Consider the following 281791-nt stretch of genomic DNA (forward strand, 5'->3'; position numbering starts at 1 on the left):
TTCCTCTTCCAACAATTTTGCCAGAGTGGACAGGAGCAGAGCATTTAATTTTCAAGTAGAAAAGGGAAATTGTGTCAGTAACGTCATCTCTTTTCATCCTCTGTTGACATAGTTGCAGGCTGCCAAAAGACATGGTCTGCAGTGTGGAACTTGGGGCCAAGTTTTCTTTTTCTGCCAGAGGATGAGGGGGGGAAGAATCCCAGAATCATGGAGTTGTGGCATGGTTTGGCTTGGAAGCGATCTGAAAAATCCCATGGCTGCAACCCCCCTGCTGTGGGTTGGGGACCCCTTGCACTAGACCGACTTCTCTAGAGCTCCATGCAGCCTGGCCTTGAACACTGTCAGGGATGGGACACGCACACCATCTCTGAGCAACCTGTTCCAGGAGAGTCTTTTTTCTGAATCCCTTACCTGAACCGACTCTCTCCATTTGAGTCCATTCTCCCTTGTCCTGTCTTTGCCTGCCCTCGTACAAAGTCCCTGTCCAGCTTTCTTGTAGGTTGCCCTCAGGTACTGGAAGGCCACAGCTGGATCAAGCCTGGGTCTCTTTCCCAGGCTGAAGAAGCCAAGCTGTGTCAGCCTTTCCTTGCAGGAGAGGAGCTGCAGCCCCGGCACCATCTGGGTGTCCCTGCTGGGCCCCTGCTGCAGCGTGTCCACGTCCTTGCCGTCCATGCCGGGGAGCCCGGCAGAGCCGGAGGCAGCGCTGCAGGTGCAGGGTCAGCGGCGGGGAGGAGACCCGGCCCTGGCAGCGGCTCCGGGAGCAGCGATTGGCGCTGGGCCGCCCGCACTGCAGAGAGCCGGGGCCCTTGTGCCTGCCCTTGTGCCCAGGGCGCCTTTCCCCGCCGCCCGCCCGCCCGCCCGCTCGGGGGAAATGCCCCCTGTGCCGCCCCTCAGGGCCGCCCCTCGCCGCTGCCCCGGGCGCTCCCGGCGCCGGCTGGAGGGGCCCAGGCCTTGGCCTAACCCTGCTCAGCCCGAGGCCTGGAAAAGCAGATTCAAACACCCACCCAGAAAGTGCCCCAGGATGCCAAGGTCAATCTCTTCTCTACAGCACGGGTTTGCTATCAGAGTCTGCACAGGATTATAAAATCACCAGGAGAAAAGAGCATGAACAAGCTCTGCTTTGGCAGTACCTCAAGGCTTTGAGGGAGAGGGTTTGTGGTGCTTACTCGCTCACAGGGACTCACAGAAAGTATGAAATGGTAAAAATAGTCCAAATCCCTTAGAACTTGGAAGGAAAACCTGCAGCACTGGAAGCTAGCACCTCAGAAACACCTGGTTTTGCTCCTCTCTTGCACCTGAGATCTTCCTGGGCAGGGGCAATTCTTCCAATTGCATCAGCGTGGCCATGGCTAGAAAGGGCAGCGAGCAGATGGATTTAGCTTCTCCTGCCAGCCCTGAAATGCCAGTTGTCATTTGTGTGCCCTGAGGATTCCGTTTCAGACTCTGAACTGGCGCAGCTGCTCCTTGGGCGCTGCTTGCACACAGGCGCAGCAGTGCTGCAGCAGCTGCTCCGCACTGTTGCAGGGTGATGCCATTTCCTGTTTCACCTATCCCAACCCCTCAGGTGTGCCAACCTCTCCTTTCCCCTTTGCCCTCCTGCTAAGAGCTGTCCATCAATCTTAACATTCCAGCAAGGGCATCGTGTGGTTGGCAGAAGTTCAAAAGATGTCCCTCAGGTCTGGGCTCATTGGCCTGTCCAAGTGTCTTTATCCCTTGACCCTTCCCCTCCTCACACCTGGTTGGCCCTCACCTGTCCCTTCCCCTCCCCCTGTCCCTGGGGCTTAAAAGGACACGAGACCATGCGGCCGGGATTCTATTGGGAGCTGTTACAAGATTCAGAGGTCTATCATCCTGGAATAAAACTCTGGATTAAAACTCTACGATAGAATCCTCTCCTTTCTCTTCACCAACACCTTAACCTTTTCCACCAGAGGTAAACTGAGTTCCTACTATGCCTGGATTTGTTCCAAGTGCCCAGCTGCAGCATCCAGCCGGCCAAAGGTATCTCTGAGGTGAAACACCACAGCTGCTGCCTTTGGTCCAGCAGGAAGGGTCAGATGAGGCCAGGCACGTCCCACCCGGAAATATTGGGATTAATATTCCATACCACACACAGGGAGGGCTCTGGAGCCTCCCCGGGGCCACCAAGGAGCGCAGGAGGGAATGTGCCCGGGATCTGGTGCAGAACCGTGGGGTTGGGGGGATCCTTCGGTCTCTTTGATGGGGGAGGGAGCGAGGCAGATGGAATCAAGAAGAGACAGGGATCAGACAGCCCCACACCAGGCAGCGTTTTCTCCTCTGACAGCCCCTCTGAGCTGAGCGAGCTGGTGAAGCCTGTGGAGCAAATGAGACCGGGGAGTGAGGGAAAGGCTGGCTGGGAAGGAATCAGATAAAGCCTGTGTGGGCATTTATCTTTCCTAGGGGCTCCTGGGGAGACAAAGGAGGCAAGAAGGATGTCCCATCCCACAACATTTCCTGGGATATGCTTTGGTGGTGACCTTGGCAGTGTTAGTGGTCTCAGGTTATTGGGAGGACTCTATGATCTTGAAGGTCTTTTCCAGTGGAAACAGTTCTGCAATTCTAAACTTCCATTCCTGCTTTTGAAGGATGCACTCCCAAATAGACCCACATTTGTGTTTTTAAGGAATTTAGCATCTACCTTTCCTTGAAAGTAATAGGAATCAGGCTTTAAATGCTCTTGAAACACTTGAATTCCTTATCTTAAGCTGTGTGTTTGAATTGAGGTGCTTTTGTACAGAAAGGTCTGACCATGGGATAAATGCAGGCAATTCAGCCACAATGGCACTTGTTTCATCTGCTTTTCTTCTTCCTTTCCCCATGGGTGGCCGATTTGGGAGTATTTGTCTTGTACTTTGAGTTCCTTCTCAGACTTGCTCCTGCATGTGCTGTAAAGTCTTATCTACCCCTTTCTGCTGAAACATGCTTGCAGACTGGTGGGAATTGCTAGAGACAAAGTATTGGAATATTATCCCAATATTACCAGGTGGAATGTGCCTGGGCTCGTCTGACCTTTGCTGCTGGGCCAAAGGTGGCAGCTGTGGTGTTTCACCTCAGAGACACCTTTGGCTGGCTGCAAGTTGCAGTCAGGCACTCGGAACAAGTCCAGGCATGGTAGAAACTCAGTTTACCTCTGATGGAAAGGCTCCAGGCTAGGAGAAGAGGAAAAGGAGACGGATTCTGCAGAGGGTTTAATCCAGAGTTTTATTTCAGGGTCACAGATGTCTGAATCTTGGTAACAGCTCTACAGAATCCCGACCACATGGTCCCGTCTCTTTTTAAGCCCGGGGAAAGGGGGAGGGGAAGGGGTAGGTGAGCCACCAACCAGGTGGGAGGGGGGGAAGGCTCAGGGGCCAATGACACTTGGACGAGCCAATGACCCCAGGGCTGAGGGGCATCTTTTGAACTGCACCAACCAGACGACGGCCTTGCTGGAATGTTAAGATTGACTGACACACTTAGCAAGGAGGCAAGGGGGAGGGGAAGGGAGAAGGTATTGCCACACCTGGGAGCTGAAACAGGAAATGGCATCACACTGCAACAACAAAGCTTACAAACCAGGCCCCAGTATGATTAGCCCAGTGTCCCTGCCTAAATCCAGGTATGCTTGTATTAAAAAGGAGCAAACTATTCTAACTCACTTGCCTCCTCACTTGTGCTGCCATGGGGGAGCAAAGGGGGTGAGGGGCTCTTTGCAGATGAGGGTCTCCTCCATGTGCTCCTCTTTTTTTTTTTTTTTTTTTTTTTTTTTTTTTGTAGCTCATGGGGAATCCTGTGTGCCATTCCAACTCTTTGTTATCAAATGTGTGAAGGCATGGTGCTGCTGTAGCAGCAGCCTGAGTTCAGTGGGAACATGTCCAAAGCACTGGGTCCCACAGCAGTGGGAACAGTGAGAGACTTGCCTCTGCTGCCATGGCCATCCAGCCTGGGGAGAGCAGCTGCTGGGGCTTCCCCCATTCTGCCAACAGTAGTCTGCCTCCAGCATGTGGCCTGTATGGCCATGATTTTGCCAGAGTGTGGAAAATGCATTGTTTGAATGTGTTTTGATGGTGTCTGACATCACCTGACTGGAGCAGTTTGGTGGGCAGGACGCCCTGAGGGCAGGGCCATGGCAGGGATGGGCGGCTGGCACTGGCACTGGCACTGGCACTGGCACTGGCAGTGTTATTTTCCCAGGCAGGCTCCTGGTACAGCTGTGAGGGAGGGCAGCAGCAGCTGTATCAGCCCAGCGAGCAGAAGCACATGGAGGAGACCCTCATCTGCAAAGAGCCCCTCACCCCCTTTGCTCCCCCATGGCAGCACAAGATGATTCCCCACAGGGGAAGGGCTGCTGCAGGCTGGAGACTCCTGCAGCCAGGCCTTGTTGCAATCTCCTTGCTGCAGCTGTGCCTGGAGGATGTTGGCCTGCAGCAGCTCTGCTGATGCCCGGGAATGCTGCTGGGCTCAGAGAGGCAGAGTGTGTACAAAAGCTGCATTCAAAGCACTGATGGCGAGACCCCGGAGCCGCTGGCAAGGGCAGCAGCTCTTCTTCATTCCGTGCAGGTGAGAGCCCAGCCTTGGAGCCTGTCCCTGGGGACAGGGAAACGCTCTGAGGGTAGGTTTGAATTTTCAGGGACAGTCCAAATGAGAATTGCTTTGAGGCAGGTGTTGTAATGTTGGTTTTGGGTCTGTCTGCAGGAAAGAAAGCAGGAAAAAAACCCTTGAGCAACAAAGGAGAACTTTTCATGGCAAATTTACATCCTACAGATACACTGATCATATCAGCCCACTGAATACTGGGGACATCTAATGCAGAGAGCAAAGCTTCTTTGAATAGATAGGAGAGATAAGACTTGAAGAAATGATTTTGCAGATGCAGAAAAGGGGATCAGACCCACGGGTCCCATGGCTCAGGCTTAGTTCTGCCAAATCAAGCATGATTAGTTTTATCTTTTCTGTTGGAGTGTATTTCAGAATGACCTGCCTATTGTGATATTACTGCTAAGAAATTTGGAATTGTCAGGAACCGCCAAGATCAGAAATATTTTGAAGCAGATCATGTCTATGTTGGGCTTGGGTGTCTCTGCAATAAAGAAAGCAGGGAATAAAGCCATGGAACAATGAAGCAGAGCAAAAGTGGAACGTTTGGATGGTCAATTTGTTCCCTACAGCTATTGGCCAGCTGAATTACGGGGTCATCTACTGGGAAGTGCAAAGCTTCTTTAACTTCCACCTCCTGGTGCCATTGTTTGTGTCCCAGCACTTGGTTTGATGTGAAGACAAATAAACAAAATCCCACACCAACAAGCTGCAACCCAGAACTGAGTGGGAATTACAGAAATAAAGGCCTTGAAAAGTAGCTTTGGAAAGGGTCTATATCCTAGACAGTGTGAAAGCCTCAGGCCTGGCCAGGCTGGGCTTAGGGCTGGCTGCCCTTGGCAAGGGAATGGAAGGGGATGGAGTCGGGCTGGGGTTTTGCAGCCATGGAAACGAGAGAACCATGGTGAGCGTGTCACAAAGGGGCAGCCCCAGGCTGGGCTGGTGCAGGTTGTGCTTGGCACGGCCCCAGTGGCAGCAGACGCGTCCGGCTCTGCCTCTCTGTGCCGAGCGCTGGCGATTGGAGCCACCTGGCCTTGTTCAAAGGCTGGCACCAGCTCCCGGTGCTGACTGCTCTGAGAGCGTTCCCAAATTCCAACCCAGGCACTTCTGCCAGGCAGAGGCGCAGGTTCAAATATGGATTTCACTGGAAAAGGAAAGACCCCTGAAGGAAAAGGTGAGGATAGAAAGGAGCTGAAAGGCTGAAGCCAAATGGAAAACAAATCCCACCAGATTTCAGAGAAAACTGGTCTGTGGTGGTCAGTGCTGGCTCTGTGTCAGAGTAGGTGGCTGACAGCTACAGATGATCCTGCAAGGATGCCCTGAGGCATCACAACATTCTGTCATTAGTTTACTCTGCTTTCTCCTTTTTGACAGTGGCCAAATCACTCATACTGTCAGCCAGGACAGGGACTGTGGCCACAGCTGACCACAGATTGGACATGGTCATGAGATGCAAGTCCTGTTGCTTTCTTTGCCATCAACGTTAGGTCTCACTACAGATAAATTTCCTGTTCTTCCTCTGCTTGCTGGTTGGGTCCAACCCTCAGGATGGTATTACGGTGCACTAGAAACACCAATAATGCCTGCCTGTTGTGGGAAGGTTTTTGTGGTTTGCAGAACTAGCAGTCAAAGCTAGTGTGGGTTTTTCCAGTGGATTCACAGGCCAGCCTTAAGAAAGAATCTTTTTTCCCCTCTTATCATTGGAGCCTTCCACCATTACCTTCAGACTTGCTAACTCAATACACTTCAGAAAAATTAAATGCAGGCCAGTTCCATGAGAAATAAAACCAAATAAATTTTCTCAATAATTAGAAATTATTCCCCTTGAGTGTCACACCCATTAGATTTCTTGATGATAAAGGTGGGAGTTCACCTAACTCACTTCTTCCCTTGTGAGCATGGCTCAGCCTCACACAGAGGTGAGGGGGGAGCTGGGCCAGTCTCTGTTGGGAGGAAGGGTCTTGTGGCAGCGCAGAGAGGCTGTGCACATTGCCAGGGAACAGCTGTGCCCTGCATGTGCCCCTGCAAGGAGCTGTGCTGCTGCCAGTGCCCCTGGAGCTGCAGGGCTGCTGAGCTGTGGGGCAGGCAGAGGAGCAGGAGGGTGCAGGTGCAGCTGAGCCATTCCTGGAGAGCACAGGGCTCTGGGCTCCCTGCTGTCCCAGGGCAGCCCAGAGGCCAGGCTGTGCCTGTGCTAGCTCTGGGCAAGTGGCTCAGGGTTTTGCCCTGGCCTGCCTCAAGTGTCTGCCAGCAGGAGCATGTTTCCCTGTGCAGCTGTTTAGAAGTTTGCAGGAAATGTGTCCCATGAAATACGGAGCTTCTGATGCTTTAGGTTTGCATGGTGGCCTCTGTTCTATTTTGTGTCTCCACTTTGCAGGCCTGACTGGTTACCCTCTTGCCAAGAGATTTTCTCTGGCAAGTCCCTCCATGCTCCTTCCCTCCAAGCTGTTGCCTCCCATCCAGAAGAGCTCTCCTTCTACCAAGCCAGGCCCAACATGCAGCAGAGAGCAGGAGAATGGGAAAAATGGCACCAGCTGGGATGAGTCCAGGGTAAAAAAACAGGAGCTGATTTCAGAGGGAAAAGGATGTAAGGTAAGGAGACCAAAGTAAGTGCAGTGTGGTAAATGTTCAGTTGATGTGCTGTGGGCAGAGCTCTGAGACTTTTTCCCTGACAGGAACTGACCCCCTCACTGAAGTTTGAACAGGTCCTGCTTTGGCTCTTTAGCTGGCCAGAAATGATGGGATATGAAGGAAGGGTGTGCACCTGCCCCTGCTGCCCCCAGCCCATTCCTGGCCATGGCATGGGGGCCCTGGAGCAATGTGGGCAGGCAGAGAGCTTGCAGAGAGCAGCAGGGCAGGGAGCTCTGCTGAACTTCCTCAGTGCCAGGGAGGCTGAGATGATGGATGTGTGGGAGCTGGAGAGCAGCCAGCATCCCGAGAGCTCAGCAGCATCTGGGCTCCAAGGCTGCTGGGGAAGTGCAGGAGGGAAGGGCAGCAGCAGGAGAAATGAGGGGCTTGAGAAAAGCAGGTTTTGGCATCCTGCAGAATGGCTTTGTGGGGACTTGGCTGGAGATGAGCACTGTCTGTGAGACACCTCAGGGGCAGGGAGAGAACAGTGATCTAAAGCCACTGCCATGCCATCCAAAAGGCCAGTGGAGGCAGGGGCACCTCAGAGCATCTTGATGTCAAACATGTGAATGCCAGCTGGGAATGCAGCCACACTTGGAGAAACCTGAGCAGAAGGGGAGAGGTGGCAAATGTGTGACATGGGCTGACCCTCACCACCTTCCTTTCCTAGGTCACCTTTCCCCATCCTGGGCCAAACTGCTTCACAAGTTTGACTTTTCCTGCCAGGTCCCATCTAAATGTCTTGAGGCATAAATGGGAGCAAGGCTGGATGCTTGATCTGAGCACTGTGTTCTCCTCTTTCCAGGCTTCCTTGCTGTATTCCAGTGGTGGGGATATGAAGAAGGGGTCACTGGCACCACCTTTGATCCCCCCCATACGCAAGGCAGTGAGTCCCCCTGTGGGCAGCACTGCAGGGTCTCTGCCAAGCTCTCCCCAGCTGGAATTCCAGGAGTCCCAGGAGATGAGGTGAGCCAAGGTGTCTGCTGCTGCAGTGTGCTGTTCAGCTCTCGCTTCCCATCTTGTGTGGGTTATTTTGCCCAGTCAGGTGTCCCATGTATTTAGGCAAGCCTCTGTGTATTCACCATTATGCCTATCCATGATGATCCAGCACAATGTCAAAGGCAACAGCAATGTCCCAAGAGCAGCAGTGGTGGTGGGGGAAGAGGAGGCAGGGCTTCAATGCACCTCCTGATGGGTCCTCTGCCTGGCTTGGCTATTGATTCCCTCTGCAATGTTTGTGGTGTCATTTGGGAACTGAATTGCATGGGTCTGGATCCTGCAGATCTTTGAACACTGTGATCCTTGACTGTCAACTTCTGCACCCATGAGATTATCTGTGGGCAAATATTGGCTAGTGGAGAGGTGTCTGCAAATTCAGGTGCTGCTTCTGTAAACATCAGGTGTAACTTCACTGTGCCTGGGCCTCCGCTGTGAAATGAGATTCCGGATATGTTTTGGGGTATAAATGTATAATCCAATCGATGTTTATTTTTTTGATCTGGGTTTAAGATCAAAGAGGGCAAGGTGGTAGAGAAAAGTTCTAGGACTGTACCTGATGGAAAGATATTGGCTTGGATATGCAAGAGAAAAAGTAGCTGTCAGGCTAATCTGAGTGATAACAATAAGGAAGGAGATACAGAAGTATCATTCCAATTGAAAATCTTCGGTGGGGCTTTTTAAGTGCAATCTGAATATCCTCCCCTAGCAGCTGAGTCAGAAACAGCCTCTTTGTTCTTGAAAGAGCCAGCAGGTGTAATATCATTCTCAGGAGACAGCAGTGCTCTGATCCCATGTAGCACGAGGCTGTCACCAGGGTAAGGCACGAGCAGGCCAAGTCAAGCTTTGGCAGCTGTACAAAAGTAGCTGCCCTCCATACGGACTCGTGTCTCAGCTCAGCAGCTCTTGCTGCTTCAGAGAGGCTGTAGGAGCCTCTTGGCTCCAAAAGGAGAGACAGCAGAACTGGGGAGTTCTGATGCAGGTTGAAGAATGACTGCTGGTGGTGGGGAAGAGGAGGAGGGCTTCAAAGCACCTCCAGATGGGTCCTCTGCTGGACTTGGCCATTATTTCATCCAGAGCTTGGCCAGCTCTCTGTGACTCTAGCAACTGAAAGCTTAAGGACAGTGAATTAGCTTTGCATCCTGTTGGTTTATGGGTTGCATTTCCTCCTTCATCAGAGTGACCATGCTAAGAAGGTTTGCCTCCTTTCATGGTACACCCATTCCCTCCCTTCTCTTTCTACCTCCTCACATGTTCTTTTGTCCTCCATTTTCTCCAGGCCAAGACCCAGCAGCATAAACAAAGAGAAGAACTCTGAACTTGCAGGTAGGTACAGGGCATGTCTGTCCTAAAATGAGCATTGTAGTCTTGACTCAGAGGTGACATTTGGAAAGCTTGGATAAATCCTATTCTTTTAAAAAATTCTTTAAATTCATTTCAATTCTTTGATGGGCTCAGTGGGCTCTCCCAGAGCTCAGTGGGCTCTTCCAGAGCCCAGTCCCTGGGAGTGTTCTCTGGTGGTGCAGTGAGAATTCCTCCACTTTGCAGGTGTGACTAGGTTCATTTTCTCCAAGTCTTTCCGGCCTTGGCTCCTTCCCTCAAAGCCGTTGCCGCCCATCCGGATCAGCTCTCCTTCTTCTAACAATAATAAAATGGACAGCGTGGAAGGAGAGAACAAGGAAGCAGGCACTGGCTATGATAATGACAGTAGAGAATACCAGGAGCAGAGTTCAGAAGGAAAAAGTTCTAAGGTAAGGAGACCAAACTAAGTCCTGTGTGGTAGATTTTCAGTTTATGTGCTGGAGGCAGAGCTTGGAGAGCTTTTCCTGTGCTGTGCTGTGCCCAGGGAAGCAGCTGAGCCAAAGAAGAGCTCAGCTGGACACTGTGCTTCAGGCTGTCTCTGCAATGGGTGTGTAGTGCAGCCTTCATGTCCTCAGTGTGGATCAATAACAGGAGAGGTCTTAGAATGGTTTCTGGGCTCTGCCGTGGTTCTTCCTCTGTCTTATGGCTGAGAAAACACCAACAAGCAGTCAGAGCAGCTAAAGTTGTCCACTCTGGACAGGCTGTTCTCCTAGATTTAGTAAACAATGGGTTTCTTTGAACCGTCTCTGTGTCTTGGTGGTGGTTTCTGTCAGCTGTGTCTGTTTAGGATGGAAAAAGGTGTTTGCTGGAACAGGCAGTCCTGCAAAGGCAGTTCCAGGTTGTCTCAGCTTTTGACTTGTACAGCCATGCCCTCTGCACAGTTGTCCCTGCTGCTATTTCAGGACTTCATCAGCTTCTGGGCTGCTGTGTGCTCTGGCATGGCTTTGTGCAGAGGGAAGGGATGGGAGGTGGCCATGGGGAGAGCAGCCCAGAGCCCAGCCCCACAATTGCCTTTGCAGCAGGGCCAGGACCTGCAGTTGTTTTGGGTTTGCCATGGGGTGCAGCAGGAGGCAGATGAACAACAGCTTTGGTAGACAGAATGTGCAATCAAGGACTCTGGTAGTTGATTTCAGCCTTGCAGAGAAAGGGCCCAGTGTATCCCTGACAGGAACTGACCCCCTCACTGAAGTTTGAACAGGTCCTGCTTTGGCTCTTTAGCTGGGCCAGAAATGATGGGATATGAAGGAAGGGTGTGCACCTGCCCCTGCTGCCCCCAGCCCCATTCCTGGCCATGGCATGGGGGCCCTGGAGCAATGTGGGCAGGCAGAGAGCTTGCAGAGAGCAGCAGGGCAGGGAGCTCTGCTGAACTTCCTCAGTGCCAGGGAGGCTGAGATGATGGATGTGTGGGAGCTGGAGAGCAGCCAGCATCCCGAGAGCTCAGCAGCATCTGGGCTCCAAGGCTGCTGGGGAAGTGCAGGAGGGAAGGGCAGCAGCAGGAGAAATGAGGGGCTTGAGAAAAGCAGGTTTGGACATCCTGCAGAATGGCTTTGTGGGGACTTGGCTGGAGATCAGCACTGGCTGTGTGACACCTCAGGGGCAGGGAGAGGACAGTGATCTAAAGCCACTGCCATGCCATCCAAAAGGCCAGTGGAGGCAGGGGCACCTCAGAACATCTTGATGTCAAACATGTGAATGCCAGCTGGGAATGCAGCCACACTTGGAGAAACCTGAGCAGAAGGGGAGAGGTGGCAAATGTGTGACATGGGCTGACCCTCACCACCTTCCTTTCCTAGGTCACCCTTCCTCATCCTGGTCCAAGCTGCTTCATCAGTTTGGCTTTTCCTGCCAGGTCCCAGTTAAATGCATGGCTAAATGTCTTGAAGCATGAATGGGGGCAAGGCTGGATGCTTGATCTGAGCAATGTATTCTACTCTTTCCAGGCTTCCTTGCTGTATTCCAGTGGTGGGGATATGAAGAAGGAGTCACTGGCACCACCTTTGATCCCCCCCATAGGCAAGGCAGTGAGTCCCCCTGTGGGCAATGCTGCAGGGTCTCTGCCAAGCTCTCCCCAGCTGGAATTCCAGGAGTCCCAGGAGATGAGGTGAGCCAAGGTGTCTGCTGCTGCAGTGTGCTGTTCAGCTCTCTCTTCCCATCTCGTGTGGTTATTTTGCCCAGTCAGGTGTCCCATGTATTTAGGCAAACATCTGTGTATTCACCATTATGCCCATCTATGATGATCCAGCACAATGTCAAAGGCAACAGCAATGCCCCAAGAGCAGAGGTGGTGGTGGGGGAAGAGGAGGCAGGGCTTCAAAGCACCTCCTGATGGGTCCTCTGCTGGACTTGGCTATTGTTTCACACAGAACGTGGTCAACTCTGTGTGACTTCAGCATCTGAAAGCTTAAGGACAATGAATCAGCTCTGCATCCTGTTGGTTTATGGGTTGCATTTCCTCCTTCATCAGAGTGACCATGCTAAGAAGGTTTGCCTCCTTTCATGGTACCCACATTCCCTCCCTTCTCTTTCTACCTCCTCACATGTTCTTTTGTCCTCCATTTTCTCCAGGCCAAGACCCAGCAGCATAAACAAAGAGAACTTTGAACATGCAGGTGGGTACAGGGCATGTCTGTCCTAAAATGACCATTGTAGTCTTGACTCAGAGGTGACATTTGGAAAGCTTGGTTAAAACCCATTGTTTTAAAATTTTCTTTAAATTCATTTCAATTCCTTGATGGGCTCACTGGACTCTCCCAGAACCCAGTCCCTGGGACTGTGCTCCAGTGGTGCAGTGAAAATTCCTCTAGTTTGAAGTGTTGAGTGGCAGGAGCTGGAGTGGTGCCTTGGGGCCCTGGAGATGCAGTGCAGGGCAAGGAAACATTCCTTTCCATCCTGCACATGCCTTTTATCTCCTGCAGCCTTTCTAGTGTCACAATTAGGGTAAAGAAGGCATTTATCATGAAATGAGAGATGTTCCCACTCCTTCCTCCTGCTTTTGAAGAAGAAAACCTTTCCTTGGGGCAGTTTCTGAGCCGAACCCTTTGAGATCTGAAGAGGATTCATGGACATTGCCTGGTTTTGCACTGGCAGAAATCTGGAAATTTCCTATGATAGAAAGTCCTGTTGAATTTTCCAATGAAGGAGAAGGTGGCTTCCAAATGGATGCAGCCTAGGCAGGGTGTGAGTTTGTCATGCTGTGACAGCACAAGCCCTCAGCCACCCATGGCAGGTTCACAGTGACAAATCTCTTGCCCAGCTCTCTCTGCCTGTGTCAGTGTTGCAGGCTGAGGCTGGGGCAGGAGATGCCTTCTGCCTTGTCCCTGTCCCTGCCTTGCCTGATCCCTGACAAGTGGAATTGTGCCAGACAAAATGCAGTCCCTGGTGCATCTGGGACAGCCAATGCTTTCAAGTTGAAAGCCCCAATGACACTGTTGCTGTTCCTGTGTCATCTCTGGGTGTGTAATGATAGGAGAGATGAGACTTGGAGAAATAATTCTGCTGATGCAGAAAAAGGGATCAGATCCCCTGGTTCCTTTGGGGATCAGGGTTAATTCTGCCAAATCCTGGCTGTGGCCCCTTTGGAATGACTCTTTACTTGATGATATGCAGCTGAAATGCTTAATACTCAGTAAGTAAGGTGACATTTTTGCTGGATCAATTCTGAACTAGAAATTTCCTATCTCATTAAACCTTACCTGTCTCACTTTTATTAGTGACCACAGCATTCTACAGGGTGAAGGAATCCAGGTTTAAGACACTCATCCTCCTTGGCTGCCATATGATTTTATTCTCTGTGCAGCCATGTAAAGAATTAGTTCTCTTAATTCTAACTGCTCTGTTGGAGAGTATTTCAAAATGACCTACCCTCTGCTATTTCCATTAGGAATATTTTGAGTTGACAGTATTAGCCAAGATCAGAAATGTTTTGAGGCAGGTCATGTTTATGTTGTGTTTGGGTGTCTCTGCTGAAAAGACAGCAGGGGATAATAAATGCCTGGAACAAGTAAGTAGAGCAAAAATGGAACTTTGGGATGAACACTTTGTTCCCTACAAAGCCAGGCTCACAGAATACTGGGCACATCTAATGGAGAAAGCAAAGCTTCTTTTGCATTTAAAACGTGGTGCCATTGTGTGTGTCCCAGCACTTCTTTTGTTGTAAAGAGTAATATAAAATCCCAAAAATGCAAAACCCAACCTGGAATTGAGTGGGACCTTTTGAAAACAATTACTTCCTTGCCAGTGTCAGACTCTAGAGAACACTGTGAATTTCCAACTGTTTGGAAGGAAAGGGATCCTGTAGTAGTGGGGAGGCAAGGGGCACCACATGAACTAGTAGAGCCCTTCTCTCTTGGCTTGCCAACTCCATATTGTTCAGAGAAATTAAACTAATGCTCATTTCACGAAAAATAAAAAAAACAAGCAATCTTTTCAGTAACCAAAATATGCTTTGAATTCCTCACCCATTAGATGGGTTGATTGTAAAGGCATGAGTTCAATTAACTCACTTCTTTTCCTGTAGCTGAATGTCAGCTTCTTCTGAGCCTACAGCAAACACCCAGAGGAAGAAGGGAAAGAGCTCTTGGTGCAAGACAGGAGCTGGGATGGCTCTGTTCCCAAGGGAACTGGCTGACCTGTTGGGCTTGGAGCCTCCTGTGCCGGAGCCCGGCCTTGGGAATGGAGGTTGGGGCTCCGGGGCGGCTCAGGGGCCTTGGCCCAGGAGCCCCGGCAGAGGCCGCGGAGCCGCGCAGGCCCCAGGGGCACTGCCAGGGAGGACAAGGACAGAGGGGAGGGGGGCTCTGGGCTGCTTGCTGGCAGCAGGAAGGGTCCTGTGGCAGCACAGAGAGGCTGTGCACATTGCCAGGGAACAGCTGTGCCCTGCATGGGCCCCTGCAAGGAGCTGTGCTGCTGCCAGTGCCCCTGGAGCTGCAGGGCTGCTGAGCTGTGGGGCAGGCAGAGGAGCAGGAGGGTGCAGGTGCAGCTGAGCCATTCCTGGAGAGCACAGGGCTCTGGGCTCCCTGCTGTCCCAGGGCAGCCCAGAGGCCAGGCTGTGCCTGTGCTAGCTCTGGGCAGGTGGCTCAGGGTTTTGCCCTGGCCTGCCTCAAGTGTCTGCCAGCAGGAGCATGTTTCCCTGTGCAGCTGTTTAGAAGTTTGCAGGAAATGTGTCCCATGAAATACGGAGCTTCAGATGCTTTAGATTGCGTCGTCACCTCTGTTATATTTTGTGTGTCCATTTTGCTGGCCTGACTGACAGCAGTGGTCCCAAGGAGGTTACCTTGGGATCTGTAGTTTCCCTGCCAATATCCCAAATGCTTTTACCTTCCAAGGCCCTCCTTTGAAAGAGCCACTAGTTAAGTCTCCTTTTTTTTATTATGCTGACCATTCTGCAGGGGCAAAAAGTCCTGATTTAAGACATTGCTTTTTTTCTACTGCGTTGCCCCTAATTTATCCTCTGTGAAGCTGTTGTATAGAATTGCAACTAGAAAATTATGATGGTGTTCACAGGGGTCTCAGGTTGAGGGAAGAGATGAGGATTTGACTCCATTGTTCAGAAGGCTTGATTTATTATTTTATGATATATATGACATTAAAACTTTACTAAAAGAATAGAAGAAAAACTATACTAAAAGAATAGAAGAAAGGATTTCCTCAGAAGGATTTCCTCTGTGTCCGAGCCACCTGACTGTGATTGGCCATTAATTAGAAACAACCAACATGGGCCAATCACAGATCCACCTGTTGCATTCCACAGCAGCAGATAACCATTGTTTACATTTTGTTCCTGAGGCCTCTCAGCTTCTCAGGAGGAAAAATCCTAAGGAAAGGCTTTTTCATAAAAGATGTCTGTGACAGAAAATCAGCCTTTAGTCAGGCTGGCCCAAAAGTGGCCCAAGCTCATACAGTTTAGAATGAAAATCCTTGGGGAAAATGAAATATCTAGTGTCAAGAACACAGTTCACATTTGGGTAATATTCCTGCAATGCTCAGATTTTCTTTGAATGTCTTCTAAAATATTCCAACAAAAAGAAGACAATGTTGATCTAAGTGCATCAAGGTATTAGAACCTGGGGCTTCTTTCAGGAACCGGAAAGATGATGTTTACTAAAATCAGCGTGAAAAATGGCAGAAAAGAATCTCTGTCAAGAGCAATCTCTGTCTCTGCCCTTCTCTGTCAGACACAGAGGCTCTCCAGCCTGCAGGGGCTGAGGCCTTCATCATGCAGCAGGTTTCAGTCTGCTGGCCAACAGAGCCATGTCATGTCTGCTGCCAGTAACCCTTCCCTTGGGAGAGGGTCCAGGCATTGTACCTTGCTGCTCTCAGTCACAATCTCTGTGTCTTGAGAGCTCTGCACTCTGGAACCTGTCTTGCCTGTTGCCCAGCATTGCATTTTTGGGGGCTTGAAGTCTGCCAGAGATTGACACAAAGCTTTGCTTCCATTCCCAGGCCGCCCACTGAGCCAGGCCAAGGAGACAGATCATCCCACCAGTCCTGGTCTAACGAGGGACAGAGAGCTGAGGGACGGCTTTGGAAAGGTAAGGGATAAGGACAGGGGTGAGCAGACTTCCTTTCCAGTGGCTGTTTAGTGCTTGGCCCAAAATGTCACTGAAAATCATCATCTGCCACTCTTGGGGGATGGGGATTCCCTTGGGAATATATTGGACAGCTACAGAACCATTGCTTGGCTATTTCCAGTGGTGCCAAGGTCCCTGGTTTGGAGATGGTGCTAAGGTCATGCCAGAAGCATTCTTTATGTGCAAAGGCTGTTTTAGAGAAGTTCTGAATGGCAGAGCAAGCTACACATCAGTGCACGTGGGCAAAGTGCACCCTCGAAAGCAGAGAAGCAAAGATTCTAATCTTGGGTGTAAGCAAGGCTGCAAAAGAAAATGGGAGAGGTTGATTTTTCCTGGTTACCTTTGTGGCTGTATCTCACAGCCCTCTCATTCTCAAGTTTTCTGCTCATTATCATCAGTGTTTCTGCAACTTGTTTTCACATGAATTCTCCTTTTGGTCTCCTGGTCTGAGAGACCAAGTCCTTCAGAGCCCTTCAGAGCTGAGCTGTTCAGAAGCCAGGAGGTGAGAAACAGCTGCAATTCCTGGCCATGAGTGTTAAGCAACAGCTCATTAGCCCTCCTTGCTGGGTATTGCACATGGTTTTTATTCTCCTGCCATGGCCTGTAGGAACTGAACTGCCTGCTCACTGGCCATGGCAGCTCTTCCTGTGTCTTGGAGCACTCCTATGACTTTGATGCTTCAAGCAGGGCTTCCTGACATAGGTTGCAGTTGCAGCAGTGGAAGGTTGTGGCACTGAAGTGTTCCCCCTCACTGTGTGTAATTGCCAAGGTGAGGACAGGAGACGTTCCTCTGAAACTATTGGAATGTGGCTGGAGCTGCATTGAAGCCTATGGCACTCTGTGGACTCTGTGCTCCTGATGAGATGTTGTGTGTGGTTTGTGTGTCTCTGCTTGCAGCCTATGATGTATTTCCATTGCACCCAGATCCGTGCTGCTTTGTGCATGTTGGCTCAAAAGAACTTGGAGCAGAAGGACGCAGAGCTTTTCAAGAGAGAGATGAAGAATAGGAGACAAAGGAAAACATCCTTGCAGCCTATTCCTGAGACAGTCGAGCCTGGGGATGCAGCTGAAGCAAGTAAGTGGTGGCTACGCTTGTGGTGGTCCTTTTTGACCACTTGCTTGCCCTTTGCACAGCGTTGCAATCAGACTGGGGAGCTGTTCTGCTTGCATCTGAGTGGAAGCTTGCTTGGGATTGAATTCTGTTTCTCAAAGGAAAATACAGAGGCATGAAGTGTCTTGCCCATGACCTCACTGAGTCAGTAACAGAATATCAGCTTCCTCCTTTGACCTCTAAAGTCTTTTAGAGTAGAAAACTCTGTCTTGCAAAGTACACTGGGGCTTCAGACTCTCTCCTGGAGAGCAGCCTCCAGGGAAGGGGAGTCCAAAAGAATGCTTTTCAACCGGGGTGCAGCCTGGAAGAAACAAAATTCAGCTCCTTGTAATGAAGGCACCAGAGTTCCTTCTCCTGCCACTCCCTGCTGAGGAGCTGGCGCTGTAGAGCTGTGCTGAAGCCCCAGCCAGGGCTTCTGCTGTAGCCCCAGGAGGCAGCAGCGTTCCCGACTGAATCCCGGCTGAGGGGCTCTGCCTGCAGGGCTGTGAGCGCTGCCCGAGGGCGGCAGCGGGGCCCTGAGGAGGCAGCACTCAGCCCGAGGCCATCACGCAAGGTTATCTGCACTTTGCTTTGGCAACTGCCCCTGCCAGCCTCTGCAACAGGAGAACAAAGGCAAAGCCATGCTGGGTTTCCTTGTTTCTTAGGGAAAGCATCACTGCAGTTTGGCTTTAAGCTAGAATAGGGTAGATTTAGATTAGACATAAGGGAGAATTTTTTTTATAATGAAGGGAATGAAAAGCTGGAAGGGTTTTCCCAGAGAAGCTGTTGTTGGTCCATCCTTGAAGGTGTTCAAGGCCATCTTACATGGGGCTCTGAGGAACCTGATCAGGATGAAGATGTCCCTGCTCACAGGAGTTGGACTAGATAGTGCTTAAAGGTGCCTTCCAACCCAAAATCTTCTAGGACTCTGTGCTCATTGTCCCATGTTAGTGTTATACTTGGTATAAAGTGGTATTTCATTGTTATACTTGAAGTTCTTTGGGATAACAAAGAGATGTTACGCAGCTCCAGCAAGTTTTCTGGCCCTTTCCATCATCGCCCTGTCCAGCATTCTCCCCTTACAAGCTCCTCTTTGGCCCCTGCAGCCTTTAGCCTACCACCTGTTGATGGCACAGCTTCTAGAGTGCAGAGAACACACCCTGGTGGTGCCTTGAAGAAGGAGGTCGTGAGGAAGCAGGACAATGTTCCCTTACTGCCCAATACACCCATCATCCATGGGGATGGCAGCTTCCCGCACAGCTCCTCAGGTAAGCCTGCTCCGTGGCAGCTTTTTCCACACGGGTTTGTCCTTGCACAAGGAGCACAAACTGCCTCCTGCCTCAGCCAGCACTGCTGGGATCTTGGCTCCATAGTCTGTCCTGAGAGTGAACAGCAAATCTACTTTTGAGTGACTCCAGCTTGGAAGTACTGGAGCAGTTGGTTCTTAGAGATCCATTGGAAAGTTGAGCTGAATAAAGTAGTGGTAAAGGCCTAATCTCTGGCTTTTGCCCATCCTGAGAGTCCAAACTACAGCACTGGTGCCAGGAGGCAGCTGGGACTGCAGGGATGAGCTGCAGGGCAGTCTGCCAGGCTGTGCTCACTGTGCTTGTATGAGAACCACCAGGATCAGTTGTTCACTCACCATCTGGGCACCTGTGGCACTTGGGAGCTGGCGCTGCGGGGGCAATTGTCAGCTTCAGCCTGGAGCTGGGCCCAGCTAGGGGAGGCTGGGAGCAAGCAAGGAGCCCCAGAAGCCAGACAGCAGGGAGGCCTCTGAGCCAGCGCCAGTTTGTAGCACACGGAGCCCTGGCTGGGAGATGGGGCTGAGGCCGCTCCATGGCGGGGCCTTGCCCGGGGCTGCAGCGCCCATGGCCGACCCTCTCCTCACAGTGACCTCGCAGACGGCCCCTGGTGCCAAGCGCCGAGAGGAGCCGCTCCGTGGGCGTGGGCAGAAGGACAGAGCCTCTTCAGACCCACAGCAGTCCTTGCAGGAGGCGCTCTCCTTGCTGGGCAGCGATAACTGGTAAGAAAGGCCCCGTTCCCTCTGTGTCCCTCTCGGCGTTAAGGTCGGTCAGAAGCGTGTCTTGCTCGTGCCTCGGAGCCCCGAGAGCCCAGAGGGCCAAAGGGCACTGGTGAAACCCCTGCAGAGCAGGGAGAGGATGAAGATTGGAGAGCAGCCTTTTCTTGGCCTTGCTCTGCAGCAGTGCTGCAGCTGCAGCAGGTCCGTGCTGTTTCCTCGCTTTGCCTGCTGCTCCATGGAGCTGCAAAGGAAACCTTGAGGGAAGAGAGAAAGCTCTGGAAGGAGATGATTTGCTGGCTGAAGGCAGAAGCAGGATGGCAGAAGTTTTGAGTGTAGAGATGTGGGTGCCTTGGGCCACTGGCCCAGTGGGACTGAGTAAGATTCCTCTCTGCTCCCACTGCTGACAGCAATGGCAGGTGACAGGGTCTCCCTGTGACCTCCTGCATGGGAGTCCCAGAAGCAGCTCCAGGGAGTTCCTTTTTCTGAGAAATGGACTGAGTTGTGCTTTCAAGTCCCTCAGCCTGCCATTACTCCTGAAGGGCTCATGGCAGAAGAGAAGGAAAAAGAAAGAAAACCCTCTAGGAATCTTGCACTTTTGGAATTCAACTTTTTACCTCTCACTGCTTCATATGGACCTGAGATGTTTTGCCAATACTCCCAATGTGTCCCAAAATTATACACAGGCAGAAGGAGGTCCAGAGGTGATAACCCTACAAATTTTAGCTGATACTGGTTTTCTTTTTGATGTCTTTTTTTATCACTCCCTGGTGGATGCTTCATTCACACAGGGGTAAGGACTCCATTCACACTGGGATAAGCATGAAAAATCTGCCATGATGCATCTCCTTGTGGAATCACCTTTGTTTTGCCCTTTCACTTCTGCTTTCTCTTCCCCATTTCTCTTTGGTGCCCTGTGAGGTGCAGAGAGCTTCTGCAGGTGTGGGGGGTCTGGATGGCACTCAGGGGTGCCTGTGGGATCGGTCACCAGCCCTGGGCTGCAGCCCTGATGCCTCACAGACCTTCCTGTAGCTGAGGGCTTGCACAAAGCAAGTGCTCAGAGACAGAGTTGTTTGCACCTTTTAAATAACTTGTTGCTGTTGTGGGGGTTGTTTTAGGTAGGGGGTTTTGGGAAAAGCCAGAGTTTTCCCAGAGTTTGCCCAGGGGTGGAATCTCCTGGGTCATCCTGCTGCTTTTTTGGGGAATGTGTGAGGTGGAGTGGAGGGGGTGACAGAGAGGCTGAGATTGTAGAGTGGAAACTCAGCTCCAGAGTGGCAGTGCAGACTCTCCCTGCTGAATGCCTGCTGGGGCTGACAAAGAAGGAAAATGCCCCAATAACAGCCCGGTGGCACTGTGCCTCAGGGACAGGTACAGGGAGGTGACAAGAAACAGCAGCATGGCCCGGTCTCACAGCTTCTAGGAAGCAGTGACAGAGGGGCCTCATGTGCCAGAGATTTCAGAAGGGCTGTCTTCTTAAACGGCCACTCTAAAACCCCTCTCTTTGCCTCTTGGGTTTGTGAATGCTTTTGACAGCCACAGCATCCTGGGGCAACGCGTTCCAGGATTTCAATAAGCACTCCTTGAAAAGCACCTCCCATTGTTCAACTGAGCTGCCAGCCTGGTCATTTCAGAGGGTGCTGCCTTGGTGGAGAGAAAAATCAATCTTCTGCCTTTCAGGGAGCTGAAGGAGAAGGGACTCTTCACCATCAAACACCTGGCTGGGTCCCATTCAGAGGTCCTGCTTTGTAGACTTCGTGACATTTGCTTGGCAGTTACCAGCGAGGTGAGAACATTGTTCTGAATTGTCCTCCATACTTCATACACGGTGTGTAGAGTAGGTATGTGCTTGCTCATCTCCATGTGTGCTCAAGGTCTGCCTTCATTTCTGGTTTTAGACCTGATATTTCTAATGTCTGTCAGCTATCTGTAGGATCCGTGGGTACATGCAGCTGTATCTACTGGCAGGTCAGGTATCTGACACTCATCTTTGATTGTGGTGCCTTTATAATGCAATGTGCAAAGGCAGAAACTGAGACACTAATAACATTATTTTCCAGAGTCCCAATCTCTGCCCAAACTGTAATTCAACACTGCAAATTATTCTGTAGACCAGAGCCTGTGTTTTCTGTTTCCTATCTGAGTGCTTCAGCTGCTGGTGTTGCTTTTTTGAACAGGAGCACCTGACTCTTTAATCTTTATGACTTGTGCCTTTATGATCTGAAAGCAGCTCTTGCTTTAATTTTCTAGTAAAAGGGCCTAAAATCAAAGCTGTGGACATTTTAGAAGGGTTAAGTAGAACACTTTGGTCAAATTTTTTTTAGGCCTGCAGTTAGCAGGTCTGAGGCCAGAAATTGGTGCCAGAGTAAGTGCCTTTCTGTGCTTGTGCTCTCCTGCTCTTCTTGTACTTGTATGTTCCTCTGGACACAGTGGGACGTGTTGTCATTTCCTGGGACTTCTGTTGAAGGTAACTGGTTTTCTTTTCAAGGTGATTCTTATACTTCCCCTCATGACTTCCCCAGGTGACCAACCTCCGTTCCAAGGTGTCCTACTCTGCCATTGTCACTCTGGGAGAGCTCTTTGTGACCTTGAAGAAGGACATGGACTCTGAGGTGGATGAGGTTGCTCGGGTCCTTCTCCAGATGGTGTCCAACTCGCCAGAATTTGTTCAGAAAGCAGCCAGTCAGACCCTGGGGATCATGGTGGAGAATGTGACTCCTGCACGAGCAATGGCTGCTCTCATGGACATGGGAGTCAAGTAGGTTCTTCTTCTTTTAGTGATGTTCTTCACCTTTGTGTGTGTGGGAGGGAGAAGGGATGAGACAGAGAATGGGAATGGTGGGAGGGAAGGGTCCTGTATCCTGCATCTTCTGTGGACTCAGTGACTTGATTCTCCGACCACCCTCACTTCTTTCCTCTTGTCACCTATTTCTGCCCTCCTGCAGCCTATTAGTTCTCAGAATCACAGAACTGTAGAATATGGGGAGTCGGAAGGGGCCCATCAGGACCATCAAGTCCAGCTCCTGGCCTTGCACAGAACAGCCCAAGGGTCACACCAAGTGCCTGAGATTGTTGTCCAAATGCTTCTTCAACCCTGTCACCACTGTGACCACTGCCCTGGGGAGCCTGTTCCAGTGCCCAGCCACCCTCTGGGTGAAAAACCCTTTTTCCTGATATCCAAACTAAAGCTCCTCTGACTCAGCTTCCTGCTGCTTCCTGGAGTTCTCCCAGTCTGTCAGATTTTCCTAGATATGGTGACTGGTGGGGAAGGGAAAGTGCCTGCAAGGGCCAAGGATAGAGCCTTGTGCTTTTGTGGGAAGAGGGACAATTGCAATTGCAGCTGTGGGCAGTGTTTGGTATTTCACAGCACTAACCACAGAGGCCCTGGGGAAAACCACCTATCCTCATGATGCCATTAACTTGAGAAATGAGGAGGGTCCTTGCTGGGGCATGGAGCACATGGGGGACAATCTGCTGGGTGTGGCACAGCCTGCACAGCAGGGGCAGCTCCTGCCAAAGGAGTCTTGTATGACTGTCCTGGCCTCAGAGCTCTACTTTCCATTCAAACTGATGTTTCGTGTTAGCCTTGAGATGATGAATCACTCTAAAGGCACCTTCACAGGCTGAGTGCCATGGGACAGTTGAAGCAAATGCTGCCTTAAATGTTGGTGATAGTTCCCAAGAGACACTCTCTAGAACAGGACAACCTGGCTAAACTGCCTGCCACCCTTTCCCCAGCTTTGGAATAGGGAAAAACATTCAGATGGATCCATTGCCAAGCCTCACAGAAGAAACAGGCTGCATTGCTGGATATTCTGCAACTTCATGGCCCACAATGTGTTTTCCCTGCATTTGTTATTTTCCAAAGTTCTGCAGATTTGGGGATAAATGGGTGGAAAGAGCCTCAATCCTGCTGCAGCTCTGTGTACTGGGTGCCCTCTGATGGGTCAGCATCAATTGTCCTTAATTTCTAAATTATTCATATGTCACCTATTTCTTTAATCTTTCTCAGAATAAATACTGAGAAAGAAATTGAGTATCAGACCGTGCAGGGAGGCTGAATTCCTCCCTCTTCCGTGCAGGCAGGCCTTGTGTACCATGCTAACTTTGTGTTTACCTGAGGACAGAACCTTCTGCAGGTGTCTGAAGGTGCAGGGAGAGCCCAGGCTCCTTCCCCCAGCACGGGCAGGGAGCAGGCTCTGGCCAAGGCCTGTGCTGCTGCTGCTCCTGGTCCCTGTGGCCCAGGGTTTGCTCTCTCCTCCCCAGCAGCCGCCACGCCCCGGTGCGGAAGCGTGCGGCCCAACTCCTCCTGTCCCTGATGCAGAGAATTGGAGCCACCAAGCTCGCAGGCACAGCCAGGGCTGAGAGGCTGGCACACGTGGCAGGGAAGCTTGCTCAGGACTGTCACAAGGACACAAGGTAATGATCTTCATTTCACCTCCTAAAACAGCAAAACCGTTTTGTGTCTGGCTATAAAGGTGAAACCACACAAGAGTGGAAACTAAAGGGAATATGAAGTTACCTCATGGTGTGAATAATGGAATATGCTGAGTTGGAAGGGACCCTGATGGGGTCAAGTCCAGCTCCTGGCCATGTGCAATGACCCCAAGAGTCACTCCATGTGCTTGAGAGCATTGTCCAAACACTTCTTGAGCTCTGTTAGCCTTGGCACTGTGACCACTGCTCTGGGTTGCCTGGGCAAATGGCTGTACTGGGAAACCTGAGGTTGGCCAGCAAAAAGGAGCATTGCCAACTTTTTCCTGTGGCTTGAAGGATTCTTTACTGAGATCAAAAGAGCTCAGATCAGCCAGTCCAACAGTTTTGTTTGGCCTTAGGTGCACAACACAAAGCCAAAGTGTTGGCTAATGTTCATCACTGAAGGATCCCAAACATCCATTTCTCATTAACTTCAGACTTTCCTAGAAATATTTCAGAGGTCTTCAGCCAACATATTCAGTCTTTCTAAACCTGTTCTGCAGATTTCTAGAATGCTGTTATCTGTGGCTCAGTGAACTCCACATTTCTTCTTGAAGAAAACTGTGGCAAAATCAACCCAAACCACCAAAATCCCCTTCCTTTGATGATGAAATTCCCATGAATAGCTGCCAAGAACACCAGAGCAACTAGCTGCCCCTGTGCAAACACATAGTATAGAATAATCAATAGGATGCATGAGGTGTTTTGTTCTGGCTTCCCTGCCAGTTAAAGAAAGGCAAATTATTGTGCAATGGCAGCAAGACACTGCTAATAGGCTCTGACAACAAAGCAGATGTGTTTTGCTTGTTCCCTGAGATCCTTTGATGCCACAGAAGCACACCCACAGTTTCAGAGTGAAATGGTATTTTTCTGTTGCCCCACATTCTCCTCTTGCCTCTTGTGTTCAGCTGACACCACTGTGCAGTGTCAAGTGAGGTAAATCTCCCTCTTTGCTGGGCAGGAAATGCCTTCTTGTGCAAGGATTGCACCTGATGAGTTTAAGGTATCAGCCTTTTCTGTTAACACTCTTCCTGTGTTTGTTCACTTTTCTTTTGTTTCCTTTCTTCCTTCATGCCTTTCTGCCTTCCTTTTTGCCTCCTTCCTTCCTTTCTTCTGTCCTTCCTTCCTTCCTTAGGCATTATGGACAGGAGATGGTGAAGATGTTGCTCAATCATCAACAATTTAAAAAGCTTTTGGAACAATCTCTTTCCACCCGTGACCTGGAAGATATTCTGACAAGAATCAAGAAGGAAGTAAGTGCTTGGCAGGAGAAATGTCTCCTTTGTGCAAGTATTGCCACTGCTAATATGAGATCAAACATACCCAATCTGTCTTTAGCTCATTCCTCTTCTGCTGAATCATTTTGCTGCTGGGAATGAGCTGTTAATCCTCAGCCTGTTCATCTGCAGATGACAAAGGAATTGATATTATTAGGGAAAAAGTGGGGTTTTGAATATTTTCAATATCAGTCACAAAGAGGAAAGGGGAAGAGGAGAAAATGGGTTTACATTTAAGCGTAAGCCTCCACCATGCTCTCCCTACTCTGCCCCTGTAAATGAATTAAGTGAGAATTGTGCTTCTGAACATAACAGAGTCTTTGCAAAGGACACTGGAAATAGTAGTACGAAGAAAATTTGCAAATACACAAAAGATGTCCAAGTCAATCCTAGTTACTTCAATTACTGTCTGTCTTTTGGGAATGCTGCCCTGCTGTCAAGCCCTGTGGAGCTGGAAGAAGCTTGGTGAATTCAGCAGCATCCAGTGGAAAATCTTTTGTTTGCTTGGGGGGGGGGGGGGGGGGGGGGATTTTATTTTTCTATCGACATTATAGAAGGGAGCCTGCCTTTGTGCAGGCACAGGGAGAGTGACTGTTGAACCAAATCGACTTCCAACACAATGGGCCAACCCCCAAAGAGTCCAGTTTGTTCTGCTGCTTCCTTCACCAACACTCATTGCCTGCCAGTTTGCATTATTCCCATTTATGCTCAAGACTAAGGAATTTGGGATTTTATATTGCTGCTCAGTCTGGTAGCACCCATAACCTGCCTTGGGCTACTGAAAACAAAGAGTTGGCATCACTGAATCTCTGGTCTGTTTCCATCTGTAAGTTAGGAAATGTTTCCCTAAGCCTTGGTAGCAGTGATCCTGGTTCTAACTTGTGTTTTCAACAGGGAATTTCCAATTTTATACTCCAAAGACTGATGGGGTTTCTCTATGTCTTTGTAGGGGATGGCAAACCAGAAGGCTGAAGGCCCATCTGTCAAGGAGCCGGTGAAGGAGAGGAACGGTGGCTCAAAGAAGCCCCAGGCCACGTTGTCTTCTAGCAAACGGTACTGAGCACTTTTGTTAGATGAGACAAAGCACATGACAAGCTTTACATGTCTCTTCCTCAGGAAAAACTTTCTGGCAGAGATGACCAGTGCCACAGATTGTTTCCTTTCCCTACAAATGCTCTAGGATAAAAAAATATCTACTTCTGCATTGTGCTGAACACAACTTCTCTGGAGGGGTTTCCACAAAAATGGAGAGACAAAAAGACACCCATTGGTTGCAGCTCAGACAATGCAGTGCAGTGGCAAGGGCAGTGTTGTGGAGGCTGGGAGAGGGCCAAGTTTCTGCTGCCTGACTTGGGACAAGTAAATTCAAACAGGGCTTTGTTTTCATCTGAGTGGAGTCTTTCAAATGGGTGTTTTGATGAGAAATCTCAGTCTGGAAGCAAGATGCCATTCCACAAAGATGCAGTTCTCATCCATGTGGTTTGGCCTGGCTGAATCATGGTTTTCTTACACTCAAACAGTATCAAGTTTGAGTAGTAAGGAGCAAGGCAATTCCTGAACAACTTCAGTCAACAGGTGTCTCAATGTGGACTTTTTGTCTTGATATTCCTGTCCTTCATGTAATTTGCTTGATGGACAGCATGTTTGGTTTATTTCCCCCTGTGCTGCAATCAGCATTTAAGACAGGAATTGCTCCTTGCTGTCTCTTCATGGCAGTTGCAGAGCTGCTTGTACCTCTTCTCCTCTGATAACAGAATTTAGCTCTGTCCTGCTCAGCAGTGGCAGGAAAGTGACCACATGCCTCAGTAGCACAGCTAGCATCTTCCCGTGCTCATGGAAGAGACAGGTTGATCCAGGAGAATTGTTCCCAGTGGGTTTGTTAACCTGTGCATCTAGGCTCTAGGGAAGCAAATGAAATGTGAGTGGAGTGTAGTTCTGGGATGTCTGGCTTCCGTTTTTATCTCTCTTACTGATTTTCTGAATCCTTCAAATATAGCCCTGTTTATCTGTTCAGATGCATCTGAGCTACTTTTCCAGATTGTCATGCCTGGTGTAGAGACACTTCTCCAGAGTGATGAGTTTCCTTATTCTAAGACACACATGTCCCTTATGAGGAAGCATTTAGACTTGGAAGCAGTGTCTCTCTTTCTCCACAAAGCAATGTGACCTGTGTGCCCTGGCAGCCATCTGAAGATAGATCAGATGCATCTCATCCTTGGTTTTCCTCAGTGAGCTCCAGCAAGAATGTTACTTGCAGATTGTCTCCGGTAATCATTGTCATGAGGTCCACATTGTTCTTCAGACCCTCATGACTTTCCAGCTTGAAATCACATAATAGGAAAGCTGCTCAAGATGTTTTGCTCACAATTAACTGAAGGTATTGTCTGTGGCTGCAGCTCTCTCCATAGAGAGCAGCAGGCACAACTTTCCCAGGCATTGTTCTGGGGAAGGCTGTGAGAAGATCAGAGAAAAGAATCAGAAACAATTCTTATCTGCCCTTGCTGTGCCTGTTGTTGTGAACATGTGGAATGTGTTATAGAGATTTGTTTACTAAAGGGTAATTTCTTAATTGGCTACTGGTGATGGTGTTTTGGATTCAATTGACCAATCTGGTCTGTCTGTGTCTGACTGTCTGTAAGGGTGATGAGTTTCTGTATAGTATAGTATAGTATAGTATAGTATAGTATAGTATAGTATAGTATAGTATAGTATAGTGTAATAAAGTGATTGATCAGCCTCAGCTTTCTGGAATCATGGAGTCAATGCTAATTATTTCCTTGACAGGGATGCCATGCTATGATAATTATCACCAACAGGTCCTCATTTGGTTTTATTTTCCAGGGTGAAATCTCCCTCTGATGGACACCTCCTACACTGTGCAAAAGCCCAGGTCACGTCACCTCCAGCTGTGGAAGAAACGGAGCTGCTGCAGAAGCTTTACCATCTCCTGGAAGCCAAGGGGTTTCAGACAAGGATGGAAGGAGTGGAACTCCTCCAAGACCTGTGCAAAACCAGCCCCCAGCTCATCTCCACCAACATTGTCCAAGTACGTAGGGTATCTTCACTGCTCCTTTCCTTTAGCTCCTTTCCTAAGCCTGTAGCAGCAAAGTTAATTCAGTGTGTCTTGGCACTCCATCCTGGCTGTTTGGGACACGCTGGTCCCTCTTACCCAGACAAATGTAATTCAGGTCCAGGCTTCAGGAAGTGTTATTTCAGTCCAGTTGTATTTGTCCGGCAGGTGCCTATTGATGCTGTTCATCAGATGATGGCAGAATTTTCTGCTGGTGTAACTGCTGCTGTCTCCTATTCCCAGTTGGGTTAAGTGAAGGAAATCCAGCCCCTGAAAGCATGGCAATTGTTCTCTAGACCAAAAATGGGTTTGCATAGGGAAGAGAAGTATCAGGCTGAGTTGGTTTAAACCCATTTGGTTTTTCAAAAACAACACTTCTATATACTCCATCTTGTCTTACACAGGCACAACTCTGGCTTCTCATTTCCATCCTTGTTCCTATTCCTCTTGGTAAAGACAGTGCTCACCCTTCTTGGGGGGTCTTTTTTTCTCTTTGGAAAAGGATGGAAACAGCTAAGGACTCATCTCTGCCTTCTCCTCCCAGTAGCTGCTTTTTCCCTTTTTCCAGGAAAAGGTGCCTGATAATGTGGCTGTCAAGGGACTGAACCTGCTCTAATGAAAGCTGTACAGCACATTCCATTTCAGAAGTCCACCTGTTACTTAGAGAAATGGTCTGGATCCTGGAAGAGTTGATCAGAGCCCTGCACTTCTCCAGATACTGGCTCTGAGACAAACAAAATAAAACTTAGATCTTCTCCAGCCATGGTTTTGGCAAAATCATAACTGCCCTCAGTACTTGAGGCAACTGTATAGAAAACCAGGCATTGTAAACATCTGCTTCCATTCAAAGCAAAGGTACTCTTTAGCATTAATAAATGGAATTGATTTAATGATTTATAGATGGAGAGAAATACCATAGGGGCTACTCTGTCCCCAACCTCTTAAAAACAGAAGAAAATCTTTCAACCAGCATGAGGTTGCGCCACTATTCCAGTGAGTGGCCCACAGGAAAACAGTGAAATTGTGCAAGCGAGTGCTGACCTGACAGAAAGGATCACTTTCATCTTTGACATTGCTGACTGCTACAGCCACTCTTCAAACAAGGACATTTGAATCCAGCTTTCATGTTGCTTGTTCTCTTCACAGATTTTTGATTATTTTATCCTGAGAATATCTGACAGCCACAGAAAGTGAAGCAGAGGGCGCTGGATGTGCTGGCTGAAATCACAGGAGTCCTGAAAGATGCCTTGAACCCAGTGATCATTGGTTTGGTGGAAGGAATAACAAAGAACCTGAACTCAAAGGATCCCAGGGTTCGTGCTGCAGCTGTGAAAGTACTGGAAGAATCCATTGCTCATTTGGGTAAGGCTGAGCCCTGGCAGGGACTCTCCTCAACTGCATCTCTGTCTCTCCTGCACAAGAGAGCGCTGAGTGCCTTGACAGCTGCTCTTGTCTGTGGAACACTCCAGCTGACACCCACCAGAAGCTGTGCAGCTGCAGTCCTTATGCACCATCCCCAACAGGCTGGAATGTGCAGCAGCATTTCCCAACAGTCCCAGGCTCCCTTGGCTCTGTGCCGCTTGTCTGAAGAGCAAGTCCTGGGCTACAGCTTTGCTACAGTTCAGAGGCAAAGGGGGTTTGGAGTGTGCTTGGGCCCTGTCTGACTTCCCAAATGAACAGCTTTGCTGTTGGCATGAAGGGACACTGGCCCATCAAAGCTTCTGCAGAGCAGCCACCTGGGAGGCTCTACATTAGAGGCATCAGCTGCCTATTTTCCACTTTTCTTCTTTGTCTTCCATGTTCAAAGGGGAACTTATGATTCACCAAGTTCATTTCATTAGAACAAACAGGTATAAACCCAGCTGTCAATGATGCCTTGTTCCACATGTTGTTTTGCATGGGGCAAGATGGCCACAGCAATTAACTACATAGGCAAGGGCTGCTCTAAATTCCTCTGCCACACAGATTTATGTCAGCTCTGAGAATGCTCACTGGGGAAATATGCCTGAAAAAAGGAGTGTTGAAGAGGCAGGTCTTCAAGAGGAGTTTCCACTTTCTCCTCCCCAGCTGCTCTGTAAACTCAGGAACTGCCTGACTCAGTGCCTTTCTGTGACCCAAGTATGGGCTTCTTCCTTTTTGCTCTGGGATGCAAAACCTTTTCACTGCTTCCATGTGACTGAACTCTTGAGGTCCCTGATGTGAAATGTTTTAACATAGCTCCTGCTACAGCAGACAAGTTTGGATTTACAAATGTGAAAGGAGAGCTTTTCTTTTGGAATTTTAAACCCTGCCAAGCAGGCTGGAAGGAAAGAAGAAAAGGATTCAAAAATCCACAGAAATGTACTTTATTTTATAAAATGGGGTTGGCCCTGCCCTTTCCCTCCTCACTGTCCTTTCTCCTATGACCTGAGAAAAGTGAGCAGAACCATGTGTTTCCCTTGTAGATCATGTGTCACTGCTGAAAGAGTTCAGCTACCAATGGAATCACCTGAGTGGCCAAGCTCTGCTGGATGTCACCGAGTGTATCACAGGTATGGCCTCCCCTTCTAAGCCAAGAGCTCTGCCCAGGGAGTATTTACAGGGAATGCCTGTGAACAGACAGCAGAGCAGTTCCTCCACATCAGGAGGTGCTGAGCTTGTTGTCCCTGCTGCCCAATAGCCCAGGCAGGTGGATTTGGCAGAATTTCCCTGGCTGCTGCAGAGCTGGGCAGCATCTGAGATGGGGGCAGCGCTCCGCCTGGGGGCTGAGCTCTCACTGGGGCATCTCAGAACCACCTCCAGCAAAGGGAGGGGCTGAAAATACCCCAGCTGGCTCCTCTCTGGGAAGCTCAGGGACATTTGTGATCTTTGAGGGGAAATGGTGGCAAATGCTGTTTCAGGGCATCAGTTTGTTCTGTCCTCACAAAATTCTTGTTTTTCTCTTGGAAAGTTTTGAGGCTGAACCGTGCAGAGCCTGGGGGTCACAGCTCAGGTCAAAACTCAACAGAGGCATCAGAGGCAGGGGTTCAGTGCAAGGCAGCCTCTGGGGCACAGGGACAGAAGCAGAGTGCTGAGGCTCCCTGCCTGTGCTGTCAAAGTGGCCTTGGACTGAGCCTTTCAGGGTGTGCAAACAGTGTCTGCCTGTGCCAGCGCTGTCCAAAATGCTACAAATGCAGCTGATAATTGATTCCTCAGAGGAGCTTGCTATGTCAGCAAGAGCCAAGGAATGGAAAAAGGATAATCTCAATATATAGTAGAGAGGAGAATTGATCACCTTGCTTTACCTGGGGCTAAATCCACTGCTAATTATGCCAACATCATTGAATGCAAGGTTTAATACACTTTGTGTCTCCATTAGGAATCTCAAAAGGGCATGTTCAGTGACTGGGAATGTCAAAGGCCCTTTAAAGAGCATTTGAATAAAGTAGATCTCCAGCAATAGGGAATTTAGTTTAGCAGTTCTTTTGATCTCTTTTTCAAATAAAGGAATTAACCATAAATTAGGAGTACTTTAGAAAGAGCAGATGTTGTCTCTGAGATTTAGTAGGAACAGACAGCTGTTCCTCACGTTCAGTAGTCACCGATGTCTTTAACTGCATTTAAACTCAAATTAATTCCCATTTTAAAATGGGTACCATAAAGGGTACCATAAACCTTTCCTGCTTAGCAAAATTGGTTTTGGGTACTTGCAGGAACTCTTTCAATGTTGATGACTGGTGGTGGATTAACAGCATTGAGAAAATGAAGTCTCTTCCACCACAGAATATTAAATGGCTGCTAGATAACATTTTGTCTGATCAGAAAATAAGAATGGTCTCCAGAGCCATTCAGGTTTTGGTCTCTCAGCCAAATCTGCCATGCAAGAAGCCTGTTGGTAGTAAATTTTTGTCTGTGTTTGATATAGTTCAGTTCAAAAAATGGGCAGAGAGCACATTTCAGAGACAATATGAGAAAACACTCGTGTTTTGGTTGCATTTCAGTCCCCTGTGTAGCATTTTTCTTTCTCTATGCCCCTATTTCAGTGGACATTAAAAGAAAAAACGCCATTAACATTGGGAGGGGAAAGTGGCAATAAAATGTGGAGATACTCAAATGCCACAGCAATGGGATCTGGGTAATTCTCTAAGACACCCTGAGGTTTGAAACAGCTGTTTCTTGGAAGCCCCAAAAGCATTCTGCCAAAGACACCAGCTGGTCACTGATGTTTCCAATCCAGCTGTCAAGGAGCAGCCATCTCTGCTGGGCTGGAGTTTTGAGGTGTGTTCTAATCCTGCCCTTTGCTGTGTGCCACTGAGCACAGGGAAGAGCCAGATTAGACATTTGGAACTTGACATCAAAGTTACAAAAATGGAATCATCCCTTTATTAGAAATCTCTCCATTTCCTCTCTATGGTGCATTTCCAAATCTTCAGTGTGGGTTTAGACAAGTTCCTACTGGAAATAAAAGGCAGTTGGACGTTTCATTCATTGTTCATGCAGAAAGAGATTGTGAAATAATTTAATAAATGTGCAAAGTCTGCCACAGGGACAAGGCTCTGGTTGGAGCAATTAGTCCTGAGGGGTTGGTGGCTCTGTTTCCAGGATGATCAGCTGCTTTGCCCGTTTCTGGATCAAGGGGCTCTGTGTGCCATTTTGCTGATCTTGGCCAGAGAGGCTTGCCAGAAGCAAAAGCAGAGGTAGATCCTTGTTTGCATTGAGGTTGTGGCTAAGGAGCTGTGTCTCTGTCCCGGCAGTGCTTGTGCAGTGGGTCCATGCCCGGAGCCCTGCAGTCGTCCAGCGCGACGCCCTGCCCGTGCTCTGGTCCTTCCTGGAGAACAAGGCGCTGCCCGTGCGGAGCGCCAGTGTCCGCACCGTGGCCACCAAGCTCGCCTCTGCCCTCTACAAGGTGATGGGCACCCAGCTGAAGAAATGTGCTGCCAGCAAGCCTGCACACGTGCGGGAAAACCTCTCCAAAATGCTGGGCTGGTGAGGGCGAGATGTTCTCCAGAAGGCTGAGGAAGCGCTGAGTTGGACACCTCCGGATTTGCCTTTTTAGCTGTGCCAAAAAAGATGAAATCCAAAGGAAGGGTTTGCATCTGCCCCTGCTCTCTCCATTGCCCTTCCTAGTCATGGCATGGGGGGCCTGAAGCAGCTCCAGGTGGAGGACAAGGTGAAGGGAATCATGGCTCAGCCTCACACAGAGGGGAGGGGGGAGCTGGGCCACTCTCTGTTGGGAGGAAGGGTCTTGTGGCAGCCCAGAGAGGCTGTGCACATTGCCAGGGAACAGCTGTGCCCTGCATGTGCCCCTGCAAGGAGCTGTGCTGCTGCCAGTGCCCCTGGAGCTGCAGGGCTGCTGAGCTGTGGGGCAGGCAGAGGAGCAGGAGGGTGCAGGTGCAGCTGAGCCATTCCTGGAGAGCACAGGGCTCTGGGCTCCCTGCTGTCCCAGGGCAGCCCAGAGGCCAGGCTGTGCCTGTGCTAGCTCTGGGCAAGTGGCTCAGGGTTTTGCCCTGCCTGCCTCAAGTGTCTGCCAGCAGGAGCATGTTTCCCTGTGCAGCTGTTTAGAAGTTTGCAGGAAATGTGTCCCATGAAATATGGAGCTTCAGATGCTTTAGTTTTGCATGGTGGCCGCTGTTAAACTTTGTGTCTCCATTTTGCAGATCTGGCTGGTTACAGTCTTACCGAGAAGTTTTCTCTGGACACTTCCGATGTTCCCTCACCCACAAAGTCCTCGCCTCCCGTCCAGAAGAGCTCTCTTTCCTCCAAGCTCAGGAAGAAGCTGCTGCCTGCATGAAGAGTCTTTGAAGAATAGGATTGATGCCTTAGGCTTCATAGTTACAGCTGTACATATGTTCTGATCTTTAGATGTAGTTTTGAATTAATGTGTTTTGATTGTATCTTTAGAATTTTTGACGTATTTTAAACTATATATAGTTTTGATGATGATGTATTTTTAACTATATATATTTTTGATGATGAAAAAAGTAAATAAACAAATAAAACTTAAATAAACCAAGAGGAGAATGTGAGACCAGGACCTGCTAGCCTAGAGATTATGGGAGTGCAGCTCACTCAATGTGTCAATGTCTCACCACATCCTTTCCTCCTCGGGCCTCTCCTCTTCCTCTTTGGCCATGTTTTCTTTGTGTCATTTGTGCTGCTCTTTGTTACTTGGCATTACAACGGGGCCACCATTGACCTGTTTGGGGGACAATGGATCCAAAAGATCCTGTCTAGTCAAAGGTTTTCTACCTAGGTGTGTTCTGTGCTCACCAAAGGCCTGAGCAAAGAAACAAAGAGAATGTGCCCAAATCCCAAAGCTTTGCTCCTTTGCAACCTCCCACAGATCTGGCTCACAGGGAAAAGTCACCTGTATGTATATTTACCTGGGACAGCAGTCCAGCTGTGTTGTTTGCACCTTGTTTGCAGAAGGATGAGTGCACTGGAAGGCCAATAACAAGTGACAAGGGTTCCTCCAATCTGTACTGCAGCCTGGGTGCCATTCAGCCCAGAGCTAGGGGATCATTTGTTCCCATGGACCAGTGCTTGCCAGTGTAATGAATTCCTGCACAGCTGGAAGAAGCAATTCTGGATTCAGCTCCAGCTCTTGGTGGACTGCATGATCATTGACAATGCTGCCCTTCCAGAGATTATTCTGCAGTTTCCTTTCATAATCATTTGAAGTATTAAATTTCACATTTCAATTTGCTTTGTCTTAGGGAAAAACACTTCTGGCCCCAGTGCAAACTGTACTCTTGGTTGCCAGCTTCTGATGTCACACAATGTCACCTGGCTGCATGTGTTTGCTTAGCTCTGGGTCTAGTCCTGGCCTAATAAAGCCCAGGCAGGGTGGCACATTGCAGGGAAAACGGGTCCATGAGCTTATGGGGTTGCCATCAGCAGCAGAGTGAATGTGCCCTTTGGGGATTTCTCTGGAGACAAAATTAGGGACCTACTCCATGCCACAATATTCTCTTAGATCTTTCTGAAATATCCTAGAAAACGCTGTGAAACTTCACATTTCCTTGCACACCCACTGCTTGAATAGGGGCATTTTTGTCCCTCCTCAAAGCCATTGCTCTTGCACATCAGAAACATGAACATCCACCAAGAGGAATGATGCATGGTCCTCCTGCTGCTGCTTCAGAGGACTGGGAAGTGCAGACCTGGGTATTACCAATATGAGCACTTAATTAGCATTTCATGCTCCTTCGAGCTGTCCAGATCTCAGGGCTTTTTGTTTCAAAGCAGCCACTGCACCATCTCTAGGGAAGAACAGGAAATGGGAAACAGTGACTGCCAGCCCTGCAGGGGTGTGGGGGAAAACCTGAAGTGTCTGCATCAAAAGATGAATGGGAAGAGTGTAATTGCCAAAGCCATCCTTCATTAGGATAGCAGGACCAGTTCTTTACTGCATGCTTGCATGAAAATCCTTTGGGATCTCCTTTGTGTATCTCATGCAGAAAAGGAGCTCTTAATAATACCACGCTACTTAAACCAGATTGGGATGTGGCTCTGTAGTGGTTCACAATGAAGCAGACTGCCTGCTTTGTCACTGCCAGCCCTGGTGAGCCTGCGAGGGACCGTAGTGTATCCCATGCCTGTTTTGCCTCCAAGCAAAGCTTGGTTTTCCTTATTAGTGTGGAGTAAATACAAGAATAATAAAATGAACAATTAAACTGGCCACTTTGGAGGATATGCTCATGCTTTCGCATGTCAGTCCTGTACCTCATGCTCCCAAGGCTTGTTACTCATCATGAAATATTTTAACAAAAAAACCCCAGCTCTCATGTTACATCTGAATTAAATTGCATAAGATCATCAAGAATTCTGCTGTCAGGAGCAAGACAAGAGCCTTCCGACACTCACTTGCAGCTGTCCTGGATTTCTGCAGCCCTTTGTGAAAAGCTGCTGCAGACAGTGTTTGGAGTTGGTTTGGGCCTTTATGAGGGATCAGTGGAGCAGTGTGCAGGGCTCTCCTGGCAGAAAACTGTTTGTCCAAGCCCAGGGACATGGTGCCGGCAGAAGCGGAGCGGCCCCGCTCCCAGCCCGAGAGTCTGTGAGCTGAGCCATGCCAGGGAGGAAAGACAGCGAGGGGCTCCAGCCCAGCTGCTTCCCCTGCCCTGACCGTTCCAGGGAGCTCTGCCATGGGAGAAAGCCGACGCCGGACGAGCCACCGAGCTTCCATCAGCTGCTGGAACTGCTCCGTGACAGCTCCTGTTCTTCCCGAGAGAGAACCTGGTGCCTTCTTGGAACGCGTGTCATGGGGGGATTCTGTTTGTTAATAAACTGTTGGGGTTTTTCCACTTTCATCTATTAGTAATAACTTCCTATTGCTGGAAAGGGATTGTTGGAACACTATAGAGGAGATGACTTATTGCACAATGTCCTGTTTTAAATTGTTTCAAACTGTGTGAGACAGATGGCTTCACATAGGAGCATCCCCAAGGCTGCTGAGGGAAAGGCACAGAGGAAGACAAACCCAGTATTTCTGAGGGAAACTCCTTGACACCAAACCAACCTGAGCTGTCAAACAGCAGACCTGATGTTTCAAGACACGGGCCAAAGGGGAAAACTTTCAGTGTGTTTGGTGCAGGCTGGGTTATGCTCGAGGCAAAGGTGTGTCAGTGTGTTGGATAATACTCTTTTCAGGACCTAGAAATGGGACAACTGAGAGGTGTTTTAAAAACTTGTATTCCATTTTCAGTCTCATGAGAAGGGTGAGACAATACAGATCTTATAATTCACACCATCACAATCAGAAGCTGACTATTTCCTAATTATAATACCTTTTAAGTGTTTCTTGGTCTATCTGTTTTTTTCCACGCCATGTTGTAGATGCCTTAAAGCCAATTATTTCAAACTACCCCTTGTGGGTCCCACTACAATGCATCTTTCATAGCTTTATTTTTCCAAAGTCTTATTTGCAAGGCCATCTTTCGAAATTTTTTTCTAGCTCCATTTCTCTCTCAACAATATCTGTCCTATTCCATGGCATTTTTAAGTCAGCATTTCTTGTCTCAAGATTTATATACAGATTCATACCGTGTGGGCCTTCTATTAGGCTCTAAAAACTTTTTACATATCCTTTTTCCACATCAGTGCACTCGGCTCCTTCTCTCCTCATTGTGCCTGGCAAGCACAGGGGCCCAGAGCTCCTGCAGAAACCATCACAGCACTCAGTGGGAGCAAACTTGTGTCCAGTCCTCACCTGGAGCTGTGGTGGCCAGCATTCCACCACATTGGAATGAGGAACTGTTCCTGCTCTTTCAGAAGGAGCTAAGGAGGTTTGGCTGTCAGATCAGCTCCTTCCCAGCTCTTGATTTGCTGCCCTGGGGGAGCTGCTGCTTGTGGCAGCACTTGTTTCACAGCTGACAGCCCTGCTCTGCTGGCCAGCAGCCATTGCAGGAGCCTTTGCTGGTGACATTGAACGTTTCAGATCTTCTTAAGGAAAGCTCAGGGCAGAACTTGTCAAAAGAGCATTGCCTGGGTGATGCTTTTAACATTGGATCTTTCCTCCACCAGTGTTCATGTCCAGGGGCCTGTGACCCCGAGTGGGTGCTGCCTCCTGAAATCCCGAACAGCGCAGGGTGTCTCCCAGAGGCAACCTGCCACCACCTCCAACTCAGGCTGCCCTGGCAGTGCCAAGCGCCTCCTGCAAACTGACATCAGGAAACTGGAGTGGTGAGTTTTGATTCCCATGAAAAGGGTTGGCATTCGTGTCCAGGGGCCCATGGCCCCAACTGCGCTGCCGCCTCCTGAAATTCCGAATGGCGCACAGCATCTCCCAGACCCAAGCTGCCAGCACCTCCAATTTGGGCTGCCCTTGCAGTGCCAAGCTCCTTCTGCAAAATGACATCAGGAAACTGGGGTGGTGAGTTTTGTTTCCAATGGAGAAAGGCCTGCGTTCAGCCCAGGGGCCTGTGGCCCCAGTTGGGCTGCCGCCTCCTGAAATCCCGAACAGCTCAAGATGTCTCCCAGATCCAACCTGCCACCACCTCCAACTCGGGCTGCCCTGGCAGTGCCAAGCGCCTCCTGCAAACTGACATCAGGAAACTGGAGTGGTGAGTTTGGTTTCCCATGGCAAAGGGCTGGCATTCGGGTCCAGGGGCCTGTGGTGTAACAACTCCCCCAGGCCCCAGAGTCTAGACCTCAGGCAGCCACTGGTGACCAACAGGAACAGGAAGGCAACAGGACCGGTCTGGGTTTAGCAAAACCCAGGATCCTTTATTGTGCCAGGGACCAAGACAAGAAACAAGGGGCGGAGGGTCATGGATTTTACATGAAAGGGTAGGGGTGGTGTTTAGGGTTGGGGTCCAATAGCAGGAGGAGCAGGGGACTGCAAAGGGGTGGATCAAGGAAAAAACTAAGGAAAAAAAATCAATAGAAAAAACTAAGGCAGGGACATTGCAGTAGAATTTACACTAATGGGAGTACAGGAAAAGAAGAACATTCTGGGGCCATTCCTTATTTGACAAAATGGAGTGGAGTGTTTCTTCCTGGGCTTCCGGGGTCACAGCCCACAGGATGGAGGGGTGGAATCTTCTTTAAATCACACCCCTCGCCTGATGCTCTCTGTCTGGGTAGAATCCCCACCTCCTGGGGCGGGGGAACCCCATACCTCCCCCTTTTTCTTTCTTTTAGAAACAGGGGAAAAATTAAAGTTATAGCCCTTAAATTAGTTAATACTTATGAGGTAACTTATAGATAGATTATGACAACTCATAAAGGGATTCCCAGGGACATAATAATGAACAGTAAAACACTATTAACATGACAATAACAATTATAAAACTGATAATTTTAGCTAAACTTGAGACAATAAACAATCTTAATGGAAAGACTAAACATGAAGGGGGTACACACAAGAAGATTAAAAGGTATAGGTAAGAAAGTAAGTTTAATGTAATAATTAAAGTAACACTTAAGCCTTTTCTTTCATTTCTTTGCTCTCAACTTAATACCCTTATTCTTAGTAAATTAGTCCTTCTCTTTTTTGCTCACTCTCTTACTTTCTCTTTTTCCTTTTTTCCTCTTTCCCCTTTTTCTCTTCCCTTTAAACATCTTTCAAGTATTCTATACTATCACTTCTTGACTTACAATCAAACAGCTTACGCACACCTTCTTTTCACTTGCTTTTCACTCTAATTAAAACTTATGTTATTTTTCTGCTAACAAAAAATTGTCATTTGCAAGATCAAGTACGAAAGTAAAACACATAATTTATAAAAACACAAAATGAAACTCATCATTTGTAAAAAACTTTTTAAACCAGTGAAAAATCAAGCATCAAATTAGACTTACACATTTATCATGAGATATTGTTTTTCTGCAGGGTTCCTTCCATAAAGGATAATAGGGTATAAAGAGTGTATTCTGGAAACTTGATTTTTCCAATTAATTAAAATAAAGAGATTTAAAAACTTAACATGAGTAATGGGAGTTAGGATTGTTTGTGTCATATTAACTTCTTGTAATATTAGTTGAGAACTATTTACATTTATGTATATATTAAAATGAAAAGAGATAATAATAGTCTGTAAAAACTAAATTAACATTAACAAATGAAATAATAATTCTGGTATTTAATAGCTTACATGAGTTAAATTAGTACTATTAAATCAAGCTACTCCTTTCTAATGAAGACTGGGGGGTTGGAAAAGGTTAATCAAACAAACATATCTTTTGTGATATAAACATGATCTAGAACTCGCTTAAAATTAAAATGATCTAAATACAACTGAAAATATATTTACCAGGAAGGGGGAATAAAAAGGGAAGTGTTAGGGTTTCTACAGAAAACTTGCACAGTTACATTAATTTGCTGTCTGGAGCAGGCTTGGCGATGATTTCTCCTTCTCCACCAGCTGTGCTTGGGAGCTCTGGGTGTCAAACTTTGTTGAGTGCAGTTTGCCATGGCGTGCTGGAGGTGCCTGCTGCTGCAATCCATGGCGGTGGGCACTGGCACAGGCACAATTTGGTGAAACACAAAGTTTCTCTGGGGAGTCCGGATGGCAGTGGCCGCATTCAAAGGAGGCTCTCAATGCTGAAACACAGGTCCCAAACTGTTTGATGGACTGGCCTGGCTTTGGAGGGGCCCTATGGTGCCGGCAGAGGCAATGAAGTGGGAGATCCTCTCGGGAGAAGGAGTGGAAGCCCTGATGTTTGTGCTGTGTAACTGCAGCAAGTTGTCTGGGGCTCTGCTAGGAGGGTTATGGGCATCACCATTTTGGGGGAGTAAACAAAAGGAGGTTTCTGCAGTGGGGTTTCTGGTTCCATCTTCCCTGGAACAGACGTGTCCTGTGATGGAGGGGTCACAACCTCCAGAGGTGGAGCCAGAGGCAAGATCAGGGCCAGGAAGAGAAGGTGAAGAGCAGGAGAACAGGTTCCAAGTGGTGTGGCCATCACCATCTTGGAAAGGAGGAACCAGGGTGGCATGGTGTTGCAGGGTGGCAACACTACTCTGGAGCAGGGCCTGGGGAGGGTGTGGGAAAATCAGAGGGGAAGAGAATAAGGTGTGGAGGAATGGCTACGTGACAGGGGCCACGTTCTGGACCAAGAATCGGGAGGATGCAGCTAATCTGGGTCCCTGCACCTGCAAAACACTGTGTCCTTGAGCATAGCTGTGGTACAATAACAAGCAGTGAGAGAGACATGAGAAAAGAAAGATGTAATCCCTAAGGTATGAGGAAGAGCTGATATTGTAGTATACCAATAGATTGCTTAGCTTGCAGAATATGTATGAGCTTATTACTTGTTGTGGATAAAAGTCTGATGCTCTCTTCAATAAATGAAGCTTGCTAAACACTCCTATTGAGCATCCAAGTTTCCCTCACCGCGACAAATGGCCTCTGAACAGGGACCCTACAGAGGGCTTGAACCTGCGAGCCATGGTCCGGTGCAGTATTCTGTGTCGGTCCTGATGCAGCACAGGAGGCAAAAGAGTGGGCTCCGCATCCCTGAGCGACCTTAGAGAAGGGTCTCGGCCGGTGCCCCGAGTGACCTTAGAGAAGGGTCTCGGCCGACTAAGTGCCGCCATCTTGCAAGGGCTGAAACAGCGCTGACGACTAAATTAGAAGATAATGGAGAGACAAGAGGCGTATGACCTTTTAAAATGCTTTTTACAAAAGCAGGGATTACAGGGTATTGACCTGAGAAAAGAACTCCCAGGATTGCTTCCATATGGAGTTGCAAAAGGGTGTTTTACAGATCTCATCTACATCCTCTTGTCCCCTGCCCCCAGCAACTAGGAATGGCTACGTGACAGGGGCCACGTTCTGGACCAAGAATCGGGAGGATGCAGCTAATCTGGGTCTCTGCACCTGCAAAACACTGTGTCCTTGAGCATAGGTGTGGTACAATAACAAGCAGTGAGAGAGACATGAGAAAAGAAAGATGTAATCCCTAAGGTATGAGGAAGAGCTGATATTGTAGTATACCAATAGATTGCTTAGCTTGCAAAATATGTATGAGCTTATTACTTGTTGTGCATCAAAGTTTGATGCTCTCTTCAATAAACGAAGCTTGCTACACACTCATATTGAGCATCCAAGTTTCCCTCAAAGTGTCTCAAGGCATGCATGGGTCCCACTGAGGTCCATCCCCAACACAGGCTCCTCATGGAGTCCTTGGAGGACAGAATTGGAGGCCAGGATGGCTGAAAAACCTCTCAGAGACTCGGTGTGGAAAGAAAAATCCAAAGTACCTTAAAAACCTTGAGTATCTCAAGGCATTAATGAGCCCCACTGAGTGTCAGTACAAAGCTCTCCAGGGACTCATTAAAGCAGATAATTGGGGCCATGATTGCAGGAACCTCTCACAGAGTCTGTGTCAAAAGGAAAACACCAAGTACCTTAAAAAACTGAAGTACCTTGAAGTATTAATGAGCCCCACTGAGTGTTGTTACTGACAAAGCCTCTCCAGGGATTAATTACAGCAGATAATTGGAGGCCATGATTGCACAAACCTCTCAGAGACTCCAAGACAAAAGAAAAACCTGAAATCCTTTGAAAAACCTGCAGAGAGGCTCCCGGCACAGAGGCGGCTCCTGGCAAGGGCAGCGCTGCAGAGAGACAGCTCTGGGCAGGAGCAGCTCCTGTGCACAGCCCAGCAGGGCTGGGGCACTGCCTGCAGCCAGCCCGGGCACAGCACAGAGCCACAGAGGGGTTAAACTCAGCCTGGGCTGGGAGCACAGGGCAGAGCTCACTCAGGGCTCACTAGAGCAGAAATCAGCCCAGGTTTGATGCAGTCATTCCCTGGCTGTGGGAAGAGAAGCTGCAGTTCCTGCAGGGATCCCCTGGAGCTCGCACAGCCCAGAGCTTTTAGGACCTTTCGGGAGGACTCTCAGGGCTGCTCCAGGGCAGGGCTGTGGCCCTAGGGCAGGGCTGGCTTTCCCTGCTGCCCCAGCCCAGGCACAGCCCAAGGCAGCTCCTGTTGCCAGGCTCTGCTGCAGGGCTGAGCAGCCGGGGCTGCAGCCAGGGGTGCCCAGGGCTGTCCTGCAGAGCAGGGTCCTGCAGCCCAGGGCGCTGTGCTGGGGCAGGGACTCTGCTGCCTGCCAGGGACAGCTCTCAGCCAGCCCTGGCAGCTGCTCCCAGCACTGGGGGACAGGATCTGGGGGGAAGGAGCCGCCCTGAGCAGGGCAGGGGCTGCTGCTGAGAGGGGCTGGGTGGGGCAGGGCTGCTCCCAGCTCCAGACCAGCCTGGGCACAGCTCCGGAGGGCACTTCCCAAAGAAGGTAAGCCTGGGATTGCTGTAAAGATCAGGAGCTTTCCTGAGAGTGTTTTCAATTTCGTTCTTGGAGAAGGATGGGAAAGTTGGGGTGATGACGAAAAGATTTTTGCATTTTACACATTTTTCATATATTCATAGCTCTGTAACTTACTATTATATAGTTATAAATCTACAATCCTTACTTAACACTACTAAATTCCTAATTAACTATAATAAACTAATATTACATACTTATATAATTATAATAATTAACTCTAGTACATTTCCTAACCTTTCTCTTAGATTTTAGAACAATAAGCTCACTGTCTAAATACCTTCCTGAAATACTGTCTTATTATCAGGAAGAGAACCTACAAAACCATTTTTTTAATTGACCAGAATGTGAGCAGTCATAACAAAAATTTTTGGCAAAGAAGCCTTTGGACCTATTCCAACAGGTTGAGCAGGGGGTGTGTAACACAATGGCCCTGTAACCAGGGCAACTGAATCTCCTATTGGATGTTCCTGTTAAATATCCTAATTAATCAACCTTAATAAATTGTTGAAATCAGGGACCGAGTGTGCCCCATCCCCATTGGGACACCTGGAAGCTTCCAATTAATGTCTGGTTTTTACATTACTGTTCTAACACTGTTGCAAGGGTTTTTTTTCTCTTTGGATTATAGACAGCAGGGGGATAAGAGAAGCAGAACAGGAATTGTAATCCAAGAATCCCAGGACATTCTAAATTGAAAGGGACACACAGGATCACCAAAGGAATGTTTGAACATTTACAGAGATTCCAGAACTGTAACTTTGCGTGGTCAGTCTCTCTGCTGGGAGCCTCCCAAAGGGCCCTCAGCCACTCCTCAGCCCTGCACAGCAGCAGCATCACCTTTGCAGGGCCCAGCAGGGCTCTCCTGAGCTGCCCTTGCCCAGCTGCACACAGAGCCTGCCCCAGCCAGGGCCCTGCACACAGGCAGGTTTCTGTAGGGCCCCAGCCAGGGCACACAGGCTGGCATGGGCTCTGTGAGCGCTGGCAGGGACAAGGCTCCTCTCAGGAGGGAATGTCCAGGCCCAGGGAGATGCTTAGGGAAGGAGAGGGGGCTGAAGAGAGCAGGGCTGGGGCAGGAGGGCACTGTTGGTGTGTGGGAGGTGCCGGGCACAGCTGGGCACGGGAACACTGTCCTGAGTGCCCGGCTGTCTCTGCCCTGCCCTCTCAGGCACAGCACCACAACATCTGCTCTTGCTTCTGCCCTGCCCTGACATTGGCACTGTTATCTGCTGCTCTCAGGGAGGCTCTGGCATCTGCAGCAGCTGAGTCAGGAACTGCCCTTGGCATTCCTGCCAGGCAGGGCTGTCCATGGGAATGGGGTGTCCAAGCTTCCCTGGCACCCGTGGGGCTGTGGGCAAAGCAGTCCATGGCAAAGGGGAATGAGCTGAGCCCCCTCCCTGAGATCCCACCATGGGCACAGCCAGGGATCTCCTTGCTGTGCCCTGCCAGGCTCTGAGCTGCCCTCCTGGGTGCAGATCTGTGCCAGAGCCTCTGGGAGTTCCCTGAATGTCCCACAGGGAAGGGCAGAGCTGCCACAGCTGAGGAAATGCTGCTGGGTTTGCCCAGGGAGCCGTGAGTGTCCTTGGCACAAGGGGGTGCTGAGACCTTGCCCAGAGACCTTGAGAGAGGGTGAGACACTCAGGGATCCCTCTGCTCTGGGCAGGGTCTGGTTTATCCCAGGGTACCCGGGGAGTGTGATTGTGCTCTGATTGCAGCCAAAGGCTTTTCCACAGCAGGTAGAAGGGCGGTGTGTCCCAAATGTAGGGACAGTCTACAGGGAATGGCCCAGGTTTGGCTCCAAGCAGCCTCTCCTGACTTGTCATTGTCCTTTCTCCATGAACAGGTGCCCATGTGCAGCCCCAGCAAATGTCCAACAGCAGCTCCATCAGGCACTTCCTGCTGCTGGCATTGGCAGACACGCGGCAGCTGCAGCTCCTGCACTTCTGCCTCTTGCTGGGCATCTCCCTGGCTGCCCTCCTGGGCAACGGCCTCATCATCAGCGCCGTAGCCTGCGGCCACCACCTGCACACGCCCATGTTCTTCTTCCTGCTCAACCTGGCCCTCGCTGACCTGGGCTCCATCTGCACCACTGTCCCCAAAGCCATGCACAATTCCCTCTGGGACACCAGGGACATCTCCTACACTGGATGTGCTGCTCAGCTCTTTTTCTTTGTGATCTTCATCTCAGCAGAGTTTTCTCTCCTGACCATCATGTGCTACGACCGCTACGTGTCCATCTGCAAACCCCTGCACTACGGGACCCTCCTGGGCAGCAGAGCTTGTGCCCACATGGCAGCAGCTGCCTGGGCCTGTGCCTTTCTCAATGCTCTCATGCACACGGCCAATACATTTTCCCTGCCCCTGTGCCATGGCAATGCCCTGGGCCAGTTCTTCTGTGAAATCCCACAGATCCTCAAGCTCTCCTGCTCAGACACATACCTGAGGGAATTTGGGCTTGTTGCTTTTAGTGCTTTTCTTTTTTTGGGTTGTTTTGTGTTCATTGTTTTCTCCTATGTGCAGATCTTCAGGGCTGTGTTGAGGATCCCCTCTGAGCAGGGACGGCACAAAGCCTTTTCCACCTGCCTCCCTCACCTGGCCGTGGTCACCCTGTTCCTCAGCACTGGCATGTTTGCCTACCTGAAGCCCCCCTCCATGTCCTCCCCATCCCTGGATCTGGCCCTGTCAGTTCTGTACTCAGTGGTGCCTCCAGCCCTGAACCCCCTCATCTACAGCCTGAGGAACCAGGAGCTCAAGGATGCCCTGAGGAAAATGATTACTTTATCTTTCAGAAACAATAAACTCTCTCTTTTCTGCTTCAGAACCTTCAGAATGTAACTCTTTACAATCTCTCGGCCATTTTTTCCTATTTGTCCATTTTTTCATTGGGACTTTTTCTTATTATTTTTCCAGTGTTATAATGTTTTTATAAAATGCTTTAATACTATACTGTGCATTTCTACATGAACATCTACTTTTTTTTTGAAACACCAAGAGTTTCAGGAGGCTTGATCCCTGTGAATTTGAATAAAAACCAATGTCTGCCCTGACTTGTGTGTCCAAGGCATTTCCTCAGCCCTTCTCTGGCTCTGCAGGGGCAGTGCCTGTGAGCAGAGGCTGAGGGAAGGGGCTCCCAGCACAGCAGCACGGCCAGGGACAATGGCCCTGCCTCTTTGCACATCTGCTCCCCCCAGCTCCACACTCCCCTCCCCAGCCCTGCTGTGGGTGCAAGGCCAGAGTGCTCTGGCAGCTTGGTCCCTGTCCTGCTGCGTGTCCCTGCTGTGACCTCAGGCAGGGACAGGCCATGGGCACTGCTGGGACACAGCTGGGCTCCAGCACAGCAGCTCCATCAGCAAAGGGCATCTCCTGAGGGCAGGGCAGGGAGCCTTTGCTCCCCTCCAGAGTCACTCTCAGGACTCTCAGGAGGCTCCTTGTGTTCCTTGCTCTCCCAGGGCTCAGTGGGATGAGATCAGGGTCTCCCTGGGGCCTTCAGGGGACTCAGGTCTGGGTCAGGTTTTGCTGGTTGGTGGCCAGTGCCCATCAGATGCTGAATGGTCTGTGCTGAACCTTCCTGGGGTGTGCAGCTTGTGCCAGGGATGATGGCAGGGGAATGTTTGTCTGGAGGGCCTTGGGAGCTGCAGGAGAGCACAGGGGACCTGCAGGGACAGAGTGTGCCAGGGACCAGCAGGGAGTGGAGCTCACTGGGCACAGGCCTGGCCAGGGTGGGGTCACCCTGAGATCAAGGCCTGAATGTCTGCTGTGAGCCAGGAGAGCTCTGCAGCCCAGGGACACAGCAGGCACAGGGAAAGGAGTCTGGGCACTGACTCCTCTGCCCCTCAGGGATCTCCCCCGGGAGGATCCAGGGCAGCCCCGAGCCCCTCTGGCAGCCCTGGAACAAGGCAGGCACCTCTGAGCCCCTCCATGGCCTCGCAGAGCCCGTGTGGGAGGGGGTCAGGGCAGGAGCACCCTCAGCTGCCTCTGTGTCCCAGGCTGAGCAGCAGAGCCCAGCAGAGGCAGCCCAGGGCCCCGGGCAGCACAGCCCCCGTGCTCTGCAGAGCAGCAGCCCCAGCTCGGGGCTCTGGGCAGCAGGGCAGGGCTGCAGCAATGGCTGCTCGGGCCAGCACAGACGTGTTCCCCTGGGAAAGGCTCTGGGGGCAGCTGGCATGGGCCAGGAGCAGGGCAGGAGCCCGTGGGGGTGCAGAGGAGCCCTGGCAAGAGGCTGCCCTGTTCCTGGGCCAGCAGGAGCTGCCTGAGGAGCCCCGGGGCCAACTCTGCTGCTGGGCTGGGCAGCGGGGCTGGCCCTGGGGCTGCAGGAGCTGCCCGAGCTGAGCATCTGCTGAGCATCCCAGACACAGAGTGGCTGTCCCTGACCTCCAGGGCCTCCAGTTCCTGCTGCAGGGCCTGACCTGACTGCTGCTCTGCTGGGCTGGGGCAGGGGCAGGGAGGGGAAAACAGTGGAGCCTTGACCCCATGAGTCCCCACAGAGTCAGAATGGTCTCAGTGGTTCCATGAGCCCCCCAGGGTCACCACAGTCCCCTGGTTACAGGAGGCCCTTCAGTGTCACAAGGGCCCCCTTGGTTCTGTGGACCCCACAGGGTCACTTTTGCCAGTGGACAGGGTCAGCACCAAAGACACAGACACCAACTGAAGGAATTGTGTAATTTATCTAATGTAAATCTGCAAAAAATTACAAAAGCATAAGCTCAGCAGAACATATAATCATTAGAAAATAATTACAAAAGGAGCAGCTCAGCAATGCACCCAACCATCCCCACCAAAGATTGCCTGCAGTGATTGAGAAAGATCCAGCCCCAGTTACCCTCAGCCTTTACCATCCCCCAGACCCACAGAGCAGCTGGGGAAGCTGTCACAGCCAAGGGCTGCAGAGCCACTCCTGGGCACTGGCAATTCCTGCAGGTGCCTCCAGCCCCAGGTGAGGCTCCAACCCCGCTGGGAGAGGGCCCAGCTCTGACAGTGCTGAATGGACAAACTGACAGCACTGCTAGTGTGGCAACATCTGGTTTCATCCTCCTCTTGGCTCCCTCCCAAAGCCTGGCCAGGGCCCCAGGAGGAACCAAGGGAGGTGACTTTGACCATTCAGCCCCAAACAAAGTCAGATGGGGCCTTTTCTGGTTTCCAAATACAGAAAAGTAAGTCCATATTTAACCAATGAACACATACAGAGATTATATTGCAAATAATGATTCATTGATGAGTGGATACAAAAATTTCATTTGGTTGGAAGGTTCATCTGGAGCTCAGCTTTGCCTCAGGGCCTGTTGTTCAGGCCTCAGTCAGGGCCTGGTGAGGCCTCAGTGCTTCAATCAGTGCTTTGACCTACAGATGAACTGCAACTTTCAGAACAACTCTTTCAATAACACAGTTTAGATTTAGGTATTAGGCATAAAGGCATCACCTCTTGTTCTTCAATTAAGTACTGCCCAAGTTCATTACTTAGAGCTATAATATGCATTCATTTTAAAATAGCCCTAATAAGTTGCTATTCACTGTTCTTTATCGAAGTCCCTTTTTTCTTGAGACTGTGTCTCATTTTAGACAAGTCTCAATACTCCATTTCCAGCACAAAGTGTCACAGCAACTCTAACATGGAATCATAACACACCAAGTGCTCACACTGCAATGATGACAGACACTGCCATGAATGCATTTCACAGCAGCCTCCAATTTGGCAGCCATGAAGCCAATCCCACCAAGAAGAATTTTCTTCTTGCTACCACTCTTGTACTGCTTTTTCTGTCAAGGTGATTCCTGACTGTTGGACCTCAAACCCAGCACTGATCGACATTCCTGCAACATTCCTGTCCTGGAATAGCCCAGGTTCCTCCCTGGCCAGCAAGCAGATAATCCAAGGCCATGTGGTTCTGTGGAGTCCCCATTCCATCCCAGTGGAACTCCTGGGATGTGCTATTGGATATTATAACAGGATCATTTGCTATTTCTTCTAATAATCAATTTCTCTCATTACTGTAAACTCCACAGGACCAGGCAGTGCCCATGGGGCACAGGGTGAACCACAATCTTTGGCTTTCTGAAACCCAAGGCACTCCTTGGGGGGAAAATGTTCTCTGGGCCCCAACTCTTCCTTGTGGCTGTTGCTGAAGGACCTGAAATGGTGGCCCTGCAGCCAAGAGTGGTGTGACACTGACACTGACCTGCTCCAGCACCCCAAGTTCTACTGACACTGGCAGTGATGGTGAAGCACAGAAATCCTCTCACACTGTGGCCTCTGGAACTAGAACAGGGCTTGGTTTCTCCTGAAGGGAAATCCTAGTGAATCCTGTCCAACTGATCATTGCATTCCTGTGTTTCCTTAACTGTCCCTTCACTGACAGTGACGAGGCAGAGCCCATGGACAGAGTTCTGGCCACCCCACAGGGTGGGCCCTCCAAGGGAGCCCCATTCCTCCCAACTCCAGCTGAGAACACACCCAGCAATTGGTGACATGCAGTACTTTGCCTACCCTGATCTTTACATTTTCAAAACAATTTTTGATGACCAATCCCTTAGTGAAACTCTAGACGTGTTTCTGCAAACAAAGATTCTGGCTGACTTTCAAGATACAACTTAGAGACATCAGCAGTACTTCAGTGACAAGGTTAATCATTCTCTTTTCTCAATCTCATTTGGGATAAGAACAACAATTCTGTTGTCCATGGAGCTGGCACCATGTTAATTCCAGAATAATGCCCCAGGCCCTTTGCTGTTCAGCTTTACCATGCTGTCTGGGGCTAACAAGGCCTGGGGGGGCCCTTTCCCCTCTGGCTGGAAGGGGCCGGGTCCCAGTCCCTGAGGGGCACCCGGGCTCCTGGATGCAATTCCTGTGCAAGTCCCTCAGTGTCACAGCAGCCTTCCCATGGAGCCCCGTGGATCAGAGCATTTCCCAAAGGGGCCCTTGGGGCAAACAGGGAGATTTGGTCTGGCAGCATGTGTAAAACAATATCCTGTCAGATCTACTTGTTCTCACACACAACACTTGGCTGCAGGGACACATTCCCATTGTTCCTGCCCAGGTTTCAGGACTCAGAGTTGTCTTTCCCAGGAGCTGCTCCTTCAGCTGCCTCGGGAGGGCCATTTGGCCTCCGGACCCACACTCGGGCTCCATTATTAGGGCTGCTGCATCCAAACCCTTTATCTCCACAAACGGTGGTGATTGCAGGTGGATCTCCTTTTTTCACAACCATTCCTAAAATTGCAATATTGATAATTGTGCTACCCTGTCATGGGATTGACTAATCCAATCCTGGTCACTATTGTTTAACAGAATTACTGTAATTTCTCCTTGATATTCTGCATCAATTCCTCCTGCCATGACATGACCACTTTGCAAGGCCAAGCTCCAAATGAGCAGTTACCAAAGCAAAGTGTCCTGGAGGAATCTGAATTCCTGTTTCAGTATTGATAGCTCTCATTTGCTTTGAATTTATCCAAACTAATTCCAGTGCATGAAGGCCCAGCCCTGCAGCCTCTGGGCTGGCCCTGCCAGGGGCCATCACAGCCAGAACAATTTCCCAGGCAGCCCAAGTCTCACTGCCCATGGTTGGATTTGCAAATTGGGGGCAGCCGTGCACAGCCAGGGGGTTTCCATTTCCCCGTGGGCCATTGTTAAGGGCATGGAGCACATCTGGGAGATGGGTTCTCCATGGGCAAAGGTTCCCATCTCCTCATTTTTTCAGCTGCTCTTTTAACAACCCCTTCACCCATTCAACCAATCCTGCAGCTTGTGCATAGTCTGGTACATGAAAATCCCTGCAGGCTTAATCACTGAATTTTTCACAGGAACAGACAAAGCACTCTGCATCACAGTGTGGTGGTTTGACAGGAAATGTGTTTTCTGGGATGCTGTGTTTTTGGCCAATGGATATTCAGACTTTAATATTGTCATTTAACCTGGCCATTGGGACATGGACACGCCTCTGAGAACACGGGGTTAAAAGCAGAGCTCTCCCCTGGGAGGGCCTCTTGGGTTTCCGGCGGGAAAGAGTTCGGGTCTCTCCCCCGGCCCAGCTGCTGGCTGGGCAGGGGGAGGGGAAAAGCCATGTGGCCGGGAGAGGTAGGCCTGAGCCCGGGGGTGGAAGGGTGGAAGAGAGAGAGAGAGAGAGAGAGAGACACCGGGAGCCATCAGGCAGCCCCCCCTGAGAGACACAGAGAGAGAGAGAAAGAGCCGCTGCCTGAGACTGTGACCTTGAAACTGGATAAACATGGGCCTGTGCCGGCAGCACGGCTGGGACGGAGAAGGGGGGGGGGGGGGGGGGGTTCAGCTGGCTGCTTGTAGGAGCTTTTAACCCCTTTTTGGAGAATGAGAACTTTACAGAACATTGACCTTTCCTAGAAGACAGAGTGGAAGATGAGGAAGAAAATGGGCCAGTGTGAGAGAGGTCTGGGCAAGCGAGAGATAGTAGAAGAGTAGAGAAGAATCCTAGTGGGAAGAGATGATGGAGTAGCTTTTGCTGGACTCTTTTTGTATAGCCATGGACAGAACCAAGAGGGTTCAGTGTTGATGCCCCTCGGCCCCAGGGGGTGAAAAAATATGGGGGGACAGGTGTCCCAAAGGAGAGATTGTGGGGACAGGTGTCCCAAAAGAGAGATGGACAGACCCATGTTCCTTGTGATACAGAGACTGCATTCTAGGGGGAGGCAACGGCCTCAGAACCAAGAGGGTTCAGTGTTGATGCCCCTCAGCCCCAGGGGGTGAAAAATATGGGGGGGACAGGTGTCCCAAAGGAGAGATTGTGGGGACAGGTGTCCCAAAAGAGAGATGGACAGACCCAAGTTCCTTGTGACACAGAGACTGCATTCTAGGGGGAGGCAATGGCCTCAGAGCCAAGAGGGTTCAGTGTTGATGCCCCTCGGCCCCAGGGGGTGAAAAAATATGGGGGGGACAGGTGTCCCAAAGGAGAGATTGTGGGGACAGGTGTCCCAAAGGAGAGACTGTGCCTTTTTTGGATCGGGACAGAGCATCCTTAAAAGACAACCCTAGAAGCAGTTCTGGTCCGTGTTCAGTGGTGAGAGCACTGGGCATGAAAAGGAAGAAGTCACGACGGCAGATGGACTCTGGGCGGTGCCATGAGTGACACAGGAACACATGAGGCTTCGATTGTGTTTCCAGGGGAAGCCCATGGCACAAGAAGGACTCCTCTCCTCTTGATGAACTGAGGATTGATTGTCTAAAAGGTGCTGCTGGACCGAGAGTTGGTGATTTGAGGATCAAATGTATTGTGTGGAAATTTGGTGGGGGGAGGAGGAAATGCATTTGTGAGGTTTTAATTTTCCCTGTGTGTGTGTTTCACTTTATCTGTAGTTGTAGAGTAGTTAATAAAGTTCTAGTTCTTTTTTCCCTAAGTAGGAGCCTGCTTTGCTTATTCCTGGTCACATCTCACAGCAGAAACCAGGGAGAAGGTATCTTCATGGGGGGCACTGGCATTGTGCCAGTGTTAAACCATGACACACATGTGATGTCACACAGTCCCTGGGATGTCACACAGCCCCTGTGATGTCACACAACCTAGTGTTATGTCACTGCCCACTCTGGGACATCATACAACACCCTTCTGATGTCACAGAGTTAATTCTGTGATGTCATCCTGTGGTGTCATACAGCTGCACTGTGATGTCCCAGAAGACTTTCTGATGTCAGAAAGCCACCATGTGATGTCAGAATCTTGTCTGTGATGTCACAGCCTGCTCTATGCTGTTGCACATCCACCAGTGATGTCACAACCAACTCTCTGATGTCACAGAGCCATCCTCTATGATGTCAGGATCTGATCTATGGCCTCACACCCTACTCTATGATTACACAGACAGCTCTGTGATGTCACAACCCCCTCAATGATGTCACAAAACCCTCTCTGTGATATCATGGTGCCACTCTGTAATGTCACAGCACATACTTTGACCTCACAGTCTGCTCTATGATTTCATACAGCCATGCCATGATGTCACAGCCTGCCCTGTGATGTCACACAGTTCCCTCTGTGATGTTATAGCTGCTCGATGACCTCACACAAAGAACTCTGTGATGTCATAGCCCAATCTGTGACCTCACACAGCCCACTCTGTGCTGTCACACAGCCCCTTGCTGACATCACAGCTGCTCTGTGCCTCCATGACACAGCCACAGAGGAGCTGCTGTGACACAGCCCCCTCTGGGACATGCCACAGCCCCTGCCAGTGCTGAGCCCCTGTGAGCTCTGTCTGTGCCCTGCTGGTGTCCCTGAGGGACCCTGCAGTGCCCCAGCCCTGCTGGGCTGTGCACAGGAGCTGCTCCTGGCCAGAGCTGTCTCTCTGCAGCTCTGCTGCCCTTGCCAGGAGCTGCCTCTGGGCCAGGAGCCCAGCCCAGCTCAGCAGCACAGACACAGCACAAGGGCTTTAATGACCCTCTGGGGCTTTGGTGCTCTTTGTACATCAGACTCAGTCCCTCAGAGTGTGCTCAAAGAACTTCTCAGGGACTCAAAAAGAGGGTAAAACAATGAAGTTTCTCATATTTTGAATAGATCCTTCTGAGGGACAGGACTGAGAAAGTGCCCCCAGGTTCCAGGTAGAGCAGAACACTGGTGGCAGTGATGACAGGTGGGGACAAGCAAGGCAAAGGTGTCTCTGGTGCTGAGCAAACCTGCGCCTCTGTCCCTGCAGGCTGTGGGCATCCCCCGGCTGCCCCACCTGGCTGGCCCCTTCCTTTGCTGACAGCTCTGCCTCCTGCCTGTCCACACAAAGCCTTGGGCTGCTCCAGGCTCCTGCTGGGGGACGTGCTGCACCACAGCCCTGCCCTGGCAGGGAAATTCCTTTCTCCTGGTGTCCACTCTGGGAGTCCTCAGCTGCCCTTGTAATTAATTCTTAATTTCTCTGGCTGTTCTCTACTATGTCAAAAGCATCCACCATCTCTGAAACCACCCTTCAATCCCTCCCAGGGCTCTCCTCTGCTTTCCTGAGTCTCCACCCCACTGAGCACAGAGCTCCTGTGTCCCTATAGAGTGGTCAAGTGCTTGAGGCCATGAGCACCTGGACAAGAGGGACAGTTCTTTTCTATAGGAAAGAAACCACAGAACCCCAGGGTTTGAAGGCAGATGAGAAGCAGTCACCAGAGGCCAAGGCAAGCCAGACTTGTCTGTTCTTGTTGCTTTTGACTGAAAGCAGCGTTTGGATATATGGGGAGTTTTGGGGGTGGAATTCCATTTCAGGCACAGGTTCCTGGATTGGAATGACAGTTCTCCATAGGAAGGAAAGGATGGAGTCCCAGTGTTTCAAAGGCTGATTAGAGGCTGCCCCAAGGAGGCCAAGGCCAGCCAGACTTTTTGTCAGGGAAGAATCCTTGGACAGACGGAATTAGGGAGGCCAAACCCCACTTTTGTCTATGGGGATCTGGATGAGAAGGAGAGTTCCTTTCCATAGGAAGGAAAGTGTGGAACCCCAGAGTTTCAAAGGTAGATGAGAGCTGGGCCTCTGGAAACCAAGGGAACCTAAACAGTCCTGGAAACTTTTGTCTGGGAGCTATCCTTGGATTTAAGGAATTTTGGAGGTGGATTCTCAATTTTGGCCATGGATGCCTGGACATAAAAGATGTTTTTTTCCATGGGAAGAAAAGCACAGGCCCCCAGTGTTTTGAAGGCAGAAAAGAGGTGGCCCCCAAGAAGCCAAGGCCAGCCAGAGCTGTCTGTCCTGGCAGGTTTCATATGGGAATAATCCTTGGATATAATCAAATTTGGAGGAAGAATCCCAATTTCAGCCATGAACCCCTAGAGGAGAAGGACAGTTCTTTCTCACAGAAATGGAAGCACACAACTCCAGGGTTTCAGGGGCAGATGAGAAGTGACCCTCAACATGCCAAGGTCATCTGGACCAGTCAGGCAGCCCTCAGGAGGCCCAGCCAGCCAGACCTGTTCCATGTTCTTGGATCCTTGGGGCCCTGCAGCATCACAATGGCCCCTTGGTTCCATGAGGCTCTGTAGGATCACAACAGATCTTTGTTTCCATGAGGCCCAGTGATATAACAATGGTCTCCTTGGCTCCACAGTGGCACAATGGCCCCTTGCTTCCATGAGGCCTTGCAGTGTCACAGTGGTTTCTTTGTTTCCATGGGTCTGCGCAATGCCACAATGGCCCTTTGGTTCCATGAGGTCACAGAGTCTCAAAATGGCCCCTTGGTTCTATTGGGTTCCCCAGGATCACAATGGCCCCTTGGTTCCAGCAGACCTGGATGTGTTACACTGGTCCCTTGCTTCCATGGGGACCCACAGTGACACAATGGCCCCTTGCTTCCATGAAACCTTGCAGTGTCACAGTGGCTGCCTTGGTTCTATGAGGCCCTTTGGTGTCACAATGGCCCCTTGGTTCCATGGGGACTCAAAGTGTCAGAATGGTCTCACTGGTTCCATGAAGCCCCTCAGTGTCACAATGGTCTCTTTTGGTTCCACAGAATCACAATGGCACCTTGGTTCCGTGAAGCCCTGAAGTACGGAATGGACGCTTGGTTCCATTGGGCTCCTCACTGTCACAGGAATTCTCAGTTCCACGGAGCCCTGCAGTGTCACAGTGCTCTGCTTGGTTCCATGGTGCCACTCAGGGTCCCAAGGGCCCCTCAGCTCTACAAGGCCCCATAGTGTCACAGTGTCCCCTTGCTCCCATGAGGCCGTGCCATGTCACAATGGTCTCATTGGTTCCACAAGGCCCTGCAGCTCCACAATGGCCCTTGAAGTGTCACAATGGTCTCAGCAGGTTCCCCCGCTTATTCACAATGGCCTCCTTGGTTCCATGATGCCCCATAGTGTAACAATGGTATCCTTGGTTCCACAGTTAAAACAGCCCTATGGTCTCATAGAGCCCCATGGCCCCTTGTGGAGCCCCATAGGGTCACTGTGATCCTCTTGATTCCATGAGGCCCTGCCATGCTACAATGGCTCCTTGGTTCTGTGAGGCCCTGTGGTGTCACAATGGCCCCTTGGTTCCAGTGGGTCCCTAAGTGTCATATCAGTCTCATTGGTTCTATGAGGCCCCACAATGTCACAATGGACATTTTGTTCCATGAGCTTTTGTACTGCCAAAACCAGCCAACAACAGTCTCCGTGGTTCCATGGTGTCACACTGGACCTTGGTTCCATGGCCACTTACAGTGTCAGAAGGGGCTCCTTGGTTCCATGAGGCCCTGCAGAACCCCTTGATTCAACGAGGCCTCAAAGTGTCATCATGGCCTCCAGGATTCCATGAGGCCCCGCAGTGTCACAATGGACCTTTGGTTCCATGTGTTCCAGCACTGTTCCATTAATCCTAAGTTCCATGGGGCCCTGTAGTGTCACAATGGACTCCTTGGTGCAACACAGTGTGACAACTGCCCCTTGGCCTGCCAACGCTCCATGGTACCACAATGATTCCTTGCTTCCAAGAGGCCTTGTAGTGATACAATGGCCCCGTGTTTCAATGAGGCCTTTGGTGTCACCATGGTCTCCATGATTCCATAAGGCCTTGCAGTGTCACAACAGACCATTGCTTTCACTGAGCCCCGCAGTGTCACTGTGGTCCCCTTGGCTCCACAAGGCCCTGCTGTGTCACAATGGACCTTTGGTTCCATGATGCCCCAGAGTGTCACAATGGTATCCTTGGTTCCTTGGACCCTTTATACCATGGAGACCCACAGGGTTCACTGTAGTCCCCTTGATTCCATGAGGCCCTGCCATGCTATAATGGCCCCTTATTTCAGTGGGTTCCAGTGGGTCCCAAAGTGTCAGAACAGTCTCCATTGTTCCATGAGGCCCCACAAAGTCACTGTGCTCCCCTTGGTTCCACCGGCCCCACAGTGTAACAATGGATGCTCGGTTCCATGAGGTTCCTCAGTCCCAATGGTCTCCTTGGATCTGCAGTGTCACAGTGGCCCCGTGGCTCCATGTGGCCACACTGTGTCACAATGGCTCATGATTCCATGAGGCCACAGAGTTTAACAAGGGACCCTTGGTTCCATAAGGCCTTGCTGTGTCACAATGGATTTCTGGTTCCATGAGCTTTCACACAGCCAACAGCATCTCCTTGGTTCTGCAGTGTCACAATGGACCCATGATTCCACAAGGCCTTGATGAGTCAGAATGGCCCCTTGGTTCCAAGAGGTTTCTCAGGGTCACAATGGTGTCCTTGGATCTTCAGTATCACAATGTGATGTATCACAATTGGTTCAATGTAGTCCCAATGTGCCAAAATGGATTTTGGTTCAATGGGGTTCTGCAGAGTCACAATGGACCCTTTGTTCCATTGGTTTGCACAGTCCCACAGCTGACTCTTGTTCTGTGAGGCCTTGCTATCACCAAGTCTCTGAAATATCAGAATAAGTCTCCGTAACACTAATTTCCTATTTAAGAGCGTATCATTTATTCAGGCCTGAGGTCTAGTGAGGGATAGCCCCAATCTTATGTGGACATGTAATTCTATCAGCGTCGCTAAATGTGTATTACAATTTACTCATTACCATAAAACCCACTCCAAGTTCCCAGTTTCAGTCCTTCTTTTTTCTGCCACTACACTCTTGAGCCAGATGTCTTCCTGTCTTCCAGACATCCTTGCTGGGAAAGCAGCCCCTGCATGCCTTGTTCCTGTGCTAAAAGTTCACAGGCACAGTAAAAATTGAATTAACCCTTTTGGTATCAAGCCCAAGGCTTTGTGTGGGCAGGCAGGGGCAGGCAGGAGGCAGAGCTGTCAGCAAAGGAAGGGCCCAGCCAGGTGGGGCAGCCGGGGGATGCCAACAGCCTGCAGGGACAGAGGCGCAGGGCAGGGACACCTTAGGACAGCCTGGGCTGCACAGGGCACAGGGATGGGCAGCAGCTGCAAGACAGCCCTGACAGAGCCAACTTGGGCAGCACTTTGGCCACGGTAGACACAAAGAGCACCAAAGCCCCAGAGGGTCATTACAGTCCTTGTGCTGTGTCTGTGCTGCTGAGCTGGGCCAGGCTCCTGGCCCAGAGGCAGCTCCTGGCAAGGGCAGCAGAGCTGCAGAGAGATAGCTCTGGCCAGGAGCAGCTCCTGTGCACAGCCCAGCAGGGCTGGGGCACTGCCAGGGCCCCTCAGGGACACCAGCAGGGCACAGACAGAGCTCCCAGGGGCTCAGCACTGGCAGGGGCTGTGGCATGTCCCAGAGGGGGCTGTGTCACAGCAGCGCCTCTGTGGCTGTGTCATGGAGGCACAGAGCAGCTGTGATGTCAGCAAGGGGCTGTGTGACAGCACAGAGTGGGCTGTGTGAGGTCACAGATTGGGCTATGACATCCAAGAGTTCTTTGTGTGAGGTCATCGAGCAGCTATAACATCATAGCAGGGATTCTGTGACATCACAAAGCAGGCTGTGACATCATGGCAGGGCTGTGTGACATCATTGAGGGGGCTGTGAGGTCAAAGTGTATGCTGTGACATTACAGAGTTGCAGTATGACATCACAGAGAGGGTTTTCTGGCATCACTGAGGGGATTGCGACATCACAGAGCTGTCTGTGACATCATAGTGTAAGGCCATAGAGCAGATCTTGCCATCATAGAGGGTGGCTCTGTGATATCAGAGAGTGGGTTGTGACATCACTGGCTGGCTGTGTAACACCACAGAGCAGTATGTGACATCACAGAACAGACAGTGACATCACAGAGTGGCTTTCTGACATCACGGTGACATCACATCACTGTGACATCACAGTGCAGCTGCATGATATTCCAGGGTGGCATCCCAGATTTGACTCTGTGACATCACAGGGGTGCTATATGACATCCCAGAGTGCACTGTGACATCAGAGGTGGATGTGTGACATCACAGGGGCTGTGTGAGGTCACTGGGGAGGTCACTCTGCCCCAGCCCCCCTCACAGTTCCCCCCAGAGCAGTCCAACCCTGCTCGTGCACAGCGGGGTCCCCTGTCCCCCCGGGTCCCCCCGCCCCCGGCGCCGCAGCCTCCCCCAGAGGATGTTCCACGAGATCGACCCCAGAGCCTGACACGGGGACGGGGGGCCGGGGCCCTGGGGGTGGCACAGGGGCACAGGGACCCCCCGGCAGCGTCCCCGTGTCCCCCAGGGCAAGAGCCTGGGCCAGGGCTCCTTCACCCCTTACCAAAGAGGCCTTGAGAGCGCTGAGCCCAAGTCCCACCTGGGGGAAGGGCCCAGCAAGACCAAGGGGTATTGAAGGCTGACCACAAGGCAAGCACACATCTTGCCCCTACCTCCTCTTGGAATTTCCATCAGAGAACAGTGCTGGAATCCAGGAGTTGGTAGCTGTGTGTGTGCTCCTCTGTATCTTTTTTGTCTTTCTCGCTTTCTGTGCAGTCTTGCAATTCCCACTTCTTCAAAATTTTGAGTAACTTAAAACTGAGCTGGCTGAGAGTTTGTGAAGACAAATAGGCCAAGTTAATGCTTTGAGAAGTGTTTTTTTGTTGATTGAATGTCATATTAAACCTTTTGCCAACATTTCTCTGATTTTCTAATGTTCCCAGTAAAGGCTGTTTTCTTGTGAACTCTTGATGATCTCTTATTGGTATTTCTCCAGTGAGTCCAACTCAGAGGACACAAACAATTGTAATTCCTTTTAAATATCTCCTTGAGAGAATTGTTTGGGGGATGGGTTTCAGGGCTTGTCTGTGCTGCTTGGCCCAGCCCAGGCAGGGCTTTCCCAGCCACATTCCACACTCCATTGCCCAGCTGGAGCCGCTGGTGCCTCTGAGTTGTGCTGCCCCAGGGACGCTCTCCTTGTCTGCCCATTCCCCCACAGTCTCTGGGCAGGGACGGCCTCAGTGGGGGCTGCTGACACCCTCAGCAACTTGGAGGCTGCTGCTGAATTTCCCTGCTCCAGAGGCTTGTTCAGCCTTCAGCTCTTCAGTGCAGGAATTCAGTGTCCCAGGGCTCATGAACATTCAGAACACCTGAACAAGCCAAGCCTCTGGGAATCATTTGATTTCAGTTTCCAAATCATTTGTAGTTAAGTAGATCTCAGTAGTGTATTGAAACTGAATACATGATATTTAAAAAGACAACAAAAAAAGATTTTGAGGTCCTTTTTAGTTGTGGTTTTTTCATGTTAATACATTGATATGTGCAGTCTCCAATTGACACTGAATCCAAGTACCTCCTCATGCAGTTTGAATAGATATGAAAATCAAGACCCTTCATGGCTGACAATCAATCAGACTCTGTCCCTACCCCCACCCCACCATTTCCCCCATCCAAGCCCTGGCACTCAGAGCAGCCTTGTGCAAATCTGAGCTCCCTCCAACCCAGGCTGCACCTGCAGTTTTCAGCTCCTTGGCTCCCACTCCCACCTGCTTTCCTTGGAGGAGGAGCTGCCCGAGACACAGAGGGATGTTCATTTCTTGTCAGCCAACAAAGCCAAGGGAAGGCACAGCTCCATCCAATGCCAAAGTCATTCCTCTGCTGGATATTAAATCCACTTTGCACAGCAGACAGTCTCAGAGCAATGGAAAACACCTTCTGTGCCCAGCACAGATCCCAAGGTCCCCCCAAACCCTCCCTGCCCCGATTCTGCCCAGATTTGCTCTTTGCACACACGAGTCACAGGCTGAAGTCAGGAGCTCCCTCCATGCCCAGAGGGAGGAAAAGAGAGAAAGGGGATGAAGAGCTCTCCTGTGCAGAGCCAAGGTCCAAGTGCAGCCCCTGCAGTGGGAACCACAACTCATCAGGTTTGTGTCCTTTGGGCTCAGGGACTTGTGACACTCAGAGGCACAGAAAGGTTTCCTTCCAACAAACACGAGTTGAACATTTGAACAGTTTAATAACCATCACAGCTCTTCCCTCAGCTGCTCTCTGGGATGTCCCAGCAGCATCTGACATGCCCAGATCCCCAGGGAATTTCCAAAAAGGAAAAGTTCTAGACAAGGACATAAGAAAACACAATTTTGTGATAGATATAAACACAATTAAGATGTTGACTAATATGGTATTTATTTTAACATCAGAAAGACTGGGCAACTTTCGGGAGCTTAAAGCACGAAACCAGTCAGTTGAGAGGCACTTGAATGACAGAGAGCATCTGGAGGACGAAATCTGGGAGCAATGGAAAGGACATAGATCCAGCCGGTCTAGTGAAGAGATGGCCACTTAGACATGGCCATTTCAACAGGAGAGCTAAAAACACCTGATGAAAAAAGGAGATTAAATAATAGACTGAATATTGGTGACACAAGTAGATGGAATCACCAGCATTTCTTCTCCTGCCTTTAGTAGAACAATCCAGTAGATCCAGAAAATTCCTGTTCCTGATGGGAAAACTTTGCCATTTCTCAAAAGAACTCAGATTACCTAGATAATAATGATTTTCTTGTATATTATGAAACTAACATGCATTAACACCTGTGCCCCATCCAGGCTGACATCAGCTGTGTGCCCATTACAGGCAGTGCCACTTGTGCCCTGAGTGGCCCAGCTGGGATTGGATCTCTCTGAGAGCACCTGAGGGAGAGCAGAGCACCTTGCAAGCTGCAGGTCCCTGACAGCCCCACAGGGCTCCTGTCCCATCAACATCTGCTCTGCTCCAGTGTGAAAAAGGGTCCAGCATGGTGCCGGGATCATCAGAGAGCTGAGGTGTGTGCTGGAATTCAATGGCCTCCCCATCCCACAGCAGCCCTGCATTTCCCTGCTGCAGCCTTGGTCTCCAGCCCAGCCATGGAGGCTCTTTGGGCTCTGGAGTGTTGCTGCAGCCACCAAGGACAGCTGAGCTCTGCCAGTCAGGCCTGGCCAGCGCAGGCCATGCTCAGCAATTGCTTGTGTGTGCCTGGCCTTGCTGTCAGCCCCGGCAGCGGCTGCGTGGCCCCTTTGTGGCCCTGTGCTGGCCCAGCCATGGTGGCCCAGCCCCTGTGCAGGCCCAGCCCAGGCCAGGAGCATTGCGGCTGGGAACGGCCCCTGTGCCGTGGTGCCCACAGCAGCCTTGGGGCTCTGTGCCCCATGGCCTCCCTGCTGGGCAGCCTCTGCCAGCTCCTGCAGAGCCTGTGGCACCTGTGGGGCTGCACAGACAGCCCTGCCCCGGGCTCTGCCGGCCTCTGGGCCAGCAGAGAGGCAGCCAGAGCTGGCCTTGGCTGGGAACAGGCCCTGAGCCCCGCAGGAGGATGGAGCTGGGCTACAGCCAAACTCAACCCAGGCCAAAGCTGGGCTCAGCAGCCAGGGCTGCCAACGCAGCTGGTGCTGACAAATGTCCTGGGCCCCCTCCCTGCTCTGTCCCCTGCCACCAAGGGCACAGAGCAGCCTCCTCTCTGGGCCACTTGCCTGTTTGCAATGCCTTGCACAGGCGCTGGCCCTGCCCCACAAGGCCTGGCCTGAGTCCTGCCCCTGCACGCTCAGCCAGGCTGAGATGGACACTGATGGTTTCTGGGCCAGGCTCTCGGAGCCCAGCCCAGCTCCCTGCAAGCTTTGCCAGCTGCCCTGAGCTCTGGGCAGCACCAAGGGCCTCTCTGAGCCCAGCCCAGCCCAGCCGGCTCTGGCCCCACAGCTCTGCTCAGTCCAGGCTGATCTGGCCACTGGCCCCACGGCCTCAGCCCCTGCCAAGGGCACAGCAGCAGCTGCAGCTGCCACAGGACTCAGCCCCAGCCATGGGGGAAGGTGCTTGGCCAAGGCCAAAGGAGGCTCCCTGGCTGCCCTGCTCCCCTCGGCCTGAGGTGCTGAGAGCTCTGCAGCCCCTGCTGCCATCCCATCTGCCCAGGGCAGCACAAGAGCCCCGGCCTTGGGGCCCTCAAGAGCTGCTCCTGCTCCAGGCCCAGGGCCCATGCCAAAGCTGGGGCAGCCACAAAGCTGTGCCCATTTCTGTTCATTGCTGCTCTCATGGGGATGGATCCTCAGCCACTTGGAGGTTGCTGATGAATTTTATTACTCCAGAGGCCACTTTCTTCTTGAGCTCTTCAGTTGAGGAATTCAGTGACAAACGCTCAAAAACATTTGTTCGAAACCCCCAAACAAGAAAAGCCCATGGGAATAATTGAAGTTTTCAATTCTTCTCTAGTTACAAAGACATATTTCAGAACTGTATTCAAAGTGAATATACTATATTGAAAACAATGCAGAGAGAATTGTTTTCCCCGTTTAAGTTTTCTTTTCCTGTTTATTGATAGATATCAGCAATGTCCACTTGATAGTGACCGCCAGCACCTCCTAATGCAATTTCAACTGATTTGAAAATCAAGACCCTTCATGGCAGACAATCACACTTTGTCCCTACCCACACCCCACCACTTCCCTCATCCAACCCCTGGCACTCAGAGCAGCTGAGGAATGGAGTCACATCCAGGGGTGTCCCCAGGACTCAGGATTTGGGCTAGGACAGTGAAATCTCTTTATTGCTGATCTGGACGAGGCCATTGAGGGCACCCTCAGTCAGTTCCCAGGTGAGCCCAAGCTGGGTGGGAGTGTGGCTGTGCTGGAGGGCAGGAAGCTCTGCAGAAGGATCTGGACAGGCTGGAGCCATGGGCCCAGGACAATTGGATGAGGTTCACCAAGGCCAGGGGCCAGACCTTGGCCTGGGCTCACAACCACCCCAAATCCCTGGGCATGCCCTGCCCCTGATCCCCACAGCCTGTTCTGTTTCCTTCATCCCTGCATTGCCAGGGACTTTCTGGGACAAGGGAGCTCTGCTCTGGCTATGGAGGGACGTCCAAGTGCCACCACTGGAGTGGGAACCACAACTCATCAGGTTTGTGTCCTTTGGGGGTCAGGAACTGGTGAGACTCAGAGGCACAGAGAGCTTCTCCTCATGGCCAACACACCATGGTTGAACAGGACACAATTTAATAACAATCTCACTCTTCCCTGAGGTATGTGCAAAGTCCCAGCAGTGTCTGATGTGTCCTCCATCCACATTTCCATTCAAACATTAATTTCACACAAATGTGGTTCTGTGACAGATAAAAACACAATTAAGTTCTTGTATCAGGATGCTCATCCTGGAATGGGAGCAAAACAGCTCCAACAATTCCTGATTTGCAAAGCTGTCAGTGGTGGATGGAGAAGGGAGGTCAGGCTGCTTTTGGTGCTGAAGAAATGCTGAAACCAGCCTGACTCATTTCATTTCCTCCTGTCCTGGCCTATCTCCCCTCTTTCCCCTTCCACCCATTGGCTTTTGTCTCCCACCAGGCCCCCGGTGAAGAGCCTGGCTCTGTGTTCTCCATCCCCTCCTCGCTGGCACTGCCAGGCTGGGATGAGGAGCCCCTCAGCCTTCCCTGCTCTGGGCTGGACAAGCCCAGCTCCCTCAGCCTCTGCTCACAGCCCAGGGGCTCCAGCCCCACCTTGGAGGCCCTTCCCAGACCCTGCTCCAGCTGCCAGACATCTTTCCTGCCCTGGGCAACCCAACCCAGGCCACAGTGACCTGGATAATCCCCGTCCTTGACGTCCTGGTCACACAGCCCTGGCCCCTTGTGCCCATGTCAGGCTCTGGGGTGGATCCTGTGGAACATCCTTTGGTGGAGGCTGTGGCTCCAGGTGGGCCGGGGGGATCCTGGGGGACAGGGACCCTGCTGGGCATGGACAGCATTGGACTTGTTGGGAGAAACTGTGAGGGGGAGCTGGGGCGGAGTGACCAACCCAGTGACCTGACACAGCCCCTCTGGGATGTCACACAGCCCCTCTGGGATGTCACACAGCCCCTCTGGGATATCACAGCCCATTCTCTAATGTCACACAGCTGGTCTCTGATGTCACAGCCCACCCTGTGATGTCATAGACTGTTCTGTGATGTCAGACATCTGCCCTGTGGTGTCACAGCTGGCTCTGTGATGTCACGGAGGCAGTCTGTGATGTCATAGCTGATCAATGACCTCACATACCCCACTCTGTGATGTCATAGCCCCCTCTGTCACCTCATGCTACCAGATGATCAATTGCCTACACCAGCTGAGCTCACACCTGGAGCTTGTTCTCCAAAACCCCAGGCCTATGGAAACCACACAAGGCCCATTGTGTGAGAAGGGGAACTGGAAGTTCAGCAGCCTCAGGGTCCTGCCAGCTCAGCCAGGCCCACTGGAACACTGGGGTTTTCAAGTTTTCAATATTCTGGGTAAGAAAGAGAGGCAGTAACAAAACTTCTACACAGGAATTAGGAAGGGCAGACTTTGGCCTGTTCAGGTCTCTGATTTGGAGAATATAAAATCAGGTACTGATTTTTTTAAGGGAAACAGCCCTTAAAAACAAATGGGGTCCAGGAAGGATGAACACATTTCAAGAAAGTAATCTTAAGGGGGAAGGAGCTGCCTATCCCAGTGTGGCAAAAGATGAGCTGGTGAGGAAAAGGACTGGCCTGGCTGCCCATGGAGCTTTTGTGGGAACTCAGGGAAAAAGGGCCAGCAACTCAGGAAGTGTTTAAGGATGTTGTTAGGTTATGTAGAAAGAAAAGTTCAGAATTTAAAGCTCAATTAGAACTTAACCTGGAGGTTTCTGTAGAAAGAATATAACATATTTTATTAAAAATTTTATAGCAAAAAGAGGGAGGAGAACCTCTACTCCTTTTTATTGGATGAAGTTGAGAATAGAGTAACTGAAGATAAGTAAAAGACAAAGCTACTTAATATCTTGTTTGTCAATTTTCAATATTAGGGCAGGTTGTCCTCAGGACAAGTGTTCTCCTGGGCTGGTGGATGGGCACAGGGAGCAGAACAGCCCCCTGGAATCCAGGAGGAAGCAGCTGCTGACCTGCTGAGCCACTCAGATGCTCACAGGTGTATGGGATCAGATGGGATCCATCCCAGGGGGATGAGGGAGCTGTGGATGAGCTCCCCAAGCTGCTCTCCATCATTTACCATCAGTCCTGGCTCAGCAGGGAGGGCCCAGAGCACTGGAGGTGCCAGTGTGAGCCCATCCCCAGGAAGGGCTGGAAGGAGGAGCTGGGGAACTCCAGGCCTGTCAGCCTGACCTGGGTGCCCGGCAAGGTTATGGAACAGATCACCTTGAGTGCCACCACAGGGCACCCACAGGATGGCCCAGGGATCAGAGCCAGCCAGCGTGGATTTCAATATCTGCATTGATGGTCTGGGTGAGGAGATTGAGTCCAGCATCAGCAAATTTGCAGATGACACCAAGCTGGGTGTGAGTGTGGATCTGCTGGAGGGTAGGAGGGCTCTGCACAGGGCCCTGGACAGGCTGGATCCAGGGCCCAAATCCAACAAGGTGAGGTTTAACAAGTCCAAGTGCCAGGTCCTGCACTTTGGCCATGACAACCCCTGCAGCCCTACAGGCTGGGGACAGAGTGGCTGGAGAGCAGCCAGGCAGAAAGGGACCTGCAGGGACTGATGGACAGCAGGCTGGACATGAGGCAGCAGTGTGCCCAGGTGGCCAAGAAGGCCAATGGCTCCTGGCCTGGATCAGGAATTGTGTGAACAGCAGGAGCAGGGCAGGGATTCTTCCACTGTGCTCAGCACTGGTTGGGCAGCACCTCGAGTGCTCTTTGCAGTTCAGGGCCCCCCAATTCCGGAAGGACATGGCGGGGCTGGAGCGTGTCCAGAGAAGGGCAACAAGGCTGGGGAGGGGTCTGGAGGACAAATCCTGTGAGGAGTGGCTGAGGGAGCTGGGGTTGTTTATCCTGGAGAAGAGGAGGCTCAGGGGAGACAAGGCAGTGTCAGGGCACAGGCTGGACTTGATGATATCCAAGGTCTTTTCCAGCCTTGCTGATTCTGGGATTCTCTGAAACCACCCTTGGAGCAGGTGCAGGATGAGCCCTGGGCCTCTTCTTCAGCAGCTCCAGCAGCCCAGGTCCCTCAGCTTCTCCTGGCAGCCCCAAAGCCCATCCTGTCAGTCCTTGTTGCCTTCTTGTGAAGGCCGCGATGACCTGGTTTCAGGGGTCCAGCACTTCGATCTCCTTTTGTGGGATCCCTTGTGGCCAATAACGGACGCTGACACCAATGTGGTGGACGGTTAAAGGCCTTTATTGAGGGGTCTTAAGGGTATTTATGGACTAAGGGGTCTCTCTACGTCAGACAGGGGTTTGGCTATACTTTCTAGGGTTAGTATGGAGTGGAAAGTTACTGGCATGCATAGGTTAGGGGGGCTACACATCTGGCTACATTCCAAGGGTGATCCTTATCTATGGGGAGAGGGGTAGAAGGATTCCTGTAACTTTCCGTTACAACCCGAAATCTTCCGAGCGCCTGTCCCTGGCCTACCACACTTCCCCCCCCTCTTTCACAAATGAACGAGGTAGTCTTATACATAGGCACTAAAATGAGGTAGGAAGTTGAGATCTGATTAGGGGAAAAGGGTCTTGGGAAACCTGAGTAAGTTTCTGCCAGGCAAGTCTCTCGTGACTGGCAACGTTCCCTGTCGAATTCACAGGAATTGTGGCTGCCCCAGGAACAGGATGTTAGCCCGTTCTATGCAGGCCTGAACGAATGAGACTAGCTTGTTCAGCAGACATGGCCCGAAGGTAATAGCTAAAAGCAGTATTGCCAATGGACCTATTAGGGTAGAAATCAGGGTGGTTAGCCATGGTGATTGGTTGAACCAGGATTCGAACCAGTTCTGTTGGGCTTCCCTGTCTTTCTGTCTCTGAGCCAGTCTGTTTCGGAGTTCTGCCATGGAGTCTCTAACGACTCCTGTGTGGTCAGCATAGAAACAGCATTCCTCTTTCAAGGCGGCACACAGGCCCCCTTGCTGCATGAACAGGAGATCCAGTCCTCGGCTGTTCTGCAGGACCACTTCTGAGAGTGAAGAGACTGACTTTTCTAGAAAGGAAATGGATTTCTCGATCCTCTGCAGGTCCTCATCGATGGTCATCTGCAGCTGGGACAGTCCTTGGTGTTGAGTTGCTAGGGCTGAGACACCTGTTGCCGTTCCAGCCGCCCCTAGGCCGAGCAGCATTGCGATAGTTATACCTGTTAATATTTCTCTCTTGTGGAGCCGGTTGTTATTTTCGGAAAGGTGGTACACCTCTTCGTCTGAGTGGTACAGGATCCTAGGGATGATCAGAACTTGAACACAAAAGTCGTTAGAGTTATCGAATTTGGCAAGAGACACACAGGGACTTACTCCAGATCTCTGGCAGACCCACATCCCAGATGTGGATGGGACTACCCACTTATTATTTTTTCTGTCGGGCTCAACTACTTCGGTGCAGACGTCGCCTTTCCGCTTAGCTAGGGTTGCATTGCCGAAGCATCTGCCCTGACCTGTGACTTGACTCAGGGTAATTCCTTTGCGGGGTGTGTCCCATCTGCACTGGCGAGGGGCGTCGGCTGTGGAATAGCTGAAAGGGGTATCTAAAGCGACTCCTTCGTAAAAGGGGGGTTTAACATCGTAACAAAGCCAGCAGGACTCAGTTAGGTTCGGGTTAGATTCATTCAGGGATAGAAAGGTAGCTTCTAACATGCGAAGGATTGGGTTCGAGCCTGAGCTGGCTGATTGGCCTATCTGGAAGGCTTCCTCATCGCCAGTCGGGACGTCGGTGACCCTTGTGGGTAAGGGTTTGGGGTAGGTCATATTTTTCCCTTTCTGTGTGCTTTTGATCACTTTGTTGGGCCCAACTGCTCTGGGTGCTGACGGTGGGAATCTGGTAATTCGCACATTCACCCACTTTTCTGACCCTTGAAGGACTACTGTCCATGCTTTGCCCACGGCCCAGCTAGGGTGATTCGGCTGTAAAATTGTCATGTTATAGTGAGTGCATTTCCGGAATTTGGGAACTTTATGTTGGTTTCGATAGAAACTTCCCTGGAGGAAGACGGGTGTTTTGCAACCTGTGGGCGCCCAGGTGAACTGTAGGAATCTGTCGGGCTCTTGTGGGTCCCACCCAGGTCCTGACGGCCTGGCGTCTGTAACTATTGTTTCGCAGCCCCAGTGTCCACAGTATCCCCACCCTGGGCGATTGCAATAACTTTTTCCTGGGTTTGAGGCTGGGCACCAGTAAGATAGGTACATGTGTGTGGCGTGTGAAGAATAGGGGTCTACCTTTGGTTGTTCCGGAAACAGGTCGGTGATGTGAAGCATGAAGGACGGGGCGTTCGGCGTGGTGATGACTCTGAGCACCTTGTCACCAGCAACATGTTGCATGACCCACCTGAAGGGCTGATGAGGGTAGTAGTCTGGGCTGGCTTGTCCTCCAGCGACAAGCCCCAATAGCATAATCATGCAGAAACACCGCGTTTGCTTGGGTCTCGCCCGTGTGGGTCTCTCAGGTGCTGTCCGGTGGCTCGGTGGACTGTCACTTTCCTCTGGGAGGGGAACGTACGCATCCCGGGGACGGCCGATAAGCATGTCCTGTAAATAGAAACTCACAGTTCTCATCAGTCTTGTCCCGCCCACTGTGAAGGTCAGGCTTGATTGACCTAAGTGGACACCACCTAATTTCGCCGTCCTTTTTGACAGCTGCGTACCCTCGTCCCGTGAGCATCAACCTCCAGCCCTGTTCCCATTCACCTAGCTCATTTTCTAATTGCAACCTGTGGGCCTTCCTCTAGCGCTCTGGTGGCCCAATGTTTCTGGACGGGGCTGTTTGTTTCATCCCCTCTGGGAAACTGATTCAGTGCTAGCAAAGCGGTTGCTAGTATGCGTGCCTGATCTCCCGGGGGAATAGAATTGGCAAAACCCTCTGCTTTTGCCAACACCTCCAGCCTGGTTTTCAGGGTCTGATTCGCCCGCTCTGCTATGGCCTGCCCAGTACTGTTATACGGGATACCCTGTACTAGTGTGATGCCCCATTTCGAGGCGAATTCTTGTACTGGTTTGGAGGTGAAATTGGAACCGTTGTCAGTTTTTATCTGCTTGGGGATGCCGAGCCACGCCATGGCTGTCAGCCAGTGCTGAATTGTGGCTTTAGAGTTAGTTTTGGGGTGCTGTGTGGCCACGATCATTCCGCTGAAAGTGTCCACCGTCACGGCAAGCCACGCTCGGGGCTTCAGCAGTTGACACAAGGTGAAGTCCGACTGCCAGATTTGTGAGGGCTTGAGACCTCTCGGGTTGATCCCACTGGTCCACAGGGGTGACTTCTGGCAGTGAGGACAGGTAGCCACCACATGCCTTGCGTCTGCTGTTGAAATCCCACACCTCTTCGCCAGGGCCTTGGCCCCAGTGTGGAGTGATTCATGCAGCTGGCGAGCTTCCTGCAACGTCCATACACCTTTTGCTGCGGCGTCTGCCTTGTCGTTGCCTGTCTGGAAGTAACCTTTGATTGGGTCGTGGCTGTTGGCGTGAATGATGGATACGGTGCCCTGTCGTGAAGAGAGCGCTTCTTCCAGCATTAGGGCTGCTGTAGATGTTGACACACCTGGTCCTGCCATGGCTAGGCAAAGCCTTGCCACGAATATAGAGTCTGTTACTATATTGAGGTGTTCATCTTTGAAAAGTCCGCACGCTAAGACCACTGCTGCTGCTTCCAGTTGCTGCACTGACAGTGTGGGGTCACATGCTTTGATGCAATGCCATTGCTCTCCTGCCTGCCACACTGCCGTTGCCGTAGAAGTCGTGGAGGAAGCGTCTGTGAAGACCGTTGGTCCTGGCTGCGGTCGGTCCTTGACCTTTGGCGGTATGTCTATGTCGACGATGGTCAGCAGCCGAGTCCAGGGCGGTTTTGCAGAGTAGGAGATTTCTCCTCCGAAGCCGGTGAGAGCAAGGGCTAGGTGCTCTGAAATTGCGGGTGACTCCGCAGACGGTTGCTTGCGAAAGGGAAGGTGTATTCTTGTCGGCTCAGTTCCTAGGTGTCTCAGGGCGAGTTTCCTGCCTTTCCTGATGAGGTTAGCGACGCATTCGACTCCTGGGGAGAATGCACGGGCAGGTCTCCCGAGGACCACCCATTGAATCGGCCGGGCCTTTTCAGAAGGTCCCTGTGCCAGTGCCCCCACTCCGCCCTTTGGCGTGAAGTGTATGTATAAGTCCAGGGGCATGGCCGGGTTCCACCGGGCTAGCGTGCCAGTGGACATTTGCTGATCGATGAAATCGAGGGAGCTCGCCGCCTGTGGTGTCAGCTCCTTGGGTTCCCAGGGGTGTTGTCCCTTCAGGAGGTCATATAAGGGATCCATGACCTCGGGGGGGATCAGGACGACATTGCGGACCCACTGCAGCGATCCCACCAGGCATTGCACATCGTGAAGTGTCCTGATGTCCCGGTTGATCCTTACCTTGGGAGGAGTCACGTGGGAGCTTGTGATTCCCACTCCCAGGAAGGTCACGCAGGGTCCTCTCTTGACCTTTGCGCTTGCGATCTCGAAGCCGTTGGCCCGGAGGGTTTCTGTGATCACAGACACCAGGTGGTCCACCTGGCTCGTCGATGGTGCAGCGACTAGGATGTCGTCCATGTATTGGATGATGGTTGCGGCAGGGTAGGAATGTCGGATTGGCATCAGTGCTCTGTCCACGGTGATCTGGCAGATAACCGGACTGTCCACTAGGCCCTGGGGAAGTACCCTCCATTGGAAACGGAGGTTAGGCCGACTACCGTTTGGAAACGCGACGGAAAAGGCAAAGCGTTCTCTGTCGTCTGGATGCAGGGGTATCGAGAAGAAACAGTCTTTGATGTCCAGTACTGCGCATGGCTGTCCTTCAGGGATGGCTGAATTCATGGGTAGCAGTGTCTGGACCGGACCCATGGGTCGAATCGTCTTGTTCACTTCTCTCAGGTCGTGGACGAGACGATAACCCTCTCCGGACCTTTTGGGGATTACAAACACAGGGGTGTTCCATGGACTGGTGGAGGGTTCTATGTGACCCTTTTGCAGTTCACGGTTGACCAGTTCCAGCAAAGCTGCCACTCGAGGCTCTGACAAAGGCCACTGCTCCCTCCAAACAGGATCTGATGATTTCCAAGTCAATTTGATCGGCAGCTGAGGGTGTACAGCAGTGGCCCCTATGATAAATTTGTAATCTTGACTCCTAGCATAGCAAGGACGTCCCTTCCTATTAGTGGTGGAGAGTTTTGCAAAATGTAGGGGTAAATTGCTACTGTCTGTTCTGGTCCCTTGTTTGTGTGAAGTGTGATAGCCACCAGCTGGGTGCTTTTCCACGCCCGGGTTTGTCCCCCCACCCCGTTCACTGGGGGGACTTCCTTAAACCGCCAATGTCTGGGCCAATGTCGCTGAGGGAGAATCGTGCAGTCTGATCCCGTGTCTACCCAAAACTGAAGTCCTACGATGTGGGGGTCCTGGCTGCCATAGAGGCGGCATGTCCCCCACACCCTCGGGGGTTCCTTCCCTATTCTCATGGCCAGGGCCACCCAGGGGTCCCGGTTTGGGGCGTCCCCTGCTGGCCCTGTTGCGCTTGCGTGGCTTGTGATGATGGGGGGTGCGAGGGTGCAGTCGGTGGTACTGCATAGCTCTGCCATTGTATCGCTGGCGGGGGTGTAATACTGACTGCCTCCTGTGGGAGCATAGGGTATGAGGATCCCCTGCCCCACTGTGGGTTGACATAGATGGGCCGTCTCGCATCCATAGCGGGAGGGGGCTGAATATGGCCCGCATGCCCCCCCCCTCTCCCGTTTCCCCAGGGCCGGGATCTACAGTCCCTAGCGAGGTGACCTCTCTTCCCACAGTTCCAGCAGATCCCTCTGGGGCGCTGTTGGGGCGAGGGTGTTGCCTGGGGACGCTGTGCCGGCTGGGGGCAGTTAGCCGCAACATGACCTGACTGACCACATTTGAAGCAGGCCATCACACTGGTTAGGGTGTGCACGGTTGCCTGAAGTGGGGTCAGCTGCTCTTCCCTCACAACATGCTTAATCATGTCAGCCAGGCTGGCCCCGGCTGGTAGGGAACGCAATATATCTTTGGTTACGGTGTTACATTGTTGCCGAAGGCAGTCAGTTACCACCGGGCCTTTTGCGACAGCGGGTAAATTAGAGGAGTCCACGGCAGCCTGAAGGCGGTCAACAAATTGTGTAAAGCTTTCACTCTCCCCCTGTTTGATGGTCGACCATGGTGTCGGTCTGGCCACCACCCTGGATGCGGCGCGTATAGCTTCTCGGGCCACCCGGGAAGTCGCCCTGACTTCCTCGATCCAAAGCTGGGCAGCTTGTTGCTGGGGTGTGGCCACTTCGTCGTGCTTCCCCAACAACCTAGATAAACTCGACCCGTGGAGTGGCTGCCCTTCCCCCGCCGTCTGAGCGAGCATGGTTGCACATTGGTCCGTCCATTCCTGTTTAAATATTATCAAGCCCGCCCCATCAAAAAGCATACGGCTTATTTGCACTATATCGAAAGGGAGTAAATCATCATTGCTAAAAAGACCATCCACGAGAGTGGAAACCACCCCTGAGTTAATTCCTTTTTCTGAAATGGCTTTTACTATTGTTTGAACGTCTTTGGAATTAACGGGAGTATACGTTCTTTGCTGGTTCCCCTGGGGTCCCGTAATTCTCACCGGGAAGGCATGCACCGATGCTGCGGGTGCCCATTCCGCGCATTCGATTTTGATTTTACCCCAGTCGGTGAGTTCGTATTGGGGCTGGTTCCCGGTTGTGTTAAGAGTTTTAATTGGTTTCGTCCGAAACCGCATTGATTCTGTTTTCTCTGCTTCCGAGTCGCTGCTGGACTCGGTGGGCTCCGCAGAGCGATCTGGGGAGCTGTGGCTCCCTTCAGAGTCGGAAGTCGACTGCCAATATACTTCCGGTCTCTGTTGCCGTTTTGTCCGGCTACGGCCCCGCTCCTCCCCTCGGGGGCGGTGCTGATGTTGCTGGCGGTGCCGCCCCCTGGGCTCGCCCTGCCTCCCGCAGGGAGGGATCTCTCCCATATATGGAGGCATCAGTGGGCGCGGCTCCCGAGTGAGTGCCCGCCCTCTGTTGCACCCCCACGCATGCGCGTCTGCTGGGACCCACGGCTCTCGGCCGGGCATGGGCTCAGCGCTGGTTTCATGCGCATGCGTGTTCGCGGCTGGCCGCGGTTCTGGGTTCGTCCCGCCGCGAGCCGGCGGGCTCCACCCCTCTCCCCGGCCACCCACGCCATATTCAAACGGGTAGGGCGGCGGATCCCCTCCGCCGCTCGCCCGCGCGCCAGCCCTCTCGATATTTCGGGCTTCTGTCGCCAACCCCTCCCAAAAGGACCGTGCGAGTCCCTCCGCTTCTTGCGCTAAGTCGGCTAGCGGCGGGGAAGGGTTGGGCGAGGGGTCCGCGGGCACCCCGGGGGGCTCCGGAGGTGGTGTGGGCCCCGGCGGGTCCTCCGAAGGGGTCAGGGGGTCCCCCGGGGGCTCCGAGGGCTCCGGGGGCTTTGGGCTGGAGGAGGGATGGGATGCGCCCGGCCCCCCCGTCTCCCCGTTCTCAATCGAGTCGCCACCAGGGGGGTTTCGCGTTACCGCCCCCTCCCCCAGCTGTGGCGCGATTAACAAACAGGAGCGCGCAACGTTCCACGTCTCCTGTTCTTCTAATGCTTTGCGTAGGGCGGCTTCTGCCTTCCCCCACGCTTTCAGGCTTTTGCTGCTGCCTGTGGCTTTTGTGTCCTCTGCTAGCGCGACAGTACATTTCTGCCACACCCCAGGGTGTAATATATCTATGGGTCGAGAAATGACCCCAATTTCTAGGAGTCTCGTCAATGCGAGATTAAAATTCCTGAGTTCACATTTGATTCCCCATTGCATATGTATCAAACTTATGACCTTCACTATCGCTTCCATACGAATCGCGGGTCTCTGGGGCGTCCCCCTTCTTCGTTATGGCCGTTCCGGCGTTGAGTGCTGTCCCCTGGCCAGGAGTACTCCCGTCGCCCGGACTCGTCCCTTCGTCCCGATCCCGGGTTTCGGCACCACTATGTTGCCTTCTTGTGAAGGCCGCGATGACCTGGTTTCAGGGGTCCAGCACTTCGATCTCCTTTTGTGGGATCCCTTGTGGCCAATAACGGACGCTGACACCAATGTGGTGGACGGTTAAAGGCCTTTATTGAGGGGTCTTAAGGGTATTTATGGACTAAGGGGTCTCTCTACGTCAGACAGGGGTTTGGCTATACTTTCTAGGGTTAGTATGGAGTGGAAAGTTACTGGCATGCATAGGTTAGGGGGGCTACACGTCTGGCTACATTCCAAGGGTGATCCTTATCTATGGGGAGAGGGGTAGAAGGATTCCTGTAACTTTCCGTTACAACCCGAAATCTTCCGAGCGCCTGTCCCTGGCCTACCACAAGTCCTGCAGAGCCTCTGCAGCTCCTCCTCATTGCCCAGAACAGGGAGCTCCAGAGGCAGACACAGCAGCCCAGATGTGCCCCCCTGGCCTGGGGTGCCTCTGGCAAGGGAGCAGCAGCAGGCACTGCAGGAGCCTGCAGACAATTCCTGCAGCACTTGTAGGATGATCCTGCTGCCCAAGGGACGTTCCCATGGGGCCAAGTCAGGAACTGCAATGGGGAGTGGGGCCAGAGAGGAAAGAGCAAACAGGGATGGGCTGTTTGCATTGGGGGGGGGGAACAGGGATGGGCAAGAGGAAGAGATTTGTAGCGGGAAGAGTAAAGAAAGCAAAGGTGAAGCAGAGGAAATGCTGAGGGCAGTTTGGGGGTGGCTGCCAGGCAGCCCTGGCTCTGAGCAACAGCGTCTGCAGTGGCACAGGAAACTCCCAGCTGATGGGAACAAACTTTCCGGCTGAGTGCAGAGGCCAGGACAAAGCTGAGTGGTTTCCCTGGTGTCCCGCAGGCCTTGCTGGCCCCAGGGGCTGATGGCATTTGTGCTCCCTCAGGTTCATGTCCCCACAGCAACAGCATAGGGGTGCTGGCCCTGCTGTGTGCAATGCAAACAGGGGCTGCTGAGGCAGTGCTGCCGTGTCTGTGCCTGCAAGGATGGGGCACCTGTGTGAGCTGGGGGAGAGGCCAGGGCTGCAGAGGGGGGATGTTGTTGGCAGCTGCATGAGGATGCTCTGAGACGCTGCCCTGGGCTGTGCAGCGCCCTGGGCATGGATCAGCCCCTGCTCTGCTGCTCCTTCCCGTCTGCCCCAGGGCCCTTGCAGAGCCCCAGCCATGCTGTTTGCCCCAGCCTGCCCACGGCCAGCCTGGGGCTGCTGACGGGGGTTTCTGTGCTGAGCATTGGCCTGGCCGTGTTCTTGAGAGAGCCTGGGCATGGAGCCTGGAGCCCCCAGGGCCTGGGCTGAGGTGTCAGCGCTGCCCCAGCGGTGCCCATGGCCTGTCCCTGCTGCAGCCCCGGCACTGCCACCCCCAGGGCTGTGCCCGGCCCCGAGAGCACTCAGGCCCTGCAGCAACACCAGGGCCACCAGGGCAGTGGGGCAGGGCCACGGCAGCAGCACTGGCAACACCAAGTGCTGCTGCTGCTGCTGCTGCTGGGCACAGCTGCTGGGCCAGCACTGATCTGCCCCAGCTCTGCACACAGACATTGCTGCTGCAGCTCCAGAGAAGGCAACACAAGGGCATCTCTGCAGAAAACTCTGCTGGGAGATCCTTGAGTTCCTGTCAAGCCACCAAGAGCTCAGCCCCTCAGTGACACAGTCTGTGGCCACAGAGAAGCTGGAGAGAAAAAAAAAATGAGAAATGACACAAAGAATGGCTTTTTTTGTGGACTATATTATAAAAGTAATACAAAGGAAAAAATCTCCACAACCAGTGGAAGAAGAAGTATCAAAGATGCCTTTTATTACAAGTGATTGCAGAAATTGGCTAGAATTTTAATGTTCCTGAAACCATCCAGTCATCAGTCTCCTCACTGCAGCCTTGAGCTCCTGGTTCCTCAGGCTGTAGATGAGGGGGTTCAGGGCTGGAGGCACCACTGAGTACAGAACTGACAGGGCCAGATCCAGGGATGGGGAGGACATGGAGGGGGGCTTCAGCTGGGTAAACACTGCAGTGCTGAGGAACAGAGAAACCACAGCCAGGTGAGGGAGGCAGGTGGAAAAGGCTTTGTGCCGTCCCTGCTCAGAGGGGATCCTCAGCACAGCCCTGAAGATCTGCACATAGGAGAAAACAATGAACACAAAACAACCGAATACCAAACACACACTAACAGCAAGAAGTCCAACTTCCCTGAGGTAGGATTTGGAGCAGGAGAGCTTGAGGATCTGGGGGATTTCACAGAAGAACTGGCCCAGGGCATTGCCATGGCACAGGGGCAGGGAAAATGTATTGGCCGTGTGCAGCAGTGAATAGAGAAAGGTACTGGCCCAGGCAGCTGCTGCCATGTGGGCACAAGCTCTGCTGCCCAGGAGGGTCCCGTAGTGCAGGGGTTTGCAGATGGACACGTAGCGGTCGTAGCACATGATGGTCAGGAGATAAAACTCTGCTGAGATGAAGATCACAAAGAAAAAGAGCTGAGCAGCACATCCAGTGTAGGAGATGTCCCTGGTGTCCCAGAGGGAATTGTGCATGGCTTTGGGGACAGTGGTGCAGATGGAGCCCAGGTCGCTGAGGGCCAGGTTGAGCAGGAAGAAGAACATGGGCGTGTGCAGGTGGTGGCCGCAGGCTACGGCGCTGATGATGAGGCCGTTGCCCAGGAGGGCAGCCAGGGAGATGCCCAGCAAGAGGCAGAAGTGCAGGAGCTGCAGCTGCCGCGTGTCTGCCAATGCCAGCAGCAGGAAGTGCCTGATGGAGCTGCTGTTGGACATTTGCTGGGGCTGCCCATGGATGAAAGGACGGTGAAGATTTAGATGAGATACCTGTAAACAAAATCAAAGCCATTCCCCATACATCCTCCTCTGTAACACTCAGACATGGTCTTTAGTGTTTCAGAGTTCTGAGGTTTTCTTTATAAGCTCCCCCCATGTCTCTGCTGGTAGTTTTGGGTATCAAACCTTCAGCATTTCTGCTGCCCTCAGGGAGAAGAGTGATTTCCCCTGGGGCAAGATGATGAGTGGAGACGGAGGGGAGATGGTCTGTCATTCTGACTTGTTCAGAGATTCATTGGGCTTTAACCTTTCTCAGGTGGAGGGTGATCACCTTCCTATGCTTCCCCTGAAATGTCACCACGTACTGGTTAGAGAAGATGGATCCACCAGAGCCCAGCTCCACATTTGTAGCCAAGGACTCACGTTTCTCATTTTACCAGCCCAGCAGCATTTTCAGTGTCACAACACCTCTCCCTTTCGCCCTCAATCTCATAACTCAGAGATGCTCTAGGACAGGTTTGAACCCTGGATTGAAGCTCCCAGCTTGGACTGAAATCTCAGGGAGACTTCCAAGTGTCCTTCTGATGGCATTGGATTGTGGGAGATGCAGCTCCTTCCCTTGCTGCACTGACAGCATTGCCCAGAGCCGGGCCCTGGGGACAGCGTCACCCTGAGCCAGCTGTGCCCCTGCCAGAGCCCCCAGGGCCGGGCAGCTGCTCCCAGCCCTGTGCTCTGCAGAGGGAACTGGGCCCGGGGCTGCAGAGCTGCCCCACGGCTCTGCTGCAGCTCTGCCTGCACAGGAGGGGCTGCACGCCTTGGAGCCCCGGCCCTGAGGGCAGAGGCTTGGCTGGGGCACAGGAGGGAGGGGGCTTGTTCAGAGGGAGGGGCTGCACTGTAGGGGCTCCTGTGGGCATCTCTCAACTCTCCCTGCCACAGCATTGCTGGGCTTTGTTTTCTCTCATTGCCTGATCTTCTCTCTGCTTCCTGCAGATTTCCCTCCTGCAGGTGTTTCCCTGTGCCTGATCTCTCCCTGCCAGCACTCACAGACCCCAAATCTCTGTGCACTCTCCTTGGCCCTACAGAACCCTGCCTGTTTGCAGGGCACTGGCTGGGGGCAGGTTCTGTTTGCAGCTTGGAGAAAGGACAGCTCAGACTGAGCCTGATGGCTCCAGCAAAGGTGATGCTGCTGCTGTCCATGGGCAGAGTGGCTGAAAGCACATTAGGGATCTCCTGTGAGCCTATTGATCACTAAAAGTAACAGTGTGGATGTGTCAAGCTCTTGTCAGCATTCATAATTAATAATTCCTAATCAACCTTTAATATTTATTCCCCCTCTCCCGGCCGTGTTCCAATAGTAGGAAACTGAATACAAAGTCTTAGGAACATCCTTTTTTCTTTTAAAATCCTTGTCTTGGAAACATTCTATGACTAACCAGAACCCCTCAGCATGTCAGAGCTTCATGAGCATTTCACCTCCCCTGCACCAGAAATACCCAGAGTTGTACTCACAGGCTCTGCAGGCATTGGGATGTTCCAGCTTGAGGAGATGGCTCCAGGAGCTGCAGCTGCACTGTCCTGCAGCCAGAGGTTCCTGTGCCAAGGGCTGGCAGTGATTGTGCCCCAGGCACTTCTCAGCCCCTTCCCAGCCCTGACTGATTGAAGCTCTCTGTGCCTCTGGGCTGTGCCCGGGCTGGCTGCAGGCAGTGCCCCAGCCCTGCTGGGCTGGCACAAGAGCTGCTCATCCAGAGAAATGTGCTTTTGAAGCTCTTCTTGGTGACCAGGAGCTGCCTCTGGGCCAGGAGCCCAGCCCAGCTCAGCAGCACAGACACAGCACAAGGACTTTAATGAGCCCCTCTGGGGCTTTGTGCTCAGGCCCTGAGCATCAGTCCCTGAGAGGGAGATGAAGAATCCTCTCCAGAACTCCACGTCAGAATCCAACTCCAAACTTTCTTGGACTTTTAATGGGTCCCAGAGAGGGACACGACTGAGCAAGTGTCCCCAGGCCCCAGGCAGAGCAGAGAACTGCAGGCAGTGATGACAGGTGGGGACAAAGAGAAGCCAAGTCTTGGTGCCCTGGGGCACAGCAGGGTCTGTGCCAGCAAGGGCTGGGAGGAGACACCTTGTGCTGAGGCCCTGGGGCCTCCTGGCACAGCCCCAGCCAGGCTGGGCACTGTCAGCCCCTTGTGCTGCCCTCAGCATCCCCCCCTAGCCCACATCCCAGTGGCCTCAAGGATCTGCTGCAAGGAGTCCCTGGGGAGCCTTGCTCAGCAATGGCCCTGGCGGCTCCTTCATGCTCCCTGCAGGGACTGCAGGTTTTTCAAAGGACTTTGGCTTTGGCTTTTGCCTTGGAGTCTCTGAGAGGTTTGTGCAATCATGGCTCCAATTATCTGCTGTAATTAGTCCCTGGAGAGTCTTTGTCAGTAACAACACTCAGTGGGGATCATTAATACTTCAAGGTACTTCAGTTATTTTAAGGTACTTGGTGTTTCCATTTTGATACAGACTCTGTGAGAGGTTTGTGCAATCATGGCCCCAATTATCTGCTTTAATGAGTCCCTGGAGAGCTTTGTACTGACACTCAGTGGGGCTCATTAATGCCTTTAGATACTCAAGGTTTTTAAGGTACTTTGGATGTTCCTTTCCACTCTGAATCTCTGAGAGGTTTTTGTCCAATTCTGGCCTCCAATTCTCTCTTCCAGGAGTCCATGAGGATCCTGTGTTGGGGATGGACCTCAGTGGGACCCACTCATTCCTGGAGACACTTTGGGTGTTTCCTCTGACTTTGATTCCTGGAAAGGTTTGTGCAATCCCCTTTTAGGCCCTGAGGTTCCAGGGCTCAGTTCCAAATGCACCTCAGGGCTCATTAGGATCAAGCAAGTTCTGACAAACCATGGCTCTGCCTTGATTTCCCTCTGCTTTTGTGCAGTTCATCGGGAAGTTTTCCTTTTACAGTTATGGAGAAATATTTCAAAGAGCTTCTAAGAAATATGTATTCCTATCTTAATGGGTGCCTTTATTGCTGTTCATATTATCAAAGAGCTGATTGCAGCATTCTGTGATTGATATTGATCCAGGGTCTCTCCTAAGGAGGTCTGGCCAGGTCAGAGAAGTTGTACTTTGAGAGCTGATATAGCATAGACAACCTTATCCCACATTCCCCAACCCCATGGGAGAAATTATTTCTGGTTTCAAAAATTTAAATGGTTTATTAAGACCTTATCAAAATACAACAGAAGACTGAATCAAGAAAAGAATACAGCACTTGGAGCAAAGAATTCAGTCACTCTGTGCTCATCTACAAAATGGATGTTCTGTCTTTTACACCTCTAGCCCCTCCCAAAGTCTTGTCAATCTACTCCTTCTTCTCTGTCCAGTGGTGGAGATCACTGTCTCACACCTTGATTGGAGGTCAGGTGCTGCCATAGGAACAAGCCAACCCTCCCAAATGCCCCAGCTACTGAGGCCATCCTGTGATAGCAATGCAAGGGGGAGGGGAAGGATAACTGTACATCTACAAAACTTCTCTTAACATAGATTTAATATGCACCCCTTAATTGTGAGAGTCAACCATAGGATTACTCATCTATAATAAACCCCCCTTTTCTTTATCTATAAGTAATTTTGCTTGAACAATTGAGTAAAAACATTTTTCTCTCTCTCTTGAATGAGTCATACCAGCATCTGTTGATGCGGGCAAGGACAGTGGGAACAGGAGAAAAAATCTCAGGTTTTCCTTAGACACACTTATTTGGAATGGACAAAAGGGCATCCCAGAGGTCCAGTGTGGCTTTGACTCCCATCTACCGTGCCTATGTGGCTGCTACCCATAGTTGGTGCATCTTAGGGGTGAGTACAGAGGCCAACTCGGTCCTGCCCTCCAGTCCCTGTTGAATTAAAAGACAACTGAGGAATTACAGAGGTCTGGAATGGCCTTTTGTCCCTACCTTACCATGCCTACAGGGTTGCTACCCACAGCAGGGCTATGGAGCCTTCTTGGTAGCGAACAAAGGGGCCAACCTGGTCTTGCCCTCCTTCCTTTGTCTTATTTTCTTGAAGAAGCTGTCCCATTGCCTTTTACAGTCCCTTGTGTACTCCCCCTCAACAGATGCTGGTAATTCTCTCCCATGAAAACGGGAAGACAGTTCTTGAGCTGGTTGGTGGAAGCTTGACTCTGCTTTTTGGGCATCTTGGTGTTTTTCTGGTTGTCTCTCAGTGTCTGCTTGAGAGTCAATCTTGTTTCACCCAGCCTGGATGTTATAGTCCACTCTTTGGGTTCTTCTCCTGGGCCTTTGACTCTGTTGCCATGAGTCCATCCCCGCTCTGCAGCTCGCACGGCCGATTCGGTGCTGAGCAGTGCCTGAAAGGGACCTTCCCACTGAGGAGTTAGAGGCTGATCTCTCCATGGCTTAATCATCACCCAATCCCCGGGATTAATATTATGGATTCTGAAATCCAGGGTGGTAGCTTGAGGAATTGCCCCTTTATGTCTTAGCCCTTCTGAGGTTTGTGCTATAGACATCACTTATTTCTTGGCATTGGCTTCCCCTTCCTCATAGGTGGCAGCCTTCTGGGGTGAGGTCAGGAAGGGAAACCCAAACATCATTTCATAGGGTGAGACCCCCAGATCTGACTGGGGTTGGGTTCTAATTCTTGATAAGGCCAAAGGGAGACATTTTATCCATGACATTTGGGTTTCACTCATTAGCTTCACTAGATCTCTTTTAAGAGTTTGATTCATTCTCTCAACCTGACCAGAACTCTGTGGATGCCATGGAGTGTGTAATTCCCATTTTACTCCTGGGCATGAACAACTTTCTGCAATATCTTTGATGTGAAGTGAGTTCCCCAGTCTGAATCAATCCTTTTGTCATCCCATATTGGGGAATGATTGATTCTAGAAGTGTTTTACTCACAACATTGTCATTGGCTTTCACAGTGGGTACCACCTCTACCCAATGAGTCACGTGATCTACTATCACTGGCAAAACTTCCACTGTTGTACCTGGGGAAGCTCAGTAAAGTCTACTTGGATGTTTTGGAAGGGCTGTAAGGCCAGTTCTTGCCCTCCTCTGGGTGTTCTCCTCATGATTTTCTTATTCAGTTGTTGACATATCACATGCTGTTCAGTTACTTGCTTAGCTATTTTGAAAATTCCTGTGCATCCCCAATTCCTTAGAAATTGGTCACTGAGCACTTCTGTACCCAAGTGTGTTGTTCCATGTATGCCTTCTAGCATTTTCCTGGCAAAGGGTTTATTCAACATTTGCCTCCCATCTGCTCATCTCCACTTCCCTTCATTATCTTTCTTGGCTCCTGTTTTGAGGAGTTCTTCGTCTTCTGTCCCACTGAATACGGGGACTTTTTGCATATCTCTCATGGGTGTTAATACTATTATTAGTTATTCTGTCTCTGATTCAGTTGCATTTTTAGCTTCTAAATTGACTAAATTGTTCTCTTGCTCCCTTCTTGATGTCCTTCAACATATACCACCACTACTTCCTCTGGTAATTGTAAGGTTTCTAACTCTTCTAAGACAAATTATTCATGAATCAGTCACTTTCCCTTTGAATTTAATAGTCCCCTCTCTTCCCAAATTTTTCCAAAGATATGCACTGTTTCAAAAGCATATTTTCAGTCTGTATATTTTGTTCCCCTTTTCTGTTCTAATATTTCAAGAGCTCACTTTAGGGCATACAACTCACACCTTGGGCTGACCAGTTGGAAGGTAACTTTCCCTTTTCTATGGCCACCAACCCTTCATGCACTGTAGCGTACCCCGATACCCTGTGCCCCTTTATTACCCATAAAGATCCATCGATGTACAATCGTTTTCCACCCTGGAGTGGTTGATCTGTTAGGTCCTCTCTTCCTTTAGTTTGATAGTTTATAACCTCTAGGCAATTATGTATTAGTTCCTCATGTGGTTCTCCATATAAAAACTGGGCAGGGTTGAGTTGGTTACTCAGAATTAGCTCTAAATCATTAGCTATTAAGATCGCTTCATAATTTAACTACAGGAATCAGTGAGCCATTTCTCAGCCTTTTGGCTTAGGATACTTCTAACTGAGTGTGGGGTATATATTTTCAATTTTCCCGTAAAAGTTAATGTCTTGGTTTGAAAAGACAAGTGTCCACTAAGGAAGGCAGGAGCTTCCCTTGAAATGGAAAATGTAAACCCCCTCCCTCTGAATTATTATAATTTTGAAATTAAGAGGCTCTCAGGCAAAGATATTGGCATAGGAATAACAGTTCTTCACTAGGAAAACTAAAAATACAAATGTAATAGTACAAACAAAAAAATAACAACCTACTGACAGAGTCAGAATACATGTTGGTCGGGTGTTGGCAGCAGTCCCATTCAATGGTGGCTGCAGTGCTCCTGCAGGGACAGGTGTGGTTCTGTTGGAGCAGGGATCCTGCAGAAGGGTGGAGTTTTCCTCTGAAGGTCCAGTGGTGGTGTAGATGAGCCTGATCTTCCTCTGGGAATCCAGTGGGGAAGAAAGCTGCTCCTCTGGGCATCCAGTGGGGCTGAAAGCTGCTCCTCTGGGAATCCAGTGGGGAAAAGGCTGTACTGGTGTCCCAAAATCTCAGATTATATCCAGGTAGGAATGCTTGGCTCCTCCCTCTGGGTGGAGCATCTCACAATGTGATGATGTAATTTTTATCAGTCATGCAGTGACACTCAATGGCCCATTGACAGAAGATACCTCCCCAGAGGGAGGATTGGTTGAGGGAAAGATAAAGAAAAACTGCCCAATTAACAGAAGATAACTGCCTCACCTCTTACAGACAGGAATTGAATACAACCCCAGCTACGTCTTTCAACTTAAGACATTTACAAAAGTTGCCATTTTAAGTTCTAACTGAGTTTGGCCTCCCTATTTTTTTTTCCTACATGCTCTAGCCACCCCCTTAAATACTTCCTGAGAGACCTGACCCTCCTTCCAAAGCTGATACATCCTCTTTTTATTCTTAAGTTCCTCCAAAACCTCCTTGCCCATCCAGGCTGGGCATTTGCCTCATCGACTTGTCTTTCAGCACACAGGGACAGTCTGTTCCTGTATCCTCAAGGTCTCTGTTTTGAAGCACACCCACCCTTCCTGAACTCCTTTGTTTTTAAGGAACTCTCTGAATAAGTCTCCTAAACAGGCCAAAGTCTGTCCTCTGGAAATCCAATGTAAAAGCCTTATTGATGTTCCTCCTGACTTCACTGAATATTGAGAACTGTATAATTTCACGATCACTGTTCCCCAAGTGGCCTCCAACCACCACATCTCCCACCAGCCCATCTCTACTTGCAAACAACAGATCTAACACAGTCCCTCCCCTGATGGGCTTACCCATCTGCTGCCACAAAAAGTTGTCCTCCACAAACTCTAAAAATTTCCTGGACTGCCTTTTTTCAGCTGTTTTAACTTCCCAGCAAATGTCTGGCAGGTTGAAATCACCAACAAGAACAAGAGCTGATGATCCAGAAACATTCTCTAGCTGTTTATAGAATGAGTTGTCCATCTCTTCTTCCTGGTTGGGTGGACAATAACAGACTCCCAGTAGGATGTCAGCCTTGTTGGCCTTCCCCCTAATTCTCACCCACAGGCATTCAACTTCATCATTAGTTTCAATACCTATGGTGTCCAAAGCCTCCCTAATATAAAGGGCCACCCCTCCACCTCTTCTCCCTTTCCTGTCTCTCCTGAAGAGCTTGTAGCCATCCAGTGCAGCACTCCAGCCATGTGAGTCATCCCACCACGTTTCCCTGATGCCAATTACATCACAGCTCTGCTGCTGCGCCATGGCCTCCAGCTCTTCTTGTTTGTTACCCATGCTGCATGCACTGGTATACATGCACCTCAGCTGGGCTGCTGATTTCAGCCCTAACTCAGGCTTGCCACCCTTGGGCCTGCTTCCAGACAGCCAGATGCATCCCCTTCCCCCTTCAAACCTAATTTAAAGCCCTCTCAACGAGTTCTGCCAGTTCATGAGCAAAAAATCTTCTGCCCTTAACAGAGAGATGGATCCCATCTGGTTCCAGTAGAGCAGGTGCTGTAAAAGTTGCCCCGTGATCAATGAATCCAAAATTCTGCTGATGACACCAACCATTGAGCCACTTGTTAATAATGTGAGCTCTCCTATTCCTTTCACCGTTTTTCTCAACCACCAAAGAGCCTGAGGAAAAGGCTACCTGTGTCCCTGTCCTATCAACCACTTGTCCCAGCGCCCTAAAGTCCCTTTTAATTGTCCTGACATTCCTCTTTTCAATCTCATCACTGCCAGCCTGGAGTATCAGTAGTGGGTAATAATCAGAGGGCTGAATCACCCCAGGCAGTCTCTCAGTAATATCCCATATCCAGGCCCCAGGGAGGCAGCAGACCTCTCTGTGGGGTGGGTCTGGTTGACATATGGGGCCCTCTGTTCCCCTCAGAAGGGAGTCACCCACCATGATTACCCTTCTTTCCTTTTGGATGTTAGAGGTGGCAGTCCCTCTCACAGATCAATCATAATTGGGATGCTCACTGGGCAGATAATTTTCTTCTAAATCATTTGGCTGATGCTCCAGATCCAGGGGTTCATACCTATTCTGAAGTGGACCTGGCTAGGGGATGGGGGTTGGGAGGGGTTTTTATTAATACTTATTTATAAAAGGAGTTTTTTGTTAATACTATAATTATTAAGGGCCCCTTTCCTCAAGCAGGGACCCAGTTCCAGTCCCCTTCATCTACCAAGCGTTCTTCTATTGCCTGACAGTGGAAGGCAGAGGAGTCCTCTGACCCTTGGTGGGCCTCCCTCAAGGATGGAAGGGCAATCCACTGATCTATTTCCCTTTCACTTTCCCTGATACTCCTTATTCTTTCAACTTCCTCTCTAAGGTCAGCCACCAATGTGAGAAGATCATCCACCTACTCACACCTCGGGCAAGTTCCGTCCTCAACCCCCCTGAAACCACGGAGAAGCTCAAACACTCCGCACAGGAATGAGTCTGTGCAGACACATCCTTTTTGGAGGGTTCCATTTGGTTACACAGATTTGCACTAACTAGGGGTTTTGATCATGTGAGGACCATTACTAACAGAAACCCTGGAACCAAACAACAAAAACACCAACAGCAACACACAGCAAACCTTTTGAACAGGGGACTCCTGGAAACCTGCAACCCTGCCGGTGTAACTGCTGCACAAACTACCACGCCACGCCCTCAGAGCTGTGCCAGGCCCCTGTTTCCCCACAAACTGCCCTGCCACACCCCTGTTTGCCCACTCCAGGTCATTCTGCTCCCCAGAGGCCTCTATTAAAGCCCCCACCTCACGCCACAGCTGAGAAAAACCCCTCTAAGCACCTGTGTGGACTAACAAGCACAACACAACCCACCTGCTAAGTGACACTATGGGGGTGCAGCCCCATCCTGCTCCCAGGGAGGGGGGTTTAGGAGCTTAGAAATGCTCCTTGGGCCTCAGCATTGCAGGTAAATTAAGGCAAACCCATTCTCTCTTCACATGGCAAAGAGGAAAACGGTTCCTGGATACCCACAGCATGGACCAGAGAAAGATGTTAACCCCAGGTGAATGACCTTGTTTCCCCACCTCCACAAGAACCACCGGGACCCCACTGCAGAGAAGCACAGGGTCACCAAGGACAGATGGGACACTGCTGGAGCCAAGAGTCTTGTACTGTCCTCTGTTTGGTCTCTTTCCCACCCCAGTCCTGATCTTCCCCACACCCGTGCACCCCTACTCTTTCCTTCCCCACCCCGTCCTCCATCTTCCCCCTTTTTCCTTCTCACTCTCCTGTTTCCTATCCCTTTCTATCTGTCTACTGCCCATTTATTCTTCAGTAAATTCCCTGTTGTTGACTTTTTACATGATCTCCTGGATTGCTCATCGTTCTCAAAGGAGAACCCAAAATACACATCGACACAGCTTGACCCACATGCTAAAGATCCTCACTTCTTTATTTATGCAATTGATAAGCATAAATCATAATAAACAGAACTTTAGTTAAATTCTAAACCATGCACCACATGTCTTCCTCAGATGTGGTTGCAATCTGCTGTAATAGCAATTAAAAGGGAAGGAAATGAGGGCACCCAGACCAGTGATAAACTAAAGGTAATTTGGGATTATGACACTCTCTTTGAAAGGGTTTCCAATCTTGGTGACATCTTGTTAATGACACTTATTGTCCCATTGATGGTAAAGCCACAGCTTTTCTTTTACAATACTCTATGCCTTATACCCAAATATTTTGCTGATTGAATCCCAATGGAACTGTCCTCTATCTGTTAGAACATACAAGTGTGAGCCCCAAATGGGAGCAAATGGCCAGCTGTGGATGTTGATGCCTGATGGACAGGAACAGCAAGGATTTATTTGTGAAAATAATACTATTAACAACTAAGACATTTGCCTTGATTTTTAAGAAAATGCCAATATCATGTTGAAACCCCAGCAACTGTACTTGCATATGCTGGAAATGGATGTATCTGTATGAGAACTCAGTGTGATTCTATGTTTACAGAAAACACCACCTGAGAGACATCTGATCGCTCTAATAGCGGTATCTGTAGTTTTAGCAAAATGATGGGATACAGCTTGAACAATTCAGCTCCCTCACAACTCACCAGTTGCTACAATCCAAGTGCACACTGTGTAAAGTTTCATTGCCTGTCACTGCTGGAGTGAATCTGGCATTGGCAAGAAACTGTTGCAATGTGATGATCTGAGTCCATGCTGAAATGGACAAGAGCACAAGAGACAAAGAACCCGCATTACCACCCATCATCAGGCAGAGAAGATGCACCATATCCTGGAAAGAGGGAAGAAAGAATAGTTGCTGGTGGGAAACTATTTTTGGATGGCCACCTAGACCAACTGGAATTTTGAATTTAATGTTGCATCCAATTGTAGTTTTGTTAGTTTTGGCTTTATTGTGTGCACTGCTCATAATCATCCTGTATGCCCTGACAAAAGATAAACCAAATTATATCCATGAAACATGTAAACTACCTACAACAAACTCAGTGCATTAAATGTTATATAATTTCACTATTTCTGACCCATTAATAAGAAAACCTATCAATCAATTGTACCCTTACCTCTAATCTGCAATAGGCCATATAGTTATGACAAAGACACAAGAGTTTCTTACCACTCAAGGAGATGGTAATGTTTATTAAATGTAGGCACAGGGTAAAGAGACTCAAAGCTGGGCACAGGATATGAGGTGTGACCTCACCACTGCCCAGCACAGAGGGACAATCAGAGCCCTGGTCCTGCTGGCCACACTATGGCTGACACAGAATACCAGGATGCCCCTGGCATATGCCTGACCATAATTCCACCCTTCCCCACCCACCCTATGAAATAATGAATGGACATTTTCCTTGGCCCTCCTTTGTTATTAGTATTTTTTTTAAAAACACACTTTCTATAGCCTTTCACAGTAGCCATCTTTTGAGTTCAAATGGAGCTTTTGATGATCTATGAGAGGTCAGGCCTGAGGGCTGGGACCCAGGGTGGGCTGGGTGGGAAAAGCCCTTTGGCACTTTGGCTCAGGGCTTCCTTGGGGATGTTTAGGAGAGGAACACAAGGTGGAACAAGAGAGAGCTGCAGAACATTGAGAGAGGAACAAGAGCAGGCAAAGTTGAGGGGCAAAGGCATTAAAAAGGCCTTTGTGCCCAGGGGCATCAGCATGGAAACCACCAGGCCTCTGGGAGAAAGGGCGGCCATGCCCACCAGGCCTTTGTGACCTGCGGTGACATCGGGCCCAGAGGCCATTGTGACCCGGGTGCATGTCATGGGCCTTGGGGCTGCCAATCCCTGCAGCGGCCACTCCCAGGAGAGCAGCTCTCTGAGGAGGCAGCAGCTTCTCTGGAGGCAGCAGCTCCCCTGGGCGGTTGTGGCCAGTGTTCACCACAATGTGGAAGAAGGAGGAGGTGAATGCCCACGGCCAGCCCCGTGAGGGGCAGCCACTGCTGTACCGGTGGCGACAGGTGAGGGACAGGGATGGAGGGAGAGTCTGCAGTGGGACCTGGGGGAAGCCCTGGGACAGAGACAGCCAGGCCTGGCACCAGGCCATGCTCTGCGGAGGGGACAGCGCTGGGATGGCCCAGGCACAGCAATGCCCAGAGGCAGCGAGCCCAGCTGGGAACCTGGCCTGGCCTGGCTGCTGTGGCCAGCACCTGCCTTGGGGCCAGGCCTGGGCTTGATGAGGGACACCGTGCCCACACAGCCAGCTCCATCCTGTGCCTCCTCCTGCTTCCCACAGGTGACCCACAGGCAGCCACAGGCGGCACCTCAGGTCACCTGGACGACCATCACGCCCATCCCTGGGGACAGGCCCACTCTGTTCCCCAAACCCATCCGGTCACGGAGCCCCACCTGGTCCTGCACACGCAGGGGCAGCCAGGAGGGCAGGCGCTCAGTGCCCCACAGCCGTGTCACAGGGCCACAGAGATTGTCCATGTTGGACTTGCCACCTCTCCACAGCCCTAAGGTGACACTGGCACCTCCAGGCCAGCTCAGTGGTCAAATGTCCAGCGTGTCCACTGGCAGTGCCAAGCTGCCCCCTCTGCCAGCAGCACCTGCAGCAGCAGCCTCTGGATCCTCTCCCAGAGGCACAGCCCGTGCTGTGGGCCCCATGGCCCGGGGCCAGCCAGAGCGTGTGCCACCTTCTCCATGGGGCACTCTGGCTGCAGGCAGAGCCCAGGGAACGCCTTCCCTGGGGAGCAGAACGGAAGGGCTCTGGCAGGGGTCAGGGGCAAGGCAGGGCCACCGCCTGCCCCCCGTGACACCTGCACGTGGCGCGCCGCTCCGCACTGGGGCCCGGCCGGCCTGGAAGCACCTGGGGCGCTCTGGGAAAGAGGAGGGCATTGAGGTGCAGGAAGGGCATGGTGGCCACATCTACAAAGACCTTTTTGGAGGCCTCAGCCCACACCCATCAGAAGACAGGTCCATTGTGTCCACCTGCAGTCACAAACAGTCAAGCGCCCACCAAGAGGTGGATGCAGAGCCCCAGGAGCTGCCCAGTGCTTCCAGCTCAACCAAAGGCTCCACAGAAGAGGCAGCAAAGTGCTCTGAGCTCCCTTCCTCTGCCCAGTTGGCAGAGCAGAGCTCTGTCTCTGGAAACTCACAGCCCTGGGACACTCCTGTCAAGGGGCTGGAGGAAAAGCGAGAGGAGGAAGAGCTCCCAGAAGCACAGGCAGCAGGACAGTGGGACAGCGACCTGCAGAGTTTGTGGCTGGCCCTGTTCTTGAAGGAGAATGAGGTAGAGGCAGAAGCTTCTGCCCTGGCTGGAGGTCCCTGGGACGGGGGCCACAGCAAGCTCCTCCTCACATCAGTGCCTGAGGAAAGCTCAGGCTTCTCAGCTTCTCTTTTCTCTGGAGGCTCCTGTGAGCACAGGGCAACTCGTCAGCCAGCCAAGCATGCTGCACTTCACAAGCAGCTGTGCATGGGGCCTGAGGATTTGCTACAACTTAGGAGCAAAAAGAGAGAGGAGCTGGAGAAGCAGGAGGAAGAGAAAATGCATGCAGAGCTCTTTGGAGACATCTCCTCCTCCATGAGCAATGAAGAAAGCCCCATGACATCCAGCTACAGCCTCAGGGATCCATCAGGTGCCACCTTGGAACCAGTTGCAGACTCCTTGGTGCCACTCAGCTCTTGCTGTGTGACCAGAGATGTCACAGCAGAGACACAAAACTGCTCAGAGCCTGTGTCTCCTGAGCTGTTTGCAGACTTGGGCTCTGACTCTGAGGACTCACCGTGCCTGGAAACTCTGCTGAAAGAGCTCCTGGAGAAGAGGGAGCAAGAAGTGGCAAGACAGAGGGCCAGAGAGGTAGAGAGCCCGTTGTCACTCCCACCGCGAGACCGAGAGTTAGTGCCTACGTCTCCAGACAGTGACCTCAGCGATCAGGGGCACGGCGAGCCTCTCCGCAGGGCTTTGCTCAAAGACCCGAATGTGTCTGTGGGTTGTGCCCTGCCTGCTGACCCTGCGGAGGAGGCAGAAGAAGCAGGCATGGAGGCCGGCCGTGCCCAGGCCGCCCCTGCCCAGGCAAAGCCCTGCGGGCAGGAGCCGCTGGCAGGAGCTTGCCCGGAGCCTGCCCAGCCCCTGGCACGCAGCGTTCCTGCCCGCCCCGCTGGCAGCGCAGCCGCCCCGCAGCCCCCGGCCCCGCGGCCACGGCGCTCCATGGCCAGGACGGCCCGGCGGGCCCTGCGCCGCCTTTTCTCCTTCAGCTGCCTCAGGGGGCAGCCAGAGCAGTGAGCCCGGGGCCCGCACCAGGACGATGCCCAGAGACGCCGGCTCCCCCTGAGCACGCCCAGCTCTCGGGGGCAGCGGCCGGTCCCAGAGCCGCCGGCAGCAGGGACAGACCAACCCCGGGCACACAGCCATGGATGGGTGGGTGGTGACCAAGGCAAACACTTGCCAAAGGTAGGTCCTGCTGCCGGCCCCAGCCCCTCAGCCCCAAGCCAACAGCAAGGCAGCCTGGTCAGGCAGAGCCGGCTGAGGAAGGGTCACAGCGCTGCCTCGTGCACTCCACAGAAGCTGACTTTAGGCCTGGGCTGCAGTGTGGGGGTGCATCCCCACCCTGCCCCCAGGGAGGGGGGTTTGGGAGCTGAGAAATGCTCCTTGGGCCTCAGCATTGCAGGTAAATGAAGGCAAACCCATTCTCCTTTCACAGGGCAACTAGGAAAGTGCCTCCCTGGATGCCCTTAAAATAGAGTGGAGAAAGGTGTAAACCCTGGATGGATGGCCTGGGGTCCTCACCTCCACAAGAACCACCAGGACCCCAGTGCAGAGAAGCACAGGGCGAGGAGGGACTGATGGGACACTGCTGGAGACAAGAGTCTTGTACTGTCCACTGTTTGATCTCTTCCCCAATCCACCCCACCCTCACTTTTCCCTCTCTTTCCTTCTCACTCTCCTGTTTCCAATCTGCTTCAATTTCTCTACCTAACATTTATTGTTAAATAAAATCCCTGGGTTTGACTTTGGTAGATGATCTCCTTGGCACCTTAATTCAATCAGAGCCGTCTCTCCATAAGAACATATTCAATGCTGGTGCAGAGTGGAAGAGTCTGGACTTTAGGCTGAACCTGGAATGCAGTCTGATCCAGTGTGTGTGGATTTATATTTTGTGCTGCATGTCATGACAGATTTTAGTTCCTTAGGGAAACGCCCCTACCTAAAATATTCCCTCTTGGAGCTTTGTTCAAAGCCATTTGGACGACAGCTGGAGATAGAATTGTCTTTAGAGGTCATGTGGCAATCCCCAAATGTAAGAGGATCTGCTCTTCCTGTGCTCCACTCTCCTCATTAGGCAGTTTCTCCTGGAGGTGCACAACTGCATTTTTGGTGTCCGTGACTCCTGCCAATTCTCCTCCAGAAGATGGCAGGAGGCTGGATTTGCTCTGCAATGTCTTTTGGCACTGACAGCAAGCTGGGCATGTTATTTACAGAGGTTTATTGTGGCATTGCAAGGAGGGCTGAGGGACATTTGCCTGTGAATAGCAGCAAAATTTAAGACTCTGCTGTGTTTTATTTATGGCGTGTTTCCAGATGCTGGGCACAGAAATAATTTGCTTAATAAATAATACAAATAAACAGACATCCAACGCCTCGTGCTCGCAGCCCAGACAGCCACACACAGAGCCACAGCCTGCCAGGGAGCTGGAGGCTTTGCAGCAGTTCTGCTTTCATGGAACCCTTCAGGTTGGAAAAGACCTTCAAGATCATTGGGTCCAATTTTTGAATGAATCCCACCACATCCACCAACCCAAGTGCAATGCCTACTCATTTTTGAGCACTTGAGGGATGATATCTCCACCATTTCCCTGGGCAGTCCATTCCAATGCCTAACCATGCTTTCAGTGAAGAAATTTTTCATAAGATCCAACCTGGACCTGCTGTGTCACAGCTTGAGGCCCTTTCTCCATGTGCTTTTCTTTCCTGGGAGAAGAAACCAACCCTGACCTCACTCACCTCCTTTCAGTGGCTGTAGAGAGCAATAAGGTCTCCCCTGAGCCTCATTTTCTCCTTTTTAAGGTCTTCCTCAAGCCATTACTGTAATGAGTGACCAAGGGCTGGACAATTCCTTTTCCAGCTGTTTTCCTCTCTTACCAAAGCCCCATCAAGTATCCCAGGGCACAGTGAACAGCTCGTGACCCCCAGTGCTGGATGATGTGATTTCAGTATCTTTAGGTATCAGAATTAACCTTGGGAAAATTATTCTGAGCACTAAAATCTGGGAATTTTAATTTACATTATCAGGCATTGGAACAGGCTTCCCAGAGTAGTGGTGGAGTCACCATCCCTGGAAGTGTTCAGAGGGGGTGTGGATGAGGACAGGATTTAATGGTGTTGACAGTTGGACTGGATGAACTTGGAGCCCTTTTCCAACCTTTGCAATTCTTCAATTCCATGATTTGGGTGATCTCCCAGGTCCCTCTGCCCCAGCTGCAGAAGTGATGTGTGGAGTCACCACTTTGGCCTGGTCTTTGGTTCCTGGAGCTATTTTAGGTGTCCCAAAGTGTCCAATGGGCTGTAGGAGGGAATGGGGCTCCTCTTGGCTCCCTGTCCTGTTGACCAGCAATATGTAAATGCACAGATTGGTTGACTAAAGTTTCAATAAATTCAGTGCCAAGGCAGCTGGATCACACTCAGGCTGTAGAGAACTGGATGATCTTGAAGGGTTTCTCCAACCCAACCCATTCTGTGATTTATTTCACCCTAAACCAGACGTGCACTTTGTTAGGTGATTCACACTCTAAACTCTATTCAGTTTGTTGATTAGATTGTCTTTAATTGATGATAATTAAATCAAGATGAATAAATTACAGACACCCCAAATTATGCAGATGAATCCCAGTCTTCTCCTGTGCCTTCTCCACAGGAAGAATTTAATTAATTTTTATCTTGTAAGGCTAAATAAAAATATCACCATATTCAACAGTAGAGAAAATGAGGTCAATATTCCTCTCTTATGTCTTCATGGATTGAAATGACTGGTTGGGAGAAGACACCAGGCCTGGCTAAGATTGGACAGATAAAAAACATATTGAAGGCATTTTTTCCTCCTCATAGGCACATTCTGGCTGGAGTTCCAGAGCAGTTTTTATTCCCTCCTATCCCTTGGAGAGAGCACATTTTCTCCATCCATAAGGATGAAGAAAGAATCGTGTCAAGAGCAGAGGGACAGTGGTAAATGGATAATAAATATTTTTACATGAACTGTTCCAGCTATGGCTGGGGTGAAATCATTCCAGGAGACAGCAGGAACAGCACAAAGTAATCTGGAATCTTCAAGAGTGCATGTCCTGGGATACCCAAACACAAAACACATGTTACACCAGGACAGGAAACTTCAAATGCTGCTGTTTAAAGTTTAAAGGCATGTTGGATAGAAAAAGGAGACTGAGGGTGCTGAGAAATTCCTAGGAAAATGAAGAATAGTAGAGAGAAAGTAAGGAGACTGGAGAAACAAAGAAAAAGAGAATAATTCCTTTTTTAAACATTTGGTGTCTATTCTGGAGCCTTTCTTCTTCTATTTGAGGTAAATATTTAAAAAGATCTAAAAAATGGAAGAATATTCAGCATTGCCATGGGCTGGCACAGGAGGGGAGATTTCCCCTGGAGAGAGGCTCCTATTGCAGGCAGCTGCAGATCCCTCAGCTTTGGCTGCCCAGCAGCTGGAAATGCAAGTCCAGGAGCTCTGTCCATGGCCAGCCCCAGCAGGTGACAGCAAGGACAGGGCCCTGGCAGCTCCAGGACATTTGCAGGGAGCGCCTTCAGCAAGCGCTGGGGGCTGGGACTGGGTGCAGAAAAGGCCCTGGGGGTCTCTGCAGCCAGGCTAAAGGAACAAAGTTTTGTTATGAATAAGAAGCTTGACTAGGCCAATATTCAAACAGCAATCAATTTATTATTTAATATGGTAAAGTATGAGCAATACAGTGCTGGCTACCATGGGGGAAGTTTTCCCTCCAACTGCACACCGATAATTGAGGGTTACAGGTATTTATAGGGGTACTCATTGTTACAAGTTGCGGTGAGGAACCAACCACCAACAAGTGAGTCCAAATAAAATGTAATTTATTAATTGATAGAGCAAGTGATAATAGGCAAATTACAGCACTGGGTGCAGCCAACAAAAGGCTTGCACCCACCCGGGAGTCACCGCTCCACCATCGGCCCACGCCACTCGGCAGTTCAGTCCTCCTTTTTATCTGTTGTTGTTGGGTGTCCTTCTGGCATTCTCTGCGTCTGCCCCGAGAGTTGCTAGGGGGTCTTATTCTGCCTTCTGGTGGTCGTCTGGACGAAGGCTCCGGTCCTCTTCCTCGAGGTCTTACAATAGCCTTTACCATATATAGGCACACAGCTACATATAGTTACACATTTGCTTAGTTAGCCTTTCAATATATTAGCTTCTGACAGTTTGTGGTTTAAGCCTTATGACAGTTATTTTGCAATATATTAGCCCGTTATATTCATCTTGCAACATATTAGCTGGTTACGTCTATCCTTGTGTTTTTTTCTATTACTGGCTTTTCCCCCTCTTAGAGTCTTTTTAGACACTTGATGAACAAACTAAGACATTAACTCATTACACTCGTCAGCTTTTTCAGCAGTTTCTATTTCCAGTTTTTTTACTCATCAGCAATTTTTATTCCAAATTATTACATCACAGTTCTATACGCTATTGTGATTTGAATTTCTCAGGATGTATTTTCAAAGGAGTATCCCCAGATGGTGGCGGTCCAGTTTCCAAAAGAAGAAAGACGAATTCCATCTGGCGGAGTCCAGCTCCCCAGATGTGGGTCCACCTTTTAATTGCAGAGACTATAAATCTAACAACAGTGATGTCCAGCTTCCCTTTGGTCGAAACCATAAATCCTTGAGGTGATGGTCATCTTCCTTTCTCAAACTGTTTTTCTCTGCTTCAATAAGGTGTGAGATAAGCATATTTCCTATATATATATTCCAAAGCTATAGTTTCAAGGATACAAGTAATATTCTAAAATTATACTTCAAAAGGTTATTATTGCAGAGCTTTTTTATGGATTAAATGCAAGCAAAAAGCAACATCCTTAACACCTTAATTCCAATGCTCCTAAATCAACCAGAGTTAATTGCAAACAAAAGATAGGTTCAAAGGCCTTTTTCCATGCTTTATTTTCCTCAGTTATTATTAGAATTCACAGCTCTCCCATTGTTGGGGTCCACGCATTTTGCATTCACAAATACACACGTCGCCTGTTTGTACCTGACACGAAACACAGCTTTGCATCTCACAATGGTAGCAGCCAAAGAGGATCCACTCTGGTGGGCTGTACTCCAGTGTTCCTATGGGACACGGGTGCAGCTCATCAGGCCCATGCTGCTCCCTCCCTCCCAGCCAGCTCCCGTTGCACAAGAGCCAGCCCCTGCCCTGCCAAAAAGCAACTTGGCTGCAGCTGGCTGAAGAAGGATTCCCCCTCCTTCCTTCCCTCCCTCTTGCCCCTCTGCCAGCCAAAAGGGGAACCTCTGCTGCCTGTCTGGGTGCCAGCTTCGGGCTCACCTGACATCCGGGTGTAGAATGTGTCCTGGAGGATCGTGCCACACTCGAAGTCGATGAGCTTTGCCTTGCCCATGGCCAGGTTGATGAGGACGTTCTCGGCCTTGATGTGGTGGTGCAGGACACCACGGCTGCTGCAGTGCCGCACGTCCTCCAGCACCTGGCGGAACAGCCCCCGTGCCACGGGCTCTGTCAGGAACCGCCACTCGTGCAGGAAGTACCAGAGGTCCTGACAGCGCTGCGGATGCTGCATGACCAGCACAAAGCCCTCGGGCACCTCGAACGAGTCCAGGAGCTGCATGACGCTGCGGAAGCCAGGCCGTGACACCATCCACAGCAGCGCCAGCTCCAGGGGCACAAAGGCGCCCTTGCGCTGCGGGGGGACCACAATACCACCAGTGGGGCCGATGCTGCACCATGCCTAGGGCAGCCCCTGCCCGGCCCCACCGCAGCTTGCCATGGCCTGGCCCGGGGCGCTGCGCGGCCCCCGCTCACTCCATGCTCGCTCCCCTCACAGCGTTCCAGCTGCCGCCCTGCCGGGCCTTGCCTCAGCCCCGCCTGGCACGCCCCGCTGGCTCTGCCCGATGGCCCCGCTCACTCACCAGCCATGCCCACTCCGAGATGCACTCCTGGGACACTCGCTTGCTGGCCGCCACCCTCTGACCTGGCCCCGTCTCTTACCGGGGCGCCATCGGCGAGCTGGGTTCCGGAGTAAACGCTGCCACAGCCGCCGCTGCCCAGCAGCAGGCTCTCCCGGTAGAGCTGCTCTAGGGGAGGCCTCTCCGCCTGTGCGGGTGGCACCGCGCTCCCGCTCTTCTGCCCCGGGCACCCGCCCGCCCGGCGCGCTGCTGCTTGCCGAGCCGCCCCGGGCTACGGCGGCTCAGGGCCGGCGGCCAAGCTGGTGAACGGCGGAGCTCGGAGCAGGGAAGCTGCCGGCCACGCTGTTGGCCATGGGGCGGGAGCCGGGCGGCAGTGGAGCGGCTGTGGGCAGAGCCACGGCAGGGGCTTCGTTGGGGGCCAGGGCCCTCACCAGGTGCAGCCAAAAAACCGTGCTGCTCCGCCAGCACCAGAGCGAGCGGCTCTTCCAGCAGCGCCACAGCCAGGACAGAGAGACCCCGGCTGAGGCGGAACAACAGCGGGCTGGGCAGGGGCGGGCACGGGGCGGCCTTGCGGGACGCGGCATCATCCGGGCTGGGAGAGGCGGAACACGGACGGCATGGGATGGGATGGGATGGCACGGGATGGGAGTAGAGTGAGTGTGAGAGGGAGAAGGGGCTGGGGAGCGAGTGAAAAGTCGAGCGGAAAATCAATCGAGAGAAGCGCTGCTAATGCTGCTGCTGCTGCTGCAGAGCCTCCGGAGCTTGTGGCCGTTCCTCCGTTGCCCCCACAAATCCAACAGAGGAGCCGCCACGCGCCCCAAGGAAGGAGAGAGAGAAACAAACAAATCACACCCCAAAGTAATTCCTATTAGAGAAGTAACCAAATAAAACAATGTAGCAGTAAAGAAGAGTGTTGGCTTGTGGCTTCTTTCTTCTTTGTGTGAGAGGAAGCATTTCATGGGGAAGAATTTCCTCTTCTGACAATTTTGCCAGAGTGGACAGGAGCAGAGCATTTAATTTTCAAGTAGAAAAGGGAAATTGTGTCAGTAACGTCATCTCTTTTCATCCTCTGTTGACACAGTTGCAGGCTGCCAAAAGACATGGTCTGCAGTGTGGAACTTGGGGCCAAGTTTCTTTTTCTGCCTGAGGATGAGGAGGGGAAGAATCCCAGAATCATGGAGTTGTGGCATGGTTTGGCTTGGAAGCGATCTGAAAAATCCCATGGCTGCAACCCCCCTGCTGTGGGCTGGGGACCCCTTGCACTAGACCGACTTCTCTAGAGCTCCATGCAGCCTGGCCTTGAACACTGCCAGGGATGGGACACGCACACCATCTCTGAGCAACCTGTTCCAGGAGAGTATTTTTTTGGAATCCCTTACCTAAACCGACTCTCTCCATTTGAGTCCATTCTCCCTTGTCCTGTCTTTGCCTGCCCTCATACTAAGTCCCTGTCCAACTTTCTTGTGGGTTGCCCTCAGGTACTGGAAGGCCACAGCTCGATCAAGTCTAAATCTCTTTCCCAGGCTGAAGAAGCCAAGCTGTGTCAGCCTTTCCTTGCAGGAGAGGAGCTGCAGCCCTGGCACCATCTGGGTGTCCCTGCTGGGCCCCTGCTGCAGCGTGTCCACGTCCTTGCCGTCCATGCCGGGGAGCCCGGCAGAGGCGGAGGCAGCGCTGCAGGTGCAGGGTCAGCGGCGGGGAGGAGACCCGGCCCTGGCAGCGGCTCCGGGAGCAGCGATTGGCGCTGGGCCACCCGCACTGCAGAGAGCCGGGGCCCTTGTGCCGGCCCTTGTGCCCAGGGCGCCTTTCCCCGCCGCCCGCCCGCCCGCCTGCTCGGGGGAAATGCCCCCTGTGCCGCCCCTCAGGGCCGCCCCTCGCCGCTGCCCCAGGGGCTCCCGGCGCTGGCTGGAGGGGCCCAGGCCTCGGCCTCACCCTGCTCAGCCCGAGGCCTGGAAAAGCAGATTCAAACACCCACCCAGAAAGTGCCCCAGGATGCCAAGGTCAATCTTTTCTCTACAGCACGGCTTTGATATCAGGGTCTGCACGGGATTATAAAATCACCAGGAGAAAAGAGCATGAACAAGCTCTGCTTTGGCAGTACCTCAAGGCTTTGAGGGAGAGGGTTTGTGGTGCCTACTCGCTCACAGGGACTCACAGAAAATATGAAATGGTAAAAATAGTCCAAATCCCTTAGAACTTGGAAGGAAAACCTGCGGCAATGGAAGCTAGCACCTCAGAAACACCTGGTTTTGCTCCTCTCTTGCACCTGAGATCTTCCTGGGCAGGGGCAATTCTTCCAATTGCATCAGCGTGGCCATGGCTAGAAAGGGCAGCGAGCAGATGGATTTAGCTTCTCCTGCCAGCCCTGAAATGCCAGTTGTCATTTGTGTGCCCTGAGGATTCCGTTTCAGACTCTGAACTGGTGCAGCTGCTCCTTGGGCGCTGCTTGCACACAGGCGCGGCAGTGCTGCAGCAGCTGTCCCGCACTGTTGCAGGGTGATGCCATTTCCTGTTTCACCTATCCCAACCCCCCAGGTGTGCCAACCTTTCCTTTCCCCTTTGCCCTCCTGCTAAGAGCTGTCCATCAATCTTAACATTCCAGCAAGGGCGTCGTGTGGTTGGCAGAAGTTCAAAAGATGTCCCTCAGGTCTGGGCTCATTGGCCTGTCCAAGTGTCTTTATCCCTTGAGCCTTCCCCTCCTCACACCTGGTTGGCCCTCACCTGTCCCTTCCCCTCCCCCTGTCCCCGGGGGTTAAAAGGACACAAGACCATGCGGTCAGGATTCTATTGGGAGCTGTTACAAGATTCAGAGGTCTACCATCCTGGAATAAAACTCTGGATTAAAACTCTATGATACAATCCTCTCCTTTCTCTTCACCAACACCTGAACCTTTTCCACCAGAGGTAAACTGAGTTCCTACTATGCCTGGATTTGTTCCAAGTGCCCAGCTGCAGCATCCAGCCGGCCAAAGGTATCTCTGAGGTGAAACACCACAGCTGCTGCCTTTGGTCCAGCAGCAAGGGTCAGACGAGGCCAGGCACGACCCACCCGGAAATATTGGGATTAATATTCCATACCACACACAGAGAGGGCTCTGGAGCCTCCCCGGGGCCACCAAGGAGCGCAGGAGGGAACGTGCCCGGGATCTGGTGCAGCACCGTGGGGTTGGGGGGATCCTTCGGTCTCTTTGATGGGGGTGGGAGCGGGGCAGATGGAATCAAGATGAGACAGGGATCGGACAGCCCCACACCAGGCAGCATTTTCTCCTCTGACAGCTCCTCTGAGCTGAGCGAGCTGGTGAAGCCTGTGGAGCAAATGAGACCCAGGAGTGAGGGAAGGGCTGGCTGGGAAGGAATCAGATAAAGCCTGTGTGGGCATTTCTCATTCCTAGGGGCTCCTGGGGAGACAAAGGAGGCAAGAAGGATGTCCCATCCCACGACATTTCCTGGGATATGCTTTGGTGGTGACCTTGGCAGTGTTAGTGGTCTCAGGTTATTGGGAGGACTCTATGATCTTGAAGGTCTTTTCCAGTGGAAACAGTTCTGCAATTCTAAACTTCCATTCCTGCTTTTGAAGGATGCACTCCCAAATAGACCCACATTTGTGTTTTTAAGGAATTTAGCATCTACCTTTCCTTGAAAGTAATAGGAATCAGGCTTTAAATGCTCTCGAAACACTTGAATTCCTTGATCTTAAGCTGTGTGTTTGAATTGAGGTGCTTTTGTACAGAAAGGTCTGACCATGGGATAAATGCAGGCAATTCAGCCACAATGGCACTTGTTTCATCTGCTTTTCTTCTTCCTTTCCCCATGGGTGGCCGATTTGGGAGTATTTGTCTTGTACTTTGAGTTCCTGCTCAGACTTGCTCATGCGTGTGCTGTAAAGTCTTCTCTACCCCTTTCTGCTGAAACATGCTTGCAGACTGGTGGGAATTGCTAGAGACAAAGTATTGGAATATTATCCCAATATTACCAGGTGGTAATGCCTGGGCTCGTCTGAGCCTGGCTGCTGGGCCAAAGGTGGCAGCTGTGGTGTTTCACCTCAGAGACACCTTTGGCTGGCTGCAAGTTGCAGTCAGGCACTCGGAACAAGTCCAGGCATGGTAAAACTCAGTTTACCTCTGATGGAAAGGCTCCAGGCTAGGTGAAGAGGAAAAGGAGATGGATTCTGCAGAGGGTTTAATCCAGAGTTTTATTCCAGGGTCACAGATGTCTGAATCTTGGTAACAGCTCCACAGAATCCCGACCGCATGGTCCCGTCTCTTTTTAAGCCTGGGGAAAGGGGGAGGGGAAGGGGTAGGTGAGCCACCAACCAGGTGGGAGGGGGGGAAGGCTCAGGGGACAATGACACTTGGACGAGCCAATGACCCCAGGGCTGAGGGGCATCTTTTGAACTGCACCAACCAGACCTTGCTGTAATGTTAAAATTGACTGACAGCACTTAGCAAGGAGGCAAGGGGGAGGGGAAGGGAGAAGGTATTGCCACACCTGGGAGCTGAAACAGGAAATGGCATCACACTGCAACAACAAAGCTTACAAACCAGGCCCCAGTATGATTAGCCCAGTGTCCCTGCCTAAATCCAGGTATGCTTGTATTAAAAAGGAGCAAACTATTCTAACTCACTTGCCTCCTCACTTGCGCTGCCATGGGGGAGCAAAGGGGGTGAGGGGCTCTTTGCAGATGAGGGTCTCCTCCATGTGCTCCTCTTTTTTTTTTTTTTTTGGTAACTCATGGGGAATCCTGTGTGCCATTCCAACTCTTTGTTATCAAATGTGTGAAGGCATGGTGCTGCTGTAGCAGCAGCCTGAGTTCAGTGGGAACATGTCCAAAGCACTGGGTCCCACAGCAGTGGGCACAGTGAGAGACTTGCCTCTGCTGCCATGGCCATCCAGCCTGGGGAGAGCAGCTGCTGGGGCTTCCCCCATTCTGCCAACAGTAGTCTGCCTCCAGCATGTGGCCTGTATGGCCATGATTTTGCCAGAGTGTTGAAAATGCATTGTTTGAATGTGTTTTGATGGTGTCTGACATCACCTGACTGGAGCAGTTTGGTGGGCAGGACACCCTGAGGGCAGGGCCATGGCAGGGATGGGCGGCTGGCACTGGCACTGGCACTGGCAGTGTTATTTTCCCAGGCAGGCTCCTGGTACAGCTGTGAGGGAGGGCAGCAGCAGCTGTATCAGCCCAGCGAGCAGCAGCACATGGAGGAGACCCTCATCTGCAAAGAGCCCCTCACCCCCTTTGCTCCCCCATGGCAGCACAAGATGATTCCCCACAGGGGAAGGGCTGCTGCAGGCTGGAGACTCCTGCAGCCAGGCCTTGTTGCAATCTCCTTGCTGCAGCTGTGCCTGGAGGATGTTGGCCTGCAGGAGCACTGCTGGTGCCCGGGAATGCTGCTGGGCTCAGAGAGGCAGAGTGTGTACAAAAGCTGCATTCAAAGCGCTGATGGCGAGACCCCGGAGCCGCTGGCAAGGGCAGCAGCTCTTCTTCATTCCGTGCAGGTGAGAGCCCAGCCTTGGAGCCTGTCCCTGGGGACAGGGAAACGCTCTGAGCGTAGGTTTGAATTTTCAGGGACAGTCCAAATGAGAATTGCTTTGAGGCAGGTGTTGTAATGTTGGTTTTGGGTCTGTCTGCAGGAAAGAAAGCAGGAAGAAACCCCTTGAGCAACAAAGGAGAACTCTGCATGGCAAATTTACACCCTACAGATACACTGATCATATCAGCCCACTGAATACTGGGGGCATCTAATGCAGAGAGCAAAGCTTCTTTGAATAGATAGGAGAGATAAGACTTGAAGAAATGATTTTGCAGATGCAGAAAAGGGGATCAGACCCACGGGTCCCATGGCTCAGGCTTAGTTCTGCCAAATCAAGCATGATTAGTTTTATCTTTTCTGTTGGAGTGTATTTCAGAATGACCTGCCTATTGTGATATTACTGCTAAGAAATTTGGAATTGTCAGGAACTGCCAAGATCAGAAATATTTTGAAGCAGATCATGTCTATGTTGGGCTTGGGTGTCTCTGCAATAAAGAAAGCAGGGAATAAAGCCATGGAACAATGAAGCAGAGCAAAAGTGGAACGTTTGGATGGTCAATTTGTTCCCTACAGCTATTGGCCAGCTGAATTACGGGGTCATCTACTGGGAAGTGCAAAGCTTCTTTAACTTCCACCTCCTGGTGCCATTGTTTGTGTCCCAGCACTTGGTTTGATGTGAAGACAAATAAACAAAATCCCACACCAACAAGCTGCAACCCAGAACTGAGTGGGAATTACAGAAATAAAGGCCTTGAAAAGTAGCTTTGGAAAGGGTCTATATCCTAGACAGTGTGAAAGCCTCAGGCCTGGCCAGGCTGGGCTTAGGGCTGGCTGCCCTTGGCAAGGGAATGGAAGGGGATGGAGTCGGGCTGGGGTTTTGCAGCCATGGAAACGAGAGAACCATGGTGAGCGTGTCACAAAGGGGCAGCCCCAGGCTGGGCTGGTGCAGGTTGTGCTTGGCACGGCCCCAGTGGCAGCAGACGCGTCCGGCTCTGCCTCTCTGTGCCGAGCGCTGGCGATTGGAGCCACCCGGCCTTGTTCAAAGGCTGGCACCAAGCTCCCGGCGCTGACTGCTCTGAGAGCGTTCCCAAATTCCAACCCAGGCACTTCTGCCAGGCAGAGGCGCAGGTTCAAATATGGATTTCACTGGAAAAGGAAAGACCCCTGAAGGAAAAGGTGAGGATAGAAAGGAGCTGAAAGGCTGACGCCAAATGGAAAACAAATCCCACCAGATTTCAGAGAAAACTGGTCTGTGGTGGTCAGTGCTGGCTCTGTGTCAGAGTAGGTGGCTGACAGCTACAGATGATCCTGCAAGGATGCCCTGAGGCATCACAACATTCTGTCATTAGTTTACTCTGCTTTCTCCTTTTTGACAGTGGCCAAATCACTCATACTGTCAGCCAGGACAGGGACTGTGGCCACAGCTGACCACAGATTGGACATGGTCATGAGATGCAAGTCCTGTTGCTTTCTTTGCCATCAACGTTAGGTCTCACTACAGATAAATTTCCTGTTCTTCCTCTGCTTGCTGGTTGGGTCCAACCCTCAGGATGGTATTACGGTGCACTAGAAACACCAATAATGCCTGCCTGTTGTGGGAAGGTTTTTGTGGTTTGCAGAACTAGCAGTCACAGCTAGTGTGGGTTTTTCCAGTGGATTCACAGGCCAGCCTTAAGAAAGAATCTTTTTTCCCCTCTTATCATTGGAGCCTTCCACCATTACCTTCAGACTTGCTAACTCAATACACTTCAGAAAAATTAAATGCAGGCCAGTTCCATGAGAAATAAAACCAAATAAATTTTCTCAATAATTAGAAATTATTCCCCTTGAGTGTCACACCCATTAGATTTCTTGATGATAAAGGTGGGAGTTTACCTAACTCACTTCTTCCCTTGTGAGCATGGCTCAGCCTCACACAGAGGTGAGGGGGGAGCTGGGCCAGTCTCTGTTGGGAGGAAGGGTCCTGTGGCAGCACAGAGAGGCTGTGCACATTGCCAGGGAACAGCTGTGCCCTGCATGTGCCCCTGCAAGGAGCTGTGCTGCTGCCAGTGCCCCTGGAGCTGCAGGGCTGCTGAGCTGTGGGGCAGGCAGAGGAGCAGGAGGGTGCAGGTGCAGCTGAGCCATTCCTGGAGAGCACAGGGCTCTGGGCTCCCTGCTGTCCCAGGGCAGCCCAGAGGCCAGGCTGTGCCTGTGCTAGCTCTGGGCAAGTGGCTCAGGGTTTTGCCCTGGCCTGCCTCAAGTGTCTGCCAGCAGGAGCATGTTTCCCTGTGCAGCTGTTTAGAAGTTTGCAGGAAATGTGTCCCATGAAATATGGAGCTTCTGATGCTTTAGGTTTGCATGGTGGCCTCTGTTCTATTTTGTGTCTCCACTTTGCAGGCCTGACTGGTTACCCTCTTGCCAAGAGGTTTTCCCTGGCAAGTCCCTCCATGCTCCTTCCTTCCAAGCCATTGCCTCCCATCCAGAAGAGCTCTCCTTCTACCAAGCCAGGCCCAACATGCAGCAGAGAGCAGGAGAATGGGAAAAATGGCACCAGCTGGGATGAGTCCAGGGTAAAAAAACAGGAGCTGATTTCAGAGGGAAAAGGATGTAAGGTAAGGAGACCAAAGTAAGTGCAGTGTGGTAAATGTTCAGTTGATGTGCTGTGGGCAGAACTCTGAGACTTTTTCCCTGACAGGAACTGACCCCCTCACTGAAGTTTGAACAGGTCCTGCTTTGGCTCTTTAGCTGGCCAGAAATGATGGGATATGAAGGAAGGGTGTGCACCTGCCCCTGCTGCCCCCAGCCCATTCCTGGCCATGGCATGGGGGCCCTGGAGCAATGTGGGCAGGCAGAGAGCTTGCAGAGAGCAGCAGGGCAGGGAGCTCTGCTGAACTTCCTCAGTGCCAGGGAGCCTGAGATGATGGATGTGTGGGAGCTGGAGAGCAGCCAGCATCCCGAGAGCTCAGCAGCATCTGGGCTCCAAGGCTGCTGGGGAAGTGTAGGAGGGAAGGGCAGCAGCAGGAGAAATGAGGGGCTTGAGAAAAGCAGGTTTTGGCATCCTGCAGAATGGCTTTGTGGGGACATGGCTGGAGATGAGCACTGTCTGTGAGACACCTCAGGAGCAGGGAGAGAACAGTGATCTAAAGCCACTGCCATGCCATCCAAAAGGCCAGTGGAGGCAGCGGCACCTCAGAACATCTTGATGTCAAACATGTGAATGCCAGCTGGGAATGCAGCCACACTTGGAGAAACCTGAGCAGAAGGGGAGAGGTGGAAAATGTGTGACATGGGCTGACCCTCACCACCTTCCTTTCCTAGGTCACCTTTCCCCATCCTGGGCCAAACTGCTTCACAAGTTTGGCTTTTCCTGCCAGGTCCCATCTAAATGTCTTGAGGCATAAATGGGAGCAAGGCTGGATGCTTGATCTGAGCAATGTATTCTACTCTTTCCAGGCTTCCTTGCTGTATTCCATTGGTGGGGATATGAAGAAGGGGTCACTGGCACCACCTTTGATTCCCCCCATACGCAAGGCAGTGAGTCCCCCTGTGGGCAGCACTGCAGGGTCTCTGCCAAGCTCTCCCCAGCTGGAATTCCAGGAGTCCCAGGAGATGAGGTGAGCCAAGGTGTCTGTTACTCCAGCGTGCTGTTCAGCTCTCTCTTCCCATCTTGTGTGGGTTATTTTGCCCAGTCAGGTGTCCCATGTATTTAGGCAAGCCTCTGTGTATTCACCATTATGCCTATCCATGATGATCCAGCACAATGTCAAAGGCAACAGCAATGCCCCAAGAGCAGAGGTGGTGGTGGGGAAGAGGAGGCAGGGCTTCAATGCACCTCCTGATGGGTCCTCTGCTGGACTTGGCTATTGATTCCCTCTGCAATGTTTGTGGTGTCATTTGGGAACTGAATTGCATGGGTCTGGATCCTGCAGATCTTTGAACACTGTGATCCTTGACTGTCAACTTCTGCACCCATGAGATTATCTGTGGGCAAATATTGGCTAGTGGAGAGGTGTCTGCAAATTCAGGTGCTGCTTCTGTAAACATCAGGTGTAACTTCACTGTGCCTGGGCCTCCGCTGTGAAATGAGATTCCGGATATGTTTTGGGGTATAAATGTATAATCCAATCGATGTTTATTTTTTTGATCTGGGTTTAAGATCAAAGAGGGCAAGGTGGTAGAGAAAAGTTCTAGGACTGTACCTGATGGAAAGATATTGGCTTGGATATGCAAGAGAAAAAGTAGCTGTCAGGCTAATCTGAGTGATAACAATAAGGAAGGAGATACAGAAGTATCATTCCAATTGAAAATCTTCGGTGGGGCTTTTAAAGTGCAATCTGAATATCCTCCCCTAGCAGCTGAGTCAGAAACAGCCTCTTTGTTCTTGAAAGAGCCAGCAGGTGTAATATCATTCTCAGGAGACAGCAGTGCTCTGATCCCATGTAGCACGAGGCTGTCAGCAGGGTAAGGCACGGGCAGGCCAAGTCAAGCTTTGGCAGCTGTACAAAAGTAGCTGCCCTCCATACGGACTCGTGTCTCAGCTCAGCAGCTCTTGCTGCTTCAGAGAGGCTGTAGGAGCCTCTTGGCTCCAAAAGGAGAGACAGCAGAACTGGGGAGTTCTGATGCAGGTTGAAGAATGACTGCTGGTGGTGGGGAAGAGGAGGAGGGCTTCAAAGCACCTCCTGATGGGTCCTCTGCTGGACTTGGCCATTATTTCATCCAGAGCTTGGCCAGCTCTCTGTGACTCCAGAAATGGAAAGCTTAAGGACAGTGAATTAGCTTTGCATCCTGTTGGTTTATGGGTTGCATTTCCTCCTTCATCAGAGTGACCATGCTAAGAAGGTTTGCCTCCTTTCATGGTACACCCATTCCCTCCCTTCTCTTTCTACCTCCTCACATGTTCTTTTGTCCTCCATTTTCTCCAGGCCAAGACCCAGCAGCATAAACAAAGAGAAGAACTCTGAACTTGCAGGTAGGTACAGGGCATGTCTGTCCTAAAATGAGCATTGTAGTCTTGACTCAGAGGTGACATTTGGAAAGCTTGGATAAATCCTATTCTTTTAAAAAATTCTTTAAATTCATTTCAATTCTTTGATGGGCTCAGTGGGCTCTCCCAGAGCTCAGTGGGCTCTTTCAGAGCCCAGTCCCTGGGAGTGTTCTCTGGTGGTGCAGTGAGAATTCCTCCACTTTGCAGGTGTGACTAGGTTCATTTTCTCCAAGTCTTTCCGGCCTTGGCTCCTTCCCTCAAAGCCGTTGCCGCCCATCCGGATCAGCTCTCCTTCTTCTAACAATAATAAAATGGACAGCGTGGAAGGAGAGAACAAGGAAGCAGGCACTGGCTATGATAATGACAGTAGAGAATACCAGGAGCAGAGTTCAGAAGGAAAAAGTTCTAAGGTAAGGAGACCAAACTAAGTCCTGTGTGGTAGATTTTCAGTTTATGTGCTGGAGGCAGAGCTTGGAGAGCTTTTCCTGTGCTGTGCTGTGCCCAGGGAAGCAGCTGAGCCAAAGAAGAGCTCAGCTGGACACTGTGCTTCAGGCTGTCTCTGCAATGGGTGTGTAGTGCAGCCTTCATGTCCTCAGTGTGGATCAATAACAGGAGAGGTCTTAGAATGGTTTCTGGGCTCTGCCGTGGTTCTTCCTCTGTCTTATGGCTGAGAAAACACCAACAAGCAGTCAGAGCAGCTAAAGTTGTCCACTCTGGACAGGCTGTTCTCCTAGATTTAGTAAACAATGGGTTTCTTTGAACCGTCTCTGTGTCTTGGTGGTGGTTTCTGTCAGCTGTGTCTGTTTAGGATGGAAAAAGGTGTTTGCTGGAACAGGCAGTCCTGCAAAGGCAGTTCCAGGTTGTCTCAGCTTTTGACTTGTACAGCCATGCCCTCTGCACAGTTGTCCCTGCTGCTATTTCAGGACTTCATCAGCTTCTGGGCAGCTGTGTGCTCTGGCATGGCTTTGTGCAGAGGGAAGGGATGGGAGGTGGCCATGGGGAGAGCAGCCCACAGCCCAGCCCCACAATTGCCTTTGCAGCAGGGCCAGGACCTGCAGTTGTTTTGGGTTTGCCATGGGGTGCAGCAGGAGGCAGATGAACAACAGCTTTGGTAGACAGAATGTGCAATCAAGGACTCTGGAAGTTGATTTCAGCCTTGCAGAGAAAGGGCCCAGTGTATCCCTGACAGGAACTGACCCCCTCACTGAAGTTTGAACAGGTCCTGGTTTGGCTCTTTAGCTGGCCAGAAATGATGGGATATGAAGGAAGGGTGTGCACCTGCCCCTGCTGCCCCCAGCCCATTCCTGGCCATGGCATGGGGGCCCTGGAGCAATGTGGGCAGGCAGAGAGCTTGCAGAGAGCAGCAGGGCAGGGAGCTCTGCTGAACTTCCTCAGTGCCAGGGAGGCTGAGATGATGGATGTGTGGGAGCTGGAGAGCAGCCAGCATCCCGAGAGCTCAGCAGCATCTGGGCTCCAAGGCTGCTGGGGAAGTGCAGGAGGGAAGGGCAGCAGCAGGAGAAATGAGGGGCTTGAGAAAAGCAGGTTTTGGCATCCTGCAGAATGGCTTTGTGGGGACTTGGCTGGAGATGAGCACTGGCTGTGAGACACCTCAGGGGCAGGCAGAGAACCGTGATCTAAAGCCACTGCCATGCCATCCAAAAGGCCAGTGGAAGCAGGGGCACCTCAGAGCATCTTGATGTCAAACATGTGAATGCCAGCTGGGAATGCAGCCACACTTGGAGAAACCTGAGTAGAAGGGGAGAGGTGGCAAATGTGTGACATGGGCTGACCCTCACCACCTTCCTTTCCTAGGTCACCCTTCCTCATCCTGGTCCAAGCTGCTTCATCAGTTTGGCTTTTCCTGCCAGGTCCCAGTTAAATGCATGGCTAAATGTCTTGAAGCATGAATGGGGGCAAGTCTGGATGCTTGATCTGAGCAATGTATTCTACTCTTTCCAGGCTTCCTTGCTCTATTCCATTGGTGGGGATATGAAGAAGGGGTCACTGGCACCACCTTTGATCCCCCCCATAGGCAAGGCAGTGAGTCCCCCTGTGGGCAGCACTGCAGGGTCTCTGGAAAGCTCTCCCCAGCTGGAATTCCAGGAGTCCCAGGAGATGAGGTGAGCCAAGGTGTCTGCTGCTGCAGTGTGCTGTTCAGCTCTCTCTTCCCATCTCGTGTGGTTATTTTGCCCAGTCAGGTATCCCATGTATTTAGGCAAGCCTCTGTGTATTCACCCTTATGCCCATCTATGATGATCCAGCACAATGTCAAAGGCAACAGCAATGTCCCAAGAGCAGCGGTGGTGGTGGGGAAGAGGAGGCAGGGCTTCAATGCACCTCCTGATGGGTCCTCTGCTGGACTTGGCTATTGTTTCACACAGAACGTGGTCAGCTCTGTGTGACTCCAGCTTCTGAAAGCTTAAGGACAATGAATCAGCTTTGCATCCTGTTGGTTTATGGGTTGCATTTCCTCCTTCATCAGAGTGACCATGCTAAGAAGGTTTGCCTCCTTTCATGGTACCCACATTCCCTCCCTTCTCTTTCTAACTCCTCACATGTTCTTTTGTCCTCCATTTTCTCCAGGCCAAGACCCAGCAGCATAAACAAAGAGAACTTTGAACATGCAGGTGGGTACAGGGCATGTCTGTCCTAAAATGACCATTGTAGTCTTGACTCAGAGGTGACATTTGGAAAGCCTGGTTAAAACCCATTGTTTTAAAATTTTCTTTAAATTCATTTCAATTCCTTGATGGGCTCACTGGACTCTCCCAGAACCCAGTCCCTGGGACTGTGCTCCAGTGGTGCAGTGAAAATTCCTCCAGTTTGAAGTGTTGAGTGGCAGGAGCTGGAGTGGTGCCTTGGGGCCCTGGAGATGCAGTGCAGGGCAAGGAAACATTCCTTTCCATCCTGCACATGCCTTTTATCTCCTGCAGCCTTTCTAGTGTCACAATTAGGGTAAAGAAGGCATTTATCATGAAATGAGAGATGTTCCCACTCCTTCCTCCTGCTTTTGAAGAAGAAAACCTTTCCTTGGGGCAGTTTCTGAGCCGAACCCTTTGAGATCTGAAGAGGATTCATGGACATTGCCTGGTTTTGCACTGGCAGAAATCTGGAAATTTCCTATGATAGAAAGTCCTGTTGAATTTTCCAATGAAGGAGAAGGTGGCTTCCAAATGGATGCAGCCTATGCAGGGTGTGAGTTTGTCATGCTGTGACAGCACAAGCCCTCAGCCACCCATGGCAGGTTCACAGTGACAAATCTCTTGCCCAGCTCTCTCTGCCTGTGTCAGTGTTGCAGGCTGAGGCTGGGGCAGGAGATGCCTTCTGCCTTGTCCTTGTCCCTGCCTTGCCTGATCCCTGACAAGTGGAATTGTGCCAGACAAAATTCAGTCCCTGGTGCATCTGGGTCAGGCAATGCTTTCAAGTTGAAAGCCCCAATGACACTGTTGTTGTTCCTGTGTCATCTCTGGGTGTGTAATGATAGGAGAGATGAGACTTGGAGAAATAATTCTGCTGATGCAGAAAAAGGGATGAGATCCCCTGGTCCCTTTGGGGATCAGGGTTAGTTCTGCCAAATCCTGGCTGTGGCCCCTTTGGAATGACTCTTTACTCACTCATATGCAGCTGGAATGCTTAATGCTCAGTAAGTAAGGTGACATTTTTGCTGGATCAATTTTGAACTAGAAATGACCTCTCATTAAACCTTACCTGTCTCACTTTTATTACTGACCACAGCATTCTACAGGTTGAAAGAGTCCTGGTTTAAGACACTCATCCTCCTTGGCTGCCATATGATTTTATTCTCTCTGCAGCCATGTAAAGAACTAGTTCTCTTAATTCTAACTGCTCTGTTGGAGAGTATTTCAAAATGACCTACCCTCTGCTATTTCCATTAGGAATATTTTGAATTGAAAGTATTAGCCAAGATCAGAAATGTTTTGAGGCAGGTCATGTTTATGTTGTGTTTGGGTGTCTCTGCTGAAAAGACAGCAGGGGATAATAAATGCCTGGAACAAGTAAGTAGAGCAAAAATGGAACTTTGGGATGAACACTTTGTTCCCTACAAAGCCAGGCTCACAGAATACTGGGCACATCTAATGGAGAAAGCAAAGCTTCTTTTGCATCTAAAATGTGGTGCCATTGTTTGTGTCCCAGCACTTCTTTTGTTGTAAAGAGTAATATAAAGTCCCAAAAATGCAAAACCCAACCTGGAATTGAGTGGGACCTTTTGAAAACAATTACTTCCTTGCCAGTGTCAGACTCTAGAGAACACTGTGAATTTCCAACTGTTTGGAAGGAAAGGGATCCTGTAGTAGTGGGGAGGCAAGGGGCACCACATGAACTAGTAGAGCCCTTCTCTCTTGGCTTGCCAACTCCATATTGTTCAGAGAAATTAAACTAATGCTCATTTCACGAAAAATAAAAAAAACAAGCAATCTTTTCAGTAACCAAAATATGCTTTGAATTCCTCACCCATTAGATGGGTTGATTGTAAAGGCATGAGTTCAATTAACTCACTTCTTTTCCTGTAGCTGAATGTCAGCTTCTTCTGAGCCTACAGCAAACACCCAGAGGAAGAAGGGAAAGAGCTCTTGGTGCAAGACAGGAGCTGGGATGGCTCTGTTCCCAAGGGAACTGGCTGACCTGTTGGGCTTGGAGCCTCCTGTGCCGGAGCCCGGCCTTGGGAATGGAGGTTGGGGCTCCGGGGCGGCTCAGGGGCCTGGGCCCAGGAGCCCCGGCAGAGGCCGCGGAGCAGCGCAGGCCCCAGGGGCACTGCCAGGGAGGACAAGGGCAGAGGGGAGGGGGGAGCTGGGCTGCTTGCTGGCAGCAGGAAGGGTCCTGTGGCAGCACAGAGAGGCTGTGCACATTGCCAGGGAACAGCTGTGCCCCGCATGTGCCCCTGCAAGGAGCTGTGCTGCTGCCAGTGCCCCTGGAGCTGCAGGGCTGCTGAGCTGTGGGGCAGCAGAGGAGCAGGAGGGTGCAGGTGCAGCTGAGCCATTCCTGGAGAGCACAGGGCTCTGGGCTCCCTGCTGTCCCAGGGCAGCCCAGAGGCCAGGCTGTGCCTGTGCTAGCTCTGGGCAGGTGGCTCAGGGTTTTGCCCTGGCCTGCCTCAAGTGTCTGCCAGCAGGAGCATGTTTCCCTGTGCAGCTGTTTAGAAGTTTGCAGGAAATGTGTCCCATGAAATATGGAGCTTCAGATGCTTTAGATTGCGTCGTCACCTCTGTTATATTTTGTGTGTCCATTTTGCTGGCCTGACTGACAGCAGTGGTCCCAAGGAGGTTACCTTGGGATCTGTAGTTTCCCTGCCAATATCCCAAAGGCTTTGACCTTCCAAGGCCCTCCTTTGAAAGAGCCGCTAGTTAAGTCTCCTTTTTTTTATTATGCTGACCATTCTGCAGGGGCAAAAAGTCCTGATTTAAGACATTGCTTTTTTTCTACTGCGTTGCCCCTAATTTATCCTCTGTGAAGCTGTTGTATAGAATTGCAACTAGAAAATTATGATGGTGTTCACAGGGGTCTCAGGTTGAGGGAAGAGATGAGGATTTGACTCCATTGTTCAGAAGGCTTGATTTATTATTTTATGATATATATGACATTAAAACTTTACTAAAAGAATAGAAGAAAAACTATACTAAAAGAATAGAAGAAAGGATTTCCTCAGAAGGATTTCCTCTGTGTCCGAGCCACCTGACTGTGATTGGCCATTAATTAGAAACAACCAACATGGGCCAATCACAGATCCACCTGTTGCATTCCACAGCAGCAGATAACCATTGTTTACATTTTGTTCCTGAGGCCTCTCAGCTTCTCAGGAGGAAAAATCCTAAGGAAAGGCTTTTTCATAAAAGATGTCTGTGACAGAAAATCAGCCTTTAGTCAGGCTGGCCCAAAAGTGGCCCAAGCTCATACAGTTTAGAATGAAAATCCTTGGGGAAAATGAAATATCTAGTGTCAAGAACACAGTTCACATTTGGGTAACACTCCTGCAATGCTCAGATTTTCTTTGAATGTCTTCTAAAATATTCCAACAAAAAGAAGACAATGTTGATCTAAGTGCATCCAGGTATTAGAACCTGGGGCTTCTTTCAGGAACCGGAAAGATGATGTTTACTAAAATCAGCGTGAAAAATGGCAGAAAAGAATCTCTGTCAAGAGCAATCTCTGTCTCTGCCCTTCTCTGTCAGACACAGAGGCTCTCCAGCCTGCAGAGGCTGAGGCCTTCATCATGCAGCAGGTTTCAGTCTGCTGGCCAACAGAGCCATGTCATGTCTGCTGCCAGTAGCCCTTCCCTTGGGAGAGGGTCCAGGCATTGTACCTTGCTGCTCTCAGTCACAATCTCTGTGTCTTGAGAGCTCTGCACTCTGGAACCTGTCTTGCCTGTTGCCCAGCATTGCATTTTTGGGGGCTTGAAGTCTGCCAGAGATTGACACAAAGCTTGCTTCCATTCCCAGGCCGCCCACTGAGCCAGGCCAAGGAGACAGATCATCCCACCAGTCCTGGTCTAACGAGGGACAGAGAGCTGAGGGACGGCTTTGGAAAGGTAAGGGATAAGGACAGGGGTGAGCAGACTTCCTTTCCAGTGGCTGTTTAGTGCTTGGCCCAAAATGTCACTGAAAATCATCATCTGCCACTCTTGGGGGATGGGGATTCCCTTGGGAATATATTGGACAGCTACAGAACCATTGCTTGGCTATTTCCAGTGGTGCCAAGGTCCCTGGTTTGGAGATGGTGCTAAGGTCATGCCAGAAGCATTCTTTATGTGCAAAGGCTGTTTTAGAGAACTTCTGAATGGCAGAGCAAGCTACACATCAGTGCACGTGGGCAAAGTGCACCCTCGAAAGCAGAGAAGCAAAGATTCTAATCTTGGGTGTAAGCAAGGCTGCAAAAGAAAATGGGAGAGGTTGATTTTTCCTGGTTACCTTTGTGGCTGTATCTCACAGCCCTCTCATTCTCAAGTTTTCTGCTCATTATCATCAGTGTTTCTGCAACTTGTTTTCACATGAATTCTCCTTTTGGTCTCCTGGTCTGAGAGACCAAGTCCTTCAGAGCCCTTCAGAACTGAGTCCTTCAGAAGCCAGGAAGTGAGAAACAGCTGCAATTCCTGGCCATGAGTGTTAAGCAACAGCTCATTAGCCCTCCTTGCTGGGTATTGCACATGGTTTTTATTCTCCTGCCATGGCCTGTAGGAACTGAACTGCCTGCTCACTGGCCATGGCAGCTCTTCCTCTGTCTTGGAGCACTCCTATGACTTTGATGCTTCAAGCAGGGCTTCCTGACATAGGTTGCAGTTGCAGCAGTGGAAGGTTGTGGCACTGAAGTGTTCCCCCTCACTGTGTGTAATTGCCAAGGTGAGGACAGGAGACATTCCTCTGAAACTATTGGAATGTGGCTGGAGCTGCATTGAAGCCTATGGCACTCTGTGGACTCTGTGCTCCTGATGAGATGTTGTGTGTGGTTTGTGTGTCTCTGCTTGCAGCCTATGATGTATTTCCATTGCACCCAGATCCGTGCTGCTTTGTGTATGTTGGCTCAAAAGAACTTGGAGCAGAAGGACGCAGAGCTTTTCAAGAGAGAGATGAAGAATAGGAGACAAAGGAAAACATCCTTGCAGCCTATTCCTGAGACAGTCGAGCCTGGGGATGCAGCTGAAGCAAGTAAGTGGTGGCTACGCTTGTGGTGGTCCTTTTTGACCACTTGCTTGCCCTTTGCACAGCGTTGCAATCAGACTGGGGAGCTGTTCTGCTTGCATCTGAGTGGAAGCTTGCTTGGGATTGAATTCTGTTTCTCAAAGGAAAATACAGAGGCATGAAGTGTCTTGCCCATGACCTCACTGAGTCAGTAACAGAATATCAGCTTCCTCCCTTGACCTCTAAAGTCTTTTAGAGTAGAAAACTCTGTCTTGCAAAGTACACTGGGGCTTCAGACTCTCTCCTGGAGAGCAGCCTCCAGGGAAGGGGAGTCCAAAAGAATGCTTTTCAACCGGGGTGCAGCCTGGAAGAAACAAAATTCAGCTCCTTGTAATGAAGGCACCAGAGTTCCTTCTCCTGCCACTCCCTGCTGAGGAGCTGGCGCTGTAGAGCTGTGCTGAAGCCCCAGCCAGGGCTTCTGCTGTAGCCCCAGGAGGCAGCAGCGTTCCCGACTGAATCCCGGCTGAGGGGCTCTGCCTGCAGGGCTGTGAGCGCTGCCCGAGGGCGGCAGCGGGGCCCTGAGGAGGCAGCACTCAGCCCCAGGCCAGCACCCAAGGTTATCTGCACTTTCCTTTGGCAACTGCCCCTGCCAGCCTCTGCAACAGGAGAACAAAGGCAAAGCCATGCTGGGTTTCATTGTTTCTTAGGGAAAGCATCACTGCAGTTTGGCTTTAAGCTAGAATAGGGTAGATTTAGATTAGACATAAGGGAGAATTTTTTTTATAATGAAGGGAATGAAAAGCTGGAAGGGTTTTCCCAGAGAAGCTGTTGTTGGTCCATCCTTGAAGGTGTTCAAGGCCATCTTACATGGGGCTCTGAGGAACCTGATCAGGATGAAGATGTCCCTGCTCACAGGGGTTGGACTAGATAGTGCTTAAAGGTGCCTTCCAACCCAAAATCTTCTAGGACTCTGTGCTCATTGTCCCATGTTAGTGTTATACTTGGTATAAAGTGGTATTTCATTGTTATACTTGAAGTTCTTTGGGATAACAAAGAGATGTTACGCAGCTCCAGCAAGTTTTCTGGCCCTTTCCATCATCGCCCTGTCCAGCATTCTCCCCTTACAAGCTCCTCTTTGGTCCCTGCAGCCTTTAGCCTACCACCTGTTGATGGCACAGCTTCTAGAGTGCAGAGAACACACCCTGGTGGTGCCTTGAAGAAGGAGGTCGTGAGGAAGCAGGACAACGTTCCCTTACTGCCCAATACACCCATCATCCATGGGGATGGCAGCTTCCCGCACAGCTCCTCAGGTAAGCCTGCTCCGTGGCAGCTTTTTCCACACGGGTTTGTCCTTGCACAAGGAGCACAAACTGCCTCCTGCCTCAGACAGCACTGCTGGGATCTTGGCTCCATAGTCTGTCCTGAGAGTGAACAGCAAATCTACTTTTGAGTGACTCCAGCTTGGAAGTACTGGAGCAGTTGGTTCTTAGAGATCCATTGGAAAGTTGAGCTGAATAAAGTAGTGGTAAAGGCCTAAGCTCTGGCTTTTGCCCATCCTGATCGTCCAAACTACAGCACTGGTGCCAGGAGGCAGCTGGGACTGCAGGGATGAGCTGCAGGGCAGTCTGCCAGGCTGTGCTCACTGTGCTCCTACGAGAACCACCACGATCAGTTGTTCACTCACCATCTGGGCACCTGTGGCACTTGGGAGCTGGCGCTGCGGGGGCAATTGTCAGCTTCAGCCTGGAGCTGGGCCCAGCTGGGGGAGGCTGGGAGCAAGCAAGGAGCCCCAGGAGCCAGACAGCAGGGAGGCCTCTGAGCCAGCGCCAGTTTGTAGCACACGGAGCCCTGGCTGGGAGATGGGGCTGAGGCCGCTCCATGGCGGGGCCTTGCCCGGGGCTGCAGTGCCCATGGCCGACCCTCTCCTCACAGTGACCTCGCAGACGGCCCCTGGTGCCAAGCGCCGAGAGGAGCCGCTCCGTGGGCGTGGGCAGAAGGACAGAGCCTCTTCAGACCCACAGCAGTCCTTGCAGGAGGCGCTCTCCTTGCTGGGCAGCGATAACTGGTAAGAAAGGCCCCGTTCCCTCTGTGTCCCTCTCGGCGTTAAGGTCGGTCAGAAGCGTGTCTTGCTCGTGCCTCGGAGCCCCAAGAGCCCAGAGGGCCAAAGGGCACTGGTGAAACCCCTGCAGAGCAGGGAGAGGATGAAGATTGGAGAGCAGCCTTTTCTTGGCCTTGCTCTGCAGCAGTGCTGCAGCTGCAGCAGGTCCGTGCTGTTTCCTCGCTTTGCCTGCTGCTCCATGGAGCTGCAAAGGAAACCTTGAGGGAAGAGAGAAAGCTCTGGAAGGAGATGATTTGCTGGCTGAAGGCAGAAGCAGGATGGCAGCAGTTTTGAGTGTAGAGATGTGGGTGCCTTGGGCCACTGGCCCAGTGGGACTGAGTAAGATTCCTCTCTGCTCCCACTGCTGACAGCAATGGCAGGTGACAGGGTCTCCCTGTGACCTCCTGCATGGGAGTCCCAGAAGCAGCTCCAGGGAGTTCCTTTTTCTGAGAAATGGACTGAGTTGTGCTTTCAAGTCCCTCAGCCTGCCATTACTCCTGAAGGGCTCATGGCAGAAGAGAAGGAAAAAGAAAGAAAACCCTCTAGGAATCTTGCACTTTTGGAATTCAACTTTTTACCTCTCACTGCTTCATATGGACCTGAGATGTTTTGCCAATACTCCCAATGTGTCCCAAAATTATACACAGGCAGAAGGAGGTCCAGAGGTGATAACCCTACAAATTTTAGCTGATACTGGTTTTCTTTTTGATGTCTTTTTTTATCACTCCCTGGTGGATGCTTCATTCACACAGGGGTAAGGACTCCATTCACACTGGGATAAGCATGAAAAATCTGCCATGATGCATCTCCTTGTGGAATCACCTTTGTTTTGCCCTTTCACTTCTGCTTTCTCTTCCCCATTTCTCTTTGGTGCCCTGTGAGGTGCAGAGAGCTTCTGCAGGTGTGGGGGGTCTGGATGGCACTCAGGGGTGCCTGTGGGATCGGTCACCAGCCCTGGGCTGCAGCCCTGATGCCTCACAGACCTTCCTGTAGCTGAGGGCTTGCACAAAGCAAGTGCTCAGAGACAGAGTTGTTTGCCCCTTTTAAATAACTTGTTGCTGTTGTGGGGGTTGTTTTAGGTAGGGGGTTTTGGGAAAAGCCAGAGTTTGCCCAGAGTTTGCCCAGGGGTAGAATCTCCTGGGTCATCCTGCTGCTTTTTTGGGGAATGTGTGAGGTGGAGTGGAGGGGGTGACAGAGAGGCTGAGATTGTAGAGTGGAAACTCAGCTCCAGAGTGGCAGTGCAGACTCTCCCTGCTGAATGCCTGCTGGGGCTGACAAAGAAGGAAAATGCCCCAATAACAGCCCGGTGGCACTGTGCCTCAGGGACAGGTACAGGGAGGTGACAAGAAACAGCAGCATGGCCCGGTCTCACAGCTTCTAGGAAGCAGTGACAGAGGGGCCTCATGTGCCAGAGATTTCAGAAGGGCTGTCTTCTTAAATGGCCACTCTGAAACCCCTCTCTTTGCCTCTTGGGTTTGTGAATGCTTTTGACAGCCACAGCATCCTGGGGCAACGCGTTCCAGGATTTCAATAAGCACTCCTTGAAAAGCACCTCCCATTGTTCAACTGAGCTGCCAGCCTGGTCATTTCAGAGGGTGCTGCCTTGGTGGAGAGAAAAATCAATCTTCTGCCTTTCAGGGAGCTGAAGGAGAAGGGACTCTTCACCATCAAACACCTGGCTGGGTCCCATTCAGAGGTCCTGCTTTGTAGACTTCGTGACATTTGCTTGGCACTTACCAGCGAGGTGAGAACATTGTTCTGAATTGTCCTCCATACTTCATACACGGTGTGTAGAGTAGGTATGTGCTTGCTCATCTCCATGTGTGCTCAAGGTCTGCCTTCATTTCTGGTTTTAGACCTGATATTTCTAATGTCTGTCAGCTATCTGTAGGATCCGTGGGTACATGCAGCTGTATCTACTGGCAGGTCAGGTATCTGACACTCATCTTTGATTGTGGTGCCTTTATAATGCAATGTGCAAAGGCAGAAACTGAGACACTAATAACATTATTTTCCAGAGTCCCAATCTCTGCCCAAACTGTAATTCAACACTGCAAATTATTCTGTAGACCAGAGCCTGTGTTTTCTGTTTCCTATCTGAGTGCTTCAGCTGCTGGTGTTGCTTTTTTGAACAGGAGCACCTGACTCTTTAATCTTTATGACTTGTGCCTTTATGATCTGAAAGCAGCTCTTGCTTTAATTTTCTAGTAAAAGGGCCTAAAATCAAAGCTGTGGACATTTTAGAAGGGTTAAGTAGAACACTTTGGTCAAATTTTTTTTAGGCCTGCAGTTAGCAGGTCTGAGGCCAGAAATTGGTGCCCGAGTAAGTGCCTTTCTGTGCTTGTGCTCTCCTGCTCTTCTTGTACTTGTATGTTCCTCTGGACACAGTGGGATGTGTTGTCATTTCCTGGGACTTCTGTTGAAGGCAACTGGTTTTCTTTTCAAGGTGATTCTTATACTTCCCCTCATGACTTCCCCAGGTGACCAACCTCCGTTCCAAGGTGTCCTACTCTGCCATTGTCACTCTGGGAGAGCTCTTTGTGACCTTGAAGAAGGACATGGACTCTGAGGTGGATGAGGTTGCTCGGGTCCTTCTCCAGATGGTGTCCAACTCGCCAGAATTTGTTCAGAAAGCAGCCAGTCAGACCCTGGGGATCATGGTGGAGAATGTGACTCCTGCACGAGCAATGGCTGCTCTCATGGACATGGGAGTCAAGTAGGTTCTTCTTCTTTTAGTGATGTTCTTCACCTTTGTGTGTGTGGGAGGGAGAAGGGATGAGACAGAGAATGGGAATGGTGGGAGGGAAGGGTCCTGTATCCTGCATCTTCTGTGGACTCAGTGACTTGATTCTCCGACCACCCTCACTTCTTTCCTCTTGTCACCTATTTCTGCCCTCCTGCAGCCTATTATTAGTTCTCAGAATCACAGAACTGTAGAATATGGGGAGTCGGAAGGGGCCCATCAGGACCATCAAGTCCAGCTCCTGGCCTTGCACAGAACAGCCCAAGGGTCACACCAAGTGCCTGAGATTGTTGTCCAAATGCTTCTTCAACCCTGTCACCACTGTGACCACTGCCCTGGGGAGCCTGTTCCAGTGCCCAGCCACCCTCTGGGTGAAAAACCCTTTTTCCTGATATCCAAACTAAAGCTCCTCTGACTCAGCTTCCTGCTGCTTCCTGGAGTTCTCCCAGTCTGTCAGATTTTCCTAGATATGGTGACTGGTGGGGAAGGGAAAGTGCCTGCAAGGGCCAAGGATAGAGCCTTGTGCTTTTGTGGGAAGAGGGACAATTGCAATTGCAGCTGTGGGCAGTGTTTGGTATTTCACAGCACTAACCACAGAGGCCCTGGGGAAAACCACCTATCCTCATGATGCCATTAACTTGAGAAATGAGGAGGGTCCTTGCTGGGGCATGGAGCACATGGGGGACAATCTGCTGGGTGTGGCACAGCCTGCACAGCAGGGGCAGCTCCTGCCAAAGGAGTCTTGTATGACTGTCCTGGCCTTAGAGCTCTACTTTCCATTCAAACTGATGTTTCGTGTTAGCCTTGAGATGATGAATCACTCTAAAGGCACCTTCACAGGCCGAGTGCCATGGGACAGTTGAAGCAAATGCTGCCTTAAATGTTGGTGATAGTTCCCAAGAGACACTCTCTAGAACAGGACAACCTGGCTAAACTGCCTGCCACCCTTTCCCCAGCTTTGGAATAGGGAAAAACATTCAGATGGATCCATTGCCAAGCCTCACAGAAGAAACAGGCTGCATTGCTGGATATTCTGCAACTTCATGGCCCACAATGTGTTTTCCCTGCATTTGTTATTTTCCAAAGTTCTGCAGATTTGGGGATAAATGGGTGGAAAGAGCCTCAATCCTGCTGCAGCTCTGTGTACTGGGTGCCCTCTGATGGGTCAGCATCAATTGTCCTTAATTTCTAAATTATTCATATGTCACCTATTTCTTTAATCTTTCTCAGAATAAATACTGAGAAAGAAATTGAGTATCAGACCGTGCAGGGAGGCTGAATTCCTCCCTCTTCCGTGCAGGCAGGCCTTGTGTACCATGCTAACTTTGTGTTTACCTGAGGACAGAACCTTCTGCAGGTGTCTGAAGGTGCAGGGAGAGCCCAGGCTCCTTCCCCCAGCACGGGCAGGGAGCAGGCTCTGGCCAAGGCCTGTGCTGCTGCTGCTCCTGGTCCCTGTGGCCCAGGGTTTGCTCTCTCCTCCCCAGCAGCCGCCCCGCCCCGGTGCGGAAGCGTGCGGCCCAACTCCTCCTGTCCCTGATGCAGAGAATTGGAGCCACCAAGCTCGCAGGCACAGCCAGGGCTGAGAGGCTGGCACACGTGGCAGGGAAGCTTGCTCAGGACTGTCACAAGGACACAAGGTAATGATCTTCATTTCACCTCCTAAAACAGCAAAACCGTTTTGTGTCTGGCTATAAAGGTGAAACCACACAAGAGTGGAAACTAAAGGGAATATGAAGTTACCTCATGGTGTGAATAATGGAATATGCTGAGTTGGAAGGGACCCTGATGGGGTCAAGTCCAGCTCCTGGCCATGTGCAATGACCCCAAGAGTCACTCCATGTGCTTGAGAGCATTGTCCAAACACTTCTTGAGCTCTGTTAGCCTTGGCACTGTGACCACTGCTCTGGGTTGCCTGGGCAAATGGCTGTACTGGGAAACCTGAGGTTGGCCAGCAAAAAGGAGCATTGCCAACTTTTTCCTGTGGCTTGAAGGATTCTTTACTGAGATCAAAAGAGCTCAGATCAGCCAGTCCAACAGTTTTGTTTGGCCTTAGGTGCACAACACAAAGCCAAAGTGTTGGCTAATGTTCATCACTGAAGGATCCCAAACATCCATTTCTCATTAACTTCAGACTTTCCTAGAAATATTTCAGAGGTCTTCAGCCAACATATTCAGTCTTTCTAAACCTGTTCTGCAGATTTCTAGAATGCTGTTATCTGTGGCTCAGTGAACTCCACATTTCTTCTTGAAGAAAACTGTGGCAAAATCAACCCAAACCACCAAAATCCCCTTCCTTTGATGATGAAATTCCCATGAATAGCTGCCAAGAACACCAGAGCAACTAGCTGCCCCTGTGCAAACACATAGTATAGAATAATCAATAGGATGCATGAGGTGTTTTGTTCTGGCTTCCCTGCCAGTTAAAGAAAGGCAAATTATTGTGCAATGGCAGCAAGACACTGCTAATAGGCTCTGACAACAAAGCAGATGTGTTTTGCTTGTTCCCTGAGATCCTTTGATGCCACAGAAGCACACCCACAGTTTCAGAGTGAAATGGTATTTTTCTGTTGCCCCACATTCTCCTCTTGCCTCTTGTGTTCAGCTGACACCACTGTGCAGTGTCAAGTGAGGTAAATCTCCCTCTTTGCTGAGCAGGAAATGCCTTCTTGTGCAAGGATTGCACCTGATGAGTTTAAGGTATCAGCCTTTTCTGTTAACACTCTTCCTGTGTTTGTTCACTTTTCTTTTGTTTCCTTTCTTCCTTCATGCCTTTCTGCCTTCCTTTTTGCCTCCTTCCTTCCTTTCTTCTGTCCTTCCTTCCTTCCTTAGGCATTATGGACAGGAGATGGTGAAGATGTTGCTCAATCATCAACAATTTAAAAAGCTTTTGGAACAATCTCTTTCCACCCGTGACCTGGAAGATATTCTGACAAGAATCAAGAAGGAAGTAAGTGCTTGGCAGGAGAAATGTCTCCTTTGTGCAAGTATTGCCACTGCTAATATGAGATCAAACATACCCAATCTGTCTTTAGCTCATTCCTCTTCTGCTGAATCATTTTGCTGCTGGGAATGAGCTGTTAATCCTCAGCCTGTTCATCTGCAGATGACAAAGGAATTGATATTATTAGGGAAAAAGTGGGGTTTTGAATATTTTCAATATCAGTCACAAAGAGGAAAGGGGAAGAGGAGAAAATGGGTTTACATTTAAGCGTAAGCCTCCACCATGCTCTCCCTACTCTGCCCCTGTAAATGAATTAAGTGAGAATTGTGCTTCTGAACATAACAGAGTCTTTGCAAAGGACACTGGAAATAGTAGTACGAAGAAAATTTGCAAATACACAAAAGATGTCCAAGTCAATCCTAGTTACTTCAATTACTGTCTGTCTTTTGGGAATGCTGCCCTGCTGTCAAGCCCTGTGGAGCTGGAAGAAGCTTGGTGAATTCAGCAGCATCCAGTGGAAAATCTTTTGTTTGCTTGGGGGGGGGGGGGGGGGGGGGATTTTATTTTTCTATCGACATTATAGAAGGGAGCCTGCCTTTGTGCAGGCACAGGGAGAGTGACTGTTGAACCAAATCGACTTCCAACACAATGGGCCAACCCCCAAAGAGTCCAGTTTGTTCTGCTGCTTCCTTCACCAACACTCATTGCCTGCCAGTTTGCATTATTCCCATTTATGCTCAAGACTAAGGAATTTGGGATTTTATATTGCTGCTCAGTCTGGTAGCACCCATAACCTGCCTTGGGCTACTGAAAACAAAGAGTTGGCATCACTGAATCTCTGGTCTGTTTCCATCTGTAAGTTAGGAAATGTTTCCCTAAGCCTTGGTAGCAGTGATCCTGGTTCTAACTTGTGTTTTCAACAGGGAATTTCCAATTTTATACTCCAAAGACTGATGGGGTTTCTCTATGTCTTTGTAGGGGATGGCAAACCAGAAGGCTGAAGGCCCATCTGTCAAGGAGCCGGTGAAGGAGAGGAACGGTGGCTCAAAGAAGCCCCAGGCCACGTTGTCTTCTAGCAAACGGTACTGAGCACTTTTGTTAGATGAGACAAAGCACATGACAAGCTTTACATGTCTCTTCCTCAGGAAAAACTTTCTGGCAGAGATGACCAGTGCCACAGATTGTTTCCTTTCCCTACAAATGCTCTAGGATAAAAAATATCTACTTCTGCATTGTGCTGAACACAACTTCTCTGGAGGGGTTTCCACAAAAATGGAGAGACAAAAAGACACCCATTGGTTGCAGCTCAGACAATGCAGTGCAGTGGCAAGGGCAGTGTTGTGGAGGCTGGGAGAGGGCCAAGTTTCTGCTGCCTGACTTGGGACAAGTAAATTCAAACAGGGCTTTGTTTTCATCTGAGTGGAGTCTTTCAAATGGGTGTTTTGATGAGAAATCTCAGTCTGGAAGCAAGATGCCATTCCACAAAGATGCAGTTCTCATCCATGTGGTTTGGCCTGGCTGAATCATGGTTTTCTTACACTCAAACAGTATCAAGTTTGAGTAGTAAGGAGCAAGGCAATTCCTGAACAACTTCAGTCAACAGGTGTCTCAATGTGGACTTTTTGTCTTGATATTCCTGTCCTTCATGTAATTTGCTTGATGGACAGCATGTTTGGTTTATTTCCCCCTGTGCTGCAATCAGCATTTAAGACAGGAATTGCTCCTTGCTGTCTCTTCATGGCAGTTGCAGAGCTGCTTGTACCTCTTCTCCTCTGATAACAGAATTTAGCTCTGTCCTGCTCAGCAGTGGCAGGAAAGTGACCACATGCCTCAGTAGCACAGCTAGCATCTTCCCGTGCTCATGGAAGAGACAGGTTGATCCAGGAGAATTGTTCCCAGTGGGTTTGTTAACCTGTGCATCTAGGCTCTAGGGAAGCAAATGAAATGTGAGTGGAGTGTAGTTCTGGGATGTCTGGCTTCCGTTTTTATCTCTCTTACTGATTTTCTGAATCCTTCAAATATAGCCCTGTTTATCTGTTCAGATGCATCTGAGCTACTTTTCCAGATTGTCATGCCTGGTGTAGAGACACTTCTCCAGAGTGATGAGTTTCCTTATTCTAAGACACACATGTCCCTTATGAGGAAGCATTTAGACTTGGAAGCAGTGTCTCTCTTTCTCCACAAAGCAATGTGACCTGTGTGCCCTGGCAGCCATCTGAAGATAGATCAGATGCATCTCATCCTTGGTTTTCCTCAGTGAGCTCCAGCAAGAATGTTACTTGCAGATTGTCTCCGGTAATCATTGTCATGAGGTCCACATTGTTCTTCAGACCCTCATGACTTTCCAGCTTGAAATCACATAATAGGAAAGCTGCTCAAGATGTTTTGCTCACAATTAACTGAAGGTATTGTCTGTGGCTGCAGCTCTCTCCATAGAGAGCAGCAGGCACAACTTTCCCAGGCATTGTTCTGGGGAAGGCTGTGAGAAGATCAGAGAAAAGAATCAGAAACAATTCTTATCTGCCCTTGCTGCGCCTGTTGTTGTGAACATGTGGAATGTGTTATAGAGATTTGTTTACTAAAGGGTAATTTCTTAATTGGCTACTGGTGATGGTGTTTTGGATTCAATTGACCAATCTGGTCTGTCTGTATCAGACTGTCTGTAAGAGCGATGAGTTTCAGTATAGTATAGTATAGTATAGTATAGTATAGTATAGTATAGTATAGTGTAATAAAGTGATTGATCAGCCTCAGCTTTCTGGAATCATGGAGTCAATGCTAATTATTTCCTTGACAGGGATGCCATGCTATGATAATTATCACCAACAGGTCCTCATTTGGTTTTATTTTCCAGGGTGAAATCTCCCTCTGATGGACACCTCCTACACTGTGCAAAAGCCCAGGTCACGTCACCTCCAGCTGTGGAAGAAACGGAGCTGCTGCAGAAGCTTTACCATCTCCTGGAAGCCAAGGGGTTTCAGACAAGGATGGAAGGAGTGGAACTCCTCCTAGACATGTGCAAAACCAGCCCCCAGCTCATCTCCACCAACATTGTCCAAGTACGTAGGGTATCTTCACTGCTCCTTTCCTTTAGCTCCTTTCCTAAGCCTGTAGCAGCAAAGTTAATTCAGTGTGTCTTGGCACTCCGTCCTGGCTGTTTGGGACATGCTGGTCCCTCTTACCCAGACAAATGTAATTCAGGTCCAGGCTTCAGGAAGTGTTATTTCAGTCCAGCTGTATTTGTCCGGCAGGTGCCTATTGATGCTGTTCATCAGATGATGGCAGAATTTTCTGCTGGTGTAACTGCTGCTGTCTCCTACTCCCAGTTGGGTTAAGTGAAGGAAATCCAGCCCCTGAAAGCATGGCAATTGTTCTCTAGACCAAAAATGGGTTTGCATAGGGAAGAGAAGTATCAGGCTGAGTTGGTTTAAACCCAGTTGGTTTTTCAAAAACAACACTTCTATATACTCCATCTTGTCTTGCACAGGCACAACTCTGGCTACTCATTTCCATCCTTGTTCCTATTCCTCTTGGTAAAGACAGTGCTCACCCTTCTTGGGGGGCTCTTTTTTTCTCTTTGGAAAAGGATGGAAACAGCTAAGGACTCATCTCTGCCTTCTCCTCCCAGTAGCTGCTTTTTCCCTTTTTCCAGGAAAAGGTGCCTGATAATGTGGCTGTCAAGGGACTGAACCTGCTCTAATGAGAGCTGTACAGCACATTCCATTTCAGAAGTCCACCTGTTACTTAGAGAAATGGTCTGGATCCTGGAAGAGTTGATCAGAGCCCTGCACTTCTCCAGACACTGGCTCTGAGACAAACAAAATAAAACTTAGATCTTCTCCAGCCATAGTTTTGGCAAAATCATAACTGCCCTCAGTACTTGAGGCAACTGTGTAGAAAACCAGGCATTGTAAACATCTGCTTCCATTCAAAGCAAAGGTACTCTTTAGCATTAATAAATGGAATTGATTTAATGATTTAGAGATGGAGAGAAATACCATAGGGGCTACTCTGTCCCCAGCCCAATCTCTTAAAAACAGAAGAAAATCTTTCAACCAGCATGAGGTTGTGCCACCATTCCAGTGAGTGGCCCACAGGAAAACAGTGCAATTGTGCAAGCGAGTGCTGACCTGACAGAAAGGATCACTTTCATCTTTGACATTGCTGACTGCTACAGCCACTCTTCAAACAAGGACATTTGAATCCAGCTTTCACGTTGCTTGTTTTCTTCACAGATTTTTGATTATTTTGTCCTGAGGATATCTGACAGCCACAAGAAAGTGAAGCAGAGGGCGCTGGACGTGCTGGCTGAAATCACAGGAGTCCTGAAAGATGCCTTGAACCCAGTGATCATTGGTTTGGTGGAAGGAATAACAAAGAACCTGAACTCAAAGGATCCCAGGGTTCGTGGGGCAGCTGTGAAAGCACTGGAAGAATCCATTGCTCATTTGGGTAAGGCTGAGCCCTGGCAGGGACTCTCCTCAACTGCATCTCTGTCTCTCCTGCACAAGAGAGCGCTGAGTGCCTTGACAGCTGCTCTTGTCTGTGGAACACTCCAGCTGACACCCACCAGAAGCTGTGCAGCTGCAGTCCTTATGCACCATCCCCAACAGGCTGGAGTGTGCAGCAGCATTTCCCAACAGTCCCAGGCTCCCTTGGCTCTGTGCCGCTTGTCTGAAGAGCAAGTCCTGGGCTACAGCTTTGCTACAGTTCAGAGGCAAAGGGGGTTTGGAGTGTGCTTGGGCCCTGTCTGACTTCCCAAATGAACAGCTTTGCTGTTGGCATGAAGGGACACTGGCCCATCAAAGCTTCTGCAGAGCAGCCACCTGGGAGGCTCTACATTAGAGGCATCAGCTGCCTATTTTCCACTTTTCTTCTTTGTCTTCCATGTTCAAAGGGGAACTTATGATTCACCAAGTTCATTTCATTAGAACAAACAGGTATAAACCCAGCTGTCAATGATGCCTTGTTCCACATGTTGTTTTGCATGGGGCAAGATGGCCACAGCAATTAACTACATAGGCAAGGGCTGCTCTAAATTCCTCTGCCACACAGATTTATGTCAGCTCTGAGAATGCTCACTGGGGAAATATGCCTGAAAAAAGGAGTGTTGAAGAGGCAGGTCTTCAAGAGGAGTTTCCACTGTCTCCTCCCCAGCTGCTCTGTAAACTCAGGAACTGCCTGACTCAGTGCCTTTCTGTGACCCAAGTATGGGCTTCTTCCTTTTTGCTCTGGGATGCAAAACCTTTTCACTGCTTCCATGTGACTGAACTCTTGAGGTCCCTGATGTGAAATGTTTTAACATAGCTCCTGCTACAGCAGACAAGTTTGGATTTACAAATGTGAAAGGAGAGCTTTTCTTTTGGAATTTTAAACCCTGCCAAGCAGGCTGGAAGGAAAGAAGAAAAGGATTCAAAAATCCACAGAAATGTACTTTATTTTATAAAATGGGGTTGGCCCTGCCCTTTCCCTCCTCACTGTCCTTTCTCCTATGACCTGAGAAAAGTGAGCAGAACCATGTGTTTGCCTTGTAGATCATGTGTCACTGCTGAAAGAGTTCAGCTACCAATGGAATCACCTGAGTGGCCAAGCTCTGCTGGATGTCACCGAGTGTATCACAGGTATGGCCTCCCCTTCTGAGCCAAGAGCTCTGCCCAGGGAGTATTGACAGGGAATGCCTGTGAACAGACAGCAGAGCAGCTCCTCCACATCAGGAGGTGCTGAGCTTGTCCCTGCTGCCCAATAGCCCAGGCAGGTGGATTTGGCAGGATTTCCCTGGCTGCTGCAGAGCTGGGCAGCATCTGAGATGGGGGCAGCGCTCAGCCTGGGGGCTGAGCTCTCACTGGGGCATCTCAGAACCACCTCCAGCAAAGGGAGGGGCTGAAAATACCCCAGCTGGCTCCTCTCTGGGAAGCTCAGGGACATTTGTGATCTTTGAGGGGAAATGGTGGCAAATGCTGTTTCAGGGCATCAGTTTGTTCTGTCCTCACAAAATTCTTGTTTTTCTGTTGGAAAGTTTTGAGGCTGAACCATGCAGAGCCTGGGGGTCACAGCTCAGGTCAAAACTCAACAGAGGCATCAGAGGCAGGGGTTTAGTGCAAGGCAGCCCCTGGGGCACAGGGACAGAAGCAGAGGGCTGAGGCTCCCTGCCTGTGCTGTCAAAGTGGCTTGGACTGAGCCTTTCAGGGTGTGCAAACAGTGTCTGCCTGTGCCAGCGCTGTCCAAAATGCTACAAATGCAGCTGATAATTGATTCCTCAGAGGAGCTTGCTATGTCAGCAAGAGCCAAGGAATGGAAAAAGGATAATCTCAATATATAGTAGAGAGGAGAATTGATCACCTTGCTTTACCTGGGGCTAAATCCACTGCTAATTATGCCAACATCATTGAATGCAAGGTTTAATACACTTTGTGTCTCCATTAGGAATCTCAAAAGGGCATGTTCAGTGACTGGGAATGTCAAAGGCCCTTTAAAGAGCATTTGAATAAAGTAGATCTCCAGCAATAGGGAATTTAGTTTAGCAGTTCTTTTGATCTCTTTTTCAAATAAAGGAATTAACCATAAATTAGGATTACTTTAGAAAGAGCAGATGTTGTCTCTGAGATTTAGTAGGAACAGACAGCTGTTCCTCACGTTCAGTAGTCACCGATGTCTTTAACTGCATTTAAACTCAAATTAATTCCCATTTTAAAATGGGTACCATAAAGGGTACCATAAACCTTTCCTGCTTAGCAAAATTGGTTTTGGGTACTTGCAGGAACTCTTTCAATGTTGATGACTGGTGGTGGATTAACAGCATTGAGAAAATGAAGTCTCTTCCACCACAGAATATTAAATGGCTGCTAGATAACATTTTGTCTGATCAGAAAATAAGAATGGTCTCCAGAGCCATTCAGGTTTTGGTCTCTCAGCCAAATCTGCCATGCAAGAAGCCTGTTGGTAGTAAATTTTTGTCTGTGTTTGATATAGTTCAGTTCAAAAAATGGGCAGAGAGCACATTTCAGAGACAATATGAGAAAACATTCGTGTTCTGGTTGCATTTCAGTCCCCTGTGTAGCATTTTTCTTTCTCTATGCCCCTATTTCAGTGGACATTAAAAGAAAAAACGCCATTAACATTGGGAGGGGAAAGTGGCAATAAAATGTGGAGATACTCAAATGCCACAGCAATGGGATCTGGGTAATTCTCTAAGACACCCTGAGGTTTGAAACAGCTGTTTCTTGGAAGCCCCAAAAGCATTCTGCCAAAGACACCAGCTGGTCACTGATGTTTCCAATCCAGCGGTCAAGGAGCAGCCACCTCTGGTGGGCTGGAGTTTTGAGGTGTGTTCTAATCCTGCCCTTTGCTGTGTGCCACTGAGCACAGGGAAGAGCCAGATTAGACATTTGGAACTTGACATCAAAGTTACAAAAATGGAATCATCCCTTTATTAGAAATCTCTCCATTTCCTCTCTATGGTGCATTTCCAAATCTTCAGTGTGGGTTTAGACAAGTTCCTAATGGAAATAAAAGGCAGTTGGACGTTTCATTCATTGTTCATGCAGAAAGAGATTGTGAAATAATTTAATAAATGTGCAAAGTCTGCCACAGGGACAAGGCTCTGGTTGGAGCAATTAGTCCTGAGGGGTTGGTGGTTCTGTTCCCAGGATGATCAGCTGCTTTGCCCGTTTCTGGATCAAGGGGCTCTGTGTGCTGTTTTGCTGATCTTGGCCAGAGAGGCTTGCCAGAAGCAAAAGCAGAGGTAGATCCTTGTTTGCATTGAGGTTGTGGCTAAGGAGCTGTGTCTCTGTCCCGGCAGTGCTTGTGCAGTGGGTCCATGCCCGGAGCCCTGCAGTCGTCCAGCGCGACGCCCTGCCCGTGCTCTGGTCCTTCCTGGAGAACAAGGCGCTGCCCGTGCGGAGCGCCAGTGTCCGCACCGTGGCCACCAAGCTCGCCTCTGCCCTCTACAAGGTGATGGGCACCCAGCTGAAGAAATGTGCTGCCAGCAAGCCTGCACACGTGCGGGAAAACCTCTCCAAAATGCTGGGCTGGTGAGGGTGAGATGTTCTCCAGAAGGCTGAGGAAGCGCTGAGTTGGACACCCTGGATTTGCCTTTTTAGCTGTGCCAAAAAAGATGAAATCCAAAGGAAGGGTTTGCATCTGCCCCCGCTCTCTCCATTGCCCTTCCTGGTCATGGCATGGGGGGCCTGAAGCAGCTCCAGGTGGAGGACAAGGTGAAGGGAATCATGGCTCAGCCTCACACAGAGGTGAGGGGGGAGCTGGGCCACTCTCTGTTGGGAGGAAGGGTCTTGTGGCAGCACAGAGAGGCTGTGCACATTGCCAGGGAACAGCTGTGCCCTGCATGGGCCCCTGCAAGGAGCTGTGCTGCTGCCAGTGCCCCTGGAGCTGCAGGGCTGCTGAGCTGTGGGGCAGGCAGAGGAGCAGGAGGGTGCAGGTGCAGCTGAGCCATTCCTGGAGAGCACAGGGCTCTGGGCTCCCTGCTGTCCCAGGGCAGCCCAGAGGCCAGGCTGTGCCTGTGCTAGCTCTGGGCAAGTGGCTCAGGGTTTTGCCCTGGCCTGCCTCAAGTGTCTGCCAGCAGGAGCATGTTTCCCTGTGCAGCTGTTTAGAAGTTTGCAGGAAATGTGTCCCATGAAATATGGAGCTTCAGATGCTTTAGTTTTGCATGGTGGCCGCTGTTAAACTTTGTGTCTCCATTGCAGATCTGGCTGGTTACAGTCTTACCGAGAAGTTTTCTCCAGACACTTCCGATGTTCCCTCACCCACAAAGTCCTCGCCTCCCGTCCAGAAGAGCTCTCTTTCCTCCAAGCTCAGGAAGAAGCTGCTGCCTGCATGAAGAGTCTTTGAAGAATAGGATTGATGCCTTAGGCTTCATAGTTACAGCTGTACATATGTTCTGATCTTTAGATGTAGTTTTGAATTAATGTGTTTTGATTGTATCTTTAGAATTTTTGACGTATTTTAAACTATATATAGTTTTGATGATGATGTATTTTTAACTATATATATTTTTGATGATGAAAAAACAAATAAAACTTAAATAAACCAAGAGGAGAATGTGAGACCAGGACCTGCTAGCCTAGAGATTATGGGAGTGCAGCTCAATGTGCCAGTGTCTCACCACATCCTTTCCTCATTGGGCCTCTCCTCTTCCTCTTTGGCCATGTTTTCTTTGTGTCATTTGTGCTGCTCTTTGTTACTTGGCATTACAACGGGGCCACCATTGACCTGTTTGGGGGACAATGGATCCAAAAGATCCTGTCTAGTCAAAGGTTTTCTACCTAGGTGTGTTCTGTGCTCACCAAAGGCCTGAGCAAAGAAACAAAGAGAATGTGCCCAAATCCCAAAGCTTTGCTCCTTTGCAACCTCCCACAGATCTGGCTCACAGGGAAAAGTCACCTGTATGTATATTTACCTGGGACAGCAGTCCAGCTGTGTTGTTTGCACCTTGTTTGCAGAAGGATGAGTGCACTGGAAGGCCAATAACAAGTGACAAGGGTTCCTCCAATCTGTACTGCAGCCTGGGTGCCATTGAGCCCAGAGCTAGGGCATCATTTGTTCCCATGGACCAGTGCTTGCCAGTGTAATGAATTCCTGCACAGCTGGAAGAAGCAATTCTGGATTCAGCTCCAGCTCTTGGTGGACTGCATGATCATTGACAATGCTGCCCTTCCAGAGATTATTCTGCAGTTTCCTTTCATAATCATTTGAAGTATTAAATTTCACATTTCAATTTGCTTTGTCTTAGGGAAAAACACTTCTGGCCCCAGTGCAAACTGTACTCTTGGTTGCCAGCTTCTGATGTCACACAATGTCACCTGGCTGCATGTGTTTGCTTAGCTCTGGGTCTAGTCCTGGCCTAATAAAGCCCAGGCAGGGTGGCACATTGCAGGGAAAACGGGTCCATGAGCTTATGGGGTTGCCATCAGCAGCAGAGTGAATGTGCCCTTTGGGGATTTCTCTGGAGACAAAATTAGGGACCTACTCCATGCCACAATATTCTCTTAGATCTTTCTGAAATATCCTAGAAAAGGCTGTGAAACTTCACATTTCCTTGCACACCCACTGCTTGAATAGGGGCATTTTTGTCCCTCCTCAAAGCCATTGCTCTTGCACATCAGAAACATGAACATCCACCAACAGGAATGATGCATGGTCCTCCTGCTGCTGCTTCAGAGGACTGGGAAGTGCAGACCTGGGTATTACCAATATGAGCACTTAATTAGCATTTCATGCTCCTTCGAGCTGTCCAGATCTCAGGGCTTTCTGTTTCAAAGCAGCCACTGCACCATCTCTAGGGAAGAACAGGAAATGGGAAACAGTGACTGCCAGCCCTGCAGGGGTGTGGGGGAAAACCTGAAGTGTCTGCATCAAAAGATGAATGGGAAGAGTGTAATTGCCAAAGCCATCCTTCATTAGGACAGCAGGACCAGTTCTTTACTGCATGCTTGCATGAAAATCCTTTGGGATCTCCTTTGTGTATCTCATGCAGAAAAGGAGCTCTTAATAATACCACGCTACTTAAACCAGATTGGGATGTGGCTCTGTAGTGGTTCACAATGAAGCAGACTGCCTGCTTTGTCACTCCCAGCCCTGGTGAGCCTGCGAGGGACTGTAGTGTATCCCATGCCTGTTTTGCCTCCAAGCAAAGCTTGGTTTTCCTTATTAGTGTGGAGTAAATAGAAGAATAATAAAATGGACAATTAAACTGGCCACTTTGGAGGATATGCTCATGCTTTCACATGTCAGTCCTGTACCTCATGCTCCCAAGGCTTGTTACTCATCATGAAATATTTTAACAAAAAACCTCAGCTCTCATGTTACATCTGAATAAAATTGCATAAGATCATCAAGAATTCTGCTGTCAGGAACAAGACAAGAGCCTTCCGACACTCACTTGCAGCTGTCCTGGATTTCTGCAGCCCTTTGTGAAAAGCTGCTGCAGACAGAGTGTTTGGAGTTGGTTTGGGCCATTATGAGAGATCAGTGGAGCAGTGTGCAGGGCTCTCCTGGCAGAAAATTGTTTGTCCAAGCCCAGGGACATGGTGCCGGCAGAAGCGGAGCGGCCCCGCTCCCAGCCCGAGAGTCTGTGAGCTGAGCCACGCTGGGGAGGAAAGACAGCGAGGGGCTCCAGCCCAGCTGCTTCCCCTGCCCTGACCGTTCCAGGGAGCTCTGCCATGGGAGAAAGCCGACGCCGGACGAGCCACCGAGCTTCCATCAGCTGCTGGAACTGCTCCGTGACAGCTCCTGTTCTTCCCGAGAGAGAACCTGGTGCCTTCTTGGAACGCGTGTCATGGGGGGATTCTGTTTGTTAATAAACTGTTGGGGTTTTTCCACTTTCATCTATTAGTAATAACTTCATATTGCTGGAAAGGGATTGTTGGAACACTATAGCGGAGATGACTTATTGCACAATATCCTGTTTTAAGTTGTCTCAAACTGTGTGAGACAGATGGCTTCACATAGGAGCATCCCCAAGGCTGCTGAGGGGAAGGCACAGAGGAAGACAAACCCAGTATTTCTGAGGGAAACTCCTTGACACCAAACCAACCTGAGCTGTCAAACAGCAGACCTGATGTTTCAAGGCATGGGCCAAAGGGGAAAACTTTCAGTGTGTTTGGTGCAGGCTGGGTTATGCTCAAGGCAAAGGTGTGTCAGTGTGTTGGATAATACTCTTTTCGGGACCTAGAAATGGGACAACTGAGAGGTGTTTTAAAAACTTTTATTCCATTTTCAGTCTCATGAAAAGGGTGAGACAATACAGATCTTATAATTCACACCATCACAATCAGAAGCTGACTATTTCCTAATTATAATACCTTTTAAGTGTTTCTTGGTCTATCTGCTTTTTTCCACACCATGTTGTAGATGCCTTAAAGCCAATTATTTCAAACTACCCCTTGTGGGTCCCACTACAATGCATCTTTCATAGCTTTATTTTTCCAAAGTCTTATTTGCAAGGCCATCTTTTGAAATTTTTTTCTAGCTCCATTTCTCTCTCAACAATATCTGTCCTATTCCATGGCATTTTTAAGTCAGCATTTCTTGTCTCAAGATTTATATACAGATTCATACTGTGTGGGCCTTCTATTAGGCTCTAAAAACTTTTTACATATCCTTTTTCCACATCAGTGCACTCGGCTCCTTCTCTCCTCATTGTGCCTGTCAAGCACAGGGGCCCAGAGCTCCTGCAGAAACCATCAGCACTCAGTGGGAGCAAACTTGTGTCCAGTCCTCACCTGGAGCTGTGGTGCCCAGCATTCCACCACATTGGAATGAGGAACTGTTCCTGCTCTTTCAGAAGGAGCTAAGGAGGTTTGGCCATCAGATCAGCTCCTTCCCAGCTCTTGATTTGCTGCCCTGGGGGAGCTGCTGCTTGTGGCAGCACTTGTTTCACAGCTGACAGCCCTGCTCTGCTGGCCAGCAGCCATTGCAGGAGCTTTTGCTGGTGACATTGAACGTTTCAGATCTTCTTAAGGAAAGCTCAGGGCAGAACTTGTCAAAAGAGCATTGCCTGGGTGATGCTTTTAACATTGGATCTTTCCTCCACCAGTGTTCATGTCCAGGGGCCTGTGACCCCGAGTGGGTGCTGCCTCCTGAAATCCCGAACAGCACAGGGTGTCTCCCAGAGGCAACCTGCCACCACCTCCAACTCAGGCTGCCCTGGCAGTGCCAAGCGCCTCCTGCAAACTGACATCAGGAAACTGGATTGGTGAGTTTTGATTCCCATGAAAAGGGTTGGCATTCGTGTCCAGGGGCCCGTGGCCCCAACTGCGCTGCCACCTCCTGAAATTCCGAATGGCGCACAGCATCTCCCAGACCCAAGCTGCCAGCACCTCCAACTTGGGCCGCCCTGGCAGTGCCAAGCTCCTTCTGCAAAATGACATCAGGAAACTGGGGTGGTGAGTTTTGTTTCCAATGGAGAAAGGCCTGTGTTCAGCCCAGGGGCCTGTGGCCCCAGTTGGGCGGCCGCCTCCTGAAATCCCGAACAGCTCAGGACGTCTCCCAGATCCAACCTGCCACCACCTCCAACTCAGGCTGCCCTGGCAGTGCCAAGCGCCTCCTGCAAACTGACATCAGGAAACTGGAGTGGTGAGTTTTGTTTCCAATGGAGAAAGGCCTGTGTTCAGCCCAGGGACCTGTGGTGTAACAACTCCCCCAGGCCCCGGAGTCTCAGACCTCAGGCAGCCACCGGTGACCAACAGGGACAGGAAGGCAACAGGACGGGTCTGGGTTTAGCAAAACCCAGGATCCTTTACTGTGCCAGACAAGAAACGAGGGGGGAAGGGTCATGGATTTTACATGACAGGGTAGGGGTGGAGTTTAGGGTTGGGGTCCAATAGCAGGAGGAGCAGGGGACTGCAAAGGGGTGGATCAAGGAAAAAACTAAGGAAAAAAAATCAATAGAAAAAACTAAGGCAGGGACATTGCAGTAGAATTTACACTAATGGGAGTACAGGAAAAGAAGAACATTCTGGGGCCATTCCTTATTTGACAAAATGGAGTGGAGTGTTTCTTCCTGGGCTTCCGGGGTCACAGCCCACAGGATGGAGGGGTGGAATCTTCTTTAAATCACACCCCTCGCCTGATGCTCTCTGTCTGGGTAGAATCCCCACCTCCTGGGGTGGGGGAACCCCACACCTCCCCCTTTTTCTTTCTTTTAGAAACAGGGGAAAAATTAAAGTTATAGCCCTTAAATTAGTTAATACTTATGAGGTAACTTATAGATAGATTATGACAACTCATAAAGGGATTCCCAGGGACATAATAATGAACAGTAAAACACTATTAACATGACAATAACAATTATAAAACTGATAATTTTAGCTAAACTTGAGACAATAAACAATCTTAATGGAAAGACTAAACATGAAGGGGGTACACACAAGAAGATTAAAAGGTATAGGTAAGAAAGTAAGTTTAATGTAATAATTAAAGTAACACTTAAGCCTTTTCTTTCATTTCTTTGCTCTCAACTTAATACCCTTATTCTTAGTAAATTAGTCCTTCTCTTTTTTGCTCACTCTCTTACTTTCTCTTTTTCCTTTTTTCCTCTTTCCCCTTTTTCTCTTCCCTTTAAACATCTTTCAAGTATTCTATACTATCACTTCTTGACTTACAATCAAACAGCTTACGCACACCTTCTTTTCACTTGCTTTTCACTCTAATTAAAACTTATGTTATTTTTCTGCTAACAAAAAATTGTCATTTGCAAGATCAAGTACGAAAGTAAAACACATAATTTATAAAAACACAAAATGAAACTCATCATTTGTAAAAAACTTTTTAAACCAGTGAAAAATCAAGCATCAAATTAGACTTACACATTTATCATGAGATATTGTTTTTCTGCAGGGTTCCTTCCATAAAGGATAATAGGGTATAAAGAGTGTATTCTGGAAACTTGATTTTTCCAATTAATTAAAATAAAGAGATTTAAAAACTTAACATGAGTAATGGGAGTTAGGATTGTTTGTGTCATATTAACTTCTTGTAATATTAGTTGAGAACTATTTACATTTATGTATATATTAAAATGAAAAGAGATAATAATAGTCTGTAAAAACTAAATTAACATTAACAAATGAAATAATAATTCTGGTATTTAATAGCTTACATGAGTTAAATTAGTACTATTAAATCAAGCTACTCCTTTCTAATGAAGACTGGGGGGTTGGAAAAGGTTAATCAAACAAACATATCTTTTGTGATATAAACATGATCTAGAACTCGCTTAAAATTAAAATGATCTAAATACAACTGAAAATATATTTACCAGGAAGGGGGAATAAAAAGGGAAGTGTTAGGGTTTCTACAGAAAACTTGCACAGTTACATTAATTTGCTGTCTGGAGCAGGCTTGGCGATGATTTCTCCTTCTCCACCAGCTGTGCTTGGGAGCTCTGGGTGTCAAACTTTGTTGAGTGCAGTTTGCCATGGCGTGCTGGAGGTGCCTGCCGCTGCAATCCATGGCGGTGGGCACTGGCACAGGCACAATTTGGTTGAACACAAAGTTTCTCTGGGGAGTCCGGATGGCAGTGGCCGCATTCAAAGGAGGCTCTCAATGCTGAAACACAGGTCCCAAACTGTTTGATGGACTGGCCTGGCTTTGGAGGGGCTCTATGGTGCCGGCAGAGGCAATGAAGTGGGAGATCCTCTCGGGAGAAGGAGTGGAAGCCCTGATGTTTGTGCTGTGTAACTGCAGCAAGTTGTCTGGGGCTCTGCTAGGAGGGTTATGGGCATCACCATTTTGGGGGAGTAAACAAAAGAAGGTTTCTGCAGTGGGGTTTCTGGTTCCATCTTCCCTGGAACAGACGTGTCCTGTGATGGAGTGGTCACAGCCTCCAGAGGTGGAGCCAGAGGCAAGATCAGGGCCAGGAAGAGAAGGTGAAGAGCAGGAGAACAGGTTCCAAGTGGTGTGGCCATCACCATCTTGGAAAGGAGGAACCAGGGTGGCATGGCCAACACTACTCTGGAGCAGGGCCTGGGGAGGGTGTGGGAAAATCAGAGGGGAAGAGAATAAGGTGTGGAGGAATGGCTACGTGACAGGGGCCACGTTCTGGACCAAGAATCGGGAGGATGCAGCTAATCTGGGTCTCTGCACCTGCAAAACACTGTGTCCTTGAGCATAGCTGTGGTACAATAACAAGCAGTGAGAGAGACATGAGAAAAGAAAGATGTAATCCCTAAGGTATGAGGAAGAGCTGATATTGTAGTATACCAATAGATTGCTTAGCTTGCAGAATATGTATGAGCTTATTACTTGTTGTGGATAAAAGTCTGATGCTCTCTTCAATAAATGAAGCTTGCTAAACACTCCTATTGAGCATCCAAGTTTCCCTCACCGCGACAAATGGCCTCTGAACAGGGACCCTACAGAGGGCTTGAACCTGCGAGCCATGGTCCGGTGCAGTATTCTGTGTCGGTCCTGATGCAGCACAGGAGGCAAAAGAGTGGGCTCCGCATCCCTGAGCGACCTTAGAGAAGGGTCTCGGCCGGTGAAAGAGCGGGCTCTGTGCCCCGAGCCACCTTAGAGAAGGGTCTCGGCCGGTGAAAGAGTGGGCTCTGTGCCCCGAGCCACCTTAGAGAAGGGTCTCAGCTGGCAAAAGAGTGGGCTCCGTGCCCCGAGCCACCTTAGAGAAGGGTCTCGGCCGGCGAAAGAGCGGGCTCCGTGCCCCGAGCCACCTTAGAGAAGGGTCTCAGCTGGCAAAAGAGCGGGCTCTGTGCCCCGAGCCACCTTAGAGAAGGGTCTCGGCCGGTGCCCCGAGCGACCTTAGAGAAGGGTCTCGGCCGACTAAGTGCCGCCATCTTGCAAGGGCTGAAACAGCGCTGACGACTAAATTAGAAGATAATGGAGAGACAAGAGGCGTATGACCTTTTAAAATGCTTTTTACAAAAGCAGGGATTACAGGGTATTGACCTGAGAAAAGAACTCCCAGGATTGCTTCCATATGGAGTTGCAAAAGGGTGTTTTACAGATCTCATCTACATCCTCTTGTCCCCTGCCCCCAGCAACTAGGAATGGCTACGTGACAGGGGCCACGTTCTGGACCAAGAATCGGGAGGATGCAGCTAATCTGGGTCTCTGCACCTGCAAAACACTGTGTCCTTGAGCATAGCTGTGGTACAATAACAAGCAGTGAGAGAGACATGAGAAAAGAAAGATGTAATCCCTAAGGTATGAGGAAGAGCTGATATTGTAGTATACCAATAGATTGCTTAGCTTGCAAAATATGTATGTGCTTATTGCTTGTTGTGCATAAAAGTTTGATGCTCTCTTCAATAAACGAAGCCTGCTACACACTCATATTGAGCATCCAAGTTTCCCTCAAAGTGTCTCAAGGCATGCATGGGTCCCACTGCGGTCCATCCCCAACACAGGCTCCTCATGGAGTCCTTGGAGGACAGAATTGGAGGCCAGGATGGCTGAAAAACCTCTCAGAGACTCGGTGTGGAAAGAAAAATCCAAAGTACCTTAAAAACCTTGAGTATCTCAAGGCATTAATGAGCCCCACTGAGTGTCAGTACAAAGCTCTCCAGGGACTCATTAAAGCAGATAATTGGGGCCATGATTGCAGGAACCTCTAACAGAGTCTGTGTCAAAAGGGAAACACCAAGTACCTTCAAAAAACTGAAGTACCTTGAAGTATTAATGAGCCCCACTGAGTGTTGTTACTGACAAAGCCTCTCCAGGGATTAATTACAGCAGATAATTGGAGGCCATGATTGCACAAACCTCTCAGAGACTCCAAGGCAAAAGCCAAACCCAAAGTCCTTTGAAAAACCTGCAGAGAGGCTGCTGGCACAGAGGCGGCTCCTGGCAAGGGCAGCGCTGCAGAGAGACAGCTCTGGGCAGGAGCAGCTCCTGTGCACAGCCCAGCAGGGCTGGGGCACTGCCTGCAGCCAGCCCGGGCACAGCACAGAGCCACAGAGGGGTTAAACTCAGCCTGGGCTGGGAGCACAGGGCAGAGCTCACTCAGGGCTCACTAGAGCAGAAATAAGCCCAGGTTTGAAGCAGTCATTCCCTGGCTGTGGAAAGAGAAACCGCAGTTCCTGCAGGGATCTCCTGGAGCTGGCACAGCCCAGAGCTTTTAGGACCTTTCAGGAGGACTCTCAGAGCTGCTCCAGGGCAGGGCTGGCTTTCCCTGCTGCCCCAGCCCAGGCACAGCCCAAGGCAGCTCCTGTTGCCAGGCTCTGCTGCAGGGCTGAGCAGCCGGGGCTGCAGCCAGGGGTGCCCAGGGCTGTCCTGCAGAGCAGGGTCCTGCAGCCCAGGGCGCTGTGCTGGGGCAGGGACTCTGCTGCCTGCCAGGGACAGCTCTCAGCCGGCCCTGGCAGCTGCTCCCAGCGCTGGGGAGAAGCTCTGGGGGGAAGGAGCCGCCCTGAGCAGGGCAGGGGCTGCTGCTGAGAGGGGCTGGGTGGGGCAGGGCTGCTCCCAGCTCCAGACCAGCCTGGGCACTGCTCCGGAGGGCACTTCCCAAAGAAGGTAAGCCTGGGATTGCTGTAAAGATCAGGAGCTTTCCTGAGAGTGTTTTCAATTTCTTTCTTGGAGAAGGATGGGAAAGTTGGGGTGATGACAAAGATTTTTGCTTTTTTTACATTTTTATATATTCATAGCTCTGTAAATTAATATTATATGGTTATAAAACTATAATCCTTACTTTATTCTATTAAACTCTTAACTAACTCAATAAAGCTACTATTATATACTTTTATAACTATAATAATTAATTAACTCAAGTACACTTCCTAACCATTCTCTTAGATTTTAGAACAATAAGCTGATGATCAATCTTCCTGAAATACTTTCTTATTATCAGTCTTATTATCAAATAGTCTTATTATCAGGAAGAGAACCTACAAGAACATTTTGGTTTTTCACCAGAATGTGAGCAGTCATAACCAAAATTTTTGGCAAAGAAGCCTTTGGACCTATTTCAACGGGTTGAGCCAGGGGTGTGTAACCAGGGCAACTAAATCTCCTATTGGATGTTCCTGTTAAATTTCCTAATTAATCAACCTTAATAAATTGCTGAAATCAGGGGCCAGGTGTGCCCCATCACCACTGGGACACCTGAAAGCTTCCAATTAATGTCTGGTTTTTACTTTACTGTTCTAACATTGTTGAAAGGGGTTTTTTCTCTTTGGATTATAGACAACAGGGGGATGAGAGAAGCAGAATAGGAATTGTAATCTCAGAATGACAGAACATTTTGAGTTGAAAGGGACACACAGGATCACCAAAGGAATGTTTGAGCATTTACAGGGACTGCAGAACTGTAAATTGAGTTGATCAGTGTCTCTGCTGGGAGCCTCCCAAAGGGCCCTCAGCCACTCCTCAGCCCTGCACAGCAGCAGCATCACCTCTGCAGGGCCCAGCAGGGCTCTCCTGAGCTGCCCTTGCCCAGCTGCACACAGAGCCTGCCCCAGCCAGGGCCCTGCACACAGGCAGGTTTCTGTAGGGCCCCAGCCAGGGCACACAGGCTGGCATGGGCTCTGTGAGCGCTGGCAGGGACAAGGCTCCTCTCAGGAGGGAATGTCCAGGCCCAGGGAGATGCTCAGGGAAGGAGAGGGGGCTGAAGAGAGCAGGGCTGGGGCAGGAGGGCACTGTTGGTGTGTGGGAGGTGCCGGGCACAGCTGGGCACGGGAACACTGTCCTGAGTGCCCGGCTGTCTCTGCCCTGCCCTCTCAGGCACAGCACCACAACATCTGCTCTTGGTTCTGCCCTGCCCTGACATTGGCACTGTTATCTGCTGCTCTCAGGGAGGCTCTGGCATCTGCAGCAGCTGAGTCAGGCACTGCCCTTGGCATTCCTGCCAGGCAGGGCTGTCCATGGCAATGGGGTGTCCAAGCTTCCCTGGCACCTGTGGGGCTGTGGGCAAAGCAGTCCATGGCAAAGGGGAATGAGCTGAGCCCCCTCTCTGAGATCCCATCATGGGCACAGCCAGGGATCTCCTTGCTGTGCCCTGCCAGGCTCTGAGCTGCCCTCCTGGGTGCAGATCTGTGCCAGAGCCTCTGGGAGTTCCCTGAATGTCCCACGGGGAAGGGCAGAGCTGCCACAGCTGAGGAAATGCTGCTGGGTTTGCCAAGGGAGCCGTGAGTGTCCTTGGCACAGGGGGTGCTGAGACCTTGCCCAGAGACCTTGAGAGAGGGTGAGACATTCAGGGATCCCTCTGCTCTGGGCAGGGTCTGGTTTATCCCAGGGTACCCGGGGAGTGTGATTGGGCTCTGATTGCAGCCAAAGGTGCAAAGCCAGGGCAGTTGGGAACAAGCCCATCCAGCCCCTCACCTTCCCTCAGCCACAGGGAATCCTTTGCCTCTCCCATCTCTCAGTGGCAAACTCTGAGTGCAGCAGAAATGCTGGGGATTTCTGACCTCAGAGAGCCAGGAATGATGTGTGGGTAGGAAAACAATTCCTACAATCCATTCCTGCCCTCCTTTAAAAGTGGGAGTTCAGATGCTATCAAGCCTGTCTGAATTAGGAGTGATTCCCCTGACAAATCCTGGATATCCAGCCTTGTTTCTCTGCCCCATGGCCACAAACCCAGGGCAGTGGGGCAGGGATGGCTCCTTGAGAGCCCCTATGGACAGCCATGGCTGCTCCTGGCACACTCAGCCAGCACAACTGGAGCTCAGGCAGGCACCTGAGTGAAGGTTTTCCCAGAGCAGGAGCAAGGCTGGGTGAGTCCCAGCGGGACAGTCTGCAGGGAATGGCCCAGGTTTGGCTCCATGCAGCCTCTGCGGACTTGTGACTGTCCTTTCTCCATGAACAGGTGCCCATGTGCAGCCCCAGCAGATGTCCAACAGCAGCTCCATCAGGCACTTCCTCCTGCTGGCATTGGCAGACACGCGGCAGCTGCAGCTCCTGCACTTCTGCCTCTTGCTGGGCATCTCCCTGGCTGCCCTCCTGGGCAACGGCCTCATCATCAGCGCCGTAGCCTGCGGCCACCACCTGCACACGCCCATGTTCTTCTTCCTGCTCAACCTGGCCCTTGCTGACCTGGGCTCCATCTGCACCACTGTCCCCAAAGCCATGCACAATTCCCTCTGGGACACCAGCAACATCTCCTACACTGCATGTGCTGCCCAAGTATTTTTCTTTATGTTCTTCATCTCAGCAGAGCTTTCCCTGCTGACCATCATGTGCTATGACCGCTACGCGTCCATCTGCAAACCCCTGCACTACGGGACCCTCCTGGGCAGCAGAGCTTGTGCCCACATGGCAGCAGCTGCCTGGGCCAGTGCCTTTCTCTATTCACTGCTGCACACGGCCAATACATTTTCCCTGCCCCTGTGCCATGGCAATGCCCTGGGCCAGTTCTTCTGTGAAATCCCACAGATCCTCAAGCTCTCCTGCTCACACTCAAGCCTCAGGGAACTTGGGCTCATTGCAGTTAGTGTCTGTTTAGGACTCAGTTGTTTTGTGTTCATTGTTTCCACCTATGTGCAGATCTTCAGGGCTGTGCTGAGGATCCCCTCTGAGCAGGGACGGCACAAAGCCTTTTCCACCTGCCTCCCACACCTGGCTGTGCTATCCATGTTTATCAGCACTGCCACATTTGCTCACCTGAAGCCCCCCTCCATGTCCTCCCCATTCATGGATCTGGCCCTGTCAGTTCTGTACTCGGTGGTGCCTCCAGCCCTGAACCCCCTCATCTACAGCCTGAGGAACCAAGAGCTCAAGGCGGAAGTGTGGAGACTGATGACTGGATGCTTTCAGAAACATTAAACTGCTGGCCAATTTCTGCAAATCACTTGTAATAAAAGCAATCTTTGATAGTTCTTTTTGGGTTTGGTTGTGGGATTTTTTATTGTGATTTCTATTTTTAACATGGTCCACAGATATATGTCATTTATTGTGCCATTTTTCATTTTGTTTCTCTCCCCCTTTACTGCTGCCCCAGAGCGTGTCAACAAAGAACTGTTCTCTCAATGGCTTTAAAGGAACTAAAGGATGTCCCAGCAGAGTTTTCTGCAGAGATGCCCTTTTGCTGCCTTCTCTGGAGCTGCAGCAGCAATGTCTGTGTGCAGAGCTGGGGCAGATCAGTGCTGGCCCAGCAGCTGTGCCCAGCAGCAGCAGCAGCAGCAGCACTTGGTGTTGCCAGTGCTGCTGCCGTGGCCCTGCCCCGCTGCCCTGGTGGCCCTGGTGTTGCTGCAGGGCCTGAGTGCTCTCGGGGCCGGGCAGAGCCCTGGGGGTGGCAGTGCCGGGGCTGCAGCAGGGACAGGCCATGTAATATAAATCACCTTTGATAATTCTTTTGGGTTTGGTTATGGGTTTGTTCTGTTTTCCCCCATGTTTCAGTTTTTCAATATTGTCCACAAAGAAAAGCCATTGGTTTTGCCATTTATCATTTTGTTTCCCTCTATCTTCCCTGTGACCACAGAGTGTGTCAATGAGGGGCTGCACTCCATGTGGCTTTAAAGAACTAAAGGATCTCCCAGCAAAGATTTTTCCAGAGATCCCCTTGTGTTGCCTTCTCTGGAGCTGCAGCAGCAATGTCTGTGTGCAGAGCTGGGGGCAGATCAATGCTAGCACAGCAGCTCTGCTCCTGCTGGCCACACCATTCCTGATCCAGGCCAGGAGCCATTGGCCTTCTTGCCCACCTGGGCACACTGCTGCCTCATGTCCAGCCTGCTGTCCATCAGTCCCTGCAGGTCCCTTTCTGCCTGGCTGCTCTCCAGCCACTCTGTCCCCAGCCTGTTGCGCTGCAGGGGTTGTTGTGGCCAAAGTACAGGACCCGGCTCTGGGACTTTTTAAACCTCACCTTGTTGGATTTGGGCCCTGGATCAAGCCTGTCCAGGGCCCTGTGCAGAGCCCTCCTACCCTCCCACAGATCAACACTCATACCCAGCTTGGTGACATCTGCAAAGATGTCCTTGGTTCCATGGGGCCCCTCAGTGTCACAATGGCCTCCTGGTTACACCAGGCCCTGCACTGTCACACTGGTTTCCTTGGTTCCATGAGTCCATGCAGAGCAATAATGGTCTCCTTGGTTTCATGGGCCACAAAATGTGACAGTGGACTCCTTGGTTCCATGGGGCTTCACAGTGTCACAATGTTCTCATTGGTGCTCCAGTTTCACAGTGGCCCCTTGGTTCCATGGGGCCCAGGGTGTCACAATGGCCCCATGGTCACATGAGGTCCCACACTGTCACCATGGTCTCTGGGGTTCCAAAAGTCCCCTCAGTGTCACAATGGACTCCTTGTTTCCACAAGGCCACACAGTGTCACAGCATTATTCCAGATTCCTTGAGGCCCCAACGTGTCACAGTGGCCCCTTGGTTACACAGGATCCTGCAGTGTCACACTGTCCCCTTGGTGCCATGAGGCCCCGCAGTGTCAGAACGGCCCCTTGGTTCCACTGGGCCCTGCAGTCTCCCAATGGTCTCCTTGGTTTAGCAGTGTCAAAATTGTGAAACCCCTTGGTTACACAAGGCCCAGCAGTGTCACAATGGCCTCTGTGGTTCCACGAGGGCCCAGAGTGTCACGGGGCACTCCCTGGGTCCATTTGGCCCCACAGCACCACCATGGACCCCTGGATCTGTGGGGCTGCAGGGTATCACCATGGTCCTCTTAGTTCCACAAGGCCCTGCAGTGTCACAAGGGCCCCAGAGTGTCCCAATCATCAGAGAATGACAGAATCAAATAGGCTGGAAAAGACCTTTGGGATCATCAAGTCCAACCTATGCCCTAATACTGCCTTGTCACCCAGACCATGCCACTGAGTGCCACTGGAGAGGGACAGTGACTCTGCCACCTCCCCCCTGGCCAGCCCATTCCAGTTCCCACTCACCCTTTCTGTGAAGAACTTCTTCCTATTGTCCAGCCTGAGCCTCCCCTGGTGCAGCTTAAGGCTGAGTCTTCTTGTCCTGCCCTCCAGCAGATCCACACTCACACCCAGCTTGGTGCCATCTGCAGTTTGTGAATGCTGCACTCGATCCCCTCACCCAGACCATCAGTGAAGATATTAAACAGGACTGGGCCCAGCACAGATCCCTGGGGACAGCACCAGTGCCTGGACACCAGCTGGGTGCAGCACCATCCCCACCACTCTCTGGGCCCAGCCTCCAGCCAGCTCTTAAATCTCCCAGCCAGGAGGGAACCTGCCCAAGCCGTGGGCTGCAGCTTTTCCAGGGAATGCTGTCAGAGACAGAGTCAAAGGCTCTGCTGGAGTCCAGGCACACAACATCCACAGCCTTTCCCCCATCCACAGGGATGAGCTGGCAGGACACTGAGGCTGCTGAGCTTCCAGTTCCCCTTCTCACACAATGGGCCTTGTGTGGTTTCCATAGGCCTGGGGATGTGGAGAACAAGCTCCAGGTGTGAGCTCACCTGGTGTAGACAATTGATCATCTGGTAACATGAGGTGACAGAGTGGGGGCTATGACATCACAGAGTGGGGGATGTGAGGTCATGGAGAAGCTACAGCATCACAGACTGCCTCTGTGACATCACAGAGCCAGCTGTGACATCACAGGGCAGATGTCTGACGTCACAGAGCAGACTGTGAGCTCACAGAGCAGGCTGTGACATCCCAGAGGGGCTGTGTCAGGTCACTGGGTTGATCACTCTGCCCCAGCTCCCCCTCACAGTTTCTCCCAACAAGTCCAATGCTGTCCATGCCCAGCGGGGTCCCTGTCCCCCGGGATCCCCCCGGCCCTGCTGGAGCCACAGCCTCCACCAAAGGATGTTCCACAGGATCCACCCCAGAGCCTGACATGGGGACAAGGGGCCAGGGCTGTGTGACCAGGACATCAAGGACGGGGATTATCCAGGTCACTGTGGCCTGGGTTGGGTTGCCCAGGGCAGGAAAGATGTCTGGCAGCTGCAGCAGGGTCTGGGAAGGGCCTCCAAGGTGGGGCTGGAGCCCCTGGGCTGTGAGCAGAGGCTGAAGGAGCTGGGCTTGTCCAGCCCAGAGCAGGGAAGGCTGAGGGGCTCCTCATCCCAGCCTGGCAGTGCCAGCGAGGAGGGGATGGAGAACACAGAGCCAGGCTCTTCACCGGGGGCCTGGTGGGAGACAAAAGCCAATGGGTGGAAGGGGAAAGAGGGGAGATAGGCCAGGACAGGAGGAGAGGAAATGAGTCAGGCTGGTTTCAGCATTTCCTCAGCACCAAAAGCAGCCTGACCTCCCTTCTCCATCCACCACTGACAGCTTTGCAAATCAGGAATTGTTGGAGCTGTTTTGCCCCCACTCCAGGATGAGCATCCTGATACAAGAACTTAATTGTGTTTTTATCTGTCACAGAACCACATTTGTGTGAAAATAATGTTAGAATGGAAATGTGGATGGAGGACACATCAGACACTGCTGGGACTTTGAACATAGCTCAGGGAAGAGTGTGATTGTTATTAAATTTTATCCTGTTCAACCATGATCTGTTGGCCATGAGGAGAAGCTTTCTGTGCCTCTGAGTCTCACCAGTTCCTGTCCCCCAAAGGACTCAAACCTGATGAGTTGTGGTTCCCACTCCAGTGGCTGCACTTGCACCTCCCTCCATCCCCAGAGCAGAGCTCCCTTGTCCCAGAGAGTCCCTGGCAATGCAGGGATGAAGGAAACAGGACAGGCTGTGGGGATCAGGGGCAGGGCATGCCCAGGGATTTGGGGTGGTTGTGAGCCCAGGGCAAGACCCAGCCCTTGGCCTTGGTGAATCTCATCCAATTGTCCTGGGCCCATGGCTCCAGCCTGGCCAGATCCCTCTGCAGAGCTTCCTGCTCTCCAGCACAGCCACACTCCCACCCAGCTTGGGCTCACCTGGGAACTGACTGAGGGTGCCCTCAATGGCCTTGTCCAGATCAGCAATAAAGAGATTGAACTGACCTGGCCCAAATCCTGAGCCCTGGGGACACCCCTGGATGTGACTCCATTCCTCAGCTTCTCTGAGTGCCAGGGGTTGGATGAAGGAAGTCCTGGGGTGTGGGTAGGGACAAAGTGTGATTGTCTGCCATGAAGGGTCTTGATTTTCAAATCAGTTGAAACTGCATTAGGAGGTGCTGGCGGTCACTATCAAGTGGACATTGCTGATATCTATCTATAAACAGGAAAAGAAAACTTAAACAGGCAAAACAATTCTCTCTGCATTGTTTTCAATGTAGTATATTCACTTTGAATACAATTGTGAAATGTGTCTAATTAACTAGAGAAGAATTGAAAACTTCAATTATTCCCATGGGCTTTTCTTGTTTGGGGGTTTCGAACAAATGTTTATGAGCGTTTGTCACTGAATTCCTGAACTGAAGAGCTCAAGAAAGAAGAGGCCTCTGGAGTAATAAAATTCATCAGCAACCTCCAAGTGGCTGAGGATCCATGCCCATGAGAGCAGCAATGAACAGCAATGGGCACAGCTTTGTGGCTGCTGTCCCAGCTTTGGCATGGGCCCTGGGCCTGGAGCAGGAGCAGCTCTTGAGGGCCCCAAGGCCGGGGCTCTTGTGCTGCCCTGGGCAGATGGGATGGCAGCAGGGGCTGCAGAGCTCTCAGCACCTCAGGCCGAGGGCAGCAGGGCAGCCAGGGAGCCTCCTTTGGCCTTGGCCAAGCACCTTCCCCCATGGCTGGGGCTGAGTCCTGTGGCAGCTGCAGCTGCTGCTGTGGCCTTGGCAGGGGCTGAGGCCGTGGGGCCAGGGCCCAGAGCAGCCTGGCCTGAGCAGAGCTGTGGGGCCAGAGCCGGCTGGGCTGGGCTGGGCTCAGAGAGGCCCTTGGTGCTGCCCAGAGCTCAGGGCAGCTGGCAGAGCTTGCAGGGAGCTGGGCTCCGAGAGCCTGGCCCAGAGGCCGGCAGAGCCCGGGGCAGGGCTGTCTGTGCAGCCCCACAGGTGCCAGGGGCTCTGCAGGAGCTGGCAGAGGCTGCCCAGCAGTGAGGCCATGGGGCACAGAGCCCCAAGGCTGCTGTGGGCACCACGGCACAGGGGCCGTTCCCAGCCGCAATGCTCCTGGCCTGGGCTGGGCCTGCACAGGGGCTGGGCACTGTTGCAGACATCTTTTCACTAAAAATCCGTTCTTTAGGATTTTTCCTTCTGAGAAGCTAAGAGGCCTCAGAGACAGAATGTAAACAATGGTTATCTGCTGCTGTGGAATGCAACAGGTCCACCTGTGATTGGCCCATCTGGGATGTTTATAATTAATGGCCAATCAAGGACCGAGCTGTCTCGGACAGAGTCCGAGAGAGCTGCCTTTGTTATCATTCTTTTCTTTTCTATTCTTAGCTTAGCTAGTTTCTGAGGAAACCTTTTCATTTCCTATTTCTTTTTAGCATAGGTATAATGTAATATATATATCATAAAATAATAAATCAAGCCTTCTGATCATGGAGTCAACATTCTCGTCTCTTACTTCCCCTGAAAACCCCTGTGACCACGGTCACATTAACCCCTGCTAAGAGTCGGCCCTTTATCTTCTACCGCTGTCTCTGGTGTCTCTTGTGCTCACCAGGTGCCCTCAGTACCCTCGGGGCACAGAGAGTGTCTCCCCGCTGTCGGCCGTGTCGGGGCTGCCCCCGGTGTCTGCCGACTCGGGACTGGCCCAGGGTTCCTGAAAGGAGCCCAGAGGGACAGAGACAGTGGTGCTGGTGGCAGCACCAGGAAGCTGCCGGGGTTTGGCTTTTTTTGCCAGAAAATTGCTGCATTTGGGTTGTGCCAGCACTGGGAAATTGCCAGATGTGGGCACTGGCAGTGCCAGTGCACAGCAGATCTTGGTGGGGAATGTTCTGGCACTGGGAAATTGCCAAATGTTAACTTTCTGTGCCAGCAAACTGCTGGAATTATGCTGTGCAGGCATCTGAAAAATTCCGGATCTGGGCACTGGCGGTGTCAGCAAACACGAGATCAGAGTAGTGTAGGCACCAGGTATTTGCCTGGTTTTGGCTTTCTTTGCCAGAAATTGCTGCACTTGGGCTGTGGTGGCACAGGGAAATGTCCAGATCTGGAAATGGGCGGTGCCATCAAACACCAGGTCTGGGCAGTGACAGTCTTGGCACCAGGAAATTGCTGCATTTTGTCATCTTTTTCCAAAAAATTGCTGTACTTGGGCTGTGTTGGAACCGAGAAATGCCCAGATCGGGGTACAGGCGGTAGCAGCAAACACCAGGTCTTGGCATTGCCAGTGCCAGCAGTGGAAATTGCCAGATTTTGGCTTTCTTTACCAGAAAATTGCTGGATTTGGCTCTGCCAAAACAAGGGAATTTCCAGATCTGGGCACTGGTGGTGGCAGCAAACAGCAGATCTGGGCAGTGCCAGACCCAGTAATGTTGGACATGAATTTGTAGAGAATTTTTAAGGTTTAATAGAAGGTTTGTATAGTATGTATACAAGTGTCACAATCTGTCCTTACGGACAGGTTTTGTGATGGTTCGTGGGTTGATCTCAGAGTGCAAAAAACACCAACATGGTACAGGGGGCTGCGGTGATAGTCAAAAAAAATGTACCTTTATTGAATAACCACAAGAAAATGCATTGGGGAGGAATTGGGGGAAAGGGAAAAAGAGGGAGGAAGAGAAAGGAAGGTATAAAGCTACCAAACATAGAACGGCAAAGTCCTTCAATGTCCAACCAATGGAGTTCACCAGGTCACGTCTGGGGAGGTCTCAGGGTTGCAGTTCATCCAAACTCTTATTATACTCTTTTTCTTGATGGGGGAAGGGGTAAAACTTGAAACTGAATCAAAGGTAGTCTATTGTATTTTTGGGGGAAAGAATGGTATTTAGAGAAGGGTACACACAGTCCATGTTCTCAGCAGTGGGCGAGAGCCATTGTCTTCTTGGTCCACTGCTCACACCTGCAACATCCATCTTGCTTTGGTCAGCTTGCCTCCCCCACACACCTCCCCCAGGTTGGGGGTCTCAGTCCCAGTCCTTGGAAAGAGTGTGGGGGGGCCTTTTCCCATAGGGATTTCATGTCCTGGTCTTTGATGGAGAGGCTTCTTACACCTCAGACTGTCTGTCACAGTGGTTGTAAGACAAGTGAGGGATCTTCTGTGAGGGACCACCCAAAACTCAGGAGAAGTCCAGCCAGGCCGAGAGGTGGGACAACTTCCAAGGCTATTGTTGCAAAAAGGGCATGGTGCCCCCTTCTTCCTTTCATTTGGTTCAGTGTAGCATACTGCAAACACACCTGTGAACCCCATCCTCTCTCCCCTCACTCACCTGGGACCTGCTTTGCTTGGAGAACTGGCTGCAAACAGCCAAAGAGGGATTTTGACTTTTTAATTCTTTGAAGCAATCTAAAACTCCTGAGTTTCCCCATTGCAAACAGACATCCTCCTCAAGTGTGTGCCAAGCCCAAGCTGCCACCAAGAGCACTCCAGACCTGCTCTGGGCCAGCTGTGAGGGTGGATCATCATCCCAACCTGCACTGCGCCATTGCAAGGGGCTGTTGCCATGGACACTGCAGGGACCCCACTGCTGGCTTTGGGTGCCATGGCAACCCCCATCAGTTCAGGTTTCCTTGGAAACCAGCCCAAGGAGCCATTTCTGCAGCCAGGTTCCATGGCCCCTTGCCTGCAGAGCTGTTGCTGCCCTCGGCTGCCATGGCAACCCTGAGGACAAAGCGGTGCCAGGGCTGTTCCAGGTACAATTGCAGTGACACTCGTTGGTGCCACCAGGTGCCATGGCAATGGACACAGGGACCTGTTCCTTAGTTTGGTGCCAAGGCAACCAATGCCCAGACCCATTGTGGTGGTTGGTGGCCATGGAAAGCTGCCCTGGGCCCCTTGCTCAGGGCTGGTGTCAGTGCCCAGAGCCAGAGGGGATCCCTTGCTGGGGGCTGTGCCATGGCCACCTGCCCTGTGCCGCGCTGGCCGCTCGGGCACCAGGAACCAGCAGCCAAGGGCACTGCCAGGGCCAAAGGCCAGGTCAGCCAGACAGAAAGGGGCAGCGCTGGGCACTGTTTCCATGGCAACCGGCACTGGGGGGACACCTGGGTCACCTGGCCTGGCAGTTGCCATGGAAACCCCTGGCAGGCACTTGGGGCACAGCCCCTGGCACTGAGACACTGCTGGGCCGGGTGCTGGGCACAGGGCTGAGCACGCAGAGATGGTTTTGTTCTTGCTGAGCTGCAGCACAGCCAAGGCCTGTCCTGCCCCTCGTCCAGCCACGCTGGGGAGGGGCTGGGGCTGCGGGGGAGCTTGGCAGGGGACACAGCCAGGACAGGTGACCCCAACTGACCCCGGGCACACCCCAGACCAGAGCACATCATGCTCAGGCTATGAAGGGGGGAACAAGGAGGAAGGGGGAATTTTGGAGGGAGGGTTTCTGCCTTGCCAGGTAACACTCAGGCAAGAGGGGGCCCTGTTTCTCCAGTGGGCAGGGTCACTACCAAAGACACAGACACCAACTGAAGGAATGGTGTCATTTATATCATGCACAGCTGCAAAGAATTACAAAAGGAAAAGCTCAGCAAAGCACATCAGCATTAGCAAAGAATTACAAAAGTAGCTCAGCAATCCATCAGAACTAATAATTACATTTTGATGACTAACCCCTTGGTAAAACTCTAGAGGTGTTTGTGGCAGACAAAGATTCTGGCTGACTATCAAGATACACCTTACAGACACCAGTAGTACTTTTGTGACACCATTCTTCATTCATTTTCCTCAATCTCATTTGAGTTAGGAACAACAATTCTGTAGTCCATGGAGCTGGCACCATGTTAATTCCAGAATAATGCCCCCAGGCCCTTTGCTGTTCAGCTTTACCATGCTGTCTGGGGCTAACAAGGCCTGGGGGGGCCCTTTCCCCTCGGGCTGGAAGGGGCCGGGTCCCAGTCCCTGAGGGGCACCCGGGCTCCTGGATGCAATTCCTGTGCAAGTCCCTCAGTGTCACAGCAGCCTTCCCATGGAGCCCCGTGGATCAGAGCATTTCCCAAAGGGGCCCTTGGGGCAAACAGGGAGATTTGGTCTGGCAGGATGTGTAAAACAATATCCTGTCAGATCTACTTGTTCTCACACACAACACTTGGCTGCAGGGACACATTGCCATTGTTCCTGCCCAGGTTTCAGGACTCAGAGTTGTCTTTCCCAGGAGCTGCTCCTTCAGCTGCCTCGGGAGGGCCATTTGGCCTCCGGACCCACACTCTGGCTCCATTATTAGGGCTGCTGGATCCAAACCCTTTATCTCCACAAACGGTGGTGATTGCAGGTGGATCTCCTTTTTTCACAATCCTTCTAAACATTGCAATATTGATAATTGTGCTACCCTGTCATGGGGTTGACCAATCCAATCCTGGTCACTATTGTTTAACACAATTCCTTTAATTTCTCCTTGATATTCTGCATCAATTCCTCCTGCCATGACAGGAATACTTTGCAAGGCCAAGCTCAGGTGAGCAGTTATCAAACCAAAGTGTCCTGGAGGAATCTGAATTCCTGTTTCAGTATTGATAGCTCTCATTTGCTTTGAATTTATCCAAACTAATTCCAGTGCATGAAGGCCCAGCCCTGCAGCCTCTGGGCTGGCCCTGCCAGGGGCCATCACAGCCAGAACAATTTCCCAGGCAGCCCAAGTCTCACTGCCATGGTTGGATTTGCAAACTGGGGGCAGCCGTGCATAGCCAGGGGGTTTCCATTTCCCCCATGGGCCATTGTTAAGGGCAGGGAGCACATCTGGGAGATGGGTTCTCCATGGGCAAAGGTTCCCATCTCCTCATTTTTTCAACTGCTTTTTAAACAACCCCTTTGCCCGTGCAACCAATCCTGCAGCTTGTGCATAGTCTGGCACATGAAAAACCCTGCAGGCTTAATCACGGAATTTTTCACAGGAACAGACAAAGCACTCTGCATCACAGTATCAGCAAACCCTGTAAAAACAGCCAATTTCCTCCCTTCCTCCTTTTTTCATTGTATACAATCTCACAAAGTTGACCACTGACATTAGGGTCCTGGCCAATCCTGTTCTCTAGGGTATTTAGAGTTACATCCCTGAGCCGACAAAGCTACCAAATTAGTATTGTCAGCACTACTTCACATTATTATAATTTTATATGTAGATAAACATATTGATATAGATAGACAGACTTAGACATACATATAAAAATATATAAAAATATATATATGAAGGTCCTATTGTACTATAAACACATATATAGTTACTTATTATATTGATATTTCACTTGCACAAATGCATCTGAGCTCAAGATTAAAACCTTCTTCTCTTGCTCTATGTGGGAGCGTTCCAACAACAGGTTTTCCTTCTGTTGCTCCTCTTTTCAATGGACTCTTAACAAATTCATCTTTGTCTGCCCAAACCCACAAGTTCTTTTCCTGTTCCATGTGTAATTTTTGGATGCATTTGAAGCCATCCAGGGGTTCAGCCTCTTTTACCCGACTGCCCCACTGCTCCCACGGGGCTCCGACCTCAGCCCACTCCAGAGCCAGGGAACTCCAGGGAAGGGCTTCCCATCTGGGAATTTCTGATGGCACTGATTCCTCACATTTACACTGAACAAGTGACATTTTCTTGGAATCTGGCCAGACTGTGCCAGTTTTGTTTTGCCAGTGGCCAAAGTCAGCACCAAAGACACAGACTCCAACTGAAGGAATCAGTGTCATTTCCTGCAGCTCAAAGCAGCAAAGAATCACAACAGGAGCAGCTCAGCAATGCACCCAACCATCCCCACCAAAGATTGCCTGCAGTGATTGAGAAAGATTCAGCCCCAGTTACCCTCAGCCTTTACCATCCCCCAGACCCACACAGCAGCTGGGGAAGCTGTCACAGCCAAGGGCTGCAGAGCCACTCCTGGGCACTGGCAATTCCTGCAGGTGCCTCCAGCCACAGCTGAGGCTCCAACCCCGCTGGGAGAGGGCCCAGCTCTGACAGTGCTGAATGGACAAACTGACAGCACTGCTAGTGTGGCAACATCTGGTTTCATCCTCTCTTGGCTCCCTCCCAAAGCCTGGCCAGGGCCCCAGGAGGAACCAAGGGAGCTGACTTTGACCATTCAGCCCCAAACAAGGCCAGATGTCAGATTTCATGGCCTTGTCTGGCTTCTAAATACACAAAGGTCAATACATGTTTCACTAATGAGTGGCTACATCTATCACAGTGCTAATGACCATGCATATCTCATCAGGGAGCAGATACAAAGATAACCTTTGCTTGGAAGGTTCATCCAGAGGCCACCTTGGGCTCAGGGCCTGCTGTTCAGGCCTCACTCAGGGCTGCTGTCCAGGCCTTGGCACTTCAGGGACGTGCTTTAGTGCTGGGCTTGGCACTGCTGGGTGAGCGGCTGCACTGGGTGAGCTCAGAGGGCTTTTCCAACAGAAAGGATTCTGTGATTCCATGATTCTGTCCACTGCATTCAGCTGGGTCCATGTTAGCAGCATTCATTTGCTCAGAAAGTCTCCTCTTGCCCAGCTCCTGTGGCCTGAGGCTTCAGCTCCTTCAGCTCCTGGTGCTGAGCTGCTCATGCTGAACGAGACGACTCGGAGAGAAGAGCACAGTCCATGCAATTCCTTCTGGGACACGGAGAGGGGAGGCTGTGCAAACAGGAGCATTGTTTGCTGTGGCCTCCTCTCTGCCCTTCACGCCTTTCAGCGCTTGGAACCAGCCCAGAGCTTTCTCCAAGAGTGCAATGGAGCAGCTGTTCCTGCTCCTGGCTCTGGCTCTCTCCAGTCTCTGCCCTTGCCTGCTTCTGTCCCTCGTGCTGTGCCCTCTGTTCCCCCAGGGCTGGCTGGCTGCTGCCCAGGACTGTGGCACTGGCACAGATCCAGTGCTCCAGAGCCTCCTTTCTGTGCCCTTGGAGCTGCCTGGGCACAGCAGCCTTTTCCATCTGCAAGCTCCCCATGGACAGGGAGTGCCCAGCTCCGTTCCTTGCACAGCCTCCAGGAGCCCAGGGCTGCCATCTCAAGTCCCTGCTGGCACTGGGGGCTCCCAGGTGCCTCAGGCTGCTGTGACACCGCTGCACACGGGAGGGAACAGGGGCAGGGCTGTGCTGAAAGTCAGCTCCATCTGCTGTTGCTGCTGCTGCTGCTGCTGCTGTGGGGTCATTTCTGCAGCCCTGGCCCAGAGTCAGGGATCAGATCCTGCCAGTCTCTTCCAGCCCTGGCTGCTCAGAGGTTGGGCCTTGGAGCCTCAGGTGGCCAAAGGCAGCTGCTCCTGGTCCCTCTGTGTGCCCGTGTTCAGCAGTGCTGCTCCATCACTCTGTGCCCAGCAACGGGGAAAAGCCTCAGCCCTGCAGGGCCAGGAGCTGCCGGGCTCTGCCTGAGCAGCTCAGCCAGCAGGAAGGGAGCTGCTCCACACAGGAACCAGGAGCAAAGGACAGTCCTTTGATAGGACATGTTTTCTATTTAAAGGAAAAAAAAGAAAAAGGGAAAAAATAGGTAAATTGTAAAAGATAAGAATAAAATCCAAGTGTTAGTGAGAAAACATAACATAATGTTAGTGAAAAAAACAAAACAGAAATGCAAAGTTACATTCTTTGTATTAAGAGGTAAATGATCTTTTGAAAAAGAGAACTCAGTTATTTACATTGTAAATGTACTGATGGCATGGATCCATCTTACTGATCTCAGCAGCCTTTTAAAAGATTTTGGGCTTTGTTTCCAACATTGCCACTTGAAATTGTGCTCGAAGCAAGAGGAAATTGCTTTGTGCCCTTCCAGCTCCAAGCAGGACTGGGAATGGAAACTCTGTCAAACCCCAAATCCTTTAGAAGATGCCCTTCCTTCTCAGCCTGGAAATGAGCTGCACATTCCCTTTGAAACTGTCAGGGGTTTCTTTAAGACACAAAGTCCCAATTAGGGCTTTTTGCTCTGGTTTGGCAGTGCAGAAGGGCAATTCTCCATCCATCAGCTCCAGACTGCACTGCCTCAGGAGCACGGCCCACTCGCCAGCTTTGGCCCACTCGTGGCACTGCTAGAGGAGGAAGAAAGTGCAACTGCACAATTCCAGCCAATCAAGAAGGAAGAATGGGACAGACAAAACAGCCTGTGCAGATCCAGGCGTTCAGCTGGGACTGTGGAGAGTTTGGGTCCTTGCCAATTGGATGTGTGTCCCCAGCTGCAATCTCTGGGCCTGCAGCAGAGTCTCACTCACTGCCAAAGCAGAAAGCTCAGGCGCTGTGCTCGCAACGGGCTCGTCTGATGCAGAGCTGTCAGAGCAATGTGAGGGCAGAGCCAGCCCAGCTGGGCCCAGGGCTGAGCCCAGCAGAGCCCTGGCAGAGCCCAGAGCAGCCTCAGCAGCCGCAGAGCCTGGCTGCAAGGAGAGAAAGCAGAAACCGCCCGTCAGCTGAGGGCTCCTGTGCCCTTGTGCCAAGGCCTGCGGTGCCCAGGCCGTGCTGGCTGTGCCCAGAGCTGTGCCCAGAGCTGCCCAGCCCTGCTGCCTTTGGCAGCAGAGCAGGAGGGCAGGACATGTGCCCAGCCTGCAGCCAGCCACGGCACATCCAGCCCTCAGCAGCTGCCCAGAGCAGGATGCTCCTGTGCTCGCTGCCATCTCCCAAAAGCTCTGATCCCACCCTGCCAAGCACACAGGGACCCACCTCACGCCAGCCACGGCTGCAAGAAAAGCTGCTCCCAAACCATGGCCTCAGCCTTCTCCAAGGGCACGGCCCATCCACGCCACAGCTGCTCCCAAGCACTTCCCCATCCACACTGGACCACCTAGAACGCTTCCTCTGGAAAAACAAACAACACATTCTTGAAAAGAGATTAGATGCAAAAAGGGAAAACAAGAAAAATGGTGAAAACTCTTATCTCTGTCAGGGCCTTGAGGAAGGCCCAACTCCAACATGGTAGGGAAAAACCAAGCCATGGCTGAGGGAAGCCCACACTTTCTCTCTTCCCCCCTGCACTGCCCCCCAAAATCACCGTGATCCCAAAGCAAACAAGGGCAGTGGAGCAGCCCAAGCCCTTCCTTGCCTGCAGAGCAAAGCAGCCCCTGCACAGGTTCTGGAGTCCCACCTCTGCTCCCACCATGGGGCTTTGTTTGTGTCGGGCTGGCTGCCCCAGCCCCAGCCCCAGCCCCAGCCCGGGGCACGGTGGGTGCTGGGGGCTGTTGGCAGGGCCAGGAGCCCACTCCCATTTCGTACCCACCCCAGCCCATCCTCCCAGCCCTGCCAAAAAGCATCTGGGCAGCGACTGAAGGTTGAGTTGCATCTGCCCCAGCAAAGGGGGAACCTTTGCTTCCCAGCCAGGCTGGGCCATGCCCAAATCTGGCAGAATTCCCCCAGCTGGGGACTCATCTGCAAATTCCCTGTGGAGTTTGGCTTTGAAGAAGGTGCCAGAATCAAAGTCCATCACCTTCAGCCTCCAGTGGCCAGGCTGAGGAAGAGCTTGTCATCCTTGATGTCATCCTGGCTGTCTCCAGCAGCAGCAGCAGCAGCATCCCCACCCGGTACAGCTTCTCCAGGGGCTCCTGCTCCTTCCCTGGGGGGCGACCAGGCTCTCAGGGCTCTGCCCAGGGCCCCAGCTGTCAGGGAACCAGCACAAGCAAAACCAGCTTGGATGGCGGCCACCAGTGCTGGGCAGAGCAGCTCAGCTCCAGCACAAGGGCTGCGTGTGCCCATCCCATGGCCCCGGTGCAGTGACACAGGCAGCACAAAAAGGTCTGGCTTCCTCTGCTTCTCATTGCTAAGGCATGTGTGAAGCTGCAACTTACCAGGGCCCTGCATCAAAGTGTGCCTGTGGCTCTCTCCCTTCTTCTATGGCAGAGGAATATCCTGCACCCAAGGATCACAGAACAGGTCTTCTAATGTGGGTCTTTCCAAGGAGTTCACGGATAAACACCACCTGATCAGATCTTTGCACTCTGGGCAGAGAAAGCAGAAACTGCCGGTCAGCCAGAGAAGGCTCCTGTCTGCTTTGCCCCACTATTCCCATGGCCAGGCCATTCTGGATGCGCTCAGGGTTGGGCCTAAACTTTCCCATCAATTCCCTGTTTTGGAGGAGAGCAGGACCTGTGCCACCTCCTCAGCAGCTGCCAGAGCGGGATGCTCACGAGCCCGCTGCTGGCTCCCACCACTGGGATTCCCCCCGTGCCCAGAGAAGAGGATCCACCTTGAGAGAGCCCTTGTGGCAGCGGGAGCTGGCCCCACCTGAGGTTCCGGCCCCTCCTGAACGGGTGCTCCCCGCAGACCATCTGGTGCAGCAGGATGCCCAGGGACCAGATCGTTGCTGCCTCGCCATGGTACCAGCCAAAGTCGTTCCATTCCGGGGGGCTGTAGGACAGTGTTCCTATGGAATACAGATGGAGTTCAGCAGGGGGATGCTGCTGCTCCCACAGCCTGGCCCCAGCATCCCTGGGCCTGCGGGGGCTGCAGCAGTGGCACACAGGGTGACCACTGCCCTCTCGCCAGCACCTGGGACTTGTGCACAAACTTAGGCTTGGAAAAGAAGCCACTGGTGTCAGAAGAGGGCAGAGGAAGCCCTGGCTAAGCCTGACCCTGACCTGTAAAGGAAAAACTCTCTCCATGCTGGGGAAAACATGCCCTTATCCTCCCTGCCTGCATTGCCCCAAAAATATTAGGAAGCCAAGGCAAACAGGGCGAGTGGATCAGTCCAAGCCCTTCCTCTTGCCTGCACACCAAACTGGCTGGGGCACAGGTTCCGCCCCCATCTCTGCTACCCCCACCCACTGGGGTTTTGGTCGGGCTGGCTGCCCCAGCCAAGCCCCAGTCCTGGGCAGAGTGGCTGGCAAAGGCTGCCAGCAGGGCTGGAAGATGGCTCCCCACCCAGCCCCCCTCTAAAGCAACTCAGCTGAAGACTCAGTCCCCTGACTGGCAGCAAAAGGGAGAATCCCCGCTGCCACAGCCAGCTTGGGCTGGGAGATGTTGGGCCATGAGATCCCGGGACCAGGAGTACACCCTTACGTGGGCTCACCTGCAAAGTGGGTGTAAGCTGTCTCTTGCAGGTAGGTGCCACAGCCAAAGTCGATCAGTTTGGCCTGCCCGGTGTGCAGGTCAAGCACGATGTTCTCGGGCTTGATGTTGCGGTGCAGGACCCCGCAGCTGGTGCAGTGCCGCACGGCCTCCAGCACCTGGCGGAACAGCGCCCGCGCCTCCTCCTCGGGCAGGAACCGCCGTGCCCCAATGAAACGCTGCAGGTCCTGACACCGCTCTGGCCGCTCCAGCACCATCACGATGTGGTTGGGCAGCTCAAGCCACTCCAGCAGCTGCACCACACCAGGGAAGCCAGTGGACACCTTGGCCTGCAGCACGATCTCCAGCGGGGCCCTGCTGCCGTTGGGCTGCGGGAGGAGCACGATGCCCTCAGTGGGGCTGATGCCGTGCCGGGGCTCGGGGAGCCCTCAGCCAGCCCGGGATGCTCTGCGCCCTGCGCTGGACCCACGCCCGCTCTCCCTCGAGGCGTCCTGGCAGCTTCCACCGTGCCGGGCCTCGGCTCATCCCCGCCCGGCAGCCCCGGCTGCTGCCGCTGGCCCCGCTCACTCACCAGCTCGCCCCAGTGCCGGACGCGGTTCCGTGGCACCCTTTTGATGGCCACCTGCAAGCCAAGGACAGCAGCGGGCTCAGCTCGACGCCCGCCCTGCCCAGCCCCATCCTCCTCCTCCTCCTCCGCCCCCTCCTCCTGCGCCCGCCGCCGGCCCCGCCGCTCACCGGGGCGCCGTCCGAGAGCCGCGTGGCCGCGAAGACGCTGCCGAATCCTCCGCGCCCCAGCAGCGAACCCACTCGGTGCCGCTCCTGCAGGGCCTCCTGCGCCTTCCCTGCGGGCGAGACGCGGCTGTCAACGCTCGGCCCGGGGCCAGCAACGGGCCCCGAGCGCCCCTCAGCCGCCCCGGGCCGGCCATGCCCAGGCGTTCGCTCTTTGGAACGCGGCACGGGAGGCTCGGGGCCGGCGGCCGCGCTGCCGAGCGTCGGAGCTCGGGCCGGGGAATCCGCAGCCGAGGCGGCGGCAGCGGCCGCGCCGCCTGTGTCCTCCGCGGGCCCCGGGAGGAGCCGGGGCCGGGGCCGGGGCCGGGGCCGGGAGTGGACCCTGCCTCGGGTCCGGGGCCGGGCTCGGACCAGGCGGAGCCGAAGAGCGGCGATGCCGCCCCCGCACAAGGCACTGACGCCCGCCCAGCAGCGCCACCGCCAGTACGGCCAGAGCCGGGCGGAGGCGAGAGCGCGGCGGGACGGCCGGGGCAGGGCACGGGGCAGCCCCGCCCGGGGCCGGGGGCGGGCCGGGGGCATGGCCCGGCCCGGCAGGGGAGAGGGAGGCGGGGAGAGGAGAGGGACGCCGGGCAAGGGACCCCGAGAGAAGGGTGCCCGACCGCGGGAAAGGGAGAGACAGAGAAGGAAAAAGAGAAAGAGAAAGAAAGAAAGAAAGAAAGATCTAAAATATCTGTTTTTCTGGTGTCGCTGCTGCTGCTGTCGCTGCTGCTGCCGCCGCTGCTGCTGCCGCCGCTGCCGCCGCTGCCGCCGCTGCAACTGAAGCACCGGGGCCGTTCGTCCCCGTGTCCGTTCCCCGCTCGCCCCACGAGCCCCACGTTCGAGCCCCGCGCGCCCCGGGCACAGCCCCTGAGTCTGTCCAAACACGGGAACTTTGCAGCGGTGAGCCCAGGTGCAGAGCCCTGACTCCTGCACACTGGCACAGCAATCCCCTCGCTTGCTGCTCTGCATTGTCCTGGCTGAGGGTCAAACACTGTCGGGCCACCTTCCCTTGCTGTAGGATTCCTACCTGAGCCCAGCACTGCACTTACATCTCCAGTGTTGCCTTCCAGTAAAACCAGGGGATGGAAAACTCTGTGAGGCTCATGGTTATTTTTGAGTGTCTAAAAATCACTAAGTCACCGATCCTAGAGGTGTGGTGCATCTGGAATTCCTGGGATGGAGAAGTAGTGCAACATGGAAAAGGGGAGCATAGAAATAAATAGAGGAAAAGATCTTGGATTGTTTCTTTCATTTTCATTTCCCTTCTGGAAAGCTGTTTCAGTTTTCCAGGAATCTTCTCCTGTCTCTCTTCCCAAGAATGTCTCATGGAGAACAACGTCAAGCTTCTGTGACAAGATTTGCCAGCAGGAAATTATGCCACTGGTGAAATTTTCATGATGACTGTTTGTGCTGGCTTAGGGCAAATTTGGGGAGGAAACCTCCAAAAAGGGATCAGTCTAGAAAGCAAGTTCAAGCAGCCCCTCCCCCTACTAGTTCAGGAAAAGACTTCCCTCGAAAAAAGTGCAAAAAACCCAGTTTATTTAACAAGTAAAGTATTCACAAGCATGAAAAATGAATAATATTAAATGAAACCTCTGACAGTGCTGAAGAGATGGCAAATTCAGAAAGTGCTTTTTGTGGGTTGTAGTTGGCTCACTCGGTCTCTTCTAAGTCCCTCTGGGGCTGGAATGCAGCGTCCCAGAGCTCGGTGGGCCACAGGTGTGAGCTGCCGGTGTTTTTCTGGGTTTTCAGTCCAGAGCAGGTTTAAACAGTTCCAAGAAAAGGAAAAAGGAAAGTCACAGTCCTGGGAACTTCTCTGCCTAAGCTAGCTAAAACCAAATTGCTGGACCTGGGCTGTGAAGGCATCGGGAAATTTCCAAATCTGGGCACTGGCGGTCCCAGCAAACACCAGATCTGGATGGTGCTGGAGCCAGAACCTGCAGATTTCCAAATTTTGGCTTTCTGTGCCAGCAAATCACTGGACTTGGGCTGTGCCAGCACCAGGAAATTTTCAGATCTGGCACTGACACTGCCAGCAAACACCAGATCTGGGTGGTGTTGTTGCCAGAAACAGAAATCTGCCAGATTAGGGCTCCGCTGGCACCAGGAAATTTCCAAATCTGGGCACTGGCGCAGCAAACACAAGATGTGGGCGGTGCCAGAGCCAGTAGCAGAAAGTTGCCGGGTTTTGGATTTCTGTGCCAGTAAATTGCTGCTGCACTTGGGCTGTGTCAGAATAGGGAAATTTCCAGATGTGGGCACTGGCAGTGCCAGCAAACACCAGTGAAACCTTCTGGCCCTCATCCGGACCATTGACCAGTGGTTTCCCTGAGAACCAGCTCTGGCCACTTTACAGACAGAGACTGCTTCCATCTGGTGCTCTGGAAACAGAACTTTAATGAAGGTAAACACAACAAACAGGACGGCGTGCACGGTAGAGAGAGCAAAGCAGAAAAAAGCCTGGGTCCAGGGTGTAGCAGGGATATTTATCCATTTATTTATGGGGAGGGGTTAAGGTGGTGTCGTGAACGGCGGAGGAGTTGCAGCACACAATATGCGTGAACAGCAAATCCCAAAGTTTATTGAAAACTCACACATATTTATATTGGTGTTAATGAAGCTTATACATATTGCAAAAGCTGAGCTCATTATTGGTTAAAGCACACTTGGATCAACCACACCTACTTCTATCTTCTAATAATTATTTTATTTTGCTTCTATGTTTGCATTCTTCTAGCTTCTCTACCTAAGATATCTACATTTTCTGGCAATCGATTTTCTCCCCTGTCTTCCCGTTTCAGAGAAGGTCACTATGACCTTTGTCAGTGATTGGACACTGGCTGCTCAATTCCCAGCTTGTTTCCCCTATCCTTATCCATCGGTATCACATCGAAGTGTCCTTTCTCAGCTAACCAATTATCCAAAAAGCTCTCTACAAGGTGGGATCTGAGGGAAGGATCCAAGAAGAAGGAAGGATTAAGAATATTACAATTTTTGCAGTATAAAGTAACCAATGGTAGCAAAGAGAACTCAGAACTTTCTAGTAACAATCTGCATAACTGAACAAGAGGATTATGGGCGGGAGCTTCTGCTGACCCCAACTAAAGAGGGTTTTCCCATGGCCTTAAGCCGAAGTCTCCCTCTTGTTTTAAACCAACCCCAACACACCAGATCTGGGCAGTGCTGGGTTTTGGCTTTCCTTGCCAGACAATTGCTGCATTCGGGTTGTGGTGGCACAGGGAAATTGCCAGATCTGGGCACTGGCAGTGCCAGCTAACCGCAGATCTGGGTGGTGCCGGTGCTATCACCAGAAAATTGCCAGGTTTTGTCTTTCTGTGCCAGCAAACTGCTGGACTTGGGCTGTGCTGCCACTGGGAAACTGCTGGATCTGAGCACTGGCAGTGCCGGCAAACACCAGATCTGGGTGGGGCCAGCACCAGGTATTTGCAAGGTTTTGGCTTTCTTTGCCAGAAAATTACTTGACTGGGGCTGTGCCGGCACCAGGAAATTCCCGCATCCGGGCACTGGTGGTGCCAGCAAACACCGGATCTTGGCATTGCCAATGACAGTAGCAGGGAATTGCCAGAATTTGGCTTTCTTTGCCAGAAAATTGCTGGACTTGGCTCTGCCAGAACAGGGAAATATCCAGATCTGAGCACTGGCAGTGACAGCAAACACCAGGTCTGGGCGCCTGTATTGGCATCAGGAAATTGCCGGATTTTGGCTTTCTGTGCCAGCAAATTGCTGGACTTGGGCTGTGTCAGCCCTGGGAAATTTCCGGATCTGGGCACTTGCGCAGCAAACACCAGATCTGGGTGGTGTGTTGTAGTGTGTTTTTATACTTTGTAATATTTTGTAATAGTTTTGTTTTTGAATCCCCGTATTTTTCCCAAATGGTTCATCCCAGATGGTACCCCCCTCCCTTTACCTGTGTAATCCCTTTCCCTTGCTGAGATCATCCCCAAATCCCCACCTTGGCTCTCTGTCAATCACTCAGCATCCCATCCCTCCATCCAGAAGCTTCGTTCCAGGATGTCAAGTGATCAGCCAGAGGCCAGGGGTCAGCCCCCCAAGCCTTGCCCCATATGCTGTCCTAAATGTCCATCCCCCAGTACCCATCCCTTAGGGTCACTTCTTGGTTAGTAAAATGTTATCTACTTTGGGTTTCCACCTCCCTTTAAATGTAACCTTGGCACATCTCCCGGGGCTGTGGGCAGGAGGCCCCTGAGGTGTAGGGGCTCCTTTGGGACTCCTAGAATAAAACCTTGGATTAACCCCTGCTAAGAGTCGGCCCTTTATCTTCTACCGATGTCTCTGGTGTCTCTTGTGCTGCACAGGCCACCAGCTCAGGTGCCCTTAGTACCCTCGGGGCACAGAGAGTGTCTCCCTGCTGTCGGCCGTGTCGGGGCTGCCCCCGGTGTCTGCCGACTCGGGACTGGCCCAGGGTTCCTGAGAGGCTCCCAGAGGGACAGAGACAGCGCCCGTATAGGTAAACTGAATCGCCCTGGGATTTTGGAGGTAATTACAAATTGGCCCGAAGGTGAGAATTTTGGTGTCACAGATGAAGAACAAGAAGCAGTGACACGGGCTGAAGAGGCTCCTCCATATAACCAACTGCCCCCAGAGGAAACGCGCTACGCTCTTTTCACTGACGGTTCCTGTTGCATCGTAGGGATGAACCGGAAGTGGAAAGCAGCCGTATGGAGCCCCACACGACAGGTCGCAGAGGCCACTAAAGGTGAAGGTGGATCAAGCCAACTTGCTGAACTCAAAGCCGTTCAGCTGGCCCTGGACATTGTAGAAAGAGAGAAGTGGCCAAAGCTCTACCTCTACACTGATTCATGGATGGTAGCCAATGCTCTGTGGGGATGGCTGGAGAGGTGGAATGAGTCCAACTGGCAGCGTAGAGGAAAACCAATTTGGGCTGCTGAAGAGTGGAAAGACATTGCTACCAGGGTAGGGAGGCTACCTGTGAAGGTCCACCATGTAGATGCTCATGTCCCCAAGAGTTGGGCTAATGAGGAACACCAAAACAACAAACAGGTAGATCAGGCCGCAAAAATAGAGGTGTCGAAGATAGACTTAGATTGGCAACAGAAGGGGGAGTTATTCCTAGCTTGATGGGCCCATGATGCCTCAGGCCACCAGGGCAGAGATGCCACCTATAAGTGGGCACGAGACCGAGGGGTGGATTTAAGCATGGACAGTATTTCTCAGGTCATCCATGACTGTGAGACGTGTGCTGCCATCAAGCAGGCCAAGCGAGTGAAGCCCCTATGGTATGGTGGGCGGGGGTCCAAGTACAAGTATGGGGAGGCCTGGCAGATTGACTCCATCACACTGCCCCAGACACACCAGGGCAAGCGCCACGCCAGGGGAAGCCACCACTGGACGGTTGGAGACCTACCCTGTGTTTCATGATACTGCTCAGAACACCATCCTGGGCCTGGAAAAGCAAATCCTGTGGAGACATGGCACCCCTGAAAGAATTGAGTCAGACAATGGGACTCATTTCAAGAACAGCCTCATCAACACCTGGGCTAGGGAACATGGCATTGAGTGGGTGTACCATATCCCCTACCATGCACCAGCCGCAGGCAAAGTGGAGAGGTACAATGGACTACTAAAAACCCAGCTGAAAGCTTTGGGTGGGGGATCTTTCAAAAATTGGGAGCAGCATTTAGCAAAGGCCACCTGGTTAGTTAACACCTGAGGTTCCACCAACCAAGCAGGTCCTGCCCAGTCTGAGTCCCTGAATGTAACAGATGGAGATAAAGTCCCAGTGGTGCATGTCAGAGGTTTGTTAGGGAAGACCGTGTGGGTCAATTCTGCCTTGAGTACAGACAAACCCATTTGTGGGGTTGTCTTTACTCAGGGACCAGGTTGCACATGGTGGATAATGCAAAGAGATGGAACAACACGATGTGTACCTCAGGGAGATCTGATTGTGGGGTGAGAATGATATGCAATATCACTGTTTGTTGGATGTTACTGCCATTGCCTGTACATTACACCATGCAGACATGAGACAGAAGGAAATGTGTAAGTGTTGAAGGTCTGGGCAAGTGGGAGATGGAGAAGGAAATATGCAAGTGTCGAAGGTCTGAGCAAGTGATAGATGGAGCTTTGAGTGAGTAAAGTGAAAGGGGGGAATCCTGCAGCTCTGTAGTATAGGGCATGGATTCAGTGGTCCAGTGTGGGGATGTGATGAGGGCATGATGGGTATTGCTTGTAATTTTTGGGGGAGCAGATGGAAATTTTGTGTGAATAAATGCATGATGTGTGGTAGTATGTTGATGATATGGGGAGAAGGGGTGGAATGTCCTAGGGTGACGTTATGATGCTTGTATCCCCATTCATGTGTTCTGTTAATGTTGGATATTATGTTCTGCACCTTTAAGACCGGCTCTGAAGAGGGAAAGTTTTGTTTGGGTTTTCTTATCAGCCTGGTGGGACACAGAGACTGCAGCTTTTGCTTTTGCTGCTTTTGCTTTTTTGCTTTTGCTCTTTAGCTAGTTCAGCTAAACTGTCCAATTTCTTCCTGGACGGTTTCTCCTTTCCTTTTTCTGACCATTTCGAACCTGCTCCGGACTGGGACCTGGGAAACACCAAGAGTCTGCACCTTCTGGCCTGCAGCAGCAGCCCCAGCGCTGGAGGGACTGAGAACAGAGTGGCCACCCCCCAAGAGAGACTTTCTGAATTTGTCATCTTTTTTCAGAGTGGTGCTATCCGGTATTGTTCATTTTGTGTGCTGGGGGTGCTGTGCTTGTTAAATAAACAGGTTCTTTCCACTCCTCTCCGAGGAATCCTTCCCAAACCGGTTGGGGGGAGGGGCTGTGTGGGTTTGCTTACTGGAGGGGCCCTAATTTGGAAATTCTCCTCCAAATTTGCCCTAAACCAGGACAGAGACCAAGAAGAAGAAGGAGAAAGACTGGACAACACCCAGATTCTTCCATCTTGCCTCCTGAATCCCCATTCTGAAAACTCCCAAAAATCTATTTTTCACCCCATGACTAACTAGTATTCTACTTAGAATTTTGTGGCTTGCAGATCTTCATATAAAGGTTGGTAATTTTTTTTTTTACCTGGGTCAAAATCCAAGTTACAGGGGTCATAGGCTCTGTGCCAGGGTCTCTGAGCCCCCCAGGCAGGGGCTAGAGCCCTCCAGGGCAGCCAGAGGAATTTCCTGGGTTCTGACACCAGTAACTCTGTGTGGGGATTTGCATCCCTTGTCAATAACCCAAAGGAAAACAATTTAAATGATGCCTTCACTTAGGCCAGGGATCTTGCCTCAAGTCGCTAAAGGTCTAAAGTTGAGGTTCTCCCTGAAAATTCCTCAGTGCTGGCTGGAGATCTGTGGATTCATTGAAGCTCTAGGCTGATCTTTTGGCTGGCTCTCCAATTTACTGCCACAAAATCTCCAAAATACTGGAACAAGACTCCTTAACACTAATTTGGTTTAAAGAGGCATAATTTATTCAGGCCTGAGGTCACACAAAGGATACTCCTAACCATTCGTGCACACATGATTTTACAAGTAAGCAATTTACATATTACAATTTACCCATTACCATCAAGCCCAGATTCAGTCCTTGTTTTGTCTATTCCTACATTCTTGAGCCGGATGTCCTTCTTCTTCTCTTCCAACTGTTCTTGCTGGGAAAAGCAGTTTTTGTGTGCCTTGTTTCTCTGCTGGAAGTTCACAGGCCCAGTAAAAACTAAATTAATTCCTTTGCTGTCACATAGCACGGAAGCCTCTCTCCAGCTTCCTTCCCTGAGCCCTCCTGCTCCTGCAGAACCACCCTGATAATGGATCTCCGTGTGTTGGACATGGTGGCTGTCACCTTGACGTGGCCAACACTCACCTGGACGGGCTCCTGGCAAGTGTCCAGGGTGACGTGGCAGCATGCAGTGGTCCCGTTGGTGGTGAAGGACGTCCTCATCTGGGACATGTGGTGGTAGGTGTCCTCCAACCTGCCCAGGTGAGCTCTGAGCAGGGACAGCTCCAGGCCCAGCTCCATGGCAAAGCGGTTGTAGTCCAGGGGGTTGGAGAAGAAGATGGCCACAGTGAAGGTGGTGGCCTCATAGACCAGGACTCCACAACAGCCACGGAACAGGGGGCTGGAGAACTGGCAGGTGTCAGAGGAGCCTGGGGGCACGCAGGGGCTGGGGGGGACGGAGCTGTGCCCGCTGTAGAAGTAGGTCCTGGGGAGGAGAAACGGGGCTGTGCCATCAGGGGAGGATGGTGAGACCACCAGTGTCACAGACATCTTTTATGAACAATCCTTTCCTTGGGATTTTTCCTCCTGAGAAGCTGAGAGGCCTCAGGAACAAAATGTAAACATTGATTATCTGCTGCTGTGGAATGCAACAGGTGCATCTGTGATTGGTCTCCTAGTGTTATTTCTTATTCACGGCCAATCACAGTCAGCTGGCTCAGACTCTCTGTCTGAGATACAAGCTTTTGTTATTCATTCTTTCTTTTTCTATTCTTAGCTAGCCTTCTGATGAAATATTTTCTTCTATTCTTTTAGTATAGTTTTAATATAATATATATCATAAAATAATAAATCAAGCCTTCTGAACCATGGAGTCAGATCCTCGTCTCTTCCCTCATCCTAAGACCCCTCTAAACACGGTCACACACCAGGAGATGCTCGTGGAGCAAGTGGTAGGTGGTGGAACCAGCAGGAGACAGTCTCAGCACCACTGGGAGGTGCTGGGAGCACTGGGAGACAAGTAGGAGATTGACCAAGCCCTAGGAGATGCTCCCACCATGGGATGATGACCCCACCCTGTGGTGGTGTTCACAGGGGTCTCAGGATGAGGCAAGAAATGAGAATGTTGACTTTATGTTTTAGAAGGCAGATTTATTATTTTATGATATAGATTACATTTAAAGAAAATGATATATTAAAACTTACTAAACGAAGAGAAGATTTCATCAGAAAGCTAGCAAAGAATAGAAAAGAATAGAATGATAATAAAATCTGGTGACTGACCAGAGAGTCTGAGACAGCTGGACTGTGATTAATTATTAATTAAAAACAATTACATGAGACCAATCAAAGATGCACTTGTTGCATTCTACAGCAGCAAATAATCATTGTTTACATTTTGTTTTTGAAGTCTCTCAACTTCTCAAGAGAAAAAATCTTAAGGAAAAGATTTTTCATTAAATATGTCTGCAACACCACCCTGTCCTGGTTTGGAATGGGAGGAAAATTCAGGGAAGTGATGCAAAGCTTTTTGTGTAACTGACGGGCTGCTGAACCACTGAGAAGCTGGGCACAACTCTGTGAAACACACACGTTAAAAACCAAAAACCCCAAAATCTCTCTCTTTCCTTTCCAATCAACAAAAAAGCAGCAAACCCCAACCTCAACCCCCATCTCAACCAAACCAAGCCAAACAGTGTCACCGTGATATTTTATGGAAAATTCCTTCACCAGGATTTCTTCTCCTGGGAAGCTGGGAAGCTTCAGCTTCTCCCTGTTTTGCTGCTTTGGAATGTGATTTGGAGGATTGCTTACCCAGCATGGGAATTGTTTTAATTTAATCACCAATCCCACTCCAGCTGTGTCAGGACTCTGGCTCAGTCACAGGTTTTTATTATTCATTCTTTTCCAGCCTTCTGATGTATCCTTTCTCTTTCTTTAGTGTACTTTTAGTATATCATTTCTTTTAATATAATATTGAGGGAACCCCGGACATTCCTCTGGCTGCCCTGGAGGGCTCCAGCCCCTGCCCAGGGGGCTCAGAGACCTTGGCACAGAGCCCAAGACCCCTGTGCCTTTGATTTAGCCCTTGGAAAAAACAATTTCCAACCTTTATATGAAGAATCACAAGTCAAGAAAGTTTAAGTAGAATAATAGTTTATCACGGGGTGAAAAATAGATTTTTGAGATTTTTAGAATGGGGGCTTGAAGTCCAAAGATAGAAGAATTTAAGTGTGCCTTGTCCCTTTTCCTTCTTCTTCCTTCCTTCCTTTCCTTCTTCCTCCATCTTTTAAGTGATGTTGGCATTTTTAGATTAGTTTAGAGTAAAAACTCACTGTCTAACATAGGTGATAAGTATTGAGAAGTTATTGTAAATAGTGTACACGTAGTTTTTAGTATAAAAAGATAACACCACCCCAAGGATGGGCAGGGTGCCTCAGCCCGACCTGCCAGACAGAGCTCAGCGAGGCAAAAAAAGAATTTTATAGATAAAAAAAAAAAATAAACAACGTTAAGAACAAGAATAGAAGAGTTCTGACTCCTTCTTCAACTACAGGGCTGGGAAAAGAGACTTTCTAACACATCTCAGGGTCACTGTGACCAGCAGAGATTCTGAGATAATATAATATCATAAAATAATAAATCAGCCTTCTGAGGACATGGAGTCAAATTCAAGTGTAATGTTAACCCTTTCAGTGCCTCAATCCTCCCTCAAATGAGAAAAACCCCCAAAATACAAACATGTAAAAGAACAGCATAAAGTCATCAAAGTCAGTGTAGAAGAAATCCCAAATAAGAAAGAAAAAGAAATGCCTTGTTTTTTAGAGCTAAAATCCTCTAATAAGCAATAGAGAAAATGCTCTTTTTCCTTGTAGCACATAAAACTATAAAGAGATAAAAGTGTATCAAATTGATATCAAACAAAAGCCTCCATACTAAAATAAACAAATGTTTATGGAGCTAAAATCCTCTTATAAGCTATAGAGAAAAGACTCTTTTTCCTTATAGCCCATAAAACTATAAAGAGATGTGTTCAAATATCAAACAAAAGCCTCCATACTAAAATAAACAAATGTTAAAATAGCTGTAATTCCATAAAAAGTTTAAACAGAAAAAAAGAGTAGTCCTATGCTTCCAAAAAAAAAAAAAAGAAAATCTCTATTCTCAAAAATAAAAGTAATTTTAAAAATAGACAATAAAGAGAATTTTTGCTTTTAAACAACTCATCTTTAAAACAATCATCATAAATCAATATAACCCATCAATAAGCTATGAAAGTGCTTATAACAATAAGAAAAATTTCATCATAGCAAAATTCCACAAAGAACTGTTGTTCGTAACCAATTAAGAACCACAAAAAACCCTGTTTCCTTTCCTCTTATAAAAAAGTCTCCATAACCTTAAAAGAAAAGACTTCTCTCCCTCAGTAAACTATTTTAAAAGTTGTAAACTAATTAAAAATCTTAAGTGTAATTTCTTTACATTATCAGTGAGGAAGAAAAGTTGTGAGAAGCAAAGTGCTCTAAAAGGCTTGTTTTAATTCTTACTACTTTTTTGCTTCTAATTACTTCTAATAAAATTTGCTTTATACCTTCTTAAAGTTTTAAACCTACTTTATCTTTCTCCTAATCCTATCTCACAACAAAAACTAAATGTATCAGTAATTGGCCAACACCAAACCTACCACATTCTTTAGTACATCAGCCAAAAAAACTTCAAATTAAAAAAATCCTTAATTAGCAAACCTAAACCACAACACACAATTAGCTTTTCCACCCAATTTCAAACTAAAACCACCACATACCCAGGGGTCCTCCCGTGCCTTCCCCTCACCTGGGGTTCTCCAGGGTGACATTCCGGGTGCTGTTGGATATCTGGATCTCCACAGCCCTCTCCAGGAAATTCCACATCTCGGCACGCGATTGGCTGCTCCAGGGGGACAGAATCTGCTCCTCCAGTCTGGGGTTTCCTCAGATCTGGGATCGTGACCTTGGAGACAGAATTTTCTCAGCTCTGGGGTCTCCTTGAATCCGTAATCTTCTCACTCCAAGGTCTCCTCCTCAGCTCCAGATTCTCTCTGTTCCAGAATCTTCTTCCTGAATCCAGGATCTTTTCTGCAGCTCTGGGGTCTCCTTGGATTCAAATCTTCTCAGCTCTGGAATCTTGTTCCTGTCTCTGGGAAATTCTTGAATCTGGAATCTCTTCAGATCTGGAATCTCCTCAGATTCAGTGTCTCTTTGGATCCAGGGTCTCCTCAGCACTGAAATCTTCTCCTCAGCTCTGGGGTTTCCTCAGTCCCGGGCTCTCCTTAGCACTCCTTGGATTCAGGGAGATCCTGGATCCAGAATCTCCACCCCAGCCCCTGACCTCCCCTGTGGTCTCCCCCTCTGAGCACCTTCTGGGTCTCCGCTGGTGTTGGGAATGTCCTGGGGCAGGGAAATCCCTCCCCTGGCTGGAAAAATCCTAAATTACAACTTCCTGGTGATAAAATGGAACCAACTTCCTGGTGGTGAGTCCGGAGCAAAGTCCTCCAGGGCCTGGCACCTTCAGCTGGTGTAACTGGTTTAACTGGCTGAATTGTCTAATGTAACTTGTTTAATTGATTTCTCTAATTTAAGTAATTTAATCTAATCTATTTTACCAGATCTAACTCAGCTGGTTTAAATGCTTTAAATTATGTAAATGGTTCCACAATAAGTTTATAACTGGTTCAACCGGTTTAACTGGTTCATCTAATTGAACGAGTTTAATTGGTTTGTCTAGTTAAACTGGTTGAATTCTCTCACTGCCTGAATTGGTCTAAGTGGTGTAGCTGACCAGAGGAGCAGATGATTGGCTCAAAGCAACCCAGTGGGGAGTGGCGGGTGATTTGTGGGAAAAAACTCCTCAACTTGTAAAAGATGTAAAGCTGGTATGATTTATTTCATTGCTGGAATGCTCCCCAAGGACATGAGCACCCCTGAAAATTCCCGAGTCTACTTTATCCCCTAATCTGTGCATTTGCATTAAAAATATGCCTATGTATTCAACTTATCAATTTTATGAGCCTGTGCAGTTCTTCAGTCATGTAGTTGTAATGTGGTGTTTATAACCCAGATTCAGTTTTTCTGTTTGCTTCAGTCTCAAGATCAGCAGGGAGCCTCTTCTTATCTCCAGCATTACTTTCTTGCCACATTCACATTTTCTGAAAAATCCCTTCGCCCAGGATTTTTCTCCCGGGAAGCTGAGAAGCCTCAGAGGAAAAGGAAAACAATAATTATCTGATTTGCTTCTCCTGTATTTTGCTGCTTTGGAATGTGTTTGGAGATTGTTTATCCAACAGGTGACTGTTTCATTGGTTTCATGTGATTTGTTTTGACTTATTGACCAATCAGGGTCAAGCTGTGTTGGAGCTCTGGAAAGAGTCATGAGTTTTCATTATTATCTTTTTAGCCTTCTGTAAGTATCCTTTCTGTATTCTTTAGTATAGTTTCCTATACTATTCTTGAATATAATATAGTATCTTAAAATAATAAATTAGCCTTCTGAGGACATGGAGGCAGATTCATCATTCCTTTCTTCATCTGGGCACCCTGCAAATCAAATACAATATTTTCTGAGTTGCCTTGAGTCTCCTTTGTTCTCTCTCTGCAGGCCTTTTGGCGAGCATGCAAGTTAAAAGACTAAACAAAAAAGTAAAAAATTGGTTTCTACCCTGAGTTAAATTTCCAATCCCCTGCTTCATTCCTCCCTTTTCTAGAAACAAGTAAATTATTTTACTTAGTACAAATTTCTACGATAATAGGTGTCCCTTAATGCTTTGCCATGTACATTTGATAAGGAGGTCAACACTGCTATTTGCTGTAGTATTCTCCAATTCCAAATTAGCACTAGATAACCCTAAACTCACCCTAACTAATACCAATAAATTTGTAAGGCTGCCAACAACAGTCTCCTTGGTTCCACAGTGTCACAACAAACCCTTTGCTCCATGAGGTTCATCGGTGTAACATGGACGCCCTGATTCCATGAGGTTGTGTAGTGTCACAATGATCTCCTTGGTTCTGCAGCCCTGCTGTGGCTGCCGTGTAACAATGGACCTGTGGTACCATGAGGTTCCATAGTGTCACCATGGTCCCTTTGGTTCCACAAGGCCCTGCTGGGCCACAATGGCCCCTTGGTTCCAAGAGCTTCCATCCTGTCAACAATGATCTCCTTGGTTCCACAGAGTCACAATGGACCCTTGGTTCCATGGGGTGCCTGGCCTCCCACAGCCCCTCACAGACTCTTATGGCCCTTCATGGCCCCTCACAGCCCCTCATGGCTCCCTCACAGTTCTCCATGGCCCCTCATGACCCCTCACAGCCTCTCATGGCTCCCTCACAGTTCCCCATTGCCCTTCATGGCCCCTCACAGCCTCTCACAGCTCATGGCCCCTCACAGCCCCTCACGGCTCCCTCACAGTTCCCCATGGTCCCTCACAGGCTCCCCATGGCCCCTCACAGTTCCCCAAGACCCCTCACAGCCCCTCACAGCACTTCATGGATCCTCACAGACCCTTATGGCCCCTCACAGCCCCTCATGATCCCTCATGGCTCCCTCACAGTGGCCCAAGACCCCTCACAGCCCCTCACTGTGGATGCCATGGGACAGAGAGAGAGAGAAACAGCAAGTGTTTCTCACAGCAGCTTGTGAGAATTATTAGCAAGTTGTAAGAATGTGAGAACTTAAGTATAAACAATCTGCAGGTGGTGTTCTTCTACTTCGTCTTTCTCTTCTTCTCAAGGACGGTGTATAAAGAATGTTTTTTGTTAACTCGCTAATCAAATAGAATATATCGTATCACTCTATAAAAACCGCACGGTTCTCTTGAATAAAACCTTCTTTTAGTCTTTCTGCAATACTGCCTCCTGCCTGTTCCTGTGTCATTCTCGGCGCAAGAGTGACACCTCACGACCCTTCATGGCCCCTCACAGCTCAAGGCTCTTCACGGCCCCTGAGCCGCCTCCGGCCCCGCCATTGGCGCCGCTCTTTGCTGCTCGCCAATGGCGGCCCGAGTCTGCAGTGACGTCACCGCTCGCCGGGCAAAGGAAGGCCTGGGGCTGAGGTGCCCTGGGCTGGCCGGGAATGGGGTCCGGGGGTCCCCGGGCTCATGGAAACGGGGGATCCAGGGGCTGAGAGAGGAGGATACCCGGGAAAGGGGGTGCAGGGGGTGTCGGGGCAGGATAAGGGGGTGCAGGGGGTCCTGCAGCTGGGGAAGGAGATGCGAAGCGTCCCAGTGCCCAGGAATGGGCATTCAAGGGGGTCCCCGGAGGGCTCCCCAAAGCCCCTCCCAGGGGGCAGGAGGAGCTGGCTCAGGAGCTCTGGGCAGAGAAAAGGGGGTGACCCCGGCTTGGGGGGGACATGGGGGACTCCCACACGCTCCCGGGGGGACACGACCCCCGGGGACCCCCCCTCACCTTGTCCCGCAGGGGAGGCCGAGCCCCAGCCCAGGCAGACGAAGCCTCCGAGCCCCGGCAGCATCTTGGGGGGCGTGCGGGGCCGGGAGGGGCAGGATCCGGGAAAGGGCGGCGGCTGCCGGGTTCCGCGGCTGCCTGGAAACCACGAAGGCGGCGGCAGCGTCTGTGACAGCGGCGCGGCCTCAGCTGCCTGAGAACGCGGCCCTGGCTGGTTGTGCGCAGCCTGGGCTCCTGCAGGCGGCTTCACCGGGCGATTCGCCAGGGGAATTGTTCGCGGAGCATTGGCCTCTGCAAAGTTCCTGAACGTGCAGAGCATTGGCCTCTGCAAGGAGTTCATCAGCGTGCAGAGCATTGGCCTCTGCAGAAAGTTCCTGAATTTCCTTTGAAGGTAAAGATTGACTCAAGTTGAACTTTTTGGTTTTGTCTCATCTGCACTCTGAGAGAGAATGCCAAAGGGAAATACAGGATGGGATAATGCCCGTCTTCTGGTGCAGCAGTTCAGTGGTCTGCACTGTCACAGACATGTTTTATGAAAAATCCTTTGGGTTTTCTTTTTTTGAGAAGCTGAGAGGCCTCAGGAACAAAATGTAAACAATGATTATCTGCTGCTGTGGAATGCAACAGGTGCATCTGTGATTGGTCTCATAGTGTTATTTCTTATTCATGGCCAATCACAGTCAGCTGGCTCAGACTCTCTGTCTGAGACACAAGCTTTTGTTATTCATTCTTTCTTTTTCTATTCTTAGCTAGCCTTCTGATGAAATCCTTTCTTCTATTCTTTTAGTATAATTTTAATAGAATATATATCATAAAATAATAAATCAAGAGTCAGATCCTCATCTCTTCCCTCATCCTAAGACCCCTGTGAATACCACCACAACGCACGGCTGAGTGGATGAACAATATATGCTCTACTGAATGTGCTTTTTTTTTGCACTGAAGGAATGCAACATTTTCTAAATGTACTGGTCTATACTTTTTTTCCCGTATAGTGGTTGCTTAAACTGCTTAAAGGTGAACAAGGTCTGTTCAAGTTTCAGTGGGTTGTTATCATCTGGTTATTAAAATTATTCTGGAGAGGCCTGTGAATTTAGGTGCAAACAAGACCATATGCCAAAATCAATAGTCTGGATTTTATTTAACAGTAAATAGGAGGAAGAGAGAGAGAGAAAGGAAACGAAAAAGAAGTGGGGGGGGGGGGGGGGAGGGGATGGGGATGGGGGGTTGGGAAGAAAGGGAAGAAAGAGAGTGACAGAGACAGATGAAGTGAAAAACATCACCATTCCATGGATCCCATTGGCATACCATTAAATCCTCTTCTGGTCCTCTCTGTGGTGAGGTCTGGCAAAACGTAAGACTCCAATGGATTCATGCAGATTTGGGCAAGGTGGGACCTCCCAGGTGCCTCCCTGGGGTGGGGCAAGTTGGACTCTGTCTATTGCTACTTTCAAATAATATCAAATCTTTAGCATCTGTCTGTCCTTTGAGTCTACCATGAATTGGCTTCTGGATTTCCAGATCTGTTGTGTTACTTTGCGTGCCCTGCAGTCGTCTGGTGCAAGGCCTCAGGAATGGGTCTGGGGGCACTGTGGAGGTCTTTGATGGGAGGTTTGTGTGCAAACCTGGCCTCAGCAGACGAGTCTGTGGCTATGACTTGCCCACCTTGAAGCCAGACAGAGCTGATTTTCAGGACAGCTGCTGGGTTTGGCTTTGTTGTGGATAGGTTTTTCTCTGCAGCCTTATTTACTTCTCCCCAGACCTGAGCTAATGGGACAATAGTGTCACCTTGATCTTGTCTCAAGTTCCCTTAGGCAGCTTAACTCACAGTGCCAAGTTCCAGTCAGGAGGCATTTTCAGGGAGGGGTGGACTTCGGTGGTCGCAGCTTCTTTATACAGTTTTGTCCCAATGGGCAGAAAGTCTTTATGATGATATTTAAGCCATTAGCCATAACATTCCAGTCTCTCACGAGTGTCTCAGCTGTGAGGAACAGCTGAGAGAGCAGGGGTGCTTTAGCCTAAAGAAGAGGAGGCCCACTCTAGCTATCTTTAAGTAATATTTAAGCTACAGCTTTGTCTGTTCCAACTATTCTTAATGTTCAGATTTTGAGCTCCAGGTTTCAGTACGATCCATCTTTGAATTGCACAAGGCAGCCATATAGTTCAAATAAAGTCCTACTAGAGGCCTAACTATACTAGCTACTTAGACCAAACAAGCACTTAGCTACTTTCAAATAATATAACATTTTTAGCACCAGTATATCCCTAGAATCTGCCATGAATTGGGTGCTGGATTTTCAGAGTTCCATTGTTGCTCCTTCCAGTTTTGTTGAGGCATTGTCGCTCATCTGCGACATCCTCCCTAGGAAATGGCATCAGGATTGCCAAAGAAGACACCAACACCTCGTCTTTTGTCCAGGGAAGGACTGAAGCCTGATACTGTGAGTAGCCCCTGGGGCTGTGTTCAGGCTGGCAGTGCCCTGGTGTCCCTGCTCTCCCTGCCCCTGTTGTCCAGCAGTGCTGTGAAGCTGCAGAGCCCCTCCCCAGCCCTTTGTGCCGTGCTCCTGCTGCTGGGGCTGTCCTGGTGCAGTAGGGAACACTGTGGGATGCTTCAGTTGTGCCTTGCCTGGCTGTGCCAGCAGAGCCAAGTGAAACCAATGTACAGATGAAGCCCTGAGCATGTGTTCTGTCCCTTTCCCTTTGCCACAGGAACTCCTTCTGTCAGGCTGAGCACTCACCTGTGCTGCTCTGACCATCTGCCCTTGGGCACCTGGGCATGTGGGGGGGAAGCTCAAACTCTGCCCAAAGCCTCGAGAGCTATAGAATATTAATCCCGATGTTTCCGGGTGTGTCCTGCCGGGCTTCGTCTGGCCCTTGCTGCTGGACCAAAGGCTGCAGCTGTGGCGTTTTCACCTCAGAGATACCTTTGGCCGGCTGGATGCTGCAGCTGGGCACTCGGAACAAATCCAGGCAAAGTAGGAACTCGGTTTACCTCTGGTGGAAAAGGTTCAGGCAACAGTGAAGAGAAAAGAACGGATTCTATTGTAGAGTCTTAATCCAGAGTTTTATTTTAGGGTGGTAGACCTCTGAATGTGGTAACAGCTCCCAATAGAATCCCGGCCGCATGGTCTCGTGTCCTTTTAAGCCCCGGGGACAGGGGGAGGGGAAGGGACAGGTGAGAGCCAACCAGGTGTGAGGAGGGGAAGGGTCAAGGGATGTAGATGCTTGGACAGGCCAATGAACCCGGACCTAAGGGGCATCTTTTGAACTTCTGCCAACCAAAGGATGCCCTTGCTGGAATGTTAAGATTGATGGACAGCTCTTAGCAGGAGGGCAAAAGGGAGAGGGGAAAGGCTGGCACACCTTGGGGGCATCACACTGCAACAAAAGTGTGTACTGTGACCATACAAAGTGGCAATATGACATCACAGAGAGGGTTTTGAGATATCACTGAGGGGGTTGTGACATCACACAGCTGTCTGTGACATCATAGTGTGAGGCCATAGAGCAGATCTTGCCATCATAGAGGGTGGCTCTGTGACATGAAGGAGTGGGTTGTGACATCACCAGGTGGCTGTGTAACATCATAGAGCAGGCTGTGACATCACAGAAAAAACTGTGACATCACAGTGTGACTCTGGCATCAGAATCATCTGTGACAACACAGAACAGCTGTGTGACATCACAGGGGACTGTGTGACATCACAGGATGCTGTGTGACATCACAGGTGACTGTGTGACATCACTGGGGCTGTATGACATCACAGGGGCTGTGTGAGGTCCCTGGGGAGGTCACTCTGCCCCGGCCCCCTCACAGCTCCCCCCAGAGCAGTCCAACCCTGCTCGTGCACAGCGGGGTCCCCTGTCCCCCCGGGTCCCCCCGCCCCCGGCGCCGCAGCCTCCCCCAGAGGATGTTCCACGAGATCGACCCCAGAGCCTGACACGGGGACGGGGGGCCGGGGCCCTGGGGGTGGCACAGGGGGACAGGGACCCCCCGGCAGCGTCCCCGTGTCCCCCAGGGCCAGAGCCTGGGCCAGGGCTCCTTCACCCTGGTACCAACGAGGCCTTGAGAGCGCTGAAAAAATCCCCAGCAAGGGAGCAGCAAAAACCAGATTTAATTTTAAGCAACAGCAGCACAAAGTTCCTTGGCAAGAGTCACTCTGCTCCTGACTGGAGACTTCAGGCACACCAAGGAAACAAAGCAACAACAAAACCAAACCAAATCCAGGCAAGGAAAACAGAAATGAACTGAGAACTGTCCCTGTGTGTGTGTGTGTGTGTGACACAAGGACAGTGAGAGCAACGATAAAAGGAATATGGCCTAAAGGTTCAAAGAGCTCAAACTAAACAGGACTTAACTTACACCTTAACTTTAACTGATACCATCAATTTCACAACTTAGCAAAAGAACAGCACTTAAGAGTATTTAACCTAACTTATAACCTATGACATTGCAATTTAACAAATCTAATAATTAAACTTAACAATAATTTAAATTAAACTTAACACCTTAGAAAAAGAACAACTCTTAGGAGCATTTAACTTAGTTTAGACCTTTTGATTTAACCTTACTTACTGATGTTTGGATATCTGACTGACTCAGCTATCCAAGGCTCTCAAACCCCTCAGAGAGCAGCATTTCTGCCACATTGCCCCAGCACAGGCACTCCTGTGTGCACACAGACACAAAGAGTCAGTGCAAGGCACCTGGGAGAAATTCCCCTGAGGGCAGGAAATGCTCCCTGTGGATCCTTTGGCATCTCCCCAGCGGGTGAAGGGTCGAGCCTGGAGGAGTGGGGGGATCAGCCCAGGCTCCGTCGTTGTTGGGGATCCCCGAGTGCAGCAAACGGGAGAGTTCCCAGCTGGGAGAGGCCCCACTCAGAGGGAGTCGCTGGCCCAGGAGAGCTCCAAGGGCTCCTTTTGGAGCGCTGTTTGCAGGGCCCCAAGAGAGGGGCTTCAGTCCCAGCAATGGTTCATCCTGGCCACACTTGGCATCAACAGCTTTCTTTGGCATGGTGAGAACAGGGATGTTGTGCCACTGAGGGAACAAAACCAGTTCCCAGGGCTGCTCCTCCAGAAAGCAGGAGCTGGTTGGGCAGCAGCAGTGCCTGGAGCAGACAGTGTTTGTGATGAGCTGCAGAGGAGCTGAGCCCAGGGGCTGTTGGCCAAGGCCGAGCCCCAAGGAGCATTTCTCAGCTGGCAGGGCGGGCTGAGAAGGGGAGGGGGGAATGCAGCAGCACAGGGCCCATGGAACCAAGGGAGCATTGTGACACTGTGGGGCCCTGTGAGACCAAGGGACCATTGTGACACTGTGGGGCCTTATGGAATCATGGAGAACACTGTGACATTGCTGGGCCTCATGGAAACAAGGGGACAGTTCTGATGCTGTGTGGCTTCATGGTATGTTGGGATCATTGTGACACTGAGAGGACCCATGAGACCAAGGGTCCATTGTGACACCACGGGGCCTCATGGTACCGTGGAGACCATTGTGACACTTTGGGGTGTCATGGGACCAAGGGGCCATTGTGACACTGCGAGACCCCATGGAGCCAAAGGTTCATTGTGACATTGCAAGGCCTCATGGAACCATGGGGACACCATTAAGACACTTCATGGCCTCATGAAGCCAAGGGGCCATTGTGACACTGTGGGGTACCATGGAACCAAGGAGACCATTGTGACACTGAGGGGACTCATGGAATCAAGGAGACCATTGTGATGCTATGTGGGCTAATGGAATAGGGAAAGCATTGTGACACTCTGAGGCTTCATGGAACCAGTGAGACCACAGTGACCCTGGGAGTCCCCACACAACCAAGAGGACCATTGTGATACTGTGGGGCCTGGTGAAACCAAGAGGCCTTTGTGACACTGCAGGGCTGCATGGAACCAAAAGCCCATTGTTACATTGCAGGGCCTGATGTCATCAGTGGTCCATTGTGACACTGTGGAGCCAAAGGAGACCATTGTGACACAGCAAACCCCCAGGGTCCAAAGGTCCATTTTGACCTTGCAGGGCTCATGGAACAGAAGAGTCCTGTGACATTGTGGGGCCTGTGGAACCACAGAGACCATTGTGACACTGCAAGGTCTCATTAAACCAAGGTGTCATTTTGACACTATAGGGAACCATAAAATTAAGGGAACATGGAACAGGTCTGGCTGCTTTGGCCTCCTGGGCTCCCTTACGGATCCAGCTATCCATGACATAGTGAGGGTCTCTCCTCATCTGCTGCTGAAAGACTGGGGCTCAATGCTTTCCTTCCTATGGAAAAAAAGTGTCCTTTTTGGCCAGATGCCCATGGCCAAATTTGGGTTCCACCTCCAACATTCCCTGTTGTGACAGACTTGAGGAGATTCTTGGCTCAAAACATTTCATGTATGGGGTATGAAAGGGCAGGTCCAGCCTTGCCCTGCCCTGGAACCCCAGCCATGTCCTGCCCTGGAACCCCAATCCCCCCAGAGCCTCTATCCCAGCCCAGCAGTGGCTGCCAGTCCCTGGCACAGCACAGGCAATGCTTCACAGCCACCTCTGCAGCCCCCAGCCCAGCTCCTGAGGGACCAAATGAGCCCAAGCCCCAGCTGGGGAAAGGGCCCAGGGAGAGCAAGGGGTATTGAAGGCTGACCACAAGGCAAGCACACATCTTGACCCTGCATCCTCTTGGAATTTCAATCTGAACAGTGCTGGAATCCAGGAGATGGTAGCTCTGTGTGTGATTCCCTATATCTTTCCTATTCCCACTTCTTGTAAAATTTTGAGCAACTTAAAATTGAACAGACTTAGAGTTTGTGAAGTTGAATGACACAAATTAATGCTTTGAGAAGTGTTTTCTTTTGATTGAATATCATATTAAACCTTTTGTCAAAGTTTCTCTGATTTTCTAAAGTTGCCAGTAAAGGCTGTTTGGTTGTTTTCAGCTTCTGAGAATCTCCTGTTGGTATTTCTCCAGTACGTACAACTCAGAGGACACAAATAATTGTAATTACTTTTAAATGTCTCCTTGAGAGAGTTGTTTGGGGGATGGGGGTCAGGGCTTGTGTGTCCTGCTTGGCCCAGCCCAGGCAGGGCTTTCCCAGCCCCATTCCACACTCCATTGCCCAGCTGGAGCCGCTGGTGCCTCTGAGTTGTGCTGCCCCAGCCCCAGGGACGCTCTCCTTGTCTGCCCATTCCCCCACGGTCTCTGGGCAGGGATGGCCTCACTGGGGGCTGCTGACATCCTCAGCAACTTGGAGGCTGCTGCTGAATTTCACTGCTCCAGAGGCTTGTTCAGCCTTCAGCTCTTCAGTGCAGGAATTCAGTGTCCCAGGGTTCATGAACATTCAGAACACATTAACAGGCCAAGCCTCTGGGAATAATTTGATTTAATTTCCAAATCACTTGTTCAGCCTTCAGCTCTTCAGTGCAGGAATTCAGTGTCCCAGGGCTCATTAACATTTATAACACCTGAAGAAGCCAAGCCTCTGGGAATCATTTGATTTTAATTTTCAAATCCTTTGTGGTTAAGTAGATCTCAGTAGTGTATTGAAACTGAATACATGATATTTAAAAAGACAGCGAGAAAACATTTTCTAGGTCCTGTTTAGGTTTTTTTTCCCCTGTTAATACAATGATATGCACAATCTCCAATTGAAATTGAATCCAGGTACCTCCTCATGCAGTTTGAATAGATATGAAAATCAAGACCCTTCATGGCTGACAATCAATCAGACTCTGTCCCTAACCCCACCCCACCATTTCCCCCATCCAAGCCCTGGCACTCAGAGCAGCCTTGTGCAAATCTGAGCTCCCTCCAGCCCAGGCTGCACCTGCAGCTTTCAGCTCCTTGGCTCCAGCTCCCACCTGCTTTGCTTGGAGAAGGAGCTGCCCGAGACACAGAGGGATGTTCATTTCTTGTCAGCCAACAAAGCCAAGGGAAGGCACAGCTCCATCAAATGCCAAAGTCATTCCTCTGCTGGATATTAAATCCACTTTCCAGAGCAGACAGTCTCAGAGCAATGGAAAACACCTTCTGTGCCCAGCACAGATCCCAAGGTCCCCCCAAACCCTCCCTGCCCCGATTCTGCCCAGATTTGCTCTTTGCACACACGAGTCACAGGCTGAAGTCAGGAGCTCCCTCCATGCCCAGAGGGAGGAAAAGAGAGAAAGGGGATGAAGAGCTCTCCTGTGCAGAGCCAAGGTCCAAGTGCAGCCCCTGCAGTGGGAGCCACAACTCATCAGGTTTGTGTCCTTTGGGCTCAGGGACTGGTGACACTCAGAGGCACAGAAAGGTTTCTTGCCAACAAATAGAAGATGAACATTTGAACAGTTTAAGAACCATCTCTCTCTTCCCTCAGCTTTCTGGGATGTCCCAGCAGCATCTGACATGTCCACCATCCCCAAGGGATTTCTTATGGGGACAGTTTTAGACAGAGACATAAGCAAAGGTAATTCTGTGATGCAATTAGGATGTTTATATGTAATGTGGAGTTGTAAATGTAATATGTGAGGTTCAAATATATACCACTGATGTGGCATATATTTGAACTTCAGAAAGATTGGCAACTAGCTGAAGCTCAAATCATGAAAGCAGTCATTTGATAGGCACTTGAATGACCAGAGAACATCTGGATGATAAAATCTGGGAGCGATGGAAAGGACATACATCCAGTTGCTCTAAATTAAGAGATGTTCTTAGACATGGACATTTCAACAGGAGAGCAAGAAACAGCTGAAGGAGGTGTGGTCATTAAATATTAGAGTGAATGTCAGTGGCAAAGGTAGAGGGGAAGATGAGTATTTCTTCTTCTGCCATCAGCAGAAGAATCCAGTAGATCCAGGAAATTCCTGTTCCTGGTGGGAAAAGTTTGCCGTTTCTTAAAAGTACTCAAGTGACCCAGATAATAAAGATTTGCTCCTATATCATTAAACTAACAGGTATTAAAACCTGTGTCCCTTCCTAGGAAGACATTAGCTGTGTGCCCATGAACAGGCAGTGCCACTTGTGCCCTGAGGTGCCCAGCTGGGATTGGATCTCTCCCAGAGCACCTGAGGGAGAGCAGAGCACCTTGCAAGCTGCAGGTCCCTGACAGCCCCGCAGGGCTCCTGTGCCATCAACATCTGCTCTGCTCCAGTCTGAAACAGGGCCCAGCATGGTGCTGGGATCATCAGAGAGCTGAGGTGTGTGCTGGAATTCAATGGCCTCCCCATCCCGCAGCAGTCCTGCATTTCCCTGCTGCAGCCTTGGTCTCCAGCCCAGCCATGGAGGCTCTTTGGGCTCTGGAGTGTTGCTGCAGCCCCCAAGGGCAGCTGAGCTCTGCCTTTGGCACAGTCAGGCCTGGCCAGCGCAGGCCATGCTCAGCAATTGCTTGTGTGTGCCTGGCCTTGCTGTCAGCCCCGGCAGCGGCTGCGTGGCCCCTTTGTGGCCCTGTGCTGGCCCAGCCATGGTGGCCCAGCCCCTGTGCAGGCCCAGCCCAGGCCAGGAGCATTGCGGCTGGGAACGGCCCCTGTGCCGTGGTGCCCACAGCAGCCTTGGGGCTCTGGGCCCCATGGCCTCCCTGCTGGGCAGCCTCTGCCAGCTCCTGCAGAGCCCGTGGCACCTGTGGGGCTGCACAGACAGCCCTGCCCCGGGCTCTGTCGGCCTCTGGGCCAGCAGAGAGGCAGCCAGGGCTGGCCATGGCCGGGAACAGGCCCTGAGCCCCGCAGGAGGATGGAGCTGGGCCACAGCCAAACTCAGCCCAGGCCAAAGCTGGGCTCAGCAGCCAGGGCTGCCAACGCATGGGCACAGAGGCTGGTGCTGACAAATGTCCTGGGCCCCCTCCCTGCTCTGTCCATGCCACCAAGGGCACAGAGCAGCCTCCTCTCTGGGCCACTTGCCTGTTTGCAATGCCTTGCACAAGCACTGGCCCTGCCCCACAAGGCCTGGCCTGAGTCCTGCCCCTGCACGCTCAGCCAGGCTGAGATGGACACTGATGGTTTCTGGGCCAGGCTCTCGGAGCCCAGCCCAGCTCCCTGCAAGCTCTGCCAGCTGCCCTGAGCTCTGGGCAGCACCAAGGGCCTCTCTGAGCCCAGCCCAGCCCAGCCGGCTCTGGCCCCACAGCTCTGCTCACGCCAGGCTGCTCTGGGCCCTGGCCCCACGGCCTCAGCCCCTGCCAAGGGCACAGCAGCAGCTGCAGCTGCCACAGGACTCAGCCCCAGCCATGGGGGAAGGTGCTTGGCCAAGGCCAAAGGAGGCTCCCTGGCTGCCCTGCTCCCCTCGGCCTGAGGTGCTGAGAGCTCTGCAGCCCCTGCTGCCATCCCATCTGCCCAGGGCAGCACAAGAGCCCCGGCCTTGGGGCCCTCAAGAGCTGCTCCTGCTCCAGGCCCAGGGCCCATGCCAAAGCTGGGGCAGCCACAAAGCTGTGCCCATTTCTGTTCATTGCTGCTCTGATGGGGATAGTAAAAATATAACCCAAAGTATTTTTACAAGTTCATTTATTTCAAATAAATACAGTGTGAGAGTCCTCATTTACATGAATTTTCTGGGTCACAAAAGAAGGGAAATAATTAAATTTAAGCTAATGAATACCCTCATTGCTTTGAAGACAACAGCATCAGAAGTGGAAGAAATATAAATAAGGAGAGACTTGGCCTGTCATGACATGCACCACGACCTAATGACAGAGGGAAGCACGCAGTGTGTGGTAGCTGAAAAGCATCCAGACATCAGCGCCCTGAGAGATTTTTTGAGCTCCTGGTTCCTCAGGCTGTAGATGAGGGGGTTCAGGGCTGGAGGCACCACTGAGTACAGAACTGACAGGGCCAGATCCAGGGATGGGGAGGAGATGGAGGGAGGCTTCAGGTGAGCAAATACAGCAGTGCTGAGTAACAGGGAGAGGACAGCCAGGTGAGGGAGGCAGGTGGAAAAGGCTTTGTGCCGTCCCTGCTCAGAGGGGATCCTCAGCACGGTCCTGAAGATTTGAATATAGGAGAAAACAATGAACACAAAACAACCAAGTGCTAGACAGACACTGACAGCAATGAGCCCAAGTTCCTTGAGGTTGGAGTGTGAGCAGGAGAGCTTGAGGATCTGTGGGATTTCACAGAAGAACTGGCCCAGGGCATTGCCATGGCACAGGGGCAGGGAAAATGTATTGGCTGTGAGCAGTAGAGCAGTGAGAAAGGCACTGGCCCAGGCAGCTGCTGCCATGTGGGCACAAGCTCTGCTGCCCAGGAGGGTCCCATAGTGCAGGGGTTTGCAGATGGACACGTAGCGGTCGTAGCACATGATGGTCAGCAGGGAAAACTCTGCTGCAATGAAATATCCAAAAAAAAAGAGCTGAGCAGCACATCCAGTGTAGGAGATGTTGCTGGTGTCCCAGAGGGAATTGTGCATGGCTTTGGGGACAGTGGTGCAGATGGAGCCCAGGTCGCTGAGGGCCAGGTTGAGCAGGAAGAAGAACATGGGCGTGTGCAGGTGGTGGCCGCAGGCTACGGCGCTGATGATGAGGCCGTTGCCCAGGAGGGCAGCCAGGGAGATGCCCAGCAAGAGGCAGAAGTGCAGGAGCTGCAGCTGCCACGTGTCTGCCAATGCCAGCAGCAGGAAGTGCCTGATGGAGCTGCTGTTGGACATTTGCTGGGGCTGCACATGGGCATCTGTTCATGGAGAAAGGACAGTGACAAGTCAGCAGAGGCTGCTTGGAGCCTAACCTGGGTCATTCCCTGCAGACTGTCCCACTGGGACTCACCCAGCCTTGTTCCTGCTCTGGGAAAAACCTTCACCCAGGTCCCTGCCTGAGCTCCAGTTGTGCTGGCTGAGTGTGCCAGGAGCAGCCAGGCCTGTGCGTGGGGGCTCTTGGGGAGCCATCCCTGCCCTGCTGCCCTGGGTTTGTGGCCATTTGGCAGAGGGACAAGGCTGGATATCCAGGATTTGTCAGGGGAATTACTCCTAATGCATAAAGTCTTGGTAGCATCTACACTCCCAATTCCATAGGACATGGATGGCAGGAGCTGGTTTAAGTAATTTCTTCTGCCCACACATCATTCCTGGCTCTCTGACAGCAGAAATCGCCAGCATTTCTGCTGCACTCAGAGTTTGCCACTGAGAGATGGGAGAGGCAAAGGATTCCCCGTGGCTCAGGGAAGGTGAGGGGCTGGATGGGCTTGTTCCCAACTGCCCTGGCTTTGCACCTTCGGCTGCAATCAGAGCACAATCACACTCCCAGGTCACCCTGGGATAAACCAGACCCTGCCCAGAGCAGAGGGATCCCTGAAGGTCTCACCCTCTCTCAAGGTCTCTGGGCAAGGTCTCAGCACCCCCTGTGCCAAGGACACTCACAGCTCCCTGGGCAAACCCAGCAGCATTTCCTCAGCTGTGGCAGCTCTGCCCTTCCCCGTGGGACATTCAGGGAACTCCCAGAGGCTCTGGCACAGATCTGCACCCAGGAGGGCAGCTCAGAGCCTGGCAGGGCACAGCAAGGAGATCCCTGGCTGTGCCCATGATGGGATCTCAGGGAGGGGGCTCAGCTCATTCCCCTTTGCCATGGACTGCTTTGCCCACAGCCCCACAGGTGCCAGGGAAGCTTGGACACCCCATTCCCATGGACCGCCCTGCCTGGCAGGAATGCCAAGGGCAGTGCCTGACTCAGCTGCTGCAGATGCCAGAGCCTCCCTGAGAGCAGCAGATAACAGTGCCAATGTCAGGGCAGGGCAGAAGCAAGAGCAGATGTTGTGGTGCTGTGCCTGAGAGGGCAGGGCAGAGACAGCCGGGCACTCAGGACAGTGTTCCCGTGCCCAGCTGTGCCCGGCACCTCCCACACACCAACAGTGCCCTCCTGCCCCAGCCCTGCTCTCTTCAGCCCCCTCTCCTTCCCTGAGCATCTCCCTGGGCCTGGACATTCCCTCCTGAGAGGAGCCTTGTCCCTGCCAGCGCTCACAGAGCCCATGCCAGCCTGTGTGCCCTGGCAGGGGCCCTACAGAAACCTGCCTGTGTGCAGGGCCCTGGCTGGGGCAGGCTCTGTGTGCAGCTGGACAAGGGCAGCTCAGGAGAGCCCTGCTGGGCCCTGCAAAGGTGATGCTGCTGCTGTGCAGGGCTGAGGAGTGGCTGAGGGCCCTTTGGGAGGCTCCCAGCAGAGACACTGATCAACTTAATTTACAGTTCTGCAGTCCCTGTAAAAGATCAAACATTAGTTTGATGATTCTGCTGTGTCCCTTTCAACTCAGAATGTCCTGGGATTCTTGGATTACAATTCCTGTTCTGCTTCTCTCATCCCCTTGTTTTTTATAATCAAAAGAGAAAAAAATTCCCTTGCAACAGTGATAGAACAGTAAAGTAAAAACCAGACATAAATTGGAAGCTGTCAGGTGTCCCAGTGGGGATGAGGCACACCCGGAGCCTGATTTCAGCAATTTATTAAGGTTGATTAATTAGGATATTTAACAGGAACATCCAATAGGAGATTCACTTACCCCAGTTACACATCCCTGGCTCAACCCATTGGAGTAGGTCCAAGGGCTTCTCTGCCTTCACTTTTTGTTATGACTGCTCATATTCTGGTCAAAAAACAAAATGTTCTTCTTGTAGGTCCTCTTCCTGATAATAAGACTATACAGGATACTATATGTATTGTATACAATATGTATTTCAGGAATGCATTTAGACAATCAGTTTATTTTTCTAAAATCAAAGAAAAGGTTAGGGAAAATAATAAAGTCAATAAAGGATTATAGTTATAGATGTGTATAATAGTAATGGAGTTCATTAAGAGTTTAATAGACTTAAAAAGGAAGATAGATTTATAACTATGTAATAGTAATTTACAGAATTACAAATATATGAAAATGGTATAAAATAAAAAAATCTTTTTGTCATCACCCCAATGTTCCCATTCTTCTTCAAGCAGGAAATGGAAAACACTCTCAGGAAAGCTCATGATCTTTCCAGCAATCCCAGGCTTACCTTCTTTGGGAAGTGCCCTGCGGAGCTGTGCCCAGGCTGGTCTGGAGCTGGGAGCAGCCCTGCCCCACCCAGCCCCTCTCAGCAGCAGCGCCTGCCCTGCTCAGGGCGGCTCCTTCCCCCCAGATCTTGTCCCCCAGTGCTGGGAGCAGCTGCCAGGGCTGGCTGAGAGCTGTCCCTGGCAGGCAGCAGAGTCCCTGCCCCAGCACAGCGCCCTGGGCTGCAGGACCCTGCTCTGCAGGACAGCCCTGGGCACCCCTGGCTGCTCTGCACAAGAGACAAGCAGAGAATGCACTCACAGGCTCTGCAGGCATTGGCATGTTCCAGCTTGAGGAGATGGCTCCAGGAGCTGCAGCTGCACTGTCCTGCAGCCAGAGGTTCCTGTGCCAAGGGCTGGCAGTGATTGTGCCCCAGGCACTTCTCAGCCCCTTCCCAGCCCTGACTGATTGAAGCTCTCTGTGCCTCTGGGCTGTGCCCGGGCTGGCTGCAGGCAGTGCCCCAGCCCTGCTGGGCTGGCACAAGAGCTGCTCATCCAGAGAAATGTGCTTTTGAAGCTCTTCTTGGTCACCAGGAGCTGCCTCTGTGCCAGGAGCCCAGCCCAGCTCAGCAGCACAGACACAGCACAAGGACTTTAATCAGCCTCTGGGCCTTTGTGCTCAGGCCCTGAGAATCAGTCCCTGAGAGGGAGCTGAAGAAACCTCTGCAGAACTCCAAGGCAGAATCCAACTCCAAACTTTCTTGGACTTTTAATGGGTCCCAGAGAGGGACACGACTGAGCAAGTGTCCCCAGGCCCCAGGCAGAGCAGAGAACTGCAGGCAGTGCTGACAGGTGGGGACAAAGAGAAGCCAAGTCTTGGTGCCCTGGGCCACTGCAGGGTCTGTGCCAGCAAGGGCTGGGAGGAGACACCTTGTCCTGAGGCCCTGGGGTCTCCTGGCACAGCCCCAGCCAGGCTGGGCACTGTCAGCCCCTTGTGCTGCCCTCAGCATCCCCCCCTAGCCCACATCCCAGTGGCCTCAAGGATCTGCTGCAAGGAGTCCCTGGGGAGCCTTGCTCAGCAATGGCCCTGGGGGCTCCTTCATGCTCCCTGCAGGGACTGCAGGTTTTTCAAAGGACTTTGGCTTTGGCTTTTGCCTTGGAGTCTCTGAGAGGTCTCTGCAATCCTGGCCTCCAATTATCTGCTGTAATTAGTCCCTGGAGAGGCTTTGTCAGTAACAACACTCAGTGGGGCTCATTAATGCTTCAGGGTACTTCAGTTATTTTAAGGTACTTGGTGTTTGCCTTTTGATACAGACTCTATGAGAAGGATTGTGCAGTTGCAGCCCCCAATTATCTACTTTAATTAGTCCCTTGAGAGCCTTTATCAGTAATGACACTCATGGGCTCATTAATGCTTCAGGGTACTTCAGTTATTTTAAGGTATTTGGTGTTGCCCTTTTGATACAGACTCTGTGAGAGGTTTGTGCAATCATGGTCTCAATTATCTGCTTTAATGAATCCCTTGAGAGCTTTGTACTGACACTCAGTGGGGCTCAGTAATGCTTTCAGATACTCAAGGTTTTTAAGGTACTCTGGATGTTCCTTTCAACTCTGAATCTCTGAGAGGTGTTTTTTCCAATTCTGGCCTCCAATTCTCCCCCCCCCCCCCAACAAGGAGTCCATGAGGAGCCTGTGTTGGAGATGGACCTCAGAGGGACCCATTCATGCTTTGAGACACTCTGAGTTTTTCCTCTGACTTTGACTCCTGGAAAGGTTTGTGCAATCTCAGGCCCTGAGGTTTCAGGGCTCAGCTCCAAATGCACCACGGGGCTCATTAGGGTCAAGCAAGTCCTGACACACCATGGCTCTGCCTTGATTTTCCTCGGCTCTGGAGCGTTTATTAGGCAGATTTCCTTTTACAGTTGTGAAGAAATATTTCAATGACCTTCTAAGAAATAAGTAATCCTATTTTAAAGAGTGTATTTTATTACTGTTCTCTTCAGAGAAGAGCTGATTGCAGCTTTCTGTGATTTATATTGATGTAGGGCCGCTCCTGAGGAGGTCTAACCAGGTCAGAGAAGTTTTACCTTGAGAGTTGACCCAGTGTGGACAACCTTGTCCCACATTCCCCAACCTCATGTGAGAAACAATTTTCACTTTCAAAAATTTAAAATATTAAGATCTTATCAAAATACAACAGAAGACTGAATAAAGAAAATAACACAGTGCGAGAAGCAAAGGATTCAGTCATTGTGTGCTCATCTACAAAATGGATGCTCTGTCTTTTATACCTCTGGCCCCTCCCAAAGTCTTGTCAATCGACTCCTTCTTCACTGTCCAGTGGTGGAGATCACTGTCTTACACCTTGATTGGAGGTCAGGTATCGCAGACATCTTTTCATGAAAAATCCTTTCTTTAGGATTTTTCCTCCTGAGAAGCTGAGAGGCCTCAGAACAAAATGTAACCAATGGTTATCTGCTGCTGTGGAATGCAACAGTTGGATCTGTGATTGGTCTCATAGAGTTGTTTCTAATTAATGGCCAATCATGGTCAGCTGGCTTGGACTCTCTCTCTCTGAGACAGAAGCTTTTGTTATCATTCCATTCTATTCTTAGCTTAGCTAGCCTTCTGATGAAACCTTTCCTTCTATTCTTTTAGCATAGTTTTAATGTAATATATATAATAAAATAATAAATAAACCTTCTCAAACATGGAGTCAACATTCTCATCTCTTCCCTCATCCAAGAACCCCTGTGAACATCACCACAGTCAGGTGCTGCCATAGGAACAAGCCAACCCTCCCAAATGCCCCAACTACTGAGGCCATCCTGTGATAGCAATGCAAGGGGGAGGGGAAGGATAACTATACAGCTACAAAACTTCTCCTAACATGTATTTAATATCCAACCCTTAATTGTGAGAGTCAACCTTAGGATTACGCATCTATAACAAACCCCCTTTTTCTTTTTCTAGAAGTCATTTTGCTCAAACAGTTAAGTAAAAAATTTTCTTTGTCTCTTGAATGAATCATACCAGCATCTGTTGATGTGGGCAAGGACAGTGGGAACAGGAGAAAAAAATCTCAGGTTTTCCCTAGACACACTTATTTGGAATGGACAAAAGGGCATCCCAGAGGTCCAGTGTGGCTTTGACTCCCATCTACCGTGCCTGTGTGGCTGCTACCCATAGTTGGTGCATCTTAGGGGTGAGCACAGAGGCCAACTCGGTCCTGCCCTCCAGTCCCTGTTGAATTAAAAGACAACTGAGGAATTACAGAGGTCTGGAATGGCCTTTTGTCCCTACCTTACCATTCCTATGGGGTTGCTACCCACAGCAGGGCTATGGAGCCTTCTTGGTAGCGAACAAAGGGGCCAACCTGGTCTTGCCCTCCTTCCTTTGTCTTATTTTCTTGAAGAAGCTGTCCCATTACCTTTTACAGTCCCTTGTGTACTCCCCCTCAACAGATGCTGGTAATTCTCACCCATGAAAACAGGAAGACAGTTCTCGAGCTGGTTGGTGGAAGCTTGACTCTGCTTTTTGGGCATCTTGGTGTTTTTCTGGTTGTCTCTCAGTCTGTTTTAGAGTCAATCTTGTTTCACCCAGCCTGGATGTTACAGTCCACTCTTTGGGTTCTTCTCCTGGGCCTTTGACTCTGTTGCCATGAGTCCATCCCCGCTCTGCAGCTCGCACGGCCGATTCGGTGCTGAGCAGTGCCTGAAAGGGACCTTCCCACTGAGGAGTTAGAGGCTGATCTCTCCATGGCTTAATCATCACCCAATTCCTGGGATTAATATTATGGATTCTGAAATCCAGGGTGGTAGTTTGAGGAACTGCCCCTTTATGTCTTAGCCCTTCTAAGGTTTGTGCTATAGACATCACTTATTTCTTGGCATTGGCTTCCCCTTCCTCATAGGTGGCAGCCTTCTGGGGTGAGGTCAGGAAGGGAAACCCAAACATCATTTCATAGGGTGACAGCCCCAGATCTGACCGGGGTTGGGTTCTAATTCTTAATAAGGCCAAAAGGAGATATTTTATCCATGACATTCAGGTTTCAATCATTATCTTAACTAGAGCTGTTTTAAGAGATTGATTCATTCTCTCAACCCAACGGGAACTCTGTGGATGCCATGAAGTGTGTAATTCCCATTTTACTGCCAGGGCCTGAACAACTTTCTGCAATATCTTTAATGTGAAGTGAGTTCCCCAGTCTAAATCAATCCTGTTGGCCATCTCATATCGGGGAATGATTGATTCTAGAAGCGTTTTACTCACAACATTGGCATTGGCTTTCACAGTGGGCACCATCTCTACCCAATGAGTCACATGATCTACTATCACTGGCAAAAACTTCCACTGTTGTACCTGGGGAAGCTCAGTAAAGTCTACTTGGATGTTTTGAAAAGGCTGTAAGGTTACTTCTCACCCTCCTCTGGGTGTTTTCCTCATGATCTTCTGATTTACTTGTTGACATATCACACACTGTTCAGTCACCTGCTTAGCTATCCCAAAAATTCCTATGCATCCCAAATCCCTCAGAAATTGATCACTTAGTACTTGTGTACCCCAATGTGTTGTCCCATGTATGCCTTCTAGCATTTTCTTGGCAAGGGGTTTATTCAACATTTGCCTCCCATCTGCTGATCTCCACTTCTCTTTGTTATCTTTCTTGACTTCTATTTTAAGGAGTTCTTCCTCTTCTGTCCCACTGAATGCAGGGACTTTTTGCATTTCTCTCATGGGTGTTAATACTATTATTAGTTTTTCTGTCTCTGATTCAGTTGCAGTTTTAGCCTCTAAATCAGCTAAATTGTTCCCTTGTGCCCCTTTTTGATGTCCTTCAACATATACCACCACTACTTCCTCTGGTAATTGTAAGGTTTCTAACTCTTCTAAAAGAAATTTTTTGTGAATCAGTCACTTTCCTTTTGAATTGAATAGCCCCCTCTCTTCCCAAATTTTTCCAAAGGCATGCACTACTCCAAAAGCATATTTTCAGTCTGTATATATTGTTCCCCTTTTCTGTGCTAATATTTCCAGAGCTCACTTTAGGGCATACAACTCACACCTTGGGCTGACCAGTTGGAAGATAACTTTCTCTTTTCTATGGCCACCATCCCTTCATGCACTATAGCGTACCCCGATACCCTGTGCCCCTTTATTACCTGTGAAGATCCATCGATGTTCAGTCATTTTCCACCTTGGAGTGGTTGATCTGTTAGGTCCTCTCTTCCTTTAGTTTAATAGTTTATAACCTCTAGGCAATTATGTATTAGTTCCTCATGTGGTTCTCCATATAAAAACTGGGCAGGGTTGAGTTGGTTACTCAGAATTAGCTCTAAATCATTAGCTATTAAGATCACTTCATAATTTAACATACAGGAATCAGTGAGCCATTTCTCAGCCTTTTGGCTTAGGATACTTCTAACTGAGTGTGGGGTATATATTTTCAATTTTCCTGTAAAAGTTAATGTCTTGGTTTGAAAAGACAAGTGTCCACTAAGGAAGGCAGGAGCTTCCCTTGAAATGGAAAATGTAAACCCCCTCCCTCTGAATTATTATAATTTTGAAATTAAGAGGCTCTCAGGCAAAGATATTGGCATAGGAATAACAGTTCTTCACTAGGAAAACTAAAAATACAAATGTAATAGTACAAACAAAAAAATAACAACCTACTGACAGAGTCAGAATACATGTTGGTCGGGTGTTGGCAGCAGTCCCATTCAATGGTGGCTGCAGTGCTCCTGCAGTGACAGGTGTGGTTCTGTTGGAGCAGGGATCCTGCAGAAGGGTGGAGTTTTCCTCTGAAGGTCCAGTGGTGGTGTAGATGAGCCTGATCTTCCTCTGGGAATCCAGTGGGGAAGAAAGCTGCTCCTCTGGGCATCCAATGGGGCTGAAAGCTGCTCCTCTGGGAATCCAGTGGGGAAAAGGCTGTACTGGTGTCCCAAAATCTCAGATTATATCCAGGTAGGAATGCTTGGCTCCTCCCTCTGGGTGGAGCATCTCACAATGTGATGATGTAATTTTTATCAGTCATGCAGTGACACTCAATGGCCCATTGACAGAAGATACCTCCCCAGAGGGAGGATTGGTTGAGGGAAAGATAAAGAAAAACTGCCCAATTAACAGAAGATAACTGCCTCACCTCTTACAGACAGGAATTGAATACAACCCCAGCTACGTCTTTCAACTTAAGACATTTACAAAAGTTGCCATTTTAAGTTCTAACTGAGTTTGGCCTCCCTATTTTTTTTTCCTACATGCTCTAGCCACTCCCTTAAATACTTCCTGAGAGACCTGACCCTCCTTCCAAAGCTGATACATCCTCTTTTTATTCTTAAGTTCCTCCAAAACCTCCTTGCCCATCCAGGCTGGGCATTTGCCTCATCGACTTGTCTTTCAGCACACAGGGACAGTCTGTTCCTGTATCCTCAAGGTCTCTGTTTTGAAGCACACCCACCCTTCCTGAACTCCTTTGTTTTTAAGGAACTCTCTGAATAAGTCTCCTAAACAGGCCAAAGTCTGTCCTCTGGAAATCCAATGTAAAAGCCTTATTGATGTTCCTCCTGACTTCACTGAATATTGAGAACTGTATAATTTCACGATCACTGTTCCCCAAGTGGCCTCCAACCACCACATCTCCCACCAGCCCATCTCTACTTGCAAACAACAGATCTAACACAGTCCCTCCCCTGATGGGCTTACCCATCTGCTGCCACAAAAAGTTGTCCTCCACAAACTCTAAAAATTTCCTGGACTGCCTTTTTTCAGCTGTTTTAACTTCCCAGCAAATGTCTGGCAGGTTGAAATCACCAACAAGAACAAGAGCTGATGATCCAGAAACATTCTCTAGCTGTTTATAGAATGAGTTGTCCATCTCTTCTTCTTGGTTGGGTGGACAATAACAGACTCCCAGTAGGATGTCAGCCTTGTTGGCCTTCCCCCTAATTCTCACCCACAGGCATTCAACTTCATCATTAGTTTCAATACCTATGGTGTCCAAAGCCTCCCTAATATAAAGGGCCACCCCTCCACCTCTTCTCCCTTTCCTGTCTCTCCTGAAGAGCTTGTAGCCATCCAGTGCAGCGCTCCAGCCATGTGAGTCATCCCACCACGTTTCCCTGATGCCAATTACATCACAGCTCTGCTGCTGCGCCATGGCCTCCAGCTCTTCTTGTTTGTTACCCATGCTGCATGCACTGGTATACATGCACCTCAGCTGATTTCAGCCCTAACTCAGGCTTGCCACCCTTGGGCCTGCTTCCAGACAGCCAGATGCATCCCCTTCCCCCTTCAAACCTAATTTAAAGCCCTCTCAACGAGTTCTGCCAGTTCATGAGCAAAAAATCTTCTGCCCTTAACAGAGAGATGGATCCCATCTGGTTCCAGTAGAGCAGGTGCTGTAAAAGTTGCCCCGTGATCAATGAATCCAAAATTCTGCTGATGACACCAACCATTGAGCCACTTGTTAATAATGTGAGCTCTCCTATTCCTTTCACCGTTTTTCTCAACCACCAAAGGGCCTGAGGAAAAGGCTACCTGTGTCCCTGTCCTATCAACCACTTGTCCCAGCGCCCTAAAGTCCCTTTTAATTGTCCTGACATTCCTCTTTTCAATCTCATCACTGCCAGCCTGGATATCAGCAGTGGGTAATAATCAGAGGGCTGAATCAGCCCAGGCAGTCTCTCAGTAATATCCCATATCCAGGCCCCAGGGAGGCAGCAGACCTCTCTGTGGGGTGGGTCTGGTTGACATATGGGGCCCTCTGTTCCCCTCAGAAGGGAGTCACCCACCATGATTACCCTTCTTTCCTTTTGGATGTTAGAGGTGGCAGTCCCTCTCACAGATCAATCATATCTGGGATGCTCACTGGGCAGATAATTTTCTTCTAAATCATTTGGCTGATGCTCCAGATCCAGGGGTTCATACCTATTCTGAAGTGGACCTGGCTAGGGGATGGGGGTTGGGAGGGGTTTTTATTAATACTTATTGATAAAAGGAGTTTTTTGTTAATACTATAATTATTAAGGGCCCCTTTCCTCAAGCAGGGACCCAGTTCCAGTCCCCTTCATCTACCAAGAGTTCTTCTATTGCCTGACAGTGGAAGGCAGAGGAGTCCTCTGACCCTTGGTGGGCCTCCCTCAAGGATGGAAGGGCAATCCACTGATCTATTTCCCTTTCACTTTCCCTGATACTCCTTATTCTTTCAACTTCCTCTCTAAGGTCAGCCACCAATGTGAGAAGATCATCCACCTACTCACACCTTGGGCAAGTTCCGTCCTCAACCCCCCTGAAACCACAGAGAAGCTCAAACACTCCGCACAGGAATGAGTCTGTGCAGACACATCCTTTTTGGAGGGTTCCATTTGGTTACACAGATTTGCACTAACTAGGGGTTTTGATCATGTGAGGACCATTACTAACAGAAACCCTGGAACCAAACAACAAAAACACCAACAGCAACACACAGCAAACCTTTTGAACAGGGGACTCCTGGAAACCTGCAACCCTGCCAGTGTAACTGCTGCACAAACTACCACGCCACGCCCTCAGAGCCGTGCCAGGCCCCTGTTTGCCCACAAACTGCCCTGCCACACCCCTGTTTGCCCACTCCAGGTCATTCTGCTCCCCAGAGGCCTCTATTAAAGCCCCCACCTCACGCCACAGCTGAGAAAAACCCCTCTAAGCACCTGTGTGGACTAACAAGCACAACACAACCCACCTGCTAAGTGACACTATGGGGGTGCAGCCCCATCCTGCTCCCAGGGAGGGGGGTTTAGGAGCTTAGAAATGCTCCTTGGGCCTCAGCATTGCAGGTAAATTAAGGCAAACCCATTCTCTCTTCACATGGCAAAGAGGAAAACGGTTCCTGGATACCCACAACATGGACCAGAGAAAGATGTTAACCCCAGGTGAATGACCTTTTTTCCCCACCTCCACAAGAACCACCGGGACCCCACTGCAGAGAAGCACAGGGTCACCAAGGACAGATGGGACACTGCTGGAGCCAAGAGTCTTGTACTGTCCTCTGTTTGGTCTCTTTCCCACCCCAGTCCTGATCTTCCCCACACCCGTGCACCCCTACTCTTTCCTTCCCCACCCCGTCCTCCATCTTCCCCCTTTTTCCTTCTCACTCTCCTGTTTCCTATCCCTTTCTATCTGTCTACTGCCCATTTATTCTTCAGTAAATTCCCTGTTGTTGACTTTTTACATGATCTCCTGGATTGCTCATCGTTCTCAAAGGAGAACCCAAAATACACATCGACACAGCTTGACCCACATGCTAAAGATCCTCACTTCTTTATTTATGCAATTGATAAGCATAAATCATAATAAACAGAACTTTAGTTAAATTCTAAACCATGCACCACATGTCTTCCTCAGATGTGGTTGCAATCTGCTGTAATAGCAATTAAAAGGGAAGGAAATGAGGGCACCCAGACCAGTGATAAACTAAAGGTAATTTGGGATTATGACACTCTCTTTGAAAGGGTTTCCAATCTTGGTGACATCTTGTTAATGACACTTATTGTCCCATTGATGGTAAAGCCACAGCTTTTCTTTTACAATACTCTATGCCTTATACCCAAATATTTTGCTGATTGAATCCCAATGGAACTGTCCTCTATCTGTTAGAACATACAAGTGTGAGCCCCAAATGGGAGCAAATGGCCAGCTGTGGATGTTGATGCCTGATGGACAGGAACAGCAAGGATTTATTTGTGAAAATAATACTATTAACAACTAAGACATTTGCCTTGATTTTTAAGAAAATGCCAATATCATGTTGAAACCCCAGCAACTGTACTTGCATATGCTGGAAATGGATGTATCTGTATGAGAACTCAGTGTGATTCTATGTTTACAGAAAACACCACCTGAGAGACATCTGATCGCTCTAATAGCGGTATCTGTAGTTTTAGCAAAATGATGGGATACAGCTTGAACAATTCAGCTCCCTCACAACTCACCAGTTGCTACAATCCAAGTGCACACTGTGTAAAGTTTCATTGCCTGTCACTGCTGGAGTGAATCTGGCATTGGCAAGAAACTGTTGCAATGTGATGATCTGAGTCCATGCTGAAATGGACAAGAGCACAAGAGACAAAGAACCCGCATTACCACCCATCATCAGGCAGAGAAGATGCACCATATCCTGGAAAGAGGGAAGAAAGAATAGTTGCTGGTGGGAAACTATTTTTGGATGGCCACCTAGACCAACTGGAATTTTGAATTTAATGTTGCATCCAATTGTAGTTTTGTTAGTTTTGGCTTTATTGTGTGCACTGCTCATAATCATCCTGTATGCCCTGACAAAAGATAAACCAAATTATATCCATGAAACATGTAAACCACCTACAACAAACTCAGTGCATTAAATGTTATATAATTTCACTATTTCTGACCCATTAATAAGAAAACCTATCAATCAATTGTACCCTTACCTCTAATCTGCAATAGGCCACATAGTTATGACAAAGACACAAGAGATTCTTACCACTCAAGGAGATGGTAATGTTTATTAAATGTAGGCACAGGGTAAAGAGACTCAAAGCTGGGCACAGGATATGAGGTGTGACCTCACCACTGCCCAGCACAGAGGGACAATCAGAGCCCTGGTCCTGCTGGCCACACTATGGCTGACACAGAATACCAGGATGCCCCTGGCATATGCCTGACCATAATTCCACCCTTCCCCACCCACCCTATGAAATAATGAATGGACATTTTCCTTGGCCCTCCTTTGTTATTAGTATTTTTTTTAAAAACACACTTTCTATAGCCTTTCACAGTAGCCATCTTTTGAGTTCAAATGGAGCTTTTGATGATCTATGAGAGGTCAGGCCTGAGGGCTGGGACCCAGGGTGGGCTGGGTGGGAAAAGCCCTTTGGCACTTTGGCTCAGGGCTTCCTTGGGGATGTTTAGGGGAGGAACACAAGGTGGAACAAGAGAGAGCTGCAGAACATTGAGAGAGGAACAAGAGCAGGCAAAGTTGAGGGGCAAAGGCATTAAAAAGGCCTTTGTGCCCAGGGGCATCAGCATGGAAACCGCCAGGCCTCTGGGAGAAAGGGTGGCCATGCCCACCAGGCCTTTGTGACCTGCGGTGACATCGGGCCCAGAGGCCATTGTGACCCGGGTGCATGTCATGGGCCTTGGGGCTGCCAATCCCTGCAGCGGCCACTCCCAGGAGAGCAGCTCTCTGAGGAGGCAGCAGCTTCTCTCGAGGCAGCAGCTCCCCTGGGCGGTTGTGGCCAGTGTTCACCACAATGTGGAAGAAGGAGGAGGTGAATGCCCACGGCCAGCCCCGTGAGGGGCAGCCACTGCTGCACCGGCGGCGACAGGTGAGGGACAGGGATGGAGGGAGAGTCTGCAGTGGGACCTGGGGGAAGCCCTGGGACAGAGACAGCCAGGCCTGGCACCAGGCCATGCTCTGCGGAGGGGACAGCGCTGGGATGGCCCAGGCACAGCAATGCCCAGAGGCAGCAAGCCCAGCTGGGAACCCAGCCTGGCCTGGCCGCTGTGGCCAGCACCTGCCTTGGGGCCAGGCCTGGGCTTGATGAGGGCACACCATGCCCACACAGCCAGCTCCATCCTGTGCCTCCTCCTGCTTCCCACAGGTGACCCACAGGCAGCCACAGGCGGCACCTCAGGTCACCTGGACGACCATCACGCCCATCCCTGGGGACAGGCCCACTCTGTTCCCCAAACCCATCCGGTCACGGAGCCCCACCTGGTCCTGCACACGCAGGGGCAGCCAAGAGGACAGGCGCTCAGTGCCCCACAGCCGTGTCACAGGGCCACAGAGATTGTCCGTGTTGGACTTGCCACCTCTCCATGGCCCTAAGGTGACACTGGCACCTCCAGGCCAGCTCAGTGGTCAAATGTCCAGCGTGTCCACTGGCAGTGCCAAGCTGCCCCCTCTGCCAGCAGCACCTGCAGCAGCAGCCTCATCCTCTCCCAGAGGCACAGCCCGTGCTGTGGGCCCCATGGCCCGGGCCCAGCCAGAGCGTGTGCCACCTTCTCCATGGGGCACTCTGGCTGCAGGCAGAGCCCAGGGAACGCCTTCCCTGGGGAGCAGAACGGAAGGGCTCTGGCAGGGGTCAGGGGCAAGGCAGGGCCACCGCCTGCCCCCCGTGACACCTGCACGTGGCGCGCCGCTCCGCACTGGGGCCCGGCCGGCCTGGAAGCACCTGGGGCGCTCTGGGAAAGAGGAGGGCATTGAGGTGCAGGAAGGGCATGGTGGCCACATCTACAAAGACCTTTTTGGAGGCCTCAGCCCACACCTGTCAGAAGACAGGTCCATTGTGTCCACCTGCAGTCACAAACAGTCAAGCACCCACCAAGAGGTGGATGCAGAGCCCCAGGAGCTGCCCAGTGCTTCCAGCTCAACCAAAGGCTCCACAGAAGAGGCAGCAAAGTGCTCTGAGCTCCCTTCCTCTGCCCAGTTGGCAGAGCAGAGCTCTGTCTCTGGAAACTCACAGCCCTGGGACACTCCTGTGAAGGGGCTGGAGGAAAAGCGAGAGGAGGAAGAGCTCCCAGAAGCACAGGCGGCAGGACAGTGGGACAGCGACCTGCAGAGTTTGTGGCTGGCCCTGTTCTTGAAGGAGAATGAGGTAGAGGCAGAAGCTTCTGCCCTGGCTGGAGATCCCTGGGACGGGGGCCACAGCAAGCTCCTCCTCACATCAGTGCCTGAGGAAAGCTCAGGCTTCTCAGCTTCTCTTTTCTCTGGAGGCTCCTGTGAGCACAGGGCAACTCGTCAGCCAGCCAAGCATGCTGCACTTCGCAAGCAGCTGTGCATGGGGCCTGAGGATTTGCTACAACTTAGGAGCAAAAAGAGAGAGGAGCTGGAGAAGCTGGAGGAAGAGAAAATGCATGCAGAGCTCTTTGGAGACATCTCCTCCTCCATGAGCAATGAAGAAAGCCCCATGACATCCAGCTACAGCCTCAGGGATCCATCAGGTGCCACCTTGGAACCAGCTGCAGACTCCTTGGTGCCACTCAGCTCTTGCTGTGTGACCAGAGATGTCACAGCAGAGACACAAAACTGCTCAGAGCCTGTGTCTCCTGAGCTGTTTGCAGACTTGGGCTCTGACTCTGAGGACTCACCGTGCCTGGAAACTCTGCTGAAAGAGCTCCTGGAGAAGAGGGAGCAAGAAGTGGCAAGACAGAGGGCCAGAGAGGTAGAGAGCCCGTTGTCACTCCCACCGCGAGACCGAGAGTTAGAGCCAGTGCCTACATCTCCAGACAGTGACCTCAGCGACCAGGGGCACGGCGAGCCTCTCCGCAGGGCTTTGCTCAAAGACCCGAATGTGTCTGTGGGTTGTGCCCTGCCTGCTGACCCTGCGGAGGAGGCAGAAGAAGCAGGCATGGAGGCTGGCCGTGCCCAGGCCGCCCCTGCCCAGGCAAAGCCCTGCGGGCAGGAGCCGCCGGCAGGAGCTTGCCCGGAGCCTGCCCAGCCCCTGGCACGCAGCGTTCCTGCCCGCCCCGCTGGCAGCGCAGCCGCCCCGCAGCCCCCGGCCCCGCGGCCACGGCGCTCCATGGCCAGGACGGCCCGGCGGGCTCTGCGCCGCCTTTTCTCCTTCAGCTGCCTCAGGGGGCAGCCAGAGCAGTGAGCCCGGGGCCCGCACCAGGACGATGCCCAGAGACGCCGGCTCCCCTGAGCACGCCCAGCTCCCGGGGGCAGCGGCCGGTCCCAGAGCCGCCGGCAGCAGGGACAGACCAACCCCGGGCACACAGCCATGGATGGGTGGGTGGTGACCAAGGCAAACACTTGCCAAAGGTAGGTCCTGCTGCCGGCCCCAGCCCCTCAGCCCCAAGCCAACAGCACGGCAGCCTGGTCAGGCAGAGCCGGCTGAGGAAGGGTCACAGCGCTGCCTCATGCACTCCACAGAAGCTGACTTTAGGCCTGGGCTGCAGTGTGGGGGTGCATCCCCACCCTGCCCCCAGGGAGGGGGGTTTGGGAGCTGAGAAATGCTCCTTGGGCCTCAGCATTGCAGGTAAATGAAGGCAAACCCATTCTCCTTTCACAGGGCAACTAGGAAAGTGCCTCCCTGGATGCCCTTAAAATAGAGTGGAGAAAGGTGTAAACCCTGGATGGATGGCCTGGGGTCCTCACCTCCACAAGAACCACCAGGACCCCAGTGCAGAGAAGCACAGGGCGAGGAGGGACTGATGAGACACTGCTGGAGACAAGAGTCTTGTACTGTCCACTGTTTGATCTCTTCCCCAATCCACCCCACCCTCACTTTTCCCTCTCTTTCCTTCTCACTCTCCTGTTTCCAATCTGCTTCAATTTCTCTACCTAACATTTATTGTTAAATAAAATCCCTGGGTTTGACTTTGGTAGATGATCTCCTTGGCACCTTAATTCAATCAGAGCCGTCTCTCCATAAGAACATATTCAATGCTGGTGCAGAGTGGAAGAGTCTGGACTTTAGGCTGAACCTGGAATGCAGTCTGATCCAGTGTGTGTGGATTTATATTTTGTGCTGCGTGTCATGACAGATTTTAGTTCCTTAGGGAAACGCCCCTACCTAAAATATTCCCTCTTGGAGCTTTGTTCAAAGCCATTTGGACGACAGCTGGAGATAGAATTGTCTTTAGAGGTCATGTGGCAATCCCCAAATGTAAGAGGATCTGCTCTTCCTGTGCTCCACTCTCCTCATTAGGCAGTTTCTCCTGGAGGTGCACAACTGCATTTTTGGTGTCCGTGACTCCTGCCAATTCTCCTCCAGAAGATGGCAGGAGGCTGGATTTGCTCTGCAATGTCTTTTGGCACTGACAGCAAGCTGGGCATGTTATTTACAGAGGTTTATTGTGGCATTGCAAGGAGGGCTGAGGGACATTTGCCTGTGAATAGCAGCAAAATTTAAGACTCTGCTGTGTTTTATTTATGGCGTGTTTCCAGATGCTGGGCACAGAAATAATTTGCTTAATAAATAATACAAATAAACAGACACCCAACGCCTCGTGCTCGCAGCCCAGACAGCCACACACAGAGGCACAGCCTGCCAGGGAGCTGGAGGCTTTGCAGCAGTTCTGCTTTCATGGAACCCTTCAGGTTGGAAAAGACCTTCAAGATCATTGGGTCCAATTTTTGAATGAATCCCACCACATCCACCAACCCAAGTGCAATGCCTACTCATTTTTGAGCACTTGAGGGATGATATCTCCACCATTTCCCTGGGCAGTCCATTCCAATGCCTAACCATGCTTTCAGTGAAGAAATTTTTCATAAGATCCAACCTGGACCTGCTGTGTCACAGCTTGAGGCCCTTTCTCCATGTGCTTTTCTTTCCTGGGAGAAGAAACCAACCCTGACCTCACTCACCTCCTTTCAGTGGCTGTAGAGAGCAATAAGGTCTCCCCTGAGCCTCATTTTCTCCTTTTTAAGGTCTTCCTCAAGCCATTACTGTAATGAGTGACCAAGGGCTGGACAATTCCTTTTCCAGCTGTTTTCCTCTCTTTCCAGAGCCCCATCAAGTATCCCAGGGCACAGTGAACAGCTCGTGACCCCCAGTGCTGGATGATGTGATTTCAGTATCTTTAGGTATCAGAATTAACCTTGGGAAAATTATTCTGAGCACTAAAATCTGGGAATTTTAATTTACATTATCAGGCATTGGAACAGGCTTCCCAGAGTAGTGGTGGAGTCACCATCCCTGGAAGTGTTCAGAGGGGGTGTGGATGAGGACAGGATTTAATGGTGTTGACAGTTGGACTGGATGAACTTGGAGCCCTTTTCCAACCTTTGCAATTCTTCAATTCCATGATTTGGGTGATCTCCCAGGTCCCTCCGCCCCGGCTGCAGAAGTGATGTGTGGAGTCACCTCGTTGGCCTGGTCTTTGGTTCCTGGAGCTATTTTAGGTGTCCCAAAGTGTCCAATGGGCTGTAGGAGGGAATGGGGCTCCTCTTGGCTCCCTGTCCTGTTGACCAGCAATATGTAAATGCACAGACTGGTTGACTAAAGTTTCAATAAATTCAGTGCCAAGGCAGCTGGATCACACTCAGGCTGTAGAGAACTGGATGATCTTGAAGGGTTTCTCCAACCCAACCCATTCTGTGATTTATTTCACCCGAAACCAGACGTGCACTTTGTTAGGTGATTCACACTCTAAACTCTATTCAGTTTGTTGATTAGATTGTCTTTAATTGATGATAATTAAATCAAGATGAATAAATTACAGACACCCCAAATTATGCAGATGAATCCCAGTCTTCTCCTGTGCCTTCTCCACAGGAAGAATTTAATTAATTTTTATCTTGTAAGGCTAAATAAAAATATCACCATATTCAACAGTAGAGAAAATGAGGTCAATATTCCTCTCTTATGTCTTCATGGATTGAAATGACTGGTTGGGAGAAGACACCAGGCCTGGCTAAGATTGGACAGATAAAAAACATATTGAAGGCATTTTTTCCTCCTCATAGGCACATTCTGGCTGGAGTTCCAGAGCAGTTTTTATTCCCCCCTATCCCTTGGAGAGAGCACATTTTCTCCATCCATAAGGATGAAGAAAGAATCGTGTCAAGAGAAGAGGGACAGTGGTAAATGGATAATAAATATTTTTACATGAACTGTTCCAGCTATGGCTGGGGTGAAATCATTCCAGGAGACAGCAGGAACAGCACAAAGTAATCTGGAATCTTCAAGAGTGCATGTCCTGGGATACCCAAACACAAAACACATGTTACACCAGGACAGGAAACTTCAAATGCTGCTGTTTAAAGTTTAAAGGCGTGTTGGATAGAAAAAGGAGACAGAGGGTGCTGAGAAATTCCTAGGAAAATGAAGAATAGTAGAGAGAAAGTAAGGAGACTGGAGAAACAAAGAAAAAGAGAATAATTCCTTTTTTAAACATTTGGTGTCTATTCTGGAGCCTTTCTTCTTCTATTTGAGGTAAATATTTAAAAAGATCTAAAAAATGGAGGAATATTCAGCATTGCCATGGGCTGGCACAGGAGGGGAGATTTCCCCTGGAGAGAGGCTCCTATTGCAGGCAGCTGCAGATCCCTCAGCTTTGGCTGCCCAGCAGCTGGAAATGCAAGTCCAGGAGCTCTGTCCATGGCCAGCCCCAGCAGGTGACAGCAAGGACAGGGCCCTGGCAGCTCCAGGACATTTGCAGGGAGCGCCTTCAGCAAGCACTGGGGGCTGGGACTGGGTGCAGAAAAGGCCCTGGGGGTCTCTGCAGCCAGGCTAAAGGAACAAAGTTTTGTTATGAATAAGAAGCTTGACTAGGCCAATATTCAAACAGCAATCAATTTATTATTTAATATGGTAAAGTATGAGCAATACAGTGCTGGCTACCATGGGGGAAGTTTTCCCTCCAACTGCACACCGATAATTGAGGGTTACAGGTATTTATAGGGGTACTCATTGTTACAAGTTGCGGTGAGGAACCAACCACCAACAAGTGAGTCCAAATAAAATGTAATTTATTAATTGATAGAGCAAGTGATAATAGGCAAATTACAGCACTGGGTGCAGCCAACAAAAGGCTTGCACCCACCCGGGAGTCACCGCTCCACCATCGGCCCACGCCACTCGGCAGTTCAGTCCTCCTTTTTATCTGTTGTTGTTGGGTGTCCTTCTGGCATTCTCTGCGTCTGCCCCGAGAGTTGCTAGGGGGTCTTATTCTGCCTTCTGGTGGTCGTCTGGACGAAGGCTCCGGTCCTCTTCCTCGAGGTCTTACAATAGCCTTTACCATATATAGGCACATAGCTACATATAGTTACACATTTGCTTAGTTAGCCTTTCAATATATTAGCTTCTGACAGTTTGTGGTTTAAGCCTTATGACAGTTATTTTGCAATATATTAGCCCATTATATTCATCTTGCAACATATTAGCTGGTTACGTCTATCCTTGTGTTTTTTTCTATTACTGGCTTTTCCCCCTCTTAGAGTCTTTTTAGACACTTGATGAACAAACTAAGACATTAACTCATTACACTCGTCAGCTTTTTCAGCAGTTTCTATTTCCAGTTTTCTTACTCATCAGCAATTTTTATTCCAAATTATTACATCACAGTTCTATACACTATTGTGATTTGAATTTCTCAGGATGTATTTTCAAAGGAGTATCCCCAGATGGTGGCGGTCCAGTTTCCAAAAGAAGAAAGACGAATTCCATCTGGTGGAGTCCAGCTCCCCAGATGTGGGTCCACCTTTTAATTGCAGAGACTATAAATCTAACAACAGTGATGTCCAGCTTCCCTTTGGTCGAAACCATAAATCCTTGAGGTGATGGTCATCTTCCTTTCTCAAACTGTTTTTCTCTGCTTCAATAAGGTGTGAGATAAGCATATTTCCTATATATATATTCCAAAGCTATAGTTTCAAGGATACAAGTAATATTCTAAAATTATACTTCAAAAGGTTATTATTGCAGAGCTTTTTTATGGATTAAATGCAAGCAAAAAGCAACATCCTTAACACCTTAATTCCAATGCTCCTAAATCAACCAGGGTTAATTGCAAACAAAAGATAGGTTCAAAGGCCTTTTTCCATGCTTTATTTTCCTCAGTTATTATTAGAATTCACAGCTCTCCCATTGTTGGGGTCCACGCATTTTGCATTCACAAATACACACGTCGCCTGTTTGTACCTGACACGAAACACAGCTTTGCATCTCACAATGGTAGCAGCCAAAGAGGATCCACTCTGCTGGGCTGTACTCCGGCGTTCCTATGGGACACGGGTGCAGCTCATCAGGCCCATGCTGCTCCCTCCCTCCCAGCCAGCTCCCGTTCCACAAGAGCCAGCCCCTGCCCTGCCAAAAAGCAACTTGGCTGCAGCTGGCTGAAGAAGGATTCCCCCTCCTTCCTTCCCTCCCTCTTGCCCCTCTGCCAGCCAAAAGGGGAACCTCTGCTGCCTGTCTGGGTGCCAGCTTCGGGCTCACCTGACATCCGGGTGTAGAATGTGTCCTGGAGGATCGTGCCACACTCGAAGTCGATGAGCTTCGCCTTGCCCATGGCCAGGTTGATGAGGACGTTCTCGGCCTTGATGTGGTGGTGCAGGACACCACGGCTGCTGCAGTGCCGCATGGCCTCCAGCACCTGGCGGAACAGCCCCCGTGCCACGGGCTCCGTCAGGAACCACCACTCGTGCAGGAAGTACCAGAGGTCCTGACAGCGCTGCAGATGCTGCATGACCAGCACAAAGCCCTCGGGCACCTCGAACGAGTCCAGGAGCTGCATGACGCTGCGGAAGCCAGGCCGTGACACCATCCACAGCAGCGCCAGCTCCAGGGGCACAAAGGCGCCCTTGCGCTGCGGGGGGACCGCAATACCACCAGTGGGGCCGATGCTGCACCATGCCTAGGGCAGCCCCTGCCCGGCCCCACCGCAGCTTGCCATGGCCTGGCCCGGGGCGCTGCGCGGCCCCCGCTCACTCCATGCTCGCTCCCCTCACAGCGTTCCAGCTGCCGCCCTGCCGGGCCTTGCCTCAGCCCCGCCTGGCACGCCCCGCTGGCTCTGCCCGATGGCCCCGCTCACTCACCAGCCATGCCCACTCCGAGATGCACTCCTGGGACACTCGCTTGCTGGCCGCCACCCTCTGACCTGGCCCCGTCTCTTACCGGGGCGCCATCGGCGAGCTGGGTTCCGGAGTAAACGCTGCCACAGCCGCCGCTGCCCAGCAGCAGGCTCTCCCGGTAGAGCTGCTCTAGGGGAGGCCTCTCCGCCTGTGCGGGTGGCACTGTGCTCCCGCTCTTCTGCCCCAGGCACCCGCCCGCCCGGCGCGCTGCTGCTTGCCGAGCCGCCCCGGGCTACGGCGGCTCAGGGCCGGCGGCCGAGCTGGCGAACGGCGGAGCTCGGAGCAGGGAAGCTGCCGGCCACGCTGTTGGCCATGGGGCGGGAGCCGGGCGGCAGTGGAGCGGCTGTGGGCAGAGCCACGGCAGGGGCTTCGTTGGGGGCCAGGGCCCTCACCAGGTGCAGCCAAAAAACCGTGCTGCTCCGCCAGCACCAGAGCGAGCGGCTCTTCCAGCAGCGCCACAGCCAGGATGGAGAGACCGCGGCTGAGGCGGAACAACAGCGGGCTGGGCAGGGGCGGGCACGGGGCGGCCTTGCGGGACGCGGCATCATCCGGGCTGGGAGAGGCGGAACACGGACGGCATGGGATGGGATGGGATGGCACGGGATGGGAGTAGAGTGAGTGTGAGAGGGAGAAGGGGCTGAGGAGCGAGTGAAAAGTCGAGCGGAAAATCAATCGAGAGAAGCGCTGCTAATGCTGCTGCTGCTGCTGCAGAGCCTCCGGAGCTTGTGGCCGTTCCTCCGTTGCCCCCACAAATCCAACAGAGGAGCCGCCACGCGCCCCAAGGAAGGAGAGAGAGAAACAAACAAATCACACCCCAAAGTAATTCCTATTAGAGAAGTAACCAAATAAAACAATGTAGCAGTAAAGAAGAGTGTTGGCTTGTGGCTTCTTTCTTCTTTGTGTGAGACGAAGCATTTCATGGGGAAGAATTTCCTCTTCTGACAATTTTGCCAGAGTAGACAGGAGCAGAGCATTTAATTTTCAAGTAGAAAAGGGAAATTGTGTCAGTAACGTCATCTCTTTTCATCCTCTGTTGACACAGTTGCAGGCTGCCAAAAGACATGGTCTGCAGTGTGGAACTTGGGGCCAAGTTTCTTTTTCTGCCCGAGGATGAGGAGGGGAAGAATCCCAGAATCATGGAGTTGTGGCATGGTTTGGCTTGGAAGCGATCTGAAAAATCCCATGGCTGCAACCCCCCTGCTGTGGGCTGGGGACCCCTTGCACTAGACCGACTTCTCTAGAGCTCCATGCAGCCTGGCCTTGAACACTGTCAGGGATGGGACACGCACACCATCTCTGAGCAACCTGTTCCAGGAGAGTATTTTTTTGGAATCCCTTACCTAAACCGACTCTCTCCATTTGAGTCCATTCTCCCTTGTCCTGTCTTTGCCTGCCCTCATACTAAGTCCCTGTCCAACTTTCTTGTGGGTTGCCCTCAGGTACTGGAAGGCCACAGCTCGATCAAGTCTAAATCTCTTTCCCAGGCTGAAGAAGCCGAGCTGTGTCAGCCTTTCCTTGCAGGAGAGGAGCTGCAGCCCTGGCACCATCTGGGTGTCTCTGCTGGGCCCCTGCTGCAGCGTGTCCACGTCCTTGCCGTCCATGCCGGGGAGCCCGGCAGAGCCGGAGGCAGCGCTGCAGGTGCAGGGTCAGCGGCGGGGAGGAGACCCGGCCCTGGCAGCGGCTCCGGGAGCAGCGATTGGCGCTGGGCCGCCCGCACTGCAGAGAGCCGGGGCCCTTGTGCCTGCCCTTGTGCCCAGGGCGCCTTTCCCCGCCGCCCGCCCGCCCGCCCGCTCGGGGGAAATGCCCCCTGTGCCGCCCCTCAGGGCCGCCCTTCGCCGCTGCCCCAGGAGCTCCCGGCGCCGGCTGGAGGGGCCCAGGCCTCGGCCTCACCCTGCTCAGCCCGAGGCCTGGAAAAGCAGATTCAAACACCCACCCAGAAAGTGCCCCAGGATGCCAAGGTCAATCTTTTCTCTACAGCACGGCTTTGATATCAGGGTCTGCACGGGATTATAAAATCACCAGGAGAAAAGAGCATGAACAAGCTCTGCTTTGGCAGTACCTCAAGGCTTTGAGGGAGAGGGTTTGTGGTGCTTACTCGCTCACAGGGACTCACAGAAAATATGAAATGGTAAAAATAGTCCAAATCCCTTAGAACTTGGAAGGAAAACCTGCGGCAATGGAAGCTAGCACCTCAGAAACACCTGGTTTTGCTCCTTTCTTGCACCTGAGATCTTCCTGGGCAGGGGCAATTCTTCCAATTGCATCAGCGTGGCCATGGCTAGAAAGGGCAGCGAGCAGATGGATTTAGCTTCTCCTGCCAGCCCTGAAATGCCAGTTGTCATTTGTGTGCCCTGAGGATTCCGTTTCAGACTCTGAACTGGCGCAGCTGCTCCTTGGGCGCTGCTTGCACACAGGCGCGGCAGTGCTGCAGCAGCTGTCCCGCACTGTTGCAGGGTGATGCCATTTCCTGTTTCACCTATCCCAACCCCCCAGGTGTGCCAACCTTTCCTTTCCCCTTTGCCCTCCTGCTAAGAGCTGTCCATCAATCTTAACATTCCAGCAAGGGCGTCGTGTGGTTGGCAGAAGTTCAAAAGATGTCCCTCAGGTCTGGGCTCATTGGCCTGTCCAAGTGTCTTTATCCCTTGAGCCTTCCCCTCCTCCCACCTGGTTGGCCCTCACCTGTCCCTTCCCCTCCCCCTGTCCCCGGGGCTTAAAAGGACACAAGACCATGCAGTCGGGATTCTATTGGGAGCTGTTACAAGATTCAGAGGTCTACCATCCTGGAATAAAACTCTGGATTAAAACTCTATGATACAATCCTCTCCTTTCTCTTCACCAACACCTGAACCTTTTCCACCAGAGGTAAACTGAGTTCCTACTATGCCTGGATTTGTTCCAAGTGCCCAGCTGCAGCATCCAGCCGGCCAAAGGTATCTCTGAGGTGAAACACCACAGCTGCTGCCTTTGGTCCAGCAGCAAGGGTCAGACGAGGCCAGGCACGACCCACCCGGAAATATTGGGATTAATATTCCATACCGCACACAGAGAGGGCTCTGGAGCCTCCCCGGGGCCACCAAGGAGCGCAGGAGGGAACGTGCCCGGGATCTGGTGCAGCACCGTGGGGTTGGGGGGATCCTTCGGTCTCTTTGATGGGGGTGGGAGCGGGGCAGATGGAATCAAGATGAGACAGGGATCAGACAGCCCCACACCAGGCAGCGTTTTCTCCTCTGACAGCTCCTCTGAGCTGAGCGAGCTGGTGAAGCCTGTGGAGCAAATGAGACTCAGGAGTGAGGGAAGGGCTGGCTGGGAAGGAATCAGATAAAGCCTGTGTGGGCATTTCTCTTTCCTAGGGGCTCCTGGGGAGACAAAGGAGACAAGAAGGATGTCCCATCCCACGACATTTCCTGGGATATGCTTTGGTGGTGACCTTGGCAGTGTTAGTGGTCTCAGGTTATTGGGAGGACTCTATGATCTTGAAGGTCTTTTCCAGTGGAAACAGTTCTGCAATTCTAAACTTCCATTCCTGCTTTTGAAGGATGCACTCCCAAATAGACCCACATTTGTGTTTTTAAGGAATTTAGCATCTACCTTTCCTTGAAAGTAATAGGAATCAGACTTTAAATGCTCTCGAAACACTTGAATTCCTTGATCTTAAGCTGTGTGTTTGAATTGAGGTGCTTTTGTACAGAAAGGTCAGACCATGGGATAAATGCAGGCAATTCAGCCACAATGGCACTTGTTTCATCTGCTTTTCTTCTTCCTTTCCCCATGGGTGGCCGATTTGGGAGTATTTGTCTTGTACTTTGAGTTCCTGCTCAGACTTGCTCATGCGTGTGCTGTAAAGTCTTATCTACCCCTTTCTGCTGAAACATGCTTGCAGACTGGTGGAATTGCTAGAGACAAAGTATTGGAATATTATCCCAATATTACCAGGTGGAATGTGCCTGGGCTCCTCTGACCCTGGCTGCTGGGCCAAAGGCGGCAGCTGTGGTGTTTCACCTCAGAGACGCCTTTGGCTGGCTGCAAGTTGCAGTCAGGCACTCGGAACAAGTCCAGGCATGGTAAAACTCAGTTTACCTCTGATGGAAAGGCTCCAGGCTAGGTGAAGAGGAAAAGGAGATGGATTCTGCAGAGGTTTTAATCCAGAGTTTTATTCCAGGGTCACAGATGTCTGAATCTTGGTAACAGCTCCACAGAATCCCGACCGCATGGTCCCGTCTCTTTTTAAGCCCAGGGAAAGGGGGAGGGGAAGGGGTAGGTGAGCCACCAACCAGGCGGGAGGGGGGGAAGGCTCATGGGACAATGACACTTGCACAAGCCAATGACCCAGGGCTGAGGGGCATCTTTTGAACTGCACCAACCAGACGACGGCCTTGCTGGAATGTTAAGATTGACTGACAGCACTTAGCAAGGAGGCAAGGGGGAGGGGAAGGGAGAAGGTATTGCCACACCTGGGAGCTGAAACAGGAAATGGCATCACACTGCAACAACAAAGCTTACAAACCAGGCCCCAGTATGATTAGCCCAGTGTCCCTGCCTAAATCCAGGTATGCTTGTATTAAAAAGGAGCAAACTATTCTAACTCACTTGCCTCCTCACTTGCGCTGCCATGGGGGAGCAAAGGGGGTGAGGGGCTCTTTGCAGATGAGGGTCTCCTCCATGTGCTCCTCTTTTTTTTTTTTTTTTTTTTTTTTGTAGCTCATGGGGAATCCTGTGTGCCATTCCAACTCTTTGTTATCAATTGTGTGAAGGCATGGTGCTGCTGTAGCAGCAGCCTGAGTTCAGTGGGAACATGTCCAAAGCACTGGGTCCCACAGCAGTGGGCACAGTGAGAGACTTGCCTCTGCTGCCATGGCCATCCAGCCTGGGGAGAGCAGCTGCTGGGGCTTCCCCCATTCTGCCAACAGGAGTCTGCCTCCAGCATGTGGCCTGTATGGCCATGATTTTGCCAGAGTGTGGAAAATGCGTTGTTTGAATGTGTTTTGATGGTGTCTGACATCACCTGACTGGAGCAGTTTGGTGGGCAGGACGCCCTGAGGGCAGGGCCATGGCAGGGATGGGTGGCTGGCACTGGCACTGGCACTGGCAGTGTTATTTTTCCCAGGCAGGCTCCTGGTACAGCTGTGAGGGAGGGCAGCAGCAGCTGTATCAGCCCAGCGAGCAGCAGCACATGGAGGAGACCCTCATCTGCAAAGAGCCCCTCACCCCCTTTGCTCCCCCATGGCAGCACAAGATGATTCCCCACAGGGGAAGGGCTGCTGCAGGCTGGAGACTCCTGCAGCCAGGCCTTGTTGCAATCTCCTTGCTGCAGCTGTGCCTGGAGGATGTTGGCCTGCAGCAGCTCTGCTGATGCCCGGGAATGCTGCTGGGCTCAGAGAGGCAGAGTGTGTACAAAAGCTGCATTCAAAGCACTGATGGCGAGACCCCGGAGCCGCTGGCAAGGGCAGCAGCTCTTCTTCATTCCGTGCAGGTGAGAGCCCAGCCTTGGAGCCTGTCCCTGGGGACAGGGAAACGCTCTGAGCATAGGTTTGAATTTTCAGGGACAGTCCAAATGAGAATTGCTTTGAGGCAGGTGTTGTAATGTTGGTTTTGGGTCTGTCTGCAGGAAAGAAAGCAGGAAGAAACCCCTTGAGCAACAAAGGAGAACTCTGCATGGCAAATTTACACCCTACAGATACACTGATCATATCAGCCCACTGAATACTGGGGGCATCTAATGCAGAGAGCAAAGCTTCTTTGAATAGATAGGAGAGATAAGACTTGAAGAAATGATTTTGCAGATGCAGAAAAGGGGATCAGACCCACGGGTCCCATGGCTCAGGCTTAGTTCTGCCAAATCAAGCATGATTAGTTTTATCTTTTCTGTTGGAGTGTATTTCAGAATGACCTGCCTATTGTGATATTACTGCTAAGAAATTTGGAATTGTCAGGAACCGCCAAGATCAGAAATATTTTGAAGCAGATCATGTCTATGTTGGGCTTGGGTGTCTCTGCAATAAAGAAAGCAGGGAATAAAGCCATGGAACAATGAAGCAGAGCAAAAGTGGAACGTTTGGATGGTCAATTTGTTCCCTACAGCTATTGGCCAGCTGAATTACGGGGTCATCTACTGGGAAGTGCAAAGCTTCTTTAACTTCCACCTCCTGGTGCCATTGTTTGTGTCCCAGCACTTGGTTTGATGTGAAGACAAATAAACAAAATCCCACACCAACAAGCTGCAACCCAGAACTGAGTGGGAATTACAGAAATAAAGGCCTTGAAAAGTAGCTTTGGAAAGGGTCTATATCCTAGACAGTGTGAAAGCCTCAGGCCTGGCCAGGCTGGGCTTAGGGCTGGCTGCCCTTGGCAAGGGAATGGAAGGGGATGGAGTCGGGCTGGGGTTTTGCAGCCATGGAAACGAGAGAACCATGGTGAGCGTGTCACAAAGGGGCAGCCCCAGGCTGGGCTGGTGCAGGTTGTGTTGACACAGCCCCAGTGGCAGCAGACGCGTCCGGCTCTGCCTCTCTGTGCCGAGCGCTGGCGATTGGAGTCACCCGGCCTTGTTCAAAGGCTGGGCCCAAGCTCCCGGCGCTGACTGCTCTGAGAGCATTCCCAAATTCCAACCCAGGCACTTCTGCCAGGCAGAAGCACAGGTTCAAACATGGATTTCACTGGAAAAGGAAAGACCCCTGAAGGAAAAGGTGAGGATAGAAAGGAGCTGAAAGGCTGAAGCCAAATGGAAAACAAATCCCACCAGATTTCAGAGAAAACTGGTCTGTGGTGGTCAGTGCTGGCTCTGTGTCAGAGTAGGTGGCTGACAGCTACAGATGATCCTGCAAGGATGCCCTGAGGCATCACAACATTCTGTCATTAGTTTACTCTGCTTTCTCCTTTTTGACAGTGGCCAAATCACTCATACTGTCAGCCAGGACAGGGACTGTGGCCACAGCTGACCACAGATTGGACATGGTCATGAGATGCAAGTCCTGTTGCTTTCTTTGCCATCAACATTAGGTCTCACTACAGATAAATTTCCTGTTCTTCCTCTGCTTGCTGGTTGGGTCCAACCCTCAGGATGGTATTACGGTGCACTAGAAACACCAATAATGCCTGCCTGTTGTGGGAAGGTTTTTGTGGTTTGCAGAACTAGCAGTCAAAGCTAGTGTGGGTTTTTCCAGTGGATTCACAGGCCAGCCTTAAGAAAGAATCTTTTTTCCCCTCTTATCATTGGAGCCTTCCACCATTACCTTCAGACTTGCTAACTCAATACACTTCAGAAAAATTAAATGCAGGCCAGTTCCATGAGAAATAAAACCAAATAAATTTTCTCAATAATTAGAAATTATTCCCCTTGAGTGTCACACCCATTAGATTTCTTGATGATAAAGGTGGGAGTTCACCTAACTCACTTCTTCCCTTGTGAGCATGGCTCAGCCTCACACAGAGGTGAGGGGGGAGCTGGGCCACTCTCTGTTGGGAGGAAGGGTCTTGTGGCAGCCCAGAGAGGCTGTGCACATTGCCAGGGAACAGCTGTGCCCTGCATGTGCCCCTGCAAGGAGCTGTGCTGCTGCCAGTGCCCCTGGAGCTGCAGGGCTGCTGAGCTGTGGGGCAGGCAGAGGAGCAGGAGGGTGCAGGTGCAGCTGAGCCATTCCTGGAGAGCACAGGGCTCTGGGCTCCCTGCTGTCCCAGGGCAGCCCAGAGGCCAGGCTGTGCCTGTGCTAGCTCTGGGCAAGTGGCTCAGGGTTTTGCCCTGGCCTGCCTCAAGTGTCTGCCAGCAGGAGCATGTTTCCCTGTGCAGCTGTTTAGAAGTTTGCAGGAAATGTGTCCCATGAAATATGGAGCTTCAGATGCTTTAGGTTTGCATGGTGGCCTCTGTTCTATTTTGTGTCTCCACTTTGCAGGCCTGACTGGTTACCCTCTTGCCAAGAGGTTTTCCCTGGCAAGTCCCTCCATGCTCCTTCCCTCCAAGCTGTTGCCTCCCATCCAGAAGAGCTCTCCTTCTACCAAGCCAGGCCCAACATGCAGCAGAGAGCAGGAGAATGGGAAAAATGGCACCGGCTGGGATGAGTCCAGGGTAAAAAAACAGGAGCTGATTTCAGAGGGAAAAGGATGTAAGGTAAGGAGACCAAGCTATGTGCAGTGTGGTAAATGTTCAGTTGATGTGCTGTCAGCAGAGCTCTGAGACTTTTTCCCTGACAGGAACTGACCCCCTCACTGAAGTTTGAACAGGTCCTGCTTTGGCTCTTTAGCTGGCCAGAAATGATGGGATATGAAGGAAGGGTGTGCACCTACCCCTGCTGCCCCCAGCCCATTCCTGGCCATGGCATGGGGGCCCTGGAGCAATGTGGGCAGGCAGAGAGCTTGCAGAGAGCAGCAGGGCAGGGAGCTCTGCTGAACTTCCTCAGTGCCAGGGAGCCTGAGATGATGGATGTGTGGGAGCTGGAGAGCAGCCAGCATCCCGAGAGCTCAGCAGCATCTGGGCTCAAAGGCTGCTGGGGAAGTGTAGGAGGGAAGGGCAGCAGCAGGAGAAATGAGGGGCTTGAGAAAAGCAGGTTTTGGCATCCTGCAGAATGGCTTTGTGGGGACTTGGCTGGAGATGAGCACTGTCTGTGAGACACCTCAGGGGCAGGGAGAGAACAGTGATCTAAAGCCACTGCCATGCCATCCAAAAGGCCAGTGGAGGCAGGGGCACCTCAGAGCATCTTGATGTCAAACATGTGAATGCCAGCTGGGAATGCAGCCACACTTGGAGAAACCTGAGCAGAAGGGGAGAGGTGGCAAATGTGTGACATGGGCTGACCCTCACCACCTTCCTTTCCTAGGTCACCTTTCCCCATCCTGGGCCAAACTGCTTCACAAGTTTGACTTTTCCTGCCAGGTCCCATCTAAATGTCTTGAGGCATAAATGGGAGCAAGGCTGGATGCTTGATCTGAGCAATGTATTCTACTCTTTCCAGGCTTCCTTGCTGTATTCCAGTGGTGGGGATATGAAGAAGGGGTCACTGGCACCACCTTTGATCCCCCCCATACGCAGGGCAGTGAGTCCCCCTGTGGGCAGCACTGCAGGGTCTCTGCCAAGCTCTCCCCAGCTGGAATTCCAGGAGTCCCAGGAGATGAGGTGAGCCAAGGTGTCTGCTGCTGCAGTGTGCTGTTCAGCTCTCTCTTCCCATCTTGTGTGGGTTATTTTGCCCAGTCAGGTGTCCCATGTATTTAGGCAAGCCTCTGTGTATTCACCATTATGCCTATCCATGATGATCCAGCACAATGTCAAAGGCAACAGCAATGCCCCAAGAGCAGAGGTGGTGGTGGGGAAGAGGAGGCAGGGCTTCAAAGCACCTCCTGATGGGTCCTCTGCCTGGCTTGGCTATTGATTCCCTCTGCAATGTTTGTGGTGTCATTTGGGAACTGAATTGCATGGGTCTGGATCCTGCAGATCTTTGAACACTGTGATCCTTGACTGTCAACTTCTGCACCCATGAGATTATCTGTGGGCAAATATTGGCTAGTGGAGAGGTGTCTGCAAATTCAGGTGCTGCTTCTGTAAACATCAGGTGTAACTTCACTGTGCCTGGGCCTCCGCTGTGAAATGAGATTCCGGATATGTTTTGGGGTATAAATGTATAATCCAATCGATGTTTATTTTTTTGATCTGGGTTTAAGATCAAAGAGGGCAAGGTGGTAGAGAAGAGTTCTAGGACTGTACCTGATGGAAAGATATTGGCTTGGATATGCAAGAGAAAAAGTAGCTGTCAGGCTAATCTGAGTGATAACAATAAGGAAGGAGATACAGAAGTATCATTCCAATTGAAAATCTTCGGTGGGGCTTTTAAAGTGCAATCTGAATATCCTCCCCTAGCAGCTGAGTCAGAAACAGCCTCTTTGTTCTTGAAAGAGCCAGCAGGTGTAATATCATTCTCAGGAGACAGCAGTGCTCTGATCCCATGTAGCACGAGGCTGTCACCAGGGTAAGGCACGAGCAGGCCAAGTCAAGCTTTGGCAGCTGTACAAAAGTAGCTGCCCTCCATACGGACTCGTGTCTCAGCTCAGCAGCTCTTGCTGCTTCAGAGAGGCTGTAGGAGCCACTTGGCTCCAAAAGGAGAGGCAGCAGAACTGGGGAGTTCTGATGCAGGTTGAAGAATGACTGCTGGTGGTGGGGAAGAGGAAGCAGGGCTTCAAAGCACCTCCAGATGGGTCCTCTGCTGGACTTGGCCATTATTTCATCCAGAGCTTGGTCAGCTCTCTGTGACTCTAGCAACTGAAAGCTTAAGGACAGTGAATTAGCTTTGCATCCTGTTGGTTTATGGGTTGCATTTCCTCCTTCATCAGAGTGACCATGCTAAGAAGGTTTGCCTCCTTTCATGGTACACCCATTCCCTCCCTTCTCTTTCTACCTCCTCACATGTTCTTTTGTCCTCCATTTTCTCCAGGCCAAGACCCAGCAGCATAAACAAAGAGAAGAACTCTGAACTTGCAGGTAGGTACAGGGCATGTCTGTCCTAAAATGAGCATTGTAGTCTTGACTCAGAGGTGACATTTGGAAAGCTTGGATAAATCCTATTCTTTTAAAAAATTCTTTAAATTCATTTCAATTCTTTGATGGGCTCAGTGGGCTCTCCCAGAGCTCAGTGGGCTCTTCCAGAGCCCAGTCCCTGGGAGTGTTCTCTGGTGGTGCAGTGAGAATTCCTCCACTTTGCAGGTGTGACTAGGTTCATTTTCTCCAAGTCTTTCCGGCCTTGGCTCCTTCCCTCAAAGCCATTGCCCCCCATCCGGATCAGCTCTCCTTCTTCTAACAATAATAAAATGGACAGCGTGGAAGGAGAGAACAAGGAAGCTGGCACTGGCTATGATAATGACAGTAGAGAATACCAGGAGCAGAGTTCAGAAGGAAAAAGTTCTAAGGTAAGGAGACCAAACTAAGTCCTGTGTGGTAGATTTTCAGTTTATGTGCTGGAGGCAGAGCTTGGAGAGCTTTTCCTATGCTGTGAGCCCAGGGAAGCAGCTGAGCCAAAGAAGAGCTCAGCTGGACACTGTGCTTCAGGCTGTCTCTGCAATGGGTGTGTAGTGCAGCCTTCATGTCCTCAGTGTGGATCAATAACAGGAGAGGTCTTAGAATGGTTTCTGGGCTCTGCCGTGGTTCTTCCTCTGTCTTATGGCTGAGAAAACACCAACAAGCAGTCAGAGCAGCTAAAGTTGTCCACTCTGGACAGGCTGTTCTCCTAGATTTAGTAAACAATGGGTTTCTTTGAACCGTCTCTGTGTCTTGGTGGTGGTTTCTGTCAGCTGTGTCTGTTTAGGATGGAAAAAGGTGTTTGCTGGAACAGGCAGTCCTGCAAAGGCAGTTCCAGGTTGTCTCAGCTTTTGACTTGTACAGCCATGCCCTCTGCACAGTTGTCCCTGCTGCTATTTCAGGACTTCATCAGCTTCTGGGCAGCTGTGTGCTCTGGCATGGCTTTGTGCAGAGGGAAGGGATGGGAGGTGGCCATGGGGAGAGCAGCCCACAGCCCAGCCCCACAATTGCCTTTGCAGCAGGGCCAGGACCTGCAGTTGGTTTGGGTTTGCCATGGGGTGCAGCAGGAGGCAGATGAACAACAGCTTTGGTAGACAGAATGTGCAATCAAGGACTCTGGTAGTTGATTTCAGCCTTGCAGAGAAAGGGCCCAGTGTATCCCTGACAGGAACTGACCCCCTCACTGAAGTTTGAACAGGTCCTGGTTTGGCTCTTTAGCTGGGCCAGAAATGATGGGATATGAAGGAAGGGTGTGCACCTGCCCCTGCTGCCCCCAGCCCCATTCCTGGCCATGGCATGGGGGCCCTGGAGCAATGTGGGCAGGCAGAGAGCTTGCAGAGAGCAGCAGGGCAGGGAGCTCTGCTGAACTTCCTCAGTGCCAGGGAGCCTGAGATGATGGATGTGTGGGAGCTGGAGAGCAGCCAGCATCCCGAGAGCTCAGCAGCATCTGGGCTCCAAGGCTGCTGGGGAAGTGCAGGAGGGAAGGGCAGCAGCAGGAGAAATGAGGGGCTTGAGAAAAGCAGGTTTTGGCATCCTGCAGAATGGCTTTGTGGGGACTTGGCTGGAGATGAGCACTGTCTGTGAGACACCTCAGGGGCAGGGAGAGAACAGTGATCTAAAGCCACTGCCATGCCATCCAAAAGGCCAGTGGAGGCAGGGGCACCTCAGAGCATCTTGATGTCAAACATGTGAATGCCAGCTGGGAATGCAGCCACACTTGGAGAAACCTGAGCAGAAGGGGAGAGGTGGCAAATGTGTGACATGGGCTGACCCTCACCACCTTCCTTTCCTAGGTCACCCTTCCTCATCCTGGTCCAAGCTGCTTCATCAGTTTGGCTTTTCCTGCCAGGTCCCAGTTAAATGCATGGCTAAATGTCTTGAAGCATGAATGGGGGCAAGTCTGGATGCTTGATCTGAGCAATGTATTCTACTCTTTCCAGGCTTCCTTGCTGTATTCCATTGGTGGGGATATGAAGAAGGGGTCACTGGCACCACCTTTGATCCCCCCCATAGGCAAGGCAGTGAGTCCCCCTGTGGGCAGCACTGCAGGGTCTCTGCCAAGCTCTCCCCAGCTGGAATTCCAGGAGTCCCAGGAGATGAGGTGAGCCAAGGTGTCTGCTGCTGCAGTGTGCTGTTCAGCTCTCTCTTCCCATCTCGTGTGGTTATTTTGCCCAGTCAGGTATCCCATGTATTTAGGCAAGCCTCTGTGTATTCACCCTTATGCCCATCTATGATGATCCAGCACAATGTCAAAGGCAACAGCAATGTCCCAAGAGCAGCGGTGGTGGTGGGGAAGAGGAGGCAGGGCTTCAAAGCACCTCCTGATGGGTCCTCTGCTGGACTTGGCTATTGTTTCACACAGAACGTGGTCAGCTCTGTGTGACTCCAGCATCTGAAAGCTTAAGGACAATGAATCAGCTTTGCATCCTGTTGGTTTATGGGTTGCATTTCCTCCTTCATCAGAGTGACCATGCTAAGAAGGTTTGCCTCCTTTCATGGTACCCACATTCCCTCCCTTCTCTTTCTAACTCCTCACATGTTCTTTTTTCCTCCATTTTCTCCAGGCCAAGACCCAGCAGCATAAACAAAGAGAACTTTGAACATGCAGGTGGGTACAGGGCATGTCTGTCCTAAAATGACCATTGTAGTCTTGACTCAGAGGTGACATTTGGAAAGCCTGGTTAAAACCCATTGTTTTAAAATTTTCTTTAAATTCATTTCAATTCCTTGATGGGCTCACTGGACTCTCCCAGAACCCAGTCCCTGGGACTGTGCTCCAGTGGTGCAGTGAAAATTCCTCCAGTTTGAAGTGTTGAGTGGCAGGAGCTGGAGTGGTGCCTTGGGGCCCTGGAGATGCAGTGCAGGGCAAGGAAACATTCCTTTCCATCCTGCACATGCCTTTTATCTCCTGCAGCCTTTCTAGTGTCACAATTAGGGTAAAGAAGGCATTTATCATGAAAGGAGAGATGTTCCCACTCCTTCCTCCTGCTTTTGAAGAAGAAAACCTTTCCTTGGGGCAGTTTCTGAGCCGAACCCTTTGAGATCTGAAGAGGATTCATGGACATTGTCTGGTTTTGCACTGGCAGAAATCTGGAAATTTCCTATGATAGAAAGTCCTGTTGAATTTTCCAATGAAGGAGAAGGTGGCTTCCAAATGGATGCAGCCTATGCAGGGTGTGAGTTTGTCATGCTGTGACAGCACAAGCCCTCAGCCACCCATGGCAGGTTCACAGTGACAAATCTCTTGCCCAGCTCTCTCTGCCTGTGTCAGTGTTGCAGGCTGAGGCTGGGGCAGGAGATGCCTTCTGCCTTGTCCTTGTCCCTGCCTTGCCTGATCCCTGACAAGTGGAATTGTGCCAGACAAAATTCAGTCCCTGGTGCATCTGGGTCAGGCAATGCTTTCAAGTTGAAAGCCCCAATGACACTGTTATTGTTCCTGTGTCATCTCTGGGTGTGTAATGATAGGAGAGATGAGACTTGGAGAAATAATTCTGCTGATGCAGAAAAAGGGATGAGATCCCCTGGTCCCTTTGGGGATCAGGGTTAATTCTGCCAAATCCTGGCTGTGGCCCCTTTGGAATGACTCTTTACTCACTCATATGCAGCTGGAATGCTTAATGCTCAGTAAGTAAGGTGACATTTTTGCTGGATCAATTTTGAACTAGAAATGACCTCTCATTAAACCTTACCTGTCTCACTTTTATTACTGACCACAGCATTCTACAGGTTGAAAGAGTCCTGGTTTAAGACACTCATCCTCCTTGGCTGCCATATGATTTTATTCTCTCTGCAGCCATGTAAAGAACTAGTTCTCTTAATTCTAACTGCTCTGTTGGAGAGTATTTCAAAATGACCTACCCTCTGCTATTTCCATTAGGAATATTTTGAATTGAAAGTATTAGCCAAGATCAGAAATGTTTTGAGGCAGGTCATGTTTATGTTGTGTTTGGGTGTCTCTGCTGAAAAGACAGCAGGGGATAATAAATGCCTGGAACAAGTAAGTAGAGCAAAAATGGAACTTTGGGATGAACACTTTGTTCCCTACAAAGCCAGGCTCACAGAATACTGGGCACATCTAATGGAGAAAGCAAAGCTTCTTTTGCATTTAAAACGTGGTGCCATTGTGTGTGTCCCAGCACTTCTTTTGTTGTAAAGAGTAATATAAAATCCCAAAAATGCAAAACCCAACCTGGAATTGAGTGGGACCTTTTGAAAACAATTACTTCCTTGCCAGTGTCAGACTCTAGAGAACACTGTGAATTTCCAACTGTTTGGAAGGAAAGGGATCCTGTAGTAGTGGGGAGGCAAGGGGCACCACATGAACTAGTAGAGCCCTTCTCTCTTGGCTTGCCAACTCCATATTGTTCAGAGAAATTAAACTAATGCTCATTTCACGAAAAATAAAAAAAACAAGCAATCTTTTCAGTAACCAAAATATGCTTTGAATTCCTCACCCATTAGATGGGTTGATTGTAAAGGCATGAGTTCAATTAACTCACTTCTTTTCCTGTACCTGAATGTCAGCTTCTTCTGAGCCTACAGCAAACACCCAGAGGAAGAAGGGAAAGAGCTCTTGGTGCAAGACAGGAGCTGGGATGGCTCTGTTCCCAAGGGAACTGGCTGACCTGTTGGGCTTGGAGCCTCCTGTGCCGCAGCCCAGCCTTGGGAATGGAGGTTGGGGCTCCCGGGCGGCTCAGGGGCCTGGGCCCAGGAGCCCCGGCAGAGGCCGCGGAGCAGCGCAGGCCCCAGAGGCACTGCCAGGGAGGACAAGGACAGAGGGGAGGGGGGAGCTGGGCTGCTTGCTGGCAGCAGGAAGGGTCCTGTGGCAGCACAGAGAGGCTGTGCACATTGCCAGGGAACAGCTGTGCCCCGCATGTGCCCCTGCAAGGAGCTGTGCTGCTGCCAGTGCCCCTGGAGCTGCAGGGCTGCTGAGCTGTGGGGCAGGCAGAGGAGCAGGAGGGTGCAGGTGCAGCTGAGCCATTCCTGGAGAGCACAGGGCTCTGGGCTCCCTGCTGTCCCAGGGCAGCCCAGAGGCCAGGCTGTGCCTGTGCTAGCTCTGGGCAGGTGGCTCAGGGTTTTGCCCTGGCCTGCCTCAAGTGTCTGCCAGCAGGAGCATGTTTCCCTGTGCAGCTGTTTAGAAGTTTGCAGGAAATGTGTCCCATGAAATACGGAGCTTCAGATGCTTTAGATTGCGTCGTCACCTCTGTTATATTTTGTGTGTCCATTTTGCTGGCCTGACTGACAGCAGTGGTCCCAAGGAGGTTACCTTGGGATCTGTAGTTTCCCTGCCAATATCCCAAATGCTTTTACCTTCCAAGGCCCTCCTTTGAAAGAGCCACTAGTTAAGTCTCCTTTTTTTTATTATGCTGACCATTCTGCAGGGGCAAAAAGTCCTGATTTAAGACATTGCTTTTTTTCTACTGCGTTGCCCCTAATTTATCCTCTGTGAAGCTGTTGTATAGAATTGCAACTAGAAAATTATGATGGTGTTCACAGGGGTCTCAGGTTGAGGGAAGAGATGAGGATTTGACTCCATTGTTCAGAAGGCTTGATTTATTATTTTATGATATATATGACATTAAAACTTTACTAAAAGAATAGAAGAAAAACTATACTAAAAGAATAGAAGAAAGGATTTCCTCAGAAGGATTTCCTCTGTGTCCGAGCCACCTGACTGTGATTGGCCATTAATTAGAAACAACCAACATGGGCCAATCACAGATCCACCTGTTGCATTCCACAGCAGCAGATAACCATTGTTTACATTTTGTTCCTGAGGCCTCTCAGCTTCTCAGGAGGAAAAATCCTAAGGAAAGGCTTTTTCATAAAAGATGTCTGTGACAGAAAATCAGCCTTTAGTCAGGCTGGCCCAAAAGTGGCCCAAGCTCATACAGTTTAGAATGAAAATCCTTGGGGAAAATGAAATATCTAGTGTCAAGAACACAGTTCACATTTGGGTAACACTCCTGCAATGCTCAGATTTTCTTTGAATGTCTTCTAAAATATTCCAACAAAAAGAAGACAATGTTGATCTAAATGCATCCAGGTATTAGAACCTGGGGCTTCTTTCAGGAACCGGAAAGATGATGTTTACTAAAATCAGCGTGAAAAATGGCAGAAAAGAATCTCTGTCAAGAGCAATCTCTGTCTCTGCCCTTCTCTGTCAGACACAGAGGCTCTCCAGCCTGCAGGGGCTGAGGCCTTCATCATGCAGCAGGTTTCAGTCTGCTGGCCAACAGAGCCATGTCATGTCTGCTGCCAGTAGCCCTTCCCTTGGGAGAGGGTCCAGGCATTGTACCTTGCTGCTCTCAGTCACAATCTCTGTGTCTTGAGAGCTCTGCACTCTGGAACCTGTCTTGCCTGTTGCCCAGCATTGCATTTTTGGGGGCTTGAAGTCTGCCAGAGATTGACACAAAGCTTTGCTTCCATTCCCAGGCCGCCCACTGAGCCAGGCCAAGGAGACAGATCATCCCACCAGTCCTGGTCTAACGAGGGACAGAGAGCTGAGGGACGGCTTTGGAAAGGTAAGGGATAAGGACAGGGGTGAGCAGACTTCCTTTCCAGTGGCTGTTTAGTGCTTGGCCCAAAATGTCACTGAAAATCATCATCTGCCACTCTTGGGGGATGGGGATTCCCTTGGGAATATATTGGACAGCTACAGAACCATTGCTTGGCTATTTCCAGTGGTGCCAAGGTCCCTGGTTTGGAGATGGTGCTAAGGTCATGCCAGAAGCATTCTTTATGTGCAAAGGCTGTTTTAGAGAAGTTCTGAATGGCAGAGCAAGCTACACATCAGTGCACGTGGGCAAAGTGCACCCTCGAAAGCAGAGAAGCAAAGATTCTAATGTTGGGTGTAAGCAAGGCTGCAAAAGAAAATGGGAGAGGTTGATTTTTCCTGGTTACCTTTGTGGCTGTATCTCACAGCCCTCTCATTCTCAAGTTTTCTGCTCATTATCATCAGTGTTTCTGCAACTTGTTTTCACATGAATTCTCCTTTTGGTCTCCTGGTCTGAGAGACCAAGTCCTTCAGAGCCCTTCAGAACTGAGTCCTTCAGAAGCCAGGAAGTGAGAAACAGCTGCAATTCCTGGCCATGAGTGTTAAGCAACAGCTCATTAGCCCTCCTTGCTGGGTATTGCACATGGTTTTTATTCTCCTGCCATGGCCTGTAGGAACTGAACTGCCTGCTCACTGGCCATGGCAGCTCTTCCTCTGTCTTGGAGCACTCCTATGACTTTGATGCTTCAAGCAGGGCTTCCTGACATAGGTTGCAGTTGCAGCAGTGGAAGGTTGTGGCACTGAAGTGTTCCCCCTCACTGTGTGTAATGGCCAAGGTGAGGACAGGAGACATTCCTCTGAAACTATTGGAATGTGGATGGAGCTGCATTGAAGCCTATGGCACTCTGTGGACTCTGTGCTCCTGATGAGATGTTGTGTGTGGTTTGTGTGTCTCTGCTTGCAGCCTATGATGTATTTCCATTGCACCCAGATCCGTGCTGCTTTGTGTATGTTGGCTCAAAAGAACTTGGAGCAGAAGGACGCAGAGCTTTTCAAGAGAGAGATGAAGAATAGGAGACAAAGGAAAACGTCCTTGCAGCCTATTCCTGAGACAGTCGAGCCTGGGGATGCAGCTGAAGCAAGTAAGTGGTGGCTACGCTTGTGGTGGTCCTTTTTGACCACTTGCTTGCCCTTTGCACAGCGTTGCAATCAGACTGGGGAGCTGTTCTGCTTGCATCTGAGTGGAAGCTTGCTTGGGATTGAATTCTGTTTCTCAAAGGAAAATACAGAGGCATGAAGTGTCTTGCCCATGACCTCACTGAGTCAGTAACAGAATATCAGCTTCCTCCCTTGACCTCTAAAGTCTTTTAGAGTAGAAAACTCTGTCTTGCAAAGTACACTGGGGCTTCAGACTCTCTCCTGGAGAGCAGCCTCCAGGGAAGGGGAGTCCAAAAGAATGCTTTTCAACCGGGGTGCAGCCTGGAAGAAACAAAATTCAGCTCCTTGTAATGAAGGCACCAGAGTTCCTTCTCCTGCCACTCCCTGCTGAGGAGCTGGCGCTGTAGAGCTGTGCTGAAGCCCCAGCCAGGGCTTCTGCTGTAGCCCCAGGAGGCAGCAGCGTTCCCGACTGAATCCCGGCTGAGGGGCTCTGCCTGCAGGGCTGTGAGCGCTGCCCGAGGGCGGCAGCGGGGCCCTGAGGAGGCAGCACTCAGCCCCAGGCCAGCACCCAAGGTTATCTGCACTTTGCTTTGGCAACTGCCCCTGCCAGCCTCTGCAACAGGAGAACAAAGGCAAAGCCATGCTGGGTTTCCTTGTTTCTTAGGGAAAGCATCACTGCAGTTTGGCTTTAAGCTAGAATAGGGTAGATTTAGATTAGACATAAGGGAGAATTTTTTTTATAATGAAGGGAATGAAAAGCTGGAAGGGTTTTCCCAGAGAAGCTGTTGTTGGTCCATCCTTGAAGGTGTTCAAGGCCATCTTACATGGGGCTCTGAGGAACCTGATCAGGATGAAGATGTCCCTGCTCACAGGGGTTGGACTAGATAGTGCTTAAAGGTGCCTTCCAACCCAAAATCTTCTAGGACTCTGTGCTCATTGTCCCATGTTAGTGTTATACTTGGTATAAAGTGGTATTTCATTGTTATACTTGAAGTTCTTTGGGATAACAAAGAGATGTTACGCAGCTCCAGCAAGTTTTCTGGCCCTTTCCATCATCGCCCTGTCCAGCATTCTCCCCTTACAAGCTCCTCTTTGGTCCCTGCAGCCTTTAGCCTACCACCTGTTGATGGCACAGCTTCTAGAGTGCAGAGAACACACCCTGGTGGTGCCTTGAAGAAGGAGGTCGTGAGGAAGCAGGACAACGTTCCCTTACTGCCCAATACACCCATCATCCATGGGGATGGCAGCTTCCCGCACAGCTCCTCAGGTAAGCCTGCTCCGTGGCAGCTTTTTCCACACGGGTTTGTCCTTGCACAAGGAGCACAAACTGCCTCCTGCCTCAGCCAGCACTGCTGGGATCTTGGCTCCATAGTCTGTCCTGAGAGTGAACAGCAAATCTACTTTTGAGTGACTCCAGCTTGGAAGTACTGGAGCAGTTGGTTCTTAGAGATCCATTGGAAAGTTGAGCTGAATAAAGTAGTGGTAAAGGCCTAAGCTCTGGCTTTTGCCCATCCTGATCGTCCAAACTACAGCACTGGTGCCAGGAGGCAGCTGGGACTGCAGGGATGAGCTGCAGGGCAGTCTGCCAGGCTGTGCTCACTGTGCTCCTACGAGAACCACCACGATCAGTTGTTCACTCACCATCTGGGCACCTGTGGCACTTGGGAGCTGGCGCTGCGGGGGCAATTGTCAGCTTCAGCCTGGAGCTGGGCCCAGCTGGGGGAGGCTGGGAGCAAGCAAGGAGCCCCAGGAGCCAGACAGCAGGGAGGCCTCTGAGCCAGCGCCAGTTTGTAGCACACGGAGCCCTGGCTGGGAGATGGGGCTGAGGCCGCTCCATGGCGGGGCCTTGCCCAGGGCTGCAGTGCCCATGGCCGACCCTCTCCTCACAGTGACCTCGCAGACGGCCCCTGGTGCCAAGCGCCGAGAGGAGCCGCTCCGTGGGCGTGGGCAGAAGGACAGAGCCTCTTCAGACCCACAGCAGTCCTTGCAGGAGGCGCTCTCCTTGCTGGGCAGCGATAACTGGTAAGAAAGGCCCCATTCCCTCTGTGTCCCTCTCGGCGTTAAGGTCGGTCAGAAGCGTGTCTTGCTCGTGCCTCGGAGCCCCAAGAGCCCAGAGGGCCAAAGGGCACTGGTGAAACCCCTGCAGAGCAGGGAGAGGATGAAGATTGGAGAGCAGTCTTTTCTTGGCCTTGCTCTGCAGCAGTGCTGCAGCTGCAGCAGGTCCGTGCTGTTTCCTCGCTTTGCCTGCTGCTCCATGGAGCTGCAAAGGAAACCTTGAGGGAAGAGAGAAAGCTCTGGAAGGAGATGATTTGCTGGCTGAAGGCAGAAGCAGGATGGCAGCAGTTTTGAGTGTAGAGATGTGGGTGCCTTGGGCCACTGGCCCAGTGGGACTGAGTAAGATTCCTCTCTGCTCCCACTGCTGACAGCAATGGCAGGTGACAGGGTCTCCCTGTGACCTCCTGCATGGGAGTCCCAGAAGCAGCTCCAGGGAGTTCCTTTTTCTGAGAAATGGACTGAGTTGTGCTTTCAAGTCCCTCAGCCTGCCATTACTCCTGAAGGGCTCATGGCAGAAGAGAAGGAAAAAGAAAGAAAACCCTCTAGGAATCTTGCACTTTTGGAATTCAACTTTTTACCTCTCACTGCTTCATATGGACCTGAGATGTTTTGCCAATACTCCCAATGTGTCCCAAAATTATACACAGGCAGAAGGAGGTCCAGAGGTGATAACCCTACAAATTTTAGCTGATACTGGTTTTCTTTTTGATGTCTTTTTTTATCACTCCCTGGTGGATGCTTCATTCACACAGGGGTAAGGACTCCATTCACACTGGGATAAGCATGAAAAATCTGCCATGATGCATCTCCTTGTGGAATCACCTTTGTTTTGCCCTTTCACTTCTGCTTTCTCTTCCCCATTTCTCTTTGGTGCCCTGTGAGGTGCAGAGAGCTTCTGCAGGTGTGGGGGGTCTGGATGGCACTCAGGGGTGCCTGTGGGATCGGTCACCAGCCCTGGGCTGCAGCCCTGATGCCTCACAGACCTTCCTGTAGCTGAGGGCTTGCACAAAGCAAGTGCTCAGAGACAGAGTTGTTTGCACCTTTTAAATAACTTGTTGCTGTTGTGGGGGTTGTTTTAGGTAGGGGGTTTTGGGAAAAGCCAGAGTTTGCCCAGAGTTTGCCCAGGGGTGGAATCTCCTGGGTCATCCTGCTGCTTTTTTGGGGAATGTGTGAGGTGGAGTGGAGGGGGTGACAGAGAGGCTGAGATTGTAGAGTGGAAACTCAGCTCCAGAGTGGCAGTGCAGACTCTCCCTGCTGAATGCCTGCTGGGGCTGACAAAGAAGGAAAATGCCCCAATAACAGCCCGGTGGCACTGTGCCTCAGGGACAGGTACAGGGAGGTGACAAGAAACAGCAGCATGGCCCGGTCTCACAGCTTCTAGGAAGCAGTGACAGAGGGGCCTCATGTGCCAGAGATTTCAGAAAGGCTGTCTTCTTAAATGGCCACTCTGAAACCCCTCTCTTTGCCTCTTGGGTTTGTGAATGCTTTTGACAGCCACAGCATCCTGGGGCAACGCGTTCCAGGATTTCAATAAGCACTCCTTGAAAAGCACCTCCCATTGTTCAACTGAGCTGCCAGCCTGGTCATTTCAGAGGGTGCTGCCTTGGTGGAGAGAAAAATCAATCTTCTGCCTTTCAGGGAGCTGAAGGAGAAGGGACTCTTCACCATCAAACACCTGGCTGGGTCCCATTCAGAGGTCCTGCTTTGTAGACTTCGTGACATTTGCTTGGCAGTTACCAGCGAGGTGAGAACATTGTTCTGAATTGTCCTCCATACTTCATACACGGTGTGTAGAGTAGGTATGTGCTTGCTCATCTCCATGTGTGCTCAAGGTCTGCCTTCATTTCTGGTTTTAGACCTGATATTTCTAATGTCTGTCAGCTATCTGTAGGATCCGTGGGTACATGCAGCTGTATCTACTGGCAGGTCAGGTATCTGGCACTCATCTTTGATTGTGGTGCCTTTATAATGCAATGTGCAAAGGCAGAAACTGAGACACTAATAACATTATTTTCCAGAGTCCCAATCTCTGCCCAAACTGTAATTCAACACTGCAAATTATTCTGTAGACCAGAGCCTGTGTTTTCTGTTTCCTGGCTGAGTGCTTCAGCTGCTGGTGTTGCTTTTTTGAACAGGAGCACCTGACTCTTTAATCTTTATGACTTGTGCCTTTATGATCTGAAAGCAGCTCTTGCTTTAATTTTCTAGTAAAAGGGCCTAAAATCAAAGCTGTGGACATTTTAGAAGGGTTAAGTAGAACACTTTGGTCAAATTTTTTTTAGGCCTGCAGTTAGCAGGTCTGAGGCCAGAAATTGGTGCCAGAGTAAGTGCCTTTCTGTGCTTGTGCTCTCCTGCTCTTCTTGTACTTGTATGTTCCTCTGGACACAGTGGGATGTGTTGTCATTTCCTGGGACTTCTGTTGAAGGTAACTGGTTTTCTTTTCAAGGTGATTCTTATACTTCCCCTCATGACTTCCCCAGGTGACCAACCTCCGTTCCAAGGTGTCCTACTCTGCCATTGTCACTCTGGGAGAGCTCTTTGTGACCTTGAAGAAGGACATGGACTCTGAGGTGGATGAGGTTGCTCGGGTCCTTCTCCAGATGGTGTCCAACTCACCAGAATTTGTGCAGAAAGCAGCCAGTCAGACCCTGGGGATCATGGTGGAGAATGTGACTCCTGCACGAGCAATGGCTGCTCTCATGGACATGGGAGTCAAGTAGGTTCTTCTTCTTTTAGTGATGTTCTTCACCTTCGTGTGTGTGGGAGGGAGAAGGGATGAGACAGAGAATGGGAATGGTGGGAGGGAAGGGTCCTGTATCCTGCATCTTCTGTGGACTCAGTGACTTGATTCTCCGACCACCCTCACTTCTTTCCTCTTGTCACCTATTTCTGCCCTCCTGCAGCCTATTATTAGTTCTCAGAATCACAGAACTGTAGAATATGGGGAGTCGGAAGGGGCCCATCAGGACCATCAAGTCCAGCTCCTGGCCTTGCACAGAACAGCCCAAGGGTCACACCAAGTGCCTGAGATTGTTGTCCAAATGCTTCTTCAACCCTGTCACCACTGTGACCACTGCCCTGGGGAGCCTGTTCCAGTGCCCAGCCACCCTCTGGGTGAAAAACCCTTTTTCCTGATATCCAAACTAAAGCTCCTCTGACTCAGCTTCCTGCTGCTTCCTGGAGTTCTCCCAGTCCGTCAGATTTTCCTAGATATGGTGACTGGTGGGGAAGGGAAAGTGCCTGCAAGGGCCAAGGATAGAGCCTTGTGCTTTTGTGGGAAGAGGGACAATTGCAATTGCAGCTGTGAGCAGTGTTTGGTATTTCACAGCACTAACCACAGAGGCCCTGGGGAAAACCACCTATCCTCATGATGCCATTAACTTGAGAAATGAGGAGGGTCCTTGCTGGGGCATGGAGCACATGGGGGACAATCTGCTGGGTGTGGCACAGCCTGCACAGCAGGGGCAGCTCCTGCCAAAGGAGTCTGTAATGACTGTCCTGGCCTTAGAGCTCTACTTTCCATTCAAACTGATGTTTCGTGTTAGCCTTGAGATGATGAATCACTCTAAAGGCACCTTCACAGGCCGAGTGCCATGGGACAGTTGAAGCAAATGCTGCCTTAAATGTTGGTGATAGTTCCCAAGAGACACTCTCTAGAACAGGACAACCTGGTTAAACTGCCTGCCACCCTTTCCCCAGCTTTGGAATAGGGAAAAACATTCAGATGGATCCATTGCCAAGCCTCACAGAAGAAACAGGCTGCATTGCTGGATATTCTGCAACTTCATGGCCCACAATGTGTTTTCCCTGCATTTGTTGTTTTCCAAAGTTCTGCAGATTTGGGGATAAATGGGTGGAAAGAGCCTCAATCCTGCTGCAGCTCTGTGTACTGGGTGCCCTCTGATGGGTCAGCATCAATTGTCCTTAATTTCTAAATTATTCATATGTCACCTATTTCTTTAATCTTTCTCAGAATAAATACTGAGAAAGAAATTGAGTATCAGACCATGCAGGGAGGCTGAATTCCTCCCTCTTCCGTGCAGGCAGGCCTTGTGTACCATGCTAACTTTGTGTTTACCTGAGGACAGAACCTTCTGCAGGTGTCTGAAGGTGCAGGGAGAGCCCAGGCTCCTTCCCCCAGCAAGGGCAGGGAGCAGGCCCTGGCCAAGGCCTGTGCTGCTGCTGCTCCTGGTCCCTGTGGCCCAGGGTTTGCTCTCTCCTCCCCAGCAGCCGCCACGCCCCGGTGCGGAAGCGTGCGGCCCAACTCCTCCTGTCCCTGATGCAGAGAATTGGAGCCACCAAGCTCGCAGGCACAGCCTGGGCTGAGAGGCTGGCACACGTGGCAGGGAAGCTTGCTCAGGACTGTCACAAGGACACAAGGTAATGTTCTTCATTTCACCTCCTAAAAGAGCAAAACCGTTTTGTGTCTGGCTATAAAGGTGAAACCACACAAGAGTGGAAACTAAAGGGAATATGAAGTTACCTCATGGTGTGAATCATGGAATATGCTGAGTTGGAAGGGACCCTGATGGGGTCAAGTCCAGCTCCTGGCCATGTGCAATGACCCCAAGAGTCACTCCATGTGCTTGAGAGCATTGTCCAAACACTTCTTGAGCTCTGTCAGCCTTGGCACTGTGACCACTGCTCTGGGTTGCCTGGGCAAATGGCTGTACTGGGAAACCTGAGGTTGGCCAGCAAAAAGGAGCATTGCCAACTTTTTCCTGTGGCTTGAAGGATTCTTTAGTGAGATGAAAAGAGCTCAGGTCAGCCAGTCCAACAGTTTTGTTTGGCCTTAGGTGCACAACACAAAGCCAAAGTGTTGGCTAATGTTCATCACTGAAGGATCCCAATCATCCATTTCTCATTAACTTCAGACTTTCCTAGAAATATTTCAGAGGTCTTCAGCCAACATATTCAGTCTTTCTAAACCTGTTCTGCAGATTTCTAGAATGCTGTTATCTGTGGCTCAGTGAACTCCACATTTCTTCTTGAAGAAAACTGTGGCAAAATCAACCCAAACCACCAAAATCCCCTTCCTTTGATGATGAAATTCCCATGAATAGCTGCCAAGAACACCAGAGCAACTAGCTGCCCCTGTGCAAACACATAGTATAGAATAATCAATAGGATGCATGAGGTGTTTTGTTCTGGCTTCCCTGCCAGTTAAAGAAAGGCAAATTATTGTGCAATGGCAGCAAGACACTGCTAATAGGCTCTGACAACAAAGCAGATGTGTTTTGCTTGTTCCCTGAGATCCTTTGATGCCACAGAAGCACACCCACAGTTTCAGAGTGAAATGGTATTTTTCTGTTGCCCCACATTCTCCTCTTGCCTCTTGTGTTCAGCTGACAGCACTGTGCAGTGTCAAGTGAGGTAAATCTCCCTCTTTGCTGAGCAGGAAATGCCTTCTTGTGCAAGGATTGCACCTGATGAGTTTAAGGTATCAGCCTTTTCTGTTAACACTCTTCCTGTGTTTGTTCACTTTTCTTTTGTTTCCTTTCTTCCTTCATGCCTTCCTGCCTTCCTTTTTGCCTCCTTCCTTCCTTTCTTCTGTCCTTCCTTCCTTCCTTAGGCATTATGGACAGGAGATGGTGAAGATGTTGCTCAATCATCAACAATTTAAAAAGCTTTTGGAACAATCTCTTTCCACCCGTGACCTGGAAGATATTCTGACAAGAATCAAGAAGGAAGTAAGTGCTTGGCAGGAGAAATGTCTCCTTTGTGCAAGTATTGCCACTGCTAATATGAGATCAAACATACCTAATCTGTCTTTAGCTCATTCCTCTTCTGCTGAATCATTTTGCTGCTGGGAATGAGCTGTTAATCCTCAGCCTGTTCATCTGCAGATCACAAAGGAATTGATATTATTAGGGAAAAAGTGGGGTTTTGAATATTTTCAATATCAGTCACAAAGAGGAAAGGGGAAGAGGAGAAAATGGGTTTACATTTAAGCGTAAGCCTCCACCATGCTCTCCCTACTCTGCCCCTGTAAAGGAATTAAGTGAGAATTGTGCTTCTGAACATAACAGAGTCTTTGCAAAGGACACTGGAAATAGTAGTACGAAGAAAATTTGCAAATACACAAAAGATGTCCAAGTCAATCCTAGTTACTTCAATTACTGTCTGTCTTTTGGGAATGCTGCCCTGCTGTCAAGCCCCGTGGAGCTGGAAGAAGCTTGGTGAATTCAGCAGCATCCAGTGGAAAATCCTTTGTTTGTTTGAGGGGATTTTTCTATCGACATTATAGAAGGGAGCCTGCCTTTGTGCAGGCACAGGGAGAGTGACTGTTGAACCAAATCGACTTCCAACACAATGGGCCAACCCCCAAAGAGTCCAGTTTGTTCTGCTGCTTCCTTCACAAACACTCATTGCCTGCCAGTTTGCATTATTTCCATTTATGCTCAAGACTAAGGAATTTGGGATTTTATATTGCTGCTCAGTCTGGTAGCACCCATAACCTGCCTTGGGCTACTGAAAACAAAGAGTTGGCATCACTGAATCTCTGGTCTGTTTCCATCTGTAAGTTAGGAAATGTTTCCCTAAGCCTTGGTAGCAGTGATCCTGGTTCTAACTTGTGTTTTCAACAGGGAATTTCCAATTTTATACTCCAAAGATTGATGGGGTTTCTCTATGTCTTTGTAGGGGATGGCAAACCAGAAGGGTGAAGGCCCATCTGTCAAGGAGCCGGTGAAGGAGAGGAACGGTGGCTCAAAGAAGCCCCAGGCCACGTTGTCTTCTAGCAAACGGTACTGAGCACTTTTGTTAGATGAGACAAAGCACATGACAAGCTTTACATGTCTCTTCCTCAGGAAAAACTTTCTGGCAGAGATGACCAGTGCCACAGATTGTTTCCTTTCCCTACAAATGCTCTAGGATAAAAAATGTCTACTTCTGCATTGTGCTGAACACAACTTCTCTGGAGGGGTTTCCACAAAAATGGAGAGACAAAAAGACACCCATTGATTGCAGCTCAGACGATGCACTGCAGTGGCAAGAGCAGTGTTGTGGAGGCTGGGAGAGGGCCAAGTTTCTGCTGCCTGGCTTGGGACAAGTAAATTCAAACAGGGCTTTGTTTTCATCTGAGTGGAGTCTTTTTCAGATGGGTGTTTTGATGAGAAATCTCAGTCTGGAAGCAAGATGCCATTCCACAAAGATGCAGTTCTCATCCATGTGGTTTGGCCTGGCTGAATCATGGTTTTCTTACACTCAAACAGTATCAAGTTTGAGTAGTAAGGAGCAAGGCAATTCCTGAACAACTTCAGTCAACAGGTGTCTCAATGTGGACTTTTTGTCTTGATATTCCTGTCCTTCATGTAATTTGCTTGATGGACAGCATGTTTGGTTTATTTCCCCCTGTGCTGCAATCAGCATTTAAGACAGGAATTGCTCCTTGCTGTCTCTTTCATGGCAGTTGCAGAGCTGCTTGTACCTCTTCTCCTCTGATAACAGAATTTAGCTCTGTCCTGCTCAGCAGTGGCAGGAAAGTGACCACATGCCTCAGTAGCACAGCTAGCATCTTCCCGTGCTCATGGAAGAGACAGGTTGATCAGGAGAATTGTTCCCAGTGGGTTTGTTAACCTGTGCATCTAGGCTCTAGGGAAGCAAATGAAATGTGAGTGGAGTGTAGTTCTGGGATGTCTGGCTTCCATTTTTATCTCTCTTACTGATTTTCTGAATCCTTCAAATATAGCCCTGTTTATTGGTTCAGATGCATCTGAGCTACTTTTCCAGATTGTCATGCCTGGTGCAGAGACACTTCTCCAGAGTGATGAGTCTCCTTATTCTAAGACACACATGTCCCTTATGAGGAAGCATTTAGACTTGGAAGCAGTGTCTCTCTTTCTCCACAAAGCAATGTGACCTGTGTGCCCTGGCAGCCATCTGAAGATAGATCAGATGCATCTCATCCTTGGTTTTCCTCAGTGAGCTCTGGCAAGAATGTTACTTGCAGATTGTCTCCGGTAATCATTGTCATGAGGTCCACATTGTTCTTCAGACCCTCATGACTTTCCAGCTTGAAATCACATAATAGGAAAGCTGCTCAAGATGTTTTGCTCACAATTAACTGAAGGTATTGTCTGTGGCTGCAGCTCTCTCCATAGAGAGCAGCAGGCACAACTTTCCCAGGCATTGTCCTGGGGAAGGCTGTGAGAAGATCAGAGAAAAGAATCAGAAACAATTCTTATCTGCCCTTGCTGCGCCTGTTGTTGTGAACATGTGGAATGTGTTATAGAGATTTGTTTACTAAAGGGTAATTTCTTAATTGGCTACTGGTGATGGTGTTTTGGATTCAATTGACTAATCTGGTCTGTCTGTGTCTGACTGTCTGTAAGGGTGATGAGTTTCTGTATAGTATAGTATAGTATAGTATAGTATAGTATAGTATAGTATAGTATAGTATAGTATAGTATAGTATAGTATAGTATAGTGTAATAAAGTGATTGATCAGCCCTCTGGAATCATGGAGTCAATGCTAATTATTTCCACGACGGGGATGCCATGCTACAATAATTATCACCAACAGGTCCTCATTTGGTTTTATTTTCCAGGGTGAAATCTCTCTCTGATGGCCACCTCCTACACCGTGCAAAAGCCCAGGTCATGTCACCTCCAGCTGTGGAAGAAACGGAGCTGCTCCAGAAGCTTTACCATCTCCTGGAAGCCAAGGGGTTTCAGACAAGGATGGAAGGAGTGGAACTCCTCCAAGACCTGTGCAAAACCAGCCCCCAGCTCATCTCCACTAACATTGTCCAAGTACGTAGGGTATCTTCACTGCTCCTTTCCTTTAGCTCCTTTCCTAAGCCTGTAGCAGCAAAGTTAATTCAGTGTGTCTTGGCACTCTGTCCTGGCTGTTTGGGACACGCTGGTCCCTCTTACCCAGACAAATGTAATTCAGGTCCAGGCTTCAGGACAAGTTATTTCAGTCCAGCTGTATTTGTCCGGCAGGTGCCTATTGATGCTGTTCATCAGATGATGGCAGAATTTTCTGCTGGTGTAACTGCTGCTGTCTCCTACTCCCAGTTGGGTTAAGTGAAGGAAATCCAGCCCCTGAAAGCATGGCAATTGTTCTCTAGACCAAAAATGGGTTTGCATAGGGAAGAGAAGTATCAGGCTGGGTTGGTTTAAACCCAGTTGGTTTTTCAAAAACAACACTTCTATATACTCCATCTTGTCTTACACAGGCACAACTCTGGCTTCTCATTTCCATCCTTGTTCCTATTCCTCTTGGTAAAGACAGTGCTCGCCCTTCTTGGGGGGCTCTTTTTTTCTCTTTGGAAAAGGATGGAAACAGCTAAGGACTCATCTCTGCCTTCTCCTCCCAGTAGCTGCTTTTTCCCTTTTTCCAGGAAAAGGTGCCTGATAATGTGGCTGTCAAGGGACTGAACCTGCTCTAATGAAAGCTGTACAGCACATTCCATTTCAGAAGTCCACCTGTTACTTAGAGAAATGGTCTGGATCCTGGAAGAGTTGATCAGAGCCCTGCACTTCTCCAGACACTGGCTCTGAGACAAACAAAATAAAACTTAGATCTTCTCCAGCCATGGTTTTGGCAAAATCATAACTGCCCTCAGTACTTGAGGCAACTGTATAGAAAACCAGGCATTGTAAACATCTGCTTCCATTCAAAGCAAAGGTACTCTTTAGCATTAATAAATGGAATTGATTTAATGATTTATAGATGGAGAGAAATACCATAGGGGCTACTCTGTCCCCAGCCCAACCTCTTAAAAACAGAAGAAAATCTTTCAACCAGCATGAGGTTGCACCACTATTCCAGTGAGTGGCCCACAGGAAAACAGTGAAATTGTGCAAGCGAGTGCTGACCTGACAGAAAGGATCACTTTCATCTTTGACATTGCTGACTGCTACAGCCACTCTTCAGACAAGGACATTTGAATCCAGCTTTCATGTTGCTTGTTCTCTTCACAGATTTTTGATTATTTTATCCTGAGAATATCTGACAGCCACAAGAAAGTGAAGCAGAGGGCGCTGGATGTGCTGGCTGAAATCACAGGAGTCCTGAAAGATGCCTTGAACCCAGTGATCATTGGTTTGGTGGAAGGAATAACAAAGAACCTGAACTCAAAGGATCCCAGGGTTCGTGCTGCAGCTGTGAAAGCACTGGAAGAATCCATTGCTCATTTGGGTAAGGCTGAGCCCTGGCAGGGACTCTCCTCAACTGCATCTCTGTCTCTCCTGCACAAGAGAGCGCTGAGTGCCTTGACAGCTGCTCTTGTCTGTGGAACACTCCAGCTGACACCCACCAGAAGCTGTGCAGCTGCAGTCCTTATGCACCATCCCCAACAGGCTGGAGTGTGCAGCAGCATTTCCCAACAGTCCCAGGCTCCCTTGGCTCTGTGCCGCTTGTCTGAAGAGCAAGTCCTGGGCTACAGCTTTGCTACAGTTCAGAGGCAAAGGGGGTTTGGAGTGTGCTTGGGCCCTGTCTGACTTCCCAAATGAACAGCTTTGCTGTTGGCATGAAGGGACACTGGCCCATCAAAGCTTCTGCAGAGCAGCCACCTGGGAGGCTCTACATTAGAGGCATCAGCTGCCTATTTTCCACTTTTCTTCTTTGTCTTCCATGTTCAAAGGGGAACTTATGATTCACCAAGTTCATTTCATTAGAACAAACAGGTATAAACCCAGCTGTCAATGATGCCTTGTTCCACATGTTGTTTTGCATGGGGCAAGATGGCCACAGCAATTAACTACATAGGCAAGGGCTGCTCTAAATTCCTCTGCCACACAGATTTATGTCAGCTCTGAGAATGCTCACTGGGGAAATATGCCTGAAAAAAGGAGTGTTGAAGAGGCAGGTCTTCAAGAGGAGTTTCCACTGTCTCCTCCCCAGCTGCTCTGTAAACTCAGGAACTGCCTGACTCAGTGCCTTTCTGTGACCCAAGTATGGGCTTCTTCCTTTTTGCTCTGGGATGCAAAACCTTTTCACTGCTTCCATGTGACTGAACTCTTGAGGTCCCTGATGTGAAATGTTTTAACATAGCTCCTGCTACAGCAGACAAGTTTGGATTTACAAATGTGAAAGGAGAGCTTTTCTTTTGGAATTTTAAACCCTGCCAAGCAGGCTGGAAGGAAAGAAGAAAAGGATTCAAAAATCCACAGAAATGTACTTTATTTTATAAAATGGGGTTGGCCCTGCCCTTTCCCTCCTCACTGTCCTTTCTCCTATGGCCTGAGAAAAGTGAGCAGAACCATGTGTTTCCCTTGTAGATCAAGTGTCACTGCTGAAAGAGTTCAGCTACCAATGGAATCACCTGAGTGGCCAAGCTCTGCTGGATGTCACCGAGTGTATCACAGGTATGGCCTCCCCTTCTGAGCCAAGAGCTCTGCCCAGGGAGTATTGACAGGGAATGCCTGTGAACAGACAGCAGAGCAGCTCCTCCACATCAGGAGGTGCTGAGCTTGTCCCTGCTGCCCAATAGCCCAGGCAGGTGGATTTGGCAGGATTTCCCTGGCTGCTGCAGAGCTGGGCAGCATCTGAGATGGGGGCAGCGCTCCGCCTGGGGGCTGAGCTCTCACTGGGGCATCTCAGAACCACCTCCAGCAAAGGGAGGGGCTGAAAATACCCCAGCTGGCTCCTCTCTGGGAAGCTCAGGGACATTTGTGATCTTTGAGGGGAAATGGTGGCAGATGCTGTTTCAGGGCATCAGTTTGTTCTGTCCTCACAAAATTCTTGTTTTTCTGTTGGAAAGTTTTGAGGCTGAACCATGCAGAGCCTGGGGGTCACAGCTCAGGTCAAAACTCAACAGAGGCATCAGAGGCAGGGGTTTAGTGCAAGGCAGCCCCTGGGGCACAGGGACAGAAGCAGAGGGCTGAGGCTCCCTGCCTGTGCTGTCAAAGTGGCTTGGACTGAGCCTTTCAGGGTATGCAAACAGTGTCTGCCTGTGCCAGCGCTGTCCAAAATGCTACAAATGCAGCTGATAATTGATTCCTCAGAGGAGCTTGCTATGTCAGCAAGAGCCAAGGAATGGAAAAAGGATAATCTCAATATATAGTAGAGAGGAGAATTGATCACCTTGCTTTACCTGGGGCTAAATCCACTGCTAATTATGCCAACATCATTGAATGCAAGGTTTAATACACTTTGTGTCTCCATTAGGAATCTCAAAAGGGCATGTTCAGTGACTGGGAATGTCAAAGGCCCTTTAAAGAGCATTTGAATAAAGTAGATCTCCAGCAATAGGGAATTTAGTTTAGCAGTTCTTTTGATCTCTTTTTCAAATAAAGGAATTAACCATAAATTAGGATTACTTTAGAAAGAGCAGATGTTGTCTCTGAGATTTAGTAGGAACAGACAGCTGTTCCTCACGTTCAGTAGTCACCGATGTCTTTAACTGCATTTAAACTCAAATTAATTCCCATTTTAAAATGGGTACCATAAAGGGTACCATAAACCTTTCCTGCTTAGCAAAATTGGTTTTGGGTACTTGCAGGAACTCTTTCAATGTTGATGACTGGTGGTGGATTAACAGCATTGAGAAAATGAAGTCTCTTCCACCACAGAATATTAAATGGCTGCTAGATAACATTTTGTCTGATCAGAAAATAAGAATGGTCTCCAGAGCCATTCAGGTTTTGGTCTCTCAGCCAAATCTGCCATGCAAGAAGCCTGTTGGTAGTAAATTTTTGTCTGTGTTTGATATAGTTCAGTTCAAAAAATGGGCAGAGAGCACATTTCAGAGACAATATGAGAAAACATTCGTGTTTTGGTTGCATTTCAGTCCCCTGTGTAGCATTTTTCTTTCTCTATGCCCCTATTTCAGTGGACATTAAAAGAAAAAACGCCATTAACATTGGGAGGGGAAAGTGGCAATAAAATGTGGAGATACTCAAATGCCACAGCAATGGGATCTGGGTAATTCTCTAAGACACCCTGAGGTTTGAAACAGCTGTTTCTTGGAAGCCCCAAAAGCATTCTGCCAAAGACACCAGCTGGTCACTGATGTTTCCAATCCAGCGGTCAAGGAGCAGCCACCTCTGGTGGGCTGGAGTTTTGAGGTGTGTTCTAATCCTGCCCTTTGCTGTGTGCCACTGAGCACAGGGAAGAGCCAGATTAGACATTTGGAACTTGACATCAAAGTTACAAAAATGGAATCATCCCTTTATTAGAAATCTCTCCATTTCCTCTCTATGGTGCATTTCCAAATATTCAGTGTGGGTTTAGACAAGTTCCTAATGGAAATAAAAGGCAGTTGGACGTTTCATTCATTGTTCATGCAGAAAGAGATTGTGAAATAATTTAATAAATGTGCAAAGTCTGCCACAGGGACAAGGCTCTGGTTGGAGCAATTAGTCCTGAGGGGTTGGTGGCTCTGTTTCCAGGATGATCAGCTGCTTTGCCCGTTTCTGGATCAAGGGGCTCTGTGTGCCATTTTGCTGATCTTGGCCAGAGAGGCTTGCCAGAAGCAAAAGCAGAGGTAGATGCTTGTTTGCATTGAGGTTGTGGCTAAGGAGCTGTGTCTCTGTCCCGGCAGTGCTTGTGCAGTGGGTCCATGCCCGGAGCCCTGCAGTCGTCCAGCGCGACGCCCTGCCCGTGCTCTGGTCCTTCCTGGAGAACAAGGCGCTGCCCGTGCGGAGCGCCAGTGTCCGCACCGTGGCCACCAAGCTCGCCTCTGCCCTCTACAAGGTGATGGGCACCCAGCTGAAGAAATGTGCTGCCAGCAAGCCTGCACACGTGCGGGAAAACCTCTCCAAAATGCTGGGCTGGTGAGGGTGAGATGTTCTCCAGAAGGCTGAGGAAGCGCTGAGTTGGACACCCTGGATTTGCCTTTTTAGCTGTGCCAAAAAAGATGAAATCCAAAGGAAGGGTTTGCATCTGCCCCCGCTCTCTCCATTGCCCTTCCTAGTCATGGCATGGGGGGCCTGAAGCAGCTCCAGGTGGAGGACAAGGTGAAGGGAATCATGGCTCAGCCTCACACAGAGGTGAGGGGGGAGCTGGGCCAGTCTCTGTTGGGAGGAAGGGTCTTGTGGCAGCCCAGAGAGGCTGTGCACATTGCCAGGGAACAGCTGTGCCCTGCATGTGCCCTGCAAGGAGCTGTGCTGCTGCCAGTGCCCCTGGAGCTGCAGGGCTGCTGAGCTGTGGGGCAGGCAGAGGAGCAGGAGGGTGCAGGTGCAGCTGAGCCATCCCTGGAGAGCACAGGGCTCTGGGCTCCCTGCTGTCCCAGGGCAGCCCAGAGGCCAGGCTGTGCCTGTGCTAGCTCTGGGCAAGTGGCTCAGGGTTTTGCCCTGGCCTGCCTCAAGTGTCTGCCAGCAGGAGCATGTTTCCCTGTGCAGCTGTTTAGAAGTTTGCAGGAAATGTGTCCCATGAAATACGGAGCTTCACATGCTTTAGGTTTGCATGGTGGCCACTGTTAAACTTTGTGTCTCCATTGCAGATCTGGCTGGTTACAGTCTTACCGAGAAGTTTTCTCCAGACACTTCCGATGTTCCCTCACCCACAAAGTCCTCGCCTCCCGTCCAGAAGAGCTCTCTTTCCTCCAAGCTCAGGAAGAAGCTGCTGCCTGCATGAAGAGTCTTTGAAGAATAGGATTGATGCCTTAGGCTTCATAGTTACAGCTGTACATATGTTCTGATCTTTAGATGTAGTTTTGAATTAATGTGTTTTGATTGTATCTTTAGAATTTTTGACATATTTTAAACTATATATAGTTTTGATGATGATGTATTTTTAACTATATATATTTTTGATGATGAAAAAAGTAAATAAACAAATAAAACTTAAATAAACCAAGAGGAGAATGTGAGACCAGGACCTGCTAGCCTAGAGATTATGGGAGTGCAGCTCAATGTGCCAGTGTCTCACCACATCCTTTCCTCATTGGGCCTCTCCTCTTCCTCTTTGGCCATGTTTTCTCTGTGTCATTTGTGCTGCTCTTTGTTACTTGGCATTACAACGGGGCCACCATTGACCTGTTTGGGGGACAATGGATCCAAAAGATCCTGTCTAGTCAAAGGTTTTCTACCTAGGTGTGTTCTGTGCTCACCAAAGGCCTGAGCAAAGAAACAAAGAGAATGTGCCCAAATCCCAAAGCTTTGCTCCTTTGCAACCTCCCACAGATCTGGCTCACAGGGAAAAGTCACCTGTATGTATATTTACCTGGGACAGCAGTCCAGCTGTGTTGTTTGCACCTTGTTTGCAGAAGGATGAGTGCACTGGAAGGCCAATAACAAGTGACAAGGGTTCCTCCAATCTGTACTGCAGCCTGGGTGCCATTGAGCCCAGAGCTAGGGCATCATTTGTTCCCATGGACCAGTGCTTGCCAGTGTAATGAATTCCTGCACAGCTGGAAGAAGCAATTCTGGATTCAGCTCCAGCTCTTGGTGGGCTGCATGATCATTGACAATGCTGCCCTTCCAGAGATTATTCTGCAGTTTCCTTTCATAATCATTTGAAGTATTAAATTTCACATTTCAATTTGCTTTGTCTTAGGGAAAAACACTTCTGGCCCCAGTGCAAACTGTACTCTTGGTTGCCAGCTTCTGATGTCACACAATGTCACCTGGCTGCATGTGTTTGCTTAGCTCTGGGTCTAGTCCTGGCCTAATAAAGCCCAGGCAGGGTGACACATTGCAGGGAAAACGGGTCCATGAGCTTATGGGGTTGCCATCAGCAGCAGAGTGAATGTGCCCTTTGGGGATTTCTCTGGAGACAAAATTAGGGACCTACTCCATGCCACAATATTCTCTTAGATCTTTCTGAAATATCCTAGAAAAGGCTGTGAAACTTCACATTTCCTTGCACACCCACTGCTTGAATAGGGGCATTTTTGTCCCTCCTCAAAGCCATTGCTCTTGCACATCAGAAACATGAACATCCACCAACAGGAATGATGCATGGTCCTCCTGCTGCTGCTTCAGAGGACTGGGAAGTGCAGACCTGGGTATTACCAATATGAGCACTTAATTAGCATTTCATGCTCCTTCGAGCTGTCCAGATCTCAGGGCTTTCTGTTTCAAAGCAGCCACTGCACCATCTCTAGGGAAGAACAGGAAATGGGAAACAGTGACTGCCAGCCCTGCAGGGGTGTGGGGGAAAACCTGAAGTGTCTGCATCAAAAGATGAATGGGAAGAGTGTAATTGCCAAAGCCATCCTTCATTAGGATAGCAGGACCAGTTCTTTACTGCATGCCTGCATGAAAACCATTTGGGATCTCCTTTGTGTATCTCATGCAGAAAAGGAGCTCTTAATAATACCACGCTGCTTAAACCAGATTGGGATGTGGCTCTGTAGTGGTTCACAATGAAGCAGACTGCCTGCTTTGTCACTGCCAGCCCTGGTGAGCCTGTGAGGGACTGTAGTGTATCCCATGCCTGTTTTGCCTCCAAGCAAAGCTTGGTTTTCCTTATTAGTGTGGAGTAAATAGAAGAATAATAAAATGGACAATTAAACTGGCCACTTTGGAGGATATGCTCATGCTTTCGCATGTCAGTCCTGTACCTCATGCTCCCAAGGCTTGTTACTCATCATGAAATATTTTAACAAAAAAACCCCAGCTCTCATGTTACATCTGAATTAAATTGCATAAGATCATCAAGAATTCTGCTGTCAGGAACAAGACAAGAGCCTTCCGACACTCACTTGCAGCTGTCCTGGATTTCTGCAGCCCTTTGTGAAAAGCTGCTGCAGACAGAGTGTTTGGAGTTGGTTTGGGCCATTATGAGAGATCAGTGGAGCAGTGTGCAGGGCTCTCCTGGCAGAAAATTGTTTGTCCAAGCCCAGGGACATGGTGCCAGCAGAAGCGGAGCGGCCCCGCTCCCAGCCCGAGAGTCTGTGAGCTGAGCCACGCTGGGGAGGAAAGACAGCGAGGGGCTCCAGCCCAGCTGCTTCCCCTGCCCTGACCGTTCCAGGGAGCTCTGCCATGGGAGAAAGCCAACGCCGGACGAGCCACCGAGCTTCCATCAGCTGCTGGAACTGCTCTGTGACAGCTCCTGTTCTTCCCGAGAGAGAACCCGGCGCCTTCTTGGAAAACGTGTCATGGGGGGATTCTGTTTGTTAATAAACTGTTGGGGTTTTTCCACTTTCATCTATTAGTAATAACTTCATATTGCTGGAAAGGGATTGTTGGAACACTATAGAGGAGATGACTTATTGCACAATGTCCTGTTTTAAATTGTTTCAAACTGTGTGAGACAGATGGCTTCACATAGGAGCATCCCCAAGGCTGCTGAGGGGAAGGCACAGAGGAAGACAAACCCAGTATTTCTGAGGGAAACTCCTTGACACCAAACCAACCTGAGCTGTCAAACAGCAGACCTGATGTTTCAAGACACGGGCCAAAGGGGAAAACTTTCAGTGTGTTTGGTGCAGGCTGGGTTATGCTCGAGGCAAAGGTGTGTCAGTGTGTTGGATAATACTCTTTTCAGGACCTAGAAATGGGACAACTGAGAGGTGTTTTAAAAACTTGTATTCCATTTTCAGCCTCATGAGAAGGGTGAGACAATACAGATCTTATAATTCACACCATCACAATCAGAAGCTGACTATTTCCTAATTATAATACCTTTTAAGTGTTTCTTGGTCTATCTGTTTTTTTCCATGCCATGTTGTAGATGCCTTAAAGCCAATTATTTCAAACTACCCCTTGTGGGTCCCACTACAATGCATCTTTCATAGCTTTATTTTTCCAAAGTCTTATTTGCAAGGCCATCTTTCAAAATTTTTTTCTAGCTCCATTTCTCTCTCAACAATATCTGTCCTATTCCATGGCATTTTTAAGTCAGCATTTCTTGTCTCAAGATTTATATACAGATTCATACCGTGTGGGCCTTCTATTAGGCTCTAAAAACTTTTTACATATCCTTTTTCCACATCAGTGCACTCGGCTCCTTCTCTCCTCATTGTGCCTGGCAAGCACAGGGGCCCAGAGCTCCTGCAGAAACCATCACAGCACTCAGTGGGAGCAAACTTGTGTCCAGTCCTCACCTGGAGCTGTGCTGCCCAGCATTCCACCTCACTGGAATGAGGAACTGTTCCTGCTCTTTCAGAAGGAGCTAAGGAGGTTTGGCCATCAGATCAGCTCCTTCCCAGCTCTTGATTTGCTGCCCTGGGGGAGCTGCTGCTTGTGGCAGCACTTGTTTCACAGCTGACAGCCCTGCTCTGCTGGCCAGCAGCCATTGCAGGAGCCTTTGCTGGTGACATTGAACGTTTCAGATCTTCTTAAGGAAAGCTCAGGGCAGAACTTGTCAAAAGAGCATTGCCTGGGTGATGCATTTAACATTGGATCTTTCCTCCACCAGTGTTCATGTCCAGGGGCCTGTGACCCCGAGTGGGTGCTGCCTCCTGAAATCCCGAACAGCGCAGGGTGTCTCCCAGAGGCAACCTGCCACCACCTCCAACTCAGGCTGCCCTGGCAGTGCCAAGCGCCTCCTGCAAACTCAGGAAACTGGGGCCGTGAGTTTTGTTTCCAATGGAGAAAGGCTTGTGTTCAGCCCAGGGGCCTGTGGCCCCAGTTGGGCGGCCGCCTCCTGAAATCCCAAACGGCACAGGGTGTCTCCCAGATCCAACCTGCCACCACCTCCAACTCGGGCTGCCCTGGCAGTGCCAAGCGCCTCCTGCAAACTGACATCAGGACACTGGAGTGGTGAGTTTTGTTTCCCATGGCAAAGAGCTGGCATTCGGGTCCAGGGGCCTGTGGTGTAACAGCTCCCCCAGGCCCTGGAGTCTCAGACCTCAGGCAGCCACCGGTGACCAACAGGGACAGGAAGGCAACGGGATGGGTCTGGGTTTAGCAAAACCCAGGATCCTTTATTGTGCCAGACAAGAAACGAGGGGCGGAGGGTCATGGATTTTACATGACAGGGTAGGGGTGGAGTTTAGGGTTGGGGTCCAATAGCAGGAGGAGCAGGGGACTGCAAAGGGGTGGATCAAGGAAAAAACTAAGGAAAAAAAAATCAATGGAAAAAACTAAGGCGGGGACATTGCAGTAGAATTTGAACTAATGGGAGTACAGGAAAAGAAGAACATTCTGGGGCCATTCCTTATTTGACAAAATGGAGTGGAGTGTTTCTTCCTGGGCTTCCGGGGTCACAGCCCACAGGATGGAGGGGTGGAATCTTCTTTAAATCACACCCCTCGCCTGATGCTCTCTGTCTGGGTAGAATCCCCACCTCCTGGGGCGGGGGAACCCCATACCTCCCCCTTTTTCTTTCTTTTAGAAACAGGGGAAAAATTAAAGTTATAGCCCTTAAATTAGTTAATACTTATGAGGTAACTTATAGATAGATTATGACAACTCATAAAGGGATTCCCAGGGACATAATAATGAACAGTAAAACACTATTAACATGACAATAACAATTATAAAACTGATAATTTTAGCTAAACTTGAGACAATAAACAATCTTAATGGAAAGACTAAACATGAAGGGGGTACACACAAGAAGATTAAAAGGTATAGGTAAGAAAGTAAGTTTAATGTAATAATTAAAGTAACACTTAACTAAAGCCTTTTCTTTCATTTCTTTGCTCTCAACTTAATACCCTTATTCTTAGTAAATTAGTCCTTCTCTTTTTTGCTCACTCTCTTACTTTCTCTTTTTCCTTTTTTCCTCTTTCCCCTTTTTCTCTTCCCTTTAAACATCTTTCAAGTATTCTATACTATCACTTCTTGACTTACAATCAAACAGCTTACGCACACCTTCTTTTCACTTGCTTTTCACTCTAATTAAAACTTCTGTTACTTTTCTGCTAACAAAAATTGTAATTTGCAACATCAAGTACGAAAGTAAAACACATCATTTATAAAAACACAAAATGAAACTCATCATTTGTAAAAAACTTTTTAAACCAGTGAAAAATCAAGCATAAAATTAGACTTACACATTTATCATGAGATATTGTTTTTCTGGGGGTTCCTTGCATAAAGGATAATAGGGTATAAAGAGTGTATTCTGGAAACTTGATTTTTCCAATTGACTAAAATAAAGGGATTTAAAAACTTAACATGAGTAATGGGAGTTAGGATTGTTTGTGTCATATTAACTTCTTGTAATATTAGTTGAGAACTATTTACATTTATGTATATATTAAAATGAAAAGAGATAATAATAGTCTGTAAAAACTAAATTAACATTAACAAATGAAATAATAATTCTGGTATTTAATAGCTTACATCACTTAAATTAGTACTATTAAATCAAGCTACTCCTTTTTAATGAAGACTGGGGGGTTGGGAAAGGTTAATCAAACAAAAATATCTTTTGTGATATAAACATGATCTAGAACTCGCTTAAAATTAAAATGATCTAAGTACAACTGAAATATATTTACCAGGAAGGGGGAATAAAAAGGGAAGTGTTAGGGTTTCTACAGAAAACTTGCACAGTTACATTAATTTGCTGTCTGGAGCAGGCTTGGCAATGATTTCTCCTTCTCCACCAGCTGTGCTTGGGAGCTCTGGGTGTCAAACTTTGTTGAGTGCAGTTTGCCATGGCGTGCTGGAGGTGCCTGCTGCTGCAATCCATGGCGGTGGGCACTGGCACAGGCACAATTTGGTGAAACACAAAGTTTCTCTGGGGAGTCCGGATGGCAATGGCCGCATTCAAAGGAGGCTCTCAATGCTGAAACACAGGTCCCAAACTGTTTGATGGACTGGCCTGGCTTTGGAGGGGCTCTATGGTGCCGGCAGAGGCAATGAAGTGGGAGATCCTCTCAAGAGAAGGAGTGGAAGCCCTGATGTTTGTGCTGCGTAACTGCAGCAAGTTGTCTGGGGCTCTGCTAGGAGGGTTATGGGCATCACCATTTTGGGGGAGTAAACAAAAGGAGGTTTCTGCAGTGGGGTTTCTGGTTCCATCTTCCCTGGAATAGATGTGTACTGTGATGGAGTGGTCACAGCCTCCAGAGGTGGAGCCAGAGGCGAGATCAGGGCCGGGAAGAGAAGGTGAAGAGTGGGAGAACAGGTTCCAAGTGGTGTGGCCATCACCATCTTGGAAAGGAGGAACCAGGGTGGCATGGCCAACGCTACTCCAGAGCAGGGCCTGGGGAGGGTGTGGGAAAATCAGAGGGGAAGAGAATAAGGTGTGGAGGAATGGCTACGTGACAAGGGCCACATTCTGGACCAAGAATCGGGAGGATGCAGCTAATCTGGGTCCCTGCACCTGCAAAACACTGTGTCCTTGAGCATGGCTGTAGTACAGTAACAAGCAGTGAGAGAGACATGAGAAAAGAAAGATGCAACCCCTAAGGTATGAGGAAGAGCTGATATCGTATTATAGCCAATAGATTGCTTAGCTTGCAGAATATGTATGAGCTTATTGCTTGTTGTGCATAAAAGTCTGATGCTCTCTTCAATAAACGAAGCTTGCTAAACACTCATATTGAGTGTCCAAGTTTCCCTCACCACGACAAAACCCAAAGTATCTCAAGGCATGAATGGGTCCCACTGAGGTCCATCCCCAACACAGGCTCCTCATGGACTCCTTGGAGGAGAGAATTGGAGGCCAGGATGACCCAAAACCTCTCAGAGACTCGGTGTGGAAAGAAAAATCCAAAGTACCTTAAAAACCTTGAGTATCTCAAGGCATTAATGAGCCCCACTGAGTGTCAGTACAAAGCTCTCAAGGGACTTGTTAAAGCAGATAATTGGGGCCATGATTGCACAAACCTCTCAGAGACTCCAAGGCAAAAGCCAAACCCAAAGTCCTTTGAAAAACCTGCAGAGAGGCTGCTGGCACAGAGGCGGCTCCTGGCAAGGGCAGCGCTGCAGAGAGACAGCTCTGGGCAGGAGCAGCTCCTGTGCACAGCCCAGCAGGGCTGGGGCACTGCCTGCAGCCACCCCAGGCACAGCAAAGAGGCACAGAGGGGTTAAACTCAGCCTGGGCTGGGAGCACAGGGCAGAGCTCACTCAGGGCTCACTAGAGCAGAAATAAGCCCAGGTTTGAAGCAGTCATTCCCTGGCTGTGGGAAGAGAAACCGCAGTTCCTGCAGGGATCTCCTGGAGCTGGCACAGCCCAGAGCTTTTAGGACCTTTCAGGAGGACTCTCAGGGCTGCTCCGGGGCAGGGCTGTGGCCCTAGGGCAGGGCTGGCTTTCCCTGCTGCCCCAGCCCAGGCACAGCCCAAGGCAGCTCCTGTTGCCAGGCTCTGCTGCAGGGCTGAGCAGCCAGGGCTGCAGCCAGGGGTGCCCAGGGCTGTCCTGCAGAGCAGGGTCCTGCAGCCCAGGGCGCTGTGCTGGGGCAGGGACTCTGCTGCCTGCCAGGGACAGCTCTCAGCCGGCCCTGGCAGCTGCTCCCAGCGCTGGGGAGAAGCTCTGGGGGGAAGGAGCCGCCCTGAGCAGGGCAGGGGCTGCTGCTGAGAGGGGCTGGGTGGGGCAGGGCTGCTCCCAGCTCCAGACCAGCTGCAGAGGGCACTTCCCAAAGAAGGTAAGCCTGGGATTGCTGGAAAGATCAGGAGCTTTCCTGAGAGTGTTTTCAATTTTGTTCTTGGAGAAGGATGGGAAAGTTGGGGTGATGACGAAAAGATTTTTGCATTTTACACATTTTTCATATATTCATAGCTCTGTAACTTACTATTATATAGTTATAAATCTACAATCCTTACTTAACACTACTAAATTCCTAATTAACTATAATAAACTAATATTACATACTTATATAATTATAATAATTAACTCTAGTACATTTCCTAACCTTTCTCTTAGATTTTAGAACAATAAGCTCACTGTCTAAATACCTTCCTGAAATACTGTCTTATTATCAGGAAGAGAACCTACAAAACCATTTTTTTAATTGACCAGAATGTGAGCAGTCATAACAAAAATTTTTGGCAAAGAAGCCTTTGGACCTATTCCAACAGGTTGAGCAGGGGGTGTGTAACACAATGGCCCTGTAACCAGGGCAACTGAATCTCCTATTGGATGTTCCTGTTAAATATCCTAATTAATCAACCTTAATAAATTGTTGAAATCAGGGACCGAGTGTGCCCCATCCCCATTGGGACACCTGGAAGCTTCCAATTAATGTCTGGTTTTTACTTTACTGTTCTAACACTGTTGCAAGGGGTTTTTTTCTCTTTGGATTATAGACAGCAGGGGGATAAGAGAAGCAGAACAGGAATTGTTATCCCAGAATCCCAGAACATTCTAAATTGAAAGGGACACACAGGATCACCAAAGGAATGTTTGAACATTTACAGAGATTCCAGAACTGTAACTTTGGGTGGTCAGTCTCTCTGCTGGGAGCCTCCCAAAGGGCCCTCAGCCACTCCTCAGCCCTGCACAGCAGCAGCATCACCTTTGCAGGGCCCAGCAGGGCTCTCCTGAGCTGCCCTTGCCCAGCTGCACACAGAGCCTGCCCCAGCCAGGGCCCTGCACACAGGCAGGTTTCTGTAGGGCCCCAGCCAGGGCACACAGGCTGGCACGGGCTCTGTGAGCGCTGGCAGGGACAAGGCTCCTCTCAGGAGGGAATGTCCAGGCCCAGGGAGATGCTCAGGGAAGGAGAGGGGGCTGGAGAGAGCAGGGCTGGGGCAGGAGGGCACTGTTGGTGTGTGGGAGGTGCCGGGCACAGCTGGGCACGGGAACACTGTCCTGAGTGCCCGGCTGTCTCTGCCCTGCCCTCTCAGGCACAGCACCACAACATCTGCTCTTGCTTCTGCACTGCCCTGACATTGGCACTGTTATCTGCTGCTCTCAGGGAGGCTCTGGCATCTGCAGCAGCTGAGCCAGGCACTGCCCTTGGCATTCCTGCCAGGCAGGGCTGTCCATGGCAATGGGGTGTCCAAGCTTCCCTGGCACCTGTGGGGCTGTGGGCAAAGCAGTCCATGGCAAAGGGGAATGAGCTGAGCCCCCTCCCTGAGATGCCATCATGGGCACAGCCAGGGATCTCCTTGCTGTGCCCTGCCAGGCTCTGAGCTGCCCTCCTGGGTGCAGATCTGTGCCAGAGCCTCTGGGAGTTCCCTGAATGTCCCACGGGGAAGGGCAGAGCTGCCACAGCTGAGGAAATGCTGCTGGGTTTGCCAAGGGAGCCGTGAGTGTCCTTGGCACAAGGGGGTGCTGAGACCTTGCCCAGAGACCTTGAGAGAGGGTGAGACATTCAGGGATCCCTCTGCTCTGGGCAGGGTCTGGTTTATCCCAGGGTATCCGGGGAGTGTGATTGTGCTCTGATTGCAGCCAAAGGCTTTCCCACAGAAGCTAGAAGGGCGGTGTGTCCCAAATGTAGGGACAGTCTACAGGGAATGGCCCAGGTTTGGCTCCAAGCAGCCTCTCCTGACTTGTCACTGTCCTTTCTCCATGAATAGGTGCCCATGTGCAGCCCCAGCAAATGTCCAACAGCAGCTCCATCAGGCACTTCCTCCTGCTGGCATTGGCAGACACGCGGCAGCTGCAGCTCCTGCACTTCTGCCTCTTGCTGGGCATCTCCCTGGCTGCCCTCCTGGGCAACGGCCTCATCATCAGCGCCGTAGCCTGCGGCCACCACCTGCACACGCCCATGTTCTTCTTCCTGCTCAACCTGGCCCTCGCTGACCTGGGCTCCATCTGCACCACTGTCCCCAAAGCCATGCACAATTCCCTCTGGGACACCAGCAACATCTCCTACACTGGATGTGCTGCTCAGCTCTTTTTCTTTGTTTTTTTTATTTCAGCAGAGCTTTCCCTGCTGACCATCATGTGCTACGACCGCTACGTGTCCATCTGCAAACCCCTGCACTACGGGACCCTCCTGGGCAGCAGAGCTTGTGCCCACATGGCAGCAGCTGCCTGGGCCAGTGCCTTTCTCAATGCTCTCATGCACACGGCCAATACATTTTCCCTGCCCCTGTGCCATGGCAATGCCCTGGGCCAGTTCTTCTGTGAAATCCCACAGATCCTCAAGCTCTCCTGCTCAGACACATACCTGAGGGAATTTGGGCTTGTTGCTTTTAGTGCTTTTCTTTTTTTGGGTTGTTTTGTGTTCATTGTTTTCTCCTATGTGCAGATCTTCAGGGCTGTGTTGAGGATCCCCTCTGAGCAGGGACGGCACAAAGCCTTTTCCACCTGCCTCCCTCACCTGGCCGTGGTCACCCTGTTCCTCAGCACTGGCATGTTTGCCTACCTGAAGCCCCCCTCCATGTCCTCCCCATCCCTGGATCTGGCCCTGTCAGTTCTGTACTCGGTGGTGCCTCCAGCCCTGAACCCCCTCATCTACAGCCTGAGGAACCAGGAGCTCAAGGATGCCCTGAGGAAAATGATTACTTTATCTTTCAGAAACAATAAACTCTCTCTTTTCTGCTTCAGAACCTTCAGAATGTAACTCTTTACAATCTCTCGGCCATTTTTTCCTATTTATCCATTTTTTCATTGGAACTTTTTCTTATTATTTTTCCAGTGTTATAATGTTTTTTATAAAATGCTGTAATACTACACTGAGCATTTCTACATGAACATCTACTTTTTTTTTGAAACAGAAGGACTTTCTGGAGTCTTGTTCCCTGTTCATTTCAATAAAATCCAGTGTCTGCCCTGCCTTGTGTGTCCAAGGCATTTCCTCAGCCCTTCTCTGGCTCTGCAGGGGCAGTGCCTGTCAGCAGAGGCTGAGGGAAGGGGCTCCCAGCACAGCAGCACGGCCAGGGACAATGGCCCTGCCTCTTTGCACATCTGCTCCCCCCAGCTCCACACTCCCCTCCCCAGCCCTGCTGTGGGTGCAAGGCCAGAGTGCTCTGGCAGCTTGGTCCCTGTCCTGCTGCGTGTCCCTGCTGTGACCCCAGGCAGGGACAGGCCATGGGCACTGCTGGGACACAGCTGGGCTCCAGCACAGCAGCTCCATCAGCAAAGGGCATCTCCTGAGGGCAGGGCAGGGAGCCTTTGCTCCCCTCCAGAGTCACTCTCAGGACTCTCAAGGGGCTCCTTGTGTTCCTTGTTCTCCCAGGGCTCAGTGGGATGAGATCAGGGTCTCACTGGGGCCTTCAGGGGACTCAGGTCTGGGTCAGGTTTTGCTTGTTGGTGGCCAGTGCCCATCAGATGCTGAATGGTCTGTGCTCAACCTTCCTGGGGCGCTGCAGCTTGTGCCAGGGCTGATGGCAGGGGAATGTTTGTCTGGAGGGCCTTGGGAGCTGCAGGAGAGCACAGGGGACCTGCAGGGACAGAGTGTGCCAGGGACCAGCAGGGAGTGGAGCTCACTGGGCACAGGCCTGGCCAGGGTGGGGTCACCCTGAGATCAAGGCCTGAATGTCTGCTGTGAGCCAGGAGAGCTCTGCAGCCCAGGGCCACAGCAGGCACAGGGAAAGGAGTCTGGGCACTGACTCCTCTGCCCCTCAGGGATCTCCCCCAGGAGGATCCAGGGCAGCCCCGAGCCCCTCTGGCAGCCCTGGAACAAGGCAGGCACCTCTGAGCCCCTCCATGGCCCCGCAGAGCCCGTGTGGGAGGGGGTCAGGGCAGGAGCACCCTCAGCTGCCTCTGTGTCCCAGGCTGAGCAGCAGAGCCCAGCAGAGGCAGCCCAGGGCCCCGGGCAGCACAGCCCCCGTGCTCTGCAGAGCAGCAGCCCCAGCTCGGGGCTCTGGGCAGCAGGGCAGGGCTGCAGCAATGGCTGCTCGGGCCAGCACAGACGTGTTCCCCTGGGAAAGGCTCTGGGGGCAGCTGGCATGGGCCAGGAGCAGGGCAGGAGCCCCTGGGGGTGCAGAGGAGCCCTGGCAAGAGGCTGCCCTGTCCCTGGGCCAGCAGGAGCTGCCTGAGGAGCCCCGGGGCCCACTCTGCTGCTGGGCTGGGCAGCGGGGCTGGCCCTGGGGCTGCAGGAGCTGCCCGAGCTGAGCATCTGCTGAGCATCCCAGACACAGAGTGGCTGTCCCTGACCTCCAGGGCCTCCAGTTCCTGCTGCAGGGCCTGACCTGACTCTGCTGCTCTGCTGGGCTGGGGCAGGGGCAGGGAGGGGAAAACAATGGAGCCTTGTCCCCATGAGTCCCCACAAGGTCAGAATGGTCTCCATGGTTCCATGAGGCCCCACAGTGTCACAATGGCCCCTTGGTTCCATGGAGCCCCATAGGGTCACCACAGTCCCCTGGTTACAGGAGACCCTGCAGTGTCACAATGTCCCTTGGTTCCATGGAGCCCACAGGGTCAGTTATGCCAGTGGGCAGGGTCAGCACCAAAGACACAGACACCAACTGAAGGAATTGTGTAATTTACATAATGTATATCTGCAAGAATTTACAATAGGAGAAGCTCAGCAAAGCACATAATCATTAGAAAATAATTACAAAAGGAGCAGCTCAGCAATGCATCCAACCATCCCCACCAAAGATTGCCTGCAGTGATTGAGAAAGATCCAGCCCCAGTTACCCTCAGCCTTTACCATGCCCCAGACCCACACAGCAGCTGGGGAAGCTGTCACAGCCAAGGGCTGCAGAGCCACTCCTGGGCACTGGCAATTCCTGCAGGTGCCTCCAGCCCCAGCTGAGGCTCCGACCCCGCTGGGAGAGGGCCCAGCTCTGACAGTGCTGAATGAACAAACTGACAGCACTGCTAGTGTGGCAACATCTGGTTTCATCCTCCTCTTGGGTCCCTCCCAAAGCCTGGCCAGGGCCCCAGGAGGAACCAAGGGAGCTGACTTTGACCATTCAGCCCCAAACAAAGTCAGATGGGGCCTTTTCTGGTTTCCAAATACAAAAAAGTAAATCCATATTTCACCAATGAACATGTACAGAGCTTATATTGCTAATAATGATTCATTAATGAGCAGATACAAATATAACCTTTGGTTGTAAGGTTCATCTGGAGCTCAGCTTTGCCTCAGGGCCTGTTGTTCAGGCCTGGTGAGGCCTCAGTGCTTCAATCAATGCCTTGACCTACAGATGACTGCAACCTTCAAAACAATTCTTTGGATAACAGAGTTTAGATTTAGGTATTAGGCATAAAGGCATCACCTCTTGTTCTTCAATTAAGTGCTGCTCAAGTTCATTACTCAGAGCTACAATTTGCATTCCTTTTAAAACAGCCCTAATTAGTTGCTATTCTCTGTCCTTTATCAAATGCCCCTATTTTTCTTGAGACTGTGTCTCTTTATGGACAAGTCCCAGTACTCCATTTCCAGCACAAGGTGCCACAGCAACTCCAACATGGAATCATAACACACCAAGCGCTCACAATGCAATGATTGCAGTGACTGCCACGAATGCATTTCACAGCAGCCTCCAATTTGGGAGCCAATCCCACCATGAGGAATTTTCTTCTTTCTGCCTCTCTTCTACTGATCTTTCTATTGAGGTGATTCCTGATTGTTGGACCTCAAACCCAGCACTGATAGACATTCCTGCAACATTCCTGTCTTGGCATAGCCCGGGATCCTCCCTGGCCAGCAAGCAGATAATCCAAGGCCCTGCAGTTCTGCAGAGCCCCATTTGTGTTTGTTGGAGCTCGCAGGATGTGCTGTTGGATATTTTAACAGCATCACTTCTTTCTTCTTCTAATAATTGATTTAGTTCACTAATGTAAATTGGGTGCAGCCATGCACAGCCAGGGGTTTCCATTTCCCCATGGGCCATTGTTAAGGGCATGGAGCACATCTGGGAGATGGGTTCTCCATGGGCAAAGGTTCCATCTCCTCATTTTTTCAGCTGCTCTTTTAACAACCCCTTCACCCATTCAACCAATCCTGCAGCTTGTGGATAGTCTGGGATATGAAAAACCCTGCAGGCTTAATCACTGAATTTTTCACAGCAACAGACAAAGCACTCTGCATCACAGTACCAGAAAACCCTGGGAAAATAGCCAATTTCCTCCCTTCCTCCTTTTTTCATTGTATACAATCTCACAAAGTTGACCACTGACATTAGGGTCCTGGCCAATCCTGTTCTGTAGGGTATTTAGAGTTACATCCCTGAGCAGCCAAAGCTACCAAATTAGTATTGTCAGCACTACTTCACATTATTATTATTTCATATGTAGATATACATATTGATATACATATAGACAGATAGATACAGACATATATATAATATATATATATATATATATATAAATATACAAATATATATATATATATTAAGGTCTTATTATACAATAAATACATATAGTTATTTATTATGTTGATATTTCACTGGCACAAATACAGCTGAGCTCAAGATTAAAACCTTCTTCTCTTGCTCCATGTGGGAGCATTCCAACAATAATTGTTCCTTCTGAAGCTGCTGTTTCCAATGGACTCTTAACACATTCATCTTTGTCTGCCCAAACCCACAAGGTCTTTTCCTGTTCCATGTGCAATTTTTGGATGCATTTGAAGCCATCCAGGGGTGCAGCCTCTTTTACCCGACTGCCCCACTGCTCCCACGGGGCTCCGACCTCAGCCCACTCCAGAGCCAGGGAACTCCAGGGAAGGGCTTCCCATCTGGGAATTTCTGATGGCACTGATTCCTCACATTGACACTGAACAAGTGACATTTGGTTGGGATCTGGTCAGACTGGGCCAGTTTTGTTTTACCAGTAGGCAGGGTCAGCACCAAAGACACAGACACCAACTGAAGGAATCAGTGTCATTTCCTGCAGCTCAAAGCAGCAAAGAATCACAACAGGAGCAGCTCAGCAATGCACCCAACCATCCCCACCAAAGATTGCCTGCAGTGATTGAGAAAGATCCAGCCCCAGTTACCCTCAGCCTTTACCATCCCCCAGACCCACAGAGCAGCTGGGGAAGCTGTCACAGCCAAGGGCTGCAGAGCCACTCCTGGGCACTGGCAATTCCTGCAGGTGCCTCCAGCCACAGGTGAGGCTCCAACCCCGCTGGGAGAGGGCCCAGCTCTGACAGTGCTGAATGAACAAACTGACAGCACTGCTAGTGTGGCAACATCTGGTTTCATCCTCCTCTTGGCTCCCTCCCAAAGCCTGGCCAGGGCCCCAGGAGGAACCAAGGGAGGTGACTTTGGCCATTCAGCCCCAAACAAGGCCAGATGTCAGATTTCATGGCCTGGTCTGGCTTCTAAATACACAAAGGTCAACAAATGTTTCACTAATGAGTGGCTACATCTATCACAGTGCTAATGACCATGCATATCTCATCAGGGAGCAGATACAAAGATAACCTTTGCTTGGAAGGTTCATCCAGAGGCCACCTTGGGCTCAGGGCCTGCTGTTCAGGCCTCACTCAGGGCTGCTGTCCAGGCCTTGGCACTTCAGGGACGTGGTTTAGTGCTGGGCTTGGCACTGCTGGCTGAGCGGCTGCACTGGGTGAGCTCAGAGGGCTTTTCCAAGAGAAAGGATTCTGTGATTCCATGATTCTATCCACTGCATTCAGCTGGGTCCATGTTAGCAGCATTCATTTGCTCAGAAAGTCTCCTCTTGCCCAGCTCCTGTGGCCTGAGGCTTCAGCTCCTTCAGCTCCTGGTGCTGAGCTGCTCATGCTGAACGAGACGACTCGGGGAGAAGAGCACAGTCCATGCAATTCCTTCTGGGACATGGAGAGGGGAGGCTGTGCAAACAGGAGCATTGTTTGCTGTGGCCTCCTCTCTGCCCTTCACGCCTTTCAGCGCTTGGAACCAGCCCAGAGCTTTCTCCAAGAGTGCAATGGAGCAGCTGTTCCTGCTCCTGGCTCTGGCTCTCTCCAGTCTCTGCCCTTGCCTGCTTCTGTCCCTTGTGCTGTGCCCTCTGTTCCCCCAGGGCTGGCTGGCTGCTGCCCAGGACTGTGGCACTGGCACAGATCCACTGCTCCAGAGCCTCCTTTCTGTGCCCTTGGAGCTGCCTGGGCACAGCAGCCTTTTCCATCTGCAAGCTCCCCATGGACAGGGAGTGCCCAGCTCCGTTCCTTGCACAGCCTCCAGGAGCCCAGGGCTGCCATCTCAAGTCCCTGCTGGAACTGAGGGCTCCCAGGTGCCTCAGGCTGCTGTGACACCGCTGCACACGGGAGGGAACAGGGGCAGGGGCTGTGCTGAAAGTCAGCTCCATCTGCTGCTGCTGCTGCTGCTGCTGCTGTGGGGTCATTTGTGCAGCCCTGGCCCAGAGTCAGGGATCAGATCCTGCCAGTCTCTTCCAGCCCTGGCTGCTCAGAGGTTGGGCCCTGGAGCCTCAGGTGGCCAAAGGCAGCTGCTCCTGGTCCCTCTGTGTGCCCGTGTTCAGCAGTGCTGCTCCATCAGTCTGTGCCCAGCAACGGGGAAAAGCCTCAGCCCTGCAGGGCCAGGAGCTGCCGGGCTCTGCCTGAGCAGCTCAGCCAGCAGGAAGGGAGCTGCTCCACACGGGAACCAGGAGCAAAGGACATTCCTTTGATAGGACATGTTTTCTATTTAAAGGAAAAAAAAGGAAAAAGGAAAGAAATGGGTAAATTGTAAAAGATAAGAATAAAATCCAAGTGTTAGAGAAAAAACATAACATAATGTTAGTGAAAAAAACAAAACATAAATGCAACGTTACATTCTTTGCATTAAGAGGTAAATGATCTTTTGAAAAAGAGAACTCAGTTATTTACATTGTAAATGTGCTGATGCCATGGATCCATCTTACTGACCTCAGCAGCCTTTTAAAAGATTTTGGGCTTTGTTTCCATCGTTGGTATTTGAAATTGTGATCAAAGCAAGAGGAAATTGCTTTGTGCCCTTCCAGCTCCAAGCAGGACTGGGAATGGAAACTCTGTCAAACCCCAAATCCTTTAGAAGATGCCCTTCCTTCTCAGCCTGGGAAGGAGCTGCACATTCCCTTTGAAACTGTCAGGGGTTTCTTAAAGACCCAAAGTCCCACTGACAGCTTTTTGCTCTGGTTTGGCAGGGCAGAAGGGCAATTCTCCATCCACCAGCTCCAGACTGCACTGCCTCAGGAGCACGGCCCACTTGCCAGCTTTGGCCCACTCGTGGCACTGCTAGAGGAGGAAGAAAGTGCAACTGCACAATTCCAGCCAATCAAGAAGGAAGAATGGGACAGACAAAACAGCCTGTGCAGATCCAGGCGTTCAGCTGGGACTGTGGAGAGTTTGGGTCCTTGCCAATTGGATGTGTGTCCCCAGCTGCAATCTCTGGGCCTGCAGCAGAGTCTCACTCACCTGCCAAAGCAGAAAGCTCAGGCGCTGTGCTGGCAAGGGGCTCATCTGATGCAGAGCTGTCAGAGCAATGTGAGGGCAGAGCCAGCCCAGCTGGGCCCAGGGCTGAGCCCAGCAGAGCCCTGGCAGAGCCCAGAGCAGCCTCAGCAGCCACAGAGCCCGGCTGCAAGGAGAGAAAGCAGAAACCGCCCGTCAGCTGAGGGCTCCTGTGCCCTTGTGCCAAGGCCTGCGGTGCCCAGGCCATGCTGGCTGTGCCCAGAGCTGTGCCCAGAGCTGCCCATCCCTGCTGCCTTTGGCAGCAGAGCAGGAGGGCAGGACATGTGCCCAGCCTGCAGCCAGCCACGGCACATCCAGCCCTCAGCAGCTGCCCAGAGCAGGATGCTCCTGTGCTCGCTGCCATCTCCCAAAAGCTCTGATCCCACCCTGCCAAGCACACAGGGACCCACCTCACGCCATCCATGGCTGCAAGAAAAGCTGCTCCCAAACCATGGCCTCAGCCTTCTCCAAGGGCACGGCCCATCCACGCCACAGCTGCTCCCAAGCACTTCCCCATCCACACTGGACCACCTAGAACGCTTCCTCTGGAAAAACAAACAACACATTATTGAAAAGAGATTAGATGCAAAAGGGGAAAACAAGAAAAACAGTAAAAACTCTTATCTCTGTCAGGGCCTTGAGGAAGGCCCAACTCCTCCATGGTAGGGAAAAACCCAGCCATGGCTGAGGGAAGCCCACACTTTCTCTCTTCCCCCCTGCACTGCCCCCCAAAATCACCGTGATCCCAAAGCAAACAAGGGCAGTGGAGCAGCCCAAGCCCTTCCTTGCCTTCACAGCGAAGCAGCCCCTGCACAGGTTCTGGAGTCCCACCTCTGCTCCCACCATGGGGCTTTGTTTGTGTCGGGCTGGCTGCCCCAGCCCCAGCCCCAGCCCCAGCCCAGGGCACAGTGGGTGCTGGGGGCTGTTGGCAGGGCCAGGAGCCCACTCCCATTTCGTACCCAGCCCAGCCCATGCCCCCAGCCCTGCCAAAAAGCAGCTGGGCAGCAACTGAAGGATGAGTTGCATCTGCCCCAGCAAAGGGGGAACCTTTGCTTCCCAGCCAGGCTGGGCCATGCCCAAATCTGGCAGAATTTCCCTGGGTGTAGACTCGTCTGCAAATTCCCGGTGGAGTTTGGCTTTGAAGAAGGTGCCAGAATCAAAGTCCATCACCTTCAGCCTACAGTGGCCAGGCTGAGGAAGAGCTTGTCATCCTTGATGTCATCCTGGCTGTCTCCAGCAGCAGCAGCAGCAGCAGCAGCAGCAGCATCCCCACCCGTTACAGCTTCTCCAGGGGCTCCTGCTCCTTCCCTGGGGGGAGACCAGGCTCTCAGGGCTCTGCCCAGGGCCCCAGCTGTCAGGGAACCAGCACAAGCAAAACCAGCTTGGATGGCGGCCACCAGTGCTGGGCAGAGCAGCTCAGCTCCAGCACAAGGGCTGCGTGTGCCCATCCCATGGCCCCGGTGCAGTGACACAGGCAGCACAAAAAGGTCTGGGTTCCTCTGCTTCTCATTGCCAAGGCATGTGTGGAGCTGCAACTTACCAGGGCCCTGGATACTCCAGGGACCTGGAGAACCATTCCCAGCAACTGGGAAAATCCTAGGTGCTCCATCACCCATAGATGAGGTCTCCAAATTTGCCTAAAAACTGGGTCCAGCTATTAGAGGCCAAAAAGAGCAAGTCCAAGTGACTTGATGATATTTTTAGCCCAGAAAGCCCTGCAGCTGATGGCACACTTCACAATCAGCAGGGGACACAGCTCGGCCAAAGCCCAGACCTCTGCTGGGAGCCTTTCTCCTCAAATACCCTTCAAACAAACCTCCATGCAAGTCAGTTGGGAAAGTTTCTTCAAATGATACATTTCTGGCACATAACTACACAGGCTTATGGGAAAGATCCTAAAGCAGCTGCTCTGGAGTCAAAGAGGCAGCACTAAGAGTCCTTGTCATGTGTTTGTAGCTAAATCCCACTTTGGGGGAGTTGAAGGAGTTGGGAATGAGCTAGAGAGCGGAGCTCTGAGTTTTTTAGATGATGCCATTGCTTTTTCTTCTCTTCTACATAGACAGGAAGGGTGAGTTTGGCTCCCATCTGCACCGCATGGCTCACAAGGCCACAAGGCTTGTAGTTACAAGAGCTTTGAAGGATTTCTTGGCCAAGAAGACACCTCCAATCCTTCAATCTTTCCTCTTATGGACTCATGCTACAGTGTAAGCTTCCTTAGCCAATCATGTTATGACACACAAACCTACAGCACTGCATCCTAAACTTCTTGTTTACCATTGTAACTACTTTGATTTTTTCTACATCTTGAACTCTAAAACTCTAAACTTTCCTCCACTTCAATTTTCCTCCCCGTGTCTCTGCTAGAAACTAGAAATCGGCATTGTCGCTTCTAGCACCTAAGTTTGGAAGCCCTTTCCAAGGTCTCAGATCAAATCCTGGGTTCAATTCTAAGCTTTGCTGACAAGACCAAAGGTCTGGGATTTCCCTGCATTTGGGTTTCCAACAACACCGATGCTGTTCGTTCCACAGTGCCCAGGATCCCTCTTGCAAGTCAACTCTGGCAGGAACAAGGCGGCTGCCGGGGGCTGCTTGTGGCCTCTGACAGCCCCATTGCTCAGGGCTTGCCAGCGCCCCAGCCCCTCAGGCCCTGCCCCAGCCCGGCCAAGCTGCCCGGCAGCAGCGCCGCAGCCCCACAGCAGCTCCAGAGCAGCCCCAGGCAGAGGCACCTGGGAGCCCTCAGCAAGGCAGCCAGCAGCACACGGGCAGGAGGGCACGGATGGCGCTTCCTGCCTGGCACAGGGCTTGTGGCCATCTCCAGGCACCGCTCTGGCAGGGATCCCCGCAGCTCCGGCCCCTGCCCAGCCGCTCTGTGGGCAGCACAAAGGCTTCAGCAGAACCACCACAGGCCAAGGGGCTTCTGGCCATTTCCCTGCAGCACTGCATGCATGGGCAGCATGCTAAGTAGAAGCACGCTTTTCTCCACTTTCCCTATGCCCTACGGACCCTGGGCAGCAAAGAAAATCTCCTGAGAGTGTGTATATTATAACATGGTATATATTTACATAGGGTAAAAAATAGAATGGAAGAAAAGAAAAATCTTAAAGAAAAGTAAAAATCCCCAATGGCTCAGGCTGCCCCAGCAAAGAGAGCCTCCCGGATCAACTGTCCTCAGAGCTCCAGCAGGGCAGGCAGCCGAGCCGTGAGAGACGAGGCCGAGTGATCCATGCCCTGCGCAGCTGATCTTGCAGCCTCTGGATGGTGGAATATCGCCCACACTGTATTGCCCGGAGGACATGCAGTGTTTCAAGTGCCAGCTGTGACACAGCACTGCTCACGTCCTCCGTCAGGCGTTCCAGGGCTGCAAGAGAGAGGAACAGAGCCATGGTCAGATGCCGGCTCTGCCGGGAGCCAAGGAGAGCCCCCGGCTAGGGCCATCCCAGCTGGCTCTGGCCATGGCCAGGAGGGAGCAGGGAGCAAGGGGATCAGCCCGAAGCTGCTGGCCACCAATGGCCCACGTGGCCCCGAAATCTCCGTGTGCTCTACCCCCAGGAGCAGAGCCCTCCGCAGCCGGGGCAGGGCTTGCAGCTCTCCCCCCGGCAGCCCCCGCTGCCAGCCCACTGCCCTCACTCACCAGTGCAGATCAGCTGCAGCTCTCGCTGCTGCCCCCTCAGGCGCCGCCCGGCCATGCCTGTGAACACAGAGCCTGTCACGGCCCCAGCGGCACAGCTCCCTGCCAGCGGCGCTGCCGGCGCTGTGGCCACACGGGCTGCTGGCCCAGCAGGGCTCAGCCCGGCCCTTGGCGCACGCTGCCGCCCCAGGGCACGGCTGCCAGAGGGCGGCAGCAGCAATGCCCAGCCCAGGCGGGGCTCCATGGCGCCGGGCCCGGCTGGCGCTGCCGGGGCAGCAGGCGGGGCCGGGGCCGAGCTGCGGCGGGCCGGGCCAGGGAGGGAATCCGGTCTCGTGGCTCACCCGTGAACGTGATGGCCGCCTCTCGCAGGGGCTCCTGTGGGCTCTTCAGGTAGCGCAGGGCCTGGCGCAGGTGCTCGGCCGCTCGGCTCCTGTCCTCTGCCAGCTGCAGAGAGCAGCAGGAGGGAAGGGTTGGCGCGGGCTCAGCGCCGGGGCCGGGCGCTGCCTGCGCCCAGCCCTGGCCTCCCCTGCCCGCAGAGCCCTGAGGCACAGCCAGCAGCCGCTGGCCAAGGGCCCCCGAGGGCAGGGGGCAGAGGGCCGGCTGCTGCCCGGGGAGCCGCGGTGCCGGCCTGCAGCCCCGCCGGGCCGGGGTTCCATGGGCACCCGGCTCGGGCCCATGGGAGCCTGGAGAAGAGCCCGTGCGGCCTTTGGATGCAGCAGCGGGCAGGGGCACAGCTGCCAGCCCCGCACACTGAGCACCGCCCTCAGGGGCCTTCTCCAGCCTGAGGCTGGGGCTTGCAGGCCCTCCTTACCAGGCACTCGCTGAACTTCCACAGCTTCTGGCTCTTCACCAGTTTTTCAAGATCCATCCTTTTCAGGAACTTGGCCACACAAATCAGCGTTTTCTGAGAAGCCTGGAGAGCAGTAGAGACACGGAGATGGCCTCATAGCCCAGGGCGCAGGACCTGCGTCCCTGGGCCAAGGCCTGGAGGAGGCTGCAGTCCAGCAGGCGCAGAGCAGGAGGCAGCTGAGCCCCCTGCCAGGGGGATAGCAGCAGCCCACAAGTCTTCACCTGTGCCACACGCTGATTCTCATCATGGCAGTGGAAGAAGAGTGGCAGCAGGCTCTGGCACAGGGGTGTGTTCAGGGCCTTTTTTTCCTTTTCCTGTGGAAGAGTCACCAATGTTCGGAAAAGCAGTATGGAGAGCAGCTGCACCTGGCTATTGTCCTGTATGAAAGGAAGAGAAAAAGACCTCAGCATTGGCTGCACGGGGCTCAGCTTAGCACAGGCCTGCAAATCCACAGGGCACAAAGTGTCCAGGCAGCATCCAGTGGCTGTGGCTGGGAGCAGTGAGCCTTACGTGCTCAAAGAGTGGCAGGAGCGCCTCAAGCAGCTGCAGTGTGACGGGGCTGGGCATCAGCATGTCATTGTCCAAGATGATAAAGCTGAGTAGCACGACTGTCATGCTAACTATCTCTCCATCCACATCCCACAGAGGCTCCACAAGACTTTCAGTCAGGCTCCACATTTTTTCGGTCTGTGCAGAATACAAGTTTGAGAAATGCCATCCTGCTGCTGCAGGGCCCAGAGGCCAAAGGCCTGTCCTGAAGCACTTGGGCAGCTGAACTGGGAGGCAGGAGACCTGGGAGCAGCTGCTCCAACACCCAAAGCCCAGCCAAGCCCAAACGACTGCATTCCCCAGCTCAGCCTCAGCCGCTGCCCCCTTCTCACCATTGAGGGCTCCTCCATGAGCTTGAGAAGGGTCCTGAGGGCCAGGCGACGCTTCTCCCTGCTCTCGCTCCGCAGCTGCCTCGACAAGATTTCCAGGACTCTGTTAGCACCACGTTGACTCAAGTCCAGGCACTCGAAGACCTGGATGGCACAGGGCAGTGACAGGGGAGCCGGCCAGCAGGAGCCCGGAGCCACACAGGGCTGGGCCCAGGCAGCAGCACAGGGCGCGGGCACCGTCCCAGGCAGCTGTGGCTGTGAGAGGGCAGAGAGCTGGCAGGCAGCTCAGCCAGGTCATGCTGGCCTTCAGGCTCACCTCCACAAGGAACGCCAGGGCGGGCAGCTCCCAGCGTGGCTCCTGTGTGCTGAGCAGCCGCAGCAGGTAGCGAGCGATGCGGGACCGCAAGGGGATGGAGACACAGCACATCTCCCTGGCAGGAGAAAAAGGAGTCAAGACTGTGGGCCAGGGGGACAAACCTCTGCCAGGACTGACTCACAGAGCTCTGCTCTTTCCCCAGCATCCTGCAAGGGGCCCTGTTTGGGAGGCAGCTCCTGGTGGGCACGCTCCTCTGCCAGCCTTTTCCAGTCTGCTTGGCCATCCCTCAGTGACAAGGCCCTCTGGCCCACGACCACAGGGACTGTGTGGAGCTCCCTGGGCACAGATCACAAATGTCAGAGGCAGTGGGGAGAAGGGGCTCTCACCTGGCCAGCAGACCCACAGCATAGTGGTGGGTGTCAGCACACAGCAGCGTGTCCCAGCCACAATTGCGTTCCATTGCCACCACCACATCCTCACGCTGCATGCGGCAGAGCAGGGACTTCAGGGTCCGCACTGCAAACCTGCGTGCACAGCAAAGGCCAGGTCACACTGGCAGCACTGGCTCCTGCCCAGGGACATGGCAGGGACAAGAGGGGTGGGATGGAGCACCTGTTGGGGCTGGTGGCAAGGCCGTGCTCTTCCTGGCATCCCTTCCAGAAGGTATCGACCTCCTCTGGCATATCCAGAGTGCTAAAGAAGACTTGGGAGAGCAGATGCACAAAGAGGCGGGGGAAATAGACCGTCACCATATGTGGGACACGGGGCACCTGGAGGATCTTCCACATCACCATGGTTGCCTGCAAGGGACAAAGCCCCCCGAGACAGCGCTCAGTGCCGAGGTGTCCGTGTGGCAGGGCCTGAGCTTGGCAGGGAGAGGCCCAGAGAGACGCAGGGGGTGCATGGGGTCTGGTGGGCCCGGAGCTGCCCCTGGGCCGGGTTTCAGGCCAGCGCCTGAGGCAGGGAGATGCAGTGGGCGAAGGGGAATGGAGAGCTGCTGGAGAGGCAGCCTTGGGGCCAGCAAAGGCCTCTTGCAGAAACTCACAGCCAGGCCAAAGACACCCGTTTTGTCCCCATCGGAGGTGCACGTGCTGTGCTCTGGCCAGCTCTCCAGCACATCCAGGAGTATCAGCAGCACTGGCTCTGCAGTCCTGAGCGAGCCCATGATGGTCTTCCACATGGTGATGGCAGCTCTGTGGGGTTAGAGCTCTGTCTCAGGGTGGTCTCAGACACGGCACCGTGGCCTGGGCATCCCTAGGGGCCCGGGCTGATTGCCGGCTCTGCCTCTGCCCACTGGCCCTCGCCAGCAGCACCCAGGCAGCCCAGCCCTGTGGGGACAGAGCCCTGAGGGGCGGCAAGGGAGCATGGCAGCAGGCTTGGGGGCTGACGTGCCAGGGCTGGAAAAGGCAGCAGCCAGAGGGCCCTGGAACTCTCTGTTGGTCAGACACCTTGGCCAGGCAGTACAGGGTGATGGGCTGGGGAGGCCTGAGCCCTCTGGGCAGGTGGGCCCCATACCTGTCACAGGACGGGGCCACACGCAGCAGCGTCACGACTGCATCACCCAGGTGTGCTTTGGTGAGAGTCAGCAGGGCCTCATCCAGCCTGTGCTGGGCAGAATCATTGGCCAGGAGCCATCGGTGAATGTACCTGACCATGGCGGGCACCTGGAGAAGGCACGGGGAGACTTGGAAAGCTGCCAGAGGGAGCAATGTCCCCAGGGTCCCCAGAGAATGCTTCCCTTGCCAGCGCACTGCCATGGCCTCAAAGGCTCCCAGGGACCAGCAGGCCTGGCAGGAGAAGCCACAGGACTCATGGGGGAATTGAAGCCTGGCCCCAGGCTGCTCACTTGTTCTGGCCTGGCAGCACCCTTCTCCAGGAGCAAATCCAGCAGGGCAGCACTGGTCTCATGATTGAGGAGCTCGGAGTGAGCTCTGAGCCCAGTGCCCATGGTGCTGATCTCTTCCCGCCGCATGCTCCGGATGAAGTCGCAGACGAGCTGTAGGAGAAGGGCAAGAAGCCAGGGATGTTGCATGGAGTGCTGCACAAATGGTGCTGGGCTGAGCAGGGACAGCAGGCCCAGCCCAGGTGGGGGTGGCTGCAGGTACCTGTGCTGTGCTGCGGAAGCGGCCACGGCTGGATTCCTGCTCTTGTGTGCGCTCCAGGGCTGCATCTGGCAAAGAGCGAGCACAGCCAGAGCTGAGGGGCTGCGGGAGAGGCCGGAGAACACAGCCCAGCCCTGCGCTGCCCAGGCAGGGAGAGCCCCGGGATGCTCCAGGGGGATGGAGCACGGCCACTGCCGAGTGTCTGCCCGGCCCCTCTTCCGTCCTGTCCCTGGGCATTTCCCCAGGGAATGGGATGGGATGGGATGGGATGGGATGGGATGGGATGGGATGGGATGGGATGGGATGGGATGGGATGGGATGGGATGGGATGGGACGGGGCCAAGTTGGCTGCAGGCTCCAGCCCTGCAGCCCAGCTCTGCCACTCACCCTCCTGCGGTGGATGGAACGGCACCACCGCATTGGTCTCCTGTGCTGGGCCAGCTCCAGGGCCTTCTTCCTCCTCCTCCTCCTGATCCAGCCAGACCACCTTGCGCACTCTCGGGGCTCTGTGCTCCATGTCTGTGTCTGGAGAGCGACCCAGCAGCGAACCCAGCCGGTGCCGCTCCTGCAGGGCGTCGTGCGCCTTCCCTGCGGGCGGGACGCGGCTGTCAGAGCTCGGTCCGGGGCCAGCAACGGCCCCCGAGCGCCCCTCAGCCGCCCCGGGCCGGCCATGCCCAGGCGTTCGCTCTTTGGAACGCGGCACGGGAGGCTCGGGGCCGGCGGCCGCGCTGCTGAGCGGCGGAGCTCGTGCCGGGGAAGCCGCAGCGGAGGCGGCGGGAGCGGCCGCGCCGCCTGTGTCCTCCGCGGGCCCCGGGAGGAGCCGGGGCCGGGGCCGGGACTGGACTCTGCGTCGGGTCCGGGGCCGGGCTCGGGCCAGGCGGAGCCGAAGGGCGGCGATGCCGCCCCCGTACAAGGCACTGACACCCGCCCAGCAGCGCCACCGCCAGTACGGCCAGAGCCGGGCGGAGGCGAGAGCGCGGCGGGACGGCCGGGGCCGGGCACGGGGCAGCCCCGCCCGGGGCCGGGGGCGGGCCGGGGGCATGGCCCGGCCCGGCAGGGGAGAGGGAGGCGGGGAGAGGAGAGGGACGCCGGGCAAGGGACCCCGAGAGAAGGGTGCCCGACCGAGGGAAAGGGAGAGAAAGAGAAAGATAAAGAGAAAAAAAGAAAGAGTGCTCTAAAATATCTGTTTTGCTGCTGTCGCTGCTGCTGCTGCCGATGCTGCTGCTGCCGCCGCTGCCGCCGCTGCAACTGAAGCACCGGGGCCGTTCGTCCCCGTGTCCGTTCCCCGCTCGCCCCACGAGCCCCACGTTCGAGCCCCGCGCGCCCCGGGCACAGCCCCTGAGTCTGTCCAAACACGGGAACTTTGCAGCGGTGAGCCCAGATGCAGAGCCCTGACTCCTGCACACTGGCACAGCAATCCCCTCGCTTGCTGCTCTGCATTGGCCTGGCTGAGGGTCAAACACTGTCGGGCCACCTTCCCTTGCTGTAGGATTCCTACCTGAGCCCAGCACTGCACTTACATCTCCAGTGTCACCTTCCAGTAAAACCAGGGGAAGGAAAACTCTGTGTGGCTCATGGTATTTTCGAGTGTCTAAAAATCACTAAGTCACCGATCTTAGAGGTACGGTGCATCTGGAATTCCTGGGATGGAGAAGTAGTGCAACATGGAAAAGGGGAGCATAGAAATAAATAGAGGAAAAGATCTTGGATTGTTTCTTTCATTTTCATTTCCCTTCTGGAAAGCTGTTTCAGTTTTCCAGGAATCTTCTCCTGTCTCTCTTCCCAAGAATGTCTCATGGAGAACAAGGTCAAGCTTCTGTCCCAAGATTTGCCAGCAGGAAATTATGCCACTGGTGAAATTTTCATGATGACTGTTTGTGCTGGCTTAGGGCAAATTTGGGGAGGAAACCTCCAAAAAGGGATCAGTCTAGAAAGCAAGTTCAAGCAGCCCCTCCCCCTACTAGTTCAGGAAAATACTTCCCTCGAAAAAAGTGCAAAAAACCCAGTTTATTTAACAAGTAAAGTATTCACAAGCATGAAAAATGAATAATATTAAATGAAACCTCTGACAGTGCTGAAGAGATGGCAAATTCAGAAAGTCCTTTTTGTGGGTTGTAGTTGGCTCACTCGGTCTCTTCTAAGTCCCTCAGGGGCTGGAATGCAGTGTCCCAGAGCTCGGTGGGCCACAGGTGTGAGCTGCCGGTGTTTTTCTGGGTTTTCAGTCCAGAGCAGGTTTAAACAGTTCCAAGAAAAGGAAAAAGGAAAGTCACAGTCCTGGGAACTTCTCTGCCTAAGCTAGCTAAAACCAAATTGCTGGACCTGGGCTGTGAAGGCATCGGGAAATTTCCAAATCTGGGCACTGACGGTCCCAGCAAACACCAGATCTGGATGGTGCTGCAGCCAGAACCTGCAGATTTCCAAATTTTGGCTTTCTGTGCCAGCAAATCACTGGACTTGGGCTGTTCTGGCACCAGGAAGTTTTCAGATCTGGGCGCTGGCACTGCCAGCAAACACCAGATCTGGGTGGTGTCGTTGCCAGCAACAGAAATCTGCTGGATTTGGGCTCTGCTGGCACTGGGAAATTTCCAAATCTGGGCACTGGCGCAGCAAACACAAGATGTGGGCAGTGCCAGAGCCAGTAGCAGAAAGTTGCCGGGTTTTGGATTTCTGTGCCAGTAAATTGCTGCTGCACTTGGGCTGTGTCAGAATAGGGAAATTTCCAGATGTGGGCACTGGCGGTGCCAGCAAACACCAGTGAAACCTTCTGGTCCTTGTCCGGACCATTGACCAGTGGTTTCCCTGAGAACCAGCTCTGGCCACTTTACAGACAGAGACTGCTTTCATCTGGTGCTCTGGAAACAGAACTTTAATGAAGGCAAACACAACAAACAGGACGGTGTGCACAGTACAGAGAGCAAAGCAGAAAAAAGCCTGGGTCCAGGGTCTAGCAGGGATATTTATCCATTTATTTATGGGGAGGGGTTAAGGTGGGATCTGAGGGAAGGATCCAAGAGGAAGGAGGGATTAAGAATATTACAATTTTTGCAGTATAAAGTAACCAATGGTAGCAAAGAGAACTCAGAACTTTCTAGTAACAATCTGCATAACTGAACAAGAGGATTATGGCCGGGAGCTCCTGCTGACCCTGACTAAAGAGGGTTTTCCCATGGCCTTAAGCCGAGGTCTGCCTCTTGTTTTAAACCAATCCCAACACACCAGATCTGGGCTGTGCTGGGTTTTGGCTTTCTTTGCCAGACAATTGCTGAATTTGGGTTGTGGTGGCACAGGGAAATTGCCAGATCTGGGCACTGGCGGTGCCAGCTAACCGCAGATCGGGGTGGTGCCGGTGCTATCACCAGAAAATTGCCGGGTTTTGTCTTTCTGTGCCAGCAAACTGCTGGACTTGGGCTGTGCTGCCACTGGGAAACTGCTGGATCTGAGCACTGGCAGTGCCAGCAAACACCAGGTCTGGGTGGGGCCAGCACCAGGTATTTGCAAGGTTTTGACTTTCTTTGCCAGAAAATTACTCGACTCAGGCTGTGCCAGCACTGGGAAAATCCCGCATCTGGGCACTGGTGGTGCCAGCAAACACCAGATCTTGGCATTGCCAATGACGGTAGCAGGGAATTGCCAGATTTTGGCTTTCTTTGCCAGAAAATTGTTGGACTTGGCTCTGCCAGAACAGGGAAATTTCCGGATCTGGGCACTTGCACAGCAAACACCAGATCTGGGTGGTGTGTTGTAGTGTGTTTTTATACTTTGAAATATTTGGTAGTAGTTTTGTTTTTGAATCCCCGTATTTTTCCCAAATGGTTCATCCCAGATGGTACCCCCCTCCCTTTACCTGTGTAATCCCTTTCCCTTGCTGAGATCATCCCCAAACCCCCACCCTGGCTCTCTGTCAATCACTCAGCATCCCATCCCCTCCATCCAGAAGCTTCGTTCCAGGATGTCGAGTGATCAGCCAGAGGCCAGGGGTCAGCCCCCCAAGCCCTGCCCCATATGCTGTCCTAAATGTCCATCCCCCAGTACCCATCCCTTAGGGTCACTTCTTGGTTAGTAAAATGTTATCTACTTTGGGTTTCCACCTCCCTTTAAATGTAACCTTGGCACATCTCCCGGGGCTGTGGGCAGGAGGGCCCTGAGGTGTAGGGGCTCCTTTGGGACTCCTAGAATAAAACTTTGGATTAAGCCCTGCTAAGAGTCAGCCCTTTATCTTCTACCGATGTCTCTGGTGTCTCTTGTGCTGCACAGGCGCCCAGCCCAGGTGCCCTCAGTACCCTCGGGGCACAGAGAGTGTCTCCCCGCTGTCGGCCGTGTCGGGGCTGCCCCCGGTGTCTGCCGACTCGGGACTGGCCCAGGGTTCCTGAGAGGCTCCCAGAGGGACAGAGACAGCGCCCGTATAGGTAAACTGAATCACCCTGGGAGTTTGGAGGTAATTACAAATTGGCCCGAAGGTGAAAATTTTGGTGTCACAGATGAAGTACAAAACCAGCAACACGGGCTGAAGAAGCTCCTCCTTCTGTTCCCAACTGCCCCCAGAGGAAATGCGCTACGCTCTTTTCACTGACGGTTCCTGTCGCATCATAGGGATGAACCGGAAGTGGAAAGCAGCCGTATGGAGCCCCACATGACAGGTCGCAGAGGCTACCGAAGGAGAAGGTGGATCAAGCCAACTTGTGGAACTCAAAGCCATTCAGCTGGCCCTGGACATTGTAGAAAGAGAGAAGTGGCCGAAGCTCTACCTCTACACTGATTCATGGATGGTAGCCAATGCTCTGTGGGGATGGCTGGAGAGGTGGAATGAGTCCAACTGGCAGCGTAGAGGAAAACCAATTTGGGCTGCTGAAGAGTGGAAAGACATTGCTACCAGGGTAGGGAGGCTACCTGTGAAGGTCCACCATGTAGATGCCCATGTCCCCAAGAGTTGGGCTAATGAGGAACACCAAAAAAAACCCAGGTAGATCAGGTAGCAAAAATAGAGGTGTCAAAGATAGACTTAGATTGGCAACAGAAGGGGGAGTTGTTCCTAGCTTGATGGGCCCATGATGCCTCAGGCCATCAGGGCAGAGATGCCACCTAGAAGTGGGCAAGAGACCGAGGGGTGGATTTAAGCATGGACAGTATTTCTCAGGTTATCCATGACTGTGAGACGTGTGCTGCCATCAAGCAGGCCAAGCGAGAGAAGCCCCTATGGTATGGTGGGCGGTGGTCCAAGTACAAGTATGGGGAGGCCTGGCAGATTGACTCCATCCCACTGCCCCAGAAACACCAGGGCAAGCGCCACGTGCTGACCATGGTGGAAGCCACCATTGGATGGTTGGAAACCTACCCTGTGCCTCATGCCACTGCTCAGAACATCATCCTGGGCCTGGAAAAGCAAATCCTGTGGAGACATGGCACCCCTGAGAGGATTGAGTCAGACAATGGGACTCATTTCAAGAACAGCCTTATCAACACCTGGGCTAGGGAACATGGCATTGAGTGGGTGTACCATATCCCCTACCATGCACCAGCTGCAGGCAAAGTGGAGAGGTACAATGGACTACTAAAAACCCAGCTGAAAGCTTTGGGTGGGGGATCTTTCAAAAATTGGGAGCAGCATTTAGCAAAGGCCACCTGGTTAGTTAACACCCAAGGTTCCACCAACCGAGCAGGTCCTGCCCAGTCTGAGTCCCTGAATATAACAGATGGAGATAAAGTCCCAGTGGTGCATGTCAGAGGTTTGTTAGGGAAGACCGTGTGGATCAATTCTGCCTCAAGTACAGACAAACCCATTGGTGGGGTTGTCTTTGCTCAGGGACCAGGTTGCTCATGGTGGATAATGCAAAGAGATGGAACAACACGATGTGTACCTCAGGGAGATCTGATTGTGGGGTGAGAATGATATGCAATATCACTGTTTGTTGGATGTTACTGCCATTGCCTGTACATTACACCATACAGACATGAGACAGAAGGAAATGTGTAAGTGTTGCAGGTCTGGGCAAGTGGAAGATGGAGAAGGAGATGTGCAAGTGTCGAAGGTCTGAGCAAGTGATAGATGGAGCTTTGAGTGAGTAAGGTGAAAGGGGTGAAATCCTGCAGCTCTGTAGTATAGGGCCTGGATTCAGTGGTCCAGTGTGGGGATGTGATGAGGGCATGATGGGTATTGCTTGTAATTTTTGGGGGAACAGATGGAAATTTTGTGTGAATAAATGCATGATGTGTGGTAGTATGTTGATGATATGGGGATAAGGGGTGGAATGTCCTAGGGTGATGCTATGATGCTTGTATCCTCATTCATGTGTTCTGTTTATGCTGGATATTATGTTCTGTGCCTTTAACACTGGCTCTGAAGAGTGAAAGTTTTGTTTGGGTTTTCTTATCAGCCTGGCAGGACATAGTGCTGCTTTTGCTTTTTGCTTTTGCTTTTTGCATTGCTCTCTCACTCTTGCTTCTGCTTCACTTCTGCTTGCTCTTGCTTTTGCTCATTAGCTAGTTTAGCTAAACAGTCCAAATTTCTTCCTGGACGGTTTCTCCTTTCCTTTTTGAACCATCTTGAACCTGCTCCGGACTGGGACCTGGGAACACCGAGCGTTTGCACCTTGTGGCCTGCAGCAGCTGCCCCAGTGCCGGAGGGACTGAGTGACCCCCCCCAAGAGAGAGTTTCTGAATTTGCCATCTATTTTTCAGAGTGGTGAAAGAGCGGTGTCATCTGGTATTGTTCATTCTGTGTGCTGGGGGTGCTGTGCCTGTTAAATAAACAGGTTCTTTCCACTTCTCTCCAAGGAATTCTTCCCGAACCGGCTGGGGGGAGGGGCTGTGTGGGTTTGCTTACTGGAGGGGCCCTAATTTGGAAATTCTCCTCCAAATTTGCCCTAAACTAGGACACCCCAATATGGGATGGCAAACAGGATTGATTCAGACCGGGGAACTCATTTCACATCAAAGATATTGCAGAAAGGGGTTCAGGCCCTGGGAGTAAAATTGGAATTACATACTCCATGGCAACCATAGAGTTCCCGTTGGGTTGAGAGGATGAATCAAACTCTTAAAAGAGCTCTAGTTAAGAAAATGATTGAAACCCAAATGTCATGGATAAAATGTCTCCCTTTGGCCTTATTAAGAATTAGAACCCAACCCCAGTCAGATCTGGGGCTGTCACCCTATGAAATGATGTTTGGGTTACCCTTCCTGACCTCACCCCAGAAGGTTGCCACCTATGAGGAAGGGGAAGCCAATGCCAAGAAATAAGTGATGTCTATAGCACAAACCTTAGAAGGGCTAAGACATAAAGGGGCAATTCCTCAAACTACCACCCTGGATTTCCGAATCCATAATATTAATCCTGGGTATTGGGTGATGATTAAGCCATGGAGAGATCAGCCTCTAACTCCTCAGTGGGAAGGTCCCTTTCAGGCACTGTTCAGCACCGAATCGGCCGTGCGAGCTGCAGAGCGGGGATGGACTCATGGCAACCGAGTCAAAGGCCCAGGAGAAGAACCCAAAGAGTGGACTGTAACATCCAGGCTGGGTGAAACAAGATTGACTCTAAACAGAGACTGAGAGACAACCAGGAAAACACCAAGACGCCCAAAAAGTAGAGTCAAGCTTCCACCGACCAGCTCGAGAACTGTCTTCCTGTTTTCATGGGTGAGAATTACCAGCAGCTGTTGAGGAGAAGTACACAAGGGACTGTAAAAGGTAATGGGACAGCTTCTTCAAGGAAATAAGACAAAGGAAGGAGGGCAAGGCCGGGTTGGCCCCTTTGTTTGCTACCAAGAAGGCTCCATGGCCCTGCTGTGGGTAGCAACCCTGTAGGCATGGTAAGGTAGGGACAAAAGGCCATTCCAGACCTCTATAATTCCTCAGTTGACTTTTAATTCAGGGACTGGAGGGCAGGACTGAGTTGGCCTCTGTACTCACCCCTAAGATGCACCAACTATGGGCAGCAGCCACATAGGCACGGTAGATGGGAGTCAAAGCCACACTGGACCTCTGGGATGCCCTTTTGTCCATTCCAAATAAGTGTGTCTAAGAAAAACCTGAGATTTTTTCTCCTGTTCCCACTGTCCTTGCCCACATCAACAGATGCTGGTATGACTCATTCAAGAGACAGGAAAATTTTTTTACTTAATTTTTCAAACAAGTGATGTGGAGAGCTTTGTGGACAGTTGGCTAGCTGAGAAAGGTCACGTCGACATGATACCGTTGGTTAAGTTAAAGGAAGGCAAGTCTAGGATTCAGCAGTCAGTGTCCAACCACTGACAAGGACATTGTGCCCTTGGTGCAACAACAGGATAGAGGAGAGCATCTTGTGCCAAAAATATGCGGATAGTTTCAGCAGAATAACCGCAAGAATGTAGAAGTAGTAACAAGATAATTATAAGAATATAGAAGTAGGTGTGGTTGACCGATAAGTAATTAGCCAATAATGAGCTCTGCTTTGCAATATGTATAAGCTTCATTAACACCAATATAAATATGTGTGAACTATCAATAAAGTTTGAGACTTGCTGATCACTCATATTGAATGCTGCATTTCTTCCGCCGATCCAACAAAGTGACTTCTAGAAAAAGAAAAGAGGGGCTTATAATGGATGTGTAATCCTACAGTTGGCTCTCACAATTAAGGGGTGAATATTAAATATATGTTTGGAGAAGTTTTGTAGATGTATAGTTATCCTTCCCCTCCCCCTTGCATTGCTATCACAGGATGGCCTCAGTAGTTGGGGCATTTGGGAGGGTTGGCTTGTTCCTATGGCAGCACCTGACCTCCAATCAAGGTGTGAGACAGTGATCTCCACCACTGGACAGTGAAGAAGGAGTTGATTGACAAGACTTTGGGAGGGGCTGGAGGTGTAAAAGACAGAACATCCATTTTGTAGATGAGCACATGGTGACTGAATCCTTTGCTCCTGGTGCTGTATTCTTTTCTTAATTCAGTCTTCTGTTGTATTTTGATAAGGTCTTAATAAAGCATTTAAACTTTTGAAAGTAAAAATCGTTTCTCACTTGGGGTTGGGGAATGTGAGGCAAGGCTGTCCACACTGGGTCAGCTCTCAAGGTACAACTTCACTGACCTGACCAGACCTCCTCGGGAGAGACCCTGGATCAAGATCAATCACAGAATGCTGCAATCACCTCTTGTATAATAAAAAGAGCAATAAAGGCACCATTTAAGAAAGGAATACATATTTCCTAGAAGCTCTTTAAAATATTTTTCCATAACTGTAAAAGGAAATCTTCCTGATGAACTGCTCCAGAGCAGAGGGAAATCAAGGCAGAGCCATGGTTTGTCAGGACTTGCTTGATCCTAATGAGCCCCGTGGTGCATTTGGAGCTGAGCCCTTGAACCTCAGGGCCGGAGAGGAGATTGCACAAACCTTTCCAGGAGTCAAAGTCAGTCGAAAAACCCAAAGTGTCTCAAAGCATGAATGGGTCAAACTGAGGTCAACACAGGCTCCTCATGGACTCCTTGGAGGAGAGAATTGGAGGCCAGGATGGCACAAAAACCTCTCAAAGACTAAGTGGAAAGGAACATCCAGAGTACCTTAAAAACCTTGAGTATCTCAAAGTATTAATGAGCCCCACGGAGTGTCAGTACAAAGCTCTCAAGGGACTCGTTAAAGCAGATAATTGGGGCCATGATTGCACAAATCTCTCACAGAGTCTGTATCAAAAGGAAAAAACCAAATACCTTAAAATAACTGAAGTATCTTGAAGCATTAATGACCTCAATGATTGTCATTACTGATTAAGGCTCTCAAGGGACTCATTAAAGCAGATAATTGGATGCTGTGACTGCACAATCTTTCTCATAGAGTCTGTGGCAAAAGGTAAGCACCAAGTAGCTTAAAAAATTGAAGTACCCTGAAGTATTAATGAGCCCCACTGAGTGTTGTTACTGACAAAGCCTCTCCAGGGACTAATTACAGCAGATAATTGGAGGCCATGATTGCACAAACCTCTCAGAGACTCCAAGGCAAAAGCCAAAGCCAAAGCCCTTTGAAAAACCTGCAGTCCCTGCAGGGAGCATGAAGGAGCCCCCAGGGCCATTGCTGAGCAAGGCTCCCCAGGGACTCCTTGCAGCAGATCCTTGAGGCCACTGGGATGTGGGCTAGGGGGGGATGCTGAGGGCAGCACAAGGGGCTGACAGTGCCCAGCCTGGCTGGGGCTGTGCCAGGAGGCCCCAGGGCCTCAGGACAAGGTGTCTCCTCCCAGCACTTGGTGGCACAGACCCTGCTGTGCCCCAGGGCACCAAGATTTGGCTTCTCTTTGTCCCCACCTGTCAGCACTGCCTGCAGTTCTCTGCTCTGCCTGGGGCCTGGGGACACTTGCTCATTCGTGTCCCTCACTGGGACCCATTAAAAGTCCAAGAAACTTTGGAGTTGGATTCTGCCTTGGAGTTCTGGAGAGGTTTCTTCAGCTGCCTCTCAGGGAACTGATGTTCAGGGCCTGAGCACAAAGGCCCAGAGGCTGATTAAAGTCCTTGTGCTGTGTCTGTGCTGCTGAGCTGGGCTGGGCTCCTGGCACAGAGGCAGCTCCTGGTGACCAAGAAGAGCTTCAAAAGCACATTTCTCTGGATGAACAGCTCTTGTGCCAGCCCAGCAGGGCTGGGGCACTGCCTGCAGCCAGCCCGGACACAGCCCAGAGGCACAGAGAGCTTCAATCAGTCAGGGCTGGGAAGGGGCTGAGAAGTGCCTGGGGCACAATCACTGCCAGCCCTTGGCACAGGAACCTCTGGCTGCAGGACAGTGCAGCTGCAGCTCCTGGAGCCATCTCCTCAAGCTGGAACATCCCAATGCCTGCAGAGCCTGTGAGTACATTCTCTGCTTGTCTCTTGTGCAGAGCAGCCAGGGGTGCCCAGGGCTGTCCTGCAGAGCAGGGTCCGGCAGCCCAGGGCGCTGTGCTGGGGCAGGGACTCTGCTGCCTGCCAGGGACAGTTCTCAGCCAGCCCTGGCAGCTGCTCCCAGCACTGGGGGACAAGATCTGGGTGGCAGGAGACAGCTGGTGAGGCTTGGGAGTGTTCTCCTTGTGTGGGGAGGATGCTGCATTGTTCAGGACTGCTCCCAGCATGGCATTGAACTGCAGAACATTTCCAAGTAGATTATTCAAGGAGCACAGTGAGTCAGGGCCTGCATAAGGGGGATAATCCTGCTTTTTTAATCTACTGCTCTGGGTTGCCTGGATAAGAAACTGCCCATAGATATTCATCTCTCAGTTAAGGCTGGGAAAAATAAATTTAAAAATTCTCTTAGATCTGCATAAACCAGGGAGTGACAGAAATCAGCAGAGGGCCCCATAGAGCCAGCATCAGTGTTGCTTTTCCAGCCTTCTCAGGGTTGTTCTCATGTTGTCATCAGAGGCTGCAGAGCCAGAGCTGCCCCTGGGCAGTGCCTGAGCTGGGAGGGCTCTGCAGGGCAGAGCTGAGCCCCCAGGGCTGGGCTGGGCTCTGGCAGCACTGGCAGGGCCCAGCCCTGGGCACAGGGAAGCAGCTGCTGGCAGGGACAGCTCCAGGCAGCAGAGCCCTGGGCAGGCAGTGGGGGCAAAGTGCCCCCAGGCTGTGCTGGGATATTTCAAGTCCTCTCCAAACCCAACTATTCCATGATTACTTTCCTTACAGATCCCCATGTGCAGCCCCAGCAAATGTCCAACAGCAGCTCCATCAGGCACTTCCTCCTGCTGGCATTGGCAGACACGCGGCAGCTGCAGCTCCTGCACTTCTGCCTCTTGCTGGGCATCTCCCTGGCTGCCCTCCTGGGCAACGGCCTCATCATCAGCGCCGTAGCCTGCGGCCACCACCTGCACACGCCCATGTTCTTCTTCCTGCTCAACCTGGCCCTCGCTGACCTGGGCTCCATCTGCACCACTGTCCCCAAAGCCATGCACAATTCCCTCTGGGACACCAGCAACATCTCCTACACTGGATGTGCTGCTCAGCTCTTTTTCTT

General features: G+C 51.0%; 9 protein-coding genes and 1 pseudogene across 9 annotated transcripts in view; 7 read left to right on the plus strand and 3 right to left on the minus strand.

Annotated features, from left to right (window-relative positions):
* Window positions 1-670: 670 nt before the first annotated feature.
* On the plus strand, window positions 671-33832 carry LOC139604016 (TOG array regulator of axonemal microtubules protein 2-like; annotated as a pseudogene).
* A 10824-nt stretch (window positions 33833-44656) lies between these two features.
* LOC139603956 (olfactory receptor 14J1-like) lies at window positions 44657-46144 on the plus strand. Its single transcript, XM_071454953.1, has one exon. It carries the CDS (start codon window positions 44657-44659, stop codon window positions 45623-45625), a length of 969 nt encoding a protein of 322 aa, XP_071311054.1. The 3' UTR covers window positions 45626-46144.
* Window positions 46145-76301: 30157 nt separating this feature from the next.
* Window positions 76302-77234, minus strand: LOC139604017 (olfactory receptor 14J1-like). Its single transcript, XM_071455007.1, has one exon. The coding sequence runs from the start codon at window positions 77232-77234 to the stop codon at window positions 76302-76304; it is 933 nt and encodes a 310-aa protein (XP_071311108.1).
* Window positions 77235-99011: 21777 nt separating this feature from the next.
* Window positions 99012-131311, plus strand: LOC139604018 (TOG array regulator of axonemal microtubules protein 2-like). The gene is made up of 17 exons (XM_071455008.1): window positions 99012-99057; window positions 108075-108277; window positions 109827-109987; window positions 110451-110494; window positions 114320-114408; window positions 115345-115522; window positions 116644-116805; window positions 117428-117560; window positions 119232-119337; window positions 120074-120309; window positions 121821-121973; window positions 123166-123283; window positions 124256-124359; window positions 126132-126336; window positions 127513-127729; window positions 128812-128898; window positions 131076-131311. Exons 1-17 carry the CDS (start codon window positions 99012-99014, stop codon window positions 131309-131311), a joined length of 2478 nt encoding a protein of 825 aa, XP_071311109.1.
* A 12255-nt stretch (window positions 131312-143566) lies between these two features.
* On the plus strand, window positions 143567-144499 carry LOC139604019 (olfactory receptor 14J1-like). Its single transcript, XM_071455009.1, has one exon. It carries the CDS (start codon window positions 143567-143569, stop codon window positions 144497-144499), a length of 933 nt encoding a protein of 310 aa, XP_071311110.1.
* A 14889-nt stretch (window positions 144500-159388) lies between these two features.
* LOC139604020 (serine/threonine-protein kinase pim-1-like) lies at window positions 159389-161872 on the minus strand. The gene is made up of 5 exons (XM_071455010.1): window positions 161300-161872; window positions 161136-161186; window positions 160566-160932; window positions 159744-159920; window positions 159389-159495 (listed from the first exon to the last, which is right to left on the minus strand). The coding sequence occupies exons 1-5, from the start codon at window positions 161870-161872 to the stop codon at window positions 159389-159391; spliced, it is 1275 nt and encodes a 424-aa protein (XP_071311111.1).
* A 25227-nt stretch (window positions 161873-187099) lies between these two features.
* LOC139604073 (olfactory receptor 14J1-like) lies at window positions 187100-187732 on the minus strand. Its single transcript, XM_071455059.1, has one exon. It carries the CDS (start codon window positions 187730-187732, stop codon window positions 187100-187102), a length of 633 nt encoding a protein of 210 aa, XP_071311160.1.
* Window positions 187733-211509: 23777 nt separating this feature from the next.
* On the plus strand, window positions 211510-244632 carry LOC139604021 (TOG array regulator of axonemal microtubules protein 2-like). The gene is made up of 16 exons (XM_071455011.1): window positions 211510-211555; window positions 226832-226920; window positions 227857-228034; window positions 229156-229317; window positions 229940-230072; window positions 231744-231849; window positions 232586-232821; window positions 234333-234485; window positions 235678-235795; window positions 236748-236851; window positions 238655-238859; window positions 240036-240252; window positions 241335-241421; window positions 243599-243830; window positions 243971-244062; window positions 244499-244632. The coding sequence occupies exons 1-16, from the start codon at window positions 211510-211512 to the stop codon at window positions 244630-244632; spliced, it is 2292 nt and encodes a 763-aa protein (XP_071311112.1).
* A 9745-nt stretch (window positions 244633-254377) lies between these two features.
* LOC139603962 (olfactory receptor 14J1-like) lies at window positions 254378-255346 on the plus strand. Its single transcript, XM_071454958.1, has one exon. The coding sequence runs from the start codon at window positions 254378-254380 to the stop codon at window positions 255344-255346; it is 969 nt and encodes a 322-aa protein (XP_071311059.1).
* A 26140-nt stretch (window positions 255347-281486) lies between these two features.
* LOC139604022 (olfactory receptor 14J1-like) overlaps window positions 281487-281791 on the plus strand; it is a 936-nt gene continuing 631 nt past the window's right edge. Inside the window, exon 1 of the mRNA XM_071455012.1 lies at window positions 281487-281791. This exon is cut by the window's right edge and continues 631 nt beyond it. Within this exon, the coding sequence (XP_071311113.1) occupies window positions 281487-281791 (305 nt within the window).

Source organism: Agelaius tricolor, unplaced genomic scaffold (genome assembly GCF_023055355.1).
Source record: "Agelaius tricolor isolate 1412-34295 unplaced genomic scaffold, bAgeTri1.0.p SCAF_43, whole genome shotgun sequence".
NCBI lineage: Eukaryota > Metazoa > Chordata > Aves > Passeriformes > Icteridae > Agelaius > Agelaius tricolor.

Bases quoted from the DNA above. Each gene is read 5' to 3' on its own strand.
- LOC139603956 (XM_071454953.1), top strand. From the start codon at position 44,657: ATGTCCAACAGCAGCTCCATCAGGCACTTCCTGCTGCTGGCATTGGCA.
- LOC139604017 (XM_071455007.1), bottom strand. From the start codon at position 77,234: ATGTCCAACAGCAGCTCCATCAGGCACTTCCTGCTGCTGGCATTGGCA.
- LOC139604018 (XM_071455008.1), top strand. From the start codon at position 99,012: ATGCCGGGGAGCCCGGCAGAGGCGGAGGCAGCGCTGCAGGTGCAGG. The intron at 121,974-123,165 runs GTAATGATCTTC...TTCCTTCCTTAG, and splicing joins GACTGTCACAAGGACACAAG to GCATTATGGACAGGAGATGG. The intron at 127,730-128,811 runs GTAAGGCTGAGC...TTTGCCTTGTAG, and splicing joins AGAATCCATTGCTCATTTGG to ATCATGTGTCACTGCTGAAA.
- LOC139604019 (XM_071455009.1), top strand. From the start codon at position 143,567: ATGTCCAACAGCAGCTCCATCAGGCACTTCCTCCTGCTGGCATTGGCA.
- LOC139604020 (XM_071455010.1), bottom strand. From the start codon at position 161,872: ATGCCCCCGGCCCGCCCCCGGCCCCGGGCGGGGCTGCCCCGTGCCCTG. The intron at 160,933-161,135 runs GTGAGTGAGCGG...CTCCTCCCGCAG, and splicing joins TCCGGCACTGGGGCGAGCTG to CCCAACGGCAGCAGGGCCCC. The intron at 159,921-160,565 runs GTGAGCCCACGT...TGTATTCCATAG, and splicing joins AGCTTACACCCACTTTGCAG to GAACACTGTCCTACAGCCCC.
- LOC139604073 (XM_071455059.1), bottom strand. From the start codon at position 187,732: ATGTGCTACGACCGCTACGTGTCCATCTGCAAACCCCTGCACTATGGG.
- LOC139604021 (XM_071455011.1), top strand. From the start codon at position 211,510: ATGCCGGGGAGCCCGGCAGAGCCGGAGGCAGCGCTGCAGGTGCAGG. The intron at 228,035-229,155 runs GTAAGTGGTGGC...TGGTCCCTGCAG, and splicing joins TGGGGATGCAGCTGAAGCAA to CCTTTAGCCTACCACCTGTT. The intron at 232,822-234,332 runs GTAGGTTCTTCT...TCTCCTCCCCAG, and splicing joins CTCATGGACATGGGAGTCAA to CAGCCGCCACGCCCCGGTGC.
- LOC139603962 (XM_071454958.1), top strand. From the start codon at position 254,378: ATGTCCAACAGCAGCTCCATCAGGCACTTCCTCCTGCTGGCATTGGCA.